The sequence below is a fragment of the Geotrypetes seraphini genome, chromosome 6 (genome assembly GCF_902459505.1).
Source record: "Geotrypetes seraphini chromosome 6, aGeoSer1.1, whole genome shotgun sequence".
In the NCBI taxonomy this organism is placed as follows: domain Eukaryota; kingdom Metazoa; phylum Chordata; class Amphibia; order Gymnophiona; family Dermophiidae; genus Geotrypetes; species Geotrypetes seraphini.
Genome location: NC_047089.1, coordinates 155175817 through 155464174, shown reverse-complemented (window position 1 = coordinate 155464174; position 288358 = coordinate 155175817). Strand labels below are relative to the sequence as shown.

At 42.8% G+C, this 288358-nt stretch overlaps 1 protein-coding gene across 1 annotated transcript; it reads left to right on the top strand.

The window, feature by feature from the left end:
• The first annotated feature begins 164723 nt into the window (after positions 1–164723).
• On the top strand, positions 164724–287432 carry EDAR (ectodysplasin A receptor). The gene is made up of 13 exons (XM_033947493.1): positions 164724–164841; positions 184476–184534; positions 191340–191408; positions 196814–196936; positions 199045–199226; positions 202285–202370; positions 233864–233950; positions 250464–250589; positions 250914–250988; positions 262404–262476; positions 263105–263264; positions 281164–281224; positions 285434–287432. The coding sequence occupies exons 1-13, from the start codon at positions 164808–164810 to the stop codon at positions 285760–285762; spliced, it is 1464 nt and encodes a 487-aa protein (XP_033803384.1). The 5' UTR covers positions 164724–164807; the 3' UTR covers positions 285763–287432.
• Positions 287433–288358: the final 926 nt, after the last annotated feature.

Genomic DNA, 288358 nt, shown 5'->3' with positions numbered 1-288358 from the left:
GGAGGCAGAGAGAAAGAAAGGGAAGGGAGAGAAGAAGGAAAAGTTGGGGGAGGGAATGAGGTCTGGAGGAGAGGAAGCATACAGGCTAAAAGAAGGGAAGAAAGATTGGATGCACAGTCAGAAGAAGAAAGTGCAACCAGAGACTCATGAAATCACCAGACAAGGTAAGAAAAATTATTTTATTTTAAAATTTAGTGATCAAAATGTGTCTGAATTTATATCTGCTGTCTATATTTTACACTAAGGTCCCCTTTTACTAAACCACAATAGAGGTTTTTAGCACAGGGAGCCTTTGAGCGTCGAAAGCAGCGCTGGGCATTCAGCGCAGCTCCCTGTACTAAAACTGCTATCGTGGTTTAGTAAAAAGGGAGGGGGGTATATTTGTCTATTTTTGTATGGTTGTTATTGAGGTGATAGTGCATAGAGTCATCTGCTTTGACCTTTTTGAAAAACCCTGGAATAAGAATGTTAATTAACATTTTCTATGAGTACAGTGTGCTTTGTGTTTTTTTAAAATTTTATTGTTGGTAGATCATTTTGACTTGGTCATTTTAAAAGTAGCTCGCAAGCCCAAAAAGTGTGGGCACCCCTGACTTAGAGAATACTATAAGTTAGCAGACAACTGACAAATTTAGGTACCTACTTATTCTGGAGTGCTATACTACTACTAATTATCTAAACTAAACTAAAGCTTAACTTTATATACCAGTTCATCAACCTAAGGAAGCTCAACTCGGTTTACAACAATTAAATAAGAACTGAAAAAAGAAAGAACAGAGGTTTCAAAAGAGATTAATTTTCAAAATGTTTAGCAAATAAAAAAGTTTTTAGAAATTTACGAAAAGATTGGAAAGGACTGGGGCTCCAAAGTTAAGGGGAGTTCATTCCATAGTTGCGAAAGTTTAAAAGCCAGAGATTGACTAAAGATCTTAACTCCTTTAATTCATTTTCTGGAAGGAAGGGAAAGTTTGAATTGTTGGATGCCTCTTGCATTGGAGAATCTGTAAACATTCTATAATAAGGGAACAAGGGGAATAAAAATACCATATAAAACCGGGAGCCAATGAAGACTCAGGAGCAAAGGGGTCATATGGTCAAATGTACTTTTTCCAAAAATCAACTTTGCAGCAGTATTATGGATTAATTGTAATCTTTGGAGACAGATTTTTGTAATGCCAAAGTAAATAGCATTGCAATAATCTAGTCGGGATAATATGATTGATTGGACCAAAACAGAGAAATGTCGATGATGAAAAAAATGCCTCACTTTCCTCGACATTCGTAAACTAAAAAAACATTTCTAGACCAAGGAATTTATTTGATCCTTGAAGGTAAGAGAGGAATCAAAAAGGACTCCCAATATCTTTGAAGAGAACTCAATCTGCAAAAAGGCCCCAGATTTCAAAGCTACAGTAGAAGGAAGACAGTCCAGTTTTGGGCCTAACCACAGAAGTTTAGTTTTAGTTGTATTAAGCTTCATCTGAACAGACATAGCCCAGGCTTGAAGTTTGGAAATGCAATGATTTACTTTAAAATCTCAATCAATATAAAGATATCATCCACGTAGGTGAACAACGTTTCCCAAGCTGACAGCTTAAAGGTATTCAGTGTACATTTTGACACTTAACAGATGGTCCCTGCTCAGAAGAGCTTACAATCTAACCTGGACAGACAGACATGACATATAGGGTTGGAGATGCAGAACCCAAGGTGAGAAGAGTTATGAGTTGAAAGTAGTCTTGAAGAGATGGGCTTTTAACTTGGTCTTGAAAACTACCAGAGACGGAGCACACCATAAGGATTCAGGCAATTTGTTCCAAGCATACAGCGCGGCAAGATCACTTCAAGACTCCTGCAACAGGCCGATTTGGCTTAAACATGTACATATCAAGTCATTCAGATTTTGGATGAATAAAGGACTTTTATGAAAGATTGAGCTTGCCAGTCTTTATTGGACATTTCTACTCCTTTTCTCTACGTCTTTGAGCTTTGTGGATTTGGTTCTCCTGTTCTATGTTCCTGGCCCTAATTAAAAGCAGGCTCTTGGCACCATAAGATAAAAATGCTCAACACTAGTGGCCTCCATCACCACATAAAGAAAAGCCCATCTGATTAATTAGTGTCTGCCAGTAGAAGGAGCATGTGCTGCTCCTGAGGTGATAATCACAATTTGAATATTTTTAGTATAACGTTGTAAAAGAGAGAGCTTCATTGTTGGAGAATGTGGAGATTGTGATACATAACTGGAGGTGAAGGGTTTCTATTGAGATTCTGTACAATCCTGTAAAGAATCAAGACTTCACTTCCCACAGAAGAATTTGTTGAATAATGCTATCTATTATAATGGCAGGTTTTCTGAGTAGCTGAATCTAGTTTGAGGAGGAGGAGGAGGATTTCTCTATGCATAGGAAATCATGGAGGGTCATTTTCAATAGGGCATCTAAGTCTGAGTTTGGACGTTTTAGGAAAGGCATCCAGAAATCCAGTAGAGAAAATGTTCATTTTCAAATGACCTTTCTAGACATTTTGGCCCTTAGTACATCTATCTTTTATGGCCATTTTCAAATATAAAGGCGTACAAATGAAAAACGCACAGAAACAAGATATTTGGACATCCAAACAGCCAGCATTCTTAGCAAACTGGCCACAGACAGCTGAACACAGCAGAGCAGAGGGACATTCTAGGGAGTACTGCAGTGAATGTCACATAAAAAGTTCCAGGTACACGTGTCACTATAACCTGCTTATATTGTATGGTGAGCCCTCCAAAAACCACCCAAAACTTACTATACCTACCTGTACACCATATTAGCTATTATGCTTGCAGATATCATCTGTAGGTACAGTAGATTTTGGAGGGCTCACCATATAATATAAACAATTTATAGTGACATGTATCTGGGACTTTTTATGTCTTTTGGACATCTATCATTTTTGAAAATGAGCCCCATTGTGTCTTATATTGCTAATTTTAAAAAGGGGTGTTGGGGAGAAGAGTGTGTGATGTGGCAGAGGGCATGATGTGCTTTGGTTTGCCCCACCACATACCTAGATTGCCTCCCTGTTGCCACCCCAAATATTTCTGTCTAGAGATGCCACCGGCAGAGGGGAAATTTTCAAACTGCAAGATGTGTGCAGCTAAGCCAGACAAACTTTTGAATATCAGTCCCCTAAGCTTTTTCCTATTGTGGAGGAAAGCTTAGTAAATCAGGCCCTTAGCATGGCTCTTTTAGGTTTGGCTGGTTGCTAAACTACTCATGGCATCGTAAAGCCGAACGCTAATCCTTTAAATTTCCCATGGAAGCCAGAAGAATTGCCGCTGTTACACATGAAACAGCAAATGCGTCTCATCACAGTAAATTGAACACTGGAAGAAATAACACTGTGGAGCATGAAATGTGTTGTTTTTCTTAAATTAAGCGATAAATCTGTCTGTTGTCTGGCAGTTTATAGTGTAGATGGGAGCAAAATAGTCTATTTCAAACCATCACTAGTCTGTACTGTATGTGATAGATACGAGTCCTCCTTTACAAAGAATCATATTCAGAAATATAAGCAGGATTTTGGGGGCTCATTCACCAGTGGCTTATCAGCAGTCTGCAGTGTTTCAAAAAATTTTTAATTATATATACAGTGGTACCTTGGTTTACAAGCATAATTCATTCCAGAAGTTTCCAAGTTTCCAAGTTTATTCGATATTTGATTAATCGCTTATTTAACATTCTAAGCGATGTACATAGTATAATAATAAACTTAAGTTAATAAAGGGAGACTGACAATTTAATTAAAAAAAACTTAAGACAAACACGGGATACAAAGGGAAAGGAGAAGGGGAAGAAATACAGAAGCATGCTCGTAATCCAAAGTATATCAAATCAAAGTTCCCCATAGAAAATAATGGCAATGCAGATGATTCATTCCACAACCCATAAAGTGCTGAGGAACTGGAAGAGGCGAGGGGTGGCCCAGGGGTGGGTACCTGTCTGGATGATGCCCAGGTGCCGGGTGCTACAGTTTGTAGGTGGCCAGCCACGCGCAACCGTTGGGGGTCCCTGAACAGCTGCAGGCAGCGCTGCTTCAGGGAGATGCCTCTGCTATCCACTAGCCTTCTGCACCATGTTGGAGAACCCCTGAGCCCACGTAGCCGAGTGCCATCCCACATGTACATTATGTATAAACACGCACAACGTCGATGATGTGCTTATCGACGTAGTGCACGCAATATTGGTGGGAGCTGTTTCCTGGCAGAGTAGTTACAGCTGTGATGCTAATAAGAATATAAGATGTAACCTTCCTTGGGGATCTAAAACATCCCTTTCTCAGTAAATTACAATCAGGTACAGCAGGTAATCTCCTGTCCCCTGAGGCAATGAAAGGTTAGGTGACTTGGACAAGATCACAAGTAGCTGTATTGGGATTTAAAACAGGCTTTCCTGGTTTTTAGTATGCCACTCAAAGCATTGGTCTACTTAAGTATCATGAAGGCTCTGACCAGTGGTCCATCAAACCCAAGGTTTTATCTCTAGTGGTGGACAATGAAGATCTAGAGGATGTGGTAAGAGCGGATTGCGTAGCTGGTTTTAAGAAAGGTTTGGACAAGTTCCTGGAGGAAAAGTCCATAGTCTGTTATTGAGAAAGACACGAGGGAAGCCACTGCTTGCCCTATATCGGTAGCATGGAATATTGCTACTCCTTGGGTTTTGGCCAGGTATTAGTGACCTGGATTGGCCACCGTGAGAACGGGCTACTGGGCTTCATGGACCATTAACCCAGTAAGGCTATTCTTATGTTCTTATGTCCACTAGGGGTGGCAATTCTAATTCTGCCTGACTAAGAATGAACAGATCACTCCTTCAAAACACTCGTATAATAGAGCAGCAGACTGGAACCCGGGAAGCTAGGTTCAAATCTCACTACTGCTCCTTGTGATCTTGCCCTTCCATTGCCTCAGGTACAAACTTAGGCCCTCTTTTATCAAACCGCATTAGGGTTTTTTATTGCTGGCCGCTGCGGTAAAAACTCTGATGCAGTGGCGTGGCAAGGGTAAGAAGCACCTGAGGTGTGTGACACCTCCCCCCCCTCCGGCCTCCTCTCCACCTCCCCTCTGCTTCTTAGGTGCCACCCCTTCACTCCTTCTGCGTCCCCCACACCACATTTGCGCCCTCCCTTCCTACCCCATACCTCTTTAAATCCAAGCAGCTTCTCTGGCCTGCTGCTTGCACTGGTGTTGGTTTCCATATGATGTCACTTCCTGGCCCCATGACCATGACTAGAAAATAAACAAAAAATTACCTCTTATTGCTATGGTGATGATAGACTGTTCCATGGTAGTGCCATGGGACTAGGAACTGATACTGTGGAAATAGGAAACAGCCCAGCCCTACCTTTACAACCCTGATGGTCTATTTGCCTCTTCAGGAGCAAGAAAGATCCTCGCTCTTTCCTGTCCATTGCCACCGCAATGCTTTTTCAAAATAGTTGCCAAGACTTTATTTATCAGCCTCACGAGATTCACGGAAGTATAGCGATGCTGCTACATGAAGTCTTGGCAGCCATTTTGAAAAAGCATTGACTGCGGGCCCAGTAATAACAGCAAGCAGGAATGAGTGGGGATCTTTCTTGCTCCTGCTCCTGAAGAGGCCACTAGACCCCCAGGGAAGATAGGGGGATGACCTCTGCCATCTGAAGCCAGGACTCCGAGGACTTGCTTGCACAGTGCTAGTTAACCGTGGTTTTTTACCAAAGCGGTAAGTGTTAAATAATGCACCAGGAGTTATAAGATCAGCACCAATGTTAATTCATAAGTCATCTTTTTTTTTTTTTTTTTTGGTATCAGTTCTACAAATGATTTTATACATGAAATACATGCAAAGACTTAAAGGTGGCGTTAAGGGCAGACTAGGGGAGCATCATAGGTTATACAGTAGGTGGAGCATGAAATTAAGTTGTTCTGAATATAACTTGAGCCAACTATTTATTTATGTATTTATTTAATTTGCTTTATATCCCATCCTCCCCAGAGAGCTCGAAATGGGTTACAAGGCAACATTCACAGTAATTAGACAAACAAAATACAGATAATTAGGCAAAATAAGCTATAGTGGACAGTTGTTCATTGGCGATACAGAACAGGACTAGTGGGGAGTGTGGCGCAGTGGTTAAAGATACAGCCTCAGCACCCTGACGTTCTGGGTTCAAAGCTATGCTGCTCCTTGTGACCCTGGGTAAGTCACTTAATCCCCCCATTGCCCCATGTACATTAGATTGTGAGCCCACCATGACAGACAGGGAAAATGCTTGAGCAACTGAATAAATTCATGTAAACCATTCTGAGCTCCCTTGGGAGAACAGTACAGAAAATTGAATACACTTCCCCCTCCTGATTTGCAGTTTTAGGACTCGCAATTTCAATTATTTGCGATTTCCTAAAACCGGAATCACCCCCACCTCCCTCCCATCTACTGGACCTTACCTGGTGGTCTTTCAGGGCAGGAGCAATCTTCCTGCGCTCCTGCCCCGTGCTGATCACTCATCCAAAATGGCTGCCGTGAATTCCTGTTGTAGCCTCAAGGTGGCAGGATCCAACAAATTTTATTGCCCTAGGGCGGCTGATGTTCCTCTAGTTTCCTATAGGATTAAGGATTAATTTTCCCATGATCCATTCTAGTACAGATGTGTTCTTAAGTGGTTGTACTATGCAATGACTTAATTTTTTATTTTTTTTAATTTCGGATAATTTTTTTTGTTTTGCTCAGTAGTAGAAGGGAAAAGCATTATAGTTTCTAGTTATCTGATGTTATAATGTATGCAGAGTTCAATGTAGAGAAATGTAAAGTCCTACACGTAGGAATCAGAAACCGAGGTACAGCTACACGATGGGAGGGCTGTTATTGAGTGAGAGTACCCAAGAAAGGGACTTGGGGGTAATAGTTGACATGGTAATGAAGCCGTTGGCACAATGCACAGCGGCTGCTAAGAAAGCGAATAGAATGTTAGAAAAATCAAGAAGGGTATTACAAGCAGAACGAAAGAAGTTATCCTGCCGTTGTGATCACTCATCCAAAATGGCTGCCGTGAATTCCTGTTGTAGCCTCAAGGTAAATTACAAAAAAATTGGTATTAATGGTGATGATCTGTCCTTGAATAACCCTGGAGGTGATAAAGAAAAGTGTGCTTCCCCAAATTGGAATTAAAGAAAACAAAATGAGTGAAATAAATAAGATAGATAAAAGGATCAATCAGTACGGGCCCAATATCCTCGTTTCAACCATTGGCCCCGGGCAGGTGTTTATACAGTGTCAAGCACTTAGAAATAAATCTAAATAAACCCTGCCCCATACATCATATTATCCCTTTAATGTATATAATTTATATAGAAGAATATAAATATATATTACCAAGATCCCAAGATCCATAAATCCCTTACATCTCCCCCGGGCAGACCTATAGTCTCCCTGAAGAACACCATACTAGAACCTTTGTCCCAATTTCTCGATTATTTTTTGCAACCCTTTGTTTGTCAGGCTAGATCCTATATTAAGGATACTTCAGATTTCCTCCGAAGAATCGAAGGGATTGGTCTCCTTTCTTCCAACAGCATCCTGGTAACTCTGGACGTCGTGTCCCTCTATACAAGCATACCTCAGATCGAAGCTCTCAAAGTCGTCAAGTTCACTTTAGATCAACGGGACACTTCAGACAGAGTTTCCACCAAGTTCCTGTTGGACCTAGCTACTCTAGTTCTCACTAGGAACTACTTTAAGTTCGATCAAGATTTTTTTCAGCAAAATCAAGGGATAGCTATGGGCACCACGGCTGCCCCTAGTATAGCTAACTTATTTATGACTAACTTTGAGGAACAATATTTATATGTCCATCCTTATTTTCAACAGATGGCCTGCTGGTTTAGATTTATAGATGATATTTTTTTCATCTGGACATCATCTAAGGAGTCCCTCCAGCTTTTCATTTCTTGGATTAATTCTCTTACAACCAACCTTAAGTTCACTCACACTTGTCATACTCACAGTATCTCCTTCTTAGATACTGAAGTTATTTGTGAAGAGGGCAGTCTTTCTACCAGGATGCACCATAAACATACTGAAAAAAACAACTTTTTATCTTAAGCGGCGATTCCGATAGGCCAATTCTTACGGGCCAGGAGGATCTGTACCAATTTATATGATTTTCAAATTGAAGCCAGAATTCTAAAAGATAAATTCCTGAACAGAGGCTATCCTGAATCTGTTATCCGGAAAGCCTATTTGCGCGCTCGTTATGCCAACAGAGACCTTCTTCTTATTCAAAAAAATAAAGAGATATCATCTAATCAAGTTTGTGTTATCTCCCATTCAACTCATTCTGCACTGGTAGCCCAGAGCTTACATGAACATTGGCATGTTTTACAACTACATCCGGCTTTCAAAGATCACCCATGCATTGCTTTCACCAGAGGCAGAAACTTATCTGAACATCTTGTTTCCTCGGACTTTACCATCTATCATTCTCCATCGATAACAGAAGGAAGTCACGGCCCTTGTGGTCGCTGCTCGGTGTGTACCACTTCTCATCAAGGCAATTCATGGACACATCCCAAAACTCTGCGGAACTATCAATTGAGAGCAGTGACAACGTGTGTTTCTACATACGTAGTCTATGTGATTTCCTGCCCTTGTGGTTTAATCTATGTAGGCTGTACTAGTCGGGCTATCAGAGTTAGATTAATTGAACACCGGAGTTGTCTTAAAACCAAAAAACTAACTGCCCCTATGGTGGCTCATAATTTAAAACACCACCACACATTTGTCCAACTTAGGTGGTGTGTATTGGAACAAATTCCTATTACCTTCAAGGGAGACAGACAAAATCATCTATTGGTCAGAGAGAACTTTTGGATTTTCAACTTACGAGCATTCTCTCCTCATGGCCTGAATGAGAACGTTGATAAATGTTTCACATAAAGGTTATTTTCGTATTACTTTGATTCTCATGTATTGTTGACATCTCCTCTACGTCATCACGTATGCATTGTTCCAGGTGGGGCTCTTTAAAGCGTTCTATAAGAACTCCTTGTTTCAGACATTCATTTGTCAAAGCAGCTTGATTGTGCCGCTGCCAGGGACTATTTCGTCCTTTCAATTTCAGGACTTGGCGTTTTTGAAAAAAATTTTCAGTTATTTCATTAATTTTCTTGCTCCCTCCTGACGAGGATATTGAAACAGGACCTGTCTAGTGAGCAAAAATGAGCAGTGAACTATATTGAAGAACGAGCAAAACTTATAGCGAACATTATTGAACAGCCCTTTTGATGGTACGGGACTGAGCGATTTAAATGTCATGGCGAATGGATTGATAGCCATGATTCTCCAATGAGCACTCTTTATACAAGCGGGACTGATTAATAAGAGGAATTGAACAGCTATGATCGAGGAACTTTGAACTTTGTCCCGTTTTTGATTCACCGAGCTAAGTATCTCACTGTTTTTCACCATTCATTACTATTTTCACGAACTATCAGTGACAGGTGCACAGGGCTTTTGGCGCTGTGGTTTGTTGAAATAGACTGAGGATATTATATTGTTATTCATATATTTTTTTTGGTTTTTTGACGATTTTTTGTCATTTTTATATTTTGGTTTTTTCACTTTTCACATTTTGTGTTTTCTTATTTTAGGTTTCAGGGAGATTTTCTTTGGGGTGATTTTCTCTCCTGCTGTTTTAATCTGGAGATGATCGTGCTTCCAATTATTTGATAATATATATTTATATTCTTCTATATAAATTATATACATTAAAGGGATAATATGATGTACGGGGCAGGGTTTATTTAGATTTATTTCTAAGTGCTTGACACTGTATAAACACCTGCCCGGGGCCAATGGTTGAAACGAGGGTATTGGGCCCGTACTGATTGATCCTTTTATCTATATTATTTATTTCACTCATTTTGTTTTCTTTAATTCCAATTTGGGGAAGCACACTTTTCTTTATCACCTCCAGGGTTATTCAAGGACAGATCATCACCATTAATACCAATTTTTTTGTAATTTACATTATTGTCGGTATTGGTATTCATATTTGTATTTTGGTTTCTTGTAGCCTCAAGGTGGCAGGATCCAACAAATTTTATTGCCATAGGGCGGCTGATGTTCCTCTAGTTTCCTATAGGATTAAGGATTAATTTTCCCATGATCCATTCTAGTACAGATGTGTTCTTCTTAAGTGGTTGTACTATGCAATGACTTAATTTTTTATTTTTTTTAATTTCGGATAATTTTTTTTGTTTTGCTCAGTAGTAGAAGGGAAAAGCATTACAGTTTCTAGTTATCTGATGTTATAATGTATGCAGAGTTCAATGTAGAGAAATGTAAAGTCCTACACGTAGGAAACAGAAACCGAGGTACAGCTACACGATGGGAGGGCTGTTATTGAGTGAGAGTACCCAAGAAAGGGACTTGGGGGTAATAGTTGACATGGTAATGAAGCCGTTGGCACAATGCACAGCGGCTGCTAAGAAAGTGAATAGAATGTTAGAAAAATCAAGAAGGGTATTACAAGCAGAACGAAAGAAGTTATCCTGCCGTTGTATCGGGCGATGGTGCACCCGCATCTAGAGTACTGCGTCCAATATTGTTCGCTGTACCTAAAGAAGGATATGGCGATACTCGAGAGAGTTCAGAAGAGAGCAACGCATTTGATAAAAGGTAAGGAAGACTATTGCTTTTTTCGCTGGAGAAGCGGAGACTTAGAGGGGATATGATAGAGACTTACAAGATCACAAAGGGCATAGAGAAAGTGGAGAGGGACAGATTCTTCAAACTTTCGACAGCTACAAGAACGAGAGGGCATTTGGAAAAATTAAAAGGGGACAGATTCAGAACCAATGCTAGGAAGTTCTTCTTCACCCAACGGGTGGTGGACACCTGGAACGCGCTTCCAGAGGGCGTGATAGGGCAGGGTACGGTATTGGAGTTCAAGAAGGGATTGGACAATTTTCTGAAGGAAAAGGGAATAGAAGGGTATAGATAGAGGGCTACTATACAGGTCCTAGACCTGATGGGCCACCGCGTAAGCGGACTACTGGGCATGATGGACCTCTGGTCTGACCCAGCAGAGGCACGGCTTATGTTCTTATGCTATATTGATATTTATTAGTTTGTAGATACTTATCCCATACTTAGTGAGGGTCTGTCTATATCAGGGGTGTCAAACTCAATCACATAATTTTACCCTTTTTTGATCATACATGTTAATCAGTCTTGTTGCCTTTGTCTAGTCATGCGATTTTATGTTAAGTACTTTTATGTTATTTTAATCTGTTTAATCTTAAGTTATTTTAGTTTGTATGTATACCCTAACTTTGTAAACTTATAGATGTACATCGCTTAGAATGTGGAATAGGCGATTTATCAAATCTTATAATAAACTTGGAACTTGGATAAGGTGCCGAAATCTGAAAAAAAGGCTAAGTCGTGGGCCAAATTTTTAATTAAGATACTTAGGGTTCCTAACCGATTTAGCACATGCTAAATGCGCACCTTAATAAAAGGACCCCTAAGTGACTAAGGCTTAATCTTAGCAGAAATATAGGGTTACAATGTCTCCAACCCCACACCGGCTCTGTGGTGTAAACAAAATAAATATTGTAATCACAAAACAGAAAATAAAATTATTTTTTCTACCTTTTGTTGATCCCAGGCTCTGGTTGTCTTCTGATAACTTGCTTGCCAGGGTCTCCTGCCCATTTGTCGTTTTCTTCTTTCTCCGTGCTAACCATCCATCTTCCATCTCTGTCCACCCCTTCCGTTTCCCTTCCTTCCCTCGGGGTTCTGGCATCTTTCCTTTTTTTTGTGTCCATATTTGCAGCTGCAGCAATGGACCCCACCATCCCCAGATCCACCATCTGTCCATTTCTCAACTACCCTTTCATCCAGCATCACTCCCTCCTTCCCCACCACTCCAGGGTCCACCATATCCCTTTTTTTTTCCAAAACTACCCTCCTATCCAGTATCTCTATCCCCCCTCTACACCATCCCTTGTGTCCAACTTCTCTCTCTTTCTGTTCCTTCCTTCCCTCCCTCCCTCCATCCCATTGCCCACCATCTTTTGCCCTTTCCTATGTTTTATTTCTTCCCCACTCCACTCCACCCCACTCCACCCCACCCTCACTCAAGTTTCAAGTTCAAGTTTATTGGCTTTTAATATACCGACCATCAGCAAGTATCTGGCCGGTTTACAATAAAAAATTTGAAAGAAAAATAAATAGTTTAAAAATAATCGAGGTGTACACTGAGGACATTAACTAGTATTAACATTAACTGGTATTAACATTAACTGGTATTAACATTAACTAGTATTAATGTTCTTGTGTACACTGATAGGTTTACAGAGCTACCTTTTTGTTGGTAGGCCCTTGTTTTGTGAGTCTTGGAAGTAAATGCTATGATGGTATGGTAGATTTGCTTTATAGGTCCTGTATGACTTTAATGTTTTGTATCTTCAGGGCAGCTCCACTGCCATCGGGAGCTGCCCCAGCTAACTTCAATGGTGGCAGCCGCAAGGGAGGGAGTTGGAGCCAGCGTGGGAGACGAACTCCACCCCCCAACAGCCCTTGCAGCGTGACTTTTCAAAGATCTCCATCTTCAGGGCAGCTCCACTGCCATTGGGAGTTGCCGCAAGGAAAGGAGTTGGAGCCAGCGTGGGGGACAACTCCATCCCCCAACAGCCCTTGCGGTGTGAATTTTCAAAGATCTCCATCTTCAGGGCGGGGCTTGAGGCGCCTGGGCCAATCAGGACCTAAGGCCCGCCATTCTGCGGATGGCGAACCTGCCGTATGGACGGGCTTGGGACCCTTCTGTCTGCCCAACTTTTTTTAAGGTTCAGGGGGGATGTCGGGGGTGGGGGGTGGTGTTGTGGTGTCAGTGGGGGCGATCACAGGGTTGGCAGCCGATCAGGGGTTCGGGGGTGGTCGTGGGGGGGGGGTCGAGGGCAGGAGGGCTTGGACTCCCTCCTGCCCGGATCGAGGTTGGGTGGGTGATGGATCGTGGCAGCAGAGATTGGCTATCTCTCCTGCCACGATAGTAATCACCCTCTACCCGAACTGCTACAATCCGCTGCCGCGGGTTGCAGCAGTTCGGATAGAGGGGTGATCGCCATTGCAGCAGGAGAGATGAGCCATCTCTCCTGCCACAATGGTTATGGTGGGGGGTGGGCAGGTTGCCGGGGCCGCTGAGCTGATCGCGGCAGCCGCAATCAGCTCAGCGGCCCCTTTTCGGCACTTATACCTGTTTTGACTTGGTCTAAGTCAAAACGTATAAGTGCCGACTAGGCAACCTGCTTAAACTTTTGGTTATATCTGCTGTACGCCCACCTCCTGTCCTTTCCCCTCCTCTAAAAACACCTCTTTTCGCTCTATGCATTTAGAGGCAGGGGAAAGGCCTAAGCTGGTTTTTAGATATATCAGGTTTTTTGATCGTCCAAGTACCCATTTAGGCCAATTTTTAGACTTTTTTTTTCTTTGATTATGAGCCCCATAATATCTAATCCAAACATGTTTGGTAACTCAACAACAGACTAAAGGGAAGCAGATCTGAAACTTGGTGGCTGTTTGGTAAACTACTAAAAAATATTGATAGGGAAATCATTTTACAGTTGCTAATAACCACAGGATTTCTGTTCTAGTGCTGTGGAACATCACTATTCACATGGAGGGGCATAATCAAAAGAAACGTCTAAGTCTGATTCGGACATATGGTGCTAGATGCCCAAAGTCGGCAGTGGAAAAATGTCCATTCTTGAAAAATACGTCTAGAACAGCGGTCTCAAACACGCGGCCCGCGGGCCACATGTGGCTCTCCAAGTTTTATTTGCGGCCCGTGGTCTGGACTGGATAATTCCTTCCTTTTGGAGCAGCAGCGGGTCTGGCCGGTTCGTTCCGTCCAAAGGCGCGGGTTGGCGGCTCCTTGCGCTATTCGCTGAAGCCTCTCTGATATCACAACATCAGAGAGGCTTCAGACGCAGGCGCGGATCTCGCAAGGAGCCGCCACCCGCGGCTTTGAATGGAATGAACCGGCCAGACACGCTGCTGCTCCAGTGGCGTACCAAGGGGGGGGGGCGGTCCGCACAACTGGTCACCCTCCACTGTTCTTCATAGAGTGCGGCTCAAGGCTCGTCTAGAGCAGGGGTGCCCAACTGCTTCCCTTCCCTTTTCACCGCCGGCACCATGCTCTTTGATCTCCCTGCTTCTCTCGCCGCCCGATCTCAATTCTGACGTCGAGAGAATGTTCTGGCTAGCCAATCGCTGCCTGGCTGCCCGGAACGTCCTTTCCGATGTTAGAATTGACGTCAGGCAGCGATAGTTGGTCAGCCCCTTGGAGATCTCGGCCTGTTCCCGATGGCGCCAGCAGCAGCAGCCTATTCCCCGGCGGCGGTGGCATGGGGGAGGGAAGGAAGGAAGGAAGAAAGAAAGAAGGGGGGCAGGGAGCCAGAAGGAAAAAAGAAAGAAGGGGGGGACAGGGAGCCAGAAGGAAAAAAGAAAGAAGGGGGGGGTCAAGGAGCCAGAAACAAAGCAAAAAATGGGACAAGGAATCAGAAAGACAGAAATAGAAAAAGAAATAAAAAGTTGGGGGAGGAAATGAGGTCTGGAGGAGAGGAAGCATACAGGAGGCTGAAAGAAGAGAAGAAATATTAGATGCACAGTCAGAAGAATAAAGTGCAACCAGAGACTGATGAAATTACCAAACAAAGGTAGGAAAATGATTTTATTTTCAATTTAGTAATAGAAACGTGCTAGTTTTGAGAAAGAAAAGATATTAAACTTTAAATGTGAGGGCTGCAGAAAAAAATAGAGTACTTGGAGGGCCGCAGAAAAAATAGTTAATGTCTTATTAAAGAAATGACAATTTTGCATAAGGTAAAACTGTTAAAGGAAAGTTTTATAAACTATAAAGAGTTTAACCTCATGCAAAATTGTCATTTCTTTAATAAGACATTAACTATTTTTTTCTGTGGCCCTCCAAGTACCTACAAATCCAAAATGTGGCCCTGCAAAGGGTTTGAGTTTGAGACCACTGGTCTAGAATATTTTTTTTTTCAAAAATCATCTATCTGGATGTCCAGACCGCCACATTTTTGACCAAATTTCATCCAAGTCACAAATGTCCAGACCAAGACCATTTGATGGACTGGCCACCCAGACATGGCAACAGAGCTGTGGGGCACCTTACAGGGCACTGGTGTGAACTTCACAAAAAGGGTGCTACATAAACATCTCACCAGAACTCCATTATTGGATATGGTGAGCCCCTCCCCCCCAAAAAAAAACCTGTCTACAATCCCAATAACCCTTTTGGCTGCAGATGCCACTTATATGTTTGGGGGAGCTTACATTTTCCATCATGAATGCAGTGGTTAGAGTGGCTTATGGGCCTGGGTCCTCCTCTGTATGGTTTCCTAGCCCACCCTCTAGGCCACTTAAGACACCTGTATGCAGCTCTACTAGGCTTTTTTAAAGCAGATGCTGATGTTTTGGAGACAGGTATGCACATTTTTATTCTGATATTTGTGGCAGTGTGAGGGGGGTCAGTGATCACTGGAGGAGTGTGTGGGGTTATTTACTTTGTCTCTGCTGTGTTTATCTGGTCACTTTTGATACCTTTTTGGCACTTATGCCTGCTTTTACGTCATCTAACTCACAACGTATACGTTTTGTCCAGGAAGTCTTGTGAAACATTTGATTAATTATCCCTGCAGGAGAACTAAGTCTAAGTCAGCCCACATCCCACCCAAATACTGTCCTCAGATATGCCACTCCTCCAGATATGCCCCTTTCAGTTCTAGGTGCAAGCGGCATTCAGAGACCTAAAATGTCCCTGAATACGTCCAGAAAGTCGATTCGATTTTATAGGCACTTGAACGACCTGACCTGTCTTTTACGTCATCCAAGTGCTGAGTTGGGTGGGTTTTTAGACGTTTTTAAGTTTCGATAATGAGCCCCATGATCCACTGGAAGATGTTGGACATTGCATAAGGGCTCCATAAGGAGTTTCATTAATAAGGCGGAGATTTTCCAGCAGCCTTCTTTTTTTTTTTTTTTTTTTAAGATAATCCTGTGTCCCTATCAGGTGAAAAAGGGGAAAATATTTGATTCATATAACCCACTGAGGTCCACATTCATTTGTATCCCTCAAATAGCACAGTTGCTTTTCTGCTCAGTTCAGCACAGGGAAATACGGGGAAGAAAATTAAGACTGCAGTGATGGTGAGGGGGCAGGGCTGAAAAATGTGCTTCACTTTGAGTTCAGGATGGGAACAGGAAAAATCTTTGGTAGCAGGCAGGGAATTTATTTATTCATTCAATTTTCTATTCCGTTCTCCCAGGGGAAGCTCAGAACGGTTTACATTAATTTATTCAGGTACTCAAACATATCTCCCTGTCTGTCTCAGCGGGCTCGCAATCTACCTAATGTACCTGGGGCAATGGGGGGGATTAAGTGACTTGCCCAGGGCCACAAGGAGCAGCGTGGGTTTGAACCCACCACCCCAGGGTGCTGAGGCTGTAGCTTTTAACCACTGCGTTGAATCTTTTTCCCTTCATCACTCTCTGTGGTTCTGACTCCTTTGCTATCCCTTGCTCCTTTCTTGCTCTCCAGTGTCCAACTGAAGTCTCTTTTACCTCCTCTCTCCTTTGTATCTTATAAGATATTATTTTTGTTGTTCTCCAGGACACCTTGTGAATACCCCTCTGACAGAATCCCTATAGAAGGGTACACAGGTTGAATGAATACGTTTAGATAAAGTAAGACAAGTAGCCTTACATAAAGAAAGCAGAGCTACTAGCTTCTAGATGCAGTGTGGTTGAACCAGAACTGGATTAGTCTATCTGGAAAATTTGGACAAGTACACTACTTGTTAGCACTTATATTTTCAGTCTTTAATATTCAAGATATATATTCATAGCATTATTTTCAATAGTACACATTAAATGCAAGCAATCGTCTAAACATACCATTAGACCTCAGCGGCGTAGCTGTGTGTATTTAAACTTCACACACAGTGTTCAACACGCCACGATCATCATTGGTCTAATGGTATGTTTAGAAGATTGCTTGGATTTAAGGTCTACTATTGAAAATAATGCTAGAAAAATTTGGAGTCAGCTGACAATATTAGATTAGAGAAGAGGAGACACCCTTACTCTCTTTTTATATGGTGTTAATTTGTCCTTTCTTTAAATATATGCCAAGTGCATGTAGTACATGCAGTTTGCTGGCCCCATTCATTTTCCAGGCTGCTGTCTGTCACTAACTCAATTTTGCACAGCTTCCATAATATCTCTCCCCGGGCCTTACTCATCAAAATTAGCATTTACCACCTGTGTTTCTATTTCCGTTGGAATAGGTATTTCCAGAGCTTGGAGCCAAGTATTCCTGTTCAGACTACCCTGCTGACTCGTGAATTCCCATGCTTGCTGGCAACCGAATTGCTGCGGGTAACTGAAGCAGCAACTTCCTGCTTCGTTTTGCCTCCTGTCCTCGTGAGGCAATGGACTTAATAATATTGTCCCGTGCTGCTGAACTGATTCCTGTGGAACTGGTCCTAAGTCTCCATGAGACTGATTTGCATAACTTTGCTAGTGCACGTCAGTGAAGACTTGCACGGTCTGTGTCTGTATATGGCCGTTTGGGGGAGGATGGGCTGGGGAGAGCTTCAATGGCTGGGAGGGTGTAGATGGGCTGGAGTAGGTTTTGACGGAGATTTCGGCAGTTGGAACCCAAGCACAGCACTGGGTAGAGCTTTGGATTCTTGCCCAGAAATAGCTAAGAAGAAAAATTTTTAATGTAAACTGAATCAGGTTGGGCAGACTGGATGGACCATTCGGATCTTTATCTGCCGTCATCTACTATGTATGTTACTATTTATAGCGGCCACTGCAACATTCTACATGGTAATTCTTTAAAGTATTTTCTCTATATGGTAAAACCTGTTGAAACCATACACCATGCAACTCACAAATGGAAGATTAGATTAGATTAGAATGACAGTGACCTGTATGTAGGTGTGCTGAAGGCATGATTTGAGAGGCAGGGCCAGCTCAAGGGATAGTGACGTCCTGAGCCAATTTATGGTGGTGCTCCTCCTTTCCCCCAAAACATTGCTTCTGGCATCCCCTACCCCCATCCAGTCTCTCTCACTCCTCTGTTCCCCTCCCACAGGTCCGGCACTGCTCCCTTACCTCTCTGACACCCCCACAGTCCTGTAATTTGTCAGTCACCAGCAGCTGCCTTGCTCTCGTTTACTACCTTTGAGACCCTTTTCCTAAACTACGGCAAGAGTGGCCTTAGCACACACTTATCACAAGTCTTTCCTGCATGCCAAGGCTACTTGGCCGCGGCCGTAAATAGGCCAATTTTCCTATTTCTAAAATTAAAGCCAAGTGCTAATTGCGCAATTAGCATTGCGCAGTTAACATGCACCCATTTTGTAGGCAGTAAGAGCTCACAAGCTAACCCTGTGCTAATCAGCTAGCAATGCCCACACACTAACAAATTTGCACTGTCTTGCCCACTTTCCACCCCCCCCCCAATACACCCCCTTCCCAGAAAATAAAAATTATTTTTTAGCATGTGATGTGCACACACATGTTGCCAAATTTACCATGGGATGTCTCAGCGTGTCCCATGGTAATCCTTTTTTAAGCTGCAGTAAGCATACATTACTGCTTACACAGTTTTGTAAAAATGCGCCCTATACTGGTTACATGCTAAGGGGCTCATAATCAAAAGAGAAAAATGTCTAAAAACTGGCCTAAGTCAACACTTGGACGAACATTTCTCAAAAATGTCCAAGTGCCAATAATAAAAACGGGTTTTGGACGTATTTCTAAACGACCTAGGCCTTCATAGTGCCACTGAACGACCAAAGCTAAACGGGGCGTTTCGGGAAGCATGTCGAGGGCGGGAGTGAGGCGGGACGTGGGCCGGCTTAGACTTAGTCATACATCATGTATAACTGAAAGTTTTACAACAGAGCCTAGACGGAACTTGGACGTTGTGACTCAGACCATATAAAACATGGTCTAAGTCACAAAAACCCACCTAAAGTCACCAGATAAGCACTACAAACACATAAAACAGACCCCCACACACTACCCCAGTGATCACCAACCCCTCCTCCCCATAAAAATTTTAATCATAACTTTAAAATTCAGCCTTCAGACCATCATCACCTGGCTGCCTGGCATAGGAAAGCCTAGTCATCCAGCCCAGAGGCAGCTTAAGTCATCTTGGGGCTGGGTTAGGAACTTATGGAGAGGAGGACCCATGCTCATAAGCCCCTGTAATCACTGCATTGATACTTAAACATGTGCACTCATCTATACACCCCCAAAACCCTTTTGTGCTGGCATATAAGTAGCTCCTGCAGCCATAAGGGCTATTGGGGTGGTAGATAAGTGGGTCTAGGGGATTCTGGATGTGGTTTGGGGGGCTCACCGTAACCTATAAGGGAGCTGTAGGGAGGAGAAGACATGGCACCCTTTTTGTGAAGTTCACACCAGTGCCCTGTAAGGTACGCCACTATTTAGGTGGCATGTCTGGGTGTGCAGTCCATCACTTTGCAGACCCCTCCCACGTCCAAAAGGGCTTGTTCTAGGTGTTTTGGACTTGGACGGAAAGTTGGACGAAAATGTGGTATAAAGATAGATGATTTAGTGGCTTGGACGATCAGATCGGCAGGACGTATAATTAGACGATTTTCGAAACAAAAAAAAAGTTGGACGTATCTTTCGAAAATGTGTCTTAGGCTCTTTTTAACTTTGGACAACTTGCGAGATGGACGTAAACGGACTTAGACGTCCCTTTCGATTATGCCCCTCCATGCTTATAGAATACCACTTAACGTCCAACCAGTACGTACGTATATGAATTTTGCATTCATGTGCATAAATGCTTAGGGTTACCATTACGGAAGTAAAACCCGGATGTTTCAATCTGTCCTTCTATTTCTGGAGTGTAACAAATAAAGTGAATTAAATCATTTAAAGTATATACTATAATATTAAAAATAATTATAGAGTGCTCAGTGTAATATCTTATTCAAAACCAACAGGTTAATAGAATGAAGATGTATTAACATTGCATCATTGCACTCACCTACCTACCAACCCTAAACATTTAGTTAAATTTAAGTTGTTCAAGCAAATTTGTAGTGGTGAAGATATATAGATGAATACTTAGCTGAATATGATTGATGAAAAACATGAAAATCTCCACTATCAAATATGTCGTCTCAAGATAATCAAAAGTGTCCTTGAGATCTGCTCGTCGGTACTGGGAGTCGTGCAATGAAGTACTTCTTATGTAGTTGGTTTAGAACTGGTAACATAAAATGAGTGAGTCCCCAAATCCACCGTTAAAAGCTTATCAAATTCAACATGTAGTTAGAACTCCTTAACGTGAAAACAATCCAACATTTCCTCAACACCGATCGTGTTTCACTTTAATTTGCGTCATCAGGAGGAAATAACTTCGGACCTCACAATGGAGAGATCACGCCGACAAAAGATTTTGAAATCTCAAGATAATCAAAAGTGTCCTTGAGATCTGCTCGTCGGTACTGGGAGTCGTGCAATGAAGTACTTCTTATGTAGTTGGTTTAGAATTGGTAACATAAAATGAGTGAGTCCCCAAATCCACCGTTAAAAGCTTATCAAATTCAACATGTAGTTAGAACTCCTTAACGTGAAAACAATCCAACATTTCCTCAACACCGATCGTGTTTCACTTTAATTTGCATCATCAGGAGGAAATAACTTCGGACCTCACAATGGAGAGATCACGCCGACAAAAGATTTTGAAATCTTTTGTCGGCGTGATCTCTCCATTGTGTGGTCCGAAGTTATTTCCTCCTGATGACGCAAATTAAAGTGAAACACGATCGGTGTTGAGGAAATGTTGGATTGTTTTCACGTTAAGGAGTTCTAACTACATATTGAATTTGATAAGCTTTTAACGGTGGATTTGGGGACTCACTCATTTTATGTTACCAATTCTAAACCAACTACATAAGAAGTACTTCATTGCACGACTCCCAGTACCGACGAGCAGATCTCAAGGACACTTTTGATTATCTTGAGACGACATATTTGATAGTGGAGATTTTCATGTTTTTCATCAATCATATTCAGCTAAGTATTCATCTATATATCTTCACCACTACAAATTTGCTTGAACAACTTAAATTTAACTAAATGTTTAGGGTTGATAGGTAGGTGAGTGCAATGATGCAATGTTAATACATCTTCATTCTATTAACCTGTTGGTTTTGAATAAGATATTACACTGAGCACTCTATAATTATTTTTAATATTATAGTATATACTTTAAATGATTTAATTCACTTTATTTGTTACATTATTAAGTAGGTGAATAAATTTATAAAAATTTCTTCTCCCATTTATTTAAACTTCTATTTCTGGAGTCATATGGCAACCCTATACAATGATAGCATTCATTCTATAATCTTAGTTTAAAAATGACTTACATGTAGGTGATAAGATTCTAGAATAAGGGGGATTATGCTCAAACAGAACAGATTTTTTTTTTCCAATACCACTTGGAAAAACAAACCTGGAAGTGGACAGTGTGAAAAACATAACTTAAAATCTGCATTGATGTTAGCCTGTATTCTCATAAGTAATTATGTATTTGTTTCATTTTGATTAGTATTTCAAAGAATCAAACAGTTACGTTTCACCCACAGGCTACATTTTGCTGGAGAAATCTGAGATGAAGTCAGGTACTTAACATATCTCCTGCAGCAGTAGCATGGGGAAATCAAAGGTTTGTTCCTTTCAAGTGTTTACCACCCTTCTCCTGGTGATGTCAAACACCCTGCAGGAGAAAAGGAGGGAAGATTTTTGAGCACTATAGCTGCTGATGGTGCAATATTAGACAGACTTTAAAAAGGATTTTACATTGCAAATGAAATGTGTTTGCACAGAGATGATTCTGGACAGTAGCATGCTGTGTATAGAGTTTGCTGTTCAGAAGGCCTTGATTTGCCAGTGTGATAGCATGCTGTAGAAGTTATAAAAAGCAGATAGTGACATATATACATTTTTTTAGGGACTTTTAATGAAAGAAATGTGTAGTTCCAGTTGTATGGAAGTTGCGTGGATACATACAATGCAGACGCTCAGGGGTAAGGTACCAACGTGTTAGCACTTTGTAAGCATTTTCCTGTACAAGAACACGCTGAGATGATTTCTGAACTTCCAAACAAATTTGGCTCCACTCCTTCTGTTGGAAAGTAAGGCCAAGACCCTCCTCCCATTTTAACCGATAAGGATACTGTACAGCCATTTGTCCCCGAAAATAACGATACAAAACAGAGATCGGCTTCGGTACCCTTCCTAAAAGAACCCACAAATTTTTCAAATGCTCGGAAGCCTGCGGTGAATCTCTACCCCATCTCCCTGAAAGCATAAAACGGTGAAGCTGCATATAGGCAAAAAAATCCTCCTGAAGACCCTCATCCCTCCCAACAAGCTCATCATAAAAATATCCCAAAAGGTATTTAAACCCCGAGTAGCCCATTATACAAACGTACCCCTGTCTTTTCCCACGGAAAATTGTGGTTCCCCCTAATAGAGGCCAAAGAGGAAATGCCCCGCCCCCCCCCCTCGGATCTTCCCTTTTCTGAACCCTACTCCATAATCGGATAAGATGGCATAAAAAAGTGTTATGCACACCACATAACCGTTCGGACTCAGTAAAGGATGTCCAAAGCCAATACCTGGATTAGCAGACATTTGGAACCTGAAGCATGCACATGGAGATGCATGAAGCCTGAAGAATGCACAGGGAGAGAGTCATGGTTCAATCAATGATCTTAAACAATGCCAAAACATAGAATTTTGTTTCTGTTGGCATTTCAAGAAAGAAGATAACACTCTGCAGCTACAGTGGCAAAATAATGCTCAGAATTTAGGAAGTTGAGTGCTTGGTCTGAGAACTTTTCAGCACCCCCTCGTACACATGGAACAATTTTATTTAAAAAATGACAAATGAAAATTCCTTTATAAATTTACTTCCTTAGAGGCCCTTTTACTAAGCAACAGTAAACACTAAAGTGCTTACTGCCATTTAAAAATGGCGCTAGCAAACTGTACTCAGGAGCCACTTGCTAACTGCAGGCTCAGTGTATGCAACCCACATGCTAAAAAATACATGTTAATTTTTAGCATGGGGCATGTTTGGGGACAGAGAGTAGGCATGCCATGTGCTAATTGGTTAGCATGTGGGCATTTGCATGCGCTGACCAATTAGCACAGGATTAGCAGGGGAGCCTTTAGTGCCTACAAAATAGATGATGGTAAGGTTTCACGTGCTAATGACCATTGAAAGCCAAATTGGTTTTGCACATATGTAGCCACGGTAGATGAAGATCAGTGTTGGAGCCAAGCATGACTGCAAGAACCAAACTGGCAAAGGTTGAAGAATAGTGAAGACTCATGTTGGTATGACTGCAGGAGCCAGCAGAAGATCCCATACTCTTCTTCTATATGGATGTAGAATATTAAGGACCACACATTCAAAACTCCAGTTGATACTGAGTGTGAAGCCTTAATGTTTCCCAACAAGAACAAACATGTGATTCTTTAAGGAGGAAAAAGGCCTCAGGAGCCACGGGAAGCAATGCTGCCCCAAGGCTGTGAAGAAGAGAGCTGTAAATAATACAAGCTCCCCTACACACTTCTACCACTGGCCAGAAAAAAAAAATAATTTTAAGTCTTAAGCATACATTTCAAAGGCACAGACTATTTCTTTGTACTCCGATTCCTCCTAATTGTTTAGATTTTGTGATTACAAAGGATATTAAGGACCTACAGCAGCAAAGGTAAGTGCTAATGGAGATTCCCAATATTTCACCATCAAAAAATGGCCTAGACCCATGGTAGTAGAGCTTGACATGTTGGTGGGAGTCCCCAGCTCTTGCTGCCAAAGTTTGGCCTAGATAGACAGCTAGGAAAATATACTGTAGAAGGGAGTAAGGATTAGAGGGGAGAGCAAAGGCAAGATAGGGAATGGGAGGGGAAGAGAGCAGGGTAAAAGGGAGAACACTCTCATCGTTCCTGTCTTATCTGCCTGCAATCTCAGGGTCATCTTTGACTCCTCTCTCTCCTTCTCCACTCAGATCTAACAAACCACTATAGCCTGTCACTTCTTCCCCTATAATATTACCAAAATCTCTGAACAAACTACCAACACCCTTATCCACACTCTCATCACCTCTCATTTAGATTACTGCAACTTGCTTGTCAGGTTTTCCGATCAACCATCTCTCTCCTCTTCAATCTGTCCAAAATTCTGATGCATGACTTGTATTCCATAAGAGCCACCATACTCACATTACCCCTCTCCATCTATTCACTCAGCAGCCCTTCCATATCTCTCTTCACTTATCTTTCCCTATGCTCCCTCTCGCAAACTCCATTCATCGGGTAAGTCCCTCCTGTCCATACCCTTTTCCCCTACTGCCAACTCCGGACTCCATCCCTTTTATCTTGCTGTGCCGTATGCCTGGAACCGACTGTCTGATTATGTCAAGCTCCATCTCTACCAGTATTCAAATCCAAGTTAAAAGCTCACTTTTTTAAGCTACTTTTAATTCTTAACTCCCACTCACGATAAGATACCTATGTCCATCTTAACATTTTCTCTGAGAGAAACTCCTCTTTGTCTGTTTAAATTAGATTGTAAGCTCTTCTGAGCAGGGACCGCCTATTACATGTTAAATGCACATGTACAACACTGCATATGTCTTTCAGTGCTTTAGAAATGATAAATAGTAGTAGATGAGACAACTAAGAACAATAAGACCAGTTCTGACTGAGGCCAGCTTCAGAGTGATAGCACAGTCAGTCCTAGTACCATAGCTGGGCTATTGCAATTCACTATACTGTGGCATCACAGAAAAGGAATGCAAGAGGCTTCTACTACTAATTCTCAAGACTAAATCTCCAAAAGAACTGCTACAAAAGGGCAAGTCCACTGTTAAAACAGCTACGCTGGCTGCCGATAAAGAGAAGAATACAATTCAAGATGGCATGCATCGTCTACAAGACAATATATTTTGAGAGAACTCAGAGGAACTTACTTCGATCATTAAATCCTACACTCTTTTTTCAATTCACGCACCACACAACACTACAAGCTGTCATTCCCTCCTCCTCATCAGATAAGAAGAAATAAGATATTTGAATCCACCTTCGAGTACCAAGGACCTCACATTTGGAACAAACTGCCAATACACCTAAGACAACCATCAACTACCTTGAATTCCAAAATAAACTAAAGACTTACCTCATCTCTTTGAACCCTCCACTCTCCTCCTAAACTAATGATCATGTTAACAATGTAACTTAAGAACTTGATCCAAATCTTATTGTAAATCACATTGATTCCTAGCGGAAAACTGCAGTATATAAGACACGGTATTAAACTAAACTAAACTAAAACTTAGCTTTATATACTGGGTCTTCAGCCAGAAAGGAGCTCGACTCGGTCAACAGTACCGTATTTTCACGTAGATAACGTGCACCCGTGTAAAACGCACACACGGGTATAGCGCGCGGAAAACACAAATCTATGTACAGAAATTTTTATATACCGCGCACACCCATATACCGCGCATGCTGCCCGACTCTCCCGTCGCCGCCCGACTCTCCTTTTGGCCGCCCCGACTCTCCTCTGGCCTCCCCGACTCTCCTTTCGCCTGCCCCGACTCTCCTCTCCCCCTTGAAGTCTTGTCCCCACCCTGAAAACCTGATCCCCCCCGACGTCCAATTCACCCCAACGCAGGACCGCTCGCACCCCCACCCCGAAGGACCGCTCGCAAGCACTCCCGTCCTCTTGCCCCAGCCAACCGTGGCACCCCCGACACGATCGGGGCAAGAGGGAGCTCAAGCCCTCTTGCCCCAGCCAACCGCGGCACCCCCGACACGATCAGGGCAAGAGGGAGCTCAAGCCCTCTTGCCCCCCCCCGACACGATCGCGGCAAAAGGGAGCCCAAGCCCTCTTGCCCCGCCGACTCCCCAACTCCCCGACAATATCGGGCCAGGAGGGAGCCCAAACCCTCCTGGCCACAGCGACCCCCTACCCCCACCCCGTACTACATTACGGGCAGGAGGGATCCCAGGCCCTCCTGCCCTCGATGCAAACCGCCCCTCCCCCCAACGACCGCCCCCCCCCAAGAACCTCCGACCGCCCCCCCAACCGACCCACGACCCCCCTGGCCGACCCCCACGACACCCCCACCCGCCTTCCCCGTACCTTTGTGTAGTTGGCCGGACAGACGGGAGCCAAACCCGCCTGTCCGGCAGGCAGCCAACGACGGAATGAGGCCGGATTGGCCCATCCGTCCCAAAGCTCCGCCTACTGGTGGGGCCTAAGGCACCTGGGCCAATCAGAATAGGCCTGGGAGCCTTAGGTCCCTCCTGGGGGCGGGGCCTGAGGCACATGGGCCCAACCCGACCATGTGCCCAAGGCCCAGCGGGTTTGATATCCAAGTCAGGTGTATCTCTAAGGGACTCCAGAGCAAGCTGTTGCACCCTGGTCATGTTGACAAAGTGACGACCAGGAGGAACCTGTCCAAGCTGATCAATATCACGTAATATCAAATCACGGAATACTTTGATATGAGCATCCATGGGCCCCGGGAGGGTCCAATGAGATTTGACCCTGAATAAAGAATCATCCCGGGTACCCACCTGAGAAGAGAAAAACAGCTTGATCTGGAGACCCCTCACAAACCGAGCCATATCCCTATGTGCTGTAAAAAGATCCAACCCAGTAGTGGGAACAAAAGACAGTCCCTTCTCCAGCACTTGAGTCTGTGCATCGGAGAGGGCAACCCCAGATATGTTGACCACTAAGGACCCCTCGCTGCTTGCGAATGAGTTACTGGAAGGTTGTATGTTTGGGCTGTATTGCGGTCTGGATAACCCCTGAGGCCCCGAGACAGTCTCCTTGGGCCTCGCCTGGATCCTCGGCCTAAAAAACATGACCAGGGTGCAACAGCTTGCTCTGGAGTCCCTTAGAGATACCCCTGACTTGGATATCAAACCCTCTGATAAGGGCGGAGCTGTGGTCGTTCAATCTTTGACCCAGTACAATGCTCAGATGGATGCGCATATCTCCAACGCAGACTGGTATATTAAACTTGATGGGGATCCCTCCCCCGCTCTGCGTCAGGAGATTGCAGTTGTGGTGCAGGAGGCACTGCAGAATAACATTATCACTAAATCTGAGGCCAAATATTTATCCCAGGCCCCCAGCCGCAACCCCCACTCTTACACTGTACCCAAAATTCATAAAACTCTCAACGACCCCCCGGGTAGACCCATTGTGTTGCTCCGGGGTACCATCCTTGAACCCTTGTCTAAAATGGTTGACCATTTTTTGAAACCCCAGGTTGCTCAAGCACGGTCTTTTGTATTGGACACCACCAACTTTCTCAATAGAATTGATATTATCCAGGTGCAGCAGTCCGATCTTCTGGTAACCATGGATTTGGAAGCTTTATATAACAATATACCTCAGACTGAAGCCTTAAAGATTGTTGAACATCATCTATCTACGGGGCCTCACCATCGTATAACCAAAGCTTTCCTCATGCAATTGGCCACCTTGGTGTTACAAAAGAACTTTTTTGAAGTGCGTGGGGAGTTTTATCTCCAAACGCACGGGGTAGCCATGGGTACAGCCATGGCCCCTAGTGTGGCTAATCTTTATGTCACAAATTTTGAGGAACGTCTGTTATATCCATCTGCATGGATGATCCATATCGCCATATGGCTCCGCTTTATTGATGATGTGTTCCTTATTTGGACTGACACCAAGGCCAGGTTTTATGAGTTTTTGACTTGGCTTAACACTCTTGATAGGCATTTAAAGTTTACTGCCACAGTCAATACAAGCAGTGTCACCTATCTGGATACCAGGGTTAGCAAAGAGCAGGGTAAACTGGTTACTACTGTGTTTCGCAAACCTACGGATCGGACTTCATATTTACATTATACCAGCTGCCATCCTGCCCGGTTGCGCCAGTCGGTGCCCGTGGGGCAATTCCTCAGGATTCGTCGGATTTGCTCATCATTGAGAGAGTATAAGGCTCAGGCAAAGGCTCTGTCTCTGCGTTTTAAGGCTCGTGGCTATCCTGAATGGATTATTAGAAGAGCGTACCGTAGAACCCGCTATGCTAACCCTGAATTGCTAAGGGCTCCTGTCATTCGGCCACCTCTAGAGCAACAGGTGTGTGTCATATCATTTTCCAATCAAGCCCACCAGATAGCTAATATTGTGAGGAAACATTGGCATGTTTTGGGACACCATACTATTTTTAAGGAGACCCCGTGTATCGCTTTTGCTCGTTCTAAGAACTTGAAGGACCTTCTGGCTACCAGGAGTCGGGCCCACAGTGGGGGCAGACATCAACCATGTGGACATTGTGACATGTGTCATTCATCTTTGTCAATTTCTACCTGGCAACATCCCCGGACCCAACGCACTTACCACCTCAGAGCGCAAACTTCGTGTGATTCTAAATGGGTAGTTTATGTCATTATCTGCCCGTGTGGTTTGTGCTATGTGGGACGGACCAGCAGAAGTGTCAGGGTCAGACTGCAAGAACATAGAAGCCGGATCCGTACTGGATTTCAGTCTGCCCCTCTGGTACCCCACTGTGCTGATTTTGGTCACTGTTTTACTGACCTATCCTGGTTCGTGCTTGAGCAAGTCCCTTGGGACTTTAGGGGGGATCGACAGGCTCACCTGAATCTCAGGGAACAATATTGGATTTTTCAATTACAATCTGTTCAGCCGAATGGCCTTAACGAAAGTGTGGAATGGAATACCATTGTTTAATAGGGTTTTTGGCTCCCTTTGGATAGTGGATTTTAGATGCAGTGTGTGGTGTGCTTGCGTGTGTGTGTGGGGGGGACTCTTTTTGATTGCGGTGTTCCTATTGGTGGGTGTTTCTTTTTCCCTCCCCCTTTTCCTTCTCCTTTCTGTGGTGCTGATTGTGTTGAGTGCTGGCACTGTATGATTGGTTGGTTCGTGCATGATGTCACCTGTGGATCTGTTTTAGCCGGTGTGCTCTCCCTCCCGGGCACCCCGCCCTCCAGCCTTCCTCTCTTCTTGTGTTCTGTTGGAGGCCAGGTTCCTGAAGAAGGGCTCCTCCCGAAACCAGCGCGGTTGAACCTTACCTCCTGGCGTGGTTTTTCCGTTTGTGTGACAGTTTTGGATAAGTATTGTTTCTTTTGGATATGTTTTTCACTTTTTGGTATGGTTTTTGACTCTGTTTGTGATTTTGTGTGAGTTTTTTGAGGGGGTTTGGCTGGCAGGGTTTGTATGGGGGTCGCTCAGGTTGTTTGTATTGAGTTTCATTTACTCACTTTGATTGGTTTGATTTCTGCACACACAGGGCGCTCGATGATGGTGTGCGGGTGGAGGCTTATGGCCTTGACCCAGAAGTGAAGTGTCGGAGCTGAGCTCCTATCACTGAGGGTTCACACTGAGAGCGCCCTATAACATCATATAATGTGACATGTTCTTTGACATATTACATTATATTTGGTTTGCAAGTTGTGAGCCAAGTTAGGCACTTTGAGCTTCCCCCTCACAGACCTTGATGTGTCTTGGTTGCCTTCCTTGTTTTTTCTAGTTTAGGATTTGTTTGGCAAATCAGGAGTGTGTTGTTGTGGATTTAAGTTTGAGGCAGAGCTTAGAAATCTGGGTTTCGGATACTAGTTCGAATGTAGTCCAAGATCTGTCAGCAGGGATAGGGTCAGAGTCTTTTGGGGAAAGAGAGTTGTAGGAGATAGCTGAGGGGAACGAACTCTTTATGGTAGTGATCTTCTCGTTGAAGAATTTGGCTAGGTCATTCGGAGATGGGAGGGGGGGAGGGGCAGAGTTGTTTTTAGAAGTTAGGTTCCGCCAGATGTGGAACAGTGTACTGTTTTGGTTTTTTGACCTGGAGATTTTATCTCCATAGTAGATCTTCCTAGCTTTTTTTAGCACGGAGTTGTAGAATTTGATGTTTTCTCTCCAGGATTGCTTGTCTAGGGGGGATTTTGATTTTTTCCATTTCCGTTCTAGGGCCCGACATTTCTGTTTTAATTCTCTGTGGTATGGGAGATACCAGGGAGCCTTATGAGAGTAGGAGATGGGTTTAGTGGCTAGAGGAGCAAGGGCACGGTATGTGGTTTCAGAAAGAGTCACCCAGTTGTGCCAGATTGAGTCTGGGTCCGTGTGATTGGGAAGAGGAGGGAATTTGTTGAGAAACTGGGACCAGAATAATTCACTTGAGATTTTTTTGCGGTAGGAGATGAAATTTGTGGCACGGGTTGGGGTATCAAGGGCCGACATGAAGACAGGGAGGCAAAAAGAGCCAAGGAGGTGATCAGACCAGGGGACATGGTCCCAACGGGTCATGTCTGCTGAAGTTTTGTGCTCAGTCAGGTCAAGAAAACTAATGATGTCAATGGAGTGCCCTTTTTCGTGGGTAGGGGTGGGCGGGGGAGCAGTGAAGCCTAAGGAAGTGAGGAAGTCTTTGAACTCAGTTGTGTCCTTGTTTGTGTTGTCTTCTAGGTGAAGGTTTATGTCACCAATGATCAATAGCCTTTGGAATTTTTAGATAGGCCTTTGTTATGGTCTCAAGAACTAAGTCAGAGGATTTGTTCCAGGGGGTGGGTGGGCGGTAAAGTAGTAGGATGCCTAAAGGGTGTGGGTGAAGTTCGTCGTTTATTGAGGCTAGCATGAATTCCAAGGAAGGATGACTGCCCTTTTCGAGGAGCTCAACATTAAAGAATGATTTGTAGAGAAGGGCTAGACCTCCTCCTTTCCGATTTATTCTAGGAGAGAAAAGACCATGGTAGCCTGGAGGACAGAGTTCATTTTGGGTGAGTAAGTCATCTTTTTCGATCCATGATTCAGTGATGCACAAAAAACCTGGATCAAAATCCTGGAGTAAGTCTTTTACTATTTGGGTCTTATTTCTTCATCACTGACGCTGAAACCGTGGATTGAAGACAAAGTTTTATTTTATTTTTCTTTCCAGCTTATGATTTATCTTTAATCTTATCTATTGTTTTACCTTTTGTCTTTGTTTTGTTCTATTTCTATCATTTAATTTTCTCCAGAATTCTACTGTTCAACGGCTCCCCCTTCTGCTTCTATTCCTTTCTCTCCTCTCTTCTACCTTCCAAAGTATTTAGATCAATGCTGTCTTGTTAAAATGTTTATTTTATTTTTATTTTTCCTCTAACTCTACTTTTCACTTCTCTATTACCCTCCAGGTACTTTAGTTAGATTGTGAGCCTTCGGGACAGTAAGGGAATTTTTCAAGTACCTTTCTTATTTCTAATCTTAATGTATATTTTCTGTAAACCGCTTAGAACCTAACGGATGTAGCGGTATATAAGAAATAAATTACATTACATTACATTTCTAACGGATCTGGCATTACAATAGAGAGTAGGGACTGGGGTGAGAGAGTCTGAGGTAAGGTTGGGCAGGTTTGCTGGGGAAACAGGTTTTAGGGAGGTGAGGTTAGTACCTCGGTGACTTTTGAAAAGACATCTTTTAAATTACAAATCATTCCACATAAACAATGGGTTCACAGATCCTCACAGTGCACTCATTCTAACACCAGCATTGGTCAAAAACATCTTTTATTGGAATGCTTCTATAAAAAAGTGTTGTTTTAAGCATTTTTTAAACTTCTAAATATCAGATAGAGCTCTTTGCGGTCCAGTTAATTTGTTCCACAGCGTTATTCTTCTGATGGAAATAGTAGAAGTTCTCATATTCTCATAATGTACTTTTGAAAAATCCATCAATTTAAGATTCTTTTCAATATATACATTTTCGGAACCCAACAGAAATCCATGTAATGCACATATATTAACTTCACATTTTGCAAACATCTGGAATGCCTGAATTTCCATAGGGTCTAGGGGCTGCCAATTTCTTCCAATATTAAGTGCAATAGCCAGCATTTAACTAGCTATGGTGCATCGCATAAAGACAGGACTGACTTTTATGCGTCCTATTTAGATGGTTGCCTTGGCCAGTTGAGAGTGGACTCCACCCCTGGAATGCCTCCCAAATAAATGGTTTTGAGATAGGTACTAACTGGATGTTTTCTGAGCCACTAAGCAGTTATGGGCTGCTGAAAATGACCAACTTAAGTTGCTGATTCAAATATGACTTCAGTCAGTGATTCCCAAAAACTGGGGGGTTGGAACTCCTTATGGACAGGGGTAGGGAACTCCGGTCCTCGAGAGCCATATTCCAGTCCGGTTTTCAGGGTTTCCCCAATGAATATGCATGAGATCTATTTGCATGCACTGCTTTCAATGCATATTCATTGGGGAAATCCTGAAAACCCGACTGGAATACAGCTCTCGAGGACTGGAGTTCCCTACCCCTGCCTTATGGGGTCACATCATCAAGGAATGGTGCCACTTAGACAGGGCTGCTCCTCCTCTCTCTAAACCTCCTTTAACATAAATGTAGCAAGGGCAGTCTGAACATTCACGAGCCCTGCCCCCTCCCATATGAAATTCCTCGTATACTGGAAATCCATTAAGAGTACTGGGGTTTATGAATGCACACTGACACACAGAATCCTCTCTTGATGGCTGCTACTGTTGCTACCACCACCATTGCTACTGGTGCTTTCATCATGTTTTGGATAAGTAAAAAGGGGTGGGGGGGAGAAACTGAAGGAGAAAAGAGAAGGGAGTGAATGTCTGCTGTTTTATATTCATATGAATTTTTAAGTGTTAATATGAGATTATACTGGATAAAAGTTTGGGAAACACTGGCTTTGGGTGATAATGCTAAAGAGTAATGAGGTTTAGTTTACTGCCTAATCTCTCAGGGACAATTTGGGCTTTCTTTGACTGAATACTGACAAATAGTTTAGAAATATAGGCTCCATAAAGATGATGAATAGTGACCAAGGTAGCAGTTCTGCGCTCCATAAGATGCTAAAGACAGAGATAATTTGCAGAAATAAATTTGCCACAAGCATGCTTATGAAATGTATAGGTGCATAACTAGAACATTAGGAAGCTTGGGTACCTTTAAAAGCATCAACACAAATGGTTATTTGACCTGCAATCCTGGTTTTTCTCCAGGAATAGTACAGCTTCATAAACTGCATTACAGCTCGGTTATAATTGCTCTCAATTATCCTTTATGATCTTATACCCCCCTGAAACAGATAATTTCCAAATAGGATCATGTTGGGAATGGGCAGTATAATGAGATAAAAACATTTCAAATGTAAGACATAAGGAGAAAGAATGTATTTGGAATAATTTTTTATTGTGCCTGCAGGTTTTAATTGTCTAGAATATCTTTAGAGCACAAAAATACAAAAGTTGATAGGTTGTAGAGCTAATTATTTAAATGGAAAGGCTTTATCTATTTTAATTCATACAGGTGAAGTGAAAAATCATATTTTTCTTATAGGTTTTACCCTTAGAAAAATCTTCAATGGATAGTTTAGACCAGGGGTGTCAAATTTCATTCACTGTCTAAACCAGGGGTGTCAAATGTCGGTCCTCGAGGGCCGCAATCCAGTAGGGTTTTCAGGATTTCCCCAATGAATATGCATGAGATCTGTTTGCATGCACTGCTTTCACTGTATGCTAATAGATCTCATGAATATTCATTCGTGAAATCCTGAAACCCGACTGGATTGCGGCCCTCGAGGACCGACATTTGACACCCCTGGTTTAGACAGTGAATGAAATTGACTAGAGTTTAGCAATGTCCTTTAGCTGTTCATTTTGCCTAATTGTGTTAACTGCCCTTCTTCCAAATCTTTAATGCGATGGCTCCCAAACCTGACCCTGGAAGCACCTCAGCCAGTCAGGCTTTCAGAATATCCACAATAAATATTCATAAGAAAGATCCTCATGCAATGGAGGCCTTGCATGCAAATCTCTCTCATGAATATTTATTGTGGATATCCTGAAAACCTGACTGGCTGAGGTGTTTCCAGGGCCAGGTTTGGTAACCACTGCCTTAGTGGACACTTCTTGCAGCTGCTGAACCATGGTACTCCCTGGGGTTCTTCTGCAGGGGGAAAACAGAGCGTTAGGAGCAGCGTGGGCCATTCAGCGCGTCTCCCCGCGCTAAAACCACTAGCGTGGTTTCGTAGAAGAGAGGTTAGTGCCCTGAGTCTACCATGGCTTAGTAAAACAGGGCCTTTGTTACCATTAAAGACAGCAGAATCTTGTACTAAAATACACCATCTCAGTTCTGAAAAACTATGATTCAAATTACCGCTGTGTGCAACCATGGGAGCTGTAAGTTTTTCAGAATTGAGATGGTGTATTTTAGTCCAAGTTTCTATTACCTTTAATGATAGCAAAGTGTCCTACCTTTTATCACAAGTAAGGGGTGTTCCAAAAATTTGCATGCAGAGTTATAGAATACTAGGGATGTATGCCCAAATTGGGCGCCAGGAATTACTTCTAGTTTCAGCAAGGATAAGTCCTAGCACCAAATTTAGGCACAGGAATTGGCGCTATCCACTCTTCTATAAAGGTGTTCAGCCTGCAAAAACCTAACGCCGAGCCATTTAATGAACAAACTGACACACATTAACTGCTGCCCCACAATTTTGTAGTTAGCATGTGCTAATTTACATGTTAATGGCATCTTGGGCCTGATTCTATACATTGCCTTAAAATACAGTACCAACTAGTGCGACGCTATGTGCAGTTCTATAAAAGTTAGGTGCCATTATAGAATCACGCTTAAGGCTGCCTAAGCTTGCTTAGGCATCACTAAGACCTAGATTCTCAGAATGGTGCCGGAATTGGCTGGCGCCTGAAAAAATGGTGCTGGTTACACATCACTCAAATTACAATGACGTTTTGAGAATCGTGGCCAGCATCAAAGATAGGTTCAGGAATGTAGGCCAGGGTTTTACAGGCCTACATTTTCGGCCTATCTTCGACATAGAATCACTCTTAATAGTGCTGAAAGTCAATCCTGCTCATAACCATGCCTCTTTTGATATTCAGTGCTAATATGTGTCTGCATAGACGTGATTCAGGTGCCTTTTTTGCAGGCGCCTCATGGTGCATAATTTTTTTCTTAATTAGTTTTGAATTGGTTTTTAACAGAATGGTCAATTACCGCACCATTAATGACCAATTAAAACACATAACTTAGGTGCCATTTGGGCACCTACTGGTGTCTTCCGAACAGCGCCATTTTGAGAATCTGGGCCTAAGCATTCTAACATTTAGGTGCACCCTATTTATGCTAAGGTTCTCGTGACCTAAATACCTGCACCTAAGTTAGACTGGCCCTGATTCTACAAAGTGCGTCCCGATTTTAGGCAGCTGTAGGCGTGCCTAGCCTGGGCCAATCAGGCCTTAGGATTAGTGGGGATGGGCGGCCCGCTATGCCTAAGGCCTGATTGGTCCAGGCTTCTAGAGCCTGGGCCAATCAGGCCTTAGATTTAGCGGGGATGGGCCGGGAAGGGGCGGGCCAGTCTCATTTCCACGAGGCGGGCCTGTCGGCTGGACGGCAGCAAGACCCGTCCAGCCGACCAACATTTAAATGTTAGGTGGGGGAGGGAGGTTAGTTTGGGGGGAGAGGTCATCGGGTCATTGGGCTTTCCAGCAGGAGAATTGGGCATCCTCCTGCCGGCGATTACCAGTTTGAGGGGGAGGGGGGTCCCATGGGGGGTCCGGCAGGAGGTTTGGGCATCCTCCTGCCGGCGATGGGACAGGTGGCCGCGGCCGCTATACTTATTGCAGCAGGGAGATCCCTTGCTGCCATAAGTATAGCGGCCTCGTCTAATTTAACCCGATTCTCTAACCGGCATCTGTACCATGGACGCCGGTTACAGAATCGGGGTTTAGTGTAGGACCGATTCTGTATAGGACACCTCTCCTGGGCGTCCTATACAGAATCAGGGCCCCAATGCTCCTAACTCAAAAACACACCCGTGGTCCACCCCTAACCACACCACTTTTAACTATGCACTTTACACTAGGCGCCTAACTGTTGTAGAATCACACACACCATATTAGCCTAACTTTCAATGAACTTTAATTAATGCTAATTAATAGGTGTTGAGTGCAAATTATTGATGCCAATTTGTCCTATTACTCAATTAATTTAGGCACCTACATTGGCCAGGTACAACGATATAGACACCTAACTTTAGGTGCACTTTATAGAATTGGGGGGGGTTTTGTTAGGAGCGGTAACTAAGGAGGGGCATGGAAGGAGAATGGCTGGGAGGGTGTACATGGACTGGAATGAGCTTTGACATAGACTTCAGTAGTTGGAACCTAAGAACAGTACCGGGAAAAGCTTTAGATCCTTGCCCAGAAATAGCTAAGGAGAAGAAGGAAAAAAAACCCTAACTCAACATATTTTTAGATTGAATCAGGTTGGGCAGACTAGATGGACTATTTGGGTCTTTATCTGCCATCATCTACTAATGCCATACAGACCGAAGGTCCATCAAGCCCTGTATCCTGTTTCCAACAGTGACCAACCCAGGTCCCAAGTACTTAGCTAGATCCCCAAGTGGTGAAACAGATTTTATGCTGCTTATCCTAGGAATATGCAGTGGACTTTCCCAAGCCATCTTAATAATGGCCTATGGACTTCTCTTTTAGGAAATTATCCAAGCCTTTTTATAAACCCCACAAAGCTAACTGATTTCATCATATTTTCCAGCAATGAATTCCAGAGTTTAATTACACATTGTGTGAAGAAATATTTTCTCTGGTTTGTTTTAAATCTACTACTTAGTAGCTTCATCACATACCCCTTAATCCTAGTATTTTTGGAAAGAGTGAACAAGTGATTCTTACCTATCCTTTCAACTCCACTCAGTATTTTATAGACCTCTGTCATATCACCCCTGAGTCGTCTCTTCTCCAAACTGAAGAGCCTATGCCGCTTTAGCCTTTCCTCATAGGGAAGTTATCCCAAACCTTTTATCATTTTCTTCACCCTTCTCTGTACCTTTTCTAATTCCACTATATCTTTTTTGAGATATGCCGACCAAAACTGCACACAGTATTTGAGTTGTGGCCATAACATAGAGCAATACAAGGGCATTATAACATTTTCATCTGTTTTCCATTCCTTTCCTTATAATTCCTAACATTCTATTTGCTTTCTTAGCCGCTGCCGCTGCGCATTGAGTATTTGGAATGTTGTATCAAGACCGATAGGAAGCATATACTTTCGGTAACTCACTAATGTGAGTTTTCAAAGGAAATGGTGGAAACATTTGCACAGCTAGACAATATAATGTTACATTTAGATTCAAGAATGATTGCTTGCTGAATCTCAGGTTTCTTGGGCTTAGTCTGTGTTAGCTTTGGGGATTAAGGATTACATGTCTTTTCATTTTAAACTAGAGGCCAGAAACTTGATCTTATAAATTTGAAAACCAGAAAAAGTCAAAGAACCTGAGGTTCTTACATTTTCCCTGTATTCATTTTCTATCTTCAGAAATTCTGCTTCACAAACATTTCAAGGAGATCTTGGGAACAGCTAACACTTGCTGTTTCTTTCTAATTCAGTGATATCTCTAAAAGAAGAAAGTTCAGATGCAGGAAACTTAAGGGGGCTTAGATAAAATTGTTCCTTCTGATTTTGATTTAATAGACTTTTTGGAGGATTCACAGGAAAATACTTCATCAAGTTTCCTTTAGTTCAAAATAGAGTCCTGAAAGATTATTTTTAGAATAAGGATGCTTTATTTTGTGCCACAAGAATTAGGGTGTTCCCTGATGTATCCTGTCAACTCATTTATGGAGACTTTTCTACAACTGTGACCTAGTGTCCTGGCTTTAGAAGGGTACTTTCTACCTACACTGTAAGCATTTGTTGAGTGATCAAGGAATGGGATATAGATTTATGGGCCCTACTTATCTTGAGAGATTTTTTGAGGGTTAGGTTTCCTAATGTGGATTGTTAAGTTTGTGAGCTTTCTTATGGATCTGATTTCTATTTCAGGAAATCTCTTCTCCCGTGATGGAAGCTATATAGCTAAAATATGTTTGTTTTAATGTCTTCCCATGTAGAGCTCTGGATTATGTATAAAGAAAAAGGAAATGGAGAAGTAGTTATCCAATGAGCTTTATGCTCTGTATAAATTAGAAAATGATACGGCAATTCTTCCACCCATAATGGTTACTGGAAAGATATTGTGAATGGAACTACAATAAATTAGGATAAGTGCAACTAGAATTTTCTAGGACAAGAGTAAATAGGACGAATATAGTACACATTGCTAGAGCTATTTAGGATGCATGTAAATATAGATTGCTTAGTTGTAACAGTTAACCTATTTAGGAGGGTGTAAATATAGCATACTTAGAATGGTTAATGGTCAACATTCTACTATTAAATTTGAGTGTACAATGAACAAATTTCAGTTGACTTTTTGGGATCTGTCTGTTTGCAGTGATGTGTGCCAATTTCTCCTGATGCAGCGTATTTTTGCAAAGCACCGCTCTTGTAGAGGAGGGGTGATTTTGTTTATTGCTACTGGACCCATTTGCCGACTGTGGCTTTTTACTGCTTCCTGGCGACATCCGTGAGTGCAGTTTCAAGTGCTCCCTTTAAATTGGCAGCATACATTTTCAACTTCAGTCGACAGAGGGAGACACCGTAGTGGTCACAGTTAAGTACTGATCTTTTAAGAATTGTTTTGATTCTACAACTGCGCCCAGTTCACCGTTCTGGTCTAAGCACTGTCTTTATTATCTCTGCTTTCGAGTTAGGAGCGCAGGTTTTTCTCAATTTGTTGGTTGAGGTTTTTACTGTGCTCCCCCAAATGCAAGAGGAGCTTATCAGACTTTAAGCCTCAGTGGCTTTTACTATTCAGCTTGGACTTGAAAGTCCTGCTTGTTTGGCTGAGGCTCGATCTGATTAATTAATGTGAGAGTCCAGTTGTTCAGTACAGCGATGTGTAACTTGAATGTTTGCCAAGTGAGTGTGTGCTGATTCATGAAGAAGGCCAGTTTCACACTTCTGTTTACCTTAAACCTACTAAGAGGAATACTTTATTACTATCTGACAGTATGCATCTCCAGCATGTTAAAACTAGTCTCCTTTACTCTCAATTTGTAAGGCATAGATGAATATGTGATTCCACTCAACAATATCAAGATATGGCTATGTCTCTTAAGAACAAATTTGAAGAAAGGGGATACACAAAGACAAATGTACATAAAGCATTTAAGAGGAGGAGTGTGTGGCGCAGTGGTTGGATCTACAGCCTCAGCACCCTGGGGTTGTGGGTTCAAACCCCGCGCTGCTCCTTGTGACCCTGGGCAAGTCACTCAGTCCTCCATAGCCCCAGGTACGTTAGATAGATTGTGAGCCCACCGGGACAGATAGGGAAAATGCTTGAGTACCTGATTGTAAAACCACTTAGATAACCTTGATAAGCGGTATATCAAATCCTAATAAAACTTGAAAACTTGAAAGAGAGCTCATTTTTGGGAAACAAAAGTATGATCATGTTTCCCCTCTATTGAAAAAGCTTCGCTGGCTCCCAGTTTGATTTAGGACCCAGTTTAAATGTGCATGCATAATCTTCAAGTTTCTCTATGGAATATTTGATCCTTTTGTCCCCTTTGTCAGTTTAATAAAATGTAAGGATGGTCGCACCCCCATAATGTTAGGTGGTAGGGGTTAAGTGAAATGCGCACTGACCAACACCAGGTCCCAGGTTCAGTTCCCTCACCGATGACTCACCTGGAAGTAGAATCAGAGGCACAGCCAGAGGTTTTTGCATAAAGAATATATTATAGAAATAGTCTTACAGAAAAGTAATATTTATAAGCATTACAATTAAGCAGAGAGCATTACACTTAAATAGAGAGCCCAGCAGTTCCCCTGCCTTACAGAGTCCAGAAGGAATTGAGTGTGAAGTTTCAGGGAAAGGCAGAGAGAGAGAGAGGGGGATAGGGTGATGTTTCGTGTTCCATAGATAAAGAGAAGGATAGACAGAGAGATAGAGAGAGCTCAAGAGAGAACTAGAGTGCCAAGCCAAGAGCCAAGAGATAGCTAGATAGAAAGAGAGAGAGAGGGCCAAGACCCCTCTCCTGATAGCTTGATAGGAAAAGAGACACACATAGCTCCATAGAAAAAGAGACATATTGATAGAGCAGAGAGCAGGCTTTTATACCTTGGAATCTTATTCTGACTAGAGAAAATATTGTATCTCCCAGTATCTTTCTGTTTAGAATTTGTAAACTGTTTGAGACAATGGTTAATTTAATTAACAAAGGAGGGTGTAATACCTGCAAGCATGGTGATGGGATTAGGTCTCTGGCTTCTTTGTTTCTTGATCTGTGCACTTGGACCTAAGCACCCTCTTAATCAGACATTAACACCTTTTAGCTAGTCATGATTCAATCAGGGAAACTTAAAACAGTTTCCCTGCACTAAGGGTCTATCTGCCTTCCCATGCCAGAGTTAGATTGATATAATCTCCCATAGGCCTCTAGGCTGACACCCTTATGTTGGAATACCTTTAGACTTTGCCATTTGAGAAATACACAAAGATATAAGTTAGCCTTCCCTTCCTTTAAGGCAGTGGTCTCAAACTCAAACCCTTTGCAGGGCCACATTTTGGATTTGTACGTACTTGGAGGGCCTCAGAATTAAATCTGCTGGGAAGTTCAGTCGCTCTTTTGTTTTCAAGTTTGTAGAGATCTGGAATGAACTTTCTGACTCCATTAGGCTCTTAGGCCAGCTGCAATTATTTCGTATAGCCTTGAAAACTCTGTTGCTCTCGCAATTTTTAAATAGTTTAACTACAGCCTCAACGAAATGATAATATTATAGTTATTTTTTAATGCTCTTTTACTATGTACTCATTTTTTTAATTATAGTATTACATTATAATTACTATCCATGTTCTCGTTATTAAAATATGTTATAAAAATTATCTCCACCAATAAAATATATCACTCTCATAGAGAGGAATATATTTTATAAAAATCTATTAATTGGTGGGGGGGGAGTTAGCTCACTTGATTAAAACAGCTCTGTAATAACAATTACTTAATCAAGGCTAAGGGCTCCTTTTATGAAGGTGCGCTAGCGGTTATAGCGCGCACTTAGTGTGCGCTACAATGCCATGCACGCTAGACGCTAATGCCTCCATAGAACTGGCATTAGTATTTTCCATGTAGTGCGGGGTTAGCGCACAAGGCATTGTAGCGCACGCTAAAAACACTAGCGCACCTTCGTAAAAGGAGCCCTAAGACACAGAAAATATATAAGCAAACAGAAAATTTAATCCAGCAGGTAGGCAGTTGTTACAGATGGGACCTTTAAGCAAGAATTAACAGACTACGAGGGGATATGATCGAGACATTCAAAATACTGAAAGGAATTGACAAAATAGAGCAGGAAAAAACGTTATTTACAATGTCCAATGTGGCACGGACAAGAGGACATGGGCTGAAGCTAAGGGGGGACAAGTTCAAGACAAATATCAGGAAGTTCTGCTTCACACAATGAGTGGTGGACACCTGGAATGCTCTCCCAGAAGAGGTAATTGCGGAATCCACCGTTCTAGGATTTAAGGGTAAGTTAGATGTATATCTCCTTATGAGTGGCATGAAGTGACCATGGGTAAGGGTAAGCTAGATGCACTTCTCTTTACGAGAAGCTTAGAGCGATATGGGGACCAAAACTATGCGGGGCCTCCGCGTGTGCGAATCGCCGGACTTGATAGACCTAGGGTCTGTTCCGGAGATGGTGCTTCTTATGTTCTTATGTTACACAGACAACGTTTCTTTAAGATTACTCACACATGTGGGTCAAAAAAGTCCTTAGAAGGCCGAGCACATGTCTGCAGGGGCTGCAGCTTGGTCCAGCACTGGTCCGAAGGAAGATGACAACAGTGAGGAAGGAAAGAGGGTGGGCCCCCACATGGTATCCATGCTTTATAGATGTGGGAAGGATTCCCAGGATGCATCAAAATGCAGAGGCTGTCTCCATCCAATCATACAGTAGTGTATCACAGAGCAGGGCAGTCTTTATTTCGGTGATGTCATGATGGGATTTTCTGGCAGACAGTGGTCACGGCAGGGGTCCATGCTTTTGTGTATTCGCCTTAGCTGCCTCTGTCTGGCCATGTGTTTTGGAATAGGTGCTTTTAGCACAGCACCTGGATAAGATGTCTGAGGCAGGGGTGGACTCAGACTTTTCAGAATCCCAGTTAGAAATCATTTTTACTATATATAATCAATCCTTACAATAATTTGCTAATGGCTCCCAAACATCAACAAATTTATTATAGTGTCCCTGTTGAATAGCTAAGATTTTCTCCATTTTAAAGATTTGGCACAATGAATTTCACCAGAAATTATAGTTTAAGTTATCATAATTTTTCCAATTTTTAGTAATTTGTTGAATAGCAGCTCCTGTCATTATGAGTAATAACGTGTTGTTTTTAGAGGATAATTTACTCTTTTTCCTCATTGATGTGCCAAATAATATCGTATCATATGAAAGTGCTACCGGATTCTCAAGTAAATTATTAATTTGACTCCAAATAGATTTCCAAAAGAACAATAAATGATCCAATGTGCCAGCTTCAAGATGACAATGCCAGCATCTATTAGACTTAGAGCGATCTAATTTTTGTAAATGCACCGGGGTCCAGAATGCTCTATGCAACAGAAAAAACCAAGTTTGCCTCATAGATGCAGACACTGTACATCTCATCCTCCAAGACCAAATTCGTGGCCATTGAGATGCATTAATTTGATGCTTAATTTCAATGCTCCAAATATCCCAAAGGCCATTCTTTGGTTTTTTAATCGTAAATCCAGATATCAATTTGTACCACTGCGCAGCCTGGTGTCCCAGGAAGTCCACCTGAAAGCATAAGAAAGGCAGGCTGTACTTATCACTAAGATTTTTCTATTCAGATGATGCGCTGGGGCGGGGCCTATGGCCGCTATTGGGCGGCAGCGGAGCAGAGTAGGAGCAGGAGGAGTTTGCTCCTGCTCCCGAAGATTTTGCCAGTGTGTAGGAGCAGGAGGAGGGTCCCGGCACCCCTCCTGCTTCCGAAGATGTTGGGGAGCCTTGCCCAAGGAACAGGAGGGGCCGGGCACCCCTCCTGCTCCAAACAATTTTACAGGTACCGGGGTGGGTGGGTCGGGCCAGACCGCCTGGCCTGACCAGGGATGGGCCGGGGGGTGGGAGGCCTAGGAGTAGGAGGGACCGAGCATCCCTCCTGCTCCCAATTTTGGTGTTGGGGGTGGGCCGTGCCGGATGGCGAGGGAAGAGGGTGAGGGCTATGCCGATCGGGGGGGGAGGGGGGTAGAGGGCCATGCTGCATGTATGCAGCTTTTTTTTTTTTTTTTAAATGCCGATGGCAGGAGGGAGTTGGTATCCCTCCTGTTTTTTTCTCTGGGGGGAGGCAGGCATGGTAGAGCAGGGCAGACAGGAGAGATCAGGGCTTGGGGAGGGTGTCGGGCAGATCTCTCTTGCCTGCTCCCGTATTCTCCTGCTCTCTGCTGCCGTTCTCTGCAGTGCAGGCCTGCTTTAAAACCACAGGCCTGCACTGCAGGGAACGGCGGCAGAGAGCAGGAGAGTCCGGGAGCAGGCAAGAGAGATCTGGGCTGGGCTGAGCCCTGACAGCAGTGACAGGAGGCTGCTTCTCCTGTCATTACTGTCAGGGTGTGCGCATGAGCGGGGATCGCTCTGGCCGTGGGTAGCGGGCGTGCTAACGATCGCCTTCATTTGAATGCAGGCCTTTACTGAATCAGTCGGCCAGCATGCAATAGGAAACGGATCGTGCACTGTTTAGAGGTTTAGTGAATCCTGCCCTAAGTTAGGTGCCCCTTAGAGAACCTGGCCCTAAGTGAAAAACATGTATTTATTTTTGCTCTGTAGACTCTTCTGATTTTTCAAAGGAAACTACACAAATGCTTTTGCTTTGAAAATTACCCCAGGATATTCAGTGCACGTGATTACACTTGTCTGGTGTGCATAATTTTTTGAGATAAAATTCACACATACATGCACTTTTAAAAATTCAGCAGCATATATGTAAGTGAAAATGCTGCTCCAGGTCTATTCTCAGGAACACCTCCAAAACTGCAGAAAAATTTATGTGCTTACAGGCTTAGGGTTACCAGATATCTGGATTTCCCTGGATATATCTTTCTTTTTGAGGACATGTCCGGGGAGTCTGGACGGCTTTTCAAAACCTAGCACTTTGTCCGGGTTTTAAAAAGCTTCCTGTAAAAATCGGGTCGGGAGAGGGCATCCACGGACGCAATGCGGTGATGTCACGCATTGTGCCCGTGCATGCACAGATGCCATCTGGTGGCAGTGCTAGGGGGCAGAATGAGGCGTGACGCAGTTGGAACGGGGTGAACTGGGCGGGCCTGTACAGGCTGTATTCTGTAGGTCATATTCCTCACACAAAGGACAGACAGTTTTATAGCTTATTCTTGTGAGTAAAGTATGCCTATGCCCCTCCCATTGCCAAACCCCCTTTGCAGATCCACATGGAAACACTTTAGGTGCTATTCTATAAAAGGGCATGTATGTTTTCATGTAGATCTGCCATTTCGGCCCCATTTTGACACCTTGCATATTTTAGAACGCTTTTCCATGCCAATGATTTGGTGTGGCATTAGTGCCCCTGTAAAAGTGTTATACCGGTGGTGAAGGGGGAGGGGGGGAGACAGTTTGCATTTCTAAATACAGCTCAGTAAAGCTTATACTTAGCTCTGCCATTCATGCTGAGTAATGCACTCACCTCCAGTTCATGAACATCAAAAAGAAAGGTTTTCTTCTCTGCCCTCAAACATGTTCTATCGGCATATATTAAGATGAAGAAAGCAGATCAGGTTTGAAGAAGGCACAGAATCATTCGCTGGAAAATCCCTTCAACTCGGTGCCAAACATTTGCTTACACCTCTCTAGGCTGCAATTACACCAAAAGACCTTATGATGCACGTGGAGCTTTAAAGCTACTGTACAGGAACGAGTGTTTTTATTGTGTAATTGAACAGTACATCTGCTATATTAGCCCACTAGATTGTCCACATAGGAGTGATGTTCAGCATAATGGGATCTTTTTCATTGTCCTCTGTTAACGTAGTATATACATATGATCCAAACAGGGAATGTGAAGAGGAATGTTACCTTGGTAAAACACATAAGGGCGGGTATTCAGAGTGATTTAAATGGGCAAGAAGCTCTCTTGTCCGCTTAAATTACTTCCGGCCACCTGAAAGAGGATATTCAGTGGCACATAACTAGAGAGTAAAGCCTCAGGTTATGTGGGTGATGGGATATTCTACTGTGAATGTGCTTTTGTAACCCATTCTGAGTTCACGGGAGGACGGGATAGAAATCGAACTAAATAAATAAATATTCAGTGCCAGCACCCACATAACTAAGCAGCCAGGTTTAGGACATGCAAAAGGAAGTACCATGAACTGCCGCGAGATGTCATGGCAGCCATTTTGGATAGCAGCTGAGAGGGGACAGGAGTGAGAGAGGCCATGATACACAGGCAGGCCCAAGGTCCTATCTTGACATCAAGAGAGGGGAGAGGATGGGGGATTCATTCAGGGGAGGGATGGGGAGGGGGGGGATTTGCACATCACGGTGTGGTGGCATAACTTCTGGCAGCCCGCCCGCTCACACTTAGCTCCCGATATTCAGTACCGGTGCCTAGACAGGGCCTGGCACTGAATACTGTGGGCTAATTGAGCTAGTGAAGGTAAGCATTTACAAAAATGCTGACTGCCACCGGTTGAATATTAGGGGGACAAGAATAAACCGCCAGCATCACAAGATAATAAATCGCAGATAGTAGCTGGGTAATACCATTTTTTTCCAGCTAGGCCATTGCACTGATGACCTCATAAAAGTATGTATAATCATGAAATCCATGCTAAAAGTTCATCTTTTTGAAGCTGCTTTTATAATTTGACCATGTGTCTATAATACATTCTCCTAAAATTTCTCATTTGTCACAGGGGAAGTGAGTTCAGTTCCCACTGCAGATCCTTGTGACTCTGGGCAAGTCATAAGAACATAAGGGTAGCCATACTAGGTCAGACCAATGGTCCTTCTAGCCCAGTATCCTGTTTCCACAGTGGCCAATCTAAGTCACAAGTACCTGGTAGAAATCCAAAGAGTAGCAATATTCTGTGCTACCAACCCAGGGCAAGCAGTGTCTTCCAGTGGCGTACCAAGGGGGGGGGGCGGGGGGGCGGTCCGCCCCGGGTACCAAGCCCTGAGGGGGTGCTCCCGGTCCGGTCCAGTTACCCCCCCCTGCGCCGGGTGTCGCGTCTGGAAACAGCCTGCAGCAAGATCGCGATGCCAGAGATCTTTGCCTGCTTCGACTGTTTCCTCCGCCACGGTCCTGCCCCTCCTCTGATGTCAGAGGAGGGGCGGGACCGCGGCGGAGGAAACAGCCGAAGCAGGCAAAGATCTCTGGCATCGCGCGATCTTGTTGCAGGCTGTTTCCCCAGGGCAGTAGCTACCAAGGGGGGCGAGGGGGAGGTCCATCCCGGGTGCCGCCTTAGGGGGGGTGCACAGCTGGCCCGGTCCCTATCGCGCTCCTACCCTCCCAGCGAAAGCAGCATCGGCGCCATTATCGAAAAAGGTAATGGCGCCAGGCCTTGGAGCACCAAGGCAGACCGCTTCTCCCCCCTCCCAGCCGAAACCCCGCTGACCATCCTATCTCTCTCCCCCCCCCCAAGTGAACCTTTCTGACCCTCCCAGCGAAAGCAGCAAACCTCCCTCCAGTAGCGTCGGCTTTATCCTCCCTCTGCCGCATCACTGATGACGTCATCAGTAACGCGGCAGAGGGAGGAGAAAGCCGCGAAGGAGGTTTGCTGCTCTCGCTGGGAAGGTCGGAAAGGTTCACGGGGGGGGGGGGAGATAGGAGGGTCAGCGGGGGTTCGGCTGGGAGGGGGGAGAAGCGGACTGCCTCGGTGCTCCATTACCTTCTTCGGGCAGCAGCAGCGTTTACAATTCGCTGCTGTTGCCGGCTTCAGGCCTTGTTCTCTGCCGGGTCCTGCCTACTTCCAGTTTTCATGAAGACAGGACCCGACAGAGAGGAAGGCCTGAAGCGGGCAACATCAGTGAATTGTGAATGCTGCTGCTGCTGCCCGATGAAGTTCAGGACATCAGGACATCGGGGAAGGAGCAGGGAGAAATCGGCTGCTGGCTTGGGGGTGAGGGTAGGGAAAGAATCGTGGAAGTGGAGAAATCGGCACGATGGCTTTGTGCAGGCTAGGGGGAGAGAGAAAGAAAGGAAAAAATAAAGAGGGGGGGCCAGGGGGAGAGAGAAAGAAAGGCAGAAAGAAAGAGGGGGACCAAGGGGAGAGAAAGAAAGGCAGAAATAAAGAGGGGGACCAAGGGGAGAGAAAGAAAGGCAGAAATAAAGAGGGGGTCAAGGGGGAGAGAAAGAAAGGCAGAAAGAAAGAGGAGGGCCAGGGGGAGAGAGAAAGAAAGGCAGAAAGAAAGAGGGGGACCAAGGGGAGAGAAAGAAAGGCAGAAATAAAGAGGGGGTCAAGGGGGAGAGAAAGAAAGGCAGAAAGAAAGAGGGGGGCCAGGAGGAGAGAGAAAGAAAGGCAGAAATAAAGAGGGGAGCCAGGGGGAGAGAGAAAGAAGAAGGATCAGAAGAAGGACCAGAGACTCATGAAATCACCAGACAAAAAAGTAGGAAAAATGATTTTATTTTCAACTTAGTGATCAAAATGTGTCCGTTTTGAAAATTTATATCTGCTGTCTATATTTTGCACTATGGCCCCCTTTTACTAAACCGCAATAGAGTTTTTTAGCGCAGGGAGCCTATGAGCGTCGAGAGCAGCGTGGGGCATTCAGCGCAGCTCCCTACGCTAAAAACCGCTATCGCAGTTTAGTAAAAAGGGAGGGGGAATATTTGTCTATTTTTGTATAGTTGTTACTGAGGTGACATTGCATAAAGTCATCTGCCTTGACCTCTTTGAAAACCCGCGGAATATAAATGATAATTAACATTTTCTCTGCGTACAGCGTGCTTTGTGTTTTTAAAATTTTATTGTTGGTAGATCATTTTGACTTGGCCACAAAGGTAAGGGGGAGGGAGGGAGGGGAACTGCTGAAAGACATCTAATAATCCTTGCAGGCTTGACTGCAGGGAATTATTTTTGTAAAATCATGTTTTGTTATGTGACTGGCATTATCTAGACTTTAATTTCTATGAATGAATAGAATGAAAATGATATAAAATTACTTGCTTGTTTTTATGTGCGTGCGCTGAAGGAAAGTGGAGAGAGAGTGGGCTGAGGATGCTGAAGGGAAATGGGGAAGAGAGTGGGGAGAAGACGCTGATTTATAAATTGACAATTGTACAGAATATTGTTTCTTTTTATACTTTAATATAAACAATTCAAGGCTTGTGTGGATGGAATCAGGTGGTTTGCGGGGATGGGGACCGAGCTTACGGGGATTAGTCCAATAAAATTGTATTTTTTTATATCTCATTATTTGTTTTATTTTTATTTGTTAATTTATAAAGTGGTGATTGTTATGTATCAGTTTTTTCAAATTTACATCTACTGTCTTTATATTTTGCACTGTATTAGAGGACATGTGTTACTGTTTTTTGTGGTGTTGCATTGTATCCAGGGTCTGGTTTCTTGGCGGATCAGTTTAACTTTTGTCTACATATTTCTATTTTTAGTTTGTGATTATTCCATTTTGGGCGAGGGTGTATCTCTGTTCTGTGTGTATGAAAAAGACATAGTTTTCAGTTGGCATTGACTACAGGACCAATTGACTGTGCGGGATCTGGCTTGTTTAGTTTTACAATGTATGTGTTGGTGTTCTAGTGCTCACTGCAGTGTTTAAGATGCAGCCTTTTCCTAGGTACACTCTTGTGGTGCGATATGTAGATTGGTACTAAAAATCATATTTTTCATATAGATGGGGGGGGTGTCAAAAAATGATGGGCCCTGGGTGCCACATACCCTAAGTACGCCACTGCCTGCAACTACTCCATATGTACTTCTAATGTCATGACAATTTAGACATAATTTATGTTTTGTTATGTTTGGAATAATGGTTACATATATGAGGTTCAATAAAAGAAAATTTTCACTGCCTGTTTCTATTCTGACCATTTATTCCATTTCATGGTTATTGCAAAAAAAAAAAAAAAATTTTTTACATGGGGGGGGGGGGGTGTCAAAAAATGATGGGCCCCGGGTGCCACATACCCTAGGTACGCCACTGGTGTCTTCCCACATGTCTGAAAAAAAACTTGACCAGAGCAAACCTTTTCTGCTTCTCTCCTGGGCACAGATAGGAAAGGACAGAACTCATCTGGGAATTGAACCTAGGACTTCTCATAGCCAAAGCATATCCTAGATCAGGGGTCAGCAACCTTTTTAAAGCAAAGAGCCATTTTATCCTAAATGTTTGGCTCAAGATTTACAAAGAGCCTCAGTGGGTAGAGAAGAAGGTTTGAGATATGATTTTTAATGCGATATGAGTATACAGTATACAGTACACTGCTCCCTCCCTATTCGCGGGGGTTAGAGGCAGAGCCGTCCCGCGAATAGGGAAAAATCACGAATAACTTTTGGCCGGCTCTGACCCACCCACGGACCTTACCTGGTGGTCTACCGGTGATGTGAAGCAGGAGCAATCTTTCTACACTCCTGCCCCACGTCACCGCTAGACCATTAGGTAAGGTTCATGCTTCGATCGCCTCCACGCCAGCTCTGATTGCCCCCACGCCACCTCCAATCAACCCCCCTCTGCCTCTGATCACCCCCTCTCTGCCTCTGATCACCCCTTCTGCCTCTGATCCCCTCCCCGCCGCCTCTGATCACCTCCCTCTGCTTCCGATCATCCTTCCTCCCCCCCCCACCACCGCCTCTAATTACCTCCCGCCAAGTTCCGGGGCCATTTTTTTTCGATTTCAATGAGCTATTCTCAGGGGGGGGGGCCTGGGTAAAAAAACATGGATAATTGAAACCATGAATAGGGAGGGGGAAGTGTATATGCATTAAACACAAAAACAAAACTTCAAGTACTTACAGAAAATTTTTTTAAAAAAAATTTAATGAGACTTTATGCTCTTTCTTGCTTTAACGGGTCAGCAGCGATTTCTAAAGCCGCCTGCCGCAAACCTGGAAGCCGCCCTCTGTCTTTCTGAAAGAGGGCGGGACTTGGCAGAGGAGAGGCTTCTGGGTTAGCAGCAGGCAACTGTAGGAATCACTGCTGCTAACCCACTGAAGCAAGAGAAGTGCGGGAGCTACAGTGAGCTCAATGCAGGAGGTAAAATAATTGGCAGAGGCGACGGTGATGGTGGCTCCATGAATGAGTTGAATGTGTCTATCTTTCAGAGAAGATCCACATCCACATAGTCAAAGAGCTGCATGTGGCTCGTGAGCCACAGGCTGCCGATCCCTACCCTAGACCAACAAGCCACTTAACCAGCCCCTCCCCCAGGGTACAAATTAAGTACCTGTATATCAGTGGTCTCAAACCCGTGGCCCGGGGGCCACATGTGGCCCACCAGGTACTATTTTGAGGCCCTCGGTATGTTTATCACAATCACAAAAGTAAAATAAAACAGTTTCTTGATCATATGACGCTTTAGCTACAAATTACAATATTATTATTAAGACTTAGCCAAAAGGAAAGATTTATAAACTACTAGCTGATGCCCCGGCGTTGCACGGGTATTTAATTATAGCAATAACACTGTAAATGGATTCAAATAAAGATACTTTATAGTGGTGAATGAAAGTATTTTTTTACAGCTTAATAAAAAGTACAATATTCAAATTATAAAGTGAAATATTTGACAAAATGAATACAATACAACTAACGCAAAACGTGATTATAAACAACAATTTTAGTTTCACCTCCTGGAGCAAGAACATATAAATTCTTGGGTGAACCCACCCTTGAACAAGCAAAATAGAGTTGTGGGCCGTGAGACCCCCAGAACATATCACCCCAGGTAGTGAGGGATCTGCATACCAAGTTTCGTTCAAATCGGTCAAGCCGTTTGTGAATTACTGTGAGAATGGCAGCTTTTTACATTTTTTCCATTGACATGAATGGGTGAAATCTGATTTTCTGTTTGTAGCTCCTCCCACGTGTGCAGGTGGGCCGCGAGACCCCCAGAACATATCACCCCAGGTAGTGAGGGATCTGCATACCAAGTTTCGTCCAAATTGGTCACAGTGAGAATGGCAGCTTTTTACATTTTTTCCATTGACATGAATGGGTGAAATCTGATTTTCAGTTTGTAGCTCCGCCCACGTGTGCAGGGGGGCCAGGAGACACCCAGAACATATCACCCCAGGTAGTGAGGGATCTGCATACCAAGTTTCGTTCAAATCGGTCAAGCCGTTTTTGAATTACTGTGAGAATGGCAGCGTTTTACATTTTTTCCATTGACATGAATGGGTGAAATCCGATTTTCTGTTTGTAGCTCCGCCCACGTGTGCAGGTGGGCCGCGAGACCCCCAGAACATATCACCACAGGTAGTGAGGGATCTGCATACCAATTTTTGTTCAAATCGGTCAAGCCGTTTTTGAATTACTGTGAGAATGGCAGCTTTTTACATTTTTTCCATTGACATGAATGGGTGAAATCTGATTTTATGTTTGTAGCTCCGCCCACGTGTGCAGGTGGGCCGCGAGACCCCCAGAACATATCATCCCAGGTAGTGAGGGATCTGCATACCAAGTTTCGTTCAAATCGGTCAAGCCGTTTTTGCGTGATCGCGGCACATACACACACACATACATACCTCCGATTTTATATATATAGATAAAGAGTTTTATTCATACAAAATTGTTATTTCTTTAAGACATTAACTATTTTTTCTGAGGCCCTCCATGTACCTACAAATCCATAATGTGGCCCTGCAAAGTGTTTGAATTTGAGACCACTGCTGTGTATAATATATAAACCACTTTGATTGTGGGAATCCCATCCCCCTTTCCATTCCTTAAATGCGAGGGGCAGCTGAAAAGTTAGCTCAACCAACAAAGTTGGGGCAGTCTCCATCGAGGGATATACAGAACAAAAAAAGTGGAAAATCACTGGACTAAGTGTATAGTCCTCATTAGAGACTGCGCCAACTTTGATGGTTGGGCTGAGAACTTTTCAGCCACCCTTCGCATATTGTAAGCTCTATGAAGCAGAGACTGTATAAATGCTGCATATGCTTGGTAGTAGCAGTAGTAATATTGATAGGACGCTATAAAGGAACATGATTACAACTCAAGATGCTAAGATTTCTGAAACTGAGATGATCACATACATGATAGCAAATAGAGAATGACATGGGGACAAATTTTTCCCTATCCCCGCAGGAACTCATTTTCCTGTCCAGTCACTGTCAGTTCTTTTCCTGTCCCTGCCCCATTCCTGCAAGCTACATCCTCATCTAAACTTTAAAATCATAAGTGTTCGAGGCTTGTGCGGTTAAGTCACAGCTTATAGGAATGGGGCAGGGGCAGCGACAAAATTCGTGGGGACGGGACAGATAAATTGAATTCCTGAGGGGACAAAGACAAATGTGTCCCCATGTCATTCTCTAGTAGCAAACACACAAAGAGTTTAGCTTCTTCACACATTACCAAATTTTGTTCTCTTGTGCACAAGCAGAAAATTTTCAGCTTGTTTTTGGGAAATATTTTTTATCTTAAATTTTCACTTTTTCTTTCAGCATTTGTTGTATTAAGAAAATGTTAACACGTCACAACTTTTTTTAACATGCAGATTATATCTGATTTAATTCATAGGTTAGCATGGGTTAAATCAATTTTGTGCACACCAACACTGGGTTTTACTAGGCCGTGGTAGAGGCTTTTACCATGGCCCAGAGCGTTAAATGCTCTGACGCAGCTCCAACACTCACAGAATTCCTATGAGTGTCAGAGCATTTAGCACTCCAGGCCGTGGTAGAAACCTCTATTGCAACTTAGTAAAAGGAAATTCAAATTTCTTAAAGTGCACTAACATATCACATGCCTAGCAATTCCCAGTCCATTTATCTTAATTATTTATTTTAAAATGTATTACTTGTGCCATTCTTTAGTTCTGTGCAAGTAACATAATTACATATTCATAATTAAAATACAAACAACAAAAATATTTCACATACAACAAAACTACAATTCAACTGCATGCTAATCACGCTGATCAAAATACAGAAATCATGAAAAAAGGTCACGTCTAAATAACTCTGTCTTCAGTAATTTCTTAAAATCTTCGATCATCTTCATTAACTAGACATAATCGGAGTCACAGAAACGTGGTGGACTGAAGACAATAAATGGGATGTGGCCTTACCAGGGTTCAAACTCTACAGGAGAGATAGGTCACACAAAAAGGGTGGAGGAATAGCGCTATATATAAAAGATTCCATACCTTCAACCAGGATGGAAACAACAGTAAGGGCGGACGACTTGGAATCATTATGGGTTAAACTACCAGGAGGAGCAGGAACAGACATAAAATTGGGTCTGTACTATCGCCCACCTGGACAATCGGAAGAAATCGACCAGGACCTGGAGGCCGAACTGAGGCAGTTATGCAAAAGCGGAAGCATGGTGGTGATGGGGGACTTCAACTACCCGGGAATAGACTGGAGCATCGGGCACTCAAACTGTACGAGGGAGACCAAATTCATGGAAGTCACGAGGGACTGTTTCATGGAACAGCTGGTCACGGAACCAACACAGGGAGATGCCACTCATGACTTAATCTTCAACGGACTAGGGGGACCCGCTAAGGAGTTAACGCAGTCTTTACTTCAAGAGGTAAAGTATTCCACAACACTGTACCTGAACTGATATCATGAATTTTCTCACTCATTTGCAAACATCTCACCCTTTTCCTTTACAACTCTTGATAGCTTTGAAAACAAACATCTCCATTATTATGCAACCTGTTATTTACCTGTATATATGAACAATATTATTCCCATTCTGCACTGATCTAAATAATGCTCAAAGCTGGTTACAAATATAAATCAGTGCAATTTTTTAAAAAAAGGATTTTCCTTTAATTTTTTTGCTAACATTCGATATACTAATTAGAATGTTTTTTTTCTCTTCTCTGATCAGCCTCAAGGTGGTGGCAATGAGCTTCTGAAACAATCTGCTCCTCCCTCCAACTTCTGCCTATTTGCTAATGATCTCTGTTCTTTGAGAAAAAGAAAACGTGTGGTAAAGTGATACCGGGGAAGAAAATGCTACAGCAAAATCCTGTGGAAAAAGAGGGTCTGGAGCTTTGGCTTCAGCATGCTGGAGTGGATCTATGGATGCATGAATGAGTTTTCTTCCGAGGAATGGCACACACCTGAAAGTTTTTGGTTCTGATCTAGGCACTCCTTGATCTTTCGGAATTGGATTTCCTTGATTTCTCCAACTGCCTATGTGGCTGGATTTTTTTTTTCTTTTTACTTTGACTACTGCAGTCTTGGACCAGGTAAGATATTTGTAACATTATATAATGCTGCACAACTGTAAAGGTAATGGTGGACTGAATTAATACTTAACATCCTCTTTTTGTTCAATTTATTTTCAGCTGAACTTTTATATTAATGTGAGCGTAATTGTTAATTGCATTGAGGCTTTAATTATATGCATTCTTCAGAAAGAACGTTACCTTAAGTTGCACTAAAGGTACAGCGAATTGAATAATTTTGTAAAAGATAGCTGGTCTTAAACTTGTCTCAGCATCTAATTATTGACATAATAAGTCAAGTAAAATTAATTTGGCTGGTTGGGCATTTTATTTTCACCTTGTTTTAATATCATAAGACATACAAACCTGGTGAGGTTGCCCCATTTCTATTAAAATAATAAGAAAAAATGTATATAAATTTTAAAAGTAAAATATGATGGAAATCATACCAGGTAACCCAAGAAATGTGAAACGTGCCTGTGGATACAGATTATACAGCACATTGTTTGCTTGGTAGGACTAGTCTTAGATCCTACCAATGCAAAGTGAGCTTCAGTAAAGCTCAAATTAATATAAATTTGCAGGGATCATCAAAATCAAGTTTTTGTTATTAACTTCTTATTTTCCAGGAATTTACAAAAGTTTACATTTAGGGGTCCTTTTATCAAGCTGCGCTACCAGGGTTAGCGCGTCGGACATTTCATCACGTGCTAACCCCCGTGGCCGGCTAAAAAACTAATGCCTGCTCAATGCAGGCATTAGTGGCTAGTGCGGCAGGCGGTTTAATGCGCGGTATTACGCGCGTTAAACCCCTACCACAGCTTGATAAAAGGATCCCTTAGTAAAGAAAGGAAAAGTGTGAGAAAATGCATCTTGTGGACCATATTCTAATGTGCTCTGTGTCACTTCATTGGTCACGTGAGAATGTATAACCTCTGGATATATGTTATAAGGTCTTCAGTTTGGTTGCCAAATTGTTGAGGTCTCCTAAGTTTGATTTGGCTTGGAAAAACCACTTGAAATAGATCAGATCCATTTTGGATGGGGAAGGTGAAGTGTTTGGTTGGGGGATCAGTGGCTTGACTATTAGATAGGTATGTTGCTTAGCGAACATTTGGGTCCTTTCATTATGCGGCGGTAAGCACTAATACCTGCTTACCAAAGGATGTGCTCATGCATCGCACAGCAGTTTTGGTATCTGCACATGCTTCCCATGGGCTAAAAAATAGATTGTATTTCTTAGTGTGTGGGAGTATTTGGAGGTGGAGAGTAGGCACACCCAATGCTGATTGGTTAATGTAGCTGCATCGCTGTGCACTAACCAATAAGCGCAGAAGCCTTTACCGCCTAGAAAATAGGGGTTAGTAAAGGTTTACGCGCTAATGGCCACATTCTAATTTGGTGCCATCTTGGTGGGTGCCATCTTGGTGGAGGCGCCGTCACTCTCTCCCCCCACCCCCACCTCATGCTTGCTCCCTTCCTTCCCCCCACCCCATACCTCTTTAAATCTTTGCCAGTGTGACCAACTTCTTAGGCCTGCTGCTCGCGCCAGCCTGGCTCCCCACTAAAACTACTTCTGGGTCATGGAACCAGGAAGTGATGTCAGAGGGAAAACCAATGCTAGCATAAGCAGCAGGCCGGAGAAGCTGCTCGCGCTGGCAAAGATTTAAAGAGGTCCAGGGGAAAGGAGGTCACAAGTATGGCATGGGGGTGGGAAAGGAGCGGGGGAGCTGGAGATGATGGCACAGGGGAGCACCACTGCCCCATGTGCCTCCTCTCCTCATAATGCCACTGCCTCAGTTCGCATTCAGGTCTTTATCTGCCTTCATTTACTATGTTACTATATAGCTAATAATAGCACTGGCCACTTTTTATTGCAGCTTAATAAAATGGTCTCTTTACGTTAAGATAAACAGGTTTTCTATTCCGCCTTTACCTATTCAGTTCAAAGTCAGATTACATTACATGAGGTCGGGTCAGTTACCCAGGAAGTTACAATGGACAGTTTGACACGGACATTTGATAGAATTGCTAGTACAGGCAGATCAGTAAAGTTATTAATACAGTTAGGTTTATATTTATGAATTATCTTTGAGCTGATTACAATATTGTGGGAGCATTTAATGGAGCCATGGAAACTATATTTTAACTTGTGGAAGATAACTGTACAGGGAGGGTAAATAACAGACCACCTAGCCTGTGTGGCAGGTGTGTGCGTAAGTTACATAATTTTTCCAAAAAAACATGCACATGCTTCCTCTTTGAACACTACATCACAGAAAGTGCCTCCATACATCTCGACAAACTGTTTAATATGCACAGTTTTCCTACCTTGTTTTACACACAGCAACAGAAGAGATGGAGCAGAGAGCAAACCAATGGAAACAATCACCAGTCAGGCTTTATTGGTATGATAAAAGGGGACATGATAGAAACCTTCAAAATCCTTAAGGGCATAGAGAGAGTAAATAAGGACAGATTCTTCAAACTGAGAGGAGCCACAAGCACTAGGGGTCACTCGGAGAAATTGAAAGGGGACAGGTTTAGAACAAATGCTAGAAAATTCATTTTTACGCAGAGGGTGGTAGACACATGGAACGCGCTTCCGGAGGAAGTGATAGGCCAGAACTCTGTACAGGGATTCAAGAAGGGTTTGGATAGGTTCCTGGAGGATAAAGGGATAGAGGGGTACAGATAGAACTTGAGGTAGGTTATAGAAGTGGTCAGAAACCACTTCATAGGTCGCAGACCTGATGGGCCGCAGCGGGAGCGGACTGCTGGGCGAGATGGACCTCGGTCTGACCCAGTGGAGGCAACTTCTTATGTTCTTATGACTTGACACAAGTGGTGTTTCGGCCTTCTGGCCTGCATCAGGAGTCAAATTTCTGATGTATCAATACAGTATTCCCCCTTGAATTCGTGGTTTGCGAATCGCGGACTCACTCATTCGCGGTCTGTTCCAACCGCCTCTTCCTGTAGTAAAATCGGGCTACACCAATCAGGAGCTGCGTGTCAAAGCAGAAGAGGCAGTCGGAGCAGACCACGAGTGATTTTCTTTACCCGCCGGCGCTCCAGCTGCCCTCTCCTGCCTCTCCAGTTGCCCTCTCCTGCCTCCCCTGCCTTTTGACAGGCGAAAAACCACATTTGCGGTTTTTTTTAAATTCATGGGGGTTCCTGGAACAGAACCCCCGCGAATTTCAGAGGAGTACTGTACAAAGAGATGAATGTATTGAAGGTCATGTGATACAAATGTCAGCTAAAATGTAGAGTAAACGCAATTGTAAACCCTGACTGGTGATTGTTTCCATTGGTCTGCTGTCTGTTCCATTTCATCTATTGCTGGCTTCTTGTTTACAGAGAGATTTTGTTCTATTTCTTCTGTTGTTTTACACACATACACACTTATAAAGTATGTGAATGTGGGGTGGAGGGCGGGGAACAGGAAATAATCCTATAACAGGGCAAAGGTAGGGGAGGGACATTAGGGTGGGCAGACTGGATGGGCCGTGGCCCTTATCTGCCGTCTATTTCTATGTTTCTATGTCATCCATCTATAAAATTTCCAAAAACTTAACCTACTTTGTCTGTTTTAAATCTGTGTCTTTATAAAAGAGACTCTCAGAACTAGCCTGAGTAGCACGCAAATACTTTCGCATAGATTTGCAGCTGCTCTGAGACAGGCGCAAGTATATGCATGTGTGCTATCCCACAATTCTATAACAGGCCACCTAAAATTAGGTATCCATTGTGCATGCAAGTTATAGAATACCAGCGCTTACACGAGAGACTGTTACAGTTACACACGTAGGTGGTAGTTGGGTGGCAAGCGATATTCTATAACTTAAGCATGCAACTCGCTGTAAGTTATTGTTTATTTAAAGCTTCTATACCACTAACTATTGACTATGAAGTCAATTCAGAGCGGTTTACAAGAGTAGCTTTGATGGAAATATGAATATTAGCTTCAGTAATGATGGTACAATACATGAGTTACAATGTATGAATTATCATCAAATGGTAACAGAACAATGCTGAAGTTATGATATAATAGCTTAGTAATGGTGTTACTCGTACAGAAGTAGATTGTTTCTGAGATGTCCAGCATACATATACATGTACAAATCATTTACCTAGTCCAGGGGTCTCCAAAGTCCCTCCTCGAGGACCGAATCCAGTCAGGTTTTTGGGATTTCCCCAATGAATATGCATGAGATCTATTTGCCTGCACTGCTTTCAATCCATATTCATTGGGGAAATCCCAAAAACCTGACTGGATTCGGCCCTCGAGGAGGGACTTTGGAGACCCCTGACCTAGTCTATCCTTTAATTGACTCAACAATAAAGAACACTATAACCCTATATTCCTTCATTATACTTATTTATATAATTAACCTCTATAAATATACATACTAAAACTTTTAGTTGCCATTTAAATGTGGCATAATTTAAATTTCCTTTGTATATCCTGCTTTATCCTATCATGTATGAACTGTGAAGTAGTGAGTTAATTCCACCATATTAATTAACTCCCCTGGATGATTCTTATATTACCGTATTTTTCGGACCATAAGACGCACTTTTTCCACCCCCTTTTTTTAGTGGTGGTGGTCCAGCGCAGTCTCCTGGAGGCTGCCTTTGTCTTAGAAAAGTGACACGCAACACAGGAGCGTGACCTTTGCGCTTCCTGCCTGGTCGTGCTGCTCTGTGATTGGCTGCAATCAGTTACTGACTGCAGCCAATCACAGAGCTGCTTTGAACTAGGCAGGAAGCACAAAGGTCATGCTCCTGTGATGTGCGTAGCTCTTCTAAGACAAAGGCAGCCATCCAGGAGACCGCGCTGGACCACCACCACTAAAAAAGGTACTGGGGGCTACAAGCGGCTTTGGGCTTTGAACGGCTGCAGGTGGCTTCAGGCTTCAGGCGGCACCTGGCGGCTTTAGGTAACTGCGAGCGGCTGTGGGATGCTGGCTTTGGGCGGCTGTGGACTTTGGGCTTCCCAGCACCAGACACACCAGACCACCAGACAAACCTACTTGTATAGGAGGAAAAACCAAGAAGAAAAAAATTTTGAACCAAATTTTTTTTCTTGGTTTTTCCTCCTCTATAGGTGGGTGCGTCTTATGGCCTGAAAAATATGGTAATTAAAATAGTCTAAGAAAAGGAAGATCTTCATTCCTTTCTTGAACTTTTTGGTATGTTTTTCTAGTTTTAATTCCTTTAGTAGGGAGTTCCACCATATTGGAGCCACCAGTGAGAACATTATTTTCCTGACACTTTTGTATTTGATGTCTTTAAAAGATGGTGTTTCCAACAAGTATTCTTGACTCGAGCGAAATATGTGTTGTAGTATGGTTGTGTAGTCTGGTTGCTAAATAATGCAGCACTGAAAAATGAATGATTTTGTGTGTCGACAGCATGATCTTGAACTTCATCCTATTTTCAATAGGGAGCCAGTGTAATTGTTTCAGAATCAGAGTATGTTTAGATTTTCCCAGCAGATATTTTGCTGCTGTATTCTGTACTATCTATATCTGCTTGATCATGTACTTAGGAACGCCTAGCAGGATTGCATTGCAGTAGTCCAAAATAGAGAGTGCTAGGGATATTATTACAATGGACATTGCTTGATAGTTCAGATATGGTTGTAGTCCTCTGACCCAGTAGAGTTTGCCATAAGCATTTTTCACAAAGCGTTGAATTTGTATTGACATGTCTAAATTTGGGTTCAGTCACACCCCCAGGTTTCTCACACTCTCCGTGGATGACTTTATGGTATTTCCATTCAGTGTTAGTTGATATCTTGGGCAGTTCCCTCCCCATCTGTTAATCAGAAGTAGTTCAGTTTTTTCCTTGTTGGCTACTAGACTATTTGTATGGAACTAAACGAAGATCTTCTCCAGGCTCGTCTTACTCCTCAGCTTAGTCTTCACATCCTGTTTTTTAGTGGGATAATTAATTGGACATCATCCGCGTAGATGTAACATTCCCAACCCAATTATCTGATGAATCTTCCCAATGGTTGGAGGGATGAATCTTCCCAATGGAATTAGCAGCATTGGAGACATAGCTGATCCCTGTAGTACTCCTATGTATATTTCTTTCCAGTTGCTCGAACCTCCCTGCCATTCAACTCTTGTTAGTGTTTTGGAAAGAAACAACTCTATCCATGTATGTTATATACCATAGTAGATAACGTCAAATAAAGTCCTGAATGGTCCATCCAGTCTGCCCAGCAGTCACACTCATTATCAAATTCATGATCAGATTCATGGTCTTTCTTTGACATTTCTGGGATTTAGACTCTAAAGGCCAGATTTTATAAATGGCGCCTAAGCGTGCCTATGTTGTAGGCGCTGCTCTGTGTGGTTGTCACATAAAGGGTACCACATGTACATCTCACCATAAACCCTACATAATTTATAGTGAGCCCTCCACAACTCCCCCAAAACCTACTACAGCCACCTGTCTACCACCGCAGTAGCCCTTATGGCTGTAGGTGGCACCTATAGGGCAGTATAGTAGGGATTTGGTAGGTTTTTGTGGCCTCACATTTTCCACCATAAATGTAGTGGGTAGAGTGGCTTATGGGCCTGGCTCCTCCTCTCGTTGGCTCAGTAGCCCACCCAACAGGCTACGTAAGATACCTGTGAGATGCTCTAGTAGGATTTCCCATACTAGATGCTGCTGTTTCATTCTGATTTTTTTTTGGAGGGTGGTGGAAGTTAGATTAGTGACCACTGGGGGAGTGAGGGGTGGGTCATTGCTTTATCCCTCCAGTGGTCATCTGGTCAGTTTGGGAACCTTTTGGGCACTGTTACCTGCCGGGGTCTCGGTAAGGTTAAGAAGACCCCCGGTAGAGGGTAGCACACTCCTGACGTGGCTCCCAAAGGGGGAGACCTCCCTGGTGTCTCACTATCTTGGGCTTTGCTAAAAATAAAGCACCGTGAGTCAAGTTGAACAAAAGAAATATGTGTATAGTTTAATTAGTCACTTAACACATAAATCATATCAGATATTATTATAGTCCAAGTCTCCTTTCTTCCCAAACAAGGGCAAAAAGAAAGAAAACAGAAAACAAAAAGACTTAACTTTCACCCAGTCCAGTGAAAGCACAGCAAGCTTTCTATCAGGTATAATGCCAGTCCAGGTTTTAGGGCTTGCTCTACCTGATCACCCAGTCTCTGAAAAACACAGCACAATTAGTCTCTTAAGCAATTATCCAGCCTTGAGCTGGAGTCCTGGGCTTACTAACCAACACAGTCCAGTTTCTTCACCAGGTATTTACATTCTTGAATATAAAGTAAACTTTAAGCAGGAACAAAAGACAAAAACTGAAGCCTTACTGCAGGCTCCTAAACTTCCAGCTCTGATTAGCTCACAGTCCTTTGGCTTCTCTTGAGCTTCTGCACAGCTGCAGTGTAGCCAGATAATCAAGCTGCTGCAGCACTGCTCTAAGCTTGTGTTACAGCACAAACAATCAAAATCAGTTCTGCAAAAACTTCTCTCCACTATTATTTCTGTACAGCCTTGTACCTGCAGTGTTCAGTGGAAAGTTGCCAAGCCCACATCCATGGCTTCTTCCATAACGGTCTCTGGCATACACCCTTCATCCAGGTCAATGCTTTCTGGTGTATCCAGCGGCTCTGCTGGCTCCTGAGGCATTGGAGCCTCACACTCCATTGGCTCTGGAGTGAGGTCTGGCCTTCTCCTGGCCCGGAGAACTCTCTCTCCCAGCCTCTCTTGGGCAGCCTCCTTTAATGCTCTGGAGAGCTGCTTAAAAGGCTACCAGCGCCTAAAAAATCGGCACTCCAATCACGTCTCTGTAGGCGCTTTAGGCCACTTAATGCCACGGTGGGCACGGCTAACACTAGAAGTGGACAGGACTTAGATGTTTCAGGGTAGGCCTGTTTTACAAGTGTATATGTGCTGTGACATTTCTGCTCCCCGAGACGGTCATGTCAGAGTTAAACCCCGGTCTCAGTCTCTTACTCGAGACCAGACTCTCCCTGAGAAGGATCAGGAAGAAGATCCTGAAAGCCTAGCTGCCTATCCTGAGTCTTCTAGCCTAGAGCAGTACCCTGAGTATAGGTTAACTGCACGGCCCAGAAAAGCTTCCAGTCACACTAAGAGGTTTAATCAAACTCCCAGTGATATTCTGCCCTGTAGCCTGAGGGGGAGCCCAAGAACACACAAGCTAGCCACGCCCTATACTGGGTGTTTGTGTGCCTAGCTTGTGTGTTCTTGGGCTCCCCCTCAGGCTACAGGGCAGAATATCACTGGGAGTTTGATTAAACCTCTTAGTGTGACTGGAAGCTTTTCTGGGCCGTGCAGTTAACCTATACTCAGGGTACTGCTCTAGGCTAGAAGACTCAGGATAGGCAGCTAGGCTTTCAGGATCTTCTTCCTGATCCTTCTCAGGGAGAGTCTGGTCTCGAGTAAGAGACTGAGACCGGGGTTTAACTCTGACATGACCGTCTCGGGGAGCAGAAATGTCACAGCACATATACACTTGTAAAACAGGCCTACCCTGAAACATCTAAGTCCTGTCCACTTCTAGTGTTAGCCGTGCCCACCGTGGCATTAAGTGGCCTAAAGCGCCTACAGAGACGTGATTGGAGTGCCAATTTTTTAGGCGCTGGTAGGCACCTTGAGACTCAGTTAAAAACTTAATTTCAATGGCATTTTTTATAGAGTTTGGGTGCCTACTGGCACTTAAAACCAACACCATTTAGAGAATCTGGGGCTTAGCGTTCCGAGCCGCTCTACTTACACTCTGCCCCTAGCCTGCTGCGTTTGAATTTCAGGCCCATTGTATTTGAGAACATAGCATAAGAACATAAGAAGTGCCTCTGCTGGGTCAGACCAGAAGTCCATCATGCCCAGCAGTCCGCTCGCGCGGCGGCCCAGCAGCTTTACGGTGGTTAGTTTCCTATGAATACTTTCTCGCTGAGACGCAGTGATGCAAATTTGTCTTCTGCATCTACAACCTCTCTCCTTCTACAATCAACCCTGTAACAATTTACAACAATATTAATCATCTATGATCTGGATTTGCCTCAGGCCAGCATTATCTCTAAACATGATATTATCCAGCATGAAATACTATAGTTATTGTACTTATTCTGTGCAAAAATAGTGGAATCCCATGTTTGTAAGGTACTCTGAATAAGGTTGCTAGATATATGAAAAAAAATAATAAAAATGCTATATTTGTGAAGGAAGAAGATCACCCAGAAATGCAAGTGTCATTTAGCAATATTTCTCCTCCTCTTTCATCCACAGTGCTTTAAAGACCTGAATAGGCAAGTGGAAATTGTTTTTGCATTCCTTTCTTTCATGACAAATTTCTTTGCGTTAAGCTCTAGAAGTGTGACTGGGCTTGTGGATACAGTTGTCAATTACTACTTAAGCAAAAAGGAAGGCGCTAGTCATAATTATTATTCAGAAAGTGTGTATTAAGATCAATTCAAAAAAGCACCCTATACCAAAGCTCCCCCCCCCCCCCAATCCCTATAATTATCTTCTTAAGATATGAGTGACTGAACAATGGATTGTGAAAAAAGCAAAGATGTGTGTTTTCTTTTTCCCTCCTCTTAAGCTGCTTGGTAGTTACATGGAGTAGTGAAATTGTAGAGCCTCTAACTGAACTCACAAGTAGTGGAGGTGGGAATGTCTTTGTTTTGGTTTTTTAATAAAAAAAATTGTAAACAAATACATCTGATCAATATTCAACTGGCGGCAGTCATCATTTTTTAAATGCTCATAGCCATGGACAGAATTAATAATAATTTATTTTTATATACCACCATACCTGAAAGTTCTAGGCCGTTCACAACAATTAAGTATAGTACAAACAATGCAAATCACTTGAGATTTGGCATACAATATAGGGAAAAATACATACAATATACAAAGATACAAGCAATTTTAAAATGGAATAAAAAATGTTAAAATAATAAAATACATTAAGAACCCAATCTGTTGAATAATTGAGTTTGCATCTGTTTTCTAAATTCAAGATAAGAGGAGGCTTCTAACACATTATTAGCAAGCCATAAATTCAGTTTGGCTGCCTGAAAAGAAAAGGTTCTTTCAAGGAACCTTTTTTTAATGACATAATTTTATTGAGGGATATGCAAACAAGTGCATTCTTTGAGAGCTCTTGTTAGTGTAACTAAATTTAAAATGAGGGATAAGATAACTCAGTAGCATGCCAAATACTGTTTTGTAGCAAATGCATGAGAACTTAAACAAAACTCTGGATTCCAATGGCAGCCAGTGGAGCTTTTGATAAAAGGGGGTAACATGTTCCCATTTTTTAGGCCGGTAACATGTTCCCATTTTTTTTAGGCCGAAAATAAGGCGGACAGCCTTATTCTGAACCACCCTCAATTTTCTGAAGATTTTCTTGAAAGCGCCCAAATATATGATGTTGTAGTAATCGAGAATACTCAGAATGGAAGACTGAACTAACAGACGAAAAGAAGCTTCGTCAAAGTACTTCTTAATGGTGCGGAGTTTCCAGAGCACCGAGATACTTTTCTTAAATACTAAATCAGAATGTTTTTCCAATGTGAGATGTTTATCCAAAGTTACTCCCTGTATTTTTAAGGATTGTTCAATATTATAATCCATCCCATTCACATGTATCATAGTTTCCTTGATTTTATCATTAGGAGCTGCTAGACCTGCCCCCAGGCCTGCCCAGTCCCACCCATCCCCGCCTTGTTATGCCACCGCTCCGCCCTCAGCTCTGCCCCCAGCCCTGCCCCCCTGCTGCCTGTTCTTCGGGCAGGAAGGCATCCGCACAGGCGTGGATGCAATGTGATGACGCGATTTCTTTTCAAAACCCAGATAAAGTGCTGGGTATTAAAAAGCCGTCTGGGCAAATCCAGACATCTGGTAATCCTAGGTTTGGCTATTCAATGCTGGGCCATGTCTGGGCACTGGCATTGACTATCTGGGGCCATATCACCATGTATTGGCTGCTGGAGCTTATGTGGGCCACAGCTGAATATCAGTCAAAATTTGCATAAGGTGAAGCAGGTGCCCTCACCGCATTCGATCCCTCCTTTCTCCCTCCCCCCTCAATCTTGATTCCCAATCCCTTCTTCCAAATTACAACTCAAGCCCCTGAACAGGCCCACATCTTTAACCCTTCATATGCTCCATCACCAGGCCTACCTGAGATATCCCTTATGGTCTAAGGCAGGGGTTTTTAACTTGGGTCGATGGATGGGTTTCAGGAGATCCGTGAGGGTCAGATAAAAATTAACATTTATATTCACTATATAGCCCAGTACTGTTGATTTTTCTTGCAGATAACGCGAAAGTAGATGTAGTAGTAATGGTAACAGAAAACGTAGTAGTAATAGATCTGTTTTAATTTGCACAAGAGGATTGTATTTCATAATTATAATGAGTGGCCATTACTTTTTGCATTAAAATAGGAGTGGTTTTTTAAGTTTGTTTACTTTAAAGTTTAATAATACTTTGTGTATGTATGAGACAAATCTCGATAAAGTACATTATATTAATTGCATACAAAGTTGTGTTTATGTGAATATTTGTGGGGAAGGGGGGTCCATTGTTTTCATCAGATTCTTAAAGGGGTCCATGTCTCAAAAAAAGTTAAGAATCACTGGTCTAAGGGGTCCTACAGATTGCGGTGGCCTTTTTGAGGCCTGTAGCTAGCGACAGGTAGAAGTGAATGGGCACTGTTCTTGCCCATAGGACTTCCTAGACTGTAGGTTCCCAACATGTGGAACATGTTTTCTTTCAAAGAAAAAATCAGTGGTTTGCAATAGACAACCAACATGAGTTAAGAAAGGAACGACAAATTAAATCATGGAGGTACATGAGACCCAAGTAGGGGATACACAGTGCCCAGTATCAGACCTTCCTCATCTCCTTCTCGCTGCCACCCTCATCACTTCTGTTACTGCTTCAGGCCAGCAGTAACAGTGACAAAAAATGAAGCAATTGCAGGGCTGCAATCTCCATGCGTATGCTATCAGCTCTACTTGTCCCCTGCTCCTACTGACAACAACTTCTTGTTCCGAGGCAGGGGACTGGCAGAGCTGACAGCGCACATGGAGACTGCGGCACTGTGACTTGATTTATGTTGGTTTTCAGCTTCTGCTGCTGCTGATCTGGAGAAACAGTATCAGCGTCTGGGGGGAGGGAGACACAGAATATGCCACGGTAGACATGGGAGGCCGGGGGGGGTGCAGGCCTTCAGGGGGTGCAGCGATTGGCTGGCCTGAACTTCCTCTCTGATGGCAGAATTGACGTCGGGGAGAAGAAGGCTGATCGGCCCGGTAGATCGCCAAGGCAAAGTGAATCTATCACGGAGCCCGGGATGGGCTCCGTGATCAACTCACTTTGCCTTGGCGATCTACCGGTCGACTGCGATTGACCTATTGGGCACCCCTGCCCTAGGAAATCTATCTGGAAGCAAAGGCCCGGCAAACTATACAGATTTTTAAAATTTTGCCAATCAGGGAACCCCTTCTGAATGGCCTGCTTCAACTGCAACCACTTATATATTTGAGACTTTGCAATGCCAAATGATTGTTGCAGTTATGAAAATTCAAGCAGTCTCCCATTTGATAACACATCATCTAAAGCAGCGTTTTTCAACCGCTGTTCCGCGGCACACTAGTGTGCCGCGAGATGTTGCCTGGTGTGCCGTACGGTCAGGGCCGCCATCAGGGCAGTACCACCAGTCTAGGGAGAGGGGCGGTCCGCCCCACATGGACAGGAGAGAGCTGGACGGGGGACCCGCGGAGTTCAATACATCTCGAGCCGCGAGGCTCGTCTTCTGTTCCTGCCTGCCCTGCAGCTAACATATAGCCGATCGCAAGCGTTCCCCGATGTCAGCGCTGACGTCGGAGGGAGGGCTTAAGCAAAGCCTGCCCTCCGACGTCAGCGCTGACGTCGGAGAATACTTCCGTTCGGCTATTTGTGCGCGGCAGGGCAGGCAGGAAGCAGAAGACAAGCCTTGCGGCTTGAGCTTCGTTTTGCTGAGAAAGTTGCAAAGATGGGCTGGGAGGCAAACACGGAACACAAAAGGGGGGAGGGAGTGCGTTTTGGACACAAGGCATGAACTTGGGAGAGAGGAAGGGAGGGAAAGAGATGCTGAGGTGGGGGAGGGAATGGGTTTTTGGACACAGAAGGCATGGACTTGGGAGAGAGGAAGGGAGGGAAAGAGATGCTGAGGTGAGGGAGGGAATGCATTTTTGGACACAGAAGAAATGGACTTGGGAGAGAGGAAGGGAGGGAAAGAGATGCTGAGGTGGGGGAGGGAATGCGTTTTTGGACACAGAAGAAATGGACTTGGGAGAGAGGAAGGGAGGGAAAGAGATGCTGAGGTGGGGAGGGAATGCGTTTTTGGACACAGAAGAAATGGACTTGGGAGAGAGGAAGGGAGGGAATGAGTGTTTGGACACAGAAGGCATGGACTTTGGAGAGAGGAAGGGAGGGAAAGAGATGGTTGTGTACATGGGGAATAGAAGAAAGGAGAATTTTTGGTCATAGGGAGGGAGTGAGGTACAGATAGTGGCATACCAGGGTGGGGGGGGCGGTCTGCCCCACCCCGGGTTTACGTCCCAAGGGGGTGCACAGCTGGCCACCCTCCAGTGTTGTCCCTAAGCCGGCAAACTGCGGCTCTTTAGCCACTTGAGTGCCACCGCCGCCAACGGTGTTGTTGGCGGTGGCAGCATTATAAAATACTTTCTTTGTGTTTATTTGATTCCTATTCAAGAGAATTACTTTATATATAGTCAATATAGGCACAGAGTTAAATTTTTTAACATTTTCTAATGGTGGTGTGCCTCGTGATTTTTTTCATGAAACAAGTGTGCCTTTGCCCAAAAAAGGTTGAAAAACACTGATCTAAAGTACGTATACCCGCCTGAATCCAGTGCTTCCAGATGATCTTAAACTCGCCAATTTGAATCTTGGAGTTCAACCATAAGGACTGGCACGAGGAATTTTGAATCGGAATAGGTGTTAGGTTATTAATAAATTTCAATGTTTGCCATATGGAAACTAAGGGCTCCTTTTACAAAGGCGCGTTGGCAGTTTAATACCACGTACTAAACCACCAGCCGCGCTAGCTGCTACCGCCTCCTCTTGAGCAGGCTGTAGTTTGTAGGCCAGTGTGGGGGTTAACGCATGATGAAAAGTCACACGTGTTAACCCTGCTAGCGCGGCTTGATAAAAGGAGCCCTAAAATTCTATTGTCCTTATAAAGCCCAGGTAACTTGATACTTAAAACATGACATGAACGCAATGGAGATAGGAGTTGCCATTCCAAGTAAAGCCAGTCCGAAGATGCTCCATGAGCTCAGGAAGAATCCAATACATACCATGACGCAATATATAGGCCTGATGGTACCTATAAAAGTTTGGGAAATTTACCCCACCTGCCGCAATTGGTTTTTGTAAAGATATTAAAGCAATTCTCGCAGTTTTACCCAGCCAAATAATTTTAGTAAGAATACTATTTAGAGAATAACTAGTGAGATAATTACATTTGATGATGACACAAGGTTGTTAAATCACAAAAGGATTGAAAAAAATTGCAAGAGGACCTTGTGTGACTGGGAGATTGGACATCAAAATGGCAGATGTCGTTTAATGTGAACAAATGCAAAGTGATGCATGTGGGAAAGAGGAATCCAAACAATAGCTATGTGATGCGGGGTTCCACATTAGGGGCTCCTTTTGCTTAGGTGCGCTAACGTTTTTAGCGCACGCAGGATATTACCGCGTGCCACGTGGTTAGAGCTAACGCCAGCTCAATGCTGGCATTAGCATGTAGTGCACGCTATTCCGCGTGTTAATGCCCTAATGCAGCTTCGTAAAAAGAGCCCTAGGAGTCATTGCTCAGGAAATGGATCTAGGTGTCATCATTGAGGATATGTTGAAACCCTCAGCTCAATGTGCAGCTGCAGCTAAGAAAGCAAATAGAATGTTCGGAATTATCAGGAAAGGAATGGAAAACAAAAATGAAAACCGTTCTTCAGATATGTTAAAGGGAAACAGCCAGCTAGGGAGGAGGTAGGACCGCTGGACGAAGGAGACAGGAAGGGAGCGGTGAAGGAGGAGAAAGAAGTCGCAGAAAGACTCAACATGTTCTTCTCGTCTGTATTTACAAACGAAGACACAACCAACATACCGGAACCTGAACAAATCTTCAATGGAAATCAAGCAGAAAAATTAACATCCATGGAAGTGAGCCTTGATGATGTACACAGGCAGATAGAAAAACTTAAAACTGACAAATCCCCGGGTCCGGACGGAATCCATCCCAGGGTTCTGAAAGAATTAAAGGAGGAGATAGCGGAACTACTGCAGCAAATTTGCAACCTATCCTTGAAAACAGGCATGATCCCGGAGGATTGGAAGATAGCCAATGTCACGCCCATCTTTAAAAAGGGATCAAGAGGTGACCCGGGAAACTACAGACCAGTGAGTTTGACCTCGGTTCAGGGGAAACTGACGGAAGCACTGATTAAAGAACACATCGATGAACATCTGGAAAGAAACGAACTTTTGAAAACAACCCAACATGGTTTCTGCAGGGGGAGATCGTGCCTAACGAACTTATTGCACTTCTTCGAAGGAATTAACAAACGGATGGACAGAGGAGACCCCATAGACATCATATACCTTGATTTCCAAAAAGCCTTTGACAAGGTGCCTCACGAACGTCTACTCCGGAAACTGAAGAACCATGGAGTGGACGGAGACGTACATAGATGGATCAGAAACTGGTTGGCGGGTAGGAAACAGAGGGTAGGGGTGAAGGGCCACTACTCGGACTGGATGGGGGTCACGAGTGGTGTTCCGCAGGGCTCAGTGCTAGGGCCGCTGCTATTTAATATATTCATAAATGATCTAGAAACAGGCACGAAGTGTGAGATAATAAAATTTGCGGACGATACAAAACTATTTAGTGGAGCTGGGACTAAAGAGGAATGCGAAGAATTGCAAAGGGACTTGAACAAATTGGGGGAATGGGCGGCGAGATGGCAGATGAAGTTCAACGTTGAGAAATGTAAAGTATTGCATGTTGGAAACAGAAACCCGAGGTACAACTATACGATGGGAGGGATATTATTGAATGAGAGCAACCAAGAAAGGGACTTGGGGGTAATGGTGGACATGACAATGAAGCCGACGGCACAGTGCGCAACAGCCGCTAAGAAAGCAAATAGAATGCTAGGCATAATCAAGAAGGGTATTACAACAAGGACAAAAGAAGTTATCCTGCCATTGTATCGGGCGATGGTGCGCCCGCATCTGGAATACTGCGTCCAATATTGGTCTCCGTACCTTAGGAAGGATATGGCGTTACTCGAGAGGGTTCAGAGGAGAGCGACACGCTTGATAAAAGGGATGGAAAACCTCTCATACGCTGAGAGATTGGAGAAACTGGGTCTCTTTTCCCTGGAGAAGAGGAGACTTAGAGGGGATATGATAGAGACTTATAAGATCATGAAGGGCATAGAGAGAGTAGAGAAAGACAGATTCTTCAAACTTTCGAAAAATAAAAGAACAAGAGGACACTTGGAAAAGTTGAAAGGGGACAGATTTAAAACGAATGCTAGGAAGTTCTTCTTTACCCAACGAGTGGTGGACACCTGGAATGCGCTTCCAGAGGGAGTAATAGGGCAGAGTACAGTACAGGGGTTTAAGAAAGGATTGGACAATTTCCTGCTGGAAAAGGGGATAGAGGGGTATAAATAGAGGATTACTGCACAGGTCCTGGACCTGTTGGGCCGCCGCATGAGCGGACTGCTGGGCATGATGGACCTCAGGTCTGACCCAGCAGAGGCATTGCTTATGTTCTTATGTTTGTATCACTCTTTTGTATGGCCAGACCTCGAATACTGTGTGTAATTCTGGTCGCCTTATCTCAAAAAAGATTAGAAAAAGTACAGAGAAGGATGACGAAAATAATAAAATGGATGAGATGACTTCCCTATGAGGGAAGGCTAAAACAGCAAGGACTTTTCAGCTTGGAGAAGAGACGGCTCAGAGGTGATATGATAGAGGTATAAAATACTGAATGGAGTAGAAAGGGTAGATGTGAATCACTTGTTTACTCTTTCCCAAATTACTAGGACTAGGGGACATGCATTGAAGCTTCTAAATAGTAGATTTAAAACAAACTAGAGAAAATATTTCTTCACACAACATGCAATTAAACTCTGGAATTCATTGCTGGAGAATGTGGTGAAATCAGTTAGCTTAGCAGGGTTTAAAAAAGGTTTGGATAATTTCCTAAAAGAGAAGTCCATAGGCCTTTATTGAGATGGCTTGGGGAAATCCTAGGATAAGCAGCATAAAATCTGTTTTACTCTTTGGGATCTTTCCAGTTACTTGGGACCTGGGTTGGCTACTGTTGGAAACAGGATACTGGGCTTTATGGACCTTTGGTCTGTCCCAATATGACAATTCTTATGTTCTTATGCTTCATAGAATATTTATGATGAAGTAGTTTCTATAGCATTTGGTAGTAAGACCCGCTCTATGGTACACATCATGTTTGAGTGAATCAAAGAGAACGAGGAGAGCAAAGTATAAATAAAGAAAGCATTTTCTTTTCCAAATATGTAGGAATGCCACAAAGGAAGCACACACACGCAATCTTAGAGTCGAGAGGAGATGCTCCAAATGAATGGTTTCTCCCTCTTTTTATTGAGAATCATATCTCCATTAATTACTTAGTTAATGCTCTACAAGGTTATAATTTCATAATGCATTTACAGTAAGGATTAAACCATTGTTTATCTATATCATGTGTGTCTCAAAGCTACTATCTCACGTGACATATGAATACATAATAACAGTTATAATAAAGTGATTCCCAATGTGTACCTTTCTGATATGTCTCAAATCTTACTATTATAGCCAGAATATACACTTTCTTAAGGCTATGAAAACACCTTGTGTTTTCATAGCCTTAAGAAAGTGTATATTCTGGCTATAAGATTGATTTGAGTATACTGGCACCTTGATAAACTTCTAAAAATAGTGCATTGATTTGATTCAAATCTTACTATGGCATAAACCTGAGTGTTTGTGTTTCCTTTGTGGCATTCCTACACAAATAATAGGCAAACTTATGTTTCTCAGTTGGAAAATTATAGACTTGAAGTAGTTATGGCCAAGTAACCCTAGTTTGCAAAGAGAATGCAGAATTTGTTCAGTAGATACTATCTTTTTTTTTTTTTTTTTTTTTTGCAACCCTGGTAGTTTCTTCCTAATCCAAACAAATCTTATGAGGAAGTAGTTCTTTGGCCCAAGATTTGACAGATCACTTCTGTAAAAAGATGCAACAAATTTGTTCCATGTTGATTCATGATAGAGTTGCTAAACCTGAATCACTGCCTGCTAAGATTGAATCATAGAGAAAGCACACAATATATTGTTTCTCAAGATGCAGGTAAGACAGTATCTTTTTGAAGTAATCTTTCTTCTATGCATGAATCATAAGTTGTGAAAGCACTTTCTGAAATTAATAGTTCCAGTTCACCATTGAACTTATGTCCTCCTAGGATCATTAAAGCAACACTAAAAGATTCTCTTCTCTCCAAGGTATTCAATATACATGTCAGCTTAATATGACATTTACATTTTTGGCTGTTTCTGTCTGGCATGACCTTCATCATCCCTCTTGGCAGAACTGGGTTATTTTTGTTTTCACAAGAGATTGAGGACTTTTTTCTTTGAAAAGCTTCATTGCTTTTCTGTTGGTTTAAAATTTATGTTTACTGTGATTTTTTGTAAGTTTCCCAAACGCCTTGAATCACTGCTGGTATAAGTGTGATACATAAATTGCGTATTAGATTAGATTAGATAATAGCCATAGTGAGAGGAGGAGATGTTCAGTTAAAAGAACATAGAAACATAGAAGATGACGGCAGAAAAGGGCTACAGCCCATCAAGTCTGCCCACTCTGCTTACCCACCCCCTGTCTATGCCCTAATGACCCAATTTCCTTATCTTGACCCTCGTTGGGATCCCACATGGGTATCCCATTTATTCTTAAAGTCTGGCACGCTGTCTGCCTCGATCACCTGCACTGGAAGCTTGTTCCAATGATCAACCACTCTCTCTGTGAAGAAATACTTTCTGGTGTCGCCATGAAATTTTCCGCCCCTGAGTTTGAGCAGGTGCCCTCTTGTGGCCGAGGGTCCCTTGAGAAAGAAAATATCATCTTCCACTTCGACACGTCCCGTGAGGTACTTAAATGTTTCGATCATGTCTCCCCTCTCCCTACGTTCCTCAAGAGTGTAGAGCTGCAATTTGTTCAGTCTCTCTTCATACGAGAGACCCTTGAGCCCTGAGATCATCCTGGTGGCCGTCCGCTGAACCGATTCAATTCTGCGCACATCTTTACTGTAATGTGGCCTCCAGAATTGCACACAGTACTCCAGATGAGGTATCACCATGGCCCTGTACAACGGCATTATGACTTCAGGCTTTCGGCTGACGAAACTTCTATTGATACAACCCAATATCTGCCTTGCCTTAGTTGAAGCCTTCTCCACTTGATTGGCAGTTTTCATGTCTGCACTGATGATTACTCCTAAATCTCGTTCTGCTGAAGTCCTAGTTAAAGTTTCTCCGTTCAAGAAGTACGTCCTGCATGGATTTCCGCTTCCGAGGTGCATGACCTTACATTTCTTAGCATTGAAGCCTAGCTGCCAGGTTGAGGACCAACTTTCCAATGTAAGCAGGTCCTGCGCCATATAATTCTGTAAACTGCATTCACTTACTATATTACATAGTTTGGCGTCATCGGCGAATAGTGTTATTTTACCTTGAAGCCCTTGATCCCAAGAGCAAGGGTTTCTGGATGTGCCTACTTAAATTGACTAATCATAGCAGCTCAATTAACATCATTAATCGTATTAACATCATAAATCTTCTCCCCGTGGTGAGTAACTCTTAAATATGTGTGTTTTCTTAAATTATTTTAAATAAAAATCCTGTGAAACCAAATCTATAAACAAAATTATCCCTTATCTGCCACTTTTAAAATGATAAAAAAATATAAAGACACTACTGAATCAGTTTCGAATATGTACCCATACAATTCCAACGTCCATGGAATATAATTTCATATGATTAAATGTATATGAATTTCTCATCTTTAAAGCTTTGGTAGAGTGAGTGGATCCAGAGTACCAGTATAGAAATTTCTATCTTTGCTGAAACATACCTTCTGTATGTCGTATTTTGAAAAGTCATCTTTAGACTGCAGAATCTTCCAGTTATCATCCTGTTTCAAGTGTGTCTTTTGTAGGGAAGCATGCCTGTTAATGTGACTTTAGATCAATGGTCTCATACTCAAACCCTTTGCAGGGCCACATTTTGGATTTGTAGGTACTTGGAGGGCCTCAGAAAATGTAGTTAATGTCTTATTAGAGAAATGACAATTGTGCATGAGGTAAAACTCTTTCCAGTTTATAAATCTTTCCTTTTGACTAAGTCGTAATAATAATATTATAATTTATAGCTAAAGAGCCATATGATCAGGAAATTATTTTACTTTTGTGATTATGATAAACAAAATAGTACCTGGCGGGCCGCATGTAGCCCCCAGGCTGCGAGTTTGAGACCACTGATTTAGATGAACTCACGTTAATTGCATATTTGATAACATGTACTACCTACCACTTGCTGACTGCAATATTCAGGCCATGTCCAATTTCCATCCATACCCCTCCCAGTCCTTGCCCCATCTCATGCTAAACAGTGAGCAGAAGACATATATTTTCTAACATACACTAGGCAATAGCATAAGCTAGCATTTCTGGTTAGCGTATTCTAAAACCTGCCTTAATTGCTTACCACACCTCTGTGACTATTACTTAGACTTCCATCATTAAGAACCTGAGACCTAGGGACTAAAACCTTGTTGTTATCTACTCTTGATGTGTCATTGTATGGATTAGCTCAAAATGAGTTATCATATAATTTTGATTGATATGCTTAAAATTCTACAGCTAAGCCCGAATACACTATGGGGCTCATAATCAAAACTTAAACATGTCGATACTGAGTAATCCCCTGGAAGATCCAAGATGGCGGCAGCATACCTTTGGTGTCTCTGAAGTTGATCTGCAGTGGGAGAAATTTGTTTTGTTTTGCGCTATTTTCCCTCTGGAGCTGATTATGCCACATTCCAAATGTAAAGGAATAGTTTGAGACGACTCCCCCTGCAGCTCGAACTTCTAATCCTTTATAACGTTCCATGCTGGAGTGTCCAGCGGTTCCCCGGCTGGAAGAGAGGCTGAGGCTTTGGACTGGGAGGTTTCATTCTCCCCCTCCCCCCCCCAATGTCAATTCCACCACTGCACCCAGGATCCACTGAGACTGATCTGGAGGAGTCTCACGTTATGCTATCTTCAAGGGAAACCCCGGCAGCAGGGGCTGCAGCCGTGCGAGTACAACCAGAGGCAGGAGAAATCATGGAGATTTCTCCTCATTTAGAGAAATCGTTAGCGGTGTCCTTAGAGAGCATATGAAGATCAACACTACAGTTTCCAACTCTTCAAAAGAAATTGTAACGCTTGTAAGTACCGTTAATACCTTGGGTGAAAAACTCAAAGGTTCTACAGAACATTCCAACATGGAACTTAATCAGGTTAAGACTAATGTGGTTAAATTACAAACTCTATCTTCAGAGTTGGTTAAAGATAAAGTTAACCTAAATAGAAAAATAGAGCAACTGGAAAATTACAACAGAAGATTAAATGTGCGTATCCTCAATTTTCCAAAATCAATCAGAATGCCACCTACAGAAATGCTAAAAAAATACCTTACTGAAATTTTGAAATATTCTCTTGATTTAATTCCTCCACTTAATCAAATATATTATATACCTTCAAAAAAGGAGATAGGTGCCATCCCTGATGAAGGAGCACGAGCTGTGGATCCATTAAATCTTACAGAAATACTTGAATTTTCCATCACAGATACCACAGAGTGAGCAACTTTACTAATTTCCTTTGTATTTGAGCAGGACGCTAATGCACTTTGAGATTATATTTTCGAAATTCCCAACTGCTATTTCTGGGGAAAAGAGTTTGGGTTTACCCAGATGTTGCAAGGCAGACACAAAAGTGGCAAAAACGTTTTTGGCAATGAGAACTGAGACAGTGACACTGAGTGCAACCTTTTTACTAGCCTATCCCTGTAAATGTTTAGTTAAATACTTTGGAGTTAAATATGTTTTTTTTGTACTTGAACACTTGCGAGCATTTCTTGGTTTGAAGAAATTGTCTACTCATGGAGGGGCATTATCAAAAGAAATGTCTAAGTCTGTTTGGGCTTAAGTCGCCCAAAGTCGGACACGGGAAAAGGTCCATTTTTGAAAAACACATCCAGCATTTTTTTTTTCCTGAAAATCGTCCAACTGTACATCCAGTCGTCTGATTGTCCAGACCGTTAAGTCGTCCATCTTTATACCCCATTTTTGACCAAAAATTTGTCCAACTCAAAAACGCTTAGAAAAAGACCTTTTGGGCATGGGAGGGGCCAGAAAAGTAAGGGACTGGACACCCAGACATGGCACCAGAGTAGTGGGGTACCTTACAGGACACTGCTGTAAACTTCACAAAAAGGGTACCACATACACATCTCACAACAGCTCCCTTATAGGTCATGGTGAGCCCCCATAAACACCCGCAGAATCTACTAGACCCACCTATCTACCACCCCAATAGCCCTTATGGATGCAGGAGCCACTTATATGGCAGTACAAAAGGGTTAGGGTTTTTTTTGGGGGGTGCACATTTTTCTCCATGAATGCAGTGATTAGAGTGGTTTATGGGCCTGGGTCCTCTTCTCTATGGTTCACTAACCCACCCACAAAACCACTTAAGCCACCTCTGTGCAGCTCTATTAGGCTTTCCTATGCCAGGCTGCCAGGTGCTGATGTTCTGGAAGCATATATGTAAAGTTGTTATTATGATTTTTATGGGGTTTGGGGGGGAGGTCAGTGATCACTGGGGCAGTGTGTGGGGGTCTGTACTTTGTGTCTGCAGTGCTTATCTGGTCACTTTGGATACCTTCTTATGACTTAGACCTGGTTTTAGATGATCTAAATCAAAATGTCTAGGTTCCATCTAGGCAGTGTTGTAAAACTTTCGGTTATACATGTAGTACGACTAAGGGCTCCTTTTACAAAGGTGCACTAGCATTTTTAGTGCACGCACCGGATTAGCATGTGCTACTCGAAAAACTACCAGCTACTCAAGAGGAGGCAGTAGTGGCTAGCGCGCGCTATTCCGCGCGTTAAGGCCCTTAACACACCTTTGTAAAAGGAGCCCTAAATCTAGGATGGCCTACGTCCCACCCAAATCTCACCCTCTACACTCCTCCTGACAAGCCCCTTTTAGCTCTGGTCGTTCAGCAGCACTGTAAAGGCCTAGGCCATTTTTAAATACGTTTAAAACCCAGTTCGATTATCAGCACTTGGACGACTTGTCTTTTAGATCATCCAAGTTACGATTTAGGCCGGTTTTTAGACTTTTTCTGTTTCGATTATGAGCTCCTTAGTGATTAAATTGAACATTTGTTTGTTAGCAGGAACTTTCTATTAAGCCTATTCCTTTTTACCATTAATAGTTATTATTTTTGTTTCTCTTCACAATTTTCAGGATCTCTTCAGAGATTAGATGGTGGTCTAAGAAAGTTTAATAGTTTACCTTTGTGATTAGAATTAATGTTGCAATTTTTACCTCTGTTTTTCTTAAGCAAGGATATCATGTGTATAATTTGAAAATTCAATAAAGAAAAAGAACCCCCCCCCCAACTTAAACATGTCTAAAAACCCGCCCAAGTCAGCATTTGGATGACCTAAAAGACAGGTAGTCCAAGTGCCGATAATCAAACAAACTTTCTGGACGTGTCGAGAGACTTTTTTTTGCCTCTGAATGCCACTGTGCACCCAGCGCTGAAAGGGACTTATCTGGAGGAGTGGTTAGGGCAGTAAGTGGATGGGATGGGTGCCGACTTAGACTTAGTTGTCCTGCAGGAATAATAAAATGTTTTACTAGACATCCTGGACGAAACTTAAATGTTATGAGTTAGACAATGTAAAAACAAGTATAAGTGCCAAAAAGGTATCCAAAGTGACCAGGTAACCACTGCAGAGACAAAATAAAGACGCAAACACACATCCCCCAGTGTTCACTGACCCCCTCACACCCCACAAAGATCAGAATAAAAAAGAGCATACCTGTCTCTAGAACACCGGCCTAAAGTCTAGTAGAGCTGCACACAGGTGTCTTAAATAACCTGGGGGGGTGGGCTAGTGAACCATAAAGAGGAGGACCCAGGCCCATAAGCCACTCTAACCACTACATGTGGGTGGAACATGTGAGCCCACCAAAACTCTACTCTACTGCCATATAGGAGGCACCTGCAGCCATAAGGGCTTTTGGGGTTGTAGACAGGTGGGTATAATGGATTTTGGGGGGTTCACCATAACCTATAAGGGAGTTCTAGTGAGATGTTTATCTGGTACCCTTTTTGTGAAGTTCACACTGCCCTGTAAAATGCCCCACTGCTCTGATGGCATGTCTGGGTGGCCAGTCCATTATAAGATTGGCCCCTCCCAGATGGTCTTGTTCTGGGCGCTTCAGACTTGGACAAAATTTTGGTTGAAAATGTGGTATAATGATAGACATCCTGGCTGTCTGGATGTCCAGATATATAATTTTTAAAATATATATATATATTCTAGATGTATTTTTCAAAAATGGGCATTTTCCAACAGCCAACTTTGGGCGTCTAGCACCATCCACCCAAATTGGACTTAATGTTTTGATTATGCCCCTCCACAGCGCAGCTTGATAAAAGGGACCCTTAATTGCCTATGCCACAAAAATATAGAAAATGGCTTTCATTCTCCTCAAACTATGCTTTTGTGACAAGGACATGCTAATTATGATTCATATGCTGCTTTTTAAGACTTTATAAATATGAAAAAATTAAAGTTTGAAGTTTTCACGAGTAAATTGCAAAGTTTGACTATCCTGGTCACAAAAGCAAAGTTTTATTGAAATAATAGACATTTTCTATACTTTTTAGGCATGAGCAATTAGGAAATTAGACTTAGATTCTGTATTCTGTATAGGATGCCCGGTCTCAGAAGCCGCCTAAGTGGCTTTTGAGAATCGTACATGGATGTCTTATATAGAATCGTGTCTGTCCTCATTGACAGAAGCCTAAGCCGGTTAGAGAATTGGGTTGCTGAATTGATTGTGGCAGAGAAACCCCCCCCACCCCAAAGACTACCGGCAGGAGGGATGCCCTGTCCCTCCTGCCGGAACCCCTGAAGCCACCCCTACCCCCACCCCTGAATGCAGGGCCGCCATCATAAATTTCTGGGCCCCTTACTGAGCAATCCTATTGGGCCCCCCACGCACCCCTTCCACCCCCCCCCGACGCCCCCCTTCTTCCATGGGCCGAATACACACATACTTTTCTGCTAATGCTCCACCTAAGCCAGTCCCGTAAAATCTTCTCACGTCCATTGGGTGATTTGGCATAGAGGAGATATTCATAAAAAGAACGTCCGTCAAGATCTTTACTCATAGACTGTGCCATTTGCTTTAAATCATCTTCCATCATTAATCCAAATTGCACAATTCTTTCTCTGTCTTTGTCCTGAATGGCATCTGGCCACATTGCTGGATCCTTCCAGTCAACAAATTTATGAGCAGGCGCGGAGAACGCATTTTTAAACAAATGTAGTTTATCCTTGTACTCCTTATGTAATTTTAATCATCTATGGATATGTTTATATGTTTATTGTTTAAATGGTTTTATTTATTTCCCCAAATTTATTTTTGTTATACGCATTGAAAATATTTGATATTGCGTTTAAATCAAAATCTCAATAAACTTGAAACTTGAAACGAGTGCCCGTGAGATTGTGGGAGGGTTAAATACTCAAAACTTAGAAGAATAACAATTTACTTAATGTTTTTGCTACGCCAGCTTTCTGGTATCTTTACATACAGTGGCGTACGTAGCATATGTAACACCCGGGGCCCATCATTTTTTGGCACCCCCCCATCTGTAAGAAAAACATGATTTTTAGTAACAAACCACACGTCACACATGAGTACCTAGGAAAAGGCAGCATCTTACATATTGCAGTGAGCAGTACATCAATACACCCATTGTAAAACTAAACAAGCCAGACCAGCACAGATCAATCCTACACCGTCAATCCTAACAGAAAACCATGTCTTTCGAACACACAGAACACAGAAAACACCTTTGCCTAGTATGGAATATGTCATCACAAACTAACCCCTCACTCTTTTACAAAACTATAGTGTGGATTTTAGCCACAGTGGTAACAGCCCTGACACTCATAGAATTCTGAGCATCAGAGCTGCTACCACCACGGCTGGCGCTAAAAAACGCTCCACAGTTTTGTAAAAGGGGGGATAAAATCGAAATACACAGTTTCAACGCTCTAGTTCAGAGGTGCCCAAACTTTTTGAGCTTGTGAGCTACTTTAAAATGACCAAGTCAAAATGATCTACCAACAATAAAATTAAAAAACACAAAGCAAAACAAAAAACTATACGCTGAGAAAATGTTAATTATCATTCCTATTCTGGGTTTTTTTCAAAGAGGTCAAGGCAGATGACTCTATGCATTGTCACCTTAGTAACAACCATACAAAAATAGACAAATATACCCTCCATCCTTTTTATTAAACCACAATAGCAGTTTTTAGCGCAGGGAGCTGCGCTGAATGCCCAGCGCTGCTCTTGACGCTCATAGGCTCCCTGCGCTAAAAACCACTATTGCGGTTTAGTAAAAGGGGACCATATTGTAAAATATAGACAGCAGATATAAATTCAGAACTGTGCATAGTAAGTGAAGGGAAGTTTTCATCTCTGGGAATTTACCCAGTTAACTATTAAGTTATTTGGGCAAATTCCTTTGAAAACTGTGGTAATACTGCCTCCACTTTGCTAAATTTAAAATAAAATCATTTTTCCTACCTTGTCTGGTGATTTCATGAGTCTCTGGTTGCACTTTCTTCTTCTGACTGTGCATCCAATCTTTCTTCCCTTCTATCAGCCTGTATGCTTTCTCTCCTCCACACCTCATTCCCTCCCCCAACTTTTTCTTCCTCTCTCCCTGACCTTTCTTTCTGTTTCTCTTCTTTCCTTCTGTTTCCCTGCCTGCCCCCTTTCTTTCTTTCTCCCTGCCGTTCCCCAAGCCACTGCCACTGCCTCTGCCATCGGGGAACAGGACCCACCAATGGATAACAGGCCCCGACGCCGACGCATGCTCTCCCTGCTTCGGGCCGATCAGTCTTCCTCTCCCCGACGTCAATTCTGCCGTCGGAGAGGAAGTTCCGCCCAGCCAGGCAGCGATTGGCTGGCCCGAACTTCCTCTCCGACAGCAGAATTGACGTCGGGGAGAGGAAGACTGATCGGCCCGATAGATTAGATAGCCAAGACAAAGTGAGTCCTAGGTGATCGACTCACTTTGCCTTGGCGAGCTACTGGCGCCCCTGCCTTAGAACACTGCCTAGGACCCTGGGGGAGCCCGGGCCCCCTGTCAGCTCCGGGCCCCTGAATGCAGGACTGGTAGTACTGCCCTGATGGCGGCCCTGCCTGAATGTCCATAGCAGGAGTGCCCAATTCCTCCTGCCACCACCACACCATGATATCACCTGGAAGGAGGGATGCCCAGTCCCTCCTGCCGGAAACCCCCAGTGAAACATCCCCTGGCACCCCGACCCACCCCCAAGTACCTTATTGAGTTGGCCGGCCGGAGGGATGCTTTCTCCCTCATGTCTCCAGGCCCGCCTCCACTGAATGGTGGACCTTCCCCTTCCTGGTGCATCATGGAATGTACCAGGGAGGGGCCTAACATTCCTGATTGCCCAGGTGCTTAAGGCCCCTCCCAGAGGAATCTTAGGCCTCTCTCGCAGTGCATTCTGGGATGCACTGGGAGTGGTCTAACATTCCGATTGGTCAGATCCCTTAGGCTACTCCCATGGAGTGATATTTCTTGGTTTGTGTCTTATGTTGATTGTCTTCAGTGTATTTGCTGGAATGGATGCCATTTGACACAGGTATCCCACAAGGTTCATTCTTTTCTACTTTATTTAACCTTTATCTAGTTTCATCATGTGGAGAGCTATTTTTAATATGACATCTAAATCTAAGTTTAGAAGTTTTGCAGAACATGCACAGAAATCCAATGGATGTGTTTGTACTCAGTGCATCTATCTTTTTGAACCATTTTTTTTAGAAAAATCACTTTCCAAAAGAAGAACAAGACATTGGGATGTAGGAGGGGCCAGCATTTTTAGTATGGCCATACAGACATCCCTGCAGAGCAGTGGGGCACCTTAGGGGGACGGTAGTGAACGTCACTATAACCCCTTTATAGTAAATGATCAGCCCTTCAAAACCTACCCAAAACCAACTAGACCCAACTGTACACCAAACCAATAGCCCTTAAGACTGCAAGGGGCACCTATATGTAGGTAAAGTGGGATTTGGGTGGATTTTGGAAGGCTCACATATTCCACCATAAGTTTAGAGAGTAGAGTTTGGGCCTGATTCCCCATCTCTATGATTGACTACACAGCCCTCTAGGCTACTCCAGCACTCTGCTTGCTGCTCTGCTAGGACTGGCTATAACATCAGCAGCAGGCAGGTACTCTTTCATTCACATATTTGGGGGGATGGGAGGGGGTCAGTGACCACTGGAGGAATATGTTTACATCTCTCCAATGGTCATTCAGTCAGTCTGGGTATCTTTTTGGCACTTATTCATCATTAAAACAAGTCTAGCTATCTGACTAGAACAGTGGTCTCAAACTCAAACCCTTTGCGGGGTCACATTTTGGATTTTTAAGTACTTGGAAGGCCTCCGAAAAAATAGTTAATGTGTTATTAAATAAATTTTGTAATTTGTTTTTAAATGTCTAATTTTATCATAAACCAAAGCCAGAAATACATAAGACACAGCTATAAAACATGCACTAAAGAAGCATCCTTTTGTTCACCCCCCTAAAATAAAACCCCCAAACAAACTATAATTTATGTGAATCATGTAATTTTTATTTTGTTCCATTAGTCACAGTCAAAACACAAGCTACGAGATGCACTTTTCACAGTGCTGGAACAGTACCAGCACCCCCAGATCCGTTGCTGATTTTTGGTCGCCAAAAGCTGCCTCCGCGCTTAGATAATCCACTGGAGTGCTCGTTTTAATATTGATGAGCCCATTTGCATGGCAGTGCCAGAACCTGCTAGGAAGCTCGCAAACGATCACGAAAAGCCATTTTGATAATCCACTGCTAAAATGCATGCATGCTAAACTGGCTGGAACCGTTTTAGCAACTGTGTTAAAGGCAACCTTAAGTTTTGAGAATCTGACCCTGAGAATGGGAAATGAAGGATAAAATCTAACTATGAATGAAGAAACAGAGAAGGGAGAAATTGAGAAAAAAGGTGAGAAAGATAAGTGTCAGACAGATGTAGGTATGGAAGGAAAGAAGACAGGAGGAGAAAGAAGAAATGGAAATGAGATACTAATAAGAGAATGTAGGAAAAGACTGACAAAACCAAATGGATAAGACAGGGGAATAGGAACTGTATGCTGCTTTTTTGTAGTTACACATTTAAAGCGGTTTATATATACAGTATATAGCAGTGGTCTCAAACTCACGGCCCAGGGGCCACATGCAGCCCGCCAGGTACTGTTTTGAGGCCCTCGGTATGTTACCTTTCTTCTGGAACCTTGCCCACCTCATAGCTTTCCTGTGTCTGTACGCGATTGTGAGGTGGAGTGGAGAGGACAATCGCGTATAGATGCAGGAAAGCGCTTGCGTGAGATTACAGCAGTGAGGTGGGCAACGTACCAGAATGTAAGGTAACCAATGGAGGCAGTGCAGCTTCTGTGGTGTGCACGTAATCTCGTGAACTCTCGCAAAATTCAGCACCTCTCCTGGCGGTGACTGCTTGATGTAAGATGGCAGTTGTGTCCGGTTTGGAGGAGGTGAGAGCTGAAGGCGGCGGCGGACGCGACCGCCGGACACTTAAGGCACAAGTTTTCCAAGCATAAGTCGGATATTGATTCTCCCCTCTACAAAAAAAGCCTAGAGGACTACACCAAAATCTGGTCTCTTGCAGTTGATACTTTAGAACACAGGTGTCAAAGTCGGTCCTCGAGGGCCGCAATCCAGTCGGGTTTTCAGAATTTCCCCAATGAATATGCATTGAAAGCAGTGCATGCACATAGATCTCATGCATATTCATTGGGGAAATCTTGAAAACCCGACTGGATTGCGGCCCTCGAGGATCGACTTTGACACCCCTGCTTTAGAATCTAAAATACAATTTTGCATGAGGTAAAACTCTTTATAAATCTTTCCTTAATTGCTTCTGACAATTTCAGCTATACACAGCTATGCAACATGCAGAAAGTGGAAAACTATCTAAACTTCACTTTCTGCATGTTGCACTGCTTTTAGCTGTGAATAGCTGAAATTATCAGAAGCGATTAAGGAAAGAGTTATAAACTGTAACGAGTTTTACCTCATGCAAAGTTGTTATTTCTTTAATAAGACATTAACTATTTTTTCTGCTGCCCGCTAAGTACCTACAAATCCAAAATGTGGCCCTGCAAAGGGTTTGAGTTTGAGACTGCTGGTATATAGGTACTTATTTTGTACCTGGGGCAGTGGAGGATGAAGTGACTTGCACTGGCATTTGATCCCATAACCTCAGGGTGCTAAGAAACAGCTCTGTCACTAGGCTACTCCTCACAGAAAGCAACAGGATTAGAAACATAAAAATGCCAAGGGACAGAACTCACGGGGACAGGATGGAGACGGAGAGAGATCCTGCAGGGATAAAGACAAATTTGTCCCCATATCATTCTCTAAAAAGTAGAAGTAAAAAAAATATTTTAAATTTTAGAGACTGAAATGTGTCAGCTTTGGGAAATTTTGAATCTTATCTGCTTTGGTTGTTTTTTTTTTTTGTTTTTGTTTTGTATTTTGCAGAATGCATTTCTAATCTAATCGAATCTAATCTTTAGTTTATATACCGGGTCATCTCCCAGTGGAGCTCAACTCGGTTCACACATAATTAAGACTAGAGTACATAGCAGAAAACATAGAAGGAAGTACTAATTAAAAACTAAAGTACATAAGAAAAGCATGAGAAAAATAACTATAATATTATCATTTCATTGAGGCTGTAGTTAAACCATTTAAAAATTGCGAGCACAACAAAGTTTTCAGAAATTTACAAAATAATTGCAGCTGGCCTAAAAGCCTAATGGAGTCAGGAAGTTCATTCTAGCTCTCTACAAACTTGAAAACAAAAGATCGACTGAATTTCTTGGGGGTTTCCTTTACAGTTATAATGAATATGTTTCTGTTTCTTTTTTGTGGTCCACTGTTTTGTATTAAGTGAGAGTCAACATGCATGTGTGACAGAGGTAAAGGATTCTGCTAATGAGCAGTGCCTTTGTAGGCATCTAACATTGTAACTTGTTCAAATTTACCTGTAGTAGATGTATTGGTGCTCTATGGCCTAGTACAGTGTTCTTCAACCGCCGGTCGGCGGACCGGTATCAGTCCGCAGAAATTTCCTGTTAGACCGTGCAGGGCAAAAATTTCCTGCCGGTCCATGCAAAGCCGGTGAGACCAGGGCTTCCTCCCCTCCACTCTCAGTATTTGCCTATAGCGTTAGTGCAGTGCAGCGATTCACTTTGGCAGCCTTGGGGCTTTTGATGAGTTGTGGGCCGCCTTTGATGATGCAACTTCCTCTTTCCTCAGAGGCGGGCGTGACCCATCAAAAACCCCAAGGCTGCCGAAGTGAATCGCTGCGCTGACACTACTGCAGGCAAGTACTGAAAGCTGCTCTTCCCCTGTTCCTCTTTATAGTTCTGGTTGATTAATCATGGGTTTTTTCAGAAGTAGAATATTGGTTGTACCTATTTTGTTAGGTAGCTGTACTCTTTTTCATGGACCTTTGTACTTTTTGTTTCTTTAATTTGACTGTTGTTTTATTTTGTTCATAAAATCAATAAAATTTTAAATGGAGAATATATCAGATTTGAAATATGTATCCTGCTAGAGCTGGTGTTAAACATAACTGGAGATTGCAAAGCCCAAGCAATGCTTCTTTAGCTTCCAGATGGCTTAGGGCTCTCTCTGACCAGGGGGCAGTTGCCCTAGTTGCACTCCCCTACCACTATTCCTGTCATGTGTGACTGTGGTTTTCTGTTAGCATGATATTTCTGTGTAGCATTCTGTAATAATTTGGCTTATTCAGTTTTCTTGTTAGTAGCGGGGATATATGTGAAGGGGAGGGGAGACAGAGGTTTTGTTGATCCTTGCTCTGTATTATTTGTATTTATAAAATGTCAATTATACAGAATATTGTTTCTTTTTATACTTTAATAAAATACGTTCAATATAAAATCATAACTATTTGAGGCCTGTATGGATGGGATCAGATGATTTGCAGGGACCGAGCTTGCAGAAACGGGGTTTTTTATTTCAGTCTTAGTAGTGACATGGATAACCTGGACATACAGATGAATCAACTGGACATACTGGCCTCACTTGTGTATGCTGGACACTACAGACCTATATTTTCCCATAGCCAGGCCCAGCCTGTACTTTGCTGTCTGTGAACACATGCAGCCTTTGCAATGCTAACCCAGCTGACCTCTGCTACAACGTTTTTGTCTCCATTCCCTGCTGGGAGGATATTTCTACAAGGTTCTGCTGAACTGTTATCAGTGCTGTATGACTTCATATGCCAGGCACCCTGGAAAGTCATAAAACTTTTATAATGAGCAAGGATCCCTGCAGGACGATGTGGTGAAGTGAGATGAGAGAACTTGGTACCAAAACATTTGCTCCCTGTCTCTGAACCAAGTTATGAGAACCAAGCAGCTGGATTGTTGAAAGGTCACCTTTGCCAACTTTCAGCATACAAGGACACCATCCCGAAGATGCACAGAATTGTAAAACCACTAATTAGCATCTACAAAATGATAAAGATCTCAGCGCTGGAGAAAGAAAGTTCACCAAGAGTTCTGTTTCTGCAAGCCCCCCCCCCCTACTGGGGAGGGGGGGTGGAGGTGAGAGAGGCGTGGACTGAGAGGAAGAGTTAGGTATACATTATTTTATGTACCAATAGGGAATTATATAACCAGAATTCGGGGATGGACTTTTTGGAACAAAGGAAGAATTGCTCTGTATAAAAAACACGTGCATTCTAGGTAAAGCCAGAGAGATTCACTTACTTATGCTACGGGGATCTGCTAGCCCCCTGCTAAGCATATGGGTGCAAGTTCTTCTCTCCATTGCATATTCTGAACTGACAATACATTTTTCTGATATGTCTCTGCTGCTGTAATACTGTAAGTTTTTATACTAACAATAAACGAATATTGTCTGTTTTGGAAGATACAATGCCGTCTTGTAGTTATTCCAATGAAGTAAACAAAGCAGCCTTTACTTCAGTAGTTTGCTGATCCACAAAATAATTCTTTTATTTCTGCCGGTCCATAGGTGTAAAAAGGTTGAAGAACACTAGCCTAGTCTCCATATCTCCCTCGGTACTTGAGAGAGTCCAAAGGAGAGCAACGAAGCTGGTAAGAGGGCTGGAAAACTGCCCATACGCTGAGAGGCTGGATAAGCTGGGTCTCTTCTCTCTGGAAAAGAGGAGGCTCAGGGGAGATATGATAGAGACCTTCAAAATCCTGAGAGGCATAGAGAGGGTGGATAGGGACAGGTTCTTCAGACTGAGAGGGACAACGGGTACGAGGGGGCACTCGGAGAAACTGAAGGGGGATAGGTTCAAGACAAATGCAAGGAAGTTTTTCTTCACCCAAAGGGTCGTGGACACATGGAATGCGCTCCCGGAGGAAGTGATCAGGCAGAATACAGTACAAGGATTCAAACAGGGATTGGACGGATTCCTGAGGGACAAAGGGATCGTAGGGTACTGAAAGGGGTGCGGGGACAAAGGGTCAAAAATTGGATGGGAAGATAGGACTTCGATGAGAAACCAAGGGGTGATTCAGACAGGTCATGACCTGTTGGGCCGCCGCAGGAGCGGACTGCTGGGCGTGATGGACCTGTGGTCTGACCCAGCAGAGGCACTACTTATGTTCTTATGTTCTTATACTATTTATAGTGCTGTCTTTCTCTTTCATAGGTAGCACTGCTGCAGTTTGAGTCCTGATAGTAAGAGCTATTGGTATGGTATGTTTGCTATATAGGTTCAGAGTGTCTTTTGCAGGATTTTCTGTTATTTCGCAAAATTTCTGCCAGTGAATGGAGTATAAGCTGTTCTTAAGGTGGCATCACAAATTGAATATTTTTTAATGCGGCATTTGACAGGTTTTGGAATTGCAGGTGGTATAAAAGAGAATTCAAAATATGTACAATTTCCAAGATGGCTGATGGTGCAGCAAGTTAGACTGGCTTTTTACTGCAGAAAAACTACTCTTACCTTTAGGTTTTTATTGTTTTGTTTTTTAGTGTTTTCTGGAGTAACTCTGCATGGAGCTTCTGAAAACTCACAGCATTAGGAGAGCTGACACACTTTGAGGAGGGCATATCTCTCAGCCTACCTGCATGAATGCCTCCACAGTCATTTGCAATAAATTTGCCAGTAGCAGGGGAAATCAGCATATATGCTGCCCCGACGAGTTCAGGTGAACAGCTAATAATGCTTGACTCTCACAGACCATCTGAATCCAGCAGTATCCCCCGGATTATTTGTGGCGGGAATGCAACCAACACTTAAGCAGCTGGTGCTGTAGCCTTCAAGATTCAAGGAGGCTTGCCTGGAGAAATGCTGGAGGGATGGAGCTTCTTCTTCAACTGTGCAGACTTCTTCAGAGAGTATACTTCTTTCCATACGTAACTGGCAGACTTGATTGTTTAGAGCAGAACTTTGTAGAAGTAACCACTCGAGCTATGGATGGCAAAACTGTAGGAAAAATCAAACTCTGAGAGATTGCAGACTTTAGAGGAGAATATAAAGAAATACCAGGAAATTCAAGGGAAAAAATATGCAAGAACTACTAAGGGCCTCCTCTACTAAACCGCGCTGCTCCCGACGCTTATAAGAACTCTATGAGAGTCGGGAGTATCGCGGGTCATTCAGCGCGGCTCCCCGTGCTAAAACTGCTAGCATGGTTTAATAGAAGAGGGGGGTAAGTTCCAGTATAAATTGGAACAAATAGAGAATTCATTAACCCACCCCTCCCCCTCCTTTACAAAGCCAGGCTAGCATTTGCTGTGGTGGTAAGAACGCCGACGCTCATAGAATTCCTGTGAGCGTCAGAGTTCATGTCAGCACTAAAAATGCTAGCGCAGCTTTGTAAACGGGGGTGGGGGAATATGATCTTACAAACCCAGGATACTGAACTTTCCTAAAGTTAGTTTTTAAGCATGAGAATTGTTCAAGAAATATGTGTTGGAGATATTAAACTCTCACATGAATCTTTCCCACCTATTAATAAAATATTTTATTTCCCCCGTAAAAATAATCCTGTTCCATTAGAACAAGCCTTGCCAGATAGCCTGAATGTAATGGAGATCCTTAAAACATCTTTGTAATTTGTGGCTACAAGATCCCCTCTGCTTGTGTCATTTGTTTTGGAATCAGATAAGATTAATTCTTCAGCAGTTCTTCAAGAACTCTAACAAACTTTTTATGGGTCAAAAAAAAATTTGGTGCTTTCCAGACATGTGCAGGGAGAGACCCAGGAAAGGCATAAGTGTTATACAGGCCTGTATGTTATTCAGATGAATGGTGAATTTTTCTTACATTTCCCTGCTAAATGTTTACTAAATATACAAAATGTGAAATATATTTGTATTTTTTATAACTCTGAGCAGTTAAATTAGTTTCTAGATAACAGATTTCCGGTCTCTGTGGGATAATACTGTCTGTATGAGAATCAGAATGTTTTTCTCTTCTTAGTGGGCATTGGTTAAGGGCAGCATCTAAGGCCTATTTATTTAGGGTTACCATATGACTTCAGATAAAAGAGGATGGATTGAGACATCTGGGTTTTACTTCCATTGTGGAAGTAAAATCCAGATGTCTCAATCTGTCCTCCTTACTTTCATTGCTTTCAGTGGAAGTAAAGCCCAGATATCTCAATCTATCCTCCTTTTTCTGGAGCCATATGGTAGTCCCACATTGATTCAATTTTGTTTTTTCCTTTGTCTCTCAACATGTCCTGTAGGAGCTAAGAATCGATAATTGCATTTTCTTATGTTCTTTTTAGTATATTTTAACAACTTAGAGGTCTTTTTTCTAAACTGCAATAAAACACACTTACCACAGATTAAAAACACTTAGGGGCTCATAATTAAAAAAAAAAAAAAATCACTCTAAAAAGTGGCCTAAATGGCTACTTGGACGATCAAAAAGCCTGATCGTCCAAGTACCCATAATCAAAGCTGGTTTTAGACGTATCTAAAACCAGCTTAGGCCTTTACCCTGCCTCTAAACGCACAGAGAGAAAAGAGGCGTTTTTAGAGGAGGGGAAAGGGCGGGCAGTGGGCGGGAGGTGGGCCGACCTAGACCTAGGCGTGCAGCAGGTATAACCAAAACTTTAGGCAGGTTGCCTAGTCGGCACTTATACGTTTTGACTTAGACCAAGTCAAAACAGGTATAAGTGCCGAAAAGGGGCCGCTGAGCTGATCGTGGCTGCTGCGATCAGCTCAGTGGCCCCAGCAACCTGCCTACCCCCTACACCAATGATCACAGCAGGAGAGATGGCTCATCTCCCCTGCCGTGATCCACCCTTCCCTCCTCCCCCCCCCGATGACATCGGAGCAAGAGGGAGCCCAAGCCCTCCTGCCCCGTGGCACCCCCAACCTCCCAGACACTATCGGGGCAGGAGGAAGCCCAAGCTCTCCTGCCCCAGGCACCCCCAAACTCCCTGACAGGATCAGGCCAGGAGGGAGCCCAAGCCCTCCTGGCCCACGACTCCCTCTAACCCCCACCCCTCACTAAAATACGGGCAGGAGGGATCCCAGGCCCTCCTGCCCTCGACGCAACCCCCTCCAACGACCGCCCCCCCCGAACCCCTGATCGCCCCACCACTGACCCGCAACCCCTCCCCCCCCGCCGACCCCATGATCCCCCCACCCTCACCCCCCTTCCCCATACCTCACAAAATGTTGACCGGACAGACGGGTGCCAGCCAGCGTAGGAATGGGGCCAGATTGGCCCAGGCGGCTCAAACCCCGCCCACAGGTTTGTATGCTTGCAATAATGAACACTGTTACTTTGGCTGTGGGGAAAGGGTTAAGTACTTCTAAACAAAAACGTGGAGTTAGTCACAAGAGCAGGTACTGTTTAAACATGCATTTTAGCTTCCTTGTGTTCAATATGCTATAATCTCTTTGCGAGTTGCTGGATTTTGTGACAATATCAGTCTTAATTAAAAAAAAGGTCTTCATTGTAAGAAGGTTATAGTCTGTCAGATGGCAAATTAAAAGGAGGCTGGATTGAGATATCCGGGTTTTACTTCCATTGCATTAAATGTAAGTAAAGCCCAGAAGTCTCAGTCTGCCCTACTTACTTCCATTGCTTTCAATGGAAATAAAACCCGGATGTCTTGATCCATCCTCTTTTTTCCTGGAGCCATATGGTAACCCTATACCAAGTACCCTTTGCAGATGGAAAACACAGAAGACCCAAACCTTTAAAACAAGAAGCTCTTAGATATAGAAGGCTGAACTAATCTACTCAAATATTCTTGAGCCAAGCCATGCAGCATCATAAAAACCAGACAGGCTAAATTTAAATGAAATTGTGCCTGAATCAGTAGTCAATGTAATTGATTAGTAATAGAGTAACTCTTAAAATTACATGAATCAGTTTTGCTGCTATATTCTACAAGAGCTTTGGTTTTTTCTGTTACATAGAGTTTTTTGGACCCCTGTTTGTTTGCAGAAGTTAGACAGTTCAAAATCTAATAGATGCTGGCATTTTGTCATCTTGAAATAGGGACACTGGATCATTTGTTGTTCTATTGTCCTTTGATACTCAATTTTTGGAAATCGATATGGGGACATATTAATAACATTCTAGAATCATCGATTCCATTAACCTATGATGTAGTAATCTGTGGGACGTTGCATACTAAACCCCCATTGGATCGGTATAAAAGTAGGCTTTTCATTATTATGACTGGGATTGCCATGCAATTGGTTACTCAGAATTGTAAAATCTGTGATCGGCTTAATTTTTCCTTTTGGTGGGCGAATTTATGCTTATGTTATAAATATGAGAAATGAACTCAGATATGTTGGGACGTAATAATTTATTCAGATTAATTTGGGATCCATTAACGACTTTTGTTACTTCGGTATAGTTGTCTCTTACCTTTAATTTCCTGTTGTTTTACTCACACATCCAGGAAAGGGGGTGGGTGGGAGGGGGATATCTCTTTTGTTTGATTACTTGATTGGATGTACTGGAAGAGAGGGGGGGAATTCATTTTGTATTGTTATTGATTGATTGTAAGTGCTGATTCCCTGATTATTAATGTATGTGTAATTTTATGCATTTTGTATTAGCTTTGAAAATTTAATAAAGATTTTAAAAAAATAATAATAAATTTCTAATAGATTTCACTGAGATTCATGCATATAAAAGATTGCAATAGTCTGTGAAAGGATAACTGCTTGAATCATTAGTGTAAAGTGGTTTGGATGAAAGAAAGATAAATTAAAGCTGGAGTGGGGATTACGGGTCTGCAAGGGAAGGCCACCTAGTCTACAAGAGGCTCTATGTTTGGCAGAGCCTCTTATAAAATACTATAGGAATTCTCTGTCTTGAATTTCCCCCTCCATGTATTATCTAAAATTTACCTTAATATGCATATAAAGTAACAGGTGTGTATGCAAAAATAATCTCATTTTGTTTAATTTTCTGTGACATTTTCAGAAAACAAACTGGCAAATGGTCTGTAAGGTCCAAAAGGAATGAAGACATTGGAGAAGAGACAGTGATAAAAGAAGCAGGAGACATTAATAATTAATTAAAAAGTGTGCCCGGCAAACCCGTGTTTTAGCCAGCAAGGACTGCTTCAGGGACAAAATACCTTATGATGTGAGCCTTTCACGTACCATAGGCATTATAGGACCTCCAGCTACCAAGAGGTCACTGTTCAAGTAGTCGCTGCCTTTGCTGGGTGAAACACGGCTGTGTTGGGCACAAATTTTAATTCATTTATTAATTTATTAATAAAGTCTCCTGCTTCTTTTATTACCATTTCTGCTCAAACATCATCATCCCTATGACATTTTCAGGCTTTCTGTGTTTAATGTTTTTAAGCTAACTTTAAACCTGCTATAAGAATTCATTCGGTAGAGGTATCACAGCAGAGAGTTCAATAAAAGGAGGACCTATATACTGTATACAGTTCAATTTGTATGCACTCTCAAGTTGGGTATGGGTGGGAGATAGAACAACAGGTAATACAGTCAACTCTGCTTAAGTGCAAGGCCTCCGGACTGGACCACCACATGCGCTTAAGTGGAGTGTGTGCTTAATAGGAGTACCACGTTTTAGTCAGCCGGTCGTATAGCCAGTATCGGCAGCTACCTGGGGGTGATGGCGGCAACAGCAAGCAGTGCTGAGAGGAAGGTGCTAGTGAGTGCTTGGCACGCTGGTGTAGGTCTCCCGTCTACTTGTTGCCTAGGACGGCTCGTAATGCTGTGACGTTCCAGGGAAGGGGGTGGGAAGATAGTAAATGAGGTGCAATAAATACAGAGGACCCATGATTGCATTTAATTGGAGTGAAGGTAGCGTGAAAGAATAGAGGAAGGACCTATGACATCAGTGCGCATAAGCAGATTGTGTGCTTATCAGAAATGTAGATATCCGGAGTTTATGTCCATTGACTTTAATGGAAAAAACGGGTCCGTGGTGGTAGAGTGCGGATATCCGACATGCACTTAGGTAGTTGACTGTATATCTTCTTGGAAGCAATGAGTAGGCAGGACAGAACCTTAAACTTAGCCCGGTATGTTTTAGGGAACATATAGCTAGCAGGCAGTTAGGGAGTGACCTGGTCAATTATTTCATACTAGTCATTAAGCTCGTTACATTAACGGGTGCTAGAATAGATGTGTGTGTCTGTCTTTCTTTCTTAGGGTTTTATTATAGAGGATTGACTGGAAATGGTAACACGTGGAGGGGCATAATTTAAAAAAAAAAAAAAAAGTCTAAGTCCCCTTTTGGCTTAAGGCCCTATACGCTGAAAGTAGCAGCAGGGATAATGTCTATTCTCCAAAAAACGTCCAAAATGAGGGTTTTTTTCAGAATGGCCTACCTCTAAGTTCAGCAGTTTAAACACCCAGACTACCATTACGTCTAACCTTAGAACACATTATCAACCAAAAAATAGCCAGTCCCAACTGCCCAAAACCAGACTTTTTAGGCGAAGGAGGGGCCAGTCCTTCACCTAAAAGCTGGATTCTGTAACCGGCGTCTGTCAAAAACAACACCGGTTACAGAATCCCCCTCCCCCCCTCAACGATCATGGCAGGAGAGATGCCTCATTTCCCCTGCCGCGATCATGATTTCCTCCTCCCATTGAACTGCCGAGACCTGCGGCAGGAGAGATGCCCAATCTCTCCTGCTAGGATCGTGATCCACCGCCCACCCCTGAGCCAATACTGGCAAGTGGGAGCCCAACCCTTGTTGCCGAGGAGCAAACCTCACAACCCCCCCCCCACCTGACACAATACTGGTAGGAGGGAGCCCAACCCCTCCTGCTGAGGTGCGAGCCCCGCGACCTCCCTACCCAGCAATACCGGCAGGAGGGAGCCCAACCCCTCTTGCTTAGGTGCAAGCCCTGCGACCCCCCTTAAAATACGGGGCAAGAGAGATCCCAGGCCATCCTGCCCACGACACCCCCCCCCCACGACCACCCCCCTGGAACCCCCAATTGCCCCCCAACTCCGTGACCCCCTGACACCCCTCTGACCCCCCCCCTGCACTTACATTACATTGGCCGAATGGACGGGTCCCAAGCCCTTCCGCCCTGCAGGCCCGCCATCCTCCGAATGGCAGGCCTTAGGGCCTGATTGTGCCAGGCGCCTAAGGCCCCACCAACAGAAGTCTGCGTAGAACAAAGGCTTTGCTAAAATCTAAATACACCACATCTAATGCTCTCTCTCTATCCAATTCTCTGGTCACCCAGTGAAATAAATTAATCAGATGTTTCTGACAGGACTTGCGTCTAGTGAATTCATTTTGCCTCCAGTCCTGTAATCCACTGGATTCCAGAAACTTCACTATTCTCTGTTTTAAAAGTTTCAAGTTTATTAAAAGTTTTTGATATACCACCTTATCATTTATTTCCATTAATTTACTCACCACAGAAGTCATACTTACAGGCCTGTAGTTCCCTATTTCTTCCTTTCCACTTTTTGTGGAGAGTGACCACATCCTCACTTCTCCAGTCTTCTGATACCACTCCCGACTCTAGAGAAGCATTGTAAAGGTTAATCAGCGGAGCTGTCAGAACTTCCCTTAGTTCCTTCAGTACCCTCAGATATACACCATCTGGCCTCATCGCTTTGTCTACCTTTAGGTTAGCTAGCTCCTCACAAACACAATTCTCTGAAAATTGATCAAGGTCTACCATACTTCCAGCCGTATTTGCTTTTGTCTTTTCTGCCGGATCCTGGGTTAGGAAAGGTGTTCTCAGTGGATCAATCCTAACTTGGACACACATCATATTTCAGAGCTAGCAAACAAGTTGAAAGCTTCCATTTTCCTCTAATCCTCAATGTAATGGCTATGGTAAATTGCTTCTTGACAGCTTTATGGATTTTAAGCCAGGTTTATAGGAAGCCCCATAGGTTTTCATTTCTCACCTGAGTAATTAGAAATCTAGCCCAGAGTCATTTTATAATAAGCGGTTCATTGTGGTTTTGCTGTGGATGCCTTTACACAGTTCAGATAAAATCTGTTGCTCAGCATAAGTCAGCTAAATATAAATTTATGTTGGTGTGGGAGCATGATTTGGGCAGAGAGCTTGGTAAAAGGCAAGCAGAGAATATTATGAAGCAGACAGGCCATCCATCCATCTCAAACACAGTTAAGAAGAATGGTTATAAAATATTATATTGGTGGTACTTAACTACAGAAAGAATTCATAAAGTCATTCCTGGCACTTATAACTGATGTTAGATGGCCTTGGGGACAATTGGTATGCCCGATAATTAAGACTTACTGGGAAAAAAGTAAAAGGGAGAAATTAGTGTGGGACACTAACCTATTTTTGCAAAATCTGCCAATGGTTATGGAAAGCCGATTAGAAAGAAAGTAATACTCAGCGGCTGCCTTATAGTGGGGAGATGTGAAATTGCTGCAGCTTTGAAAAAGTGAAGTTCCTAGAGGGTAACTTTACAAAGGCATTTTCATGTGTTTTTTTTAAATTTAATTTATTAACTGCCTTTTCATGAAGAGATTCACCCAAAGTGGTTTACAATATATCGAATAGTAATCAGGTACTCTTAATTATTTTCCCTATCTGTCCAATGGGGTCACAATCTAACAGTGGTACCTGAGACAATAGAGAGTTAAGTGACTTGCCCAAGGTCGCAAGAATTTCATAAAAGTTTATTATGATTCTGGTGATACAGTTCATACCATTACAGAACAGTAAACATTTAATCAAATATTTAGATAATGTGGCACCACAAGTAGGTTTAATTTTACAATTAATTATTGGGCAAAATCAACACTTCCTGTTCCTGCAAATGCTTCTGGGGGCAGGCCGATGGCAGCAAGATCATGTTGCTAATGTTGCCGGCTGCCCAAAGTTTTAAAATTGCAGTGCCCGAAGAGGCACTGGGGACAGGGGAGATTTGGAGAGCCATACCCGAGACCAGGGTTGGGGCTGGACTGGAGAGAGTGAGTCCAAAATCCAGACAAACTCCCTGCAGACCAGTAAACTGTCTGGACACCCGAACAGTCTTCTAAAAAGAGGACATCCGGTTAAATCCAGACGTCTGGTAATCCTACTATTTGACCTATTTGACATCCTTTGCATCCTTCTCTAGAGAATTTTATTTTATTTTATTTTTTTACACTGTTCTGGTTGATAAGTTATCTGCTTTGTAGGAAAATAAATTAGAAAGAATACTGCCCCCAACTCTATCTCTTCCTCCCCAGCAAGACCCACAGTTACATATTTGTGTCCGTAGGCTCTCTCTTCCTTCATCTACAAACCCCTTGAGTTCTCTCTCTCTCTCACTCCCACTTCCAAAATACATACCTCCAGCATTCTGTCTCTGCATTTCAGCTTGCTGTCCGTCTCCAGAAGGGTTTCTATCCCTAACATTTTGTGCCCCTCCCCCTCCCACCACCACCAAAGGCATTTCTTTCTGCTCTTCTTCTTCTTCCACACACACACACACACCACCAATTTGCTCTCTGTTCCTCCACCATCTTCCCCCAACAAATAGCAGACCTGCCAAGTCTCCCCTTTTCAGCGAGACACTTCCACTTTTGCAGATCTTCTCCCACCAATGAGCTGCAATCTCCCAGTGAGCTGTCTCCTCATGTGGTGGCAGCAGCAAAGGCCTTCATGAAAGGTCATTTCCTGCTGTCATTAATTCTGCGGCAGGAGGAAATTACCTTTTATGAAGACCTTTCCTGTTGTCACAGCACGGGAAGCCAACTCATTTTGCCTCTGGCCGCCAATCAGCTGTGCCAGTGGTGGAACAATGGGTGGAGCCCGGTAAAGTGATGGTCGGGCTAAGGGCGAATCCTGAATCTCCCGCTGAGTGGGTCGTTCCCCTTGGCAGCTCTGACATAGCACTAGTTCCCCTCCCCTGTACACAATGCTATCTTGCTGTCTATGATCTATCATGTGTTGATCACATGGTGCAGGGGTTGGAGCTGCAGCCTCGGCACCCTGAGGTTGTGGGTTCAATCCAGGTCACTAGTACCTGGCCAAAACCCAAAGAGTAGCAACATTCCATGCTACCAATCCAAGATAAGCAGAGGCTTCCCCCAAGTGTATTAGATAGTGAGCCTACTGGGACAGACAGGGAAAAATGCTTGAATTCCTGAATAAATTCATATAAACAGTTCTGAGCTCCCCTGGGAGAACGGTGTAGAAAATTGAATAAATAATAAAGAGGAGCAGAAAAGTGGCTGCAAATCAGATCATGATCTCCTCGGCAGCTCAGAGTCAGACTGTTGATTTGGCCTATGTGGTAACACCAATAGATCTACAACTACGTGGTTAGTACCTACTAATCAGATGTGTGATTTTAAAAATAGGCCCCTAAAAGTTTTTGGACAAGATAGAAGAACTCTCCTGCTCTCTGCCATCTGTCTGTGACAGGTAAAAAAGGAAGCATAGAATATGGAAAATAGTGGCAAAAACTGTAAACGTGGCACGGGGACTCCACCATCAGGCACGATGCATAGTATATGAGAAAAATTTGCATATACTGATCTTCACTGCATGCAACTTTATCTCATCCATGTTCATTGTAGATATCCTGAAAATCTAACTGGCTGTGGAGTAGTAGGAGGAGTTGTTCCAAGGACAGGATGGGGAGGCACTGAAAGGCAGAAAACTTTATAAGAAGCTGTTTCAAATATGGAAAAGAAAAGCTCTTTCTCTCCTCGTCTCTTCGGTCTCTGTTCCTCTCCTATCCCAGGGGTAGGCAATTCCGGTCCTCGAGAGCCGGAGCCAGGTCAGGTTTTCAGGATATCCACAATAAATATGCATGAGATAGATTTGCATCTCAAGGAGGCAGTGCATGCAAATCCATCTTGTACATATTCATTGTGGATATCCTGAAAACCTGACCTGGCTCCGGTCTCAAGGACCGGAATTGCTTACCCCTGTCCTATGCCATTGTATTAGAACATAAGAATAGCCTTACTGGGTCAAACCAATGGTCCATCAAGCCCGTTCTCACGGTGGCCAATCCAGGTCACTAGTACCTGGCCAAAACCCAAGGAGCTGCAATATTCCATGCTACCGATACAGGCAAGCAGTAGCTTCCCCTATGGCTTGCAAATGTTTTGCACAAAGGCTGTTTGCTTCCCTACAAGCATTTGGTATATTTCTGTACACAGTTTTCCCAGGTTTATCACTATGGTATTTTTTTTTTTTGCTTAAATTCAAAGGTATTCCCTCTACCCTTCTTCGATATGTCCAATTTTAGGTGTTTATTGCTAGCTTCTGACAATCAATTCGTTTCTTGTAATTCTGTTGTTGGTTTTTCTACCACATAACTTGAAGATTTGCTTCAGGGTTAGTTGTCCTGGACTGCCTCAAATCCCATACTATGTTTTTAAAGAGAAATTCAAGATGTGCTGGCTCTTTGATGGCCTATTGGTCTGTTAAAACAACTACTGAGGGAGAAAAATATTGTTATTTCTAGTTCTTTATGAGAGTAAAATGCTGTAAATATCATATAACTAGCAAGGCAGTATTTCAACATAATAGAATGAAGTGTATTACTTCTTTCACGACAGGTTCCGTGCTTACTGCCAATAAAAGGACTTATTACGGGACACGCTGAGGTGTCACAAATCAATTTTGCATCACTTTCTGCATTTTTGTAAAATGCCAGAGCTTAGCCGGAACCTAACCCTGTATTTCCTATAGGAACAGCGCATCACCTTTCGTGTTTTTCTGGTTTGCAGAGATATTTTTGGAACCAAATCCCTGTGAATAGCGAGAATGCACCGTAACATATTAGTTGGCATCATAAGTGTATTGGTGTTCTAAGTTCTAGTGTGTTTCAAAGAAACACTCCTTCCTCAGGGGTCCAAATGTGTATCAAATCAAGAGAACCTGATGGATAATAACTGAATGAAAACTGGACCCTGAGGAAAGAGTGTTTCTTCAAAACACGAACCTTGTCGGGTCTGGTCTTATCAGTCCTTTTGGAAACCAACTGTTTTATGTTCTTTTTATGGTTGTTCATTAAAGACTTGATATCCTGTACATCATCACTGCAGTTTTTGTTCTTGTTCTTCGATTCGGTTATTCACTGCAGTTGCGTTGGATTTTTTGTTTGTTTTGGTTTCCTAGGTTCTAGAGTAGCATTGGCAGTGCTACATTTTTATAGGTGAGGTTGTGGCTGTTTGAGATCTTGGAGTGAGTGTAGATTTGCTATATATTGTGACCAGCCAGGTATTCTCCCTGCCAAGGTCCCAGTTAGGGCAGGGGAAAAAGTAAAAATGAAATCCTGGGGTGGAATCAGGAAGGGGCATGTGGTTCCTGAGAATGATAATTTATCCGTTGACCACCAGAGGGAGCCTGAATTGACTGGGGAGGAATTAGGTGATCTATACCCTAGTCACCACCGGGGGAGCCCAAGAGGCCCCTGGAACACTGTTGACTCACCTAGAGTAGGGCGTTGCCCCAGAGTACTTAAACCAGCAGTGGAGAGCAGACAGGGAGGTCAGTTAGGGAGAAGGTTTAAACCTTTTCTCCCTAGGGACTCCCCTGGGCCAAGCAGGAGCAACTGACCTATTCCCATGGACTTGTTAGAAGCTGGACAAGCTAAGGAGCTGCTGTTGCCAGAGGAAGAACAACCCATGGAGTGTGAGGAAAGTCTTTCAGAGTGTGCTCCTGACCTTCCTGAGGCCATGCAGGTGGACTGGGCCTCCACCTACAAACAGTGAGTTGGATTTTACACTTGACTGTTTGGGGACTATTTTTGTTTTGCAAGCTAGGAGTGTGATTTATTGGGAGAGGTTTTGCTAACACCCTGGGAGGGAATTTTTGAAAGCCTGTCTAGAGGCCTTACTTTGCAAAACCTGTGACACTCTCCTTTCCTGGCAGTGCTTTGAACTGGCCAGAGGCTTTATTGGAACTTTGGGCATCCCACTCCTGATACCAAGTTATGTAGCCCACTGTGTAGCCCAAGACAGGGCTCAATAGCACTCCCAGTGGTTACACAAAAATAGAACACCAACGTGTGACCCGAAATGGAGTCACCCTGCAGGACTGGATTCCAAACAGGAATAAAAAACAAACAAACCAAAGTTACCACAATTATAATTCAAAGGAAAATAATACCATTTTATTAATTCCTTCATAAAGGTAAGTAGTCCTTCAATATAGCTGCCAAACTTGTCAGAATGCTCCCAAACAGCAGCAAAACAAAATGTCATAAGAAGCAAGAAAATAAACAGCACAAAATAAAGTTCAAAACTTGCTCTCGGTATAATTTAGTCCCAGCTGTGTCTGAGAGTTCAGCTCCCCTCAGAGTTAGTACTGACTGCTCCCAAGCAGGCAGTTTCAAAAACACAAATACAGTTCATGGCACTTGTTCCCTAGCTCTAGTGCCCAAAGTTCCAATAAAGCCTCTGGCCATAGCAGTTTCTAGTACGGGGAGCCGCGCTGAATGGCCCGCGCAGCTCCCGATGCTCATTGAATTCCTATGGGAGCAGCGCGGGCTATTCAGTGTGGCTCCCTGCGCTAGAAACTGCTATTGCAGTTTCGTAAAAGAGGGGGAAAGATTACTTAGATAATTGGTCCATTAATTTTGACCGTGCAGAGGTTTCTTTGTGTGTAGACTTTTGTATTTCACAATATGCCTAGTATAGGAGGGAGTTTGTATTACTGTTACAGACAGGACATCAGAATTTGAATGTGTTTTATTGCATGGTGAGGTATATGTGTGAATATAGAGTAACTCATCGACTTACGACCTATGCAAGTTACGACTGTTCGACTTTACGACGAGTTTACAACAGTTTCCCCCCATCAGCTGTTAGCAGCGCCAGTCTCCCGCACTCCCAAGTCTCGCTACGCAACAGTAATAATATAAAGAGGAGGAGGTGCCACAACAAATGTTCACCACAAAGGGATTGTCAGAAAGTTTCGTCCTTATTGCCAAATTTATGAAGAGAAAAAAAAGCAAACAATTCAGACGAAGCTCACCATGTTTATGAAAAGAGCAACTCCTTCCATCACCCCGTCCGCAGCCTCGCCTGATGAAGATGATATCTTACCAATTGCAGTCGTACATCGACAAGTTTTGCTCTATCCCTATTGTTGGAAATTATATAGGAATTTTCACAAATTGGAGCTGCAGGATTTATATTGAATTGGTAGTGTGCATCCAGTGACAAGAATGAACAGGTATTTTATGTTTCACCTCAGTCTCTGAGATTCACTTAACGCATAGCATGGGTTTTAACGCCAAAAGCGGCGGTAACTGCTCCGATGCTCATAGAATTCCCATGAGCATCAGAGCAGTTACCGCCACTGCCGGCACTAGAACCCACGCTTTGCGTTCGTAAAAGAGGGGGTTAGTGCTCTTGATACTTGCAACATGTAAAACTAAATAAATTTCAGAGTATTATGGTAATGTAAACCAAGGGTGGGGGTGTCTGAGAGTGGAGACTGAGTTTTTGTGCTAATCAGTTTGGAATAGATTCACTAAGCCCACCGATCAAGTCCCGACCACTTAGTGACCCCCTTTGCGACCCTATTTTCCTCTGACCCGATTTGCTAACCTCTGTCCCGATCATCCTCCGATCCGCACATGCAAATGAGGGGGGAACGGCATTCAAATGTAGGCAGGCAGCGATTCACTAAAAAAATGAGGGACACCGACTGGGCTGACCGATCAAAAATAAGTGACTGCTGAGGACCAGTCGTTCAGGTCCTTTCCGAGTGCCCTGCCTTCTGCTGCCCTGCTCTCTGCCCTGCTTCTCTGCGCTCTGCCCCAATCTGCTCTCTGCCCCGATCTCCTGCTCTCTGCCCTGGTTTCCTGCTCTCTGCCCCGACTCTCCTGCCCTTCCCCTCAGTGCAAGCCCATGGTTTTAACCCATGGGTTTAAAGCGGGTTAAAACCATGGGCTCGAAAATGAAGTAAAAAAAAAAAAATTGTTGCTTTTGTAAGCATGCGCAGACCATCTACACACAAAGAAGATGGTCTGCGCATGCTTCAGGATCTCTCACTAGCGATCTATGTGGTCGGAGGGGGACGTTCCTCCGATCGTCCCCATTTAAATACTGACCCGTTGTGGATCAGTCAGCCTGCCACGGATTGACCACGGATCGGGCACGATCAGCAGGTTAGTGAATCTAGCCCTTTGTGCATCTGCCTTCCCGCATGCTAACTGATTAGCATATGATTAATGTGTTAGCCTTAGGCCCATATTCTCTTAAAGGCACCTGAAGTTGGGCATCTAGATTGGCCTAGCCAATCTAGACGACTAACATAATTATTCAGTTAGGCTTAATCGGTGCAGTTAATTGAAAAGCACCATTAAAAAACAAATTACAAAATTAATTCGCTGGTAGGCACCTACCATTTTGAGAAACAGTTTCAAGTTTATTAGGATTTTATATACCGCCTATCAAGGTTATCTAAGCGGTTTTTACAATCAGGTACTCAAGCATTTTCCCTATCTGTCCTGGTGGGCTCCCAATCTGTCTAACGTACCTGGGGCTATGGAGGATTAAGTGACTTGCCCAGGATCACAAGGAGCAGCGCAGGGTTTGAACCCACAACCCCAGGGTGCCGAGGCTGTAGCTCCAACCACTGCGCCACACACTCCTCGTTAGGAGTTAGGGGTTATCGTTAGGGGTGGATTCTGGCTGTGGTTAAACTTAGGCACTGGTAGAAACTTAACTTGAGGAGCACTCAATTAGGCCAAGAAAACCCTGGCATATATGGTGTGCGCCTACAGTTTCAATGCCTACCAGCACCTAAGACCGCTTAGACACCACTGAACGCATTTCTATAGATGGCAGATGATCGACAATTGCGCTCCTCAGTGGCAGTAATGGCTCACCTACTAGCCATACACTAATACCATTACCTCTGATGATCCTAAAGATAAGAAAATATATTTGAGTATTATATGGGCCATGTGTTTAGATAAATTGATTTTTTTTTTTTTTACATATCTTTGAGGTTTTACTGAAAGAGCGTCATTTATTTATTTGGTTTTATATCCCATCCACCCCAAAGAGCTCAGAATGGGTTACAGTTTTATAGTCATAGAGATACAGGTTATTCTGCTTGAGGATATGATTGAACAAAATCAACTGGATCCTTTCAATATTAGGACATCAGTTTTATAGGACTTTTTATACTTCTGGTGTTATTTATGTGTTTATTTTAAGGGCTCCTTTTACTAAGCCACGTTAGGGCTTTAACGCGCGGAATAGCGAACGCTACATGGCCGCGCACGCTAGACCTTAACGCCAGCATTGAGCTGGCATTAGTTCTAGAAGCGTAGCGCGCGGTAATTTCCTGCGTGCACTAAAAACGCTAGCGCACCTTAGTAAAAGGAGCGCTAAGATTTGTTTGTCTCAAGGTTGACGTGTTCTATCCCACTCCCCACTAATTCTTTCTTAGTTGAACAAAATCACATGACATAACAGTTGTAGAAAATTACAAGATTAGAATATGACTAGGGCATTGTTTTTTTGAACTGCTCCAACAGTTGTTCAGCGCTCAACCTTTTTTTTTGTGTTTGATTGACCCAGCCTTGTATTAACAAAGGACTTCTTATTTGTGGATTACAACCGTACAGTGACCCCCTGATGCAGGCATTTTTATTCACCGAAACACAGTGCTGTGTCGGGTCCACAGTTTGTGTATGTCCTTTATTGGAATAAACAAGACCTTTTTAATATCAGTGATCTTTTGTGGAGTGCTCATTGTCCGTTCCCACTGTTTTTTGTGTGATTTTGAGCTAGAGAATGACACGGTGACAAAATTAATCACCGTTCCCGTCCCCGCGGATAACCGCGGGAAACCATCTTCATGCCATTCTTTAAGGAGAGAGGGAAGAATCAGAGTATAATTGGGCACAACTACTGATCTACAAGCTTTGCTTTGAAGAATGCTGGTGTAGAAGGACTGAGGTTGAAATAGACACTAGAAAATGACATGGGATTATTTCCCGCGGTTATCCGCGAGAACGGGAATGGTGATGAATTTTGTCATCTGGTCATTCTCTATTTTGAACCCGTGGTGTTTGTAGGGCATTGTTTGTACATAAATGATCAAGTATCTTCTAGTATCACAGTCTATGGGGGTTTTTTTTTCTACTTTAACATTAGCATGTGGCCATTAATACAAAATTGGAAAATGGACCATTTTACTGCTGTGCTAAAAATGGCCTTAACGCACAGGAAAGACCACATAAGGACACTCTAAGGCAGACATGGGCAACTCTGGTCCTCGAGGGCCGGACTCCAATCAGGTTTTCAGGATTTCCCCAATGAATATGCATGAGATCTATTTGCATGCACTGCTTTCAATGCATATTCATTGGGGAAATCCTGAAAACCCGATTGGATTCCGGCCCTTGAGGCCCGGAGTTGCCCATGTCTGCTCTAAGGCCATTTTTCAGCACAGCTTTGTAAAAGGACCCCCTAAGTCACATGACCCACTATAAGGGTAGGATATTCCTCCCACAAAAGTACTGATATCCTGATATATGTGTCTCAAAAACTAGAGTTATATGCAGGGGTCTCAAAGTCCCTCCTTGAGGGCCGCAATCCAGTCGGGTTTTCAGGATTTCCCCAAGGAATATGCATGAGGTCTATTTATTCCATTTGTACATCGCACATGCCTATACAAGCTCTAGGTGACATTACAGAGGAAGGGGTCAGAAGAGGGTAGGGAGGACTATGAAGGGCAGGAAGGAATGGAGAGGAGAGAAGCATGTAGAATATTTCATAGAAATTCCTAACTTTACAGATAGGAGCACATCTCTGTAAATGATATCTAAATGAATTAAAGTAATATGTATAAAGGAATAGAAGGGAGGAACCATTAAACAATAGAATTGAGGAAAAATAATTAGTAAAATAAAAACAATAGGGGTAAAAACAACGGAATAAAATTTAAAATAATTCATAAACTGGGCCCAACTGTTAGAGCTCTTTAGCTTGGAAAAGAGATGGCCAAGGGGAGATTTGATTACAATCTACAAAATCCTGAGTGGTATAGAATGGGTACAAGTAAATTGATTTTTTTTTTCTCTAACAAAAATTACAAAGACTAGGGGACCCTCGATGAAGTTACAGGGAAATACTTTTATAACCAAAAGAAAGAAATAGCTTCTCACTCAAAGAATAGATAAGCTCTGGAATCCATTGCCAGAGGATGTAGTAACAGCAGTTAGCTTAGTTGGGTTTAAAAAAGGCTTGGATAAGTTCTTGGAGGAAAAGTTAGTAGTCTGCTATTGAGACAGACATAGGAGAAGCCACTGCTTGCCCTGGGATCATTACCTTGGAATGTTACTACTTTTTGGGTTTCTGCCACGTACTTCTGACCTGGATTGGCCACTGTGGTCACAGTATGGCTATTACATTACATTACATTACATTACATTACATTACATTACATTACAGATTTCTATTCCGCCATTACCTTTCGGTTCAAAGCGGATTAAAAAAAGAGTTATGGAAGAAGGGTTACAACGTTAGATCAGAGAAGGTTTCCAAGAGAGAGAAAAGTAGGATCTGGGGTTAGGGAGGGGATGGTAAGAGGGGGGTTAAGCTTTATCATGGTATTAAGCTTTATTAAGGGATTTCTTGAAGAGTATAGTTTTTATTTCCTTTCTGAACATCTTGTAGTCTGGGATTGTTGTCAATAGGTTAGAGACTATTCTGATATTTTTTAAAAAGCGCACTCTTCAGAAAGAGGGTGTACTATGGTAGTATAGCCAGACAGCAAATTTTGGATGGATCTAGAGGTAGAATGGGTAGACACGAAATATCCTGAACCCCCTCTCCATTTTTCACCCTATTTCTGTTCCCAGTGCACCATCATAAAGTCATATAGCTGAACTGGTGGGGATCCCCAAACCTACCACCTCACCCATTTCTCCGAAGGCACCCAGCAGCCTAGAATGTCATGCTACCAAGCTCTGCAGTTGGCATTCAGTATGGCATTTGGAGTGCCTTCATAAGAATATGCCTTACTGGGTCAGACTAATGGTTCATCAAGCCTAGTAGCCCGTTCTCAAGGTGGCCAATCCAAGCTTCTAGTACCTGGCCAAAACCCAAGGAGTAGCAACATTCCATGCTACCGATCCTGGACAAGCAGTGGCTTCCCCCTTGTCTTTCTTAATAACAGACTATGGACTTTTCCACTAGGAAATTGTCCAAACCTTTCTTAAAACCAGGACACTGAAGGTGGTCTTTATCTGGTGGGGGCTTGGGGATAGACCTGAACCCTGAATCCAATGTGGGTTGGCTCCTGCTGACCTGGGCCCACCTGTGACTAGGCACCAGTGTACTATTAAAAAAAATATTGAGCACATGCTTGAACTCCTCGTAAATAGTGTGCATGTAAGTGCGTTCTTTCCAAAGTTGCCCCAGAAGGGAAACTGCCAACAGTAACTGAGCGAACCACCATGCCAGAAGTGGTACCTGCTACTGCCATATGATTTGGGATGGAATCTTCTAGTGCAGGCTTGGAGGAGGGGTTTATCAGCAGCCTGTTGGCAAGAGGAAAGACAGAAAGAGGAAGAAACTTCTGGATGGAGGATTAGAGAAAGAACGGAATGCTACTGGGCAGCAAGTAGAGATAAAAAGGCATACTGAGGGAGGAGAAAGAGAGGACAGTAGGCCAAGGGGGGCAGGGAAAGAAAGATAATGATGCAGATAAAGGCACCAGTATTTCAAAATGATTGGAGGTGCCAAACAATACAAATTATTCCTTCCTAAAGAAGTTTGCTCAAAATTTGGGATGCTCAGCAGAGCTGGCTCCTATGGATGCAGAATACAGGGGAGCAAATAGTTTCAATATTTTCTTCTGGATCTTGAAACCCCCCACCCCCCCCCCTCTTCCAGTGGCATACCAAGGGCGGTGAGGAGCAGTCCACCCCGGGTGCATGCCCCAAGAGAGTGTACAGATGACACACCGGCTCCAGAACTTCCTGCCCTACTCTGCCACGGGACCTTCCTGCACCTCCCCTTGGCTGCTGGTGCACCCCCTCCGACATCACTTACTTGTTCCAGAGCAGAGTTGACAGCCGGCTCTGCTCCGGAACAAGTAAGTGACGTCGGAGGGGGTGGACTGGCAGCTGCGTGGAGGTGCAGCAAGGTCCTGCAATGACTGAGAGAGGAGAAGATGCTGGATGGAAGGGGTAGAGAAAGAGGGCACATGATGGAAGGAGGGGATAAATAAAAAGAGAGCCCTTGATGGGGGGGGAAGAGGATTGAGTTAGTGAAATACTGGACGGGGTTAGGGAAAGAGGTGGCAAGCTGTAGGTAGACAGTGAAAAGGGAAATTGATGACAAGGTAGTAAGAACTTAATCTAGACAGACGCAGAAAATAAATTGAGAAGGAAGATGAGGGAAGAAAAGGGAAGGGAGAGGAGAGAGTGAAATGCCAGACCATGGGGGTGGGAGAGGGAAGGAGAGGGGAGAGATGCCAGACCATTGGAGGAGGGGAAGGAAGGGAAGAAGATGGATGTCAGACCAATGGGGCTGAAGGGGGAGGCATACAGTTTCTGGAAGGAGAGAGATGCCATACAGAAAGGGCAAAGAGAGGGCAGACAGTGGATGGAAAAAAAAGAGTGACAAGAAGATGAGGAAAGCAGAAACCAGAGAAGACAAAGGTAGAAAAAAAATGTTCTATTTATTTTTTTGCTTTAGGATAAAATAGTATTGTAGCTGTGTTGATAAATATTTATAAATAGAAAATGGAAATAAGGTGATCCTTTTATTGGACTAATTGTAATACATTTTTGACTAATTCAGAGACCAAAACCCCTTCCTCAGGTCAGGACAGGATCCTGTAACAGCAGTATAGTTTATTGACCTGAGAAAAGAGGTTCTGGCCTCTGAAAGCTAATTGAAAAATGTATTAGTCCAATAAAATAGTATTATCTTTCTTTCCATTTTTATTTCATTTCCCCCCTACCCCCTTTGGCCCCCTTTTATGACGCTTCATTAAGCTTTTTTATCACCAGCTGTGATGATATTAGTGCTGACGTTCACAGGAATTCTTTGAGCGCCAGAGCTTTTACCGCCATGGCCTGCAATAAAAAAAGCCTAACACAGTTTCATAAAAGGGGTGGGGGGGGGGGATTTGTTAATTTGTAAAATGCTGAGCTCTTAGAGAAAGGAAGAAATAATGGTTACTGAGGATGGGCTGACTAGATGGGCCATTTGGCCTTTATCTGGCATCATGTTTCTATGTTTCTATTCTTTCAAATTTACATCTGCTATCTTTATATTTTGCACAATATTAGGGGACATGCGTCACTGTTTCTGTGGTGTTGCATTGTATGCAGAGTCCAGCTTCTTGGGGTTCAGTTTAACCTTTGTCTACGTATTTCTATTTTATCCCCCTCCCCCCCTTTTTCGAAACCGTAGAGCGTTTTTTAGTGTCGGCCATGGTGGTAACAGCTCCGACGCTCAGAATTCTCTGAGCGTTGGAGCTGTTACCGTCATGGCTAAACAAGGTACCAAAGTTTTGTAAAAGGGGGAGGGGTTAGTTTGTGATTATATATTCCCTACTAGGTGAAGGGTGTTTTCTGTGTTCTGTGGGTTCGAAAGACATATTTTCTGTTAGGATTGACTGTGCAGGATTGATCTGTACTAGTCTGGTTTGTTTAGTTTTACAATGTGTGTATTGATGTTGTATTGCTCACTACAATATGTAAGATGCTGCCTTTTCCTAGGTACACTCTTGTGTGATGTGTGGATTGTTACTAAAAATCATGTTTTTCATACAGATGGAGGAGGGGTCAAAAAATGATGGGCCCTGGGTGTCATATATGCTACCGGTAGGTGTGCCACTGCCCTCTCCTCCCACAGAGAGCTGTGAGACCTGCGGTCTGTAAATCTCTCCCTGCATTCCCCAAGTTCTGGAATATTGTACCTTTCTCCTTCCAATATTCTACCTCTCTCCCTCCTTCCTGATTATCTGAGGCTGGATTTGTTCCAAGTCTCAGCCCCTTCCTGTCCACTCGCCTCCTGCTTTTCCCGCCAAGCTCATGCCCTCGGTGTTCCAATTGGCACAGGCAGCTTGCTGCTGCTGTTTGTGAAGGTGCTAGGCACTATGCTACCCTGTGCTTTCAGTAGCCCTTATTACATTTTCAGAAGGCGGTCTGTGGTTGACTCAGACGAGTCTCGACAGTCAATTTACAGAAAGGTGTCAAGCCTGAAGCTCGCCTTCAAACAGCTGGGGAGCATTCCAGACTTCAGAGAGGCTTCTTTGTGTAAAGGGTTTTTTAAAAAAATAAAAAAAACTCCCCTCGGGCCTGGAGGAGGATGAAAGTGCAGGGGCGTGCGTATTCGTGTAGTCTTATGATGGGGGGTGGGCGAGGCTCCGAGGCACAATCATTTGGCAGCTCCTTAATTTCCTGTACTTGCTTCCCTCCCCCACTTGAAGCCGTGGGCTGCTTAAAAGACAAAGTTTTTTGTTACGTGGTGGTGATGGTTCATTTTAATACAGGAACTGTGCAATTAATCTTGTTTATATTCGAGAGGCAAGTTGCCTTTGTAAGCTATGCTGAGCTATAATTAACGGAGATCAAAAACATCATAAAGACACGATCGTTACTTTAATGTGGAAGGGTCTCTCCTGTGTAACATCCACAGTAATCGGATAAGTGCAACAGCCTCCTCTGATATCCTTTTTTTTTTTTTTTTTTCCTGGGAAGCAGCTTCATAATGTGAGATTTAGGAACTTAAAAGTGCCCTGGAGAGAAGGAGGACAACTGAGATTATGAGTGGAGGAGTATTCAGTACTGTACCCATAAGAGAGACAAACCCTTTGTGGTGGAATGGAAATTCTGGAACAAGCGATATTGATGTGAGGAGGAGAGATTTGAGAATAAGATGAGATTCATGAGAAATAGGGTTACCATTTGGCTCCAGAAAAAGGAGGACGGATTAAGACATCGTAGTTTTACGTCCATTGCTTTCAATGGAAATCAAACCTGGATGTCTCAATCCATCCTCCTTTTTCTGGAGCCATATGGTAACCCTTGAGAGAAAGCATTTTTTTCCCCACAGAATTAGTGGTGAATGTATGGGCCGATAGCTATTTGACTGGAGATGTTCAAAATTTACCATGCCTTTAACGCTGGCCGCTAAACCAGTTCTAACCAGATTAGCGTCCAAGCATTTAGCTTCCAGTGCACAAAATGGCTCTGCGTGGTCTTTTCCGTGCCGCGTAGCGGCCTCCACAACTACCACAGAAATGCTGTACAATGAGCTCATTAATATTAAAATGTGCACTCCGGCCGATGCCCAGACATTGCCAGGTGATGCACGAAATGAGCTGCCAACCTTTAACCGCTCCAAAATTACTGGTAGGTCTGGAGGGGCCGGTAGTGTTGACTTTCACACTGGAGGAAGGAGGAGAGATGCTGGCGCCCCTGACAATTCGGTGCCTAGGGCACTCCACCCACTCCCCCTTTTCTACACCACTGATTGAGTTACTGTGCACTAACTACAAAGCATAGTCCATTCCTCATCCAAAACTCCCTGAATTCCACCTCATGCCATGCTGTACACTTAAGGCGTAATTCTATAAAAAGGGCACCAACATTTAAACAAGAATGCATGTTTATTACCAGAATAACCATGCTTGTTTGCACACATGTGTGTATAAATGTCAGTATTCCAGTTTATGCTCTTCAGTAAACTGGTGCCTCAATGCAATGGTGCATAGTTTGAAGGTTGGTGTATACTTGGCAGAATCTGGGTGAAGTTTGGGCAGGGTACACCGTTATGTGTGTAAATAGTAGAGTTCTATAAATTATGCACAGTTTTTAGCAACCTAGACACAAGAAGTTCTATGGGAAATGATCACATCAAAATTATACCCATGCATTCTATGCTAATATTCTATAAAGGAAATTAGTTGCTTTCTGAAATAAGCTCCAGTTAGAGTGGTGGTCTCAAACTCGCAGCCCGGGGGCCACATGCGGCTTGCCAGGTACTTTTTTGAGGCCCTCAGTATGTTTATCATAATCACAAAAGTAAAATAAAACAGTTTCTTGATCGTATGTCTCATTAGCTATAAAATTACAATATTATTATTAAGACATAGCCAAAAGAAAAGATTTATAAACTATAAAGAGTTTTACCTCATGCAAAATTGTCATTTCTTTAATATAAAGGAACAAATCAAAGTGGAAATGTCCAATCAGAAAGGTGCACAGAAAAGTGTCTTTCAACTCATCTGATTGATCCAAAATCTTTATTCATCCAAAGTAGCTCAACGACCCGTCATGTACATGTTTCGGCCTCACGGCCTGCATCAGGAGTCTTGGAAGTCTTTGGGTATATAAACAGTTATGTGAACCACTTGAAATGCCGTTTCTATCAAATCGCCGTCATACCGCAGCCTTACAGCAAATGAAAAGCTAATGATGGCACATGTCGGGTCGTTGAGTTACTTTGGATGAATAAAGATTTTGGATCAATCAGATGAGTTGAAAGACACTTTTCTGTGCACCTTTCTGATTGGACATTTCCACTTTGATTTGTTCCTTTGTATTTTGTGGATTTGTTTCCCCTGTTTTTTGTGCATTTCTTTAATATGACATTAACTAGTCTTTCCGAGGTCCTCCAAGTACCTACAAATCCAAAATGTGGCCCTGCAAAGGGTTTGAGTTTGAGACCACTGAGTTAGATGTACCTTAACAGAACTGCCCTCTATCAGGGGAATTCTATAAATGGCAAATTTCTTTGCGCAATCTCTATGTGCTATTCCAAGATGCTAACGAGCCAATTAGTGCTAATAATTGGCCACTAACAATTATTGGCTTTTATTGGCAAATAATTTGGATTTCTACGTGCATCTTGCTAAACGCTATTCTACAAAGATCCGTGCGCAAATCTTATAGGTCGCATCTCAGAAGGGAGCATGGCCATGAGAGGAGCATGGGCGGGTCGGGGGTGTTCACTAAAGATGCACGCAGTATTACTGAACACTGGGGATCCAGGCCTAACTTATGCACCAGAATTTACATCAGGTTTCAGTAGATGTAAATCCTCGGAATCCCGGAACTACATCCTGCTCTATAAAGGACGTCCATCCTGGAATGCCCATCATAGAATCCTGTTCAGAGCTGAATTCTGAGCACCATTTACTGAATCCAACTTTGGGTGTGTGAATTAGGCTCTCTAAGAGGGCAATCCTATACACGGGCACCTTTTTTTAGGCACCCCCATGCTGCATGGTGAGAGACTGTTCTATAATGGCAACCGGGTGGCCTAATTCTGTTATCTACTATAATAAAACCCTTAGCGCGTGTGTGCACTTCAAAATCTGTGAGTCCGTGATCCGTGGCGCTGTGCCTCCGCATGAAAAAAGGAGCCTGCAGTGGTTGAGGTTTTCGTGCGGTGGTTTCCCAAGCTGAAAAAAAGAACCTACGGCTGCCCCTGCCAAAGCTGCCTCCAAAAACAAGGGACACTTCTCAGATAAGCCTGCTTGGGGAAGGAAGCTATTTTGCTTTGCTTTGGGGAAAATAAGTGTGCTGGGGGAGCTGTGAACGATCTTCATTGGTTTAGGTAAAGGGGGGGCATTGAGCAATCTTGCTTTGTTTTGGGGGAGAGGGGTGACCATGGCTCTTCGGCGTTCTGAAGGAGTAGGAGGTAAAAGGGAGAACAGCTGCGATCAGACATCTTGCCTGAGAGAGACAGGGGGGAGGTAAAAGTAAGGAAGAAGGGCTACTGCTGGACAGGGGGGAGCAGGAAAGGGGTGCTGCTGGACTCCTAAGTCTACACATCTGTTCTAGCACCTGCTAGCAGGGTAGTGTCATCTGCATATCTCAGATTGCTGATGGTTCTTCTGCCTATTTTCACACCAACACTTGAATCATCTAAGTCCAGCTTCCTCATGATTACTTCTGTATAGAGCTTGAAAAGAAGAAAAGAGGATGCATCTTTGTCTTGTACCCTTTTTGATTTTGAACTTTTCTATATCTCCATACCTGGTTCGCACTGTAGCTTTTTGATCGTAGTGGAGCGATCTGGTTAACCAGATCAGGTGCGCTGACACTCCTACCTCACTAAACTTATCTTCAACACAGTCAAAAGCCTTGGTATAATCAATGGAACACAGAAGTACAGGTAGAGCTTCTTCTGGGACTCCCTCACCTTCTCTATGATCCACATCAAGTTTGTGATGTGATCATGGGTCCCTCTGCCCTTATGAAATCTAGCTTGGGCATCAGGAAGTTTTCGATCAAGAATGTTGCCCAAGCGTCTCTGGATGATTTCTAGAAGCCCCTTGCTGGTGTAGGGGATCAGGGCGATTGTTCTATAGTTGTTACAGTCCCTGGCATCGCCTTTATTCAGCAGTGGGATAAAAACTGAAATTTATTTTTTTTTTTTTTCCCATCCTTTGGCCACGTGCAGGTCCTCCAGATCTTTTGGCATAGTGCTGTCAGTGTGGCTTTTGGGACTGGTTTGAGCAGCTCTGCAGAAATTCCATCAATGCCAGGTGCTTTGGTTTTGGGCAGCTGCCTCAGTGCCCAATCCACTTCACTTTCCAGTAGGTCTGTTATGCTTCCTCTTGACCCCCAAGCTCTTCAGGGTAGTCAATGCTGGTGCTGATGTATAATTCCTCTCTGTATTCTTTCCATCTCTGCTTGATGTCCCGCTGGTCGCTAATTTCATTCAGTCTTTGATGGTTGATTGGTGTGCCGAGAGAGGCTTTTTCACTTGTTTCACCATGACGCATAATTCCCTGGTGTGGCTCTTCTTATAGGCTTCTTCTAGGTTCATGCATCGAGCATTCAGGAAGTCATTCTTGTCTTTCCTGGCTGCTCTTTGAAAATCACCATTGAGTCGCCTCATCTCATTCAACCTGTCCTTAGCCTTTGCCTCTGTAATTTGGTTGTGATGCTGCCCATCTGGGGATGTCCAGGTGTAGAGTTGTCGCTTCGGCCAGGTGAAGAAGGTGTTGGTGATTCTAAGCTTGTTCTCTTCACAGAACTACACAAGGCGGTCCCCAGCTTCATTCCTCTCCCCTAGGCTGCGCCTGCTGACCACTCTTGCATACTCTCCTTCTCCAACTTTAACATTGATGAGAAGTAAAAGTAACATAAGAATAGCCTTACTGGTCAGACCAATGGTCCGTCTAGCCCAGTATCCCATCTTCGGAGTCCAATCCAAGTCACAAGTACCTGGCAAAACCCCAGATAGTAGCAGCATTCCATTCTACTGTCTCAATAGCAGACTATAGACTTTTCCTCCAGGAATTTGTCCAAAGGGAAAGATACAATACATTGCAATGGAAGGTTACATTGTTTCTATAGTGCTGAAATATGTACCCTGTACTGTACATGTACATTTAACATGTAATAGATGGTCCCTGCTCAGAAAAGCTTACAGTCTAATTTAGACAGACAGACAGAACTTATAGGGGTTAGGGAGTTTCTTGCAGAGAGAATGATGACATATAAATGCAAACACCTAGATATAGAATTGACCTGGAAGCAGAGGCGCCCTCCTCTCCGCCCCTGTTCCTTCTCTGCCAACATCTCCCCCCTGCACCCCCAAGCCACACTCATGCCCTCCCTTCCCATCCCTGTACCTCTTTAAATATTCTCCAGCATGAGCAGCTTCTTCGACCTACTGCTCACGCTGGCGTTGGCTTTCCTTCAGATGTCACTTCCGGCTCTGCGAGCCAGGCTGGCATGAGCAGCAGGCTAGAGTAGTTGCTTGCACTGGTAAAGACTTTAAAGAGGTTGAGGGAAGGAAGAGCTTGAGTATATTGTGGGGGGCTGGAGTGGTACCTGCACAAGACGGTGTCCTGGGCAGTCCACCCCCCTCTCCACCCACCCCCTTACACTTCCTGGAAGTATCATGCCAGTGTAGTTACTGTAGCTGTGTGTTGACTATACATGCTAAGTGCTTAGCACATGTTACTGAAAGTCCTCCCTCTGGTGCCAAATAAAGTGGCCTACAGTCGCATTAATCAAATGAAATATCAAACTAAACTCATGCACATTATAAACAGAATTTTCAAGGACTGCATAAAAATGTATTATCATTCAAGGGGTACAGCTTATGCATATTTAATGCCATTACAGTACAGGGAAAAATTTGTCCCCATGTCATTTCTCTATTACTGGTCTCCTGCTCACATTCTAGCAGGAAGGCACCCGCGCGTGCGCGGTAGGACACTATCTTGAGGCCTTAAAGCAATGCTACACTTTTACTCCCCCTGCCCCCACATAACTCTTGAAATATTCGCCAGTATGAGTAGTAATATCTTCCACCTGCGCTCACGCCAGCCTCAACTCCCTTCTGACATCTTGTCCTGGTCCAATGATCAGGAAGTGACATTAGAAGGGAGCTAAGGCCATCATGAACAGCAAGTGGAAGATGCTGCTTGCACTGGTGAACATTTTGAAGAGGTCCATGGGAGGGAGAGGGGAGCGGAGAGCTGCTGGCTGCCCCTCCACCCCCTTATGCTTATGTTAGCCCTCTCCTCAAGTCACATCATTGGCTTCCTGTCCACTTCCATATATAGTTCAAACTCCTCTTATTGACCGACAATTGCACTCACTCTGCAGCTCCTCAATATCTCTCCGCTCTTGTCTCACCCTACAACCCACCCTGAGAACTCCATTCTTTGGATAAGTCTCTCTTGTCTGTACCCTTCTCCTCTACTGCCAACTCCCAAATCTGCCTATTCTACCTTGCTGCGCCATATGCCTGAAACAACCTGCCTGAATCAGTACACCAGACTGTACTGTCTGTCGGTATTCAAATCCAGGCTCAAAGCCTACTTTTTTGAAGCTGCATTTAGGTCCTAACCCTTCCAACTTGTAATACACTATATCTGTTTCTCATCGCTCTATAGCAGGGGTGTCGAAATCAATCGCATAAGGGGCCGAAATCTGAAAAAAAGGCTAAGTCGCGGGCCAAAATTTTAATTAAAATATGTAGGGGGTCTTTTTATTAAGGTACGCTAACCGATTAGCACGCGCTAAATGTGCACCTTAATAAAAAGACCCTTAAGTGACTAAGGCTTAGCCTTAGAAGTATAGGGTTACAATGTCTCCAACCCCACACCGGCTTTGAGGTGTAAACAAAATAAATAAAGACTTTTCTTCTCTTTGTTAGGTCCTAGTTCACGCTCACTGTCTTAACACCAGCTTTGGCAGGATACACATTTCAAATCTGACATATTGTAATCGCAAAACTGAAAATAAAATTATTTTTTCTACCTTATGTTGGTCCCAGGCTTTGGTTGTCTTCTGATAATTCGCTTGCCAGGGTCTCCTGTCCATTTGTAATTTTCTTCTTTCTCCGTGCTAACCATCTTCCATCTCTGTCCTCCCCTTCCATTTCCCTTCCCTCCCCCAGAGGTCTGGCATCATGCCTTTTTTTTTTTCTTTTCATCTCCATTCCCGCAGCTACAGCAATGGACCCCACCATCCCCAGATTCACCATCTCTCCTTTTCTCAAACTACCCTTTCATCCAGCATCTCTCCCTCATTCCCCACCATCCCCAGATCCACCATCTCTCCTTTTTTCAAACTACCCTTTCAGCCAGCATCTCTCCCTTATTCCCCACCATCTCTCCTTTTCTCAAACTACCCTTTCAGCCAGCATCTCTTCCTCATTCCCCACCACCCCCGGGTTCACCATCTCTCCCATTCTCTATACAACTACTCTTTCATCCAGCATCTCTCCCTCATTCCCCACCCAACTACCCTCCTATCCAGCATCTCTATTCTCCCTCCATACCATCCCTTGTGTCCTTCTCTCCCTTTCTGTTCCTTGCCTCCCTCTATCCCATTGTCCACCATCTCTCTCCCTCTCCTCTGTTTTATTTCTTCCCCCACCTCCACCCCCTCCCCTCAGTCTAGCATATGCACATCTGGACCCCTCCTTCTCTCCCTCCGGGTACTTCTACACTAGGGCCCGCCCCCATCCCGAAGGCCTACATGTTTTCCCCCCTTCTTCCCAGTATCATCTTCAGATTGGGCCTGCCGTTCCTACTTTCCCTCTATCCCAGCTTCCTGGTCTCCTCTTCAAAGCAGCCTACTGAGGATCGCCGGACTGCTGTAGCGAATCTCATAGGCCGCTGTCGACCTCGGTAGCACATTCCTTCTGCCGCAGTCTAGTCCCCTCCTCTGACGTATGGGATTGTGTCAGAGGGAATGTGCTATCGAGGTCGGCGGCCTGTGAGGTTCGCTACAGCCGGCCAGCGATCCTCAGCAGGCTGCTTTGAAGAGTAAGGCAGGCACTCATGAAGAGCAGCGGTTCATACCGGCAGGCCAGATTAAAGTAAAAAAAGGTAAATGGCTGGCAGGCCAACTTTAAATACACGACAAGCCAGAGTTTAACATGTCTGCTCTATAGCCTCTACCCTCTTTACCTCTTCATCCCTTTTATATTTCCCTTCATGAGCAGCATATATTGATTCACCCTTTGTCCTGTGTGGCTGTCACAATTAGATTATAAGCTCATTTAAGCAGGGACCATCTCTTGCATATTTAATGTATAGCGCTGCATATATCTGGAAGCACTATAGAAATAATAAATAGTAATAGTAGTAGTTATCCCAATCTCTAGTTAAGGGAGTATTCATTAACTTATTTTAAGGGAATAATGTTGTCAATTCACCAAATTGCTACAGAAGTAGAAGAGCTCTGATAAAGAGAACTGAGCTTTCCAAGAGTTCATCGGGAGCAAAAGGAAAAAGAGCACTGCATACAGTATTTCATTCATCACTGTCATTTTTCCGCTAACTTTGACTCTACTAATTCCAGAGCCACCAAGTGGTTTATTTTCTGAAATTTCTGCAATGCTCTTAATAAACCATCATTTCCACGAAATTAATTTCTGCAACCTCATTAAATAAACTCTCTATCAGGATGGTTAGAATAACAGTTAATGTGTTCTATTAGTTTATCTTGGATCCATTACAGATAAGCAGAGGTAATCTGGCATCCAGTCTCTGAAATCTAACCTGCTCATGTGATCTCTGCTAATTTGCTGCCACCCAGTGGAAACTGAGGGTAGAGTTTTTGAGCATTTTACGGTCTTCCTTAATCCTTACCGCACAAATTAGGAAGGATAGTAAAAGAGCAGGAAACTGTGGTGCCTCCTAATGAGCGAGCCAGAAAAGGATATGAAAGAAATAGAAAATGATTCTTCACTGAGTTTAATTAAGGAATTCCAGATTAACATGTGGCTTTTAAGAGCTAAGCGAGAAGGAAACAAACTGAACAAGTGACAGAGGTTCCATGTAGCAAAGCTAAAAGCAGGAAACAATCTAGGAATGGTTTGCTGCATTAGGAAGCACTGCACAGAGAAGTGTTCTGGTGGTACTGCAGGATAGTATTTATTATTTTAAAATTTATATACCTCCTAAAAGGGGACACTGCAGGTAGTTAATGAAGGGTTAATAAGCATACATTATGCAAAAACGAGGGCTTCAGTAATCTCAATGGCAGGAGGGCTAAAAAAAGTGTTAAAAGACATTATTTGAAGAGGCCTTTGCTTGAAAGTTATTCATTTTTTAATATTTTGGGAGAGATTTTAATATTTATTTGTATTGTTTCAAAATTGTGTATGTACCTTGTGAACCATTAGGTCTTAAGCAGGGTATGCTTTAAAAAAAAAAAGTGTACGCAGTTTACAAAACAATCTATATATATAAAATCGGATGTATGTATGTATGTGCCGCGATCACGCAAAAACGGCTTGACCGATTTGAACGAAACTTGGTATGCCGATCCCTCACTACCTGGGGTGATATGTTCTGGGGGTCTCACGGCCCACCTGCACATGTGGGCGGAGCTACAAACAGAAAATCAGATTTCACCCATTCATGTCAATGGAAAAAATGTAAAAACTGCCTCCGCAAAACCGGCTTGCCCGATTTGAACGAAACTTGGTATGCGGATCCCTCACTACCTGGGGTGATATGTTCTGGGGGTCTCACGGCCCACCTGCACATGTGGGCGGAGCTACAAACATAAAATCAGATTTCACCCATTTATGTCAATGGAAAAAACAGCTGCCAACGCAAAAACGGCTTGCCCGATTTGAACGAAACTTGGTATGCAGATCCCTCACTACTTGGGGTGATATGTTCTGGGGGTATCGCGGCCAACCTGCACACCTGGGCGGAGCTACAAACAGAAAATCAGATTTCACCCATTCATGTCAATGGGAAAAATGTAAAAACTGCCTCTGCAAAACCGGCTTGCCCGATTTGAACGAAACTTGGTATGCGGATCCCTCACTACCCGGGATGATATGTTCTGGGGGTATCGCGGCCAACCTGCACACCTGGGCGGAGCTACAAACAGAATATCAGATTTCACCCATTCATGTCAATGGGAAAAATGTAAAAACTGCCTCTGCAAAACCGGCTTGCCCGATTTGAACGAAACTTGGTATGCGGATCCCTCACTACCCGGGATGATATGTTCTGGGGGTATCGCGGCCAACCTGCACACCTGGGCGGAGCTACAAACAGAAAATCAGATTTCATCCATTCATGTCAATGGAAAAAATGTAAAAAACTGCCATTCTCACAGTAATTCCAACTACCTGGGGTGATATGTTCTGGGGGTCTCGCGGCCCACCTGCACACGTGGGCGGAGCTACAAACAGAACATCAGATTTCATCCATTCATGTCAATGGAAAAAATGTAAAAAGCTGCCATTCTCACTGTGACCAATTTGGACGAAACTTGGTATGCAGATCCCTCACTACCTGGGGTGATATGTTCTGGGGGTCTCGTGGCCCACCTGCACACGTGGGCGGAGCTACAAACAGAAAATCAGATTTCACCCATTCAAGTCAATGGAAAAAATGTAAAAAGCTGTGGGACCGATTTGAACGAAACTTGATATGCAGATCCATCACTACCTGGGGTGATATGTTCTGGGGGTCTCGTAGCCCACCTGCACACGTGGGCGGAGCTACAAACAGAAAATCAGATTTCACCCATTCATGTCAATGGAAAAAATGTAAAAAGCTGCCATTCTCACAGTAATTCCAACTACCTGGGGTGATATGTTCTGTGGGTCTCGCGGCCCACCTGCACACGTGGGCGGAGCTACAAACAGAACATTAGATTTCACCCATTCATGTCAATGGAAAAAAAGTAAAACGCTGCCATTCTCACAGTAATTCAAAAACGGCTTGACCGATTTGAACGAAATTTGGTATGCAGATCCCTCACTACCTGGGGTGATATGTTCTGTGGGTCTCGCGGCCCACCTGCACACGTGGGCGGAGCTACAAACAGAAAATCAGATTTCACCCATTCATGTCAATGGAAAAAATGTAAAAAGCTGCCATTCTCACAGTAATTCCAACTACCTGGGGTGATATGTTCTGTGGGTCTCGCGGCCCACCTGCACACGTGGGCGGAGCTACAAACAGAACATTAGATTTCACCCATTCATGTCAATGGAAAAAAAGTAAAACGCTGCCATTCTCACAGTAATTCAAAAACGGCTTGCCCGATTTGAACGAAACTTGGTATGCAGATCCCTCACTACTTGGGGTGATATGTTCTGGGGGTATCGCGGCCAACCTGCACACCTGGGCGGAGCTACAAACAGAAAATCAGATTTCACCCATTCATGTCAATGGGAAAAATGTAAAAACTGCCTCTGCAAAACCGGCTTGCCCGATTTGAACGAAACTTGGTATGCGGATCCCTCACTACCCGGGGTGATATGTTCTGGGGGTATCGCGGCCAACCTGCACACCTGGGCGGAGCTACAAACAGAATATCAGATTTCACCCATTCATGTCAATGGGAAAAATGTAAAAACTGCCTCTGCAAAACCGGCTTGCCCGATTTGAACGAAACTTGGTATGCGGATCCCTCACTACCCGGGATGATATGTTCTGGGGGTATCGCGGCCAACCTGCACACCTGGGCGGAGCTACAAACAGAAAATCAGATTTCATCCATTCATGTCAATGGAAAAAATGTAAAAAACTGCCATTCTCACAGTAATTCCAACTACCTGGGGTGATATGTTCTGGGGGTCTCGCGGCCCACCTGCACACGTGGGCGGAGCTACAAACAGAACATCAGATTTCATCCATTCATGTCAATGGAAAAAATGTAAAAAGCTGCCATTCTCACTGTGACCAATTTGGACAAAACTTGGTATGCAGATCCCTCACTACCTGGGGTGATATGTTCTGGGGGTCTCGTGGCCCACCTGCACACGTGGGCGGAGCTACAAACAGAAAATCAGATTTCACCCATTCAAGTCAATGGAAAAAATGTAAAAAGCTGTGGGACCGATTTGAACGAAACTTGATATGCAGATCCATCACTACCTGGGGTGATATGTTCTGGGGGTCTCGTAGCCCACCTGCACACGTGGGCGGAGCTACAAACAGAAAATCAGATTTCACCCATTCATGTCAATGGAAAAAATGTAAAAAGCTGCCATTCTCACAGTAATTCCAACTACCTGGGGTGATATGTTCTGTGGGTCTCGCGGCCCACCTGCACACGTGGGCGGAGCTACAAACAGAACATTAGATTTCACCCATTCATGTCAATGGAAAAAAAGTAAAACGCTGCCATTCTCACAGTAATTCAAAAACGGCTTGACCGATTTGAACGAAATTTGGTATGCAGATCCCTCACTACCTGGGATGATATGTTCTGGGAGTCTCGTGGCCCACCTGCACACGTGGGCGGAGCTACAAACAAAAAATCAGATTTCACTCATTCATGTCAATGGAAAAAATGTAAAAAGCTGCCATTCTCACAGTAATTAAAACTACCTGGGGTGATATGTCCTGGGGGTCTCGCGGCCCACCTGCACACGAGGGCGGAGCTACAAACAGAACATCAGATTTCACCCATTCATGTCAATGGAAAAAATGTAAACAGCTGCCATTCTCACAGTAAATCTAAAACGGCTTGACCGATTTGAACGAAACTTGGTATGCAGATCCCTCACTAACTGGGGTGATATGTTCTGGGGGTCTCTTCACCCAAGAATTTATATGTTCTTGCTCCTGGAGGTGAAACTAAAAATGTTGTTTATAATCAAGTTTTGTGTTAGTTGTATTGTGTTCATTTTGTCAAATATTTCACATTATAATTTGAATATTGTACTTTTTATAAAGCTGTAAAAAAATAATTTCATTCACCACTATAAAGTATCTTTATTTGAATCCATTTACAGTGTTATTGCTATAATTAAATACCCGTGCAACGCCGGGGCATCAGCTAGTATAAAATATAAATAATAACAATGCAACGTTTACTCAAACTCTCCTACATCCTCCATTACAAATATGCTCATTTCGTTCACAAATGCATTGTCCTATAACTAACCCTCTCTTTTATGAAACTGCGATAGCAGTTTCTAGCACAGGGAGCTGCGCTGAATTGCCCGCACTGCTCCCAATGCTCATAGGAACTCAATGAGCAGCGCAGGCCATTCAACGCTACTCCCCGCACTAGAAACTGCTTTGTAAAAGGAGGCCTAAATCTTCATGAATTTGCAAAAGTATCGCAGAAATACTTACTATATTTTTGTTCATATAAATACATTGATAAATAACTGTTCCCCCTCCTTTACTAATACGTAGCGCGGGTTTTAGCGCTGGCAGTGGCGGTAACTGCTCCGACGCTCATAGGAATTCTATGAGCATCGGAGCAGATACCGCTGCTGCTGGCGCTAAAATCCATGCAACACATTAATAAAGGTGTGTCTTCAAAAGTGTTTTAAAAGAATCTCTGGGTTTACATAATCATAACTGATCTGTCAATGAGTGGGTTGTTTGTTTTTTTGATTTGTTTGTTTCTTTTTGTTTCAAAATTTCACCTCTACTAGTCTTATTTTCATTTTTTTTTCTTAACGTTTCTTTTTTATTTTTTTACTTTATTGATTTTCCAAACATCAGTAGGGCAAGACACAACTATATAACATAAGTCAAAGCACATTCAGCTTACAAATATACATAACCAACCATTTTATCCCCCTCCCCCTGCCCAATGCTTAATCAATAAAACACAAAATACATAGATTTTCCCAATAACCTTACCATATTCAAATTAATAATATGCTCCCCAGATGTAAATACTCAAAGGTCAAAATTAGGACAGAAATAACCCCCCCCCCCCTCCTCCTTCCCTGGTTGTACAAAAATAAACAAAAATTGACTCATAATCAAAGACCTACTATATTGAAGTAATATAAGATATAAAATTTCACCTCTACTATTAAAAACAGAATTCTCGACCCTGGTATGTATCACATTTCTCTCTTTTATCAATGACAATCTCATATCCTGTGCAGATCTTAGTTCTCTTGTTGAACAATACAACACCAACAAATCTCGAAAACAGGGGCTGTATGATATAAAACCTGATATTCCATCGAGAGCACTTTACATTTTAACCACTGGTTCTGATGATATTCCACCTAATGCTTTGCAGTTGCAGAATGATGTTTGCTAAACAGATTCCCTGAATAAGCATTTGGCAAAACATGGGACATATTGGGACCATAGGAGTTACTGCGGAATGGCAAGAAACACCCCCCCCCCCAAATTGCCTATGCCACCCCAAAAATTGGCACACTTCCCCCACAAGTCTGGCATTCTATTCTTTAAGATTTATAGCCCTTACTAATCTCAGCACTAGATTCTAGACGGCTAACAAATCAAGAAAGTTTATATAACATACATTCTACGGTACCACCTATAAAAACAGTTCAAAATTGGTAAAAAATTAAAAATAAGTCTTAAAACTTTGCAAAAGACATAGTAAGAGAAAGTCTCAGTTCTGTTGGAAGGTCATTGCATAGCTTACCTCCCTTTCCCTCCCCCCATTCCCTCTTGCCAGATATGCAGTTTTTTGGGGATGTCTCTTGCCGTCCCACTATGTCCTATGTTTTACAAATGCTTATTCAGGGAATCAATTTAGCAAACATCATTATTACATCAATGACCATAGGTTATCCAGTCCACTCAATATATTAACATTTATCACTCTCTCCCCACCCCCTTCACATGCACATTTGGAATCTACACACCATTCTTCATTGTTGAATGCTTTACCAGTATTTTTACACAAAGAAGTGTCCCTGAAAAGGTTCAAAGCCCAGCTAAAGACACATCTTTTTTTTCCTCTGGCATTTAGTGAATATACTCCTGCTGAGAAGGATCTCTCTGAAGTTATGAAACCTTTTTGTAATTTTAGCCTTTTCAGTGTGTGTGACCTCATTGATTGATGATTTTCCTATGTTAGAAAGAGTTCGTTTTCTTGCTTTGTTTTAACTGTTATGTCAGTATATCGGGTGCAAAATAAACATAAACAATGCCAATTTTGCTGAACTTGTAAATATTATATGCAGAATTTTCAAAGTAAGAGACAGAGAGAAGTCTGCAGTTCTCCATTATGGCCACTAGATGTCAGCAGGACTAGGTAGGAAGGAATAGATTAGCAATACTAAAGTGTGCAGTTCTCTCTTATACAGTACACTACTTTTGCTGCATAGGGGACATTTGTCAGATGTTGTATTCCACACTTAACCACAATGTGCATACTTTATACTAAAATAAAAATATCGGCACTTTTCAAATAAATTATGCCTTATTAAAAAATTTAAGTCTTGCTCTCTTATTGGAACACCCTATATACACACCATATATTATAGCACTTGTACTGGAACATGAAACATGAGAAAGAATTCAGGAATCAGGTCTTCCTTATCTCAGCTCAGTAACTTTAAGTCCAGTTATGTCCTTTTAACATTTGTTCATTCATCAACCCACTCAAATCGAGACATTAGTGTTCAACACAAAATTCACATAACATAAGAACATAAGAAATGCCTCTGCTGGGTCAGACCCGAGGTCCATCGTGCCCAGCAGTCCGCTCACGCGGTGGCCCAACAGGTCCAGGACCTGTGCAGTAATCCTCTATCTATACCCCTCTATCCCCTTTTCCAGTAGGAATTTGTCCAATCCTTTCTTGAACCCCAGTACCGTACTCTGCCCTATTACGTCCTCTGGAAGCGCATTCCAGGTGTCCACCACACGTTGGGTAAAGAAGAACTTCCTAGCATTTGTTTTGAATCTGTTTCCTATCAACTTTTCCGAATGCCCTCTTGTTCTTTTATTATTAGAAAGTTTGAAGAATCTGTCCCTCTTTACTCTCTCTATGCCCTTCATGATCCTATAGGTCTCTATCATATCTCCTCTAAGTCTCCTCTTCTCCAGGGAAAAGAGACCCAGCTTCTCCAATCTCTCAGAATATGACAGGTTTTCCATACCTTTTATCAGACGTGTCGCTCTCCTCTGAATCCTCTCGACTAACGCCATATCCTTCTTAAGGTACGGCGACCAATATTGGACGCAGTACTCCAAATGCGGGCGCACCATTGCTCGATACAACGGCAGGATAACTTCTTTCGTTCTGGCTGTAATACCCTTTTTGATTATACCAAGCATTCTATTCACTCTCTTAGCGGCCGCTGCACACTGTGCCGACGGCTTCATTGTCATGTCCACCATTACCCCCAAGTCCCTTTCCTGTGTACTCTTATTCAATAACATCCCTCCCATTGTATAGTTGTACCTCGAGTTTCTGCTCCCCACATGTAATACTTTACATTTCTCAATGTTGAACTTCATTTGCCATCTCGCCGCCCATTCCTCTAGTTTGTTCAAGTCCCTTTGCAATTCTTCGCAGTCCTCTGTAGTCCGAGTTCCATTAAATAGTTTGGTGTCGTCCGCAAATTTTATTATCTCGCACTTCGTCCCTGTTTCTAGATCATTTATGAAGATATTAAATAGCAGCGGCCCGAGCACCGAGCCCTGCGGGACACCACTCGTGACCCTCCTCCAGTCGGAGTAGTGACCCTTCACTCCTACCCTTTGTTTTCTACCCTCCAACCAGTTTCTGATCCATCTATGTACGTCTCCTTCTACCCCATGGTTCTTCAGTTTCCGGAGTAGACATTCATGGGGCACCTTGTCAAAGGCTTTTTGGAAATCTAGATATATGATGTCTATGGGGTCTCCTTTGTCCATCCGTTTGTTGATCCCTTCGAAGAAGTGCAATAAGTTCGTTAGGCACGATCTTCCCTTGCAGAAACCATGCTGGCTGGTAATCAGAAGTTCATGTTTTTCAAAATGTTGATCGATGTTTTCTTTTATCAGTGCTTCTGCCATTTTCCCCGGAACCGAAGTCAGGCTCACCGGCCTGTAGTTTCCCGGGTCACCTCTTGATCCCTTTTTAAAGATGGGCGTAACGTTAGCTATCTTCCAATCTTACGGGATCTCACCTGTTTTCAGGGATAAGTTGCAAATTTGCTGCAGTAGTTTCGTTATCTCCTCCTTTAATTCCTTCAGAACCCTTGGATGTATGCCATCCGGGCTTGGGGATTTGTCGGTTTTTAGTTTTTCTATCTGCCTGTGAACGTCCTCAAGGCTCACTTCTATGGATGTTAATTTTTCTGCCTGACTACCGTTGAAGAATTGCTCAGGTTCCGGAATGTTGGACGTGTTTTCATTAGTAAATACAGACGAGAAGAACATGTTAAGCCTTTCTGCCACAACCTTCTCCTCCTTCACCACTCCCTTCCTGTCTCCGTCGTCCAGCGGTCCCACTTCCTCTCTAGCCGGCTGCTTCCCTTTAACATATCTGAAGAATGGTTTGAAATTTCTTGCTTCCCTGGCTAGCCTCTCTTCATACTCTCTTTTGGCTTTCCGAACCTCATGGTGGCTTTCTTTTTGATGCTTCTTGTGCTCTTTCCAGTTCCCCTCAGATTTGTCCTTTTTCCATTTCTTGAATGAATTTTTCTTATTGCTTATCGCTTCCTTCACTGTTTTGGTTATCCACGCCGGGTCTTTTGTTCGATTCTTTTTGCACCCCTTCCTGAATCTGGGGATATACAGATTTTGCACCTCGCTCACCATTTCCCTGAAGAAGGACCAGGCATGATTTACCGTTAGCCATGTTTTGGAAGAGTTCCTAAGCTTCTTCCTTACCAATTCCCTCATTGCTTCATAGTTTCCTTTCCTGAAATTAAAGGTTGTTGCAATGGATCTCTTGCCTTTTGATACTCCTACCTCAACCTTGAACTTGATCATATTATGATCGCTGTTTCCTAACGGTCCCACTACTTCTACTTCCTTTGCAGGTCCCCTTAACCCATTTAGGATTAGATCCAGAGTGGCATTTCCTCTCGTCGGTTCTCTAACAAGCTGTTCCATGAAGCAATCCTGTGTAGCTTCCAGGAATTTTGTCTCCCTAGTGCATTTCGAGCTTCCAAGACTCCAGTCTATCCCAGGGTAGTTGAAGTCTCCCATAATAACCGTGTTGCCGCTTTTGCATTCTCGCTTCATCCTAAATGATATTCTTCCTCAATGATGTCATGTTTCAACATGGCCATCTGCTCCAGGGATACCACTTCAATGCAGTAATGATCATATTGAGCAGACATAAGGAATACCTCACTCCTGATTGCTGTCCCATGTTTGGTCCAGTAAAAGTGCTGTGGAGCAGCATTTTAAAAATGATTTTAAAATCTTGAAATACTTCTAGTGTTTTAGAACAAGATCTGCCGACATTGAACCTACTCCTAAAATACATGGTGAGGTGGATATCTGTGGCCAGTTCCATGAAGCAGGAATAAGGTTACCAGATTTTCCGTTCTGAAAATCCGGGCCTCTTTGACCTGCCCCTAGACCTGCCCATTCCCCCCAATCCCACCCTAGCCCCACCCCCATCCCCACTCTGGTCGGGCAGGAGGGCATCCGCATGCGTTGCAATGCCATCATGCGCTGCCCTCCTGCTCGACGGTGATTTTGAGGGAGGCTTTTCAAACCCCGGACATAATGCCAGGTTTTGAAAAGCCGTCTGCACCTCGGACATGTCCGGAGAAATCCAGAAGTCTGGTAACCCTAAGCAGGAACATTCATTTTAGACAAAAAGTTCCAAATGTACAGTAGATGTCCCTTTCACGGCACATGAATGTCTATATTGTGAAATAGCAACATAAATGGTCATAGTAGCCCTGGTTGTCACCCAGTCCAACAACACCCCCCTCCCCCCCCCCCCCCCCCCAATGTGCTGATCCCCTTCCATGGAATACCGATCCTCCCTAAAGATAATCCTGCCTTGAATGAATCGGCTGTGGATCCTAAACCCTACTCTCCCCCTCCAACCCCTCCCTTCCCAGGATGTAGGTTGAGACCCGTCAGTATTCCCAAGCAGCAGCGGTATCTCTCCACTGCTACTTAGGGCTTTTCAGCTTGGAGATGAGATGGCTTAGGGGAGATGTGATAGAGGTCTCAAATACTGAGTGGAGTGGAATGGGTAGTCGTGGATCACTTGTTTACTTTCTCCAAAAATACTAGGACTAGGGGGACATGTGATGAAGCTACTAAGTAGTACATTTCAAACAAACCAAAGAAAATATTTCTTCATTAAATGTGTAATTAAACTCTGGAATTACTGCATATACTCAAATATAAACCAAGATTTTGGGGCCAAAGAAATGGCCCAAAAATGGGGGTGTTAGTTTATATTCGGTTCAGCGCCCATCTGCCCTCTCCCAGACCTGTTGCAGGCCTCCCCTGGGCCTGCTGTAAGCCCTGGTGGGCCAGGACAGGAGTGATTTTCCCATGCTCCTGCCCTGTGCAGAGCCATTATCTGAAATGGCTGCCACGAGTTTTGACGGCAACCTCACGAGACCACAGGAACTCACAAGGTTGCTCTGAGAACTCGTGGTAGCCATTTCAGATAGCGGCTCTGCACGGGGCAGGAGCATAGGAAGATCACTCCTGCTCCAGTTCACTGCTGGACCACCAGAGCTTTAAAAGTAGGTTTTTTAAAGTCTGGGAGGTGGGATGTGTCTGAGTCAGTCGGAACAGGAGGCAGGAGGGATCCCTCCTGTCCCAGCCCACTACTGGACCACCAGGGCTTATGGCAGGCCCAGGGGTCTTATGGTCTTACGCCTCTGCCTCCTAGAAGTGCTAAAAGGTAGAGGTACCATCTTGGACACTGGCACCAGCAGTCAAAATGGTGCCTCTGCCTTTCAGCATATTAATTTCAATGTGACTGTGGCGGGGGAGGGGGCAAAGAGAAGACATGCTTGGTAGCACTTAATTGTTAATTGTAATTAAATTTGGAGAGAAAGGTGGCACACAATGCACAATGGGCTTCCAACCTCTGGTCTAAAGCTTAAGGTTTGAAGGGGCTTGCTCTTCAAGTAGATAATCGGTGATTGGGAGGCTGAGCCAGATTACAGTCAGGGAACAGGGTTTTAGAATCAGGGGAGATTCCCTTGGTATATAAATCCCTCTTTCTGATTTTAATACTTCACTCCTCACTGCTTCTTCACGCAGATAAGTGGACTAACACAGCAACCACACTTCTTCATATGAATAGATACAGGAAAGAACTAATGTTGTTTTTGCAATGAATATAGTATCTTGGGAAAATGAACAGCTATTTAACCCCTGTCAGAATGGGACGATTCAGCATGGCCCTTTCAGTGCCAGAACTGAATATCCAGGTCTAATTTAGTCAGCGGTAGTTAGTTGGTTTAAAAAAAATAAAAAGACAGACCCTAACCACTACAGCTGAATATTGGCCAGAAAATTTCTAAATTTGAATAGTTGTATTTTCTACCCTAATCCTGCTATAATTTATCTAGCATGCAATATACAGGCAGGGTGATCAGCATTTAAAAAAAAATTAAAAAAAAAAAAAAAGCCAGCCATCGCAGCTGAAATTAATCCAGATGTTCAGTACCAATATCCAGATGGTGGTCAGTGTTGAATAGCCAGATAGTGGGGATCTTTAGTCCATTTTCTAAACAACTTATTGGATAGAGATAGCCCAGCATCAGTCTTATTTAGGTAAATAATACTAAAGAGTTGTCTGGTATTGTTAATTGAAGTCCTTCCTTTTGTAGAACCAGTTTGGTCTGGGTATAATCTGTTCCAGTTGCAGCTAATTATGGCTATAATTTTTGCATGTGTAAGGGAAATGGTCTGTAAAGAATTGCAGTCTGCGGGACCTTTATCTTCTTTTAATAAATTAAAACCACTGTGGCATCTTTTAATGTGTCGGAGTATGAGATAGGTTTTCTAAGATAACTGAAAAGTTCAAAGAGAATTGAAACAGACGATTAGATTTTTATTTTTATTTCTTTATTTTTTAAAGTTCATCTGTGATCCATCTGGAGCCCAAGTTGGAGTGATTGCAGACAAAGGAGTCAACTGGGGATTCTGTATTCAACCAAAGTAGATGTTCCCGGAACACAGTAAAGGAGTTTATTCAATACTAGAGATTCTCAAACACCCGCAGTACCCACAGAGCTGGCACTTATGATTTGAATGGCTTTTTATACCTCAGTAATTGCAATCATTGGTGGTAGCTTAGATAATGCTAATTGACTGAGGTGTTCTATTACTTTATCAATAAATTAATAAAGAAAGGAAATTTAGTACCATAGTAGATGACGGCAGATAAAGACCCGAATGGTCTATCCAGTCTGCCCAACCTGATTCAATTTAAATTTTTTCTTCTTAGTTATTTCTGGGCAAAAATCTAAAGCTCTCCTCAGTACTGTGCTTAGGTTTCAACTACTAAAGTCTCTGTCAAAGCTCACTCCAGCCCATCTAGACCATCCCAGCCAACTGACACCCTCCCCAGCCCATCCTCAATCAAACGGCCATATACAGACACAGATCGTGCAAGTCTGACCAGTACTGGCCTTGGTTCTTCAATATTTACTATTATTTTCTGATTCTACTGTAGATGCTCTGTGTTCATCCCACGCTTTTTTGAACTCTGTCACCGTTTTCTTCACTATCTCTCTCGGGAGCGTATTCCAGGCATCCACCACCCTCTCCCTGAAGAAAAAATGATAAAAACTGAAAAACCCATGTACGGAAGTGCTAAGGCCACTTTTTAGTGCAACTTTGTAAAAGAAGCCCTAAGTGATTTTGGCCTAGCATTTAGGTAAGCAAATACCAATTATTGGCTCCAATGCCAGTAACAACCTATGCATGTATTTGGCTCCAGTTTATAGAACTTGTGTGTGTGTTTTGGGGAAGAACGGGTGGAGAACAAAAACCTGTACAGGTGAAGATAAGACCTCCATGATACTGGAGGTGAAGATAGACCCCTGAGAACCCTAGATTAACAGAAATATGACAATACCATTACAGGCCTGAAAAATCATCCTGAACAAACTGTTACATCTCTCTTCTAATATAAGCAAGTTTCATGTGAAACTCATCTTTCACACAGAAACTAGCAGGCATTTGCTGACCATAGAGAACAAGAAGTTTGTTTGTGAGAAAGGAAATTACCAACATCAGAAGGGAATTATCACATCTCTATAACCTAGGTTAAGTTCATTTACCAAAAATAAGATCAACCACAAGGATATAAAATTGACAAACTGCGCAAAGAAGTAAAGAGGAATAACATAGGCTGTTGCTCGGAAATTGATTATTCTTGATATTAAAAGCACATATGTCAGGAAAGTTAGGGAAGCCATTTGGCAATCGACATCACGCTTCGATATTACTCAGAAAAGTATAAATGTTGACTAATCAATAAAAATGACAAATATAAATATCCAATAGAAATTAAGAACGTAACATGTACTAACGTGGTCTTAGGCTGTCAAGAATGTATAAAAGGCCAGTTTACTGGGGGATTAATCAGGACAGACACTAGGTATTCAGAAGGCTGGCTTTCTGTATATGCTCTGTTGACTTGATTGGCTGAGGACTTATCCTTTGTAAGCTGACTATTATTGATTTACTAATATTCAATATACAGCTAATTGGGTTATCGTGAGGTCATTGATGAAGACTTCTGCAGCTGGGTCTTCTGTGTGTGTGTATGTATGTTCATTCCAGCATAACTCTGAAACACATGGACAGATTTCAACCATACTTGGTATATATATGACTTAGTATCTGGGGAAAAAATATTGTAGGGGGCTAGATGGAATTGCCTAGTTTGATTATATGAAAAAATTCTGGGTTTTTTTTGTGGTTTCCATATCCTGATGTTTCTTTTGTAAACATTTACTGAAAATTCTAAAATAAAAAAAACCAAAAACAAATTCTGCACCTAACCGGTAGATGCCTTGGCATAGATGTCTACCATAAGGTAGTGGGCGTCTACTGAGATAAGCACCTACCGGCTAATTAACTTTTTAAAATTAAGAACATAAGAATTTGCCTCCGCTGGGTCAGACCAAGGGTCCATCGAGCCCAGTGGTCCGCTCCCGCGGCGGCCCATCAGGTCCATGACCTGTATGTGATATACCTTTTGTCTAACCCTTTGATTCCTACTCCCTTATATCCTGAAAACCCCCTTTTTCCCTTTTATATACGCCTTTTTTGTTCCTGTGTCCTCCTTTATCTGTAGCCTTCAATCCCCTTATCTTTAAGGAATTTATCTAGTCCCTCTTTAAAACCCTTTAATGTAATCTGTCCTATTACATCTTCCGGAAGCGCATTCCAGGTATCCACCACCCTCTGAGTGAAGAAGAATTTTCTAGCATTGGTTCTAAATCTATCCCCTTTCAATTTCTCTGAGGGGCTAATTAAGCCAATTAAAAAATTAAGCTAGGCACCTAGTTCAATGGCGCTTTGCCAATCTAGGTGCCTAACTTCAGGCGCCGTTTATAGAATCTGAGGCAGATTTTATAAATAGCACCAAAAATTTGGTGCCAATAAAATTCAGTGCTCAGTACCGAATGGCACTTTGGGATGACTACTCTTTATAGAATAGTTGCATTACATTAGTGATTTCTATTCCGCTTTTACCTTGCGGTTCAAGGTGGATTACATAAGAATTGTTATGATATTAAGAAGTACTTAAGGAATAGTTTGAACATTTTCAATTTGCTAAGGAGTATGTATCTTATGTTATACTTGTTGAAAGTTTTAAAAATGAATAAAAATTTATTTAAAAAATAAATAAAATTGCTAAGGAGTAGTTGGTAATTGCAGGAGGAGTTCGGAACATGTATGGTTGTGTTATATTTTTATGTATGGTTTTATGTATTTTTTGAAGAGTAGGGTTTTTGTTTCTTTCTTGAAGGTTTTGTAGTCTGGTCAAAGTCAGCAGATAGTGTGTTGTGTATCTAATTCAGCACCAAACTATGGCCGCTGAATTCATTGATCAACTTTGAGCATTAAATTTGGTACTCAACTTTAGGTGTGAGGACTTAATCCAGCTGAAACCTGGTCTATATCCTGGCATACAAATTTGGCACTGATCCTGCTGTTCTGTAACACTATATGCTTTTGTGAATGCCTCTGACTCACCTATGCCCCGCCCCTTAGGAGTTATGCATGCAGTCCAATTTAGGTGCCTATTGTAATAGAATAGCACATAGATTGGTGCCCAAATCATAATTAGTGACAATTATTAATAACAATGATTACCCCCCCCCCCCTTTTTACAAAACTGTAGTGCGGTTTTTAGTGCCAGCCGCAGTGGTAACAGCTCCGATGCTCAAAGGAATTCTTTGAGCGTCGGAGCTGTTACCGCAGCAGCTGGCGCTAAAAACCACGCTACGCTTTTGTAAAAGGGGAGAGGGGGTTTAATCATTGGAGCCCATTAACTAATTTGGGTGCCGATCTTGGATCCACACCCAGTGTGGGCAACTTTTATAGAAGCCAGGAGTATAAAGTCAATTTTTTTTTCCACTGCTTTTTACTTCCAGCCTATGCTTAATAGCGATCCATAATAATAAGAACATAAGAATTGCCGCTGCTGGGTCAGACCAATGGTCCATCCTGCCCAGCAGTCCGCTCACACAGTGGCCCCAAGGTCAAGACCAGTGCTCCAAATGAGTCTTAGTCTCACCAGTTTGGCATGAACTTGTCCAACTTTGTCTTGAAACCCTGGAGGGTGTTTCCCCTATAACAGACTCCAAAAGAGCATTCCAGTTTTCTACCACTCTCTGGGTGAAGAAGAACTTCCTTACGTTTGTAAGGAATCCCCTTCAATTTTAGAGAGTGCCATCTCATTCTCCCTACCTTGGAGAGGGTGAACAGTCTGTCTTTCTCTACTAAGTCTATTCCCTTCAGTATTTTGAATGTTTCGATCATGTCCCCTCGCAGTCTCCTCTTTTCAAGGGAGAAGAAGCCCAGTTTCTCTAATCTCTCGCTGTAGGCAACTCCTCCAGCCCCTTAACCATTAAAGTCGCCCTTCTCTGGACTCTTTCGAGTAGTACCATATCCTTCATGTACGGCGACCAGTGCTGGAAGCAGTACTCCAGGTGAGGGTGCACCATGGCCCGGTACAGCGGCATGATAACCTTCTCGGAACTGTTCGTGATTCCCTTCTTGATCATTCCTAGCATTCTGTTCGCCCTTTTCTCCGCCGTAGCACATTGTGCAGATGGCTTTATGGACTTGTCGATCAGAACTCCCAAGTCCCTTTCCTGGGAGGTCTCTCCAAGTACCACCCCGGACATCCTGTATTCGTGCATGAGATTTTTGTTCCCGACATGCATCACTTTGCACTTATCCACATTGAACCTCATTTGCCATGTCGATGCCCATTTCTCAAGCATGATTATGTCACGTTGCAGATCTTCGCAATCCCCCTGTGTCTCCACTACTCTGTATAACTTCGTATCGTCCGCAAATTTAATCACCTTGCTCGTCGTACCAATGTTCAGATCATTTATAAAGATGTTGAAGAGCACAGGTCCAAGCACCGAGCCCTTCGGCACCCCACTGGTGACGCTTTTCCAGTCTGAGAATTATTCATTTACCCCCCACTCTCTGTTTCCTTTGCTCCAGCCAGTTTTTAATCCACATGAGTATTTCACCCTCGATTCCATGGCATTCAATTTTCCAAAGTAGTCGTTCATGTGGAACTTTGTCGAACGCCTTCTGAAAATCCAGATATACAATGTCATCCGAGTCGCCCTTGTCTATCTGCCTGTTTACTCCCTTGAAGAAGTGCGTCAGGCAAGATCTGCCTTTATTGAAACCGTGATGGCTGGTCTTCATCAGATCGTGTCCATCAAGGTAATCAATGATGCGGTCCTGTATCAGCGTCTCTACCATCTTTCCCAGTACCGAGGTCAGACTCACCGGTCTGTAGTTTCCTGGATCTCCCCTCGAAACTTTTTTGAAGATCAGCATAGCATTCGCCACCTTCCAGTCTTCCGGAATCTTTCCCGATTTGATCGACAGATTGGCTATTAGCTAAGCAATTTAGCTATAGTCTGATGTTACTTCTAGTCACAGGACCTGGAAGTATTGTCAGAAGGAAGCGCTGAGGCCAACGCAAGCAGCAGCTTGGAGCTACTGCTTTGGCTAGCAAGAGCTAGAGGTATGGTGGCGTGGAATTGAAGTCGCATGCACAGCGGGAAGGCAGAGAGGAAGAGAGGCACGGCGCCCCCACCAAGAAGTGTCTGGGGTGGTCCGTCTCCCCTCCCCTTGCTATGTCTGTGTTCTTAGTACTATGTTCCAAAACATAATATGGAGTGTTTATCCACTTCCAAGTTTCCAAGTTTTATTCAAACTTGTTCCACTTATCCATTTTCTAAGTGGTTTGCAGACGTAAAATTATATAAAATTAAAATTTATTTATTCAATTATTTAGCCTGTCCTCCCAAAGGAGCCCAGAACGGGTTACAAAGTGAACAGGACAGGACAGAGATGACATAATTTACAATATAAACATGACAGTAAAACATATACACTTCTCCCTTGGTATTCGCGGGGGATAGGGGCAGAGCCAGACCGCGAATAGGGAAAAATCGCGAATATCTTCTCATCCGGCTCTGACCCACCCCTGCCGCCCTCCCGCCTTCCCCACAGCATCCTGGCCTTACCTGGTGGTTTAGCAGGCTTTCGGGGCAGGAACGATCTTCCTACGCTCCTGCCCCGTGCAGATCGCCAATAGGAAATAACTGTCGTGAGTTCCCGTAGTCTCTCGAGACTATGATGGGAGCTCATGGCAGCCATTTTCTATTGGCGATCTACACGGGGCAGGAGCATAGGAAGATCGCTTCCATCCCGAAAGCCTGCTAGACCACCAGGTAAGGCCAGGATGCTGGAGGGGGGAAGGATGGAGATAGGCGGGAACATGCTATACTATGGGGGGGTGTTCCCCCTCCCCCAAAAATCACAAATATGTGAAATCACGAGTATCGAAACCGTGAATGGGGAGGGGGAAGTGTACACTAAAGGGGTTAATACATAACAAAGGTCATCAACAGACAATATATAAATGTACTTATAGACTTTGCAGACTAACAGCAGTTATAAGATAGTAAAGGGGAAGAAATACAATTTTAAATAGGATTGGGAAACATAACAGGATAACACATATAGAAGAGGGGCATTGCGTCTGTGCTAGAAGATAGGTATTTAGCTTTTATAGGTCAAATGCATCTTTAAATAAGAAGGTCTTTAGATTTAATTTGAATCTTTCAAGGTTGAGTTCTTCCTGAAGATGATACCTTCCCATTGGAATGGATGCAGACTCTGTCAGAAATTGCCTCTACAGCACCAAGGGCCCAGCATGGTCTCGGACCTCTTTAATTGTTGGACTTAGCTTTGAGGCTCGAAGAGTGGCTTTAAATTCTCAGCAAAATGAGCCCTTTCTGCAAGCTTTGGTCCATGCAAGAAAGTACCACAAAGTTTATTCACATAACTCATATCTACATTTTAAAAGTTGTGTCCAGCCTTCCATGTAGTGTTGATCTTATTGATGTAGTTAACCATGTCATGAGACAAGGGTGTGGCACATTGCGGGAGTTTGCAAAGAGTGCTAGGAAGCACACAGATATCACTGAAGTCTACATGGTAGAAATCCACAGACTTCACCACCTGCCCCGAAATATGCGTCTGCTCCAAACCCCTACACGAGCTTTTCCTTCACATCACAGCGAAAGCATAGCCCAATTCTCTTCTCCCAAAGTAGAGGCCTTAATGAAGCTACAAAGTGCTCTTTTTATGGCATGATATGGCCACAAGTCCAGGAATGATCATTTACCCGTTCCCTTAGCTATTTGGAGTAATTTTTCAGTAAGCTATTTAGAAGCCAGATATATTAGCACCTCTTTACCAGTGCTGGGCTTAGCAAATTTTCAAATACAATCTACCCAGGTGGTTTCTCTTTGAAAAGAATTCAAAACGTATGTGGAGCAAAAGTCCCCCATGTGTCTTACACCTGCTTTAGCTATGGTTTTAATTATCTGCTGGAAAATTGTATATTTGAAACTTCCTCCATGCTGATGACTTTTTTCTCCATATCCCTAGTTCACTTCTTTTTAAATGTAGGTAAAATTATTTACCTAGTAACAACATATGTGCCTTCATTTTACCTGTGATATAAATTTGATAATAGCTGGATATACACCATAGCTTCCAAACTTGCACAGAAGTATCCTGGCTAAGCTTTTGAAAATCTATCAAATGATTAGGTTAATTTTTGCTGGCAACTGTGAAGACAGTATTCAGAAAATTGTCTGGGTAATATACTGAGTTACCTGGACAAATCCTAGTGTTTTAAAATCCCTCTATCCACTTTTAGTGTATAAATTTTGTCCAGCCTACATTTTGGCTGGACAAATTTTTTCTAATTATGTTGAAGTGGGATTTGCGACATTCCATGAACACAGTTTTAGTTTACCTGGACAGGGTTGATATTCAGTCTTGTTCAGTTAATTGCACATTCATTGCAGTCTTATCTCAAGGCGAGAAACGGAGGACAAATGGTTGAAGGGAAACACTTACCTTTGCAAATTAAAAAAAAAATTACAGTTGTAAAGTCTCAATAGAAAGTGAATAAATATTCGCACGTAAGTGATATTAAATGTGATTAACATATATAAAGATATACCTACTTAATATGTCTCAAATGGTACATAGACTAAAGCGTGTGGGACAACTGTGCACCGACAAAGCCGCTGGGACAAATGCGTGCAGGTCATCAGCGCGCCAGATTAAAACTTAACTTTAAAGTGCTCCGAGGGGGGGGTTGGGGGAACCCCACCACCACACACACTTTACTTAGAAGTGTTGCCGCTGCTGTTGGGGGGGGAGAAACCCCCTCCCCCCCCCCCCATTACAGAGGAAAGTGTAATTTTTCCCTCTTTTTTAGGGAAAATGTAGTTTCCTCTCTAAGTGGGGGGGTTCCCCTCACCCCCAACGGCAGCGGCAACACTTCTAAGTAAAGTGGGGGGGTTTCCCCACACACACCCCCATCAGAGCGCTTTAAAGTTAACTTTTAATCCGGCGCACTGACGTCCTGCATGTTTTTGTCCCAGCGGCTTTGTCAGCGTGCGATTGTCCTGTGTGCTTTTGACTCGTTACCTATCTCAATATATATATGTTTTTATGACTTACAGAAGAATAAAGTTTCAAAAGAAACTTAATTGTGTACTTAAAAGAGTTAACTTCATAGTCTTCATTAAGTCAGCAGTTCTAATGAAAATAGTGTTTTTTGTAAGTTATTAAATATCTTAGCATGTATCTTAAAAAGTTAGCTCAAATGTCACAAAAATGTAGCTCAGGAGACCTTATTCTGATATTCTCAACATGAATTCATGTTTCACCACAGCTGATTCCTGGGAATCTCCGACTTAGACCAAAGTAATTGCTGTTGAAGGTTTTTTTGTTTTTTTTTTTAGAAACATAGAAAATGACAGCAGAAAAGGGCCACGGCCCAACAAGTCTGCCCACTCTAATGACCCCCCCCCCCCTAATTTCTTCCTTGAAGTGATCCCACATTACTATCCCATTTTTTCTTAAAATCTAGCATGCTGCTGGCTTTAATTACCTGCAGTGGAAGATCATTCCAATATCTGGTGTCGTTATGAAATTTCCCACCCCTGATTTTCATCGGATGCTCTCTTGTTGCCATAGGTCCTTTAAGAAAAAAGATATTTTCTTCTACCTCAATATGGACCGTGACATATTTGAACATCTCAATCACGTCTCCCCTCTCCCTGCGTTCCTCGAGTGAGTATAGCTGCAATTTACCCACCATTCCTCATACGGGAGATCCTTGAGTCCTGAGACCATCCTAGTGGCCATTTGCTGAACCGACTCAACTCTCAGTACATCTTTTTGATAATGCGGCCTCCAGAATTGTATACAATATTCCAGATGAGGTCTCACCGTGGATCAGTACAACGGCATTATAACTTCAGGCTTCCGGCTGACAAAACTTCTTCGGATACAACCCATCATTTGTCTAGCCTTGGATGAAACTTTCTCCACTTGATTGGCAGTCTTCATGTCTTCACAAATGATCGCTCCCAAGTCTTGTTGTGCTGCAGTTCTTGCTAAGGTCTCACCATTTAGGGTGTAATTTCTGCATGGATTTCTGCTGCCAAGGTGCATGACATTACACTTTTTGGCATTAAAATTTAGTTGCCAAGTTATGGACCATTGTTCCAGTAAGAGTAGGTCCTGCGTCATACAGTCGGGCACTGTGCTTTTGCCTACTATGTTGCATAGTTTGGCGTCATTGGCGAATAATGTAATTTTACCTTGAAGCCCCTGGTCCTTTACGAAGATGTTAAATAGGATCGGACCCAAGACCGAGCCCTGCGGCATTCCACTGATCACTTCCGACGTTTCGGAGAAATTACCGTTCACCACCACCCTCTGAAGTCTACCTCCGAGCCAGTCTTTAACCCATGCAGTTAATGTTCCTCCTAATCCCATCGAACTCATCTTGCTTAATAATCTGCGGTGTGGGACACTATCAAAAGCCTAACTGAAGTCCAAGTACACGTATAGAAACATAGAATATGACGGCAGAAAAGGGCTGTAGCCCATCAAGTCTGGCCACGCTAATGACCCACCCCCAGACTTCACCCGGCTAGAGATCCCACATACATATCCCATTTCTTTTTAAAATCGAGCACGCTGCTGGCGTTAATCACCTGCAATGGAAGTTCATTCCAATGATCGACTACCCTTTCGGTGAAGAAATACTTCCTGGCGTCGCCATGAAATTGCCCGCCTTTGATTTTCAGCGGATGACCTCTTGTGGTTGAAGGTCCTTTAAGAAAGAAGATATCGTCTTCCACCTCGATGCGGCCCGTGATATATTTAAAAGTCTCAATCATGTCTCCCCTCTCTCTACGTTCCTCGAGCGAGTATAGCTGCAGTTTATTTAGTCTTTCCTCATATGGGAGGTTCTTGAGTCCCGAGACCATCCTGGTGGTCATTCGCTGAACCGACTCGACTCTCTGCACATCTTTTTGATAATGTGGTCTCCAGAATTGAACACAATATTCAAGATGAGGTCTCACCATGGATCTGTACAGGGGGATTATGACTTCGGACCTCCGGCTGATGAAACCTCTACGGATGCATCCCACCATTTGTCTATGCTTGGATGCAGCTTTCTCCACCTGCTTGACAGTTTTCATGTCTTCACTAATGATTACTCCCAAATCACGCTCTGCCCTAGTCCTAGCTAAGGTCTCACCATTTAGAGTGTAAGTTCTGCACGGGTTCCTGCTGCCAAGGTGCATGACCTTACATTTTTTGGCATTGAAGCCTAGCTGCCAAGTCGAGGACCAATGTTCCAATAAAAGCAGGTCTTGTTCCATACTGTCGGGCAAGGTGTTGTTATCTACTATGTTGCATAGTTTGGCGTTGTCGGCGAATAGTGTTATTTTACCTTGAAGCCCTTGAGTCAGGTCTCTTATGTATATGTTGAAAAGGATCGGTCCCAAGACCGATCCCTGTGGCACTCCACTGGTCACCTCCGATGTATTGGAGGGGGTACCGTTAACCACTACCCTCTGGATTCTACCGCTTAACCAGTCATTGACCCATGTCGTCAATGTCACTCCCAATCCCATTGAAGTCATCTTGCTCAACAATCTGCGGTGCGGGACGCTATCAAAAGCTTTGCTGAAGTCCAAGTACACGACATCCAGAGACTTCCCCATATCCAGTTTCCTTGTAACCCAGTCAAAGGAGCTGATCAGATTGGATTGACAGGACCTTCCCTTTGTGAATCCATGCTGGTGGGGATCCTGTAAATTCTCCTCAGTCAGGATCATATCTAATTCGTGTTTAATAAGTCTTTCCATGAGTTTGCTCACTATTGAGGTGAGACTCACCAGTCTGTAATTCACAGCCTCCGTTCTGCAACCTTTTTTGTGCAATGGAATGACGTTAGCTGTTTTCCAGTCCATGGGGACTTTTCCGGTACTTAGGGAAAGACTGAACAGCACGGATAGCAGTTCCGCCAGGACATCACACAACTCCCTAAGAATCCTGGGGTGTAGATTGTCCGGTCCCATGGCTTTGTTCACCTTGAGTTTTGATAGTTCGCCATGGACGCTGCTGGGTGTAAACTTGAAATTTTGAAACGGGTCTTCCGAGGTTTGCCTTGCCTGCAGGGACTCCCCCATATCCAGCTTTTTCGTTACCCAGTCAAAGAAGCTGATTAGATTGGATTGGCAGGACCTTCCCTTTGTAAATCCATGTTGATGGGGATCTCATAGGTTCTCATCGTCCAGGATCGTGTCTAATTTGTGTTTGATTAGTGTTTCCATAAGTTTACTCACTATCGATGTGAGACTCACCAGTCTGTAATTCGCAGACTCTGTCCTGCATCTCTTTTTGTGGAGTGGAATGACGTTAGCTGTTTTCCAGTCCAATGGGACTCTTCCTGTACTTAGGGAAAGATTGAAGAGCGCGGATAACGGTTCTGCCAGGACATCTCTCAACTCCCTAAGCACCCTGGGATGTAGTTTGTCTGGTCCCATGGCTTGTTCACTTTGAGCCTTGATAGTTCATAGTAGACGCTGCTGGATGTAAACTCAAAATTTCGAAATAGGTCTTCCGAGCTTTCCTTTTTTCAACGTGAAGGACTGGTCTGAATTTTAGGTACATGCCATGCTACAATTACTGAAAATTTTTACAGTTAATTGAGACATGATGGCCCAAAGGAAAGAACTCAAAGAGCTGACATTGAATGAAAAGGTTGATCTACATTTTCTGGAAAGCAGCAGCCAAAACAAGATGGTGGAACATTTTGGTGTTAGCAAGACCACAGTTAGCAACATCCAAAAATGTAAACATGAGTACTTGGAGAGATATAGTAGGAAAAGCAGAGACCTACAGCAGATATGGAGGAAAACGTCCCTTGACGAAGTCAATGAAATCACATTAAGCTGACTCGAACAAATGAGGGCAGTTAACGCCCAAATCTCCGGTCCGATGATCCAAGAAGTTGCTAAAAATTTGCACAGGAATTTGGAGTGGCAGATTTCCAAGCATCAAGTGTTGGCTCAAAATTTATACTGCGACACAGATCTCCCAGAAAGTCTTGTGTTTTGAAACCAATGAAGTTCCAGTAGAAGTTGTGGAAGATTCATAAAAAAAATTCCCGGACTTTGTCGGAGGCTTCAAATATGATAACATCTTTAACATTGACAAGTGCAGACTCTTTTTTCAAGGTGATGCCTGCCAGGAGCCTCATCATGAAGGGTGACAAATGTAAGAGCAGAAAACTTTCCAACAATGTTTCACAGTTCTGCTTTGTGCTAGCTCAGCCGGAGAGAAACTAAAGCCTTTGGCGACTGGTAAATCAGCAAAGCCGCACACATTCAAGAACCTGAAGCTCGAAGACCTCCCCATCACTTAGAAATCAAACAAATGTGCATGGAGACTGGTGCCCTATTTAAGGAGTAGGTAAGGAGTATTGACTAAGAAATGAAGAAGAAGAAACTGTCTGTTCTACTGACAGTAAATAACTGTCCTGGTCACCCACAAGTGAATCATCTCAAATGTGCACTACTGCGCCCAGCTCCTGAAGTGGGTCATTACTAAAATGCAACTTCATTCATTGCATCAGTTAACACTCTGGATGCTGTCCTCTGGATCAGTTTTGCTTGGAATAAAGTTCAGCCATAAACTATTCAGACGTGTTTCAAGAAAGAAGGATTTGTCACAAACCATGAGCACAATGTTTTGGCCCCATCAGACAGTCCATCTCCCATAGCAGAATTTGAAGGAGTAGATTTTGAAAGTTTTGTTGCAATGGATGATAAAATGGCAACCTGTAGTGAGCCTGACCCAGAAGCAATTTTCCAAGAAATATTGACCTGAGCAGCGTAAAAGGGTTTGAAGCAGCTGATGAAGTGGAAGAAGCAAGTGAGGATGACACAGAAATTGAAGAGACTCCAAAAGAAGAGGATGTCAGGCATCTGATAATGCAGTTAAAGTCATTGCTGAGGAAAAAGGCCCAGGTATGCCTGATTTGAGAGTGCTTGCTCCACTTACCTTTGTAATAAGAATAAAACAGACCATTCAACAAATTACATATAATTGGAAAAATTGGAGTAGATTAAATTATAATTTCTGGTGGAATTCTTTATGTCATGTTTATAAAATGGAAAGATTTATTGCAATACAGTGCAGTTTTTTCAGGAAATTTCAGGATGGGTGGGAGCCATTTACAAAGTATTGTACCGATTAGATGACATTTTATTTTTATTTTTTTCCCCTTAAATTTACAAGTTTGATTGTGAGGGTGGGAGGGGAGGGTAAATTTATTGTTACATATTGTATAAGGTATTGATTATATGATAAGAAAGGGTGTGAGATAAGATCATATTATTTGTACCATTGATGATTATTAAGTGTTATATTTATTGTTAATTTGTTTGGATATATTGTTACACTTATTGTAAATTTGAAAATGAATAAAGAATTAAAAAAAAATAATAATAATAATAAAACAGACCAAGATGGACTCTTTTTCCAGAAAGAATGATTAAACCTTGAATAAACAGAACATATTGGTTTTGTATGATACTGTATGTATGATTTTGTATGATATTCACTAATAAAAGCTTACAAGAAAGTAAAGTACATGTACGTATCGGTACAGTAGGCCAAGTTCCTTATGTTGACAACCTCCGTATGTTGACCAGTTTGTTACAGTCCCTTGGGTGGTTAACTTACCGAGGTTCTACTACATATTCAGCAGGATATGTTAAGAATTTTCAAGGATCATTCTGACCTCAAGTGCAATTTCTTTAAATTAGTTTCCTTATTTTCTTACTCCGGCTACTCTATCTTATCCATCTATATGTTGCATCTTTGCTTACACCCTATGCTGCCTATTAAAATGTTTTTACCACATATTGTGTCAACGTTGTAAAGTAGCATAGTATTCCATACTTTGTATTGCAATTTGAATATTTTTAGTGCTGTAAGACCCGGATTCTCTAAATGGCGCCTGTATCGGTGGCTGCCTTAAAAGCGGCCATCAAAGGCATGTCAATCACTTCAAGGTACTATTTAGAGCAGTGGTTTCTCAACCCTGTCCTGGGGGACCCCCCAGCCAGTCGGGTTTTCAAGATATCCCTAATGAATATGCACGAGAGAGATTTGCATGCATGTCACTTCTATTATATGCAAATCTCTCACATGCATATTCATTAGGGATATCTTAAAAACCCAACTGGTTGGGGGTCCCCCAGGACAGGGTTGAGAACCACTGGTATAGAGAATCGCGACTCCAGGGAAAGATAGGCGCCGGAAATGTAGGCCAGGATTTTCTAGGCCTATATTTCCGATGCATATCTTTGCATGAATTACGACTGTGTAGGCACTTTAGGCCGCCTAACGCCACTTCTAGTGTTGATCATGCCTACAGTGGTATTGAGTAGCCTAAAACGCCTATGTAGGCACAATTTCAAGGATTGGTTTTTTGTTTGTTTGTTTTAGGCGCCTAGAAAGTCTGTTAAACATTATTTGAACAGTATTTTTAAAAATCTGCGCTGGTTCAAGAATCCAGGCCTGTCTATTGCTTATGTTTGACATATTCTTGCTGTACACCACCTTGAGTGAATTCATTCAAAAAAGCAGTAAATAAATCGTAATAAATATTCAGACGCATCACAGATCTTCATTTTATCTAGCCATACAGTGTAGTAAATACATAGACTCGGGTCTTTTACAAAAACAGTTCTGATATTAGACAAAAGTGTTTTAGATAAGCACCACAAAATGTATACAGGCAGTCCTCAGGTTAAGAACGAGCAGTGGCGTACCTAGGGGGGGGCGGGGGGGGGGGGGCGGGCCGCCCCGGGTACCAGCCGCCCCGGGTACCAGCCCTGAGTGGGTGTTCCCGGCCTTGCCGCTCAGTCCCCCCCCCACGCCCGAAGGACCGCTCGCCCCACTGACCTTCCAGCACACCTATGAAGCAGCCCGCAGCAGGATCGCGACGTCAGCAATCCCTCAGCTGCTTGGGCGCTGCTTCCTGCGCCGCGGTCCCGTCCCTCCTCTGATGTCAGAGGAGGGGGCGGGACCGCGGCGCAGGAAGCAGCGCCCAAGCAGCTGAGGGATTGCTGACGTCGCGATCCTGCTGCGGGCTGCTTCATAGGTGTGCTGGAAGGTCAGTGGGGCGAGCGGTCCTTCGGGCGTGGGGGGGGGGGGCAGTAGCTTAAGGTAGCCCGGCGCAGGAAGCAGCTCCTAAGCAGCGCAAAGATAGCTGACGTCGCGATCCTGCTGCGGCTGCTTCATAGGTAGTGCGGGGAGGCCAGGGGGGCGAATGGTCCTTCGGGGTGGGTCGGGGCATCAGGCCTTCAGGGTGGGGCGGGCGGGCGGGCAGGCAGACTTTCAAGGGGGAGGGGGGTGACAGGCAGGCAGGCAGGCCTTCAAGGGGGGGTGCAGGTCTTCGGGGGGGGTGCAGACCTTCAAGGGGGTGCAGGCCTTCAAGGGGGGACAGGCCTACAAGGGGGGGGGGACAGGCCTACAAGGGGGGGGGGACAGGCCTACAAGGGGGTGCAGGCCTACAAGGGGGGGGGGACAGGCCTTCAAGGGGGGACAGGCCTTCAGGGGGGTGCATGCCTTCAGGGGGGGGTGCCGACCTTCAAGGGGGTGCAGCCTTCAAGGGGGGGACAGGCAGGCAGGCCTTCAAGTGGGGGGACAGGCCTTCGGGGGGGTGCAGGCCTTCGGGGGGGGGGTGCAGACCTTCAAGGGGGTGCAGGCCTTCAAGGGGGGGACAGGCAGGCAGGCCTTCAAGGGGGTGGGACAGGCCTTCAAGGGGGTGCAGGCCTTTGGGGGGGTGCCAACCTTCAAGGGGGGGTGCAGGCCTTCAAGGGGGGGGACAGGCCTTCAAGGGGGGACAAGCAGGCAGGCCTTGAAGGGGGGGACAGGCCTACAAGGGGGTGGGACAGGCCTTCAAGGGGGGGCAGGCCTTTGGGGGGGTGCCAACCTTCAAGGGGGGGACAGGCCTTCAAGGGGGGACAAGCAGGCAGGCCTTCAAGGGGGGGTCAGGCCTTCAAGGGGGGGACAGGCCTACAAGGGGGTGGGACAGGCAGACCTTTAAGGGGGGACAGGCCTACAAGGGGGTGGGACAGGCAGACCTTTAAGGGGGGATAGGCCTTCAAGGGGGGACAAGCAGGCAGGCCTTCAAGGGGGGGTCAGGCCTTCAAGGGGGGGGGACAGGCCTTCGGGGGTGCAGGCCTTCGGGGTGGGTGCAGGCATTCGGGGTGGGTGCAGGCCTTCGGGATGGGTGCAGGCCTTCAGGGGGGGACAGACCTTCGGGTGGGGGGTACAATCCTTCGGGGAGGGTGCAGGCCTTCAGGGATGGGGTTTAGGCGTTCAGAGGGGGACAGACCTTCGGGTGGGAGGTAAAGTCCTTCGGGGGGGTGCAGGTCTTCAGGGGTGGGGTGTAGCCCTTCTGAGGGGGGACAGACCTTCGGGGGAGGGGGGTCCTGGTGTAAAAGTACACAGAGGGAGAGAGGGAAGGGGGGGGTTCAAAGATACGTGCATATGCCAGACTTTGGGGGTTAGAAATAATGGGTCTAAAAACAGAGGAGTGGGAGAGAGATGGTGCATAATGGGATTTAGGGAGGGAAGGAACAGAAAGGGAGAGAACTTGGAAACAGGGGATGGTGTGGAGGGGGGATAGAGATACTGGATAGGAGGATAGTTGGGAACAGAAAGGGAGAGATGGTGGATCCTGGGGTGGTGGGGAGTTGAGAAAAGGTGAATCTGTGGATGGAGACAAAAAAAAGGAAAGATGCCAGATCTCCGGGAGAGGGAAGGGAAACGGAAGGGGAGAACAGAGATGGCAGACGGATGGTTAGCACGGAGAAAGGAGACCCTGGCAAGCAAGACAACAAGAGCCTGGGACCAACAAGATTTGAATATTGATCAGAGAACAAAAGGTAGAAAAAATAATTTTATTTTCTGTTTTGTGATTACAATATGTTAGATTTGAAAAGTGTACATGAGACAGCTTGAAATGGGAACTTTTCTATTTTTGTGAATGGCAAGGCTGAGTTCAGTTAAAATATATGCTTTATAAGAAAATATAATAATGTGTTTTATAAAGTTTATAAGCATTGCTGGCATACTCGGTGAGGTGTTCCTAGTGTTGGTGGTGGTGGTAGCATGTCAGTGTGTTAAGAGGAAGAGGTAGTCTGGGAAATTCTGCTGAGCAAACTCTGGGCCCATTTCCACCCCCAGTTAGTCCACTCCACTCAACTGGTTCACACACTGAGTGGGTCTTTGGGTGTTATTTCTGGGTAGTTGTTTTAGAATCTCTTCCAGTGGTTTGTCAGTATCTCCTTCTGGTCCAAGGAAGGAAACTTTGTCAACCTTAGCATTGACCTTCAGAATATGTTTGTAACAGCGCTGCTTGTGTGGCATTAGGCTATGTAGTGATCGAAAGAAAAAAACAGACCTTTGCACATTTTTGCACTATATGGTGGGTGTATGAGGAGATTCATTTCCTGCACAGTTAAGTCCATGTGAAGTTACCTTGTGCTGTATTTGACATCTAGCAAGGTCTCTGTTTGGAAGGAAAGATCTAAGCTTAAAAATGAAGTGGCCAGAAGTTATGTTAAAAGTAGATAGCGTAGCTGGTTTTAAGAAAGGTTTGGACAAATTCCTGGAGGAAAAGTCCATTGTCTGTTATTAAGACATGGGGGAAGCGTCTGCTTGCCCTGGATTGGTGCACTCAGCAGCAACAAATACTAGTTTTGGCTGGCTCTTTCCCCGCATTTCTCCTCTCTTCCCCACGATTTAATATCCAGTTCAGGCAGTAAGTAAATGCATCGGCAGGGGGGGTCTGGTAAGTCTTGGGGGCTGGGGATGGAAGGTGAGAATCAGTTCTGTAGGCTATCAGAAATTTGCTTAATTATCTACTCACACAGAAAAGCAGTAAAGTCAATAGGTTCTCTGAGTGGGAACAACCTGTTTGATCTTGCACTTTTGTGATTGACCAATTGTTTATCACTGTTTAATTTATCACATTGATTAATTTGAGCACACCTGAGGTGTCCTATGATGGTGTGCACTGCAGGCAGAGGAGCCTTATTGTGTAAAGCACTGGAGAATTCTCTCCTCTCGCTTACCTCTCACGCTGAGGACACCCTGCTTCAGTATAATCATTTATATGATTTATCTTATAAACATTATTACGTGGTCTTTTCCTCAAGTGCTGAGACATCAGGTTGTTCCCACTTGGAGAACCTATTGACTTTTACTGCTTTTCTGTGTGGCTTTAACATTTTTGCTATTCAGTATACCTAAACTATTATTCAGTAGAAAAAATATGGTTTGTTCAATCAAATCCTGTGTGGACATTGGACTTCTATGAGTGAATGTTCTGCTTGATTGAACAAACTAAATTTTTTCTACTGAATAATAGTCTAGGTACAATGAAAGTAAATAGCAAAAATGTTTGAGTAGATAATTAAGGAAATCTTTTTCATATTGCTTGCTTATGGACTGGGAAAAAGACTGTTCAAGCAAATGTCTCCAGAACTGCTTTAATGGAAAAATGTGATTTTTTTTTTTTTAAGTACTTTGTGAAATTTATTGTTGTTGTGAAATTTATTGTTATACTTTGTTTAAACTTAAAAAGCGGTGTCATTAACAGTGAATCTAATCGAAAAATCGATTCAACAGGGTGAATCGAATCGAATGAAATATTTTTCTCTGAATCGGGCAGCACTATTGGCTACCATGAGAATGGGCTACTGGGCATGATGGACCATTGGTGTGACCCAGTTAGGCTATTCTTATGTTATGTTCTCATCTGTAGGGGCCTTTGTTTTCACTTCTTATTTTAATGTATTTTTTTCCTGGGAACTTATCAGTGTTTTTTTATAATGGGAACAAAAATGGAAGAGAATTAATGTGTGTGGAATGGGGGGGTAACTAATTTCTTCAGCTAAATAATTCAATCCACTTCAAACAGACATAGGAGAACTCACGCACCATTCACACACCCTCCAACCAAAAACGTCAAAAGAAAAAAACTGTTCGACAACCTCCTAGCCATTCGAGCTGCAACACTTGACCCCCAACTCTACAACCTATTGACCTCGACCACAAACTACAAAACCTTAAAAAAAGAAATAAAAACCCTTCTATTCAAAAAACACATAAAACCAAACTAACATAATCAGAACTGTCCCAAGCATCACCTGCAACTACTCCATATGTACTTCTGATGTCATGACAATTCCGACATAATTTATGTTATGTTATGTTTGGAATAATGGTTACATAAATGAGGTTCAATAAAAGAAAATTTTCACTGCCTCTTTCTATTCTGACCATTTATTCCATTTCATGGTTATTGCAAAAAAAAAAAAAAAAAAAATTTCCATGAGGGTGGGGGGGGGTGTCAAAAAATGATGGGCCCCGGGTGCCACATACCCTAGGTACGCCACTGAGAACGAGTTATGTTTTAAAATCTGATCTTAAGTCAAATTTGTATGTAACTCAGAACTTGTAGATTCTTGCTGCTTACCTCTGCTCCCAGCTGACAAAAGGGCCAACTATCCCTACCAGTCTTCCGTCTAAGGCAGTGGTGCCCCCTGCGCCTGCCCCCCTGCTCTTTCCTGCCCCCATTCCACATTTGTGCTCTCCCTCCCCACCCCCACGTATCTTTAAATCTTTGCCAGCACAAGTTGGTTTGGCAGCATGCTACTCATGCCAGTGTTGGATTTCCCTCTGATGTCACTTCCTGGCCCCGTGATCCGGAAGTGATTCAGAGGGGAACCAAGGTGGCGTGAGCAACAGGCAGAAGTTGCTCATGCTAGTGAAGATAATACAGAGGTACAGGGTGGGGGGAGGGATGGCGTGATCATGACAGGGCACGGCAGAGAGGATCCAGCACCCCTAGCGACTTGGAGCCCAGGGAGCTCTGCCCCCGTACCCCTCTTACTTCACTACTGTTCTAAGGTACAGCATACACAACCACACACTGTTCTTAATGTGGCCATGAGAAATGTAGAAGTCTATGCTACTGGAAATACTGCTCAGTAAAATCAAATGAAGCTGCAACCGGGTTCTTAAGTACGAGTCATACTTAAGTCGGGTGTCTGTAACTCAGGGACTGCCTGTATTTTTTTTTTCTATGTCAACATGTTAGACTGCCAGAAATGTAGAATGCTAAAGTTGCAAAATGCAGCTCCCGTGATCTACAGACCCATACCAGGGAGAAAATTTATGGTTAAGACAGTTACATACTTTTCCTTAGGCCATTCATCCCACTCCCTATCCACTTCCATCTCCTGCAGTTACAACCATCTTCATTTCTACATGGAAAATTATTGTGTATATATATGAAACAATGGATAATTCTTTATCTGAGGAGAGTGATGGTAAATGGTACCCCATCCAAAACATCGAATGTGACCAGTGGAGTACCACAGGGCTCGGTCTTGGGTCCAATCCTATTCAACATATTCATAAGTGATATGACCCAAGGGATCAGAGGAAAAATATCATTGTTCGCCGACGACGCCAAACTGTGCAACATAGTAGGTAAAAGCACTATGCCTGACAATATGACACAGGACCTACTACTATTAGAACAATGGTCATCGACTTGGCAGCTTAACTTCAATGCTAAAAAATGCAAAGTGATGCACCTGGGTAAAAGAAATCTGTGCAGGACTTACACGTTAAATGGTGAGACCTTAGTTAGGACCACGGAAGAACGGGATTTAGGAGTAATCATTAGTGAAGACATGAAAACTGCCAATCAGGTGGAAAAGGCTTCCTCTAAGGCAAGGCAAATGATGGGTTGTATCCGTAGAGGTTTTATCAGCAGGATGCCAGAGGTCATAATGCCACTGTACAGATCCATGGTGAGACCACATTTGGAATATTGTGTTCAATTCTGGAGACCACATTACCGGAAAGATGTGCTGAGAATGGAGTCAGTTCAGCGGATGGCCACCAGGATGGTCTCGGGGCTCAAAGATCTTCCGTATGAAGTAAGGCTGAATAAATTGCAGCTGTACTCACTTGAAGAACGAAGAGAGAGAGGGGACATGATCGAGACATTTAAATATATCACGGGTCGTATCGAGGTGGAAGAGGATATCTTCCGTCTTATAGGACCTTCTTCCACCAGAGGGCATCCGCTGAAAATCAGGGGAGGGAAATTTCATGGAGACTCCAGAAAGTATTTCTTCACTGAGAGGGTGGTCGATCATTGGAATGAACTCCCACGGCAGGTGATTGAGGCCAACAGCGTGGCAGATTTCAAAAATAAATGGGACATTCATGTGGGATCTCTAATGAGGTGAGGGCAGGGGGTGGTGAGCAAAATCAAACAGAAGGGTCAATGGAGTGGGCAGACTTGATGGGCTTTGGCCCTTTTCTGCCGTCATTTTTCTATGTTTCTATGTTTCTATGTTTCTAATTATTGTTGTAGGAGGAAAAAAATTCAACAATTGTTCCTGCAAATGTACAAAGGCCTTCTACCATTGAGGTTTGTGATTTGAAGTGAGGTGTTACGGCCAACGGTGTTTCAAGTTTTTTAGAATATGAATTTACGTTTAGTTATTACAAATAAATCCTAGATTTACATGAATTGCTGCAGTTTGATTCATTTTAGATGTGTGAGAATTAATATATTTAATAGAGTGTGGAGTCCATTGGCCATATTTGTAACATCATAATTAATTGTAATGTGTTTTTTTTTGAGGTTGGTAGAATTCTTTACACATCCAGGGGAGGGAGGGGGGAGGTAAAGATATTTTATTTATTAAAATACTTAATTATAATATTATAATTACATAATTTGTCTTATTGTAGTAATTTGGTAAGGGGGGAGAAAATGTCTGTTAAGTATAAATTGTATGTTTAATAATGCGTTTTATGAAATATTTATGTTCAGATAATTGTATTGCATTGTCAAAGTTTAAAAATCAATAAAGATTTTTTTTTTAAAAAGTATTAGAATTGGCATTTTTTCAAAATTTTGTTTCCCGGTTTACTGTCGGGTAAACAAATGTCGGCTTTTCAAGAGGACCCTGAAGGAGCAATAAAGAGTAAAAAAGGATAAAGTGTTATAGATTAGATATACCACCTCTCTAAGGTATAACCAAAGAAGTCTACATATATTATATGTAGGTACTTTCTATTTCCCTAGTAGGCTCACAATCTAATGGCTAGTTCAAAGCATGGACCAAGTGAGCATTGGCTCATGGTGCCAAGCCTCAAGGATGCCAAAACCCTGTCTCACCTTGTCTCCTACAGCAACCATTTCTTGCTCCCAGCTAAAAGCAACCCCCCCCCCCCGACACACACACACACACATATATATATATATACTCTTCCCACTGCTTGAGCGTTTCCCCACCACCCGCGTATTTTTTGAAATGTTCTCTGATATAAGTAGCATCTTCTACCTACTTCTCGCATTGGCCTTGGCTCTCTTCTGATTTCACGTCATGGTCCCACAACCAGGAAGTGATGTCAGAAGGGAGCTGAGGCTAGAGCAAGCAGCAAGTGAAAGGTGCTGATCGTGCTAGCGAACATTTTAAAGATGTATGTGAGGGGTGCGCTGCCGCCCACCCAAAAAAAAACAGTGCCCAGGGCAGTCCATGCCCCACCCCCTTAGTACGCCACTGCCTAGCCAGCATCCTGTGACATACAGTGGATAGTCCGGGTCCACAAATACCTGAAAGATCCCTAAAAGTAGATCTGTTTCTCATAGCTAATTTCCAGGGATGAGTAATGGCTCTCTCAGGCCTTTCTGGTTAATATTTTAATGGGCTTTTTCTCCAGGAACTTGTCTAAACCTTTTTTGAACCTACCATGTTAATTGCTTTGATCACATCCTCTGGCAATAGATTCCACAGCTTAATTTTGTGCTACTGGATGTGAAAAAACAAACAAACCTTTGTATGGTTTGTTTTCATCTTTAAACCATTTTTATTGAACAAATTAAAGAAATACAGACAACAATCATTACACAGTAGGTCAATTTTTTCAGTAATTTCAGTCATACATTCCCCCACCAAACTTTCCTCAAAGCCAAGCAATACTTAGAATCTGAAGATCTTGAAGTCTTACAGACCTCCTGACTAGTGGCATAGGGGGAGGGGAGGGTGGACTGCCCCGGGTAGGATAAAGTCAAATGCATCCACAGTTGGTGGCAATGGACCCGACACGGTCCGTGTTTCAGCTCAAATGAGCCTTCATCAGGGGTCCAAAGCAGTCAATGGTCAAAAAGAAGAGTGGATGTGTGTGCAAAATCAAAAGCCTCCTTACACGAAGGAGATGTCTCGAATTGGGACAAGGAGCATTGTATTCCATAGTCTTTGTTCTACTTAGGAAAGGAATAGACCAAGTAACACTTGGAAAGAATTGTAGTGGTTATTCCCTGAGTTCAGTGGTCAGTTTATCTTCCTTTATCTGTTCTTTAGATTTCTCTCTCAGGATATCCCAATGTATTGTCCAGGAGGATGAGTTGCTGAAATAGACATTTCCTGGTCCACTAACGTTGGCCTTCTGCAACCACCCAATCTGAAATAAAAATGAGTGAAAAGTAACTTCCAATACAAGCTTATTAAAAGAAGAGAACGGCATACATCCCTGCAATATATCAAGCTGCAAATTGTAACAGTGCACTCAGTTACCTACGTGGGAAAAATATTCAACTTAAGGGGATCCTGCTCATGTCATTCCTCAAATGTAGAAGGATACCATGTTGGAGAGACAGACCAGATGTTAAAGACAGAGATAAGATCCATTACAGGCCTAATACATTTTTTTCTAAATATCTGGAGTTCCCCTAATAGATAACGGAAATGTTCCAGATTAGAGCTGCCTAACAACTCTCCCTCTAATCATTCCACCCACCTCTACCCTACCCCTAGAGCAGGGGTGTCCAACCTGCGGCCCAAGGGCCGCATGCGGCCCCGTGAAGTATTTTGTGCGGCCCCGGTCGAAGGTGATGCAGTGTTTTCCTCTGCTGCCCCCGAGTGTTTACCGTCTTGCCGGCACCCTCCTGTGTCTTGCTGCAGTGTTTGCGCATTTGTGCGGCCCCCAGAAACATTTTTTGGGGCCTATGCGGCCCAGAGAAGCCAAAAGGTTGGACACCCCTGCCCTAGAGGCTATCATTGGAATTCTTTTATATTTCAGTTACGTATTCTGATATTGTCATCTTTTATTCATACCTGATAAAGAAGATTTTTCACTTCTGTAAGCTAATCAAAAATTGTGGGGTCCTTTTTACTAAGGCGTACTAGCCGTTTTAGCATGCACTAAACGCTCACGTGTCCATAGACCATAATGGGCACGTTAGCAGTTAGTGTGAGCTAATATTTAGCACGTGCTAAGACGGCTAGCGCTAGATATCTTTTGATTCATTAGAATTGATGTACTTTCAGTAATCTCAGAAACCATTTGTTATCTCATCTGGATAAGATCAAGTGAAATTCTACTAGACATCCAGCCTTCTCTTATTTTGCTCCTGTTCCTTGGAATTTAGTGACTTTAGATCTATACTAAGAACTAGTTATTTTAGTTTACTTAAACATGTTAAAGCATGACTGTTATCTCAGGCTTTTCATTAATGTCATTTGTTCCCTGTTGAGTTGAATTTCCAAGAAGCTTTAATTGCTGGTAGTCAGATTACTTGCATTCTGGTTGGGGCCAGAATGATTGTTGTATTGAGATACATTTTCATCTACAGAAAGGGAAACTTGGAGGCCTGAAGGACATCCATCTTGATTAACGATTTTGGATATTTTATTATTTATTTAACTAAGTAAGTAATTAAATTTATTGGTGCCAAATCCTCCTAAGAATACAAAATGACATACAGTTGAAAATCAAAGAGCAAAGCCTTTGACAGTGCTCCACATAGGTGTCTAATAAATAAATTGAGTGCCCTCGGTATGGGCCCCACATTAATGGACTGGGTCAGGAACTGGTTGAGTGGAAGGTGACAGGGGGTAGAGGTCAATGGAGATAGCTCTGAGAAAAGTGATGTTACCAGTGGTGTGCCTGAAGGTTCGGTTCTTGAGCCTGACTTGCAGATGATACCAAAATCTGCACTAAAGCAGACACTCCTGATGGTATGGAAAACATGAGGAAGGACCTAGAGAAGCTTGAGGAATGGTCTGAAATTTGGCAGCTAAGATTTAATGCTAAGAAATGCAAGGTCATGCATTTGGGCTGTAGAAACCCAAAGGAACAGTACAGTTTAGGGGGTGAAGAACTTTTGTGCATGAAAGAGAAGCGGGATTTGGGTGTGATGGTATGTGGTGATTTTAAGGTAGCCAAAGAGGTTGATAAGGCGACGGCGAAAGCTAGAAGGATGTTTGGGTGCATAGGGAGAGGAATGGCCAGTAGGAAAAAGGAGATATTAGTGCCCCTGTACAGTGCTCCCTTGCGAATTCGTGGTCCCGGTCATTCGCGGTATTTTCCGACCGCGAATGACCGGGTAGGAGAGAGCAGTCGGAGCGGCAGGAGAGGGCAGCCGGAGCGCCGGCGAGTGAAGAAAATTACTCACGGTATGCGCCGACCCCTCTTCTTGTACTAAAGTCAGGCCTCACCAATCAGGAGCAGCACTCTGGCTGCCCTCTCCGGTCTCCCTTGCTAAAAACCAAATTTGTGGTTTTCAACATTTGCGGGGGTTCCTGGAATGGAACCCCCACGAATATCGGAGGTGTACTGTATGAGACTTTGAGACCCCGTGTAGAATATTGACTTTGGCAAGACCGAATAACCAAAATGTACCTGTTGTCCATGTTAGCATTTATATTTAAAAGCCATTATGATGCTGGCTTCTATAAGGGCTTTTGGATATCAAACCCCTAGTAGATGTATTCAAACAATGCACATCTACAGTATGTGGCAAGCCTACAGTTTTCTTACAGTCAGTTTTTTACTAATCAAAGAGGACTCTCCATAAGAACTACTTTGTGTTTCAGGATCCCTTTATTTTAAAAGGTTTCTCAGTTCTTACATATGGCCAATTGGTAATTACACATGTCACAGAGGATATAACTCAAGACTGTTCCTGTGGGGCTGGTGGTGTTTCCAAAGTGGCAAAGGTCCTGTGACCCTAATCATCCAAACAAGAGTATTTGAAACTCACTTTGACTTTAAACACAGTTGCCCTTCTACGACAAATACATTGAATGCACAAAGATTAATGCAATGATGCATGCCCTTAATATACAGTGGCTTTGGTAGACAATACCAAGAACGGCTTTGACACGTGAGACTTAAGCAAAGCTCCCTGGAGTAGAAATGCCTCATTTGAATAAGTGGTACAAACAAACACAAATCTATTGTTTCATTTTCGTGGTTTGTTAGAGAATCCTTGTCAAACAATTGACAAGAATTGTCCTTCATCAACAGTAAGGTTATTATAAGAACCCTTTGCTCTTCAAACTGAAGCAAAAGAGCTTTCCCTCCAGGCAGTTGGTTGATAATGGGTGTGGATTACATATATCATTTTAACAACTCCCTTCAGACATATAGACAGGGGTGTAAAGAGAGAAATCATTATTTTCAATATCATCCTACACATTTCTCTGTCCCCTTCCTTTCCTGTCTAGACGTCCTAGCTGTTATTTTCAGTTTTATAGAGATCTTTATAGAGCTTCTCTTTTTTTATCAAGCTGCATTTATTTTAAAATCGTTACAGGGTTTGTCTTTACTATCAGATGAGTGCTTAAGTGTCTGGCTATATGCCTGGGAGCACTGTAATGTGAAAAGGGGCAGACTGACTCAGTAAATTAACACAAATGCAATAGGTATGGGCAATGAAACTCAAAAAGCCACAAACCCATGCAGAATGTAATAAAGTTTACAGCTGACATAATAGATAGGAGCTCAGTGATGTACATACCATTCAAAAAGGTGAAAGAATTCCGTTCAACAGAGAACGCCGGCATCCGCTCCGGTTTTTAAACCGGAGAAAGGCGGGAAACCGGACGTAATGAACGTGATGACATCATTGGAACACTGACAAAAGCAAAAAACGTTAAAAATACACTACAGGAGCCAGACATGATCAGAGGAACGCTACCCACTCGATCTCATTGTTGAGGCCATATGGGTGAAGGGTATTGAGATCGTAGATCCATTTTTGTTCTCTTCTCCACAGCATACGAGCTATGTCAGCTGTAAACTTTATTACATTCTGCATGGGTTTGTGGCTTTTTGAGTTTCATTGCCCATACCTATTGCATTTGTGTTAATTTACTGAGTCAGTCTGCCCCTTTTCACAGTCTAGTGTTTTTTCTGACTCTTAGTTACTTTGTCCCTACTGAAGTGGAAACATGGGAGCACTGTAAGGCATGAACTGAAATCCAGGAGCCTTTGAAACATTGACTAATGGCTTTATGGGCTCTTTTTATTAAGGCTCGCTAACCGATATGGCATGTGCTAAATGCTAAGGCATCCACCATATTCTATGGGCGCCTTAGCATTTGGCGCTCGCTAAAACGGTAAGCACATCTTAATAAAAGGACCCCATAATAAATACTAGAGAGCATAAACATCATTGTGGTGCAAATGTCATCAAAGATTAAAGGCTCCTTTTACTAGGGGGCGCTAGCGTTTTTACCATGCGCTAAATGAAAAATACTAACGCAAGCTCTATGGAGGCATTAGCGTTTAGCGCGCACAGCATTGTAGCATGCACTAAAACCGCGAGCGCACCTTAGTAATAGGAGCCCTTAGTCATGTATATATAGGGGGGGAGGGAAAAAATATATATATATATTTTATAGGGGGAAAAAAAGCTTCGTTTCGGACCTTCCTTGCCTCTCTCCCGGCATCCCAGCCTTACCTGGTGGTCTAGCGGGCTTTCGGGGCAGGAGTGATTTTCCTATGTTCTTGCCCTGTGCAGATCGCCAGTGAACCAAAATAAAAACTTTTTAAAATGACCCGCCCTCTCCCTTTTACAAAGCCACGTCAGGCTTTCTTATCGCTGGCCATGGCGGTATTAACTCTGACGCTCATAGGAATTCTATGAGCGTCCGAGCTGATACCACTATGGTCAGCAATATAAAAGCCTGACGCGGCTTCGTAAAAGCAGGGGTAACTGTAGTAATTTGATTGTTTGGTTTTACTCATTGTTGTATTCTTTACTGGTTGTACAGTCAGTGTTGCAATTTTTTCAATAAAAATTATACCCAAAAAACCCCAAGAAAGACAGCCTTGCTTCCACAGGTAACTAGTGAAACTGATAGAATATTGGCAAAATTAGATCATATTTCTTCACTCCAGATGACTGAGCAGCTGTGTGTATTTTGTGAGGAAAGGAGAAACATTGTCCCACATAGCAAACAACGAGAAACAAAAAAAAGCAGGACTTGAAAATGTCCAGGATATTTTTTTTTAAATCATTTTTATTGAAATTGTGTTAGCAAGAAGAGCACAACACAAACAGGTGTCACAAAAGCAGTGATATAATGTAAACAATAAGTTGATAATCGCCTTCCAGAATTTTTCTGACATCAATATATGATTTAAAGCTTGTTTGTACTTCTGAATTGATTGAATTTGTGCTCTATCCCTATTATAACAGGGATGATTAACAATGTTGTCTTGACATGACTATGTTATATGTGAGAATTGGAGGGAAACAAGATTCTGTGTATGTAATATGGAAACAGCATAGTTGTATGCGGAATATAAATTTTTAAATAAATTATAAGTACTTCGAAGTAAATACCATTCAATAGAAATGATGCCTGGACACCCCGGAGGAACAACCCAGACTGCCAGACACTCCAAGCAATAAAACAGCATAATGTGAGCCACACACACAACCTTTTGATTTTTTTTATTATTTTAAAACCCCAGACCAGCCACACTCAGCGTCCGGGATTTATTATTATTATTTTTTTTTTTATTTTAATCCAAAATAACAAATCACTCGTTATAAAACCACAAAACGTGTATCATATCAAGTTCTCCACATGGCCTTGTTTCGGCACATTCGCCTTCATCAAGAGAAGGTACGATACCTCAGTCGGAGTCTAATAATAAAACAGATCACCGCCTCCATCCAGCACCCCATACTCTTAGCCTCCTCGTGGGAACAAGATGTGATGTTAGAAGGGAGCCAAGGCCGGTGTGAGCAGCAGGTGGAAGATGCACCAGCAAACATTTCGAGAGGTACGCAGGGGGCACATTGCATGTCAGGGAAGTGTAGTAGGGGACACGGCACGGATATGCCAGGCACCACTGCCCTGGGTGCCAACCACCCATACTACACCCCTGTTCCCATGCGAATCACTGGCTAATCAGCTGATGCACAGCAAAGTAGCTGCCCTAACCAATTAGCACATTGCATGCCAACTCTCCATCCCTAAACTCATCCCAGTGCAGATGCCATAACTACCACAGGATACCTGGGCACATCCTGCAGTAGTGGGGGGGGGGGGGGTGAGTTCTTTTAATAGATTTTTAAAATTTTCACAAGCATAAATCTTGTTCCATATAATACAGAGAAGGAAACAATTCAAAATTAAAAAAAATAGTATAAATTTTACCTCTTCCTTAGACCACAATATCAGCAGTGGTTTTTAACCCATGGTAAGCACGCATTATTGCTTTCCACAGCTTAGGGCTCTTTTTATCAAGGCGCGCTCAGGGGGTTAGTGCGTCAGACATTTCTTCATGCGCTAACACCCGCGGCAGGCTAAAATCCTAACGTCTCCTCAATGGAGGCGTTAGGCGCCACCGCGCCTTTGTAAAAGGGCCCCTTAACATAGACAAGTGTAAAGTGAACATCTAAGGACAGCGAAGGCAAATGAAAACAATGGAGAAATGAATGCGGATCAATACGCACAAGAATCTTTATTAGCCAAGAGACCTAACAGACCGTATTTCAGCACAATGCCTACTTCAGGGATCCTATTAGATAAAAATAAATAATACAGTAACTAGGAACATATAAAATTCGGATAAAATTTAAGCATATTCAGTTTGTTTAGGGGTCGTAGTAAACAATTTAATGGCCAAAAAAGCAAATAGATTTTTAGGAATTATTAGGAAATGAACAGAGAATAAAACTGAACATTTCATAATACCTCTGTATAGCTCCATGGTGAGACCACATCTTGAGTATTGTAGTGCAAGTGGAAAAGGTACAGTAGAAAGAAGGGCAGCCTTACATGATTTAAGGGGATGGGACGATTCGTGAGGAAAAGCTAAAGCATTTAGGGCTCTTCAGCTTGGAGAGAAGATGACTGAGGGGAAATCCGAAAGAAGCCTATAAACTCCTGAGTGGAAAGAGGAAATGTGGATCGATGTATTCTATCGAAAAATACAACAATTAGTGGACAGTCCATGAAGTTGCAGAGGAGCACATTTAAAATAAATAGAAGAAAATACTTTTTCACTCAAGCTCTAGAACTCATTGCTAGAGTAAGTGGTACAAACAGTTAATGGAGCCCGGCAGTGGCATAGACAGGGGAGTGGAGGGGGGGGGGGGAGGTCCTGGTACTTCTCTTCTTCTCCACCCCCTTGTGCACCTCCTTAAATGTTTGCCGGCTCAAGCAGCATCTTCCATCCGCTGTTCACACGGGCTTTAGCTCCATTCTGATTGCGGGACCAGGACGTGATGTCGGAAGGGAGCCGAAGCCTGTGCGAATAACAGGTGGAAGACGCTGCTCGCGCCAGTGAACATTTCAAAGTACACAGGGCGAGGGGGGCGCTCAAGCGGCAGGGTAGAGTGGGGGGTGCATGGCATGGCAATGCCAGGCACCACCGCCCTGGGCGCCAACCTCCCTCGCTACATCACTGGATTCGAGTTTAAAAAAAAAAGATTGGACAAATTCTTGAAGGAAAAGTCCATAAACCATTATTTAGGTCAGGGGTGTCAAACTCAATCTAAAATGCAGGCTAAGTCGCGGGCTGAATTTTTTTTAAATTAAGAGACACCATATCACACGGCATCCTCGTGCATTAATCATGTTCTGAAAATAGCAACAAGCGCGGTTGGGCACTTGTGTGGAGCACCCTAGCTTTTACACTTAGAACTGGTTCCTTCGGCCTGCAAATGGGTACTGACCAGTGCAGTGAGGTGCTTGGAGCGCCACTGGGGCAGGGCGTTCAGGTGCTTGGAGTGCCCTGGGGCTGCACGGTCAGGCACTTGGATACAGCACAGTCACCGCAGGCCACATAAAACGGTCATGTGGGCCAGATTTGCCCCGCGGGCCTTGTGTTTGACATGTGTGATTTAGGTAGACCTGAGGAAAAACACTGCATATTATCTCTGAGATTATATAGCATGGGATCTTGCTACTTTTTGTGACTCTGCCAGGGGCTTGTGACTTGGACTTGGATTTAGAAACATGATACTAAACTAGATGGACCCTTTTTGCAGTGGCATAGCGAAGGAAGATGGCGCCCAGAGTGAAGTTGCCTGGCATCACCATGCCATGTGCTCTCCCATGTTCCCTCAGCAACGTTGTGCTGTGTGCCTCCATGATGTATCTTTTCCCGTGCTGTGTGTGCCCCCCCATCCCCATCCCCATCCCCAAAGCATCCTTCCCTGCAGCTCTCCCCTCTCTGCCATCACAAGCAGCATCTCTTACCCGCTGCTCGAGCCAGCCTCATCTTTCCCTCTGATGCTATTTCCTGGTCCCTGCAAACAGGAATTGACATCAAAGGGTGGGTTGAGGCCAGCACTGGCAGCAGGTAAGAGATACTGTTTGTGGCTAGCAAAGATTTGAATAAATAGTGGGGAAGGGGGAGAAGAGATGGCAGTGCCCAGGGAGGTACACCTGACTCCTCCCTCCCCTTCCCTTACCATGCCAGTGACTCAATATAGCAACTCTTATGTTTTTATGTAACTCATGGTTTGGGTTACAGCGGTGGGCAATCATGGTCCTCAAGGGCCACAACCCAGTTGGGTTTTCAAGATTTCCACAATGAATATGCACGAAATTTGCATGGACTGCTTCCTCTGTATGCAAATCAATCTCGTGCATAATCATTGTGGCAATCGTAAAAACCCGCCTGGGTTGGTGACCCATCAAATGTGTCTAGGACAAATGCACCCCAACAATTGCACGCATGATAAATGCGCGCACTGAATTGGAAATTATTTTGTCTTTTTGAGGGATACAAAGTAACCTCACCCCCCACTACACTTAAAACATTCACTGGTTTCTAGTATTAGGGTAAGGGTTACATTATGATTATGGGAACCCTTTACATAAGTGGATATGTGGAAGGCCCTGATTTGCTGAGATTCCTCAGGCCCCGTCCCTTGGGAGGGGCTTGATGCACTTCAAACTCCTCCCATGGGATGGGGTCTGAAGAGTCTCAGCAAATCAGGGCCTTCCACTTATCCACTTATGGCAGATTTCACGGGGTGCAATTGACAGGGCGGCATTGTCCTGCGTGCACTTGTCCGTGCGTTCAATTGTCAGGGTATATTCATCAGGGTGCAATTGTTGTGCGCAGATTTGTCAGTGTACCGCTTGGGTTGTGGCCCTCGAGGCCCGTGATTGCCCACCCCTGGTTAGAAAGTGGGAACTTGAAGTGGGAAGGGTATGAGCATAAGTGACCACGGGCTTGGGAATGGATGGAAGAGAAAGGGCTCTGGAATTAGATGGGAGAGCAGAGTGGGGGCTTGGGATTGGGTGGGAGTATTAGTGGGAGGTGATGTAATTAGACTGGGTTATGTGTAGGAGATGTGAGGGTGGGAGAGGGGGAGGGAAGAAGGAGGAGTGAAATCTAGCTATGAACGGAGAGCGAGGCAAAGAAAAGAGAGGGAGAACACAAGATGAAAAGGAAAGATTGATAGATCAGTGTCAGAGACAAGCATAGCGGAGAACATGAAGAAGAAAGATGAGCGAGAAGAAACGGAAAACATAAGAGAAACCCTGTCAAGGGTGTTAGGAGAAGATTGACGAGAAAAGCAGGGAACAAAGCCGGAATCAACATGATTAGAAAAATAAAATATCTAGAAAATGAAGGTATTTAAAAAACAATTTTATTTTCAGCTCAGTGTTTGGAGTATGTCAGCTGTCTTATATCTTTGCTCAGTATAGGAGAAAGGCATATCTCTGTGCTTTCTCCAGTGTCTCTCGGCATGATGGCTTCTTTGATTTCTTTTTCAGTCTGCGTATTTTTAGTTTCTAGTTTATGGTCACTTATTCCGTATTTGGTGAGGGCCTCTGTCTGGGTGACAGATGAGATGAGATGTGAAGTTTCCAGGGCTCTGGAGTTGGAGTCAGAAGCAATTTTTGGGCTGTGGAGTTGGGAGTTGGTGTCAGTGAAAATGTGCCGACTCCAGCTTCGACTCCTAATAGAGTTAAATTGTGTGCCATGCAAATATTATAATGTTTACATTTCTTAGTTCATAGATAATAATTTGATTAACCCATTTGTATCAGGATATGTTTTACTTTTATTTATTTAATTTTTTAGCCTGTCCTCCCAAAGGAGCTCAAAATGGGCTACAAATAGGTACAGCTCAGACAAATCAGGTCCTCAAGCATTTTCCCTATCTGGCTTGGTGGGCTCACAGTATATCTAATGTACCTGGGGCAATAAAGGCTTAAGTGACTTGCCCAGGGTCATAAGAAGAAATGTGGGATTTAAACTCGCAACCTCAGGGTGCTGAGGCTGTGGCTCTAACCACTACGCCACACTCTCTTCCAGCATATAAGCCCCCTTTTATCAAGCTGCGAAAGGGATTTTTTTTAAATCACCGACCACTGCAGTTAAAAGTCTGACACTCATAGGAATTCTATGAGCATTGGAGCTTTTACCGCAGCGGCTGTCGATTTAAAAAAACAAAACAAAAACAAAACAAACTCTAATGCGGCTTGATAAAAGGGGGCCATATTTTGATATCAAGTTCTTTGATGATTACAAAATATTTTTGGCTACTTATATTAGTGAAAGTGGCACCTAGAGAATGGCACGGGGGTCAAAGTTTGTTCTTGCCCCATCTCTGCGAGCTCTGACCCCATCCCCAACCCCGCAAACTCCCATTTACAGTAGATATATAAATAAAGGAGTCAGAGTCAAGACCAATTTGAAGACATTTTTATTCCGAGATGCTTTTGTCTGTTTTTAGTTCTACCTTTTTATTCTTCTCTCTTTTAATTTTTTTTTTTTTTTTTCTCTCCCTCCTAAATTCTCTCTCTTACTTACCCTACTTTTTCAATCTTTGCCTACCTTTTTCTCCTTTATTCCACCCTTTTCCCTATCATTTTTCTTTTTCAACTGATTCGTTTCAACTTATTTAGCCAACCGCTTTAATTAAAGCGATCCTACCCAATATGTTTTTCCCTACCCTCACTATCTCCCTCTCTTCTCCAGAATATGTAACTTTCCCCCCCTTCCCCTCATATCCTCACCTTCATGTTAGTCAAATTATGTCTTTAATGTTCACTCACCACATTTTATATTTTAAATTTTATCTTTGTTTTCCTCTGTATAAATTGTATTGTGAACCGGCCAGATACTTGGTGATGGTCGGTATATTAAAAAGTTAATAAACTTGAAACTTGAAACTAGCCTTGGGAATTTCTGTGTAAAAATTAATAGCAGTCTGGCTTCTTGTTTTCCAAACAGAATATGTACAGTGTCGCCTTTTCAGGGGTAAAGTTTATGTACTAGGGTACTAGTGTACTAGGGTATGACAGATTTCTGGAGTTCTGGAACAACCTCCCAACTAATATCAGGATGGAAACATTCTATAACAGATTCCCCCCCCCAAAAAAAAAAATTGTAAATTCTCTTCTTTGAAAGCATACACACACACCATAGAAAACTAACTCAAAATATTTAGGGCTCCTTTTACAAAAGTGCGCTAGGGCCTTAACGCGCGCAATAGCGCACATTAAATCCCCGAGCGCGCTAGCCCACTATCGCCTCCTTTTTAGGTAGATTTTCGGCTACCGCGCAGTCATTTTGTGCGCGCGCTAAAAACGCTCGCGCACCTTCGTAATAGGAGCCCTTAATAGCCCAACCTCTACTCAAGTGCGATACCAGTACAATCAAAGAATCTCCATTCTCTCCTATTCATAATTCTGTCCTTTTCAAACTACTATAATGTAGTACAGTATATTCTTTCTGTAATTTGAAATATTGTAAGCCGCTTTGAACCTATAGCGTGACTCAGAAATACCAGATTAGATTTTTGACAGGATATTGTATTTCATAGTGTGCTTGGCAGAGAAGGATGTTACTGAGATAACATCTGATTTTTTATTTTTTCATTCATATGTTTATTTTGTATAGGGACTTGTTAGGAGAATTTGTCAATACCCCTTGATGGAGCAATTTTATTTATTTTTTGACACAGAGTATATGATTATAGAAATGGAGGTACATCCTATATAGCCCCCATGTTGAAGAACTGGTTGACTGATGCGATTGAATAATTTGTTTGACCTTGCCACCTCCAGATCAAACAGAACAAAAGCTAAGATCTTTGCCAAGATACTTTAATCATCACTACCTAGGAAGTTATTCCCTGTTTTATGACTTCCCTCACCATATCTAACAGTCTTGCTTCAGGGGCCTCCTGGATCCTTTCATGAGCTGTGCATGCTAACTCTAGTGGTTGAATCATTTTAATATAGCTTTACTGGGTGGTTGAAACTGTCTGGGGATTTCTTCATTGAAGCAAAAGGCCTTTGAAATATTTTCTTCCGCTCAGGTATTATCTTGTCAGGCCTTTGAGGAAGGTTTTCGGGGGTGGGGGGTAAGGAAACTTAAGATCATGGACAGTTTATAGATTTTCCTATGCGAGAGGCATTCATCGATTTGAACTTTCTCTGCCTTCTAGGAAAGGAATTCAAGGAGTTTAGAATTTTAGCAGCTCTCTGGCGTTTAAATTTCCCCAACTATGGAATGAACCTCCCCTAATTTCGAGGTGACCAAGTTCCTTCCAACTCTTCCGTAAACTTCTAAAAACTTTTTTATTCGCTAAACATCTTGAAAACTAACTCTCTTGTATTTCAGTTTACTTTATTTTTAAATTTATTGTTAACCGCGTCGAGCTTCCTTTGGTTGAAGACTCGGTATATAAGGTTAAGTTTTAGTTTATTTTAGTTTAGAATCAGCATCATTTACTTTATGATGGTATATGTATGTATATGGGGTGTTTGTATATGTAAATAGGAACGGAGAAATTTTGAGCCTTCTTTCACACAGCCCAAGGGGGGAAAGCATTGGGTGCAGTGTAGATGGTGGCAAAGAATGTGCATTATGCATGTTTTATAAAATAGCTCAATCGGGTAGCAGAAAAAAATTAACAGTAGCAGGAAGAGCGTCCAAATAAATATTTATGCATCAAATATAGCAATAAAACATTCCCTTCGGTTCACTTACTCCCTCTTATACTAAGCCGCGGTAGAGGTTTCTACCACAGCCCGGAACACTAACCCCCTCTTCCACTAAACCGCGCTAGCGGTTTTAGCATGGGGAGCCGCGTTGAATGGCCCGCGCTGCTCCCGACGCTCATAGAGTTCCTATGAGTGTCGGGAGCATCGCGGGCCATTCAGCGCGGCTCTCTGCATTAAAAACTGCTAGTGCAGTTTGATAGAAGAGGCCCTAAATGCTCTGATACTCATAAAATTCCTATGAGTGTCGGAGCAGCGTTAGAGCATTTAGCATCCGGGCCACGATAGAAACTTCTACTATGGCTTAGTAAAAGAGGGCCTTAAGATCTTATCGATGTCAGATCTGTCGGAAAAATAGAGCAATTGAGCCCATATGCAAGTTCAAAGCTCTGGGGCAATCTCAATGTTCTTCACTGAACTGTGTTTTTATTTCTTTCTTGTGAACTTATTGAGATATTGAAAATGTAGTAATCAAAACTGTACAGGAATTTAAATTTCAAATGGTCAAATATAGAAGCTCAAAGCCTTAAAAAGGAGATGATGGCACCGACATGAATCCATGTTTTGCATGTGGCTGTTTCAAAGGCTTGTCTCCGAAAGGTCCTCATTCATGGTTCAATACAAATGCGGCATATACGTCACATTTGTATATTTATACCTGCTCTCATTCAGATGTAAAAATGCATGTGCGTGCATTCACCCTGATTTCTGCAGGTTTTCAGGGGTTATTTTGTAAAGAGGCATAAGCACCTAGTAGCCTCAGATGAGGCATCTATATGGACTTCATACTTGGATAAATTGTTATAGAATTACTGTACACATTAGAGATCCTGCAGGTATTAACAAAATAGGAATAGTTTTCTTAGTAAGAGACCTGTCTTCAAAGTGCATAGGTCATGAAACTTATTAAATAATTATTAGTTGAACTACAGTAATCGCCATGATTGTGAGTTGCTCCATTACTACACTGGATAATTTAGATCAGACTACCTTTGCTGATCTTAATTCAAAATTATTCACTTTAGCTGATTGGCTTTCCTCTGCAAAATTAAAACTCATTCCTGAAAAAACATAAGCTCTATTCCTACCTCAAACAGATCTCTCTAATCCCATTCCCCCAATCTCCATGCAGGTTCTCCAGTTTCATTCCAGCCCTCCCTTAAAATTCTTGGGCGGGTTGTGATGACACCTGTGCCTGGGACTTTAGTGTGGCATTCACTGCAGTAATCCTTGGAGTGCCCCTCTACTGTACTTAGGAATGCTCAGCTGTCTGAAAACCTGACTGGATTATGGCTCTTGAGGACCGGAGTTCCCTACCCCTGGTCTATATGCTGACAGCATACAGGGTTTTCATATTTTGGAGCAAGGGCGGAGGACTGCCTGTTATTTTCACTGTTGAGCTAGCTCTGAATATGTGCAAATAAGTTGATATTGAACCTGAGTAAGACAAAGATCTGCTCAAATTCTTTGGATGTTCTTTTTTGAATGAACAGCAAATCATCCACACAGATTTAGTTGAGAATTCTTTCTTTAAATTGCCTCTTTTGGCTAGGAATAGCTTATGGGGCTCATAATAAAAAAACTAAGACATCCCCAAAAATGTCTAAGTCAGCACTTGGACATCCAAGTGCCAATAATCAAAACCCGTTTCCTGGACATCTAGCAAGACTTTTCTCCTGCTATGCATCCAGAGTTCCAGGGGGCATGCTGGGGCATATTTTGGGCAGGGTTTGGGCGGGCTTAATTTGGACATCTTGCTGTGATAATCAAATCTTTTCTAAGACATCCTGGACGGAACTTAGATGTTCAGCGCTAGACTTGTTTTAAAACACCTAAGTGCCACAAAGAGACCAAAACTGACCAGATGACCACTGGATACCACACTCCTCCAGTGCTCAGTAACCCCCTCCAACCCTCCCCCCCCCCAAAAAAAAAAATCTGAATGAAAGAGTACATACCTTTCTCTAGAATAGCAGCACTTGGTATGGGAAAGCCTAGTAGAGCATCACACAGGTGTCTTAAGTAACTTGATGACTGGACTCGTGAATCATAAAGAGGAGGACCCAGGCCTATATGTCACTCTAACCACTATATTTATGGTGGAAAGTGTGAGCCCACTAAAAACCACCAAACTCCTACTCTACTGCCATATAGGTCCCACCCTTGAGGGCTATTGGAGTGGTAGACAAGTACATCTAGAGGCTTTCTTGACGTCTAGGAGTTTTTCTTGTGTCACCATGAAATCTTCCCCCCTTAAGTTTTAGTGGATGCCCTCTTGTTGCCGTGGGACCCATAAGAAAAAATAATTCTTCCTCCACTTCAATGCGACCAGTGATGATAGAAATATTCAAATACATTACAGGTCGCATTGAAGTGGAGGAAGAATTATTTTTTCTTACGGGTTCCACGGCAACAAGAGGGCATCCGCTAAAACTTAAGAGGGGAAGATTTCATGGTGACACCAGGAAATACTTCTTCACCAAATGGGTGATTGATCGATGGAATAAACTTCCACGCCAGGTGGTCGAGGCTAGCAGCGTACTCAACTTCAAAAATCGATGGGACAAACAGGTGGGGGTGCTACAGAGTTATGCATAAAAGATGGGTACACCAGGGAGGGAGGGTTCTTGAGTGGGCAGACTTGTTGGGCCGCCGGCCCTCTTCTGCCATCATATTCTATGTTTCTATGTTTCTTTATGAAACTTCATATTCAGTCAACTGTTATGAACCACTTTTATAAAATTATGGCTTATATGTAGACTTATCTTTTCTCGACTTTAGATATGTCTCGCAAGCACTCATTATGACAACAATCAACTGCAGCTCTGTTTATTTAGACCAGTGGTCTCAAACTCAAACCCTTTGCAGGGCCACATTTTGGATTTGTAGGTACTTGGAGGGCCGCAGAAAAAATAGTTAATGCCTTATTAAAGAAATGACAATTTTGCATGAGGTAAAACTCTTTATAGTTTATAAAACTTTCCTTTAACAGTTAAAAGGAAAGATATATAAACTATAAAGAGTTTTTCTATATAAACTATAAGTATTTTTTCTGCGGCCCTCCAAGTACTCTTTTTTTTTCTGCAGCACTCACATTTAAAGTTCAATATCTTTTCTTTCTCAAAACTGGCACATTTCAATCACTAAATTGAAAATAAAATCATTTTCCTACCTTTGTTTGGTAATTTCATCAGTCTCTGGTTGCACTTTATTCTTCTGACTGTGCATCCAATACTTCTTCCCTTCTTTCAGCCTCCTGTATGCTTCCTCTTCTCCAGACCTCATTCCCTCCCCCAACTTTTTCTTTCTTTCTCTGTCTGTCTTTCTCTGATTCCGTGCCCCATTTTTTGCTTTGTTTCTGGTTCCCTGTCCCCCCTCCTTCTTTCTTCCTTCCTCCGTGCCCCATTTTTTGCTTTTTTTTCTGGCTCCCTGTCCCCACCCCACCTTCTTTCTTTCTTTCTTCCTTCCTTCCTGCCCTCCCCCATGCCACCGTCACCGCGGAATAGGCTGCTGCTGCTGCTGCCGCTATCGGGAACAGGCCATCTCCCTGCTTCTCTTCTGCACAGGGCCGACCAACTCTCGCTGCCCGATGTCAATTCTAACGTTGGAAAGGACGTTCCGGGCAGCCAGGCAGCGATTGGCTAGCCAGAACGTCCTCTTGACGTCAGAATTGACATCGGGCCGCCAGAGTTGGTCGGCCCTGCAGGGAAGAGAACAGTGGACCGCCCCCCCCCCCTTGGTACGCCACTCGAGCAGCAGCGTGTCTGTCCGGCTCGTTCGTTCAAAGCCGTGGGTGGAGGCTCCTTGTGAGATCCACGCCTGCGTCTGAAGCCTCTCTGATGTTGTGACATCAGAGAGGCTTCCGATGCAGGAGTGGATAGCACAAGGAGCCGCCAACCCGCAGCTTTGAGCGAACGAGCCGGCTGCTGCTCCAAAAGGAAGAGAATGATGGCCTTCAGTCTGCGGGCCGCAAATAAAACCTGGAGAGCCACATGTGGCCCGTGGGCCGCGTGTTTAAGACCGCTGATTTAGACCTCCCTGCATCTTTTCTTAGAACATTGGTGCAGAAATCAAATGCGCATCTGCTTACAGGAGGCCAGCTGGCCAGGTATATTACTCTTAGTTTGCAGGTGATCCATTGGCCTACTTTCTATTGATGCTTTCAGTCTACAGTTTTAACTTTAATTTTCAAGGGATTACATTCTGTTGCACCAAAGTACTAGAAGTTTGCTACTAGCCTTTACGAGTGGGTGCTGAAAAGTCCTCAGCCCAATCAAGAAGAGAATGACATGAATATGATTGGATCAGTGATCTGAAACAATGTCAAAACATAGAATTTTGTTTCTGCAAATTGGCACTTAAGGAAATAACACTCTTTTCAGCTACAGTAGCAAAATAACGTTCAAAATTTAGGAAATTGGTTGGTTGGGCTGAGAAATTTTCAGCACGCCCTCGTATGTTCCCAAATGTACTGGAGACGTCTATTCGTTCTAAGCTGAGCAGGAGTCCTCCGTCTACAGTCCTGCATGTGAGGGATGCTGTTTCATTATCACATTTTCAGTAGTGAGGGACATAAGAACATAAAAATAGCCTTATTGGGTCAGACCAATGGTCCATCAAGTCCAGTAGCCCGTTCTCATGGTGGCCAATCCAGGTCACTAGTACCTTGCCAAAACCCAAGCTGTAGTAATATTCCATGCTACTGATACAGGGCAAGCAGTGGCTTCCCCCATGTCTTTCTCAATAACAGACTATGGACTTTTCCTCCAGGAACTTGACCAAACCTTTCTTAAAACCAGCTACGCCATCCGCTCTTCCCACATCTTCTGGCAACGCGTTCCAGAGCTTAACTATTCTCTGAGTGAAAAAAAATTTCCTCCAATTGATAAGCTCTGCAGGATTCCCGGGAACCTACCTTTCTCTAGCCATTGAAAACATAATATTGAAGTACCACTGCTCACTGCCAGCAATGCAGTTGGAGGACCTCTGCTCAGCTTAGAAGGAGCAGACAGACAGATAGACAAAGGCGATCTGGTCGACATTGTATATCTGGATTTTTAGAAGGCGTTCCACAAGGTTCCGCATGAACGACTACTTTGGAAAATTGCAAGCCATGGAATTGATGGTGAAATACTCACGTGGATTAAAAACTGGCTGGAGCATAGGAAACAGAGAGTGGGGGTAAATGGACAATACTCGGACTGGAAGAGCGTCACCAGTGGGGTGCCGCAGGGCTCGGTGCTTGGACCTGTGCTCTTCAACATCTTTATAAATGATCTGGACATAGGTACGACGAGTGAAGTGATTAAATTTGCGGATGATACGAAGTTATTCAGAGTAGTAAAGACGCAGGGGGATTGCGAAGATCTGCAACGTGACATAATCAAGCTCGAGGAATGGGCATCGACATGGCAAATGAAATTCAACGTGGATAAATGTAAAGTGATGAATGTCGGTAACAAAAATCTCATGCACGAATACAGGATGTCTGGGGCGATACATGGAGAGACCTCCCAGGAAAGGGACTGGGGAGTTCTGATCGGCAAGTCGATGAAGCCGTCCACACAATGTGCGGCGGCAGCACAAAGGGCAAACAGAATGCTAGGAATGATAAAGAAGGGGATCACGAACAGATCAGAGAAGGTTATCATGCCGCTGTACCGGGCCATGGTACGCCATCACCTGGAGTACTGCGTCCAGCACTGGTCGCCGTACATGAAGAAGGACACGGTACTACTCGAAAGGATCCAGAGAAGAGTGACTAAGATGGTTAAGGGGCTGGAGGAGCTGCCGTACAGCGAAAGATTAGAGAAACTGGGCCTCTTCTCCCTCGAACAGAGGAGATTGAGAGGGGACATGATCGAAACATTCAAGGTACTGAAGGGGGTAGACTTAGTAGATAAGGACAGGTTGTTCACCCTCTCCAAGGTAGGGAGAACAAGAGGGCACTCTCTAAAGTTGAAAGGGGATAGATTCCGAACAAACGTAAGGAAATTCTTCTTCACCCAGAGAGTGGTAGAAAGCTGGAATGCTCTTCCAGAGGCTGTTATAGGGGAAAACACCCTCCAAAGATTCAAGACAAAGTTAGACAAGTTTCTGCTGAACAAGAATGTGTGCTTGTAGGGCTAGTCTCAGTTAGGGTGCTGGTCTTAGACCAGAGGGCCACCGCGTGAGCGGACTGCTGGCATGATGGACCACTGGTCTGACTCAGCAGTGGCAATTCTTATGTTCTTATGACTGATGCTGGATCAACTACTATTACATAGAAACAAGATACTGGGCTTAATGGAATTTTAGTCTGGCCTAATATGGCTGTTCTTATGTTCTTGTAACACATTACTGGGATTTTTCAATCACTGCCCATCTTCTGGAATTCCCTTACTGTATATATTAGATTGAAGACTGACTTCCTTATTTCAGGGAGAAGATGAAGCTAATTTTTCCATTTTGTTGTAGTTCTTTATCCTAAGCAAGTTGATCTGACCTGTAATTACCTGCTCATTGGATAATGGCTGATTACTGATATTTGTATGTTTTGTATTTTCTTTTGTATTGTATATGTTGGTTTATTTTGGTTATTTGTATATTTCTGGAGTTTTATCTGATCTGCTCAGGGTTTTAGATGAGTGTAATATAAGCTGTCACACAACTAGAGGTCTATCAAAATGAAAATGCATGTTCCTTAATGTTAAGTATAAATGAAGGAAAAGACCTCAAAAATCCAAACCTTCTTACACTGTTTTGAAGTCTATTGGTTATAACTGGATCAAATTATCTTTCATTGATCAAAAAACCTTCACCATTTTTTAAACAATTTTTAATATTTTTTCTTTCTTATATCATTGTACCAAATTTTCAAAGAAATGTTATCAATATTTTGGCAGGCCGACAGTTTAGAAGACGTTATCCATCCAAACAGGAATCTGGAACAATACCCTAAGTGAACTGAATTCTCTGTCAAACCATACATTCAGAAAAGCACTAAAAACCCACTTATTCGACAAATTTGTTTAAACTTCCAAGCCCCAACTAACTCCACCTCTTACACGCTCCCTCTTCCTACTACTTGTGTATCTCGCTACTCAACTGCTTGTATGTTCCCACTTTAAACTAATGTTGTAACCTCACTGTAAACCTTTCTGCCTCTATTATTGTACACTGTCTTGAACTGAAAAGGTATGACGGGATATAAATAAAGCTATTATTATTATTGGAAAAATGAGCTAAATCGACACTCACCTTGAAGAAGCCTATAGGGCGAAATAGGACCCGTTGGAGATTAATAGCCACCACACTGACTGAGATAACACAGTGGAGAGTGCACTATCTTTGTCGTGGACCTAAGAAGGATGATGAAAGGGAAGATCAGTCCCTTGTTGTAGTTCTAGCAACCTGCATAGCAGAAATTTGCATACTAATGCTGTCTGCAGAAGAGGCATCGAGCCTGATTGTGGGTGAAATGTGTGTACTGTTTGTACATTGTTCTCACTTGACCTACTCCATAAATGTCCCCATTGCCCCGTACTGTTAAATATTTGCTGTTTAGAACTGCTGTTCTTTAATCTTTCCTATTTGATTGTGACTCAATAACCTGTGAAGGGCAATTCTATAACCTAGTCACCCAGATTTATGCATGCATTATACCAGGGGCGGGTAACTCCGGTCCTCGAGGGCTGGAATCCAATCGGGTTTTCAGGATTTCCCCAATGAATATGCATTGAAAGCAGTGAATGCAAATAGATCTCATAGATCCAACAAAGGAAATAGATCCAACAAAGGAAAACCAGGAAGAGCACAAAAGACACCAGAAAGAATGCCATCAAGAGGTCAAGAAAGCAAAGAGAGAATATGAGGAAAAACTGGCAGGAGAAGCAAGAAACTTCAAACCCTTCTTCAGGTATGTGAAAGGGAAACAACCAGCCAGAGAGGAAGTGGGACCACTGGACGACGGAGACAGGAAAGGAGCGATAAAGGAGGAAAAAGAGATAGCTGACAGGTTAAACAAATTCTTCTCGTCAGTCTTCACCAGAGAGGACACATCCAATATCCCAGAACCCGAGGTGATTATAAGCGGAGAACACGACGAAAGGCTGGTACAACTAGAAGTAAGCAAAGAGGATGTCCTCAGGCAGATAGACAGACTAAAGAGTGACAAATCACCGGGCCCGGACGGCATCCACCCAAGGGTACTAAAAAAACTGAGAAACGAAATAGCAGAGACACTTCGCCAAATATGTAACCTCTCCCTAAAAACTGGGGAGATCCCAGAGGACTGGAAAATAGCAAATGTCACGCCCATCTTTAAAAAGGGATCAAGGGGTGACCCGGGAAACTACAGGCCTGTGAGCTTGACCTCGGTTCCGGGAAAGATGATGGAAGCAATGGTAAAGGACACAATCTGCGAACACATAGAAAACAATGGACAACTGAAGGCGAGCCAGCATGGCTTCTGCCAGGGAAGGTCATGCCTCACGAACTTGCTGTACTTCTTTGAGGGAATAAACAGCCAGATGGATAAGGGGGAATCCATAGACATCATTTACCTTGACTTCCAAAAAGCCTTCGACAAGGTACCTCACGAACGGCTACTTAAAAAGCTGTGGAACCACGGGGTGCAAGGGGATATCCACCGATGGATCAAACACTGGTTGGCAGGCAGGAAACAGAGGGTTGGAGTAAAGGGCCAATACTCAGACTGGCAATGGGTCACGAGCGGAGTTCCACAGGGGTCGGTGCTGGGACCTCTACTGTTCAATATATTTATTAACGATCTGGAGACGGGGACAAAATGTGAGGTTATCAAATTTGCTGATGACACCAAACTCTGCAGCAGGGTTAGAAACACGGTAAATGATGTGAAGACCTGCAAAGGGACCTAACGAGACTGGAAGACTGGGCAAAAAAGTGGCAAATGAGTTTTAACGTAGAGAAATGCAAGGTCATGCATGTAGGGAAAAAGAACCCGATGTTCAGCTACAAAATGGAGGGAACACTGCTAGGGGTGAGTAGCCTTGAGAGGGACCTGGGGGTGATGGTCGACACATCACTGAAACCATCGGCGCAGTGTGCGACAGCCTCAAAGAAAGCAAACAGAATGCTGGGCATCATCAAAAAAGGTATCACAACCAGGATGAAAGAAGTCATCATGCCGCTGTATCGCGCAATGGTGCGCCCGCACCTGGAGTACTGTGTTCAATACTGGTCGCCGTACCTCAAGAAGGACATGGCGGTACTAGAGGGAGTGCAGAGGAGGGCGACTAAACTGATAAAAGGTATGGAAAATTTTTCATACGCTGACAGGTTAAAAATGCTGGGGCTGTTCTCCCTGGAGAAAAGGAGACTTAGAGGGGACATGATAGAAACCTTCAAAATCCTAAAGGGCATAGAGAAAGTGAATAGGGACAGATTCTTCAAACTGAGGGGAGCCACAAACACTAGGGGTCACTCGGAGAAATTGAAGGGGGACAGGTTTAGAACAAATGCTAGGAAGTTCTTTTTTACCCAGAGGATGGTGGACACATGGAACGCGCTTCCGGAGGATGTGATAGGCCAGAAATCTGTACAGAGGTTCAAGGAGGGTTTGGATAGGTTCCTGGAGGAAAAGGGGATAGAGGGGTACAGATAGAACTTGAGGTAGGTTATAGAAGTGGTCAGAAACCACTTCACAGGTCGCGGACCTGATGGGCCGCTGCGGGAGCGGACCGCTGGGCGAGATGGACCTCTGGTCTGACCCAGTGGAGGCAACTTCTTATGTTCTTATGTTCATGCATATTCATTGGGGAAATCCTGAAAACCCAACTGGATTCTGGCCCTTGAGGACCGGAGTTGCCCATGTTTGCATTATACAGTACATGCCAATGTTTAGAATATTAGTACTTATGTGTACAATTCCAAACTAAGTGCTACCAGGGTGCCTAAGCATTATTTTGCTAATAGAGCGAGTATTTGCAAGGAGAATATACACAGGGGTGGAGCATGGGTGGTACATGGACAGGTCTCCCACACAGTGGCATAGCGAGGATGGGAGGTTCCCAGGGTGGTGGTGACACACCCTCTTTTCCACCCCACCCACCCCCACCGCACACGTGTGTCCCTTCCCTTCCCCATACCTCTTTAACATCTCTAACTTGCTGTCCACGTCGGCCTCAGATAAACAGTCATAAGGGGCATGAAGTTACAAACAAGGAGTGCCTATCAACAGGGCCGTCGAGAGAAAATCCAGGCCCCCGGTACAAAGAAGGTGTGTGGGACCACAAAATTGAAATATAGAAATACATAGAAATTTATTGTATTACTATTGAGAATTTTGTTAGTAGTTCTAATGTTAGGACAATATTGCTATTGTCTTTCCACTAAGCGTCAAGCCGTTTATAGTCTTGAATCTCTCGATAACGTAGACAAAAAGGCTTGCAATGTCAGTGAGTCCTTTAGTCTACAATTACAGCATTTACAGGGAACTTTACCTGTGGAATTATTTCTTCCTTCGCTGTCCTGTAAAGTCTTCTTTGCAGTCCACGATGTATCAGCATGGCTTGTGTCCCATTTTCTTTTTCCTCCCGGGATTCGAAGGGAAAGCAAGGAGGAGTACCGTATTTTCACGCATATAACGCGCGCGTTATATGTGTTTTTACCTACCGCGCATACCCCTCGCGTGTTATACGCGTGAGCGTGGTATACAAAAGTTTTTCTACATAGTACCCACCCCGCCCGACGGCCGATTCACCCCCCCCAGCAGGACCGCTCGCACCCCCACCCCGAACGACCGCTCGCACGCGCTCCCATCCACACCCGCGATCGGAGCAAGAGGGAGCCCAAGCCCTCTTGCCCGGCCGACTCCCCGACAATATCGGGCCAGGAGGGAGCCCAAACCCTCCTGGCCACGGCGACCCCCTACCCCCACCCCGCACTACATTATGGGCAGGAGGGATCCCAGGCCCTCCTGCCCTCGACGCAAACCCCCCTCCCTCCAACGACCGCCCCCCCCCAAGAACCTCCGACCACCCCCCCAGCCGACCCGCGACCCCCCTGGCCGACCCCCACGACACCCCCACCCCCCTTCCCCGTACCTTTGGTAGTTGGCCGGACAGACGGGAGCCAAACCCGCCTGTCCAGCAGGCAGCCAACGACGGAATGAGGCCGGATTGGCCCATCCGTCCCAAAGCTCCGCCTACTGGTGGGGCCTAAGGCGCGTGGGCCAATCAGAATAGGCCCTGGAGCCTTAGGTCCCACCTGGGGGCGCGGCCTGAGGCACATGGGCCCAACCCGACCATGTGCCTCAGGCCGTGCCCCCAGGTGGGACCTAAGGCTCCAGGGCCTATTCTGATTGGCCCACGCGCCTTAGGCCCCACCAGTAGGCGGAGCTTTGGGACGGATGGGCCAATCCGGCCTCATTCCGTCGTTGGCTGCCTGCCAGACAGGCGGGTTTGGCTCCCGTCTGTCCGGCCAACTACCAAAGGTACGGGGAAGGGGGGTGGGGGTGTCGTGGGGGTCGGCCAGGGGGGGCGCGGGTCGGCTGGGGGGGGCGGTCGGGGGGTCTTGGGGGGGGCGGTCGTTGGAGGGAGGGGGGTTTGCGTCGAGGGCAGGAGGGCCTGGGATCCCTCCTGCCCGTAATGTAGTGCGGGGTGGGGGTAGGGGGTCGCCGTGGCCAGGAGGGTTTGGGCTCCCTTCTGGCCCGATATTGTCGGGGAGTCGGCGGTCCTTCGGGGTGGGGGTGCGAGTGGTCCTGCCGGGGGGGGGGGGCAGGGCAGGGCGGGTAAACGGAGAGTCAGGACAGCGCACGGAGAGTCGGGGAGGGCGAAAGGAGAGTCGGGGTGGCCAGAGGAGAGTCGGGGCGGGCGAAAGGACAGTCGGGCAGCATGCGCGTTATACCCGTGAGCGCGGTATACAAAAGTTTTTATACATAATATCGTGGTTTCTGCGCGCTATACCCGTGTGCGCATTATACACGGGTGCGCGTTATCTGCGTGAAAATACGGTAATCCGAGCAATAAGTTTGCAGCTAGGAATGAACACTTGTTAGTCACTTTCACAAGTTTTTGTTCGTCGAATCTTGAATGCATCGTATTATGTCACTGTATTTTATCATTGTCGTGGCCTTCTATTGCTTCGCGCTCACTCAACGCTTTGCGATCTTATACGTGAAAGTTCTCGCACCGTTCTTTGTCATAGTTTGTATGGACATCTCCTTCTCTAGACAATGACACATTTCGGTTTTCATGATGTTTCTTGGGCTTCATTGAGTCCCCTTGAGCTTCATAGGCCCTGGAGTGATGTACCGGCTGTACCCCCCTCACCTCGGGCCTGCCTGTCAATCTATTTATCTGCACGACATTGAGAAAATGATTTCCCTACATATTTAAATATTCTTACTAAAGAGGTTTGAAAGTACCTATCAGTTGTAGGTTACTTTTTCAGGGTTCTTAAACAGTATAGAATGTCATCAATCCTCAGGATGCCTCCATGGTTCTTGTGTATTAAACCCCCTTTTACAAAACCGCAAAAGCGTTTTTTAGCACGGGCCAATGCACTGAATGCTTTGCGCTGCTCCCAACACTCATAGAGTTCCTAAGAGCATCGGGAGCAGCGCAGAGCATTCAGCGTGCCGGCCTGCGCTAAAAACTGCTTCTGCAGTTTTGTAAAAAGATGGGGGAGGGGGGGTAAAGTCACAGGCATCTTCCAGTTCACTGAATTCTACTGCTCCACTCGAAACTTGCATACTTTGGCTTGTATTTCAATTCAGCGATTATGCTGTTCTTGTAATATGAATCTGCGTTGTTAACAGAATACAAATATTTGCAAAAAGAACAGGATATTCTGTGGCATCTTCAAAGTTTCTTCTCATTTCACAAAACTGTCGCAACACCAAAGATTTGCCTTGCAATAAGCGCAGATATGAACAACAATATAGCGTGGTTCTTTGCAAGACAATGAGTACTGTATACTACACAACCACACAACTTCCAGATACTTACAGTACATTAGGGAATAAAACCCAAACAAAGCGACTAAGTATAAAAGTTATAGCCATCTAGTATTAGAAAATACCCTAGACCTCTTCTTTTTTTTTTTTTTTTTTTTTACCTCAAATGGCTTTTCTTACACCAAAGAATACCATTTTCCTTTCTCATCTTGAATTAAAAATGATGGTTTTAAAATTACCCCCCGGTAATGTACTTTTATCTTGTGCTTATGTGGATGCTGGTAGGACGGGCATCTTTCCTCCTTCCCTTGTGGAAGAAATCCAGTATTAAGGGTCCAACTGTCACCAGCACCAGCTTTGTACACCTGAGTTGACAGCAGCTATTTGTCTCTCTCTTTCATTCTCATCCTCTCAATTTTCCGTCGCTTTGATCAACCCAGTGTCAGTAAGCTAAATTACGTTTGCTCTAATTTTTCTCCCCTTCTTTTTCTTTGACTCTAACACTGAACTTTTGTTGTGGGAAACTTTCTGCTCGCAGTCAAGACTTGCTGTGGAGGAATGATAATTGCTAGGGAATGAGCCCAAACAGCTTGACTGACAGGATTTAAGCTGCAGGCTTGTGGTGTCACAAGGCTGGTGAGCCATTTCGACAAGTCACTATTTATGCCATGAAGTGTTCTGTACTATTCATATCATGGTTCAATTAATGAAGAATATGCTAAGACCAGACACTTGGAATGCCTCCAAAGTAACCAACCTCTGGTAGGTAGAACCTTTGGCCAGTTTTGGCACAATTTAGTTACTGTCAAGGGATTTTATTTTTTTGCATTTTTACACTCTTGATTGCATTCTTTCCACAGGAAAGAAAGAGTTTAGTCTAGGGTTGTTTTGTTCAGGATGTGGAAAAGAGGGCAAATAGGGTACAAAAGTGTAGGGCAGGGGGAGAAATTATCTATTTGGGTTTCAGTTACTTTAGCTATAATTTGCAGTTCCAGTTACTTGTTTAAACTAGCCCAGTTGTTAGACAGAGTTTGTATCGGTGAGCTTACTGCCTTGACTTGACACCGCTTGGCGTTAAAGGATGTGCAGTCTTTGGTGGTAGCTGATTTAGTGGAGTGGCTCTGGTTTGTAGATCTCCGTTGCAAAGGAGTGTAAAACAAAGTACAGTATGTCAAAAAATAAATCTGCCTCTCTTCTCCCCCTGCGTTCCCCCCCCCCCTTTACAAATACACATGCATATTAACAGTACATTTGCTATTAATTTGCAAAACTACCAAACTGTTGCTTCTTTGCTTTGCAACCAAGGGATGGAGAGCAAATAGTGTTTTTTGAAATCGCAGGGCTGAAGAGAGGTCACCAGGAGCAGAACATGGGAGCCAAATCCATTCCCAAGCTATCTGAAATAAAAAGACTTACGTGCATAGGAGCCAACTTTTTTAAATCCAAGTTTATTTAACACTTGATATACCGCAATGGAAATACATCTATGCGGTTTACATATGAAACTAAATAAAAACTTATAAGTAAAATAAAAAATGTTTAAGGTAGAACTACGATGTCTATAGGAAAGATAAGAAAACGAAGAGATTGTAGAGTTAAAAGCTGATTTTGCGCTCCTTATTCCTGACTGGTTTCTGTAAAGCTCCTTATCTCATTTTACCAATCATTGATTAAATGCGTCAGTGAATAGGAAAGTTTTTAATAATGTTTTAAAGCGTTCAAGATTTTGTTCCATTCGAATGTAATTTGGGAGAGCATTCCAGAGTTGGGGGCCAATGACTGCAAAAGAACGATCTCTAGTGGATGAATGCACAATTTGCCCAATTGATGGGATTACTAAGAGGTTTCGCTGTAAAGAATGAAGTGTACATATTGATGAATAAGGTATTAGATAATTATCTAAGTATGGTGATGAGCCGAATGGAAATTACCTCTCTCTGGACACAGTCAAGGGCTTTGTTCAATATTGTGGGTGCTCAAGCCCCCAGAGCACCCACAGAGCTGGCTCCTTTGCTTACACACACAAGCAGCTGGTCTAATATTTGATAACAACTTTTCCATCTAAAGCACCATCTGCTAGCAACCAGATGTTCCAGCATGAAATCCTGTAGGGTTGATACTGTCTGTCCTTTTTAGCGAGATAAAAGATTTCCATTTGTAGCGACTCGGTGAGGTGTGTGGCGCAGTGGTTGGAGCTATAGCCTCAGCACCCTGGGGTTGTGGGTTCAAACCCCGTGCTGCTCCCTGTGACCCTGGGCAAGTCACTTAATCCTCCATAGCCCTAGGTACGTTAGATAGATTCTAAGCCCACCGGGACAGATAGGGAAAATGCTTGAGTACCTGATTGTAAAACCGCTTAGATAATCTTGATAGGCGGTATATAAAAACTTGAAAAACTTGATGATTGTTCATTCTGTCTATGAAGCAATTATACCGGACTGCAAATATTATTCTAATAGACAGTAATCTCCCTGTAATAATGGAGTCTGCTAAAGAGAATTCCCTGAGATGGGATACTTTTCATTTTCCAACATCACATCTTTTTGGTATGAAATCCTTGCTCTTTTGGAAAATTGCTGGCCAGAACAGGCCATGTTATGGAAACCATATTCTTGAAAAATATATACAGGAAGAACCTAAGTAACACTTTTATCCAAATAATACTCTGTCACGTCATGTGAATGGCCTCCGCTCGCCACATCTATGAGGTAACTCAGGTTTCTCATATTTCAGTTATTTAAAACAAACAGGGAAGACGGTGAGATGGTGAGAAAAAAAGCCTGGTCTAGGAGGGATTCTTTTTATACTTCATAGTCAGCTCATAGCAGATTTTGATCTAGAATTCTTCTTCTTAAATAGCATATATTTCAGTTTAAAAATTATTATTCTAAAGAAAGACTCGGGCATTCTTGTGTTAAAAAATCATTATTAGAAAACATTTCTGGAATTTCTTTACAGAATTTTTTTTGTAGTAAATCTCTTTGCTTTTGATAAATCTACAAAAAATTCCATTAATTATGCAGCTGGTCTGGCAAAGGTTTTTTTTTGAATAATTTATTTAGGGGTCCTTTTACTAAGGCGTGCTAACCGTTTTAGCGCACGCTAAATGCTAGCGTGTCCATTATAATCTATGGACACGTTAGCATTTAGCACGTGCTAAAAAAGGCTAACGGGCCTTAGTAAAAAGACCCCTTATTTATTGAAATGTATAGAACCTCTCCTTGGAGTATCCAATCAAGATGGTTTGCCGAATGTAAAGTCCATAAAAGCAGAAAGAAAAATCACAACACTTAAAAACACGTGTAAATTTGCAGAACATTTTTCTTTACAGATGGGAAAAGATTCAAAAGAGTCCATTTCATTGTGGCAGTCTGTCCACAGGTTTCGAAAGTAAGTATGTTCCTGCTAAGTGATTCACTGAAGTCTTCTTTGTCCTCAAGCATTTCTGCTTTGATTCCGAAGCTGACTGCTCTCATTTCTTACGGTACTACGAAAGTTGAAAAAAGGTTGCAATTGTCTCTCAACTACTATGTCTAGAAATTGAGAAGTAACAGCTCCTTTGACTATCGCTTAACAGTTTGAGAGATCTGTTTGACTTTAGCTACTTCTTTGTTAGGAAGGATCATCGATAAAGAATGGCAAGGAGAGAGCGAGAAATGTGCTTATACTTCTTTCATCTTCTTTTATCTATCTGATCAAATTCTTATCACATACATCATTTGTAAACATGTACAAATGAATTTACACCGGTGAAACTTAGGGCTCCTTTTACTAAGCTGCGATAGCGTTTTTAGCACGCGTAGAATTGGCCCGCGCGCTAAACCCACGCTACGCGGCTAGATCAAGTTTCAAGTTTCAAGTTTATTTAGATTTAATGGTTCGCTTAAAAATTCTAAGCGAATAACATTACAATAAATATAAGGGTAAAAACAGTTAAGATCATTTTTGTGCATTAACAAACATATTCGTGAACACTTAACAAAACAGACACTACTGGAGGAGTTGGGAAAAACAAGTGGGGTAAAAAGTTACAATGTTATTGTGTCCACATAGATAGACGAAGAAAATTGGATAGGGTAGGATAGAACATTGGGATGGGGGTACCTAAAAGTAGAAAATTTTCGGAGTTTATGATATTTTCAATTGATAAAAGAAGATTCCTGTTTAAGGGTTAAAGGAAGCCTTAAATAGAAATGTTTTTAGATTAGTTTTAAATAAAGTAAGATCTTTGATATTCCTAATGTAGAAAGGAAGAGAATTCCAGATAAGCGGGGCTTTGACTGAAAAAATATCATGTCGCCAGCTCAATGCTGGCGTTAAGGTCTAGCGCGTGCGGCAATTCAGCACGCGCTAAAACCGCTATCTTAGCGTAGTCAAAGGAACCCTTAATTTATGTGCATAATGAACTGAAGTAAATGACAAAATTAATAAATAAAACGGCAAAATGGAATGAAAAAATGAGGGGCTAGGTAGACCTGTTCAGTGCATTGCACAGTCCGGCCCTGGATTTCATATGGTATCTAAAGCAACTTTACTGTTCAACAGTTTTGTGTTTTTTTTTATTATATCTTTCCTCACCTAATCTTTTTTCTTTGCTTGGTTTATGAATTGTTGAGTTTCACACCATGTTCTAAATTTCTTTTATGACTTTTATATGCCTGATAATAATTTTGATTTTTGCAGATACTGTATTTCTAAAACCCACTGTTCTGTTTTGCTAGTCTAGGTGAAAAAGATTGAGAAAACAAGGTTGCCAAAAGTTTTAATCCTATGCTAGGAAGTTTTAATCCCATGCTAAGAAGTTTTATCTTCACCCAACGGGAGGTGGACATCTGGAATGCGCTTCCAGAGGGCGTGATAGGACAGAGTACGGTATTAGGGTTCAAGAAGGGATTGGACAATTTTCTGAAGGAAAAGGGGATAGAGGGGTACTACACAGGTCCTGGACCTATTGGGCCGCTGCGAGAGCAGACTGCTGGGCACGATGGACCTCTGGTCTGACCCAGCAGAAGCACTTCTTATGTTCTTATGATTATTACCGAGCAAATCAGCAAACATGATAGCTGGTGAAAAATTCCATACCTATTTTCCACCCATGATACACCCCTCTACAAAATAGTTAAGCATGCTAACAGCCAACATACCACAACATGCTCTAAAGTGTTTTGCTGTAGCCTCATGTGCGCATGGTTATTTTGAATTTTTTTTGTGTCGCTGCTGTTTGTATTTTAATATTGTGTATGGGTTTTTTTGTCTGTTACTCCTCTTGTAGAAGGGCAGGATATAAATAAAGCATACCAATACCACTAACCCCCCCAAATTCTGTAAATGGCATCTTTACATTATGGGCTCCTTTTACAAAGGTGTGCTACGGCCTTAACATGCGGAATAGCGTGTGCTAAATTGTCACGTGCGCTAGCCACTACCGCCTCCTTTTGAGCAGGCGGTAGATTTTCGGCTAGCGCACGCTAATCCGGTGCGTGCGATAAAACTATTAGCGCACCTTCGTAAAAGGAGCCCTATGTGTGCAAATTGGTGCACACAGCTGATTTGTGCGCGCAATTGTTTGTCAAGCCTAATCCGTACCAAATATTGGCAGTAACAACATATAATTGGTGGCATTAACTGGAAGTTACCTGTGCAACTCGTATGTGCATTGCTGAAAATGTTCAAGTGAACAAATCTGAAAAGGGGGCATGATTATACACAAGTTTTCCTAAAAGTTATGTTTTTCCGAAAAATTATGATGCATAGCCAGTGCGGTTTTTTGTTGTTGTTTTTTTAAAGTATTTTTATTGGTGCAACAAGAATAGTGTTACAAAAAAGGATATTGAACAATAACATATCCATAGAGGAAAAGAGTTAAACAAGCGGTAAATTTTAAGAGTGTGGGAAAACTTAAGCTAAGGTTCAAGAACGCAATTCAACAGCCAATCTAGCGTCAACAACAAAAGGAAATCAAACAATAGATAAATCATGCCTAAGAAAAGTAACCCCGCACATGGCTAGCGACAATCCCATTGTATTTTTCAATATACATTAAAAAAACAAACAGAAACCCCTCCCTAACATCTAATAGCCAAAACAGTCACATTCACTCCAGAGCACCATTCTGCAACACACACGCAACAGCCACAAACCATGCATATTCCCCCAAGGTCGCCCTCACTAACAAAGGCAAGTGATGCGATACGGGCTCCCCCATAGTTTACCTCATGGACACTCCAAAGGGTAGACATTGTTGTCATAAGTGCAATTAACGTTGTCTTTCAAGAGTCTGTCGCTTTCCCCGCTCCATAGCAATTTCAAACCTAGCCACTTGTTTCATTATTTGGGTCCAAACTGTAGAGGGGTGGGGGAGTCTATATCCTCCAGCCAATGTTTCAGGATAACCTTTTTAACCAGTAGGAGGGCTATCATAACAAACCTACGCGCAGGTGTACACGCATCACTATCTGGTCCCCAATAATAAGGCCAAGTAGTCCCATGAAACAGGCGCCTTTATCAACCCCTTCAGAATAGGGAGAACAGTTGCCCAAATAGTCAATGTAGGACATTCCAGAAAAGTATGTAGGAAGGTGCCTACATGAACTTTGCAGCGGTGACAGTGAAGGTCTTGCTATAGGCCTTTAGTGGAGCCCCTCGCTCGAGTTAGGTACGCCCTATTAAGAAGCTTAAAATGGGTTTCCTGCAGATCGGAGGCTATAGAAAAAAAATCTAATCCTGCTCCAACCTGAAAGAGTTCTTGAAATTATACAACACTTACCGTAACTCCTGTCCTAATTCCCTTTCCCATTGGAAGGCTATCCTGGCTATGCCAGATGTTTCCAGTGTGTCCTTAATCACTTTATACTACAATGACAGTTTGTTCATCATGCTAATCATTGTGGAGAAGTTCTTATCCAATTTTGTGCTATCTGCCCGATCTTCCCATTGTGCTTGAATTTGTGTATAATAATGACTAGCATGCAGATATGCCCCAAAATGAGAAGTTGGTAAGTCCCACTTAACTTTCACTTGGTTGAAGAAGGGGAATTGACCTCTTCCCACCTCCAGTAAGTGAAAGAGACTAAAAATCCCTGATCTGCCCACTTTAAAAAGGGGAAGGACTCATCCTTGGTGGAAAGTCTGGTTTGCCCACATTGTCAAACAATGGAGAGACCCAAGCAGATTTCCCCTGTGTTTTTTTCGCCACCACTCCCAAGCAGCTTGAAATGGGTGTAGAAATGCGATATGAGACTAACATACAGGATGGGACCTCACTCTAGTGTGGAGAAGATTAATAAAGCTGGACGGTTAGCACCATGCCTTAATTAAGGAAAGTGGAAAGAATTTTTGTTCCCCCAGAAACAGTTAATGAACTCCCTGGAGCAGGGATGCGACGTTATATAACCAAAGGTCAGATACATAAGCCCTCTCAGCTCCTTGTTAAGAATAAGTTTGGCATACACGACATAGGCAGTCTTATTACACCATAAAAAGCATTGCACCAAAGCCTTAATCTCTAACACATCCCTCCGCTTAATCTAGATGGGCAGAATCCATAGCAGGTATAGTATCTTAGGTAGCCGCATCATTTTGAGCAATGCCACCCTGCTTAATAACAACAGGGGGGAGATCCATCCATTTCCAGCACATGTCCTTCAGTTGGGTAATGATTCTTGACATATTTTGTTTATACATTTCAGAAGTAGAGGGATGAAGATACTTGAGGGAGTGATCTAGGGGTTTAATCGGCAGATCATCATGCCAAGGCTTCCACCCCCACCTCACAAAGTTAAAACATCTGATTTGCTACAATTCACCCAGAGGCCTGAAAAAGTGCTAAATGCCTGTACCCAGTGCAGGAACTTAGGCAGGTTTATGGATGCTTGGTTCACATGTAGGAGCATATCATCAGCAAACAAACTTAGCCGAAGTTCCTGAGATGACACCCGAATCCCTTCTAAATCCGGGTCCTGACTAATATGTGTTGCCAGGGGTTCCACAGTCAAAACGAACAAGAGAGAAGACAAGGGACACCCCTGGCATGTTCCCCTCTGCAGAATAAATGTGGAAGTCAATGTACCATTTATGATAAGTTGGGTCTGCGGTTCATGGTATAAAGCTTTTACCCATTCCACAAATTGTCCCATGATCCCAAACCTATCCAGAATCCATAAACAATGGGGCCAGAGTACACTGTCAAAGGCCTTCTCTATGTCCAAACTGGCCAGGTCCACCCCAGTATCCTTTCCCTGCCAACAGAGGGAAGCAAGGATGTGGTTAAGTTGGTTTTGCTTAGAGTGGGAAGCATTATATGGTAATCACTTTTCTTTGATTTTTAGATAGTTCACCAAGAAAATTTGGCACAACGTGGCGAGTATAAATGGACACGTAGCTGGATAGTACGAGTTGTGTTTTTTTAAAGGAAACCAACTTCCACTTTAATTGTTGATCTTTTTCACAAATCATTTACATATAGGAAGGAGGGTACACACCTTCTTAATTCCCTCAGCTTTATTTTGTCCTACTGAGTTTTAGGGCTCCTTTTATCAAGCCGCGCTAGCAGTTTAATGCATGTAATACCACGCGCTAAACCACTGGCCGCGCTATCCGCTAACGCCTCTCTTGAGCAGGCGTTAGTTTTTAGGTCAGCGTGGGGATTAACTCGTGATGAAACGTCGCACGTGTTAACTCCGCTAGCGTGGCATGATAAAAGGAGCCCTTAGTGATTATTTTTAATTAGCTAGGAGATTGGAAATAGTTCTTCTTTTGAGAATGTCAATAATTCTTTCCAGTGACCAACATGAACATTTTAGAGAGATTTTGTGTATGTAAAGTTTTGAGACCATATAAGTCTCTTCTGTAGCTGAATTATACATCTCTATTTAATTTTTTTTTTTCTTTTGCTAAAAAAGTGATCATAGCCTGCAAAGAATTCCATTTTCTTCAGATCTGATGCAGCTTTTAAGAGTCTACGCTACAATAAATAGTAGCAAACCTGGAAAGTTTGCATAGAATTTTGCGTTGCAAAAGATGTCAGATTTCCTCATGCCCTATTTTTCTGTAAAATAGTCAACATGTACATCTAGATTTAAAAAATGCATTCAAAATAGGCTGCTTTTCTTAATGAGCCCTTACTAGCTGAGGACTTTAATAGGGCTTCTGTAGTAGACTTCCACTCGTGCTTTTGGTAGTAAAGTTTTTTGCTTTGGCACCTGCAGGTCAGTGAATCTTGTATCATTGCCTCTCACTAGTACATTAACGAGAATTTGGCTGTCTTTGTCATACAGCAGGTGTTCCCTTGTGCCTGAAAGATGCCAGAAACTGTTTGTGTGCTTAAGCTACGTGCACAAGGACTATTCTCCAGATTCTATTTGGGATGCTCTATATATTACTGTACTTGAATTTGTATACCCATACATTATGCGTGCAATGTTTTTAATTCTGTTTTACTCCTTGAACTCAAAGATAAGAAAAAAAATCACTAAAGAGTATATACCACAGAAAAATACTATAATATCAGAGCAATGTACTCAAATCGCAAAATTAGAAATATTGTACATATTTATTAATTTAAAATTTGTGATATTTTTGCAAATTTTAAATTAATAAATATGTACAATATTTCTAATTTTGCAATTTGAGTACATTGCTCTGATATTATAGTATTTTTCTGTGGTATATGCTCTTTAGGGATTTCTTTTTCTTATCTTTGAGATTTACTTTTGAATCCCGTTGTTTATTGGTTGTAGCTCTCTGTTTTATTTTTTGTTTACTCCTTGAACTGTCATAAAATGATGAAAAGACAACCATGTTGAGCATGTATAAAGCAGTGACCTGTTTATGGAACTTCCTTGACTTTGATTTCAGTACTGTGTATGTAAATCTGAGGGTGGAATGTAGAATGAGCGCCCTCTAGTGGTCATGTGCCTCTATAGCTGTATGCTGCAGACATTTAAATTGTCATGTTAATTTTGAAGTATAACATTGTTTGACTTTTTTCCAGCTCATCATTATTCAGTTACCAACAAGGAGCTGCTCTGTCCATCTGTCTGTGGTGGCTGAGATCAGTTTTGCTATATTTTCCATGAATGTCTAGTCATTTTAATGAATAAGCTATGCCAATAGAGGGAAGCAAGGGCATGGTTAATTTGGTTTTGCTTAGAGTGGGAAGCAGAATAATAGGTAATCGCTTTTCTTTGATTTTTAGATAATTCACCAAGAAAACATGGCACAACGTAGCGAGTATAAATGGACACATGTATTTCCATTTCTCATGGTGAGTATATCCAATACTTTTTACAGGCCTTGTTTGTGAAGAGGTTTGTTTTGGTGTTTCTGCACTAATCAGTTTTGCTAATAAAGAAAAAAAAAAAAGGAAAATCAGCCATTTTACTGCTGTGGTAAAAATAGCTTTTGTGTGGGGAAAAAACCTGCCCAAGGGTATGCTAAGGCCACTTTCTACCACAGCTTAGTAACTTATCATGCACTAACCATCAAATTAACATGCATTAAAATGCAAAAGTATGGTGGGGGTTGTTAACATCAAGAAAACCAGCAGCAGAAGAAAAGGAAAAGTGGGAAGGGCTGGTAAACAGAGCTGCCAAGCTAGAACATTATCAAAGCTGCTTTTAATGCAAAAATAATAAAGTTTAAAACCAAAGAAGGAAAAAAAATAGCTATTACAATGAATATGTGAATTGAACAAAGAACACCACAAAATTAGGAAACATTTGGGGGAAAAAATGTATAATGAACTGAATTTGTTTTACCAGCTATTCTCTGCCAACAAATTCTCCACCACCGCTTCCCCCATTACAAAGCCACAATATTGGCCTGCTGCATTGCAATCCCTCCAACGGCCATTAAATCCCTTTGGGCATCGGAGGGATTACCACAGCAGCAGCCGCTACCATGACTTTGTTAAAGGAGCCCTTTGTTTTCTACTTCTTAGTAGATTTTATGCCTTTTAGGCTCTCTCAGTGCTTCTCCATCCCCTCCAGTAAGCTACTGTGATAAAATAAGAGATTTGTTAATGCATAGTTTGCATGCACAGACCAGGAACCTACTGCAGGACACTTCAACAGTTGCTTGTGTACTTACAAAATACTGCCTCAGCACGCCTAACTTGGGTGCCAGCATGTACACCAGATTTCAGCAGCCATAAGTTTAGCACCCAAAGTCGGGCACAGAAATTAAGCGCTAAGCACAATATATAAAACACTCTTTATAGAATAGCACTTAGCACTATTTTTCCCCCCAGTTAAATACCACTGAATATCATCAGCTGGGCGGCCTCAGGTGATTTAAACACACAGGATCCTCTAAGGGCTAGATTTACTAAGCCCACTGATCAACTTCCAACCACTTAGCGACCCCTTTACGACCCGATTTCCCTCCGACCCGATTCACTAGCCTCTGTCCCGATCATTCTCCGATCCGCGCATGCAAATGAGGGGGAACGGCATTCAAATGCAGGCAGGAAGCGATTCACTAAAATAAAAAAGCAGCAACACCGACTGGGCTGGCCGATCCAAAAATAAGCGATGGCTGAGGGCTAGTCCCTGAGGTGCTTTCCGACTGCCCTGCCTTCTGCCGCCCTGCTGTCTGCCCTGCTTCTCTGCTCTCAGCCCCAATCGCCTGCTCTGTCTCAGCCGCGATCTCCTGCTCTCTCCTGCCTGCCCCGAATCTCCTGCTTTTACCCCGAATCTCTCCCATCGCCCTGACTCTCCTGCCCTTCCCCGCACTGCGAGCCCATTGTTTTAACCCGTGGGTTTAAAGTGTGTTAAAACCACGGGCTCACGAAAAAGTGTTTGAAAAAGAAGATTTTTTTTTTGAAACTGCCAGGCACGGAAGGTCAACGCATGCGCAGACCATCTACAGATGGTCTGCGCATGCGTCGGGATCGCTAGAGAGCGATCCTTACAGTCGGATGGGGGCGTGATTCTGAACGCCCTCATTTACATGAGGGCGATACATGAGGGCGATTCGTGAATCAGCCCCCCCGGGACACGGATTGGATTGGATCTGATCCGTGCCCTTTGTGAATCTAGCCCTTTGTACTTAATTATGAGGTCTTTTTATTAAGGCACGCTAACTGATTTAGTACATGCTAAAGATTAGCACGTGCTAAATGCTAAGGCACCCATAGATTATAATGAATGCCTTAGCATTTAGCACACGCTAAATCGGTTAGCATGCCTTAATAAAAGGACCCCTGTATTTCACACTCCATTCTACATGCACATACAACAGCAGAGTGGACATTGAACCAATGGCGAAGATGAAGTGCAAACGAAGAGCCTTTATTGGTTTATATTACAACTAGTTTTTTAGCCCGTTACATTAACGGGTGCTGCCACTTCCTCCAATCTCTCTAGAGTCCCTACTGATCTTCTGTCTCACTCATCTATGCTTCCCGTCATCTCTTTTGTCCAATCGCCTTCAACCCTTGGACAGAAGCACTTCCTACAAAGACAGCTTTGAGCATCCTCCCATTCCCTGTTCCACAGCCGCCACCACCAACATGTCCGCCCAGGCGAGCCGCAGCGCTTTTTTCTGTGTGCAGCGCGCAGGCGTCGCGTCACACTGCCATGTCTCTCCTGGGCCGCGACGGAGAGGGCAGGAGGTGCTGGCGGTTTATGTGTTAGGGGTAGGGTCTCGCTCCCTCCTCGGTTGCTCGGAAGCCTTTCCCCAGGTCCTGCTGTGCCTAAGAAGGGTGCCCGCTGCCCTTGGTGCTGGGGCTGCCCCCTCCCTCCTGGGCGGGGACGGACATGCAGCCAATTGCAACTTTTCAGTGCTGAGGAGCTGTGGCCATTGGTGATGTAGTAAGCGCGCATGCGCACTCTTGCCGGCACATCCCGACAGATCAGATCTCAGGGAACACGCGGTGAGAGTGTGCATGCGCGTGTAGCATTTTATTATTATAGATGACGCGACACGAGTTGTGCTTTGGCCTCAGGATACAAAACACATATCAAATTAAAATTAATAAACCAGCATATAGGTAAAACATAAATATATGCATAAATGATGCAATGAAAACCATAATTACATTGATAATTAAAGAGACATTGAATTATAAATGACGGCAAAAAATACAGGGGTCCTTTTATTAAGGCGCGCTAACCATAGAATATAATGGATGCCTTGGCATTTAGCGCGAGCTAATCTTTAACGCACGCTAAATTGGTCAGCGCGCCTTAATAAAAGGACCCCCCACAATGTAAGCACAAATCATGTATTTATATATTTATTTAATTTGCTTTCTGTCTGATCCTCCCCAGAGAGCTCAGAACGAGTTACAAGGTAACTTACATAACATTTGGACAAATGAATTATATAATAGAGAATAACACGGTGACAAAATTCATCACTGTTCCCGTCCCCGCGGATAACCGCGGAAAATAATCCCATGTCATTTTCTAGTGTCTATTTCAACCTCGGTCCTTCTACACCAGCATTCTTCAAAGCAAAGCTTGCGGGTCAGTGGTTGTGGCCATTCATACTCTGATTCTTCCCTCTCTCCTTAAAGAATGACATGAAGATGGTTTCCCGTGGGGACGGGAACGGTGATGAATTTTGTCACCGTGTCATTCTCTATTATATAATGATAACCAAGTTCTTGCTTCCCTCTGTTGACATAGTAAAGGGTGGTAAGTTCTACTATGCACTTAGGCCCTGATTTTGTAAACGGCGCATGCCACAGCAGGCACCTACAAAAGGGCTGTAAAAAGTATTAGTCAAATTATACTGACAATTGTATAGTACAGTTTAACTTCCTAAATTAACACTCATAAAAATAAATAAAATAATTGTAGGATGAAAAGGAACCCCAAAATTGTGAGAATCATTCTAAATGCTTATATGAGACCTATATATCTACAATGAACCACAAAGTGCCATAGTACATTTTTTTACAAAACTGCGGAAGTGGTTTTTAGTGCAGGCTGGCATGCCGAATGCTCTGCGCTGCTCTCAATGCTCATAGGAACTCTGTGCGTGTCGGGAACAGCACAGAGCATTCAGCGTGGCGGCCGGTGCTAAACAAACCCACTTTTACGGTTTTGTAAAAAAGGGGGATAATAAATTATCCTAACTGTGACTATGATCAAGAGTTTACCGAAGAAAAATGAAATAAACTCTAAAACAGGGGTGTCAAACTCAATCACATAAGGGGCCGAAATCTAAAACATAGCTTACGTTGAGGGCCAAATTTTTTGTTAAGATATTTAGGGGTCTTTTTATTAAGGTACGCTAACCGATTTAGCGCACTCTAAATGCGCACCTTAATAAAAGGGCCCCTTAGTCTTAATAGAAGTATAGGATTACAACCTCTCCAACCCCACGCCGGCTCTGTGATGTAAGCAAAATAAATAAAAAGACTTTTCCTCTCTCTTTTAGGTCCTAGTTCACACCTGCAGTCTAACACCAGCTCTGGCAGGGTACACATTTCAAATCTGACATATTGTAATCACAAATAAAATTATTTTTTCTACCTTTTGTTCTCTGGTCATTATTCAAATTATGTTGTGGTCCTAGGCTCTGGTTGTCTTCTGATAACTCGCTTGCCAGGGTCTCCTTCTTTCTTCTTCCTTCCCCTCCCCTCCTCCCCCCGGAGGTTTGGCATCTTTCTTTTGACCCGACATTTGGCTCTCTGTTCCTTCTCTCTCTCCATCTAAGTCTCACATTAAAGAAGTCTGCAGAGGATCGTCGGTCAGCTGTAGTGATCCTAGCAGGCTTCCATCGGCCTCCGCAGCATGTTCCCTCTCCGCAATCCTGCCCCTCCTCTGACGTATGGAACCACGACAGAGGGAGCATGCTGCTAAGGCTATGGCAGCCTGCTAGAATTGCTACAGCCAACCAGCGATCCTCTGCATGGTGTGTTAATGTGAGACGGGCAGCCACGTGAACCTACAGCGGGCCAGCTTAAGTGCAAATTCGTAATTGTCTGGCTGGCCAAATTTTATTACACCGCAGGCCAGAGTTCGACATGTCTGCTCTAAAAAGAAATAAAACATACAGAATCAATGTAACATAATGACATATACTATGATAACCACATCAAACATTAACTAAAACAGCAAATATATTTAAGTCCAAATATATAAAAAGAAGGAAAAGGAGAGAAGGGGACAATGATATAGATAAGGAAAGGGAAGGGAAGGAAGAAGGGGAGGTGAATGGCTAGTGAAATAGCAAAAAAGTCTGGACCAGTGATCCAACAAAACAGAATTCAACACATAATATTAACTGTGGAGACTGTTGCTAAATTTAAATGAGAGCTCCACTCGTTAATCTAAAACTACACCGTAAACATTCTTAAATCACTGAAGAAACTCTCAACGATGCCGAGTATAAATTGCTGTTTAAATTATTTTGAATATCAACTGGTAAGTTCTTAACAATGTTTTCTTTCCCCATTCTCTCATACAACGGGTCTTTCAGGTGATATTTCTCTAAATATGTTGCTACTTATTTGTTTCAATAGCTTGTGTTATTTTGCTGTGTTTGATTACGTGCACAGTTTTGTTTTATCTTCTCTACAGTATAAACTGCTTTGACGGATCTTTTTATTAATATGATTCTGTGTAAGTTAGATTTTTCATGAATTTCTTATCAGAATGGCAGTCTAGTAGATTTCTCAATCAAATTGTATTGCTGGATATTTGTCTTTGTCGACAGGTGTCTCTGGTGTATTCAGCCACTACTGAGTATTTGAACTGTAGTGAAAATGAGTATTACAACCATACCACGGGTATGTGCCAAGTCTGCCCAGAGTGTGAAGCGGGAGAAGAGCCTTACTTGGTAAGGGAGGGGATATCGTTCTTTTGTACCAAAAAAAAGCAGGAAGTCTCCAGCCCCTGGTCCACATCTGCTCAGTTTCTAGGGAACTACATTCATGAGTACACAGTTGGTTCATTTGAGCACCTAAAAGAGTGTCTCGCAAACTACTTAAATGTGTCAGTACATACGTACTTGTATTACCTCCAGGTTCACACTGGCAGCATTGTATGAAAGGTTCCCAGTACAAATCACAAATCCAGTCCTTTGAGTCTTCTCATTCATATTAGGGCAAACACAGTGACATAGGCCTTGTTTTGCAGATGCAGCTAGTAAAGCATTGGCCTAACAATCGTTCGTTTATTTTAAGTGTAAGAGATCAGAAAGATGCGGAAGAAGTTGCATTTTTTTAATGGTTTGTAGAACTTGCTAGATATTTCTGTGCACAATATGGGGGGGGTGGGGTTAATGTTTTGCTAGTCCCATATTTGGATCACCATTTAGAGAATTCCCCCATAATGCATAATCATTCCCAACAAGATTTGAATAAGTAAATATAAATCAAAATGGGAAAACAAAATGAGTTTGCCAAATAAAGATATGATTATGTTTTTTTAAACGATTCTATGAAATTTATATAAATTGGCTTATATTGTATTCAATATATTCCCCTTCTGGAATTTGATCCCCCCGGCGCTAATTATATTGTGAATGAATCCTAACAATGAATATTTTAGACTAATTGAATTTCTTTATATTCTCCTATTTCAGGGGTAGGCAATTCCGGTCCTCGAGAGCCGGAGCCAGGTCAGGTTTTCAGGATATCTGCAATGAATATGTACAAGATGGATTTGCATGCACTGCCTCCTTGAGATGCAAATCTATCTCATGCATATTTGTGGATATCCTGAAAACCTGACCTGGCTCCGTCCTATTTAAAAAGGACCTGGCTCCATCCTAATTAAATAGGACCTGGCCTGTCCTATTTAATTAGATATGGTGCAAAATAGTAAATAGTAAGGGGAAGCATTTACTGTGTGTAAAGTATGTTTTGGGTGTGAGACAGCTGTTATAAAATTGCAAGGAGATATTTGCATATACTATTAGGCTCACAGAAACATAGAACCTGTTTTTATGTGATAAATGCCGGAGGTGTAATTTGTGTGCTACTAGAAATTGTTCTGAGAGTCTGTTTTATAAAGGCACATGAGTAAATTTAGGGGAATTTTTATTTGCACCTTCATTGCCAAATTACCCCAAAATGCTTAATATTCTCTTCAGCTGAACTTGTGAAGCTACATTTCCACCACTAGATGGTGCCAAGAAAGACATAATCAAAAGCAGCATACCTCATTAATAATAATAATAATAACTTTATTTGTATATACTGCTATACCACAAACAGTTCAGAGCGGTTTGCAGACTGTATACAGACAGTGATATTACAGAAAACTTTCAAAATTACATTAGCATGTTAAGGCTGATCAAGTTTGGGAGTGTTTTAGAGATACATCAGGCAGGTCAGAGAAATTTATCAAAGAGATAAGTTTTGATTGACTTCCTAAAAGTTTGATAGGAAAATGCATTTGAAATGAAGTTGGTTAAGCATTTGCTCCATTTGCCTGCTTGGAATGATAATGTTCAATTAATATACAGTACACTGTCATTGAAGCACACATAATTCACTAAATAGATATTTTAAAATATAATAGGGAAAAGAAAGAGGCAATCTTTACAATCAGACCCTTCATATAAGATATTTGGGCACAATGTTTAAACCCATATTTTGCACTTATAAAAAGTACATATTGTTATTCTTTAGAGTCTAGAAAGTTTTAAAATAGACAGACTGGGGAAATGGGACTATTTGCGGTCAGGCAAGAGAGGAAATTTGGCTGCAGTGTTTCCATTCTCTGGCCAATGGTGGATAATTAAGACACTTGGGACTAGTTGCTGACCACCCTGCCCAGAGATCTGAACCTTTTCTGCCCTGCAAAAGAGAGTTTAACACTGAAGAGGCGTTCAGAAAATTCAAATCTGATGCCCGATAAGAGTAAGGGACTTTTGCTGTAAATTAATTTTCATTAAAAGGGAAATATGCTAATCCACTGCTATCATTCTTCTCATGGCAGAACTGTGGGTACGGCATCAGAGATGAAGATTACGGCTGTGTCCCTTGCCCTTCTGGCAAGTTTTCTAAAGGAGAATACCAGATATGTAGACGTCACAAAGATTGTGAGGGTTTTTTTCGGGCCACAGTTCTCACTCCAGGGGATGCAGAGAATGATGCAGAATGTGGACCCTGTCTTCCTGGGTAAGAAGATTGGGCTTACACCCTAGGCACAATGCTACTTAATCAAATGCACTCCCATTATGAAGTCTTGTTATCTCTCCCACAAAAATGCAGTTAACTGGTTAAATAGAGCTATAGAATTCCCTACATATCTTGTGTTAGAAAAGACTGGTAGGAATGAGATTCCAAGATCACCCTCTACTGGCCGAAAAAGGATTCTGGCAGTATTGGAATACAAATGTTCTAGATCAGTGGTCTCAAACTCAAACCCTTTGCAGGGCCACATTTTGGATTTGTAGGTGCTTGGAGGGCCTCAGAAAAAATAGTTATTGTCTTATTAAAGAAATTTTGCATGAGGTAAAACTCTTTATAGTTTATAAATCTTTCCTTTTGGCTAAGTCTTAATAATAATAATATTGTAATTTATAGCTAAAGAGACATATGATCATGAAACTATTTTATTTTACTTTTGTGATTATGATAAGCATACCGAGGGCCTCAAAATAGTACCTGGCGGGCCGCATGTGGCCCCTGGGCCGCGAGTTTGAGACCACTGTTCTAGATATTGTAGCTTGTAAGCTTGTAGGTACACTTGTGCTTATTTTCTCCCAAAATAGAAGCGCTTGTCAGTGAAAGTTGTAAAAGAGGTGGTACCTCTCTAATGGGACAGTTTTCAAAATCAGAAAATGAAAAAGAAGCAGAACTATTTCCAAACCATACAAAAACCATCCAAACAATACAAAAACAAAATGTTCTGCTTTAAGCACACAGCTGTTTCACCCACTATGTAATTTACTCAATCAGCCATTAACCAAAAATTGTGAGAAAAAAGGTCCGCAATTTTCAAATCCCCACACTTCAAAGGGATAACAATTGAACATTTTCAATCATAGAACCTAAAAAAAAACAACCCCAAAACAATGAACATTCTTACAAAATGGTGTAAAACTCAACCAACTGGCACACAAAACAGTTTAAACAAGCAGCGTCCATTCCAGTGTCTGATAGTCACTTATTTAATCAGAACAGGAAACTCCCAACAAGCTCTTTTGTAGGGGGCAGTTTTTCAAAAATCCCGTCACCCAGGTAAATGCCAGTTTACCTGGGTAAAAGTTTTGTTTGAAAGTTACCCACCCTCAACACAGCCAAAAGTGCACAATGGGGTGTATTCTGTAAATGGTGCCACGAGACAGATGCTGGAAAGATCCGTGCTAAACCAACATTTTGTAAAGGGTGTTTCTATGCTGAGCACAGATACTAGCTTAGTGTGAATATCGTGTCTAATGTTGAGGACCAGTGGAGGTGTGGCCAGGTGGTTAGAACTGCTGCCTCGGCACCATGAGGTTTTGAGTTTGATCCCAGCCTACTCTCTGTGATTCTGGGCAAGTCTCTTAATCCCTCCATTGCCCTAGATACCACAGTTAGATTGTGAGTTTGCCAGAAGAGATAGGGAAAATGCTTAAGAGTACCTGGCTACTATTCAGTAAACTTTGGGTGAATCTCTTCATGAAAAAGGTGGTTAATAAATAAAATAAAATACACCTGCTGAAACCTAATTTTTGGCAGTTAGGCATGCAAGTAACAGTGTTCTTTTTTTAAATTTCTTTATTCATTTTAAAGCCAAAGTAAGTGCACAATATAATACTATCATATAACTCTATAAAAGCACTTAAATACAAATACAATTATAATCTATGACAAAAAGATATATCGCCCCCACCCCCATAATTATAACCAAAAGCTACACTCAAAATGAGAAATTGAAAAATACATCCCAGCAGTAGAATGGTTATTTAGTTGTTTAGGGGAAATTGTAGTGTCACAATGATGCTCTCATAGTGGCAATAACTTTGAAAAACTGGATTTTCTCTGGTATAAAATGAGAGATCTCTGCTGCATAGAGATCGCCACACCCAAGCGCAAAAAGATCAGGGAATGATCTCTGATGGCTGATTATTGAACAGTGCTAGTTAAGCATGGTTTATCAACAAACCTTTGTTTTTCTATTTGATTACCTTTATAGTTTATTGAGAGGATGCTGGATTTCAAGGCTGCAATCTTTGTTAGATTTGTCTCCCATTTTTACATCTGGGACATTTGAACTTGCCTCCACAAAGTTGTCCAGACTCCTGATGCAGGCTACTGAGCCAAAATACAGGCTCTTGTCGCGTCAATAAGCTGCTACGATTGAATAAAAGCTTTTTGTGATTTCTAGTCATCTCCGCTGGGTTTTTTTCTTTCTGTTGTTAGCTGCAGAATTTTTTTCCTCTATCATATACTCAATGAGGCAAAAGGCTAGCTCCAAATATAAAGAGACTTCCTCTTTTGCTTTCCAAAATTATAATCATCTATCCAGAAATTCCTCATACGCATCACTATCCCCCCCCTTTTACAAAACCACGATAGCGGTTTTTAGCGCAGGCCCGCACAATGAATGCTCTGCGCTGCTCCCAATGCAAGCTGCAATTTGATGCTTTTTCTTTACAGTAGTATCTAAAAACGTGTGTTATCTGAAATTATTTCTGTCTCAACCATTCTGGATACAAAAAGTTCTACTGTAGCAATGACAATATGGAAAATAACAGTACAGTAAAACCTTGGTTTACGAGCATAATTTGTTCCGAAAACATGCTTGTAATCCAAAACGCTCGTGTATCAAGGCGAGTTTCCCCATAAGAAATAATGGAAACTTATACGATTCTTTCCACAACCCAAAAACTTTAATACAATACTATATGTACTCGTATTGCAAGACCTGGCTAGTTTAGAACAGTTACTACACTCCCGCAGCGTCGGAGAGAGAAAAGCCATCGGCTTAGTTGTGGTGATGGGATGTATATTGTACGTACTCATATTGCAAGACTTTGCTTCTACATCAAGTTAAAATTTAATAATATGTTTTGCTTGTCTTGCAAAAACATTTGCAATCCAAGGTTTTATTGTATTTATATCATTTTCAATAATTACACGTACCCAAGCGCAATTCTCATCAGCATAACAAGCGATATCCCCGGATGACTTGTTTTACCCTTCCTTTTTTTTCTGTTTCTATGTTTCTGTGTTCTTCCCTTCATTTCAGTTACTACATGTTAGAAAACCGACCCAGAAACATGTACGGAATGGTTTGCTACTCATGTGCCCTGGCGCCCTCGAACACCAAGGAATGTAAGTGAAACTTCATTTGTCCGTTTCATTATTGAACATTTCCTTTCTATTTCAATATTCAGAATATAATTCAGCATTTAAGAGAATGTGCCACTCTGGGATTTGGGCTTCAAAGACAGGATGAAAGGCGTCCATTTTCAAAGGAAGGACCTACTTGGCTGACTCCCGCTGACCGGGCCAAACTGGATATTCTGGGGTACATACTCAGATAGTGCCCCTGAATATCCAGGCAGACCACCATGGCACTCTGCGGGTAGCACCAGGGTAGTCCGGGGATGGAGGACGGAACCTGGAGCTGCCCGGGCACCGTGAAATTCAGTGGTGGTATGCAGATTATTGTCTGGTTAATTTAGGACAGCAAAGAGGTGGCCACCCTATATTTTCAGTTCCGGTAACCAAATAGGTGCCAGCACTGAATATCAAGGTTTAATTCAGCCGATGGTGGCCAGCGTTTAAGGAAATGCTTGCTGGCTAAACAACGAGTGTAAAGTTTTCTGGAGGAAGATAGCAGAAGTATTACATGAGTAAAAGAAGGAATATATCTCATGACTCCATTCTACCTTTATGTAGCTAATGAAGCTTATTTTTGAAGCATGTGGACATCTCAAAATGCCCATATGGACATCTGTGTGCTTCGAACATCCAATCCCAATTTTGTAAAGACAAAAAAGAGACATCCAACGCTGCATTATATCTAAAGAGTAAGGAGGCATGTTTTGGGTGGGACTAGGGAGGGCCCAAAATCAGGACATCCAGTGGCGTACCAAGGAAAGTTGGCACCTGGGGCAGTGGTGACCGGCATCACTGCGCCGTGCACCGCCGGCCTTGGCTCCCTTCTGATGTCATGTCCTGATCCCACGACTAAGAAGCAATGTCAGAAGGGAGCCAAATCTGGCACGAGCAGCAAGTGGAAAGATGCGGCTCGCACCAGTGATCATTTCAAAGATATGCAGGGGAGGAGAGGCACCGGTGCCCCCACAAAGACGGCGCCCAGGGCTGTCCACTCTGCCCCCCCCCCCTTACTACTGAGGACATCTTAACAGCGATAACTGAAAGGAAAGAAATGTCCACATCTAAAAAGAAGACCAAAGTTAGACTTGTTTCAGTCACATCCAAGTTACAAGAAGTTGCTCTGACTGAACATCTGACCGCTGGAGGGATTAAGACGTGACACTTCAATCCTCCCAGTGTATCCTGTACCCTCTTCTTCTCCCCTGAAAGTGAAACTTATAGAGGTTATCAGGCTCTCTGAAAGCTTCAACCTTCAGGTATTATAGGTATCCTTAGCATACCAGACAGCAAGTCTGAGAAGCAATCTGGTGGTTACCTGGGTTCAAATCACACTTTAGCTCTTCTTTTTTATTTAATTGTGAGCCTCTTAACACCACTCCCCTAGCCATCCCTCTAATACAGACATGTCAAACTCTAGCCCGTGGCCAAATTTGGCCCCCAGTGTAGTATAATTTGGCCCACTATACAATTTCAACCTTCCACTTAAGCTGGCCTGTCGGTACAAGTGCCGCATCATAACTTTTCTCTTAAGCTGGCCCACCGGTATAAGCACCACATCAGCAGCCTGCAGAGGATCGCTGGTCGGCCGTAGCCTCAGCAGCACATTCAATCTGCCGCGGTCCTGTACGTCAGAGGAGGGGCGGGACCGCAGCAGAGGGAACGTGCTGCAGAGGTCGACTCTAGAGCCTCTCCCTCAGCGTCGCGAACGACTCACGCCGGCCCAGCCTGAGCTTAAAGACATGCACACACAAGAGAGGAGGGGGGAGGGGGTTGAAACGAGAGAAACTTACTGAGCTCACAGTCCTGGGGAGGGGCGAGATTCGGCTCGGTGCCGAAGGTTTCGCCTTGTCAGTTTCTTGAAGAAGGCGCAATCCCGAACCCTGCGTTTCCCCCCCCCCCCCCTGGCGTTTGTCTAGCGCTCCTGCTTCAAGTTGCACCCAGAGCTCTTAGTAAAAACTATCTACCCCGGCATGAATAACTTAAATATGCAAAGAAGTCAAGATAGTTTCAACTGTGCTCCTAGCTGACATAAACCATTGTGCTTATGGGACCATCTTTGATACCTTCTATTCAAGCCAAGAAATAAGATATCCTCTTAAAAAGCAATGGCTTTCCTTTAGCACCAGAAATCCAGACTACAGCCATTGAGCTGGTGTTAGACAGCAAGTGTGAACTAGGACCTAAAAGAGAGAGGCAAAGTCTCTTTTTATTTATTTTGTTTACATCACAGAGCCGGCGAGGGGTTGGAGAGATGGTAACCCTATACTTCTGCTAAGACTAAGGGGTCCTTTTATTAAGGTGCGCATTTAGCGTGCACTAAATCAGTTGGCGTACCTTAATAAAAAAAATTTTGGCCCGTAACTTAGTCTACGTTTTAGATTTCTGCCCCTTATGTGATTCAGTTTGACACCCCTGCTCTAGTACCTTTAAAGTCCCTTAGTTCTTCACCAGCAGCAAGCAGCGACTCATCCCTACTGTTTGCACTGAACCCGAGCCTTTCTCTGATGTAACTTTCTGGGTTCACAGATAGGAAGTTGTGTCAGAGGGAAGGCTCAGAATCAGCATGAGCAGCAAGTATGAGGCATTGGTTCGCTGCCTAGCCAGGCAGCTAGGTGGACCTGAGTACAAAGTGGGTGGGCCTGGGCCCACACCAATTAACCATAGACCTGGTGTAACTGAGGGTACAGCAGGCCTTGATCCTGGTGAACTGGATTTGATTCCCACTACAGCTTCATGTGGGCCTGGACAAGCCACTTAACCCTCCATTGCTCCAGATACAAAACTTAGATTGTGAGCTCACTAGGGACAGAGAAAATACCTACATAAAATGTGCACAGCCAGTGCTGTAGTAAGGAGGGATGGGGGGCTGGCACCTCTCTGCCCCCCCCTTCTCACGCTATGCTCACGCCCTCCCTTCCCCCCCTCCCCTATACCTCTTTAAATCTTCGCCAGTGTGAGCAACTTCTGCTCGTGCTGGCCTGGCTAACCTCTAAAATCACTTCCGGGTTGGGGGGCCAGGAAGAGACATCAGAGGGAAAGCCCATGCTAGCGCGAGCAGCAGATCAGAGAAGCTGCAAAGATTTAGCAAGGTACGGGGAAAGGGAAGGCCATGAGTATGGTATGGGGGGGAGTACAGAAGGAGCAGAGAGCGCAGAAAGAGCAAGGGGTGGGGAGGAGGGCTATGCCACTGTATACAGGACTGTGTATGTTTAGTAATGCCCAAAGATGAACTCTGTAAGTTACTTCATACTCCACTTGTTTGTACACCCCTTTGCATTTATACACTGTTCCAAACAGAGCTAGATTCAGTAAATGGCACTCAAAAACCAGCATAGTAAAATGGGCAGTTGCTGCAGAGAGGAGGCTTCTAGGGCAGGTTGATGGCATCTGGCTCACCTCGCTGAGCTGCTGGCAGCCCAAAGAAAATTATTCTATTGCCAAGGACATAAGAGGGAGAACCACTGGATTCTGTGTAAGCTGGTCCTGCCAAACTAGCTTCTGGGGGTGGGGCCAGGGGCGGAGTGAAGGCGGGGCAAGAGCAGGGTGGGGCGGGGTCATATGTCTGCTTTTTTCATTTGACAAATATAGTAACCCTACCTGTAAGAATCACTAATTATCATAGCTAAACTCAATAGGAGGGACAGGGCATTTCTATATGTCTTAATGTTATGTTGGCCATTAGCTCTATTATTTTTGTGTTTGGTTATTACTCTGCTGTGAAGCTCATGCGGAAATAGTGTGGACCTCATTTCAGAAGGTTTAATTGGCATTTACCCTTGTGGAAAGTTAGTTAATATATGTAAGTGGTCATACTCGTATATGTAGTGATTTTAGAAAGCCTCGACTTACAAGTGTACATCCACAACACATAGATTTCAAGGGGGTGTGGTGTCAGCATGGTGAAGGAGAACTTCTAAAATATATGTTTACTTCCCATTTTAAAAGGGGAACACAACACGCATTTCAAAATAGTTCCCCATTGGCATTTATATCTCTTCCAAAGCATGTGTGACTGTGAATTAACTGCTCGTTTAGACTTGGAAGTTTCATGAAATGAGTGGGGGTGGGGTGGGACATTTGTGCTTTAGCCTTAAAAAACACCTTCAGCCAAAATTTTGAGGCTAGGAACGTTAGCTCCTTAATTGGCTCCTCTTGTACATACGGGTTTACAGAATGTGGCGCTTACCTGTGTATGTCATGCTGTTTACACATGTAATACACCTTCTCTATTTGCATTCATGTTTTGTCAGATGGCTATTCCCACTGTACTTTTCTGCAAATAGTGCATTCTAGTAGCACTTTAGAAATGAGGAGTAGAAGTTAGAATACCCCTTTCTCACCTAGACTTACACAAAATAGAACTTTACGTTTAGTAATCAAATCTTTGTATACCATTGTTTTCTGTGTATTATTCTAAGCAAAACTTTTTTAGCCACCGCATACAGATTAGTGAGGGTTGATTGTGCTGTTTTGCTTAAGACAGGCAGTGGGAAGAAGCATTTGAGAATAAATGGAGATGTTGAGGGGCATAATCAAAACATCCTGACATCCAATAACCTGCCTAAATCTGTACTTGGTCCAAGTGCCGATAATCAAAACAGTCTTTCTGTACGTCTAGCAAGGTGTTCCAGCCTCTGTACATTCAGAGCACAAGGTGGGCGTGGTGGAGGCATGTTATGAGCGGGCTTTGGGCAGTCTCGAGGGCGGGTTAGACATGGACATCTTGCAGCGATAATCAAATATTTTGCAAGACTTAATGAACAGAACTTATACTTTTGGAACTAAACCTGTTTTAAAAGGGTCTAAGTGCCACAAAGGTGCCCAAACTGACAAGATGACCACTGCTTGCATCAAGGTGAGACATCCCCACTTTTCCCCAGTGCTCACTGACCCCATCACACCCACAAAGTTCAGAATACAAACATACATACCTGTCTCCAGAACATCAGCATCTGCTATAGGAAAGCCTAGTAGAGCTGCACACAGGTGTCTTAAGTAGCCTGGGGGATGGGCTAATGAATTATAAAGAGGAATAGCAAGTCCCACAAGCCACTCTAACCACTACATTCATGGTGGATAACGTGAGCCCACCAAAACTCCTACTCTAGTGCCATATAGGTGCCACCTTCATCCATAAGGGCTATTCGGGATGTAGGCAGGTTGGTATAGTGGGTTTTGTGGGGGCTCACCATAACCTATATGGGAGTTCTGGGGAGGTGTTTATCTGGCACCCTTTATGTGAAGTTCACAGGAGTACCCTCTAAGATGCCCCACTGTTCTGTTGCCATGTCTGGGTGGCCAGTCCATTACAGAACTGGCCCCTCCCACATCCAAATGGTCTTGTTCTGGGTGTTTGGGACTTGGACAAAATTTTTGTTGAAAATGTGGTGTAAAGATAGATGGGCTAGCGGTCTGGGCATCCCAATGGCCTGGACATCCAGGTAAAGGATTTTTTAAAAAAAATTATTTCTAGATAGGCATTTTCTTACTGCTTGACTTTGGACATCTAGCATCCTACATCCAAATCGGACTTAGAAGTATGTTTTGAAAATGCCCCTCATTAGGTCCAGAATGACTGGCATCCACTGAGACAGTTTGGAGCAGAGTGCTGTAGTGCAAAGGATTCTGGGAGATCAATTTCCTTATGTTTAGAAGGCTTTGGAAAGAGGATTATAAATCATGTTTGATTGATTCACATTTATTTCTATATTTATGTTTATATTCAAAGAATCAATTTCTAGTCCTCCTTATGGTTTGACTATATAACTACTATAGTAGTTTTCTAAAAGAAACCAACAAAAAATATATTCCCATCTCACATTATAAAACCTGGCAAAAGTCTACAGAAACACTCACATTTTTAAAATGTTTAAAAAAGCTTTTAAAAGCCAAACAGTTCATGAGCATTGCTGAGCCAGAGATCGAGATCTGGGTTTGCTTCTCAGGTATGCATTTAGTTCCTCAGGCTGATCAAGGTAGGGATGCTAAAGGGATAGCAATAACAGCCAAATGTAACAAGTGCCACCAACCACACTGAGAAGAATTTCCAAGGGCACCTTGACATGTTGCCTATGCATATTACATTGTAAGACGGTGCTCATCAATCTTTTTATGGCTGTGATTCTATAATTGTGGCCAATTAAAATTGTGTAACATTCCTCCCTTCCCCTACCCCTTGGAGGAGCAGAATATTGGTGCACATATGAAGAGCCCACCCAGGTTGCCATCCCAAATGTGGGTTTTGTGACCTCATATTGGTGTCCTGACCCCCAGTTTGAGAAGCTGAGCTCATACCCTACTTTGATCTGGGTACACTAATTAATGTAGAGGCATTATCATTTCTTTTTTTTCTATAAGAACTCCAGAAGCAGGCTTTCTTGGCACACTACACATTTTAAACAATACACAATACACAATATTCTTGGCACAATACACATTTTAAGATAGGCACTAGCAGTAAATGTGTGAGACTGTAAGCAAACACCACATACCCTGACATGGCACCAAGGTTCATTCTTGGCTTGATATGCGCAAAATGAACCCATTTGGAGATGTTACCCCAAGACTTTCTCAGTCATTATTTAATTGTGTAACATTCTGGTCAGATTGAGCACATTCTGAGGTTTGGAAGAAAATGTGGCGTTTTGCCAAGTCTGTAGCTGGGCTTAAAGGGAGAGGAAGGGCTGAAATTGGGGGAACAAAACCTAGGCATTGGTGAATGAAATTTCATGAAGTTGTAGACCCAGATCTGATAGGCAAGTGTAGGATGAAATTGCCAGGTACAGAAAGGAGAACATTTGAGACTTTTCAATTGGAAAGTCATTTCCAAGTGTACACAACATTATTTTAAAGAAATCAAGTGCTATCTCCATCAGATTTTCTGTTATCACACAAAATATTAAACACAAACGTGACCTTTCTGACCCTTCACCCGGACTGAAAGGTTGTGAGACAAGTGAGGTGACAGATCTCCTTTGCAGGAAAAATGCTTGGACTGCAAAATCCTTCGTAGATACCTAAATGAAATTTCTCTTATCTTAGCCCATGTTTTTTGCTATGAGAAATGCTCCCAAAGCAAGCAAATTTACCTTATAGGGCAAATATGGAAGTCAGAACCCACAAAAGCATTTTAAGCTACCTTGAGCTCCTCTGGAATCACTAGGCAGAGGCGGTATCGGGGAAGAACTCAAATAAGTCAAATACAACATCAGATAAACTGGACCGAAGCCCTGCACAAGAGTAACTTGAGACAGCAGACCTCCAGAAGCAGCTGAAGCTTGATTCATCTGTGCAAAGAGAAAGGCGAAGAAGTCCGCTTCTATGAATATAAATCACTGCTGAGAATGTCTGCCTCATGACACCCCTGATAAAATAGGCTATGTTTACGGCTGAGCACATTAAAACCAAGAACAGGTAGGGCAGTTGGGGGGGCCACAGTTCACATAAGTTAAAATCAATAGGTATAATGCAGAAGTATCCGAGTTTTTCCACGAGTGGGTCTTGTGATCAGAAATCCATGTGTGCGTGAGTCACGTAAGCAGAAATCCTGTATGTGTGCAGGCTGCAAGAATATTTATATTCATTTAAATGTGTCAGTCTCTTCTGAAATTGTGACTGCATATCCGCCAAATAGCTCTGTGATACTTGACAACCATGTGTGCTAACTAAAACCATTGTTTTCCAATAATCTCAAGTGAGTTGCATCCCGAGGTCAGATGGGCCGCATTTGGTCCTTAGGCCGCACGCTGGATGCCTCTGCTCTAAAGAAATACAGATTAAAAATAAGTGCAAAAATAGTCCAAGTCATTAAAGGAACCCGATGGTCGGTTATCTTACGAGAAAACTACAGGACAACTCTGCTGTATCTACAGTGCACCTCTTCCTTGCTGACTCGTCAGCCACACAGAAGTCTTCTTGAAAGATAAGAGCAGTCCACTTTGTCATTCCATGTCAGTCTTACTGGCACCGACAGCAATAAGACATAGTTTAAGTCCCCTCATTAAGCCCAATGAAGGTGTGCCACACAAACTAAGCAAAAGCTGGCTACTGACTACCTCCTTAACCCAGCACATTCTGCACCTCCTCACTACCATCTATGTTTTTTTCTTCTCAGGTCCCAAAAGAAAAAGAAAGCCTCCAAAGCGAAATGTATGTTTTTGACCGCAGCCCAGAATGGAATTAATTCCAAATTAATCACGGACATTTCTTTCTGCCGAGCAGTTTCTTGGGTCTTCCCCCTTCAACTCTTTCCCACTTACTCCCACCTATGCCTTTACCAACTTTTCCTGGAGATGGATTAACATTACTAATACATCAAGAATGTTTCAGTTACAACTAACATCACTAAAACCAATTTCAGCAATCATATATTTCATAAAGTCTGTGTAATCTGCTCACATAACACAATAAACGCGCATTGTTTCTCCTTCAGCTTGTATCTGGTTTTGTTTTCCTCTCCTCAAGACGAGTTATCATAAACCAAAGGCAAAGCACCAGTCTGAACTTCTCTAATCCGGACATGGATTTTCTATTACATTTGCAGATAGTTTGACTATTTTTATAGGGCTCCTTATACGAAGCCGCGTTAGTGGTTTAACGCACGTAAGAGTGCGCGCTAATGTGCCGGCCGTGCTAGCCGCCACCGCCTCCTCTTGAGCAGGCTGTAGTTTTTCAGCTAGCGCGGGGGTTAGCGCGTGATAAAAAGTCACGGGCGATAAAGCCGCTAACACGGCTTCATAAAAGGAGCCCATATAGTGTGTGTCCAAATTTAGGTATAAAGAGCAGAGGAGTGGTCTAATAGTTGGAACAGCAGGCAGGGAACTGGAAGGCCCCAGTTTCAAATCCCACAGCAGTATCTTGTGGCCTTGGGCAAGTCATCCAACCCTACCTTGCCCTGTGATGACTAGAAACAGAACTGGCAACCTGCCCTACCTCCATGGAAACTTGTGGCAGCCTCCTTAAGGCATTCACCGATTGGTGCTACATGCAAGGGGAATAACAAGAACAAATTCCGTAGACAAGCATGACTGGGTGACAGCCAGTGACATTAAATCGACAGCCAGGTACATTAAATCGATTGTGAGCCCACCGGGACAGATAGGGAAAATACTTGAAGTACCTGTATGTAAACTGCTTTGAGTGTGGTTGTATAACTACAAAAAGGTGGTATACAAGTCCCAAGTCTCAAATATGCTACCCTGCTGTGAAACCCTATGCTAAGCAACTAAAGTAATTAGTGCATAATTTCAATGATGTTATATTGTACCGGCTGTCGTACTAAATGTGAGCAAATTGCATGCATTATTTTCATTTTATATGTCATACTAGTCCAGAGGTTCTGTGCAAATAATCTCATAGCAAAATAGTGCTCTTCAGGGGCTATTTACTAAGGGGTCCTTTTACTAAGGTGCGTTAACTGTTCTAGCGCATGCTAATGATTAGCACATGCTAAATGGTAAGACACCCTTAGGAATATAATGGGCGATTTAGCACGCACTAATTAGCGTGTGCTAACCTTTTTCTGATAGCAGACAATCGTATTGAGTTATGGAGATGTATCTTTCCTCTTTAATGGATTTGATGAGTTGTACCCTCCCCTTGATTCACGCTTCTATTTGTGTAGTCTTGTTGTCTAGATATTTGTAGACATGTAACATGTTTTATGCTGTGTGTGTTAATTGTGTGCCGCTTTGGCTAAAAGCGGATTAGAAATATTTTAAATAAATAAATAAATTCCCTTTTACAAAAGCATAGCGCGGTTCTTAGCGCCGGCCGCGGCACTAACAACTCCAACGCTCATAGAATTCCCATGAGCATAGGAGCTGTTATTGCCATGGCCAGCGCTAAAAAACGCGCTTCGCTTTTGTAAAAGGGGGGGAGGTAAATTAGCTATCGCACCTTAGTAAAAGAACCCCTAAGTGAGAATTAGCACATGCTAAGAATTAATGTGGGCCTATACTGGATTGACAGCACACACTAGTTCATACGTTAACTGTCGACAAAGAATTGGTAAGGGAATGGGTTGAGAATAGCAATGGCGCCTTACATATGATTATGTATTAAGGGCCTGATTCTATAAACGGCACCTAAACAGGGAGTCGCCCATGGAAATGGCACCTACTGCATGTCATTTAAAGTTAGGTGCCATTTATAGAATCGCACCTAGTGGTGCCTAAATCAAGTTAGGCATCATAATGTTATGTGCTGATATTAGGCCAGAGTTTTCTTGGCCTAAAATATTAGGCCTAAAATACCAGCGCCTAACTCTATCCATGCCCAGCTCTGCCCCTAACCATGCCTACTTTTCAGGTAGGCACCTCGGTGTAGACATGAACATGACTCCCACCGAGTTAGGCGCCTGCTCGAAAATTAATTAATTAAATTGGTTTTCAATAGTGCTGTTCAATTAACAATGCCGATCGAACCAATTTTAAAAATTAACCCCCTCCTTTACAAAGCCGCACTGATGTTTTTAGTGCCAGCCGCCATGGTAACAGCTCCGACGCTCATAGAATTCCTATGAGCGTCCGAGCTGTTACCGCTGTGGCTGGCGCTAAAAATGCTAGCGCGACTTTGTAAAGAAGGGGGTAAGTTATGCACCTAGATTGGCTAGGCATAACAATCTAGGCACCTAACGGCAGGCACTTTTTATAGAATCAGGGCCTAACCGTTAACATGGCATAACACGACATCACATTTCTATACCGCAAAACTTTGCAGCTCTAAGCAGTTAACAAACTAAAGAGACGGTTCCATCTCAGTGATGTACAAAATCAATTTCCCAGGATTTTCCCAAACAGTATTACTAAAAGGCTGAACAATCACAGCAATATACAAATCAATTCCCCAAATATTTAACAAATAAAGTTGATTTCAGCAATTTCTTAAAGATGTAAGATGTAGAACAGGGCTGCCCAAGTCCGGTCCTCGAGATCTACTGGCAGGCCAGGTTTTCAGGATATCCACCATGAATATGCATGAGAGAGATTTGCCTGCATGCCTTTTTGGTATGCAGATCTCTCTCATGCATGCTCATTGTAGATAGCGTGAAAACCTGGCCTGCCAGTAGATCTCGAGGACCGGACTTGGGCAGCCCTGATGTAGAAAGAGAGAGAATAATCTGAGAGGATCAACATCCCAGCTAGCAGTTTGATAAGACAATTGTTGTCATAAGAATCTCCTTATATATGCAACTGTGAACAGAAGGAAAAATAAACAAGCTGTAGCACCCAGTGGATGATCAAGATTATGAAATGTGACTTGTTCCACTAAGTAATTGAATGCACAAAATTGGCGAGGCCTCAGACAGGTCACCCTGCCCATGTCCACCCATCCCTTCCTCTACCCCCCCCCTCCCCCAACCAAAGCAGTCTGAGCCCAAGATGAATTTTCCGCTAGGAGAAGTTTATTGTAGGCCACAGTATGGTTACATAACATCAAGCAATACAGTAATTATCACTCGTATACAACACAATAGGTATAACAATTTTCATTCGCAATAACTACTGTATCTATCACTGAATTCTACCCTATCTATTAGCTGTCCTAATCTCGACCCAGGAGGCCACACTATCACCTAAAAATGGGGGAAAATTGTGGCCGCTGCCATTTACATTAGGCATTTCAAAACTTGTAGCTGGTTGTATGTGAGTAGTCACCGCCGTTCACGTCTTGCTCTACTCCCACTTGGTCCGAGTCACCGTCCAAGCTTTTCAGGCCCTGCTGACTGCTCCTGCCCACTTGCACCATTCAAGCGAGTGGGTACCACTGGTCACTTCTCGGGTGTGCCCCTTCATCCAAGAGGGGTTTCTCATTAGCCAATTAGCCATTGAGGGGTAGGAGCCCTCACTTCCTCCCGGTGCGCTGCTGAAAACATGGTTGCGCCGGGAGAGATATCTAAAATTTCCCACCATTCTTCTAGCTCCACCCCATTTCCCCCGCCCCATTTCCCCTTCGCCCCATTTCTTCTAGCTCCACCCCATTTCCTTGCACCTACCTCTGCCCTAACCCGCGAGGCCCCCCCTTTTGTGGCAGGCCTCGCGAGTTGCTCCGGCCTGCTTCTTTACCATGTAGCTAACTGCATTGCAGTGTGTTAACTGTAAGGAACTATACTGAGAATACCTCAACAGGTAGCACACCAGCTTTGTAGTTACTGTAGATTAATTTTAGCAATCAACATGCAATATGTGTAAAAGTTTAGTGCTTTCTAGCAAATAGATCCCATAGCTTTTCATAAGAACGTTCAGAAAAGCTTTTAAGTATACCTCATTTTGGTCTTAAATGTTTTGCCAAAATCATGTTGGAAGGATTGTTTGCATGCAAATTAGCTATGCCTCCATAGCTAATGAGCTGCTTGGCAGAATTTTGCATTGTAAACACGCGTTATCTAGGAATTAAATAAAATATTGCAGGGCTAAAAGTATATGCAAAAATAGGTGTTTGCAAGGCAGATTTTCTTTGCTAAAATGGCAAATGATACACATTGTCCCATTTAGATTAGTTAAAACTTGATGCCCTGTCCTTCACAAACACAATAGAGTGGTTTACAATATATTGTATTGAACTAGTACAATAAATAATAAGAAAAATAAATAATAGTGATAAGGAAAAATGAACGAGTATACACAGTAAGGAAAAAATATACAACCTAACAATCTTACAACAATGCAAACATTCAAAGGACTACAAATCAGCAAATAAAAACACAATCACACCATCAGAGATCCCAGCCAACATGAGCCATTGGACCAATTACAAATTCCAAAGAACTGGTCCTAGATATAAAACTGCAGTTTGACTGGTGTCCACTAGTTGAACCATAACAGGTGATTGAATTACTAAAAAGATTCTTATTCTGAGAGTGAAGGCATCTTGAGGGACAGTAAGTTATCAAAGCCTTAACCAGGTACCCAGGACTACCTGTATAGAAAGCTTTGTGTGTTAACGTAATTTGAGCTTTATCCTCCAAGATACTGGTAAGCAATGGTGTACCATGGGTAAGGGAATCATATGATTGACTTGCGTGTATTATAAGCCAATTTAATTGCCGTATTTTGAATCACCAGTAATCACACTCAATCTTTATAAAGCATTCATTCAATAGGGTAACAACAAAGCCAGATTCAATTCAGAACCAGGCCTCCAGAAATGCTTAATTGATCCTCAGATTCATTACGCCATGTTCAAACTTTATCGTAACGTTAAGCTTGATGTGCAAAATCTTCCCTTTATCAATATATTGTAATTCATAATAACTTTAAATATTTGTATATAAACTGCATATAAGTTAACTGTTCAAGTGTTCTAAAGTGCTAACATTTAAAGAAATATGTAGTCAAAACGACTTAGCTTATTTGTGTGGTCTTGTAGGAACTTCTTGTGCCAACATGTTTCACGATAAAACGCTTTTTCAGGGCTGGGTCCCTAATCATATAACGCCATCGATCATGATCACTAACTTTTTACCAAGTAAAGTATTTTGAATCACTGCATGATGGTGAATAGAAGTTAAGATAGACCACTAAAAAAGAATTATAATCCAACCGATTGAAAATAAGAGCATGAATCAGAAGCAACAAATTCTTGCATAACAAGAAAGGTTTCCAAGATCTAATTTGAATGCCTTTTTAAAATGTGACGTTTCTGTACAATTCTACGCACTTCAGTATGTTACCCTCAATATCAATTAGTAGCTACAAAACCAATTTAGAGTCAAAGTGATTCATTCTAGAATGTTCTGAAAGAAACAAGATCTCCTTCAAATTCCCTTTCTTCCTCTGTTTTTCTTTGTATTTTCTGGTCCAAGCCTGCCCCTAGGGACCTAAACAAGGGACTAGAAGAGGGTGGCATTGTCTTCTGTTCTTATCTATGAAACAAGATCTGTACCAAAAAGGAGTGAAATTTATCATATGGACAGGATCATATCAGCCTTGCCTGAAAATATGTCATGGAAAAAAATCTTCAATTATGTGAGAAAAACAAACAAAAGATAAATATATATAAAATTGAAATAAAGTGGCTTTGTTGTATTGAGACAGCCTCAAAGAGGCAGTCTTGTTGCCTGCTTGCTTTGTTTTAGTTCACTTAAAGAAAGCAAAACATGCAAACAGTATGTAATATTTTCCTCCATGGTTATATACCAATCTGAATACACTACATTCAAATCAACATTTACTAACCACACCTAACAGCCATTCTCCACCATTTGTAGCTAGTTAACTATCTCAATCAATAGCTACATTGCTTTGCTAACACCTTTCTCTGTCCTTATACTGCATGAAAATTGAGTAAAAATATACAGTACATAGTTTAGACCACTACTGGAAATACAGGTCAAACCTATTGCATGGGAAATCTATCCTCTGATACAAAGCTTCTATGTGCTCGTTGCCACTAAATTCTCATCCTATTCATCGTTCTTGGTATGAAAAGTATGATACTAACTTGTAATGAAGTGCTCTTTCTGATCCACAGTATAGATCCTCCCTCATTCTCATTTCTTAAGATTGGCAGTTCCAGTTAGGGCAACGTTTCACGTTTCCATCTGGGTTAAATCTTTTGCCAACTCTTTTAATGTCATTATGTCCTGCCCACAATAGAAAACACATTTTAGACGGACCTGCATGCTTGCAGTAGAAAATAATTTCCCCACCATGACTGATAGAAGGCTATGCTGTCTGAAGGCTGAAGACATTCTTTATGTGTATTTTTCTGCAAGACCCAGTACTTTTCCAGTGTATCTTGACAAAATGCAAGCATCTGCTCTTTAAATTCAGAAGATAATTACGAGAAAACATAGCTCAGAGTCATGCTTGTAATCTGCACTGACAAGGGGGGTACCAAGCACCCTCTCAATAAAATGGAACATAACAAGGAATGTCATATTACCAAACATCGATGAGTTCTCTAGTAGGGATGTGAATGGGAAAAGTTGGGGGGTCATTTCTGGACTTTCCCCTCTGAAATTTGGACCTTTTTCAACTAGGGGCAGTATCATAGCTTTTTGTTTGGATGGGCCAACCAACTTAATCTCAGATCCTTTCCCCAAGCTCCCTAATTGCTAATGTGTTAGGTAAAATATTATTCAGGTCATAGTTACGGTGGCCTACGCATTCCATTGTCTATGGCTTATTTCACATATTCATTTTAATTAGAAAATATTAACACATATTAAAAATGTTTGCACATGATAACCTACTTAATGCAACTTAATTTGTAGGTAAATGCACATTAAGTTGATATATGCAATAATATCCATCCACAACTTAAGAAATGTCAAGGAATAGTGCTACTTGTTGGCATCCACATCTCGAGCAAACAAAACAAAACTGCAGATCTGTACAAGACGTAGGCAAATTTTATTGTGACAAAGTAATTATATGCAAACCCTTTTACCGATCAAGGGACCCGACATGGTCCGAGTTTCGGACAAACCTTCGTCAGGGGTCCATGGTAAAAAAGGAAAATAAAAAAAGTCACAAAATATGTAGAATAGCAGCAAGATTTTGGTGACGGCTGTTTGCATTTAGTGAGCCCCAACGTCGCCAAAATCTTGCTGTTACTCTACATTTTTTGTGACTTTTTTTATTTTCCTTTTTTACCATGGACCCCTGACGAAGGTTTGTCCAAAACACGGACCGTGTCGGGTCCCTTGATTGGTAAAAGGGTTTGCATATAATTACTTTGTCACAATAAAATTTGCCTACGTCTTGTACAGATCTGCAGTTTTGTTTTGTTTGCTCTTGGTTGGTTGTCTACTGCAGTTCAGGTTGGGACCACCCTTCCCTTCTTGTTTTGTGGCATCCACATCTCACCACTTCAGGGCTCCTTTTACAACGCTACGGTAGAGATTTCTACCACGGGCTGGCGAGGTCAATGCTCCACCATTCATAGGAATTCTATGAGCGTTAGAGCATTTACCTTGCCAGCCCAAGGTAGAAACCTCTACCGCAGCTTTGTAAAAGGAACCCTATGTGAGGGATGGTGGTTAGATGTAAAAGTCAGCGTTAATCACAGAACAAAACTGACACCTAAAATTAGAGCTGTACCAAATAGAATATTTTACTATTTGGCCAAATACAAATAATGAAAAATATTATTCAGCCGAATGCAAATACTGAATACAAAATAATGGATATTGACCTTTAACGTAAAAGGCATCGAGTTAGATCATGTGTGTGTCAGTAGGATTTAGCATAGTAGAATCCATTAATTACCACCTTCTTTTTTTTTTTTTTAATGTATTGATTTCACAGCAGAAGGCAGACCGTAGCACCGTCAAAACGTCCAAAACAAGCCCATTTGAACGTGGGAGGGGCCAGCATTCTAATGGACTGAGCACACAAACACGCTACATCAACCAGAACAACCACCACCATATTTTATGTATATTTTGTCTATCACGCATCAAGTTTTCTGAGTTTATCAGCTGCGGCCCACACCGTGCTACTCAGTATTGAAGGCATTTTAAACACTAAAAAGTACTGATATACAGTACTGATATACTACTAATAATAATTATTTCTATAGTGCTACCAGACGTACGCAGCACCGTACAGAGTCACAAAGAAGAAAACAGTCCCTGCTCAAAAGAGCTTACAATCTAAACAGCCAAGACAAACAAGCAGTACATGCAAGTTAAGAACATAAGAAGTTGCCTCCACTGGGTCAGACCAGAGGTCCATCGCGCCCAGCGGTCCGCTCCCGTGGCGTCCCATCAGGTCTATGACCTGTGAAGTAGTTCCTGACCATTTTTATAACCTACCTCTACTCCTATCTGTACCCCTCAATCCCCTTAACCTTTAGGAACCTATCTAAACCTTCCTTGAACCCCTGTACTGTGTTCTGGCCTATCACATACAGATAAATGTTAATAAAAGGTAATATGATGTGATACTTTTTTTTCTGGACTTAAATAACATATTTCTTGACTAGTTTATAAGTGGCCATAACTCCCTTTAGGAAAATTCAGCCAATATATTGTAGCTGCATTAACTCTTTGTTTTCACCCATACAGACTTGAGTTAAGTCTTTGAAATGTTATCTATATATTATACCGTCATGTTTCATACCACAAAAGAAAGCAAAACTCAACCATCCTTGTTTATGCCTATTTACTAATTGGAGAATATAACGGAAGCACATATGCAAGACCGTCTTAGTTGTAAAAGGTGACAGAGTCCAGCACACGGAAGAAGATATGTGAAGCAATTTGCTTATTTCTAATCTGAAGAAGAAGGGTTACCTTCGAAAGCTCATCACAAATTGCATCGAGCTAGTCCAATAAAACAAGGTATTACCTTATTTCCTTTGGGGTTTTTGTTTTATTTCTTTATAATACTCGAGGCAATTTAAAAATCAGAAACCATAAAGAAGTGACATAATATACCTTTGCTATTAAAAAAAGAAAAATAAGAAAAGCAACTTGGGATGCAGAACATTGACTCTGACTCCTTTCTGCTTTCACTTTGGTTTGGGGCCTGGAAAAGGATCCTTTGCCCCACACAATAACATCTTATTTGGCTTCAGTCTACAAGTTCTCTACCCACGGAATTTTTTTTCTAACAGTAATTAATAAACACATATGGTTTGGAAATCACATAGGTGTAACCTGAACTTTTTTATTTTTTTTTTTTTTAATTGAAGGAATCCATTGTTTGAGAGGACAGGAATGGACATAGCAATATGTTCTGGGTTCATTCTTATAATTATACATATATATTTATTTATTTATTTTTCAAGCAAAGCATACTATGCTATTAACAAAGGCCCTTCATAAACTAGCTGCTGTCTAGTAACCTCGTTATGCAGGTGTATTAATTGGCAGGATGTGCAAGAAAGCTGCCAAGGTCAAAACCTGGATTTTTTTTTTTCTTAATGAATTATAATCTTTCTTATAACTACAAGTGTATGTGACAATTATGTATGAATGTAGCCCAGAATACAGTAGTAACTTTAGCATCCACAGCAATCCAACTCCTAAATTCTGTATGTAGCCTAAGATTGTACGTGCACATAGGTGTGCATAGCCGATGTATGTGCACAAATTAATTGACTTATATCGATGCTGATCATTGCCAATTAACACCTCATAAAGTACAGTAATTGGGTATAATTAAAAGTTACTCGCACAACTCAGAAAGCATGATTCTATAAAAAGTATGTGCCAGTTGCAGTGCACAAATTTGAAAAGGGGGCAGGGCCAAGAGTGGATCGTGGGCATTCCTAAAAGGTATGCACCAGGAGGGACATTTTCAAAAGGAGGTCTAAGTCTGACTTTCGACATCTCCACAAGGGTTGGAAAATGACCATTTTTGAAACCACAAGACATCTCTTTTTTTTTTTTTTTGAAAATGGCTCGTCTAGATGTTCTGGTCCTTACGACGTCTATCATTTTTGGCCATTTTCAAAAATCAAAACATCCAAAACAAGCCTATTTGGACGTGGGAGGGGTCAGCATTTTAATGGAATGACATGCTAACAGAACAGTGGGGCACCTTAGGGGGCACTGCTTGAACCTCACATAAAGGGTGTCAGCAAGTACATATTTTACCATAACCTTATAGTGTATGGTGAGCCCTCCAAACCTCCCCCAAAACTTATACCCATCTGACTACCATCCCAATAGCCCTTATGACTGCCTCACACTTTCCACCATAAATGAAGTGGGTAGGTTGGAATAAAGGCCTGTATCCCCCTCTCTAATGTTCACTACACCGCCCACCAGGTTACTCCAGACACCTGCTTGTTGCTCTACGAGGACGTCCCATAATATCTGCAGCTATTATAGACACTAATATGTACTGTTTCTTCCACATCTTTGGGGGGTGGGAGTGGGTGACCACTGGGGGAGTGTGTGGAGGTCATACCTTCAGGCATCCAGTGGTCTTTTAAAACAGGTCTTATTCTGAATGTCTAAATGATGCCCTGGATGTCTTCAAAAGGGTTTCATTATCCCTGCAAGTCGTCAAAGTACTCCCATCATAAAATATGCCTCTAACACGCCCCCCTTAAGATTTAGACATACTGGAGGGAAAATTACCTACAAGATGCATAAAAAAAGTCAGTTTTGAAAATCGGCACTTGGACATTTTGGTGACTGAAACGTCCAAATGCCAGTTTATGCCATTTTTTGGGATGTCTTTCTGTTTTGAAAATGAGCCCCATTGTTATAATATTATTATTATTATAGAATACACCTAATACACGCACAACATAGGCACAGGCTTTTAGGCCTGATTTTAGTTTGATTAAACACCTGCACCTAACTTTTACAATGCACACAGGTTCTAAGCAAGATTCTATAAAAGGTACACACACCTTGTAGAATCACGCTAAGCGCTGTTCTAGTCGGCACCAATTTTGTAGGCAACATATATAGAATCAGGCCCCAAGTGAATACATATGAGGGAGAGAGAGGTCAATGTATTCAAGGCCAGTGGCATAGTAAGTAGTAAGGGAGGGGGCAGACCACCCTGGGAGCTGTCTTGTTGGGGGCGCTGGCACCTCACTGCCCCCCCCCCCCCATGCCATGCTCACACCTTTCCTTCCCCCGCCCCCCCATACCTCTTTAAAATCTTCATCAATGCGAGCAACTACTCTAGCCTGCTGCTCATGCCAACCTGGTTTCCTCTGAAATCACTTCCAGGTCGCAGGGCCAGGAAGTAACGTTAGAGGGAAAGCCAACAGTAGCGCAAGCAGCGGGCTGGAGAAGGTGCTCACACTGGTGAAGACTGAGAGAGATACAGGGTGGGAAGAGAGGGTGCAAGTGTGGCATGGGGGTGCAGAAGGAGCAGGGGGTTGGCATGAAAAGAGAGGGAGTGGAGAAGAGGGCTCAGGGGGTGCCACCGCCGCAGGCGCCTCCTACCCTTGCTTTGCAACTGTTCAAGGCAATAATTCATGTGGTTTTCTGCATTAGATAGCTTACGGTACTTGGCTGTTCACAACTTTCTGAAATGGATTAATGTAAAAGTGCAGGCAGAGAAATAATAATAATAACTTTATTCTTTTATACCGCCATAACCAAAAGTTCTAGGCAGTTTACACTAAAAAGAGCTGGACAATCAGCGAAATATAATAACACAGTAAAAAATGCAAATATTTGTAAAATAGAATTTCAATAATAAACTTATCGAACAAAGTGGTCTTAATGAATTTCTGAAAACTGCAATAGGATAACATAGCTTGCTGAATCCATTTACCTAACCAAGATTGTTGCCTACCAGCTTGAAATGCTAGGGTCCTATCTAAGAAGGTCTTATATCTACACCCATTAATTTTTGGATAAGCAAATAAGTAGAAGTTTCTAGTTTCTTTTGATGGTGATCTATGCAACACAAAATGATGGAAAAAGATGCAACACAAAATGAGGCCTCACAGAAGACTTCAGCAATTCTGATGTTCTTAAAATGGGGAAATCCATTAAGGAAATCCTGGAAAACTACAAAAATCTTTTTGCAGTTTGATAATGAGTGAAACTAAAAGGATTATAGACTTTTAGGTTAGGAAAGTAGAAGTCAGAAGAAAAGGAGACAAGTATGGTTTGCAAAGGAGGTTGTTGGAAAAGTAGGGACAAGAAAGAATACATAGCAGAACAGGACCATAGTAAATGCGGACAGAACAAAGCCAAAATGGCCCATGCAGCCTGACCAGTTGCAATTCTTAAATTTGTGTAAATGAGCATATAATTTTGTGCGTTTAGATTTTGCTTGTGTTTTTTTCAGTAGTAGCTCAAGGTGAGTTACATTCAGATATGCTTGTTGTCACGTAACTCCTCTTCTGATAAAACCTCGTTGGTTGCCACTTTCCCACAGGATTACCTACAAAAGTTTGCTTCTCACTTTCAAAATAAAATCCTTTCATTCTCCAGGATTCATGGATAAGCTGATTATTCCTTATTGCTCTTCAAGAACACTTAGGACCTCTTTTACAAAGGCGCGCTAAGCATGGATTTAGCACGCACTACATCAACGTGTGTGGTAACCGCTAACGCGTCCATAGGATAACATGCACGTATTAGCGTTTAGCACGCGCTAATAAGCTTAGTGCACCTTTGTAAAAGAGGGGGTTAGATCAACTAATCAACATCTCTTAACTGTTCCTTCTCTAAGCCACTTCTTTTATGACACTGCTGTACACACAAAATGATCGTCTCAGTGACAGCACCCACCCTATGGAATTCATTACCATCAATCCTCCGAGAAGAATCCTCCTTAGACAAATTCAAATCCAATTTAAAAACCTTTCTGTTCAAAGACGCCTACAATTTGTAATATCCAGAACTCTATTCTACAAGTTCATATGAAAAGCACACCCTTCTCCTATTGTTTTTACATTATTTGTACATCTATCCTATCAATAATTGTATTTTACCCACATGTATATGAACGTTTTGTCCCTGTTTTTGATTTAATAAGGCAAGTTCGACCACGTCTCCCCACTCCTGTCCAAACTTCACTGGCTCCCAGTTCACTCCAGAGTCCTCTTTAAATGTGCCTGTTTAGCCTTCAAGATCCTACATGGCATCCTCCCTCCCGTTATCCCACTCTTCTGGAATTCCTCTAACCCTAATTCCACTAGATCCTCCCAAAAACTGAAACTATCATTCCCCTCTACAAAAGGTATATCCCGCGTAGGAAAACTAGGAACATCCCTCCCCTTTAGAATCACAGAACTCTGGAACAACCTCACATCCCCGCTCAGAGTTTCAAGTTCCCTCCAAACCTTCTGCAAACACCTGAAAACTTGGCTCTTTTCAAAAATCTAACACTTCCCGCTTTTTGGTTCCCTGTCCCTCTTTATCTTCCTAGCTCCTTTCCTATAACCCTTCATTGTAGCTCCTTTTCAACCTAACCCTGTAAACCGTGCCGAGCTCTACGCTTGTGGAGATGACGCGGTATACAAACCTAAGGTTTAGTTTAGTTTAGTTTAATATGTGATATCCCTGAATTTTAAATTTTTATATTTTTGTACACCTCTTAGATACTTATTAAGTGGTATATCAAATTTTAAACAAACTTGGTCATTCCCCTGTGCCTCACAGCCTCTCAGGGTCTAATTTTGTAGCTGAGGTATTGGAGGTTAACTGGTTCGCCCAAGGTGCAGCAATGGGATTTGAACCTAGCACCCCTGCTATCAAGGCCAGTACTCTAATCACTAACCTCCCCCCCCCCCCACCTTTACAAAACTGATAGACTGATAACTCTGATCAGAGCAGACCTTGTAGGGATCAATCTGAAACCAAGCTCTCACAGATTTTATTTAACCCTAACTTTAAACTTTTATCTATCCTATTAAAGACAATGGGTTTTTTTTTCTGTTTCATTTTAAAATTTTATTTTTAATATGTAAACCGCATAGATGTTATTACCAATGCGGTATATCAAAAACTTGATAGTGCATCGATTGCTGCTGGAGAATCAGCCAGAGAATCGGCCAACTACGATCGAGTTGCTATCTTTAGTGCATCTAGCCCTATAACACCAAAATGACTTCTATCTATATCACATGGTAAACAACTACACTTCTCCCTCCGTATTTGTGGTGGATGCATTCCGGCAATAGGCGCGAATATGAAAAAACCGCGAATAACTTTTTTATATGTTGTTTGCAGTTTTGGGAAAGTGACATCATTTTTACTATTGAAACCGCGAATAACGTATCAACTGTTATTCACGGTTTTTGAGGAAGAAGAGGAGAAGGCATCGGATGCAGGAGTGGAGGGAGTCTCCAACGCAGATGCTGCTGCTACGGTTGGAACCGGCACTACTTTGGGTTGCAGCCTGCTCGCTTCCAAGTGCCGGTCTCATTGTGTGGTGAGCCGCGAGAAGAGCAGGAGTTAGAGGCTCTGGGCTGGCACGTCCTCGTGGGCCAGGAAGCACCTGAGAAAATTCTCTTTCCCCTTTCTCCATCACGACGAACAGAGCAGTCTGCTCCCGGGCTTCGGTCAAAAACTCTGCAAACTCGCTCCCAGGGAGCTCAGCTGCTTGGGGATTTGCCTTCTTGCCGCGAAACAGCGTTTTGTTTTTATTTTTATTTTTTTTAACAAGTTATTATTTGTATTTTGAAGTGTTTGGGCTGGTTTTCTCAACGATTTCATGCATGCTGGATAGAAGCCTTTTTCTCTAGGGATGCTGGGAAGCATGGAAGCAGTGAATTTGTGGGAGAATTTGTGGGAGAAAGCATGGAAGCAGCGATTTTCAGAGTTACAGTAATGGTAAGTGATAAACTTTTTTATCGGTACTGTACATTAAAAGGAAAAAACTTTAGTGATGATGTTTTTGGGGGGGTGGAGTCAGCGGCCGAAAAATCGCAAATAATCGATACCGTAGATACGGAAACCGTGAATACGGAGGAAGAAGTGTAATCTTAGAGAGGGAAAAAGGACCTCAGAAACCTGCTCAGAAACTATTAAACAGAAAAAAATCTGAGGTTCGTTCTGAGACTTACTAGTTCCAGATTTCAATCATTGGTCCAAAAAAACCCCTCTGCATAACTTCATATACTAATACCATTGATTGTTATCTTCATAATCTTTTTCATATTATCACCAACCCATAAATTGTTAGCCATATACTTAAATACTAAAAAGCACCAGCATTGGACTACATGGCAGCTTCAATATTCATACACATCAATGTAGACAAAACATTTAAGTGCTAATGTCTCAGAGTCAGTTAGATGTTCAGGAGAACAACATATGGTGCCCCCCAAATATATAGTGCTGCCAAAACATTCAATTATCCCAGCAGGACATCTAAATCTAAGCCTGCCCAGAGCCTGCCCAAATTCCTCTCAATATGACCCTTTGAGCGCTGGATGCGCAGTGGTTTAGAAGTCCTGCTGGATGGCCAGAAAAATGGTTTCAAAAATTGGCACATGTATTTCCTGTCGATTAAGACGTCCAAGTTCCGACTTTGGTGGGTTTTTGGACATCTGGATGTTTTGACTATGAGCCCAACATTGTCCAGTTAAAATGTACAAAGCAATCCACCAATGCAAGATAATCCAATATAACTGATAAAGCAAGTAAAGATGACCTGACATGGTTTGTGTTTCGGCAATTTGCCTTAAATCGGCGGGAGGATGGCGGGTGATCTCATAAGAACATAAAACTAGCCTTACTGGGCCACACCAATGGTCAAGCCCAGTAGCCCAGTAGCCTAGTACCTGGTCAAAGCCCAAGAAGTAGCAACATTCCATGCTACCGATCCAAGGCAAGCAGTGGCTTCCTCTATGTCTTTCTCAATAACAGACTATGGACTTTTTCTCCAGGACATTTTCTTAAAACCAGCTTCACTATCTGCTCATACCACAACCTCTGGCAATGCATTCCAGAGCTTAACTATTCTCTGAGTGAAAAAAAATTTCTTCCTATTGATTTTAAAAATATTTCCCTGTAACTTCGAGTGTCCCCTAGTCTTTGTAATTTTTGACAGAGTGAAAAATCGATCCATTTGTACCCATTCTACTCCACTCAGGATTTGTAGACTTCAATCATATCTCCCCTCAGCCATCTCTTTTCCAAGCTGAAGAGCTCTAACTGTTTTAATCTTTCCTCATACGAGAGAAGTTCCATCCCCTTTATCATCATAGTCGCTCTTCTTTGAACCTTTCCTAGCACTGCTATATCTTTCTTGAGATAAGGAGACCAGAACAGAATGCAATACTCCAAATGAGGTCGTACCATGGAGCGATACAGGAGCATTATAACATTCTTAGGGCCTGTTTTACAAAGCCACACGGCAACAGCCCCGAAGCCCTTTACCGCGCTGCAGCCGCTAGCGCGGCTTTGTAAAACAGGTCCTAAGTCTTGTTAACCATCCCTTTTATAATAATTCCAAGCATCCCTTTTGCTTTCTTGCCCACCGTCACACATTGGGCAGAAGGTTTCATCGTATTGTATATGATGACACCCAGATCCTTTTCTTGGGCGCTAATCCCCAAAGTAGACCCTAGCATCAGGTAACTGTGATTCAGGTTATTCTTCCCAATGTGCATCACTTTGCATTTGTCCACATTAAATGTCATCTGCCACTTGGACGCCCCAGTCTTCCAATTTCCTAAGGTCTACTTGTAATTTTTCACAATTCTCATGCATTTTAACAACTTTGAACAATTTAGCGTCATCTGCAAATTTAATTACCTCACTCATCGTTCCAATTTTCAAATCATTTATAAATAAGTTAAATAGCAACAGTCCCAGTACATACCCCTGCGACACTCTACTGTTTTACATCTCCTCCATTGAGAAAAATGACCATTTTAACCCTACCCTCTATTTTATATCTGATAACCAATTCCTAATCCACAACTGAACTTTGCCACCTATCCAATGATTCTTTAATTTTCTCAGGAGCCTCTCATGAAGAACTTTATCAAAAGCTTTCTGAAAATCTAGATACAGTACATCAACTGGCTCACCTTTATTCACATGTTTATTCACACCTTCAAAGAAGTCAAGTAAATTGGTGAGGCAAGATCTCCCTCGGCTGAATCCATGTTGACTCTGTCTCATTAAATCATGTTTGTCTAGGTGTTTCACAATTTTATTTTTTATAATTGTTTCTACCATTTTGCCCAGCACTAAAGTCAGCTTTACTGGTCTGCAATTTCCCAGATCTGCCCTGGAACCCTTTTTTAAAATCAGCGTAACATTGGCCACCATCCAATCTTCAGGTACTTCAGATGTTTTTGGCGACAGGTTACAGATCATTAACAGCAGGTCAGCAATTTCATATTTGAGTTCTTTTAGTACCTTGTTTTTGCTCCAATGCTTGCTTACCAATAATGGACCTACTGAGACCCCTGAGAAGGTAAATAGCTGAAACAGGGACCATGTTGGGTCCTCTTTGCTTGCTTTACCAGCTATATTGGATTACCTTGCATTGGCAGATTGGTTTGTACATTTTAACTGGACACTGTTTTAATACCTAGATACAGGATTTTCCTTTCCCACTTAGTTGTGTTAGTTAGTTAGGTGACATCAACTCGTTTTCAAGTCCTTGCAACTTGATAAATTACAGATCTAAAAAGGAATTGGTTTTGCGCTAGTCCAGTAAGGACCTCCAGTGTCATCCCCATGATTGTTTTCAACGTGTCCAGCCATCTGATTGCATGTCACCCTCTTTGCCTGGTTTCTTCGATCTTCCCAAACATGATGTCCTCCTCCAATGATCTTTCTATTTTGACAATATGATCAAAATAAGACAAAATAAGTTAACTCTAATCACCATTTATAGAATAACAGTGCTAATTTTTATTGGAACCGATTTTTCGGTGCCATATACAGAATTCAGTCCAAAATCATCTTCTCATAGCCAATGCTTTTTATTTTCAGTCTATGGAAAAAGCTTATAGACTTATTTTGAATCTTTATAGGAAGAAAAACCTTTTGTTTTTATTATTACTACTATCATTTTGGATACTTTTTTTTTGAGACAAGTGTCCTGGACACCCAAACTGGCAGATGCCTTATGGGGTATGAATATCAACACAAATTCACAGAGGACCCATATCAGGATTTGGTCAGCATCATTAATCACTGATCCTGATATGGGTCCTCTGTGAATTTGTGATGATATTCATACCCCATAAGGCATCTGCCAGTTTGGGTGTCCGGGTATTTGAGATTCACAGGTTCCTGTTTTAAGTGATATCAGTATATCTGGCCTTGCTACACTTGTCTCAGTATGTACACATTATCCAAACTAGAGTTGAGCAAGTTTTTGTTCCAATTTGTTTTACTTTTTTGGAGGGGGGGACAATTTTAGTATTTTTCCTTATTTAACTCTGCTTCCCATTCTTTGACGCATGCCTGACACTGATATGGATGCTGTTTGTTTTCTTTCCATGATTTTCTCTCCCCTCACTCCTCTATCCCCTTTTCTATGACTTTCCCTTGGAATTTTTTTTTTTTTTTAACATATTGATAAACTGCCTCGATATGTTCAGATGATTGATGGTATATCAAGAATTTGTAAATAAAAAAAGAGTGACAGGGAGTGTTTTCTGCCGGTTGCTGGGCCCCAATATCCTTCAATGTTGAAAACATCAGTGTTGAAATGTGTGAATCAATGAACAAATGAGGTGTGTTAACGTTACAAAAAGTAGTGGGAAGATGAAACAGGCAGAGAAGAAACTAATTATTACATGCTGAAACTCAAGAAGGGAAAGACATGTAAGGCATAGTATTCATAGGACAAAAGCAAGCTCTAGCTTGTTGCCTAGTCTAGAAGTGCCTATTAGCTTTTCCACTGCACACTTTTAACTATTGTTGACTTGCTGCAACCCAAAGTAATTGTTCAGCATCATTGTATTTTTTTCAAACCCTAACTTTGGAAGTATTTGCCAAAGCTTGTCAGATATATGGTGAAATGTAACATGGGAGGTCTAAACCCATTCCAAAGTGATATCTGTCAACATTCTCACCCATCCCCAGCTCTCAGATTCTCCCAGATATATAGATTATAGGAGCTCTACAATGGAAGTATTCATCCTGTACACAAAGATATTGCAGAGGCGACAATAGATAACAGAGATACATACAAATAGTGAGAACTGTATCAGGTTATCAGGATATACCATCTGAGGAGGAAGGAGTAGCCTAGTGGTTAGAGCTACAGCCTCAGCACCAGGCTACTCCTTGTGACCACAAGAAGAATATAAGACTAGCCTTACTGGGTCAGACCAATGGTCCATCAAGCCCAGTAGCCCGTTCTCACAGTGGCTAATCCAAGTCACTAGTTCCTGGCCAAAACCAAAAGAGTAGCAACATTCCATGTTACCGATCCAGGGCAAGCAGTGGCTTCCCCCAAGTTTTTCTCAATAGCAGACTATGGACTTTTCCTCCAAGAACTTGTCCAAACCTTTCTTAAAACCAGCTACGCTATCTGCTCTTACCACAACCTCTGGCAATGCGTTCCAGAGCTTAACTATTCTCTATCCATAGCTCCTATTGGTTTTAAAAGTATTTCACTGTAATTTCATCGAATGTCTCCTAGTCTTTGGAATTTTTGATGGAGTGAAAATCGATCCACTTGTATCCCGTTCTACTCCACTCAAGATTTTGTAGACTTCAATCATATCTCCCCTGGACAAGTTATTCAATCATCCATTGCCCCAGGTACATTAGAAAGATTGTGAGCCCATCGAGACAGAGAAAATTGCTTGAGTACCTGATTGTAAACCGCTTAGATAACTTTGATAGGTGGTATATAAATAAATAAAACCTACTGAATGCACCAGGAGTTAAATGAGACGTCTTTTAAGTGCTATGATTAAAAATGAAGTAGTAGTCTGAGCCAAAGTGAAAGAGAGGACAGGAATGAGAACCAATGCAGTAAACAAATAGACACTGTATTTCACAGTAGATACTGCAGATAGATTAGTCTGACAAAGGATTTAGATTTGATTGCATGCCTTTCCAAATCCAAGAGAGTTACTTGCTGGAAGAACAGCTATTTCCCTATCCACAGAGGTCTTATGTTCTACATTTTATACCTGAAGAGAATTAAATTAACAGAGCAAGGTACGAGGAGGATTAGTAGAAGAATCCTGACTTCCCTAGCCACTAGGCCAGACCTCTACAGTGCATGAGGATGTAGTGCAAGAGAGAATGAAGGGGGAAGAGTAACTATCTGGGCACTGAACGTATGTGAGAGGTGAAAGTGTATTGTGGTGGAAAGGAAGCAATGATGTTAAGGGTAGAGTGAAGGCAACAGGAGTGAGACCTCATAAATGCAGGTACAAACAGAGAGGGAGATAGTGGTGGAGAAGGCAGAGCATTTAGGCAATCCAAAGAATCAGAATACACATTTTGATGTCTGAAAGACTAATAAATGAGAGTGCATAAAAAGTGCCCGATATGGATCACATTTTGCCCTAACGGAGGGCTATGTCAAAGACAAAAGTCATTGATAGTTCATACACAAACAAGGATGTTCTGTCAGGACTGGAGCGATCACTCCAAAAGACCAGTAATAAGTAATCTCAATTACTGAGTTAAAGTCTTTCAGACATCAAAACATGTATTCTGCTACTTTGGATTGCCTGGTGGATTTTCTGTGGATTACTGATTCCACTACTACACCAGTCCCGGCAGAGCATTTAGGCCATATGTTTAAAAAATAAAAATATAAAAAAAAGCATCAAGTTGTCCAGGTGAGGCCCATTAGTCAACAGGTGGAGTAAGGCAGCATAGGAGAAGAGAAAGGAACAATATATAATGAAGGCATGACTTCTTCAAAGCACATACCACCTATGTCCATTATAGAGGAGGAGAAAGAATGATGGAGGATTCCTCTATGAATGTTCTACTGTGCTGCTTATTAAAATGTTTCATTTGCAGTATACTGATGAGTATTTTTCTGTTATATGTCTGTTCTACTGTGCTGTTTTAATGTGTACAGAACTGATTTGCTTATTTCCAAGTTAATTTCACTGTTTGAATTGTTTATTACGCTAACATTTTGTCATTTTGCTATAGTTATAATTGCCTATATTGAGTGGTATCCACAGAGAAGCATATGCAAATCTCTGTGGCTGTGTTATCCTGGGTTGTTTTCAAAAGGAGAATCTTTCACTGTCAGAAATGGTGCAAAGTCGGTTTAAACATACAAAGTATAAGAGAGACATTAGATTATATACAGACATATTGACTGCAGTGTCATTGGTCTGTGATACAGTAGGACTCTTTAGGTCCCCACCCTTTGATGAAAGTACTGGTAGAATTGTGTGTTAGAGAATGACACGGTGGTTGTTAACCGCGGCTAGCCGCCAAAATGGGGAGAGAAAAATTAATGGTCGCTGCGGGGACAGGGACAAGGCCATTCACCGCCCCGTGGAGCGGTGAATGGTCTTGTCTCCACAGTGAAGCCATCTGATCGCCGCATCCCATGTCCTGCCATCTCCCCCACCTCACCTTAGGTGCCTGCCGAGTCCGACTTTAATTCTTCTCCCAGCTGCATGCTTTCAATAAGCCGTGCGTGTGTGGCTGCTTGAATTGTTGAATCTCCTCTTCTGATGCAACCGGAAACAGGAAGTTGGGTCAGAGGAGAAGATGCAACAGCTCAAGCAGCCGCGCATGTGGCTTATCGAAAGCGTGCGGCTGGGAGAAGAATTAAAGTCGGGCTCGGCAGGCACCTAAGGTGAGGTGGAGGAAGGGAGATGGCAGGACGCGGCGATCGGGTGGGAGGGGCTTCTTGACCGTGCGATCCGTGATCATGCATGTTTCCTCACACTAGGAAGGAGGGAGTGGACAGTAGTCGCGGGGTTGGGGCGGGCACAGTGGTTGCGGGGATGGGGCGGGGACAGTGGTCACGGTGGCAAGGTGGTGACAGGGATGGTGGTCGCAGGGATGGGGCATTGACATTCTCTTGTGTTTCTCAGCAATGACACTTTCAGGGTTTGACTAGTTGTACTATGTTTAGTTTATTGCCAGTCAAGATTTATGATGATGATATATTGCTTGTCCATATCCTGTCTTGTTAACATTTGTGTACTTTTGTACGTATTGATAAAATTTATAAAAATATTTGAACTAATAAAGAAATGGTCCAAAGTCCATGGGTGAAAGTATCCACGGATTTTGCACCTGGTTACAGAATTTTGATAATTGCTCCTTATATAACTTGTATTTTAACTATGACCACTATCTCAGGTTGAGAAAACTTTTAAAAGCATTTCTGTACTGAGATAGGGAGCCAACCCGGAAGTAAATGAAATGGTAATTGTAAAAGCCCATTTCTAAACTGTCTATTGTAAGTCCTGGGACATAACAATGAGCCAAAGATGACCTACTTGACCTTGTAGCTATGTATTTGTAACTATGACCTAACTGTACTGACCTACCTGTACTAGCAACTCTATTGAATGTCCATGTTAACAGTGGCCTAGTAAGGGGTGAGTGACCCACCCCAGGCACTGTCTTGGTGCGGCGCCAGCACCTCTCCGCCCCCCCCCCTCGTTCCCTCCCCTTCCCCACCCCCATACCTCTTTAAATCTTTGCCAGCACGAGCAACTTCTCCAGCCTGCTGCTTGCGCTGGCCTGGTTCACCTCTGAAATCACTTCCTAGTCACAGGGATAAGAAGTGACGTCGGAAGGAAAGTCAACACTGGCGTAAGCAGCAAGCTGGAGAACTTGCTCGCGCTGGCAAAGATGTAAACAGGTATGGGAGTTAAGGAAAGGCGCGAGTGTGGCGTGGGGGCGGAGAGGAGGGCACGGGGGGCGTCACCAGCCCAGGCGCCTCCTACCCTTGCTACGCCACTGCGGTAACTGACCCAACCTCTTGTAATGCAATCCGACCTTGAACTGAATGGGTAAAGGCAGAATAGAAAACCTGATTAACATAACATAACATTATTCTATTGATCCTAAATTTGAGTGTGAAATATTTTGCCCTTCCTCAAAGCATTTTCAACAGTTTCCACTGTTTCATGGAAACGTGTTTTCACAATGAAATCATTTCTTTTTCTTTGCGTTGTAGGTGTTGGATTCACATCAGTTGTTTCTGCTGGCCTTTCAAGCAGCACTGGCTCAAGCACCGTTTCTCCGTTTCCGCATGCACACAAAGGTAAGGCAACTGCTCGGGAGTTAATGAGGCAGAATGTGCTTCAGTGGGTATGTGACTAAAAATGTGCAACACAGCTGGGCTAAGATTGTCAATCGGTGACTCATTCCTGGGAAACAGAGGTTGGCATGCCTCCTGCCCAGTTCTCAGAACTTCAGAGGGAAAGGCCCTCTCCTCCAAAGATATAACGCTTCTCTTAGATCAGGAGTGCTCAGTGTTGGTCCTCGAGATCCGCAACTCAGTCAGGTTTTAGGATTTCCACCATGAATATGCATGAGGTCTATCTGCATACAGTGGAGACAGTACAAGCAAATAGATCTCATGCAAAGTCATGCTCCAGTCTTTCAGTAACTCTCCCCTTTACTTTTCCCCCATATAGCCATCATCTTGTCCCCTCTGTCTTCCCCTGACCAATAACATTACATAAGTTTTTATTTATATACTGCACAAATGCCTTTCGGTTCAAAGTGGTGTACCAAAAAAAAAAAAAAAAGAAAAACTTGTTAGCATTAAAGATCATGGTAATAAGGCGCATAGTTGTTCCCTATCTGTCCCAGACGGGATAACAATCTATACTAGTAGCCCAAAAAGTAAATGGTGGGAATATATGAATATAATAGAAAGAAGAACAATATTAAGTCACAATAAGAGAGAAATAAAAAGGAAAGGGTAAGCAGAATGGAAGAAAAAAATAAAATTACATTACATTAGTGATTTCTATTCTGCCATTACCTTGCGATTCAAGGTGGATTACATTCAAACTAAAAACAAGAATTACATTCAAATTAAAAGGAATAGAATAAGCGATGACAGAATTTTTTAAGGTAATAAACATTGGGTAAAGAGTTACCAAAGGGAAGTGGAGGTCTTTAGGAGATAAGAATAGGGTGAAATTATGGGTTTTAGATAACGTTTGATAGATAAAAGAGTATTAGAGAGATCTAAGGGTAAATAGAGTGTTAGATATTTGGTTGGGATTGGTTGTGCTGGATAGGTTTTATGTGTTTTTTTGAAGAGTATGGTTTTAATATCTCTCCTGAAGGCTTTGTAGTCTGAAGTCGAAGATAACAGTGTAGTAATTTGTCCAATTTAGCTGCTTTGGAGGCTATTAGGTTGTCATAAAGTTTTTTTCGTTTAACATCTTTGGATGATGGGTGAGAGAAAATTGAGTGGGATCTTCTGTGTCTGATTGAGGAGGATTGATTTAGTCGGCTATTCCAATAGGCTGGGCCCTCTCCATTGAGAGCCTTGTAAAGTAAGCAGTAGAATTTTAAGTGTACTCTCGCTTCTATTGGAAGCCAGTGCGAGTCATGGTATGCCTCTGTGATATGATCATATTTTTTTAGGAAATATACAAGTCTCAGGGCTGTATTCTGTATTGTCTGCAATTGCTTCATCATGGTCGCGGGACAAGGTAGGTATAGTATGTTGCAGTAGTCTATCATCCCAAGGATAAGAGATTGTACCAATAGTAGGAAATGCTTCTTTTCGAAGAATGTTTGGATTTTTCTTAGATTTCTCATGGTCATGAACGATGCCTTTATTATTTTATTAATTTGGGGTTGCATGGTGCAGCCTCTGTCAATTATGATTCCTAGCAATTTTAGTGTAGGTTGAATTGGATATGAGATTGAGTTTATTACAAGATTAGTTAATGTTGGAGTTTTATTGTTTTCTAGTAGGATGAAATTTGTTTTGTCAGGGTTAAGTTTTAATTTGTGCTCTGTCATCCAAATTTCAACTGATTTTAGAGTTTGGTGTATTATGCTAGTCATGACGGGTTCTGGTTGGTCGAAGGGCAGGAGAATAGTGATGTCATCTGCGTAGCTGTATGAATTTATACCATGATTATCTAGGTAGTAGCTGAGGGAGGCTATGTATATATTGAATAGTGTGGGTGATAGGGGTGATCCTTGGGGAACTCCGCAGGGGTTAGACCATGGTTCTGATTTTTCTTGCATTGTTTTAACTCTGTAAGTTCTTGATTGCAGGAATCCTTTGAACCATGTAAGTACCTTGTCTGAGATTCCTATTGAGTCGAGAGTTTGTAGAAGCATGTCGTGGTCTACCAAGTCGAAGGCTGCAGAAAGATCTAGTTGTATCAGCATGATTTTCTTGCCTGTACAGAGGTGTTGTCTTGCAGTGTCCATTAGTGTTCCTAGTAATGTCTTCGTGCTGTTTTGGCTATGAATCCCGATTGTGTGGGGTGGAGTATGTTGTGATTCTCTAGGTAAGAGGCTAAAGTTTTTGCTACGAGACCTTCCATCAGCTTGATGTACAATGGGATTGAGGCAATGGATCTGTAATTGGAAGGTTGGTCTTTTGTTCCTTTAGGGTCCTTTAATATTGGAGTTATTATGATTTTGCTGAGTTCTTGTGGGAAATAACCCTCTAGTAATGATGAGTATATCCATTGTAGAAGTAGGGATCGGAATAATATGCTTGAGTTTTTCAGTAGGTATGGAGGGCAATGGTTGAGGTCACAGGCTGCATGGCTGTATTTATTATAAAAATTGTTGAACTTTGCCCATTCTATAGGTGAGAAATGGGACCAGGTTCTATCTGCTGCAACTGATTCTTTTTCTGTTGGTAGAAATGATGTCTCTATGTGTGAGGGTGTTCCGCTGAAAGAGGCTCTGATATTTGCGATTTTGTTTTTGAAGTAGGTAGCTAAGAGGGTGGCTGTAGGTGGGAGCGAATTGTTGTTCTCTATGTATGGTGTTGTGTTTGTGAGGACTTTTAGTAGCTGGAATAGCTTTTTTGAGTCTTGGGGTCCATCTCCAATTTGTTTCAAGTAGTATGCCCTTCTTTTTTCTTTCAGTTTTTGTTTGTACTTTTGGTTTGTTGCTATCCATGCTGTTTTTGTGGATTCTTGGTCGCTTTTTCTCCATTTTATTTCCAGTTGTCTGCATTGTCTTTTGAGTTGGAGAAGTTCATTGTCGAACCATTTGTTTGATTTCCTGTGGATTTTGGTTTTAGGTTTTTCTGGGGCTAGTTCGTCTAGGGTGGCCCTACTTAGCAGGTTCCATTTTGAGATGAAGTCTTTAGATGTGTAATGTTGGATTATGGTGTCTGTTTTTGTCCAGAATACTGTGGGATCTATATGTTTGCGTGAGCGGAAGGTAGTCTGTTGAGTAGTCGGAGTGTGTTTGTTATAGGACCAATTGATTTCAAATGAGTAGGTGTAGTGATCAGACCAAAGGGAACGGTACCATTTTCCGTTTAAGGTTTGAATTTCTGGGTGTAAGGTCTGTTGGGACATGTATGCTATGATGTCCAGCTGGTGTCCTTTTTCATGTGTAGTTTGAGGATCTAAGATTTTATATGTTAAGGCTTCTAGGTATGCTAGTACGGTTTCAGCATCTTTGCAGGAATGGTTTTCAAGGTGAAGGTTGAGGTCTCCTAGAAGGAGTTGTAGGTAGTTACTAGGGAGTTTCGATAGATAAATTCTTCAAATATTGGCTTGGCAGTACTCCAGTTACTTGGGGTTATGTAGCATAGTATGCATGTGAGTTTTCCTTTAAGTGATGTGCTTGAGAGTTGACATGCAAGTAAATCCATGTATTGGTTTGTTATTTTGTTTAGTAAATGTATGTTTAATGTGTCTCTGGCTATGATGGCAATTCCTCCTCCTCTCTTATTTTCTCTGCATACTAGTGTCATTTTGTGGCTTTTTGGACAGACTTCAGTTATTCTGGGGTCTGTATCAGAGGTGATCCAGGTCTCTGTGAGGAAAAGGCAACCAAGGTTATCTTCTTCTATCCAGTTTTCAAAACTAATGTTAAATCTAAGTGCTAATGTTAAATCTCAGACAGGACAGAAAGGAGGGAGATTGATTACTGAGGGTTAGAACTATTGAGTGTTTCCATCAAAATGCAGGAAACAGAATTGGAGAGAGAGAAAGAGAGAGAGGGTTCTTGTTTTGTTATGTTTTATTGTTTTTCAGTTAGAGGTTTTCATGAGCCAGGTATAAATTCCAGGAGCCGCAGGCTATACCTAATTTTTATCCATGCATCTGCCTCTGTTGGAAAATGTTTGGAATGTTGGAAAACCAACATCATGCTTTTATTTGCCCTCAATAAAATATCAAAGGGATATGGGTAGGAGGACGAGAACAAAGTGCAGTATTATGCCTAGATGTTGTGTATATTGTGGTTGCCTATTCCACAGTCTAGTTGAAACGTTGAGCAATAGCGATATTTGCAGCATTTTGTTGATCTAATGTATTCTTGTGCTAACATTCCAAGAAGTCATTTAATAAAGAATAAGATTCAGTCTTTCTGTATACTAACAACCATAGGGGTCCTTTTACTAAGACGTGTTAGCATTTAGCACGCTAAAATGGCTTGCGTGCCTTAGGAAAAGGACCCCATAATTTTGAATCTGTACAGCATCTTGAATTTAAATAAGCTCTTTTCTTTTTTCTTTTAAATTTTTCAAACAATTCTTAAAAAAACCAAAAAAAACTCTGTGGAGTGACGATGTTCGCAAATGGACTTTATTGGGAGTATCAAAGTTCCAAAGGTACACTAAAATCATCCACATAAAATAATTCCATCCACATAAGAGCCTTAAAGGACCTAGTCCGCTAGGGATACAGGACCCAACACGGTGCGCGTTTCGACAAAAAGTCTTCTTCAGGGGTCCCTGGGGGTCCTATAAAGGTGTGTACATGGGAAACAATTGTGTGGTGAACCAGAAGTGAGACACTGCTTGCATTCTTATACAGAACCATAAAGAATGGAGAAACAAATTAATATGACACAAAATTTCCACATTAACATAAATCAACAAAATCTCCATCTATTCTAGCCTACATTAAGGGAGAACATAACCTATTTTTTCTCCATAAGTTATTCCATGAAAATTCGGATCTTTAATTAGTAATAAAATCTTATAAGGAAAAATAAAGTAGGTAAAAAACAGTAAACCAAGGCCGCCTTTTGCAAAGGTATGCGTGGTGTTTTAGCGCACGTTTAGCGCACACTAAATCAGTGTGTGCGCTAACCGCTAAGGCGTCCATAGGATAACATGCACACGTTAGCGTTTAGCGCGTGATTAGCGGGCGCTAATATTTACCGCACACTAAAAAGTGCAGCACACCTTAGTAAAAAAGGGGGTAAATTATAGTTCTACATTACCGATGGTATTATTTTTTGAAATTCCTTTTTTTTTTTTTAGAGTCGTGTAATTACTTCTTTTTGAGTTTCATGTAACTGCAAAAAACTGTTCAAGCTGTATAGCAGGGGTAGGGAACTCCGGTCCTCAAGAGCCGTATTCCAGTCAGGTTTTCAGGATTTCCCCAATGAATAGGCATGAGATCTATGTGCATGCACTGCTTTCAATGCATATTCATTATGGAAATCCTGAAAACCCAACTGGAATATGGCTCTCGAGGACCGGAGTTCCCTACCCCTGCTGTATAGGGTAGCAAAAAATAAATAAGCTCTTTTCAATCATAACTTTGTAGTTTCTCAGTTGTCAGTGAAAAGCACACAGCAACACGCCATGGATTCCTGGATCCTAGTTCTAAATAAATAATTGTCCTTCTCAAAAAAATCCTTCAAAAAAACAAAATTTGTTTATTAAGGAATAGAATGAAAAACAGTTACATTAAAGGAAACTTTACAAGCAAACCATTATAACCGTATACAAATAAGTTGCTCTGCAGAAGCAAAAGATAGTAACAAGGACCGAAACTCTTCAACTGGTTACACTCCCATTTTTAACATGTATTTTATTCCCTCCCCCTCCCTCTCATAACTACCTCCCCCCCCAATTGCCAACATAACACCTCAATGCAAAATTAGAAGTGGTACCAACAGTCCAGATATGCTTGTTCTCGTTCTCCCGGAAAGTATCCAGTCTTTGTTGCACCCATTCTGCCATCTGTGACATAAGGGCCACCCAATGTTGAACCCAGGCAATGTTGTCTCCCACCCAGTTCTGCAGGATAACATTTTTTTTGTCAAGATGAAAACCACTAGGAGAAACGTCTGTAAGGCTCCACAAGAGGCTTCTCAATGCCCAGCAGTAAGGTTTTATGTGGCCATTCCAGTCAGTCTCCAATGATCCCTTCCACTTCAGATATCGCACTTTGTCATAAACCCCGTATTGAGGAACACTCTAGGACGTGATGTAGTAGCATCTATTTATGGATTTTACACTAGGGACACTCCTCATCTTCCTACAGTCCCATGTGTTTCCTCTTACATCTAGTAACATAAGCTATGACCCACTAGAATGCCTCGTAACAAGCTCGATTGCCTAGTTTTGGTTGCCAAAGGTTCTACAGAGAGGACAAAAAGAATTGGTGAGAGGAGACAGCCCTACCTAGTGCCTCTTTCAAGACTGAAGGATTTGGTGAGCTCTCCACTAACAAAAACTTGCGCAGTTGGATGCCGGCATACCTGTTAAATATACTCTCATAATACCAAATTGAGATAGTACCCAGAACAGGTAATTCTAGAGGATTTTATTGAAATTTTTTTCCATACCCAATCTTGCAATAGTTGCCTCCTCATTCTAGTGTCTGCCATCTTGAAACACTTTCAGTGCCCAAAGAACATTCGTGGAGGCATATCTACCCGGCAAAAAAACGGACTGGTCAGGTGGATCAAGAATGGCAAGAGCTTGTTCAGCCGAGCAGCCAATATCACAGCAAATAACATAATATCCTGATTAATAGGACCCCAGTGATTCCTTGTCTCTGCCTGATCTGGGCAATACCACAATAGTAGCATGGGTTAAGCTGTTCTGCTCCATGTCTACTGACCATAGGTCCTGACAAAGGACCTGAAAAGGAATTCAATGAATGTCGGAGCCGTGTTAGAACATTTACGGCCTCTTTACAAAGCCGCGCTAGTAGCTGCCCTGTGCTAACGGCCCAGAAGCCCATAGAGATTTAAAGGGCTTCGGGGCAGTTGCCGTGTGGCAGCCACTAATGCGGCTTTATAAAAGAGGCAGTTAGTGCTCCCAGCAGCAGTGAAAACCTAACCACGGTTTAATAAAAGGTGTGGGCGGGGATTTGTACTGTTATTATTTGTACTGATTTATTGTTTCTTTAAAAAAAAAAAAAAAAAAGAATTGACATAAAATGTTTTTGGGTTTTTTTTTTTAAATCAATGTATCATTGCTGAGTGTGAAAACATAAAAAAGCTATAATACCAAGAAATTTGCTCCATTAAGCAAAAATGATAGCAAATTTAAGAAAAACGGAGTTTTTTTTTAATTATTTTTTTTAAGTTCAAAGTGGTATTATTAATTTTTGGAAAACACAATACAAAGGAATAAAACAAACAGAAAAAATAATTGCAAAGTACATGGTCCAAGCACATAAACATAATCGTTTAAAGTTATGCTTCTAGTATGCAGTTATGCAAAATTTGTAGGAATAATACATGATTAGTTTTAATAGTATGTACATATTAAGCATATCATCATTTCTCCAGAAATATAGTTACGTAATAAAAAGAGAGTTAGTACAAATTTAAACAGTCGAACAGTAATGTTGTATGGGAGACCAAACAGATTATATATTTGCCAGAACATTCCTTTTTTCCGCTAACACTTGTTCATATTTACCATGGAGACATATAGTATTCCACCAAGCGTGGATTCGACCTTATCTAGATTTTTCCAGCAAAACAAAACATTTTGAATCGCAAGAGACAACATAATAGTCAGAAGGTGTCCTTTGTGTTTATCTATAGGCAAGGACAGACCATGAGACATTAAATCAGAATTCTGATTGTTAATGTTCAGAGATATCTAAAATAGTACAAATAGTATCCTCATACCTTGTTCCAATAAATAGCCAGGTGTTTACAATTGAACAACAAATGTTCCAGGATCCATCAAACGCTATCACATGACCAACAATTAGATGAAGATGAGGGGTCTATTTTGTGGGATAAGGAGGGAGTCCAAACAGCACGGTGCATCAAAAAGAAAATGGACTGTAGTACTGAAGCAGATCTAATGGATTTATGTATGGTTAACCAGACGGAGCACCAATCAATGGCGTCCGAGGGTAAGTTACAACACATGCTGCCACTTTATTTCGGAGATAGAAACAACAAAGAAGCACAACCAGTCACAACAGGGTTTGAATGGGGGGACGCTCAGAATAAGCTACAACTAAGCCTGAAACAACTCCACTCAAGAGGTAAAGGGGGCTCTCAGTGTGAACCATCAGCAATGGGAGCAGAAGCTCCGATGCTTCACTTCCGGGCTGAGGCGGGAACCTCCACCACCACACATCATTGAGCTCCCTATGTGTATATGATAATAAAAGACACCTATAATAAGGCCCTAAATGAATAGTGAAATCAACCAACCCGTGAGCAATTTAACTCAAACGGTGAGACTACAACCTGAGCAACCTCCACGCAAACCCTGCCAGCCGAAACCCGCCAAGAATAACAGCAAAACACAATCAAACCATACTTAAATTCAATCAAAATATACTTATCCAAACCAAACTGCCACAATGAAAACGCCAGGAGCCGAAGTTCAACCAAGCTGGTTTCGGGGAGGAGCCCTTCTTCAGGAACCAAGCCCCCGACCGCAAACCAAAAAACAAAAAATTGCTTTCCTTTTGCAGCTTTGGGGCTTGTTTCTTTTACCCGCCCCGGTATGTGTGATTTAGGACGTGTTGTGTGATTGGTTGGGTTATGCATGACGTGTCCCTGGTCCGCTTTTTAAGCGTGAGTGCTCTCCGCTCGGTCACCCCTCCCTCCAGCCGTCCGCCTCGTTTTTCGGCATTTTGCATTTTTTTCATTTTTTTGTTTTTTGGTTTGCGGTCGGGGGCTTGGTTCCTGAAGAAGGGCTCCTCCCCGAAACCAGCTTGGTTGAACTTCGGCTCCTGGCGTTTTCATTGTGGCAGTTTGGTTTGGATAAGTATATTTTGATTGAATTTAAGTATGGTTTGATTGTGTTTTGCTGTTATCTTGGCGGGTTTCGGCTGGCAGGGTTTGCGTGGAGGTTGCTCAGGTTGTAGTCTCACCGTTTGAGTTAAATTGCTCACGGGTTGGTTGATTTCACTATTCATTTAGGGCCTTATTATAGGTGTCTTTTATTATCATATACACATAGGGAGCTCAATGATGGTGTGGTGGTGGAGGTTTCCCGCCTCAGCCCGGAAGTGAAGCATCGGAGCTTCTGCTCCCATTGCTGATGGTTCACACTGAGAGCCCCCTTTACCTCTTGAGTGGAGTTGTTTCAGGCTAGTTGTAGCTTATTCTGAGCGTCCCCCATTCAAACCCTGTTGTGACTGGTTGTGCTTCTTTGTTGTTTCTATATTAGGATTTTTTGGCACATTATTGAGTGTAGTGTTGTTTGTGTTACTTTATTTCGGAGGACAGAGGTTCATTAACTGGTGTCGATTTGATCATCTTATACCAAAATGAGGCTTTGCTGGTGAATATTGTAGGTTTTTCTAAATAAGAACTTAGGCTCGGTTTCTCCGCCAGAGACATCAGATCCGGAATAGCAGCGCGTAAGCAATGATTGAGCTGTATCCAAGCATAGAGCTGTGTTTTAGGGAGACCCCAAGTATCTGACAGCTCTTGAAAGGACATCCATCCCTTGGAATTTGTCAAATCCCCAACTGTCTCAATGCCCCTCTGCCGCCACAGGGGCCAAAGAAAAGATTCAGATTGGATCAAAAACCTCTGATTGTTCCAAATCGGCAGGAGAGCAGATTGTTCCCATCTGTGGGACATGGTGGATTCAAGGACCTGAAGGGCAGATTTATATGACAGAAGAATGTAATCATCTTTATCCCAACGAGACAGAGTGTGGCCAGGCAGGAATTTCATTCGGAACACGCCATACAAGGAATTTTCCATGTCAATCCATCTTGGCTTAACCATATGACTGTTATCAATGTGGCCATGAGTCCATTGTCGGATAATAAAGGCACTGTGGTATTTATAAAAATCAGGGAAATTCACCCCACCTTCTTCCTTTGTCAATTTCAATTTTTTGAGAGCAATACGAGGCTGCTTCTTATTCCATATAAATTGTGTGAGAATAGAGTCCAAGGTGTTGTAGAAGGAGCGAGGCAAAAAGAACGGCAGCATGTTCAATACGTAATTGATTTTTGGAACAATCATCATGCGCACCGACTCTAATCTGCCCCACCATGATAGTTTTAGCAGAGACCAGACTGATGTTGTGTGTCGAGCAATCATTAGTAAGTATTCAATATTGAGTTGAGTAGTTTCTTCTAATGAGGGTCCAAAAAAGACACCTAGGTATTTCATTTTTGTGGCAGACCATTGAACTCCAAACTTTTCCACCTCAGGCTTAACTTCTGGGCAGTTGAGAGGCATGACCAGTGTCTTGCTCATATTCAATTTATATCCGGAGATGTCTGAGTATTGCCGGATCGAAGTTAATAGATGTGGGAACGAAGCAGGAGAAATGTAGAGGAGTATGTCGTCAGCATACGCCGAGATTTTAGTCTGAGTGTCTCTTAGCTTGAACCCTACAATGGATTTATTGTCACGGATCGAAATTAGTAGGGGTTCCAATACCAGATCAAACAGCAAAGGGGATAACAGGCATCCTTGACGAGTGCCACGGGAAGGGTGGAATGTGGATGACAACGTTCCATTTATATATGTTCTTGTAGATGGGAATGAGTAGAGTATTCTGATCTTCTTGATGAAATCTGCAGAGAATCCATACCAATCCAACACTTTAAATAAGAAACCCCATTCGACACGATCAAAGGTCTTCTCTGCATCTAGCCCCACCGCAATAAGGTCTTGGCGGCGGTCCTGAGATTGTGCAATGATGTGTGAAAAAGTTCTTGAGTTGTCCGTGGCGAGCCTCCCATTAATAAAACCACTTTGATCCGAACTGATTAGTTTGGCTATAACACCTTGCAGCCTATTTGAAAGAAGTTTAGCATAAATCTTTGCGTCTACGTTTATGAGAGATAAAGGCCTGTAATTTGAAATAGAGCGAGGATTTTTTTCTGGTTTTGGGAGGACTATGATATGGGCTTCAGTAAATGATCCATGTATTTGACCCGATTCAATGACGGAAAGAAGAAAACGTAGATAGTAAGGGTTAAGCACATCCTGAAATTCTTTATAGAACTCCACAGTAAGCCCATCCGGCCCGGGAGCCTTATTAGATGCCATGGAATTTATCACCTGTGAAAGCTCTGTTAGATTCAAGGGTTCATCCAATTTGATATTATCATCTTGCGTTAATGTAGGATGAGAGAGGTCATCCAGGAATTGTGAGTCAGGCTCATTGTCGACCAGTTCAGAAGTGTATAACGTTTCATAAAAAGATTTGAAAGCATTGAAAGATGTCATTGTTAGTAGTTAAAATGGTCTCCATTATCTAATTCAATAGCAGCAATATTCTTTTTTTCCGATCTTTTTTTAAGATAAGAGGCCAGCAAGTGACCACACTTGTTGTTGTCGGCAAAGTATGAGGCAGACTGATGAAACACCGAGTTTGCGGCTTCTTTACTGAGCGTGGAGTTATAGAGAAAACGAGCCTTCGCCAGTCCAATGAGAGTTGTGACATCCGTAGGATTACTTTGATGTTTTGATTCCAATTCCTTGATGTCAGTTTCCAACTGCAGAGAGGTTTCCCTTTGGATCTTCTTTGCATTTGCTGCAAGTGAGATAATAACTCCCCTAATATACGCCTTGAAGGCGTCCCAGCAGGTAATCCAGGAAGTATGTTCCGGTGAGTTAAAGATGAAGTATTCCTCAATAGCCTTGCGTACATTTAGTTTGAATTGATTATCTTGAAGTAAAGAGGAGTTAAAACGCCATTGGCGGTGAAGTGGTTTGTTAGAGTTACATTTGATTTGAATTGAGATGGCACCATGATCTGAAACTGATATGGGTAAAATTTCTGCAGAGGTGATTGAGTCGCATAATGACTTGTTGATTAAAAAGAAATCAATCCGAGAGTAGGACATGTGAGGATTGGAATAGAATGTGTAATCCCTTGCAGAGCCATGAGTGGATCTCCATATGTCTACTAGGTGGAGGTCTGAGATCATATGTTGAAGGGCAAACCACGATTTGGTTTTTTTATATCTATATTGGGAATTTCTATCAATATCCGGGTTCAAAACCATGTTAAAGTCACCTCCCAGTATCAGATGAGAATCAGGATCCTGCAAAACTGATGAGGCAATTCCATGGAAGAAATCAGGATTGTCCATATTTGGACCATACAAGTTAAACAAAGTGAACCTCTGCCCACCATATGTGATGGTAACCTTGACCCATCTTCCCTGTAAATCGTGTGAGGAAGATATGACAGTAAGATCTTGCAAGTTACGGATCAAAATCATGACTCCCCCCTTTTTCTCTATCGCAGGCGATGAGAAAACAGGCATAGCCCACGCTAAGCGTACCTTGTCAGATGCCGCTTTATCCAGATGAGTCTCTTGTAGCATAATGACGTCCGGTTTTAGTTGGTCCAGGTATAGTAGTATTTTTTTCAGTTTGATTGAGTTGTTCAGCCCTTTGGCATTTAAGGAAATACATTTAAGAGACATGAGAAATGACTATATGATTAACAAAAAATTTGATTTTGACCTGTGTTAAAGAGACAACTAGATGATACATTATGAATGAACTGCTGCGCAACCTTGAAGAAAAAAATTTGTTAGCATACTTTATGACCAGCAACTGTGAAGGACCATAATAACTAAAACATGACCTAAAGTCACACAATATAATTCCCATGTGCACTGTGAGAGTGAAAACAGCAGCTAGAAAGGCAAAGCACCCATATAAAGATACAGTAAAAAAATCATACATTGAAAGCATGAATGTCAAAGCTGAGTAAAACATTTTTATAACTAGTAAAAGACTCATACATGCAACTGAACTTTAGTGTATTAATACAGACAGCAAGATAACATCACACAGACATGTTTGATGAAGCAGCCGAGCAGCCATAACAGTCAAACCTGATGAATAGGAGTGGGAGACTGCAATTCAATGAATGCGGCCAGATCCTCAGGATTAGAATAATCTTTTGTTTGATTATGGAGAGTAACTCTCATCCTGGCCGGATACAGCATACCAAATTTAGCATTTAGCTGCTTCAGCTGGGGCCGGTATGAGAGCAGTTTTTTTCTGCGTGCTGCAGTGGATTTACTCAGATCTGGCAGAAATAATATGGTGTCACCCTCATGTTTCACAGGGGCTCTAATCTTGGCACGCTGCATGACATCCAGGACATGCTGATAACGAAGGAGCTTAAGGACCACCGGTCGGGGGTAGCGATCATTTGGGTTCTTTGAGGAGGGCACTCTATGGGCCCTTTCAATTTCAAACTCACGTGTAAAAGTAAGGTCTAATATTTTAGGGATCCAATCCTCCAGATATTTGATTAGGTCACGGTCGTGAGCCCCTTCCTTGAGCCCAAGGAGACGGATGTTACAGCGCCGAGATCTATTATTGCTATCTTCCATCTCAGATTCTAAAAGAGCAATTTTTCTGGTCTGAGCTCTCAGCTCAGCCATGTGCAGAGTGGTGGCATCCATCTTAGTTTCCAGAGAGAGAACTCTTGTCTGTAGCTGAGAAAAGTCAGATGTTAAGGTTGTTAGCTTCTCATTTATTTCTTCAGTAGCCGATTTGGTATCAGACACAAGATTTTTCAACTCGCGAAGCTCAGCGAGTATTTCAGCGTTACTTCCGGTTTCAGGACCGGGACCCGGCAACGGTGTTTTTGAGGGCGACGGGGGATCAGGTTTGTGGCGTTTGTTTACCTTTTTGTCCGCCATTCAAGCCCCGAAAATTAGCGATTTCGGTAGATAAGTGTTTAATCTTGCCTGCTCGGTTTTAGTTTTGCGATTTCACTCGCTGTAGCTGTGCTGCTAATCTCGATTCTGCAGTTGGGTGCAGGAGCTTCACAGTCAAGCTGCCATTACACGTGGGCTCAACAGCGCCCCCCTCAGAAAAACGGAGTTTTATGTAATCAGTGGCTTTGAGTGACCCCCAGGATGGACTTTAAAAGATTTCTTTAAATTATTTTCTGATGAAGCACAATCAAATTCATGGGTAAAACTTCAATTCACACAGTTTTTCCAATTTTAGGTTTTCTGGAAACCCTAATGGGTATATAGCAGGAGTACTTCAGGCTCTGTCTCTGGTGGTATTCATATACAGACTGAAAGCCCACTTTCTATTCCAAAATCTATTCCAGAGAAAGGAAAATGGTAAAACCAGAGGGCATAATTTGAGGTTGAGGAGTGGTAGACTCAAGAGTAAATGTTAGGAAATTCTTCTTTTAAAACCAATCGGAGGAAATTTTTTCTCACTCAGAGAATAGTTAAGCTCTGGAACGCATTGCAAGAGGTTGTGGTAAGAGCTGGTTTTAAGAAAGGTTTGGACAAGTTCAAGTTCAAGTTCAAGTTCAATTTTATTTGATGAATCGCCTATAACACTTTCTAAGCGATGTACAATTAATATATCATGTATGATAACAAATAGTATTAAAAACAAAACTTCTTAACAAATTTTTGAAAAGCAAAAATTTATAACATACAATGTTAGAACTAAAGGGGTTACATCACACACTAGGTACATTAGGGAAAAAGGGGAAAAAAGTTACAATTTTCTCGGTTTAAGATGGAAGAAACATTAAAGGTAAACACATAAGGAAGGGGCAAAAATAAATTTAGAAGATTAAAATTTGAGCTTGAAAGATGAAAATTTATAAACAAAGAATAAAATTAAATAGTAAAAGCATCTTTAAATAAAAAAGTTTTCAAAGATTTTTTTAAAGAATTGAGGTCTTTTTCTTTTCTTATATAGAAGGGCAAGGAGTTCCAAGTGTGGGGTCCTAAAACAGAGAACATTTCGTTTCTTCTTGTGCCTACTGTTTTTAAAGAAGGGACTGATAATAGATCTTGAGATATAGATCGAAGAGAGCGGGAAGAATGATAAGGAATAATCATTTTGGAAATAAATTGTGGTTCCTTAGATGCCATAGTTTTAAAGATTAGTAGTGCTATTTTAAAAGTGATTCGGTGGTTAATGGGTAACCAATGGGATTTTATCAGTAAAGGGGTTACATGGTCATATTTTTTTGCTTTATGGATTAGTTTTATTGCGGTGTTTTGGATAATTTGAAGCCTCTTTTTGTCCTTTTGTGGTATATTGAAAAGTTCCTGGAGGAAAAGTCCATAGTCTGTTAGTGACAAAGACAGGGGGAAGCCACTGCTTGCCCTGGATTGGGAGTATGGAATATTGCTACTCCTTGGGTTTTGTCCAGGTACTAGTGACTTGAATTGGCCTCCATGAGAAGGGTCTACTGAGATTGATGGACCACTGGTCTGACCCAGTAAGGCTATTCTTATGTTCTTATGAGAGGGTGATTGATGCATGGAATGTGCTCCCGAGGGAGGTGGTGGAGAAGAAAACAGTGACAGAGTTAAAAAAAAACGTAGGATGAACAAAGAGGATCTCTAATCAGAAAACAATGGATATACATTGAAGGAACGGCAAGTACTGGGCAGGCTTGCACGGTCTGTGTCCCATATATGGGCATTCAGTTGAGGACGGTCTGGGGAGGGCTTCGATAGCTAGGATGTTTACGATGGGCTGAAATAAGCTTTGATAGAACCTAAGCACACTACTGGGCAGGGCTCTGGGTTTCTGGCCCAGAAATATCTAAGAAAAAGGACCATTTAAATAAAATGATTAATTTATGGAGCATGTATGATTGGGCTGACTAGATGGACCAGTCGGGTCTTTATCTGCCATAATTTGCTATGTTATTATTTGAAGCTGCAATTAAATCCTAACCCTACCAGCATATCTGTCTTTCATCTCCTCAATGGTCCCCTCCCACCTTTTCAGCCCCCTCCAAATCCCTTCTTGAGCACTAAGTTCAAACTCCCCTTTGTCCTGTGTGATTCCAGCCTCATCAACTCTTGTTCTGACTCCCCTTTTGTCCTGTGTGTCTGTCATAATTAGATTGTAAGCTCTTCTGAGCAGGGATCGTCTCATGTACAATGTGCAGTGCTGCGTGCGACTGGTAGCGCTATAGAAATAAAAAGTTGTTGTTGATGCTTCCATGCAGGAAAAATAAGACCACTTTTGACGGGCCTTCTTTTTCTTGGAAAAATTCAGTATGCAAAGTTCAACTCAAGCTATGTAATATGATTTACATAATATTGAGCATTCATGATTATGTAGCTCATGATATTCTAATAATGAGTTTTAGGGTAAAATAATGCTTGATTTTGCATTTTAACATGCATTAAGAGGTAAATATCATGCATTATTTCCTTAATACATGTTAGTAATACCCCCTCCTTTAGTCCCCTTACTAATCAACCTTTCAGAAAAAGATCTTTCTGAATGATTCCCTTACATGTCTAACACAACCAAAACTAGAATCCAAAACCCATTCTATCTTAATACAGAATATGTCTAAATGTTTTACATGAACTTTTCCGCCATCTCTCATTTCAGTCAATGGCTCACAATTCTACTTTCTCGTTTTTCAGCAGAACTGCCTGGACAAGGGCACCTAGCCACCGCTCTGATAATAGCCATGTCTACTATATTTATCATGGCTATTGCTATTGTCTTGATCATCATGTTCTACATCTTGAAAGCAAAACCTTCTGCACAAGGTAACTGCAATGTATTACACATTCTAGTCAAAAAATGAGGCAATTAAACTCCCCTTTTATGAAGTTGCGTTTGTGTTTTTTATTGCCGGCCATGGCGGTAAAAGCTCCGACGCTCATAGAATTCCCATGAGAGTCGGAATTTTTGCCGTCTCGGCCAACGATAACTAATGTGGCTTCATAAAAGAGGGGGAGGGGTAAGCAGTTCACTTGTAGGACCATTAATTAAGCTCATACATCTAGTTTCCAAGTTTATTATTTATATACCGTCTATGTGGTTTACATTCAGGTACTCAAGCATTTTTCTCTATCTGATTCATATTCCAGCATGCTGCAATACTCATGCCGTGAAGAAAGTTGAAGCCCAAGACAACAATGAGGAAGAAAAGAAAGAAGCACTAGGTTGGAACATCTGTTTACCTCATGGTTTCCATGATTTTTTTTCCCAGTAGAAATGCAGAATTTAAATTCCTTCCCCTTCCTCCTCCTCCCCCCCCCACCCCCTTTTCCTGGTTCCAGCATCTGTTCTTGTCTCTCACTTTGTCCTTGATGCCAGTAGCAGCATTGATTCAAGTAACCCAACGTGCCTCAGAGCTCCGGGCATTCCCTAAGACATGTCCCACCCTCTCTGATGCAACTTCCTGCTTCCTTGAGGATGGGGAGCATCATAGGGAAAGACCGAAGCCCTGAAGCAGGTTGGTTTATTGGAAAAAATGCCGCTACTAGTAGTGAGGACAAAGTGAGAGAAAAGAGCAGACACTGAATACAGGAAATTTGTGTGTGGGGGGGGGGGGCAAGGAAGGTGAGAGACATTGAAACCAGTATAGAGGGGAAACTTGATAAAAGTGGGGGTTAGTTATTTAAGATCTTAATTCTGTTTAAGAAAAGTTAAAATCATTGTTTTTCTTAGAATCTGTGTCTGTCATCCTACCCAGTGGCATAATAAGGGGGGGAGGCAGACCACCCCGGGCACCATCTTGGTGGGGATGCCGGCACCTTTCTGTCCCCCACACCATGCACGCGGCCTCTCTTTCCCCCCGTACCTCTTTAAATCTTTGCCAGCGCGAGCAACTTTTCCAGCCTGCTGCTCACGCCAGCTGGCTCCCCTCTGAAGTCACTTCCTGTTTGCGGGGCCAGGAAGTGACATCAGAGGGAAAGCCAACACCAGCAAGAGCAGCAGGCCAGAGAAGCTGCTCACGCTGGTGAAGATTTAAACAGGTACGGGGGGAGGGAAGGGAGGGTGCAAGTGTGGTGTGAAGGAGGGAGCGTGGAAGGGGGGTAGAGAGGAAGACGTGGGGGTCGCCACCTCCCTGGGCACCTCCTACCCACACTATGCCATTGTTCCTGCCTACTTTCTAAATGTTATCTCTCACTTATTTGGCATAACTTACTCCTCATTACGTGCTATCATTTATCATCAGATTTGTAGAAATTCAACATTCTCTGTACTGGAGTGGAGGAGAATGAAAATATTAAGATAAGGGGAAGAATGCAGTGGCTCCATTAGACTCCAAGTACTGGTGGCCCATAGTTACTAATATTACAGTACTAGCTTTATAGCCCGTTACATTAACGGGTGCTAGAATATGTGTGTGTGTGTGTGTGTCTGTCTTTATTTCTTTCTCTCTCTGTCTCCTTAGCCGCTTTCTGTGATCCCCCTATCCAGCAGTAGGCTTTTCTTCCTTTCCCCCCCCCTGTCCATCAGCACCTGTTCCTGCACCCTATGTCCAGCAGTAGGCCTCCCTTCCTTTTCCCCCCCTGTCCATCAGCCCCTGTTCCTGCTCCCCCTGTCCAGCAGTAGGCCTCCCTTCCTTTTTCCCCCCTGTCCATCAGCACCTGTTCCTGCTCCCCCTGTCCAGCAGTAGGCCTCCCTTCCTTTTCCCCCCCTGTCCATCAGCACCTGTTCCTGCTCCCCCTGTCCAGCAGTAGGCCTCCCTTCCTTTTCCCCCCCTGTCCATCAGCACCTGTTCCTGCTCCCCCTGTCCAGCAGTAGGCCTCCCTTCCTTTTCCCCCCCTGTCCATCAGCACCTGTTCCTGCTCCCCCTGTCCAGCAGTAGGCCTCCCTTCCTTTTTTCCCCCCCTGTCCTATGTACTACCTGAGTGCTTTAGCTGTGCTGCCTTGAAGGAAGGTCTACTGCTGGACAGGGGGAGCAGGAACAGCTCCCCCTGTCCCCGCTCTGTGAAGGCCTCCTCCTGGCAGCCACTGCTCCACACCGGTGTGCGCGGCCGAAACCGTCTCCTCCTGTCAGCCGCCGCTCGGCACCGCGGGCCTGAAACCAACACCACGGCCTGCAGGCGCCGACAGCGGGCTGGAAATAGCGGACTGGTGTTTTGGAGACGGAGTGGCCGAGCGAAGCGCATGCTGCCGACAGGCGGGGTCCTGCTCCGGCGTGTTGCTCGTGCACAGCAGCGGGAGCAGCGCCACCAGCAGCAGCGCCGCCATCGCCGCTTCCGGACACTGCGGGAGCCCCCGCGCCTGCACATCACCCTGGCACGCGGAAGCGAGTGGCAGTTGGTTGCAGAGCGTGCGAGGCCAGCTTTTCAGCCCTTGTCGAGGGGGTGGGACAGGCTGGTGAGGAGCTCGGGGGCTGTTGCTGTTCTTCCACCGTGTCACGGTGGCTGGCTGCGGTCCTGGCTTGTGGAGTTGATCTGCCCAGCGCTCGCGCATGCGCACTCCTGCCTGCAAGGCCACGGACATACATCTCGGATCAGGGAAAACGGAATCACGCAGTTGAGTGCGCATGCGCGGCTAGCATTTTATTATTTCAGATTTAAACCCTGGAGAGGGATATCAATTGAGGTTGAGTTTGCAGAAGGGTCAGGAATATCCCAAGCAAGAATCATGCCCTATGTGACACACCCCCAAGCACCCACTATGCTGCGGCCACTGCAAGGAAGACAATGGAGGGGGTGCAATTGTTTGTACACTCCCCTTCTCCCTTTCACCCTGGGGAACAGCAGTGGTGATAACAGGTGTGTTGTATGAAAATGTAGCAATCTCAAATTAAGAAAGCTAGATGAGTTTTCCAAAATGTTAATCTTCCTTGCAGTGACCCCTTTTTGTCTCTGTTAATAGGGCTTGGGCAGCTGCTGGTCTTCCAGAACCTGATGAGTCAAATCGTGATATTCCCTTCCTTTACCTGTAATCTGTCATGTATGCCCAAAATAATAGGTGCCACAGAGATAATCAGCTTAGCCAACAAAGCCATCACCTACCACACACTATTCACTGCAGAAGTAGTGGAATGCCTTTTTGTTTGGGGAGGTCAAGCTCCACTGCCAGCTCTTTTATTTATTTTTTCAATTTTCTATACCATTCTCCCAAGGGAGCTCAAAACGGTTCACATTAATTTATTCAGGTATTCAAGCATTTTTCCCTATCTGTCCCGGTGGGCTCACAATCTACCTAATGTACCTGGGACAATGGGGGGATTAAGTGACTTGCCCAGGGTCACAAGGAGCAGCATGGGTTTGAACCTACAACCCTAGGGTGCTAAGGCTATAGCTTTAACCACTGTGCCAAGGGGATCACGTGATGCGTTGAGCCGCGGCAGACACGCGCTGCCAGAGCTCCCGGGCCCCGAGTCCCGAATTGCCCGGTTACAGCCGTCGGGGGATCGCCGGAAATTAGCGCTCTGAAGCGCAGCTACAAACTCGCTGCATGGACAGATTTCTGTCCTCTTCCGCGCCCCCGATGTCAACCCGCTTGCACAAAAAGGATCGGGAGCGCCTGCAGAGCGGAGGGGAAAAAATGGCATCGGGCACCCTCACCCAGGCCCTCACCCAGGCTGTGACAGCGGCTATGCAGCCCAGCATCGACAAGCTATCAGAGCAGATTTTAAAAGTAGAAAATATGCTCTCAGAAATGACTAAAAGAACAACAGCATTGGAGACTAGAGTATCCAGTATGGAAGACACACAGAACACCCAGGCCACTACCTTACAGGAACTGCAGGCCCTGACCCAAAAGCAAGCGGAGAGACTGGAAGACCTGGAAAATCGTTCCTGCAGATCCAACTTACGCTTTTGGGAATTCCTGAGGCGGTGGCGGGTCCAAAGCTGCTAAAAACCCTGGAGGTATGTCTTACCAAAACCTTTTCCTTACCCGAGGGATTGGGACCTATCCATCTTGAACGGGCTCACCGTCTGGGCAGGGAACAGGCCCGAGAGGCCCGGCCTCGAATGGTTATAGCCAAACTCTTAAATTATAACCATAAGGTGGAAATTCTACGCAGATATAAACAACTCCGGGAGACCTTACAATTTGAAGAGTCGGAGGTCCGCATCTTCCAGGATTACTCTGCGGCCCTAACGGAGCGCAGGAAGCAATTTTACCCGATATGTGCCTCCTTGGCTGAAAAAAAAGTACGGTTCCTGTTCCTGTACCCGGCTCTATTGCGTATCCACCATCTGGAACAATGGCATGTTTTTGATACAGCGGCGGAAGCGGCTCTCTATTTGAACACCCATGTGCTTACCCAGTCTGATCTGACCTGATTAACAGCAGGACCTGAGTGTGTACCACCCTCGGGCTGCTTGTCGAACTCTGGTTCTGGGTTTATGGGAAGCATTGGCCCTCAACTGTGGTGGCTCAGGGCTACATTTAAGGCCCACTTTTGCCAGTAACCATGACTCAAGCTGGCGACCTGGCATTTGTTAAGTTATGATTGTTCAAGGGACAGTATGTTGTGGACAAGTTATTTTTTGCTGTTTTCTTGGTACTGGGCTTCTAAGGTATAACTGTTCTTCTTGCACTATTGGGGACTCGGGGCCTGGAGTGGCATTGTTTTGTGATCTTTCACACCTCTGGGACCGCCCTAGGACGGACCCCTAGTTGTGACCTCAAACCATGCACCAGGGGGATAGGATGGGAAGGGGGGGAGAGGGGGGAGGGGGTTGAATGGGGGGGAGTCCTTTGCTATCATATGGCTATATATATAATTTACGGCTGCAAGAGAGTGTAGGTTTTGAAGCTATGGTGAGCTTCTTGTCCGGTAACTCACCCACTGTATTGAAGGCACTTGGGCAGGCCCTGAGTGCCTTATGGCTACCTCATTTATGGCTGGGAACCTAGGTTGGCTTCTTTATTCATGCTTTCTATTTTTTGCTGATCATAGCTCTTCTAACACTGTATGGCTAATACTCTAAGGGTAGCCTCCTGGAATGTATCTGGTATCACCTCCCCTATTAAAAGAACCAAAATTTTAACACAACTAAAACGGAATAAAGTAGATATAGCCTCCCTACAGGAAACCAGGTTGACGGACATAGAGCATCAGAAGTTGAGGAGGTCTTGGGTGGACGCAGTGTATGCAGCCTCATCTCCACAAAAGCGAGCGGGGGTAGTGATATTGATCCGTAAGTCCTTACCATATACAGCGAAAGTGGTAGCCACTGATACACAGGGCAGATATGTATTGTTACAGATGACGGTAGGAACATACTCTTTCTACCTTTTGAATATTTACGCACCTAATACATACGATCACGCCTTTTTTGAAGGCATCACAGCATTGCTTTTAGAGCGCATTACTGATCCGGTCTATATAGCCGGGGATTTTAACCAAGTTCTAGACCCGACCTGTGACCGTACTGGACCGGGACAAAGTGTGAGCTCGTCCCAAACTAGAGGCATACCTTACCTCTGTGCCACACTGGATCTGGTTGACCCCTGGAGGCTCTTACACACCACAGAACGGGATTATACTCACCGCTCCAGGGCGCATAACACCCAATCTAGAATAGATTATATTCTTATCACAAGTAGGGCGTTCTTAAATGTGGACGCGGCGGTAATAGGTCCTACAGTCATTTCAGACCACGCGTTGATCTGGCTTGACGTGAACGTGGGCTTTGGCATTCGGGGACCCGTACGTTGGCGATTCCCTAGTTACTTATATTCAGATGATCATTTTAAAACTTATTTAATAACTAAATGGGAAGACTTTCTGACCTTTAATGGTCAACACTGTAATAACCCGACACTGTTCTGGAGCACAGCTAAGGTAGTGCTTAGAGGTGATTGTATAGCATATGTTATAGCACGGAATCGCCGATTATCTCGGGGCATCCTTAGGTTAGAAAAGGAATTGGCAACTGCTAAACACCAATATACACAATATCCTACACGAGCATCTAGGGATCTCTGTGGAGGCTACTCTTAATTCTTATATCCATGAACGCACGGTTAAAATGCTTCTGTATCAAAAATTCCGCTACCATCGCTATGGTAATCGTGCGGGGAAATTATTAGCTCGATTAACAACACAGGCTCGAGGTCATCGTTATGTAATGGGAATGAAGGATGATAGGGGACATCTACAGCACTCCACAGCACACATTGCGCAGATTTTTAAGGCTCATTTCCAGAAGATCTATGGGTGCCAGGACTCGGGAGCTGCTCCACTCATTAGGGATTATTTGGCAGATTCCGGCCTAATGCCGCTCTCTGACCCTGATGTTGAATTTCTCAATGCAGCCATCACACCTAAAGAATTGTCACATGCTATTAAACAGCAAAGAAATTTCTCGGCTCCGGGGCCGGATGGCTTTACAGCTGAATTTTATAAACTTTTAGCGGAGCAGCTGAGTCCCTTCCTTAGGGACTACTATTCGCAGGTTACGCGGGATGAACATTTTCCCACGGAGGCGAATGAGGCGTTGATTACTTTGATTTTGAAGCCAGGTAAAGACAGCACTGCTCCTGAGTCCTATCGACCCATATCTTTATTAAATGTGGACATACAAATTTTATCTAAAATATTAGCTGATAGATTAGCCACTCTACTCCCAAATATCATCGCGTCTACACAGGTGGGCTTTGTAAAGGGCAGGCAGGCGGTCCATAACGTTCGAAAGGCACTCTTGTCATTGGCCCATACACAATCTCATGACACCCTGATGCTATTACTCAGCTTGGATGCAGCGCAAGCCTTTGACCAAGTCAATTGGACATTTTTATTTGAAATACTGCACTATATGGGAATTTCGGGCTGGTTCGCCCACAGCGTTACGCATGTTATACTCGACACCGCGGGCAAGACTGCTTGTTAATGACACTATCACTGACCCCATATTAATTGAAAGAGGCACACGGCAGGGATGTCCTTTGTCCCCCCCTGTTGTTTCTATTGTACTTGGAGCCCTTTCTGCGCAATGTATCTCTGGATCCTGATATAGTGGGGGTGGACTTCGGGGATCAAACATTAAAGGTGTTAGCTTTTGCAGATGACATCTTGTTTATGCTTACTAACCCTTCTCACTCTATCCGACACCTTATACAATCCCTTAACGAATTTAGATTTTATTCGGGCTTTACCTTAAATTATCAGAAATCTGTTGCTTTAGCCAGTCCAGTAACACTGCAGCAAACATGGAGGGGCCATTTCCCTTTCACGTGGGCTGTGCACTCGATTCGATACTTGGGGGTTTGGATCCCCCGAGACCTCGAGACTCTTTATGACTGTAACATTTCCCCACTACTCCATGACACTTTACGTGACTTACAAAACTGGTCCACTTTCCCGCTCACAGTAGCGGGACGGGTGGCTCTTTATAATATGGTGCTCTTTCCCAAAGGGTTATACCGATTTCAGGTCCTGCCCTTGCTTTTATCCTTTTCTCATAAAGCCCGGTTAATTAAAGGATTACAACGTTTTCTTTGGGGAGGCAAGCGACCCCGCATGCAATTTCTTAGAATGTGCTTACCTAGGGACAGAGGGGGTTATGGCTTATTAAATGTACATTGGTATGCTATTGCCTGTCAGATGAGACACATTAATGATTGGTTTAGGGGGACGTCTGACTTTACTGCGACGTCATTGGAGTTGTCATTGCTGGCTCCGTTTCATGTGAGTTATTTCTTGCATGTGGCGGACCCGCGGCTTCGTCCTTTGGTGGCCCAGTAACCGATATTTGCACCGGCTCGACGAGCATGGAAGTGGGTTTGCAAACTTGCTAGATTGCCTTCTGAGGTTTCATTATACTTACCCATCCAAGGCAATGGAGCCTTTCAGCCTGGACTGCAAAATACCGCCTTCCAGAGGTGGGGTGTGCAGGGACTTCAATACCTATTCCACTTATTCTCCGAGGAGGGGAAACTGGCGACTTTTGCTGACTTACAACAGACATTTACTTTACCACCTAATGATTTTTTTGCATATTACCAAATCCGACATTATGTTCAGTCTCTTCCGGCGCACCATCTTGAGGAAGATAACAGGGAGGCTCTTTCAGAACTCTTTAGCCTTTCTGCACAACAGCAGATTCTGCTTCGATTTCACATAGTGGGGATCCGGGATGGGCACTCTGGCCCCAATTTGGACATCTTAGCGGCAACATGGGCTGAGGACTTGCACTGCACGTTAACGGCCCAACAGATACAGAGGACACTGAAAAATATTCTGAAGGTGTCTCCTAATATTGTCCACTGGGAAATGCAGTTAAAAATTGTTTTGAGACTCTATATCCCGCCGGAACGAGCAGCCCGGATGGGGATTACTACAATTCATTCTTGCCCGAAATGTGCACATGCTCACGCATCATTGGGGCATATGCTTTGGAATTGTCCCAAAATTCAACAGTTCTGGCGACAATTAGGGCACTATATTACGCGGTTCTGGCGGAGGCATTGGCTCCCACAACCAACAGCTTTATTTGGACTTTATAATATAGCTACGCCCAAACCCAAAGGAATGTCAGCTTTTGTCACGAGTGCTTTTGATGGGGAAGAAAGCAATTCTTACTAACTGGCTGTCCCGAGAACCCCCTTCCTACGCTCAATGGAGAGCGTTGATGATTGTTCATGCGACGCTGGAGCGGAGACTAGTGGGAGATTTAGATCGTGGACCAGGCCGCAGATTCTGTCAGACCTGGGAATGCTTCTGGCAGGACCTCACACCATATGCTCGCAGTAGACTCTTAAATTGTTAGGACTATCTTACACTCTCAGCCATAGTAGTGGCATTGGACTTTTGGGGTGGGGAGGGAAGGGAGGGATGGGGGGAGGGGGTGAACTTGCACTGTTATTTTTTTGGATTTGTATGCAACTTCTATTTGTATGTTCTGGTTGAAATAATAAAAATCAATTGAACATAACCACTGTGCCACACACTGCGCTCTTGCATCTTCCTTTCTCTTACCTACTATCCCATAGTCACTCCCTCCTTCCACCATGGCATCAGGCATCCTTCCTTACCTCTAAAACCCCCTCTATGGTGCTCGGCATTTCTCTCCTCCCCACCCCCATGATCTTCAGCACTGCCTTCCACCTTCCAGCCTCAACCCTCTCTCTCCCATTTCTATCCAGTGTCCATCTACTCTCTCCCCCTTCCAACCACCATCTACCCCCCTCTCTGGTTCCTTCCATCCAGTGGGTGCCTTCTCTTTCTCTTCCCCACCATCCAGCATCTACCCAGTCTCTCCAGTCTTCCATTCAGTGTCTGTCCCCTCTCTGCTCCTCCTTACATCCAGCATGTGTGTTCCCCATCTCCCTTTTCTATCCAGAGTCTGCCTCCTCTCCTCTGCCCTCCTACATCCATCATCTATCCCCTGCCATCCAAAACTTCAGCCACCGCTACTGTTGCTGTTGTTTCTCCAGACTAATAGCAGCAGCAGCAAAACAAAGATATAAGGCATCATGGGGCTGCTCCATTCATCCTCGTGGCTTCCAGTCCCACCCCCTCTGACATCATTTCCGGGTCTAGGGCAGGGCCGGCAGCCCTGAGGATGAATAGAGCAGCCCAATGATGCATTTATCTTTGGTTTTTTTGCTGCTGAAGATCATGGTGTTCCTGGGATTTGGGGTGGGAGTGCCATGGCACCCATAGCTCCCCCCCCCATTCCAACACATATGATTCAGTGTAAAATTAAAGGGGACTTGTCCTTAAGGGCCATAATGGAAGTTGCAGTTATGGGGTTTCATATTTCTCAGATCCACAAAAAGGCTAATGAGGTTGCAGAGAGAACTACTAAATAAATAATAATATTAAATGAAGGAAAAAGATCTCAGAATTGCCACTCCAAGGATCATAATGTTATCATCCATTAATGGAATTGTGGCGTGGATATCTTTCATTGATCTAAAAAACCTTCATATTATTATTTAAGAAGATGTAATTCATCTTATTTATAAAAAAAATTTTAATATAAGTGACTTATTTTGTCAGAATTCAACTACTCAATAATTTAGGTTTCTAAAATTCAAAATTCTATTTTTCTATTTCTTTTCTTTTTCTTTTTACAAGCAGTGCAAAGAGCAGCAGTGCAAAGAGCATGTGCAAATAGCAAAAGTCTTAGTGCAAATTGCAGTTGAGAAGTGTGCAAACAGGCAAAATAACTTATAACATGGCAAATAATAAGCCTTAGATAAGTAAAGCCTTAAAAGAACACTTATCTTTTTATGTGAGATAAAGCGGCAGGAGATTGCTTCTGCTCACATCCCATATAAAGATTCCAACGGGAACCCGTTTCGCCGCTATCAAGCAGCTTCCTCAGGGTTTAATTAAGATAACGTTATGACAAATGGAACTTTGATATAGATAACCCGTATCTTAATTAAACCCTGAGGAAGCCGCTTGATAGCGGCAAAACGGGTTCCCGTTGGAATCTTTATACGGGATGTGAGCAGAAGCAATCTCCTGCCGCTTTATCTCACATAAAAAGATAAGTGTTCTTTTAAGGCTTTACTTATCTAAGGCTTATTATTTGCCATGTTATAAGTTATTTTGCCTGTTTGCACACTTCTCAACTGCAATTTGCACTAAGACTTTTGCTATTTGCACATGCTCTTTGCACTGCTGCTCTTTGCACTGCTTGTAAAAAGAAAAGAAATAGAAAAATAGAATTTTGAATTTTAGAAACCTAAATTATTGAGTAGTTGAATTCTGACGAAATAAGTCACTTATATTAAAAAAAAATTTCTAAATAAGATGAATCACATCTTCTTAAATAATAATAAGAAGGTTTTTTTAGATCAATGAAAGATATCCATGCCACAATTCCATTAATGGATGATAACATTATGATCCTTGGAGTGGCAATTCTGAGATCTTTTTCCTTCATTTAATATTATTATTTATTTAGTAGTTCTCTCTGCAACCTCATTAGCCTGTTTGTGGATCTGGTCAATTTGTGGTTAATTTTTTTAATTTGATATAATTTTTTGTTTCATATTTCTCAGCCAGACACTCCATGCACTCCACTTTTATAACCTCCAAAGTTCTATTCACACTTGAAACTAATGGGGATTCCATCAACCTCACAATTTCCCAAGTCGTGTACTAACTACCTTCTCTGTTCCACTGTTCACTCACTTTTCTGGTTGTCCTGTGGGCTCACCTCCTCAGGTGGTGTCCACAGTCGTTGCAGAGAGAAAGATTGAGTGCCAGGACTCAGCATTGTTTTGCGATCAGATGTTGGAGAGGTCTACCATCCTTTCCAGAGAAGCAACTCTACTCTATTATAACTTCTGAGCTACATCACCAAGCAACTCTGGGATAATTACCTGCCTTACTTGGGATTCTGTAGAGACAGATGGTGGATAAACTTAGATTTTCCTCTTTCTCTTACCAGTGTAAAAAAGTAACCAATGATAAAGAAATAGAATTTAAGACAGAGACAGTTAAGCCAGCAAAAGTAACTTCACTCCAAGACACCATGTTGCCCCAGTCAATATAAAATTTCAAAATATTAGTACAAGCCACACATGCATCAGAAGTAGTAAAGTAAAACTAGGACTAGATCAGCTGTCCCTTTTGACATAGAACTCTGGTCACCTACCCTTCAGCCCATATAATCTTATCTGCTTTGCATCCATAGAAAATGTTGTCATTTTTGCTGAAAAAGAGGAGTTTGAAAAACTGCCGACACCTCCAGCTAACACTGAAAAAAGGTGCGTGCAAGCCTCATTTTAATGTGTAGCTAAATCTGATTATCACTTAATAAATGCTTGTGACATCAGCATTGGAAGCATCAACAGTTTACTTACTTATCAAACGATATGTTTGTCATACTTGATGAATTTGGTAGCCTGATAAAGATACCAGTCTAAAGTCAATTTATTTTGATGTTTGATGTTTGCAGGTAACTGATACTGCTTAAAAGTGCCGTGTTTTGAAAAGCCATCTGGACCCCGGACATGTCCTCAAAAGGAGGACATGCCTGTGGAAATCCAGAGACATCTGGTAACCCTAGCTAAGGCACCTAATACCCTTGTATTTGCCCTGTCAATTGTCAGATACCTCTGGGTACTTAAACTGTGTATCTTTTATCTACTGTCTAAGACCTATTAAAGAAAGATTAAGCAATGTTATCAATGTGTGAACTGAAAGGTTTAGATTGTAAAAGAAAGTTTCTCTCATTATGTACAGTCATGAAAAGTTTTCATAAGTTAAGCCTCTACACCTTGTTTCATTTTTGCTTACACAGCATAAAGGTGGCTAGTAACCACCTGATAAATAGGCAGGAAAATATCCTGCTGGTTTACCCTTATAAATTAAATGCACTTTTCCTTTTTGTAGTGAAAACGATGCATCCTCGGAGAATGAGAGACTTCTAAGTCATAGCATGGACAGTGACGAGGAAGCTTCCATTGACAAGCAAGGGACCACAGAGCTGTGTCTCTTGTCCTTAGTTCATTTGACCAGGGAAAAATCTTCCACAAATAACAAATTAACCGGGGTAAGATTCATTATATAACCAAAGACTTTGTGCTCTTCTAAAAGTATATACATGCAACATCCTGCCTTTCCTATGATTTCCTTTATCTTTCAACATAAATTCTCAAAGCCCAGGCTGCACAAAATGCTACTGAACTGCAATGGTGTAGCCACAGGTAGGCCTGAATGGGCTCAGGCCCATCCAGGAGCAGCACACCCAGGACCGGCTTACTCTATGGACCAAGTGAGGCCCTGGCCCAGGGCACAAGTGATAAAATGTGCCAAAATCCCAGTACGATCAGCCTTCAAATTCTAGAGGGATAAATGCCAGACTGGAATTTTGTCACCCTTTATCATCAGTGCTTGAGAGAGAGAGAAAGATACCAGATCACAGGTGGGAGGGGAGGGGGGAGGAGAGAGATACCAGATTGTGGGGGTAGGGCGCCAATGCAAAAGTTGGTTCAGGGCACCACAGTCCCTTGAGCTGGCCCTGAGTGTACCTGTGATATGGCTGTTGGGATCCCCAAGCCCTATCATCTGAAGACTCTTCGCATCTCTCCGTCTCCTCCCTACAGTCAATCCAGTGTCTCTCAGTGACTCCTTCCCCTGCCCTCCCCCCCTCCCAGTGTAGCTTTTAAATGCTTCAGTTCTCAGCAACTCATATGAAATGCTCATTCAAGCCCCAGAGCTACCCTTCTGATGCAACTTCCTGTTTCCACATAAGTTGGACCCATTAGAGCAGTGTCCTGCAAACTTTGTCGAACCGAGGCACACTAAATCTAGTGGCTATGGCTCGAGGCATCTGGAAGTGTTCACCATGATGACATCATACACATACATGTCATCATCACATTGATGTCCGCGCGTGAAGGCCCTCCAGATGGGCTCTGAACTGCCAGTGGGGGGTGCCAGCAGGGAAGAGGGCCAGAGAGGAAAGGCGCTGCCACCAGCTGATTGCCTACAGGATGTGTCTCTCGCCACGAGAGGCATGTCCTGTAGGAAGTCAGCCGGCGCCTCTCCTCCCCTCCCCACCCAATGTGTCGCGGCACACCTGAAATCTCAGGAGGCACACAGTTTGTGATACACTGCATTAGAGGAATGGTTCTGGGGCTGGTATGAGCATCACATATGAGTCACTGTGGTGAATAAATTAAGCATTTAAAGGATACACTAGGGAGGGGGGTTCTTTTGAGAGATGCTGGTTTCCCTTGGGGGGTGCTGAGAAATGCCAGGCTGGGAGAAGGATTATCATGCCCTCCCACTGAAGCACTGTCCATATTTCTATGTGCCAGTTTAGAAAGCGAGGGTCCTCAGCATGCTAGAAAGTATATATCCCTGCATGCTCATATTAGTAGATCCCAGTCATTGCATTCTTAAAAATTACTTTAAAATATCTATTCTAAACAATCCTTTTATCTATTAAAGAATCTTCTTGAGCGCGATAGTTGAATACACTGGTTACACGACTTGTCTGGGTGCCCTTCTTGTGAATACAAAAATGTAGTTCTGATTTTATTTAATATTAAAATATTTTTACTATATGTAAACCGCATTGATGTTTTGCCAGTGCAGTATATCAAATGTAAAATAAACTTGGAAATACAAAAATGTCAATTTTAACTGCTGTTCACAAGAACAAGGCAATCACAGCATGAAAGGGATCCTGTAGCTAGTGGGAAGAAGGCTATAAGATCACAGGGCTTGGGCTGATTCTTCCTCCTTTTGTTCCTGCCACTACTGCCATACCTCTGGGCACATGGCAGCAATGAACAAAGCACCAAGGAGCCTCTGAGCCCATGTACATGTAAAGGCTCTCTTGACCAACTCCCCCCCCCCCCCTAACAGATAACCATCAGATGGGACAGGCCCATGAAGGGCCTTTGTAAGCCCAATGGGCTTGAAGGCTCCCTAATGGATATCACTGGCATTTTGTGCACTGATATCACAGACCTGGAGGCACAGCAACAGAAGCAAAAGGGAAGGAGGGAGCTTTGAAGAGTTGGACTTTGGGGGTTGGGGGTGGCGAGGGGATACAACCACAAAAGTTTGCCCATGTCCCCTTAGGTGTTAACAGCAGCTTTAACTACAATAAGGGAGTCCGTTCTTGAACTGCATTCCTTTCTGTGTTTTATTCACACCTCACATTTCCAGCTTAACTCAAAATAGATACTTGGGCAGAGTGCTTAAAATATTTCTTTCTGAACAGGCAGTACAATCTGGCACTTGAGGGCACTATGATGTTGCAATGTTTATAGTTTGCTTGGCCTGAAATGTCAAAATGAGAGCCATTATATCACACAGATAGATTGTGAAAATAATAGTCATCCACAGGTCACTGGGAGGCATTGAGCATTTAGAGGGGAAGTCAGCACCTGAGGCCATGCGCCAACTCTGTTGTGCCAACAAAGGAACGTGATAAAGGAGCTCCTTCATGTCAACTTCAGAGGACTAAGGGGGACTATTCTCATTTCAATTTGTTCATGGTGTTTTGCAGACTTGAATGTGTTGTGCTTTACGATGGGGTATATTCTGGTATGTACTGGGAAGGCAGATATGGTCCTCTGGTAGGCAGGAAAGAAATGAAACCAAATTATTTTAATTTGATTCCGGTGAAGGTACAGAGGCTATCTTTCCTGCTCAACGTTGTGTTAGTCTGAATATATTTCTGATCAGTGCACGATCAATTAGAAATAGAAATATTAGTTGATCTACTTTGATCTTGTTGACCTGATATATATTCTGTATTACAGAATCCTGGTTGCTTGATTCTGACACTGTGGTGATTAATCTGTTGGATGTTGTAGACTATACGGTCTTTTCTAAGCTTTATACAGGCAAGAAGGGTGGAGATCTATTAAATCTAGCTAAAAAGAGTTTTGCATTTTCTGTCGTTGACCTTGCTACCATCAATGGTTTGGAATTGTATCTTGTTTCTATGCAGCTTAATGTTCTATTGATTTATTGGCCTTCTGGGTTCTTACATGCACATTTTTCACCTTATATTGATTTCTTGTTAGCAAATAAGTTGAATTCCAATAATACTGTTTTGCTAGGTGATTTCAATTTGCATGCAGATATGATTGTGACCTTACAGTTGCTACTTTCCTAACTATCCCCCCCACCCCCTTTTATGACGCTGCACTAGTGACGGATGCACAGGAAAAGCACCAAAGCCCTTTAAATCTCTATAGGCTTCAGGGCAGTTACCGCAGTGGCAGCTGCTGGAGAGGCTTTGTGTAAAAATAAAAGGGGGAGGGTTTATATTAGAAGAACTGGGATGATCTCAGATTATTTCTGACTGTACACATAAAGCAGGGCATATTTTAGATATGTGTTTTGTCAATTCTATTACCTCAAAGAAGGCTGACTTGGCTGTCTGTACTGAACCTGCTCCATGGGCCGATGATCATCTGATTAAGTTAATTATTCCTCTGCTTAATAAAATTAAACATAAGCAAGAAAAAGAAATTCAGTTCTTCCAAAGAGACAATTTGGATTTAGAAAAATTGAAACGAAGTTGGTTACCAAGATTAAAAGATCTTGGCAATATGGAGCTTCCTGATGCTGCTGAGACTTGGTATGACTCTTTATTACATTGTCCTGAGTTAGCACTGTTAAAAAAAAAAGTAGTCTTGCGCCGTAGTAATTCTGCTCCCCCTGGTTCTCCAATCACTTAAGAAGCTTAAAGCAAGATTTACGACATAAAGAACACCTTTGGCGTAAATACCCTGATGCTTTTATTATGCAAGCATATAAAAATCAACTAAAAAATTTATATGGATACTACATTATCCTCCAAAAGAGCATACTATGACAAGAGAATCAGTGAAGCTATATTTTCTTCCAAAGAGTTATTCAAAGTCGTCAGGAAACTAACTACAGTATATTCACATCAAAATGATTGTTTATTTTCTAGTCAGGATTTTATGTTATTTTTTTCCATCAAAATTCAGAATACCATAAGTGACTTTCAAGATGAGTCACTTCCTGTTGTGTCATTCACTTGTTACTGAATGTTGGACAGAATTTCAGTCTCTCTTTCCCCCAAATTGAGCTCATCGTCAAAGGTCTTAATAGATCATCTTGTCCTTTGGATCCCTACTCGATTGAAAAAGGAGGAAGTTTTACCTCTTTTATTGTGTATCATTGTTAATTCTTTAAAAGAGGGATGTGTTCCTACAAAATTGAAAAAGGCTGTTTGTTCACCACATATTAAAATGTTGTCAGAATCCTGAGGTTATTTCTAACTATCATCTTATTTCCTCACTTGGATTTTTTGCAAAAATACTCGAAAAAGTTATTCTATGGCAACTACAAGATTTTTTTGGGATAAAAATAGCTCTTTGGATGATTATCAATTTGGTTTCCTCCCTAAGAACTCTACTAAGTTACTGCTTCAATCTACATTAGAGCAAATATGAATAGGTTATGACCATGGTTCATTCTTTCTAATGATTTTCTTAGACATTTCTGTGGCATTTGACATTATTAGTCATCAGATTCTCATGCTAAGATTAAAATCACTGGGTATTGGTGGGAAAGTGTTGGACTGGTTCAATTCCTTTTTATCTGAAAGGAGTTTTAAGGTCCAGTATCTAGGTAACAATTCTGATTGGAGCCCTCTTATTGTGGGTGTACCCCAGGGATCTGCTCTGCCGGTTGTTTTGTTTAACATCTCTTTACAACCTCTTTGTCAGGTCCTATCACAGTTAGGTGTTAGTTATCATCTCTATGAAGATGATGTACAGTTTAGTGCTCCAGTTATGGAGTCATTTTCTGCAACTCTTGATTGTTTGTAAGCTCATTTTAATGTGATTAGTGCTTGGATGGTCAACAATCATCTAAAATTAAATCTTGGTAAAACTCAAATTGTACATTGGCGTTGATCAGACAAATTAACCGTATTTAATTTCTGAAATTCTTTTTAATAGTGTTACTATTCCTGTACTTGATCAATGTAGCTACCTTGGTGTACTTCTTGATTCTACTCTGTCCTTTAGGCCTCAGGTAAAGGCAGAAATCTCTAGAGTCTTTTTCCATTTGAGAGTTTTAAGAAGGCATAACGATTATTTATCTATAATTAATTTTTGCTCTTTTATAGTTGAAATAATACCTCCTATTTTTAACTAGTGCAATTCATTGTATCTTGGGTTACCAAAATACATACTATATGCTTTGCAGCTGTCCCAGAATGTGGCTGCAATACTAAGGGCTAGATTCACTAAGCCCACCTTACCATTCTGGTCCGTGTCTGATCCTATCTGATCTTTGGCCGGCAGATTGATTCACCATTAGTCTACATGCAAATGAGCCTGATCAGACGCCCGCTCCTTACCGACCCCATGGATCGCAGAAGAGCGATCCTGACACAAGTACAGACCATCTTGTTTGCCTGTAGGGGGTGTCAAAGCCAGTCTTCGAGGGCCACAATTGTGCCGGGTTTTCAGGATTTTCCCAATGAATATGCATGAAATCTATTTGTATGCACTGCTTTCATTGTATGCTAATAGACTGCATGCATATTCATTGGGGAAATCCTGAAAACCCGGCAGGATTACGGCCCTCGAGGACCAACTTTGACACCTGTGCGATGGTCTGCGCATGCTCTCCATGACAATAATCTGGAAAAAAGTTGCAATGAATCTCCCCCTGAACTCACTCCCAAACACGAGCCACTTCAGTACATTTCCCAATAGCAAAAAAAAGAGAGAAACGCTGCATTCTTATTCCAGGAGTTTCCAGGAAAGATGTGACATCTCTTCACCACCCTGAACGCCTTCCTTTTTTCTGGCAACTGTGGCCACATCCTATGCACTGCTGACTACGGACTCGGCAGTGCCGGAGGCATTCGATGGTGCTTAGAAACCAGAAATGCTGCCCGAGCGTGCAATGGGTTTGGGTGCCTGCGAGCAGAGGAGGGAAGATTTTTTTTCGAGAGCTGTGAAACTTTTCGCAAGCCCGTTTACTCTCCCGTGTCCCAGGCGAGCCTGCCCTTTCCCGCAGTGCGAACCCGTGGTTTTAACCCACGGGTTTAAAGCGGGCCTGCACTGTGGGGAAGGCAGGGTAACCTGGGACATGGGAGCGTAAAACGGGCTTGTGAAAAAGTTTCAGCTCGGGATGCTGGGGAGGAGAACATGCCATGAGAAGTGTGTGAGAGAGCCGAGGCTTTTTATGAGCCAGCAAGAGTCGGGGCGGCAAGAGCAGGGCGGCAGAAAGGCAGGAGAATCGGGGCTGAGCAGGGCGGCAAGGCAGGAGAATCAGGGCTGACAGCAGGGTTTTTGCACAAGCGACTGGTCCTCAGCAGTTGCTTATTTATGGATTGGCCAGCCCAGTCGGTGTGCCTGCTTTTTTTTAGTGAATCGCAGCGCTTCCTACTTTGCATGTTTCCCCTCATTTGCATGCGCGGATCGGAGGATGATCAGCCACAAGGTTAGTGAATCGGGTCGGAGGGAACTCGGGTCACAAAGGGATCGCAAACCGATTGGTACATGATCGGTTTGCTTAGTGAATCTAGCCCTGTCAGTTTGGTTAGATGTGAGCATATCACACCTGTTTTTCAGGACTTACATTGGTTACCTATTCCTGCACACACTGAATTTAAAGTTTTGTGTCTGCTTTATAAGGTGTTGATTAGCAACAGTCCTGGCTTCGTTGTTTCAAAAGCATCATTTGTCACGCTGTTTATGTTCTGCTGATAAAATGTTACTGGAAGTAAAACGTTTCAAGTTTATTTAAAATTTGTTATCCCACTTATCAGGCTTCTAAGCAGCGTACAAAGGTAAAAAAAAGATCAAATATGGGTAATGCATGCTGATCTCATTAACAGACATTATCATACAATAGGTTAGGGGGCTGAAATACAATAATAAATAGGTTTGACTAGTCTCTCTATCCTACGCTAAATTGTCGATCAATGTCCTCAATCCAAGGCATTTATTTATGGAATGCATTGCCAATGGAAGTTAAATCGCTTTCTGGGGTTTTGCAATTTAGAAAACTCATGAAAACAGTCCTTTTCTGAGCACGGCCATCAGTAAACTTTACATCTGCAATCTGTATTTTATGCTCTTTTTTTTTTTTTTTGAAGCTGCACTAGAGGTTTCTTTTTAAAAAAATTTCTTTATTCATTTTAAAGTCATAAGTAAGTGCAAAATAAAATGCAATCATATAATTCTATAAAAGCACTTAAATACAATTACAATTATAATCTATGACAAAAAGATTATCACCCCCCTCCCCATAATTATATCTAAGAACTGCACTCAAATTGAGAATTTAAAAATACATTCCAACCCGCCCGCCCTCCCACCCACCCACCCTGACATAATCAGCAATCACTCTAACGCAAGCCGGCAAGATGGCAACGTTCCAACATGCGTAGAAATTCTGAGCATTGGAGCATCTACCATGCCAGCCCACGCTAGAAATCTCTAGCGCAGCTTGATAAAAGGGGCTCATAGTGTATTACTGTGTATTAGAGAATGACACGGGGAGAGATCCCCGCAGTGAGCCGCGGGGAGCCTGCGGTTTGGCTGCGGGCTTCAGAGACTCTATACTCAAATCGCCGCAGACACGGGGAAAAAAGTTTTCACCGCCCGCAGGCGCAGGTGAAAAGATTTGTCCCCGCAGGCCAATGTACCCCCTTCAAAGAACCGCTATTTACCGTGTCTTCACCGTGAATCTTTGGTCTTGACCGGGTGTCATTTTTTTTCCGGCGGCCATGTTTGTCTTCGCGTGGTCTGTCTCCTCAACCCGACTTGCACGTTGCCGCATTGACTCCGCCCCCTAAGAAGAGAACCAATCGCTACTGCCACACCTGTAATTAAACCTCCTTCGCGGCTTTCTCCTCCCTCTGACGCGTCACTGATGACGCTACTGTTGGGAGGTTTGCTGCTTTCGCTGGGAAAGTCGGAAAGGTTCACTTGGGGGGGGGGAGATAGGAGGATCAGCGGGGGTTCGGCTGGGAGGAGGTTCGGGGGTTCGGTCTGCCTCGGTGCTCCAAGGCCTGGCGCCATTACCTTTTTCGCCCCTCCCGCCCCCCCCCCCCCCCCCCCCCCCCCCTTGGTACGCTACTGCTCTCCAGCTTTCCTTAGTTTGCCGGTTTTCTTTTTCGGCCTTGTTCTCTGCCGGGTCCTGCCTACTTCCTGTTTTCATGAAGACAGGACCCGACAGAGAGGAAGGCCTGAAGCGGGCAACAGAAGTGAATTGTGAATGCTGCTGCTGCCCGATGAAGTTCAGGACATCGAGGAAGGAGCAGGGTGAAATCGGCTGCTGGCTTGGGGGTGAGGGTAGGGAAAGAATCGTGGAAGTGGAGAAATTGGCACGATGGCACGAAAGAAAGAGGGGGACCAAGGGGGGAGAGAAAGAAAGGCAGAAAGAAAGAGGGGGTCAAGAGGGAGAGAAAGAAAGGCAGAAAGAAAGAGGGGAGCCAGGGGGAGAGAGAAAGAAAGAGGGGGGCAGGAGAAGAAAGAAGAAGGATCAGAAGAAGGACCAGAGACTCATGAAATCACCAGACAAAAAGGTAGGAAAAATGATTTTATTTTCAATTTAGTGATCAAAATGTGTCAGTTTGAGGCTTTTATGCATGCTGCAGTGACGGTGACGGGGCGGTGAATGTGATGGCAGTGGCGGTGACGGGGCGGTGAATGGAATGGATGGCAGTGGCGGTGACGGGGCGGTGAAGGGAATGGCGGTGACGGGGCGGTGCAGAGGATGGTGAGATGGGGACGGGGCGGTGACGGGGACCAATTTTTTCACCGTGTCATTCTCTACTGTGTATGTTGAACTGTACCATGCACAGAACGGGCAGATGTAGCAGGCTATAAGTTGGTTTTTTTTAAAAATAAATAAATAAATTACCATCTTCCATGGCTATTAATATCTATCTATATGTAAGTATATATATGTTAGTGCTTACGAAACCTTCTGCAGCTGTGACCCCAATGTGGATGGCTGTAGAAAATGTTCAACCCTCAGGGATACAGAATGACATCCTATGGCTTTGACCACCCAGATTGCAACCCCAAAGGCAGGTTTCACAACCCACAATTTAGGAAGCTTATGATCTATCTATATAATTTAATTTAATTTTAATTTCATTTCATTCTTATATACCGCTAACAACCGTGAGGTTTCTAAGCGGTTTACAAAAATGATGCATTAAAGATACATTAAATAAAAACTAAATAAATAAGATAGGTACTTGGAAATTCCCTAATTGTCCCAAAGGCTCACAATCTAACTAAAGTACCTGAAGAAACAGTATGAAAAATAAAAAGACAGAGGTAGAGATAGAGACAGAAATGAAATATTCCAACAAGTAATGAATAAATAAAGATAGAATTAAAATAATAATTAAAGTAAACAAAATAGAGATAAAAATAAGCATAGAGAGAAGCAAACACCCTCCAAAAAAGCATCAAGATCTTTGACTTGTAATTATTATGATCATTTAACACCAGATCTTAAATGCCTTTCCGGAATACATCATATCCCTATCCCTCTCCATACCCACCTCCATCTCCACCCCAATTCACTTCAACCACCATTCCCATTCTATTCTTTAACTGCCGTCAACCCCAGACACACACACACACATACTACTGTATTCTATAAAGTAAAGGAAAAAAATGTTCACTCTGACTGGAGCACTTTACATTACAATCTAAAAAATGAACAGTATCAACAAACTGATACAATAAAATAACCATAAGCTAAAACAATGTATAGCTAGAGAGTATATGTTAAATACATCTATAATAATAATACCTTATTTAGCGCATGTGCACTACGATTGAAACTCCGTGCCTCCGTGCCACATTAAAACACATGCGCAGTACAATAGAACCGCCAAGTAGGGAAGCATCTCAGCACACGATATGCTGTCGGTATTCCAGAGCGAATGTGAACTGATTTCACTGGACCAGGGTCCAAGCCACACTTCAGAGGCAAAAGGGGTCAAATAGGAGAAGGGAACTAGGGGCTGAAAAAAAGGGGTGGGTGGGAGAAGGGGGCTGCAGCTGGGGTCGGTATTGTAAAAAGGGAACATGTTAGAGAAAGGAGCTAGGAGCTGACAATTGGGATGTGTAAGAAAAGGAGGCTGGGGGCAGAAAAGGGGATATGTGTAAGAAGGAGGCTGCAAAAGGGACATGTGAGAAAAGGGGGTTGGGGCTGGAGGCTGAAAGGGAAAAGATGGGAGAAGGGGGCTGGGGAGGCTAAAAAGGTATTTGAAGCTGGGGCTGAAAAAAGGGGACATGTGAGGGAAGGAGGCTTTAAAGGGGGGTTCTTAGGAAAAGAGACCTGGTGTAGGAGGCTGTTAAAGAAGACAGTTTGGAGAAGAGGGCTGGAGCTTGGGACTGCAAAAGGTGAATTGTGAGGAAGAATAAGTGAAGATGCAGAAGCAAAGGTTGATGGGGAAAGGGGGAATGGAGAGGGAGTTCTATGGAGGTGAAGGACAGAGAAAGGGGACAGATTTTTAAGTTGGTGGAAATAGGGAAGGTAAAAGGGAAAATGGGAGCCAGAGCACAGTACAGGGGTTCAAGGAAGGTTTAGATAGATTCCTAAAGGATAAGGGGATTGAGGGGTACAGATAGAAGCAGAGGTAGGTTATAGAAATGGTCAGGAACCACTTCACAGGTCATAGACCTGATGGGCCGCCGTGGGAGCGGACCGCTGGGCGCGATGGACCTCTGGTCTGACCCAGTGGAGGCAACTTCTTATGTTCTTATGAATATGGAGGTAAGACATAGGAAGAATAGCCATACTGGATCAGACTAATCTATTCTAGCACCTGTTAATGTAACGGGCTTAAACACTAGTTCTATAATAAAGCAATAAGAAAACAACAACTGAAACAATACAAAAATTTTATGATTGTTTCCTTTATAAGAAAGTCCCTTTGACGTATGAGGCAATTATATGTGGAGCATTGCTGCATATTAAGCCTCCCATGGATCGTTACAAATGCAGGCTTTTCCTAATTATGACAGGGATAGCTATGCAAATGATAAACCGCAATTGGAAAAATTGCGACCGCCTCAACTTTCCTTTTTGGTGGGCCAGTTTATGTTTAGAATACAGATACGAAAAGATGAATGCTGATATGTTGGGGCATAGCAAATTATTTAAATTGGTTTGGGGCCCGTTGACATCCTTTGTTACTTCAACATAGTTGTCTTTGTTTAAATTTTTTGTTTCTTTTTATACATGTGCAGGACAGGATGGGGGGGAGAGATATCTGTTTGGTTATTCTTTGATTAATTTGATAGATGGAAGGGGAGGGATATTTTTCTTCTGCATTGTTATTGATTGAATTTAAGTGCTTATTTTGTTTATTAATGGCAGTATATTTCCTGGCACTTTGTATTAGTTTTGAAAATTAATAAAAATTAAAAAAAATAAAAAATAAAAAAAGAGTCACAGATCGGGAGGCTGGATAGATGATGGCTATAAATCATTCGCAATACTGAAGACAATTATTTAGTGAACCAACCCCCTCCTGTACAAAGCCACACTAGCATTTTTTAGCGCCGGCCATTGCAGTAACAGCTCAGGCGCTCATAGGAATTCTGTAGGCATTGGAGCCGTTACCACAGTGGCTGGCACTAAAAAATGCTAGCGCGGCTTTGTAAAGGAGGGGACAAATGAACTAAATTAATATCAGCTAAAAAGTTTGCAGGAGTGCAGAGGCTTCTGTACAGGAATCTGAACCAGAAGCATTCATGGATTATATGAGGGAACAAACCTTCTTCAAAAGTGGTTTTCTTGAAAATACATTTCCAAACATGTAAGATTTCAGATCTGACCTATATGCGTCTATGCAATGAGACATTTATGCCTACGCCTGTGGATCTGGAGTGAGGATATATGTAAGGGAAGGAAAGAGAAAAGGGTTGACTAGGCAAAGAGAAAGCTGATATTCTCCAGGCTAATTCACACTTGGTTCAGTTCTGTTCCTCCTGTGTGATCTGTAGGATGGAGCACTGAAGAGAGTGTGGTCAGGGGAGCTACTGGCTTGCAGACTGCCAGTTCTTTTCACTTCACTGTGGTTTTGGCTCTTTCACGGACCCCACTAGCAATTGCATTGTTGGCTCTGCTGTTGCCTCTATTTGGCCAGCATGAGCCTAACCACACATTTGTTTTGGCAAATATCTTATAATAGCTGCGTTTCAATTCTCAGATGCATGTGCAGTAAATAGCCACCTGAAAACAATTCTCTTTATTATTCCCTATTCTGGACTGTGAGCCAGCCAGCTGTGAATTTAAAAAAAAAAAGAGAGAGAGAGAGAGAACATCCATTTGGACACCTCTTGGTACATTATACAGAAAAATTAAAAATAAAATGTTAGGTATTTATTTGACTGAGGAATTCCAGTCTGCACATGCATCAAATCTGAATAGTCTCCAGCAGGTGAAGGTTAAAAAAAGCAATTGAAAAATACCATGTTTTGTACAATCTGTACTTTTATTTCTACGAAGAGTCTGTACAATTTGAAGACAGCATTTTTATTAAAAGACCTTTCATCAGGTAAGAGGAGGAGGGGAACTGAAGTGCTTGTAGGGAGCACTGAAGGCTTATAATCTTGTATCTTCAAACATTCATTAACCTTATAAAGGCATCTCTTTTCACTAACTTAATGTTGGCAGACTACATCACCATTCCCTGTTGTACCCTTTGAAATGTTTGTTAGTCCTTGAAGCTGGCTAAAAGGCATCTGGATCTGAATTTTGTTCAAATATTTGATTTATTGGTTGCACACCTGGAGTTCACACGTACAACCTGTGTTGCGTGCGTCTGGTAGCGCTATAGAATTAATAAATAGTAGGAGTAGGACTTAGGGCTAGATTCACTAACCTGACTTCCGGGGCCGAATCCAACAGGCCTGACCAATTCACAACAGCAAAAAAATTGAAATGAGGGCGATCGGAGTAACGCCCCCCCCCCCCTCCGACCACATGGATCGCTAGTGTGCGATCCTGACGCAGGCTCAGACCATCTACTTTCTCTGCAGATGGTCTGCGCAGACGTTTTGTGTCCGTTTTTGTTGTTGTTTTTTTTGCCGGGGTTGTTTTTTTTTCGGGCCCCGACTCTCCTGCTCTCCCAGGGAAGGGCTATCCCCGGCGGCAGCAGCCTCTTCCCTTTCACTGACACTGGCTTGTTGCTTTCGCCTGGCAGCCAGTCATGCCCTGCTCTCTGCCGCCTTCCCTGCAGTGCGAGCCCACGGGTTTAAAGCGGGGCTGTACGCTGAAGGCTTGCACTGCAGGGAAGGTGGCAGAGAGCAGGACATGATCACCAGAGGATCCCGATAGCAATAAACCCACTCACTGTAAAGAACTTTCCAGGGTTTCAATCTGCTTTTTCTTCCCCAATCAGCGTGGTGACTGCAGCTACTTTTCTTTAAATTATACTGTAGTAAATAGCGAAGTTACTTACCTGTAACGGGAGTTCTCCGTGGACAGCAGGATAAGTCAGCCCCACTTTTGGTGACTTCAAAATTGGGAACGTAGATGATGTCACCAAAAGTGGGGCTGACTTATACTGCTTGTCCGTGGAGAATTGATAGTAGAGTGATCGGTTTTCAAGTTGTTTTCCCCTGCTGCATTTCTGGTCATTTATTTGCTTAGTCCAAGAGAGTGTTTTTCTGAAGGGGAAATTATCTGCTTGTTACTAAACCCTGTGCAGCTAAATGTTACCTGAGCAGTGTTTTTAATTCATCTGTTGAGTGGAACGGAAAAGTTACTTTGGTTGGAAACAAAAAAAAAAAAAAAGAAGTCGGCAGAGACGTGTGCGACTGGTCCCCAGCAGTCGCTTCTTCTGTTGATCGGCCAGCCTAGTCGGTGTCCCACATTTGTTTGGTGAATCGCGTCCCTGCCTACTTTGCCTGCCGTTTCCCCTCATTTGCATGCATGGATCGGAAGTGGATCGCAGGAGAGGTTAGTGAATCAGGTCGGTGGGAAATCAAGTCGCAAAGTGATCGGTACACAATCGGTTTGCTAGTGATTCTAGCCCTTAGTGTCTGCCATAAGAATGTAGTTTTCTGGACTGTCAGCTAAAACCACTCACCGCCTCTTCACATTTCCCCCTCTGCCACCCAACTACCCACTATTCCAGGTTAGACTTGCTGCTTTACCAGCCTACCACAGCCAATCATACACAGTTCTAGGCTCCTCTGTTAAAGAGGAAGTAACTCTTGAATCTTTTCTTGGTTGCATGATGTACGAGTACAGTATGTTTTGCGAATTTTATTGATATGCAAAGTGTAATTTCTTTGTAAGCTCTACTTCTTTGAGGATCAGCATCACATCTCTACACCAAAAGTATACTTACCTTTTGAAAATATTGTCAATGTGTTAATTGTTTTAACTAGCTCTATAATGTTTTTTGGGGGGCAGCCAATGGCAGAAATTCCGTATCTACTGGGAATGCTAGTTTCTACTAATATATGAGAGCAAGCCAGTCATTGTCCCCTTTCCTACTATTTATTTGTTTGTTCAGTTTTCTATACCATTCTGAGCTCCCTGGGGCGAATGGTTTACATGAATTTATGCAGGTACTCAAGCATTTTCCCTGCTGTCCTGATGGGCTCACAATCTATCTAATGTACCTGGGGCACTGGGGGGATTAAGTGACTTGCCCAAGGTCACAAGGAGCAGTGTCAGTTTGAACCCACAACCTCAGGGTTCTGAGGCATAGCTTTTAACCACCACTTCATACACTCCCCAAGTAAGATTTTTTTGTTGTTGTTTCCGTGCCCCTCCTAAAACTTCATGGAGCAACCTATAGTGAATTTGAGTGGAAATTCTGAGTGGGAGAACTGTCAAATGTTGGGAAGGAAAGCAAAGTTCTTCAGGTTACAGTGAATAGGAGAGGGGCAGGTACTGTATAGCATTCTTCACCATGTCTGAACATTTCAGTGACTCTAACTAAATGTGTGAAACATACTTTCAGTTGGAGTAATTCATTATAGTAAATCAAACACCCAATCAACCCCAGACAAAGCTTTTCCTATTAATTAATTTTGATCAGATCCTCAGCCAAAAACTTTACAGGCATTCAGCACTATAGCTCTTCTTATGTCCATCTATTCTGTTTTATCATGATTTAGATAAGCATCTCTTCTTATAAACCCTTTTAATCTTTACTCATCATATTTCAAAATATATATAAAAAAGTGAAAACCATTATCTTAAATTAGCTGTCAGTCAATCCCCTGACATGATCATGAGATCAAGGGATGGGCTTGAAATATTAAACAATAGAAGCAATATTGATATATAATCTTCAAGAAAAGCATATAATTCAAAACGTTAAAAAAAAATATACCTATACTGGCAAACCCCACATTCATTCATGTATTCATTTCAACATGGCACCAGCTGACTTCTCTAGCCAATAAAAAAAGCAACCCATGACATCATCCAGAAAGCTCATGATAGGTCAGGTATTACATCAATGTCATCCACTATAATTCCTCATTTAATCCATAAGATGCAATAATATTCAGCTCAAAAATCCAGCAATGTTCCTTTAAATTGAGTAAATGATCAAAAATTCCCTTCTTCCTAGCTGTGTTCATCTTTGTTAATAATACACTAAGATAAATCTGAGATGACATGATAATACTGGAGCCAATGTAAAACCAGCAGGGCATCCTCCTTGATGGTACTGACCTGAGACTTGTGTTCTGTCAGTCAAAGATTCACGGATCGCTTAGTTCTTCCCACATGGAATAATTGGCAAGAACAAGTATTCATATAGACAACATACAAATATGTCACATCACAGTCTGTATCTTACAAAAATCATTTGCTAGAATTCGGATAAATCCCAGCAAGTCCTTCAATAATATAAGGGCATCACTGACCCTGTTCTCATGCCTTATAAGTACCATTTTTTCAGCAAATAGATTGATTACAGTGTATGAAGAACTACAGCGCTGAATGCCTGTAAAGGTTTTAACTGGATGCTCATTCTGAGGTCCTGATAAAAATAAATTAATAAATAAGAAAAGCATTGGCTGGAGCTGATTGGGTGTTGAAAAAGGATATTTGTAAAAAATCTCTCTAGGTAACCATTGAAATGTTCAAACAACTAGACTTCCCCTTTTACTAAGCCACAGTAGAGGTGTCTACCATGGCCCAGAGTGCTAAGTGTTCTAACACTCAGAGCATCAGCGGAGCATTTAGCACTTGGGCCACAGTAGAAACCAACAGTGGCTTAGTAAAAAGGGGGTGGGGTGGGGAGAGAGAACAATTTACTGAATCTGAGTAAAAATAAGTTTGATTCAATGAAAGTGCTTCTCAGCCTCTCCTGGAGGCACGCCTAGCCAGTCAGGTTTTCAGGCCAGGGGGCATCCAATATACGCATATTTATCTCATGGATAGTCATTGTAGTGATTCTGAAAAAAATATCTGGCTAGCTGTGCCTCCAGAAGAGAGCTGAGAAGCACTGCAATAAAGTACAATACTCATAAATAATCTACATGGTTGTGCTACAAAGTTTTCAAACTGTATGTCACTTCTGTCTATGGGTCCTGCACGTCCTCATGTGCATCAAGCAAGAAGACACTGTTATTAATGGAAGCTTGTCAACAGTATTTTTTTTATTAGTCTGTTTCCATTAAGGACTTTCCCAAGAGTTCAAGTTTATTAACATTATGATTAAACGCAAATCAAGATTTCTAAGCGTTTTACAAGTTATATTAAAAGGAGGGAGACATAATTTGACACTGAACAAACATTTGACTAACAGAAACAAGCAGGAAAGGTGGGAGAACTACAAATTTAAAGAAAAGAATATAAAAAAGGGAGACCACAATAGGAAGGGAAGGCAGTTAGAATTATCAAAGAAATCTGGCCATATTTAAGATCTGTTTACGAGTCATATGCATCCTGGAAAAGGTAAGTTCACAAAGTCTGCTAACAGAATAAAGTGGTTTGAACCCCTGATGCAGGCAATTTGTGCTGAAACACAGCCTATGGCTGGTCTTTTAATAAAGTGAATTCTACTATCCCAATCTGAGGCCTTTGGTGCTGTATTCTGTCCACTGGTTTGGTGTGTACTTTGAGTCCCTCTTCTCATTTGTTCGGCCAAAAAAAATAAGTGCCTGGAAAAATCAGCATTATTCTAGGGTGCTCTGGGATGAGTGACCTTTACAGAATAGCTCCCATCTTAGGCCACGAGGACTTACATCAACAGAAACATGGTGTACATCTTGGGTGTGCAAGCTGGACACTGATCCCTGGCATTCTGTAATACTGTATCTTTTCTGAATGCCTTTGACCACTAGAGAATGACACGGTGACAAAATTCATCACCGTTCCTGTCCCCGTGGATAACCGCAGTAAACAATCTTCATGTCATTCTTTAAGGAGAGAGGGAAGAATCAAAGTATGAATGGCCACAACCACTGACCCTCAAGCTTTGCTTTGAAGAATGCTGGTGTAGAAGGACTGAGGCTGAAATAGACACTAAAAAATGACATGGAATTATTTCCCGCGGTTATCCGCAGGGACGGGAACGGTGATGAATTTTGTCACCGTGTCATTCTCTACTGACCACCCATGCCCGTCCCAAGGCCATATCCTTCCTGGATTGTGCGTGAGAGGATTTGAGTGTGGATCTTCATAGACTCGCACACAGCCAGATCCACGCACAAATCCAAATTAGCACCAATTAATGAATTAATTATCAACAGTCAATCATGGTTAATGGCTCATTATCTATTCTATTTCCATACCGATCTCAGGATTGGGTGTCAATTATAGAAACTGGGGGGGGGGGGGGGGAGTCAGTGTCTAACATTAGGTGCCCAGTTGTAAAATTATTTTTCACATTTGTTTCAGAGGTAGACCATTTCTTACAAAACATACCACCCACTGAATTCCAACGCATGACATCTGTTTTCTTCTGTTCCTTTCAGATTCAAAGTCGAAGGAAAAAGATCCTTGATTTGTATGCTAATGTATGCTGCATTGCAGAAGGTGAGTGTAGAGCGAGCCAGTCATTATGCCATTTCACTTCTGTAATAAAGTGAGTAGCTTTATCAATCAATCCTTGGCTAATAACGATTGCACTCTTGTTATCCTCCAACATGACCTGATCATGTGAGTAGGCGCCAACAGAGCACAGTCGCTCATCTTTTCAATGGCCTGTGTCTGGGCTGACACTGCAACACATACCAAAAATCTATTCCAGATTTATGTAATTCTGGCCTGAACATTAGGGACTCTCCCAAAAACACAGTAGCAGTCTTCACATTGTGGATTTGTCCCTAAAGGAAAAGTTTCCGAAATGATTTATAGCCAATCTGACTGCTTTTCTTTTATTTTAAACTATATGTTTATTAATTTACTACTACTACTATGTATTATTTCTATAGTGCTAGCAGATGCATGCAGTGTTGTACATTAAACGCACAAGACAGTCCCTGCTCAAAAGAGCTTACAATCTGATTATGACAGACATATGGGACAAATGGGCAGTGGTGTACCTAGGGTATATGACACCTGGGGCAAATCATTTTTTAATATCCCCCTCAAAAAAATAATAAAAAAAAAAAAAATAAAAAAAAAATTTCATCGCCCATTCTCCCCAGAGAGCTCAGAATGGTCTACAGTTTAACATTCACAGTATTACAATATAACGTTACCTAAAGTTACTACCTCTCCAACCCCATGCCGGTGCTGTGGTGTAAACAAATTAAACAAAAAAAGACATTTCCTTTCTGTTAAGTCCTAGCTCATGCTCACTGTTTAACACCAGATTGCCATATCCAACAGTTCTGTTTGTTTCCCACTGTCTACCCTCTCTCTCTCTCTCTTTTCTTGCCTTGTGCCCTGGGTTAAACATCTCTATTCCCCTCCATGCAGTATTTCTCCCTTCCTCCCCTCCATTATCATGTGCAACATTTCTTTCTCTCTCCCCAAGCACCATCTTTCCCTACCATCCACCCTATGTCCAATATTTCTCCTTCCCCATGCATGTCTCCTTTTCTCCCTTATATGCAGGATTTCTCCCTTTCACCCCTTTCTACCTCTTTGTTGTGTCTCCCTTCCTCTCCTCTTCTCCAGCCCCTGTCCATCAATTCTTTCTCTCCCCCTTCTTGTACAGCAGCTTTCCTTCCCTTCCTCCAATACCCATGTGTAGCAGTTTTCCATACCTCCCTCCCATGTGCAGCACCTCTGGATCTGAGAGACATCCCCACCATGAGATTTGACATTCCTTCAGGCCTCTAACGGCAGCAGCAGAGATGCTGACTTTTAGAAGCAGTGCCAAATGGGCTGTTTGGGGCCTGCTCCGCTAGGGCTTCTCTCTGCCACATCATCAGTGATGCGGCAGAGCAAAGGCCCCAGCGGCCAGGCCACAAGAAGCCTGTGCAAAGTTCTGCCTCAAACAGCCGGCCACCATTGCTTTAGAAGGCAGTCCCAGAGGTAGGCGAGTTCTCTCTTTGTTGGCAGCCTTAACTCACTGCTCTGCCAGTGTATATTTAGGTATGGAATTGCAGAGGGAATGATGAGGTAGAAAGGGTAAGAGACTACAAAGGAAATGGTAAACAGATTTTCGTGCTATGAAAGTTGGTAAGGTTATGACTTAAACGCAGCTTTGAAGAAATGGGCTTTAAGCCTGGATTTGAATACTGACAGAGACGGAGTCTGCCATAGCAAGTCAAGCAGGTTGTTCCAGGTGTGCAGCACAAAAGGCAGAAAGAACAGAGTCGGGAGTTGGCAATAGAGTAGAAGAGAGCAGACAAGCTAGACTTACCCAACGATTGGAGTTCCCGGGGCAGGGTAAAGGATGAGATAAGAGAGGAGAGATACTGAGGAGCCGCAGAATGCATACAGTTGCAAGTCAGTAAGAGGAGTTTGAGATGTATGCGGAAACAGACAGGGAGCCAGTGAAGAGCAATTCTTAACTGTTGAAGAGGTTATCAGCCAACATGATCCGACGTCCCCAAAGGTGTACAGACGTGAACAGGGACCACTTTCACCATCTGTTGTAACTTGTGGATAAATGAATAAAAAACAATCCACTTGCTCGTTCTTCTTGTCATACTATCACCAGAGGCGGGCTTCTTTTCTGTGGCCCATCCTGTAGAAGATCAATATACCTGCTGGGAAAACTAAAGTCAGCCCTACTTAGAATCTCTATGCTAACCAAATACCTGATCTCAGTCACACACTTAAAACACAAATCCTCAGAGAATGCAGAATAAGTGACTACAAATTAAAAATAGAAATATATACACAAAAAATTAAACTAAACCCCTAAGAAGTCACACTCTGCATACAGTACAGAAGAATAGATGCGACTCCCTCTGTATTGTGCAAAATATAAAATTAACAGATATAATTTTTTTTATGTAGTGGTTGAAATATGTTGATTTTTGTAATTTATATGTTTTGTTATCTGGCCATTTTTTTTTTTATCGTGTTGATTTCAATCTCTGGTTGCTGCATTCCTAGTCTCTTAATTCTATTTCCAGGATCACTAGTCCATCTGTTTCTTTTTCTCTCCCTTTGCATCTTCCTTAATTTCTCTCCTATATCCATCTCAGGCATTGATCTTTACCTCTGTTTGCTCTCCCTCTCTCTCTATCCACTAAGATTTTAATCCTCACTCTTCCTTTTTTACTGCATTTACCTACATCTTTTCATTTGTTTCCCTTTTCTAGCCACCATTCTCCATCTATTTCCTTTTAGTAACTCCCCCCCCCATATCCAGCATCTCTACTCCTCTGTCCAGAATATTTCACTCTCTTCTACTGCGTATCTTCACTCTCTTGCTCACTGTCCTGTACATTTCCCCCCTTTTTTTTGTGAAAGTGCTATTCCCACCATATGTGTCACCAACTACATGAATATTTTCCATAGTTTTTATGTGCATTTTATAAAAGGCTTTGTGTTCAGGAGCCTTTTTAAAAACAGTTTGGGCTCCTTTTACTAAGTTGTGACTTTTAAGAGATTGTCAGCAAACACAACAAAAGGTGACCAATTGGTGTTCAGTCCCTTTTATTGTAATGGACTCGACACGATCGTGTTTCGGCCCGTTAGGGCCTGCCTCAGGAGTCTTGTCGTAAATCAATTCGTGTAATCTCCATAAACTTTTCAACACATGCTTTAGTAAACTGCTCCTTGGTGAACACGCAAATACTGCTGACTGCAGCTCGAGTCAATTAACCGCAGACAGCAGCAGACACCGTTCATTCACGCTGCAATCAGCAGTATATGTGTGTTCACCAAGGAGCAGTTTACTAAAGCATGTGTTGAAAAGTTTATGGAAATTGCACGAACTGATTTACAAGACGCCTGAGGCGCAGGCCCTTACGGGCTGAAACACGATTGTGTCGAGTCCATTACAATAAAAGAGACTGAACACCAATTGGTCACCTAAACTAAACTAAACCTTGGGTTTATATACCGCATCATCTCCACAATGAGGAGCTCGGTACGGTTTCCAGGAATTGAGAAAGAACGGAACTCCAATGGAATTATAGAAAAAGTATGAAGAGAGGTTAGAGGGCTTGGTATATCAGAGAGGGAAAGAAAAGTTACATTTTAGAGAACAGTGTTTGCTGTTCACTGGTGCGAAGGCAGTTTCTCCTGTTTGTTTCCAAGAAACCTTTTAAGAGATTTTTACCATGGGATGCACTGAGGTATCCTGCTGTAAAAGCCCAGTGTACGCACACATACCATATTCTAAAAGGTTTTAATTTTCTCTGAGAGGGCATGTCTGAGGGCAGAGAGTGGGCATGATAGCACAAATCAGTTAGCACAGCTACATTACCACGTGCTGATTAGGTGGGATTAGCACACGAACCCTTACTGCCTACACAATAGGTGGTGGTAAGGGCTCATACACTAATTTTTGGTAATGGCCACATATTACTGTCAACATTAGCACATGGTCATTAATTTGGAAAATCTGCCATTTTCTGATTGTGGTAAAAATAAAAAATAAAAAAGGCCTTAGCATGCAGGAAAATCCCAGCCTAGATTATATTCCTTTTCCAGCCTTGATGATCTATATATTTCAGCTACAAGTACATCGGTTTCTGCACATGTGCAGATGACCCAATGGCCAAACATGTATTGTGTTCCATATAGGCATAATGTAAAGCATTGCATCTTCTTTAAAGGGAAGCTTTTTGTTAATTTGAATTTCTTTGAATTATTTTGGGTCTCACCTTAAAGGTCTCAGTCCTACGGAGCTGCCATTCGATTGTTTGGAAAAGACCAGCAGGATGCTCAGTGCAACGTACAACACAGAGAAAGCCATAGTGAAAACGTGGCGCCATCTCGCCGAGAGCTTTGGGCTGAAGAGAGATGAAATAGGTGGCATGACAGATGGACTGCAACTTTTTGACCGTATCAGTACAGCTGGCTACAGCATCCCAGACTTACTCACCAGACTGGTACAGATTGAACGGCTCGATGCTGTGGAGTCTCTCTGCACAGATATTATAGAATGGGCGCAACCTCCTCCTAGTCCAGCCACCCCAACCAAAAGTGACAACTTGTGATTCACAAGACCTCATGCAAACTCTTGATTTTCTCCTCCTCCTTTTGCTTTTGATCAAAGAGCAAGCAGAATTGCACTTACTGACAGGACCTGATAAGACTCAAACCACAGAAGTTGGCAGATATAAAAGATCCAACAATTGGACCAGATTAACATTCTCTGGCTTTAAAATACAATCTGTGGCTGAGAAAGTGTATAGCATAAAAATTAAAACAAATGATGCATAGCAAAAAGAAAAACAAAGAAGGCAACTTAAAGAAAATCAGTTGCAAACCTCCATCAACAGTTAAAGAATATTTCATTAAAAATAAGGTAGCTGATAGAATGTTAGAACTTAGCTATGGTCATTAATAAACTTATGTCCTAGTCAGTGGCAGAAGTTCAAATGTAGGGTCCCCAAGCAGGGGAGTGGGCCCCTGAACCACAACGACTGCTTTAAGTGGAATTTATTCTACTGGTCCCAGTTCTTTGTAGCAGTTCAGGAAAGGCTGTTGTGCTTGAACATCCAACAGCTAAGAATACAAGAAAGACTTCATTTCAGAAATGATTTGACAACTCTATAAAATCAAATCGGGTCAATTTGTACTGTGTTTATCGGTACTGTATTTGAAATGACCAAGGCGTTTGATTTATTACTCTGAAGGTTTTAATTTTTGCTGTTCCTTTTAATACATGAAGTTGGTTTTTTTTTCCTTTTTGTTTGCTTAGATTTACTAGCAATAATTGAACAAAAGATGATCAGCAGAATTCTTAAAACATCTGCTTACATGTAGTAGGCACTCTGCTCCAGAATGAAGTTCAGACACAGCAACTTCAGCTTTTCACTGGGAGAGGGAGGGCACGCTAAGGACAATGGGCATTAGCCACATAAGTAAATAACAGCTCCAGGGTCTCTAGTCCTATATGCTTTTAAAGGGCAATACTATAATCTGTGCACCCCCTGCATGCATAAATGTTGAGAATGTTAGCACTTTTTGTGCATAAACATGCATTTTCCTGTGAAACTGCCAGGAGGGGTGCCCTAAACACTTTTCTGAAATGGCACCCGGCTTACGTGGCATGTAAATGCAAGGGGTGTGTATGCATGGTAGATAGGGTTCCCATTTATGCACATACCCCTGGATTCTACATACATGGCGTTAAAAATTGCATGCACAATTTGACTTACAAGCCAACTGGCACAAATAATTGGCTGTTATCAATCAATTACTGGCATTCATTGGCAACAATTTGGATTTGTGCTAGCATCTTGCTAAACGCTATTCTATAAAGAGGCGCATGCAAATCTTTTAGCATGTAACTGTGGGAGGGTCAGGGGCATTCATGAGATATGCATGCAGTATTGTGGAATTCGGGGGATTCTGTGCCTAATTTACGCATGAGGATTTACACCAGGTTTTAGTTGGTGTAAATCCTCGCACCCAAAAGTTGAGAGTGGATCTTAGCGCTATATACTATTATAGTCTTATAGTTTATTATTTATATTCTGCCTTTAAACAAGGCAGATTACAACCACACATCCATAATTAATTAACACAAATACAACCAAACCAGACAGACATGCCAAAAGATGTCAAAATTATCAGTTCCTATAAAAGACATCAACCATCATACTTCACTTTACAAAACAGATGACGTTTAACAATCTTTTAAACTTATACAGTACAGAGTTCAGCGCATATTATCTAAGTCAGGGGTAGGGAACTCCGGTCCTCGAGAGCCGTAATCCAGTCGGGTTTTCAGGATTTCCTCCAATTAATATGCATAAGATCTATTTGCATGCACTGCTTTCAATGCATATTCATTGGGGAAATCCTGAAAACCCAACTGGATTACAGCTCTCGAGGACCGGAGTTCCCTACCCCTGATTTAAGAGTACAAATGTGGGTGCCATTTACAAAATGCGGTCCATAACTTAGATAACATTGTAAGTTATGTGCAACCCTTCTGTATTTATACACCTATGGTTAGGTCTATAGCTGCTATAACTGCAGGCATATGAATGCTAGGCAAGCTGATATCAGGTTACACTTGTATTCTATAATGGAGCCAGCATGCCCACCATACCTACTTGGTTATAAAATCACCCCCTTAACACAAATATTTTAGGTTTCCACATTATGTTTTGGTCTTAGTAATATCTTGGTGTAAAGGCTTAACCCAAACAGTGGGATGTCAAACACTACTGGTAAGTTAAAATAAAAGCCTTTTCTTTGAAGTAGACAACCAAATATCTTGTTTTTCAAGATATGATAAATACTGTGATACATTACAATAGTAATTAGATGCAGAGAAAATGTATTATACGGAATACCACAATTTAGTTGTGTACCATTTGCAGCTGCAGTTTTAAATGCCTGGTTTTATAATTTATGTGACACTGTGTATTGCTTTAATAGACTATGATCTTGGCAAAATGCTCCCTGTAATTTATGATTGAATTGATTGACAACATTATGGATGTGAACTTTAAGAATCAGCCACGCTAATGGATAAGTGTAATTCTAAAACAGAGTACACAGGAAAGGTATTGATTATGGCACCTAATTCAAGATTATTTTTAGAGAATGATGTGGGGGACAAAATTTGTCCCCGTC

Bases quoted from the DNA above. Each gene is read 5' to 3' on its own strand.
- EDAR (XM_033947493.1), top strand. From the start codon at position 164,808: ATGATTAGAAAAATAAAATATCTAGAAAATGAAG. The intron at 196,937-199,044 runs GTAAGGGAGGGG...TTCTCATGGCAG, and splicing joins CGGGAGAAGAGCCTTACTTG to AACTGTGGGTACGGCATCAG. The intron at 250,989-262,403 runs GTTGGAACATCT...TTGCATCCATAG, and splicing joins AGAAAAGAAAGAAGCACTAG to AAAATGTTGTCATTTTTGCT.